This window comes from Balaenoptera musculus, chromosome 17, assembly GCF_009873245.2.
Source record: "Balaenoptera musculus isolate JJ_BM4_2016_0621 chromosome 17, mBalMus1.pri.v3, whole genome shotgun sequence".
Classification (NCBI taxonomy): domain Eukaryota; kingdom Metazoa; phylum Chordata; class Mammalia; order Artiodactyla; family Balaenopteridae; genus Balaenoptera; species Balaenoptera musculus.
In genome coordinates this window covers 77,638,814-77,927,171 of record NC_045801.1, presented here as the reverse complement: position 1 = coordinate 77,927,171, position 288,358 = coordinate 77,638,814, and the positions used below count along the sequence as shown (strand labels likewise).

Here is a 288,358-nt window from a genome sequence, read left to right as displayed (position 1 = left end):
AATCAATTAGAACAGACTACAGATGTGGTTTCACTTGTATGAGAGTTGTTGGAAGAACCTCCCATCTAATCTTTGCCAAACAGAGTTAATTTCAGTGGAGCTTCAGCCCAGCTAGATCTCTACCAGGCACATGGTAGTGCCCGGGAGAAACAGAGAACTTGGCAGAGACTCTGGTCACACCCCGACCAGCCAAGGTCAGCCAAGTTCTCAGAAAGACAGAGAACAGAGCCCAGAAGATCGCACCTGTTTTTTTCTTTTTTTTTTTCAGACACCCACTGTTTGACCTGCTGTCTTCCTGATACGCGCTGTATTTTACCTCTCTCCTTTTTAATTCCCCGCAGCGGAGTCCTTGAGTCTGTCAGCTGGGTCCCAGCATCTTTCCTGGACCACTCAGCACACAGGCGTGGAGGAAGGAGGTGAGGGCATTTGGGACTCTGAGATACCCTCGTGTGTTGGGCAGCACCCTGACCGGGGGTCCAGAAAGGACTGACACCTGCAGCCCTGCAGTGGCCAGAGGAGAGGGACAGTCACAAGTGGAAGGGAACGGGCCGGCTGGGGACAATCCAGGAGCACAGGGAGCTCAAGGAGGGTCCAGTAAATGTCCCCAGGGGGTGTTGTGGGTGATAGCGAGCAGCCATGTCTCACTCTAGGGAGAAAAAGAGATGTGAAAAGAAGTAGCAATCGACATGAGGAAGGAACGTGCAAGGAGCTGCAGCCCTTGTCTGTTACAGTGGTTTTTAAACTGGCTGCTGCAGTGGCTTTGAAACTACTACCCTGATTTTCTAAACCCCGAGGCTCTAAGGTTCCATGAGGATGGGGACTCGAGAGGCAGGAGGCTGGGCTCTCAGCCCCACTGTTCCCACCCAGACCAGAGATCCTGCCCACGCCGGGCAGCTCAGCCCTGAAGGCCTCTAGAAGCCAGGTCGCTGTGACCAGCTCCCTGCTCAGCACTGCGAATTGAGCCTCGCCCTCTCTCTGCCTCTGTCTGTCTGTCTGTCACACACACATACACACACACCCCATTTCTTGGTGAGAAACAATAATATAACAGAATAAGTTCTATTTTCCTTGATTGTATATTTTTTTAAACTATAACAATTTCTTGAGTACTTTCTATTTATTTTACTTATTTATTTTTTATTTATTTATTTTTGGCTGCGTTGGGTCTTCATTGCTGCGCGCAGGCTTTTCTCTAGTTGCAGTGAGTGGGGACTACTCTTCATTGCGGTGCGCAGGCTTCTCCTTGCAGTGGCTTCTCTTGTTGCGGAGCACGGGCTCTAGGTGTGCGGGCTTCAGTAGTTGTGGCTCGTGGGCTCTACAGCGCAGGCGCAGTAGTTGTGGTGCATGGGCTTAGTTGCTCTGCGGCATGTGGGATCTTCCTGGACCAGGGCTCGAATCCGTGTGCCCTGCATTGGCAGGCGGATTCTTAACCCCTGCACCACCAGGAATGCTCCCTTGATTGTATTTTTAAACATGCAGAACAAAAGATAAAATTCGAACACTTTCATCTCCAATAAGTGGCTTTATAAAGAGTCAAGATAGGGCCTTCCCTGGTGGCGCAGTGGTTGAGAGGCTGCCTGCCAATGCAGGGGACACGGGTTCGAGCCCTGGTCTGGGAAGATCCCACATGCTGCGGAGCAACTGGGCCCGTGAGCCTCTGCAACTGGGCCCGTGAGCCACACCTACTGAGCCTGCGCGTCTGGAGCCTGTGCTCTGCAACAAGAGAGGCCGCGATAGTGAGAGGCCCGCGCACCGCGATGAAGAGTGGCCCCCGCTCGCCGCAACTAGAGAAAGCCCTCGCACAGAAACGAAGACCCAACACAGCCAAAAATAAATAAATAAATAAATTTAAAGAGTCAAGATAAAGATGAAATGACAGAATGAATGAATCAGAAGTGAGCAAAGGAAACCTTAATTAGAAAGATGCATCCCCCAAAACCAGGAGCCATGGTGATTAGTTTCTGTGGCTGTTTTGGGCTTCAATCCACAGAGCCACAAGAAAGGACACGGGGATTGAACGCCCAGAGTGTGGCAAGACAAGTTGCAATATTCCTGGAGAAATTAAAAGGATGGTGGGGAAGAAAGGATAGAAAAATCTCAGAGTTAGACACGGAACCTTGAGGAGGCAGTGGACATTCTCGCTTTAATGAGTGACTTGAGCGCAGTGTCAGGAGAGGATGGGCTGACAAGGTGTCCATCAGGCTTATCAGAAAGCTGCGTTCGATTAATGTTTGTCATTTCAGTGAAGATGCATATTTTTCTGAATAAACAGTGGGTCACTGGCCACGTGCTAAACCCCAGTCCGTCTCGGTTACCTTCCCAAGGAGCCACCCAGCGCTGGCATCACGCCTGTCCCCAGCCCTGCAAAGGAGGGGTCACCAGCCAGCGCTCTCTCTAGAACAGCCCCCTCTGCTCTGCTCAGCTAAATGATGCTCGCCCTTCCAGTTCCAGAGAAAGGCTCCCCTTTTCCACAAGTGCCTCTGCCGTCGCGTCCAGAAGCCCCTGTAAACACCTGAACTCGGGACGTCCTCTAGGGTGTGCGCCTCACCCTGATTCCAGCCCGGCCCATCCTGGAAGCCTTGAGCAAAGGCTCAAGTCGCCAACTCCAAGGCAGAGCCTCTGTAACGGCTCAAAGACCCCTGCGCCCTCCACAGCCTACGGTCTGAGAGCGAATGGTACCAACACTCGGCTGAGGGCGTGCTCATGGGGGTGGGGGAACAGCAAAGGAGTGTGCAGCCCCAGAAGACGCTTCCCCTGGCACCTCCAGGACAGCTGACCCCCCCCCCTTTCCTGTCTCTGGAGAAGAGCCTAGAGGGAGCCTCCAGCTGCAGGAGACCTCACGCGGGCGCAGGTAAAGCGACACCGGCCCTCTCTGCTCCTCTGAGGTGCCTCCAGAGCAATCGTGAGTGCAGGTGTCCACACAGGCTGAGCAAAGGGAAAGAGACACCTCACCGCAACGCACCAGACCTTGCGAATACCTCCCGGAGGACCCAGGGGGGCAGGTACGGGCGCCGGGGGCGAGGGTGTGGGGCGGGGAGAGGGCACGACGAGGCTGCACGGGGGGCGTCTGCTTTCTCTTCGGGTCCACGTTTACTGTCTGGCAGGGGTGACTGGAGCCCACCCTGTGGAGCCGGGGGAACGGCCCCTTGAAAGAGGACCTCGTGACAGCCTCCGGGGAACAGGACGAGACGCCGGACCTCCTTGGTGGGGTCCTGAGGGCGTGTTCAGGTGGCTTCGTCACACGAGACCAGAGAGCCCCTCGCCCGGTGTGTCCCCTAAGAGGGCACAGGGACACTCCCTTCTCCTAAGAAATGCTCTGGTGAAAGCAGAGCAGCACTCAAGAAGCTCGGGGTCCTCAGTAAACGGGGGCTGACGTTCTACCAGGAGAGGGGGTCACCTCGAGTCAGTGGGGACCATGGGAGCCCTGGTGAGAGAGTCCCTGAGACAACGTGCCATCCTCAGGGGCCAAGGTGGACATAACTGCTGTCGCTGGTGTCAAGGCCAGAGCTGCAAACAGGGCCCCTTGAGCTGCGAGAATCTATGGGAACAGCAAATAGACCCTACTGGGGGTTTTTAAATCAATATATACGTATTTTTTTATTTTTATAGATTATTCTCCATTTAAAGTTATTATAAAATATCAGTTATATTCCCTGTGCCGCACATTACGTCTTTGTGTCTTATTTACTTTACGCCTGGTAGTTGGTACCTCTTAATCCCCTTCCTTTATCTCGTCCCACCCTCACCCCTCTCCCCTCTGGTAACCACTAGTTTGTTCTCTGTATCTATGAGTCTGTTTCTGTTTTGCTATATTCATTCATTCGTTTTATTTTTTAGATTCCACATATAAGTGTATAGTGTTTGTCTTTCTCTGTCTGACTTACATAGATATGGAAGCAACCTAAGTGTCCATCACCAGATGTCTGGATAAGGAAGATGTGGTATATATACGATGGAATATTACTCAGCCATAAAAAAGAATGCAGTTTTGAGTGGGTGGCAGCCTGGTGGCAGGAGGGGGGCTGTTCATCGGCCCAGTCGCATGGCCTCCACTCACTACGGCTGTTCCAGGGACCCAGCTGCCAGCACAGAGACTTTGGGCAGAGCAGGCGGCCACTGGTAATTAACCTGCAACTAGGTTATTAACCTGCACTGGTAATTAACCTGCAACTAGGTTATTAACCTGCACTGGTAATTAACCTGCAACTAGGTTATTAACCTGCACTGGTAATTAACCTGCAACTAGGTTATTAACCTGCACTGGTAATTAACCTGCAACTAGGTTATTAACCTGCACTGGTAATTAACCTGCAACTAGGTTATTAACCTGCACTGGTAATTAACCTGCAACTAGGTTATTAACCTGCACTGGTAATTAACCTGCAACTAGGTTATTAACCTGCACTGGTAATTAACCTGCAACTAGGTTATTAACCTGCACTGGTAATTAACCTGCAACTAGGTTAACGTGCTGTATGTTTCCACCCTGGAGGGAGTAGCCATGCATCCTTACAACACTGACTCCAGATCTTGGTTTCCTTTCCCTGCATGCTGTTCTGCTGTCAGCACCACTATTTGAAGGCTTACAGGTGCCCCTTTATCAATATAACACCCTGCAAAACATCACCTCAGACTAAGGGGTCCAGCTTATAGGGAAGGAGGTGTGGCAGGAACCTCATAGAGCATCGCTCCTCAGCGTCAGCTGGACCAGTCTCCCCACTTCCATGCATCTTCTACACCACCGCCAGTTTTTTTTCCTACATAAAAATCTGGTGCTTTCCCTCCCCAGCCTAAAACCCTTTGATAGTTTCCCAAAGACTTCAGGATGCAGACCAAGCGCCTCAGTATGTAGCAAAGGCCTTTTATACCCAGCACCACACTCCTTCCCAGCCTCATCTCCTGATGCAACCACCACCTTCACAAAAAGTCGCACCGAACCCGTCCTGTTTTCTGAAAGGCATCCGCCCTCTCAGGCCATGTCATTTGCTTTTTCTGCTCTTTCTTTGGAATATCCTTGCTTTAACTCTCTTTCTAAAACCCCCACCAACCGCAACTCCCTTGCGACCTGTATACACTCAATGGCTTAACAAGCTACCACACATTTAGCAGCTTAAAGAGCACACAGGTATAAACTCCCAGTTTCTGTGGACAGGAGTCCAGGCATGGACACTCAGCTGTGTCCTCTGGTTCAGGGTCTCCCAGGCTGCAGTCACGGTGTCAGCCAGGGCTGTGGTCTCATCTCCTGGCTCAACTGGGGAAGGGCCTGTTTCCAAGCTCCTGGGCTTATTGGCAGAATCCAGTCCCCGGCAGAGTGTTGGAGGCGAGCCTCACTTTCTCACTGGTTAGCTGCTAGAAGCTGCCCTCAGCTCCTGGCCACAAGAGCCTCTCCACAGGGTAACCCCCAGCACGGCAGCTTGCTTCATCAGAGCCAGCAAGGGAGAGGCTGGCAAGACTCAAGTCAAAGTCCTGTGTAACATGACCGTGGAAGTGATGGCCCATCATTCTGCATATCCTGTTGGTTGAAGGCAAGTCACAGGTCCTGCCCACACTCAAGAGGAGTGGCTACCCAGGGGCTTGAACACCAGGAGCCCACCAGCCACGGGACCTAACCCTACCATCACTGGTGTCTCTGCTCTGCTCTGTGTTTCCCCAGCACCTGGGGCTCAGACATAGGCCTGTTCGCTGTCTCCTATAGCACACGTGTAATAAAAATCCTCAGGCACGGCATTCTCCCGCCACAGCAGAGCTCATAGACTATTCGCGATAGCAACCCTGGGGGCACCACGGTGCTCCACAACCAGGAGGGGGCACGAAGCACACGGCTACAACCACCCCCTCCTGGTCCAGTCACGGCTTCCCCTGTCCAGAGAAGGAAGAGAGGGGAGGCTTACAAAGTTGGATTTCTACCAGTTTACTCTCTTTACAGCTTTCTGCTTCTCCTAAGGAAAATATCTGTAGATTTGCCAATCCCATCAAAGAGTTGTTTTATTGATAACGAAAATCAAGGTTTAGGTTTTGTCAGCACCTAACATCAGCCTAAAGTAACTTACATACCAGAACACTTTTAGCCATTGTTTCCACTGAAATTTTTAGCCAAGAGACGGGAGGTGCGTTGAATTTATGTCTGCCGCACTTCAAATCCTCATAACATCCCTGTACAATAAGCATTGTTACCTCCATTTCACAAGCAAGGAAACTGAAGCTCAGTTTAAGTGATTTGCTCTTGGTGGAATCAGAACTCATATTTGGTCTGGATTTCTCCGTCTTTCCACACCTCCTGCTCAGAGCCTGGTGGAGGGTCAAGGTCAGAGAGGAGCCTTCGGGCAGCAGAGGGGAGCCCCCAGGGGGTCCTGATTCCACCTCCAAGCAAACATGTAGAAATCCAGCTTTGGGCTCCAGAAACTTCTCCCTGGGAGCAGCAGCTGTCCTGTCTTGTGGGGTGTGGTGACCTGGGACAAAGAACTCAGAGCAGAAGTGGGGATGGGCAGGCTGGAGAACTGTCGCTGACCAAACTCTCATCCAAAACCAAATGTTTTTAATGCATTTCAAATGGTACATTTGGTTGCCTCAAAGGCAGTCTCTTCCCTCAGAAATGCCTGATTACACGCACCATCCTGGAAACTACTGATTTCTTCTACTCTGAATTCTCGCAGGGAATCTGGCAACCCCAAATCTAACACTAGGCTGGGATTCACCTGAGACCCCGTGGGAGGCGCCCACCTCGTCTCCCCCAGGGCTGGGCGGGGGTGGGTGTGAGGACAGAAGAAGGCAAGGAGGCCCCCAGCTGGAATCCATCTGACTTACCTTCAGTCCCGACGCCTTATCTGGTAGACAGTGGTTCAGCATCTTCGGAGGAAAGTCTTGTCTTATGTAAAATGCCTTCAGACACGTCACTACTTCGTCTAGGAGTCATGCCTTTCGGACACGTTTACTGAGCCTGCTGTGCCCTGGGGCTTCCCCTGAGCACTGGCTCACCTTCTTCAGGTTCCTGATGAAGGACCCTCATGAGACGGCGGGGAGTTCTAGAAAATGCTGCAAAGACCCCACACAAACTGCAGGACCCCGATTCTCCACTGAGCTCCCCGGCACCTGTGGCCTGAGGGGCTGAGGGAGACGAGCCGGTGCCGGGTTTGCTTCCGCTCCGGAGACCAGGTAAACTGAGTAACCTCTGCAAAGCTTTTCAATCCATTTCACCATTTAAAAATAAGACCGTCTGTGACTTGCTGGGGCTAACTCCCTCCGGGCAGTTAGGACTTGGAAAAAACAAGCATAATACCCACTTCCAGGCTGGAAGAAATAAACAAGCTTGCCCTTTCTTCAGAAATGCTGTGTCCTTCCAAATAATTGGAATTGCTTTTTCTCAAGAATTAGTAAAATGCGATTGTATGAATTCAAAGAAAGGGCCCAGTCGAGCAGACTCTAGACTCCTAACCCTCCGGAGATCAGGAGATGCCAGCCCTGGGTATCACCCACACAAGAGGGGGCTTAAGGATGGGGCAGAGGGGGTGCCAGAAGTTTCTAGCACGTGGTGGACACTCATTGCTGTACATCCCCAAGGGACTCGGCACCAGTGACACGCACACATCACCGATTTGCTCTTGAGGGAGAATCCTAGTGTCACAGAGAGAAGCTCAGGCCCCACCTCCAAGGAGCTGGGAGGGGACCTCCACCCTGAACCCCCAAACCCCCAACTGCAGCTCTGGAAACATTCACAGTAAAAGGCCCCCGAGACTGAACCCCTCAAGGCCTGGGAGCCCCCAGGTGTCCCAGTCAGTGAGGGACGAGGAATCTCGGGCTCTTGCTGATCCCCAGCGACACAGAGCCAGTCCCCAGCCCAGGACCCACCCACATCAGCTGGGCCACGACAGGAGCCTCAGGGCCAGCCGGGTGAGCAACAGGAGAGAGTCCCGACGTCCAAGCAAGAAGCCGCTCAGGCCGCTGACCGCCAAGACGAGACGACTGCAGTGACCCTGCTCGGGCTCAGATGGCACCAGGGAACCAGGCGTCCGCACTTCGTCCCTTACCAGCTACAGACATTGGGGAGGCTGTGTAGCCGTGTGCCTCAGCTTCCCCATCCGTGAAACGGGAATCTTAACATTCCTATCTCACTGGGTCGCTGTCCGTTAAATACTGTGATACGTGGAAGGTGGTTGGAACGGAGTCTGGGACATAGAAGGTGCTCAAGGCGGGTTAGCTGAGGCTTGAAGGTGCTCAAGGCGGGTTAGCTGAGGCTTGAAGGTGCTCAAGGCGGGTTAGCTGAGGCTTGCTGGGCCTGTCGGGGGGACAGCCAGGAAGGAGGGTGCTCCGAGCGCCACTGAGAAGAAGTGGGAACGGTTTGCCGTGAGCTGCTGCGATTTTATCTTACCCCGTTCCCGGAAGAGTCAGCCATCAGGAAAATGCCCCAGATGCTCCTGAGGGGGTTAAAAATTGGTCTGAGCCATTAGTTCCAGAGTGTTCCAGATAAAGAAACAGGACGTACATCCACGCAGGCTCAGCGCCCAAAGCAGCCTTAGATGTCAGGGAATCCGTCCATGGTCCCAAAGTTCCCTGCCCATCCAGCAGTTTCCTCGCCTGCTGTCAAGCCCAGGTATCCACTGAGCAAAAGGTTTATTTTGCTTACGCGGCACAGTGAGCACTCAACACATATTTATTAATCAAATAAATGAACCAGGTGGCATTTGGTGTTTTTGCTACGTATTTGGAGGGAATGAAATTTGGGTATCAGATAGAAAGAACTTGTAATCAATTTGGAAAATAAAATTAAAACACAACATACAGCCAGGGAATCTATGTGAGAAGACACCTGAGGCTCATACCTTTCTCCAAGGAGGCCTGTTTCCTATTCTACACCCCAGACCCTGCGGAACCGGTCCTGCCCCAGGCCGCGACGCCAGGCTATTTGACACTTGATTCTCTCCACTGTCAGTAGCAACGGTGGGGTTCAGAGACAAGAAGTGACACTTGCTGTGACAAGAAGTCCGGTGAGACGGCCGTGTGCCTGCTTGCCAATTTCTGAATTTAACGTGCACTCACCTGGCATCGTAATTGTTCCAGAACTTGATGAGAATACTAACCATCTCTAAAACTAGCCTGATCACGGCATGGTCTTCTCCCACGTTCTCTGTATTCGCCAGCAGGCTTTAAAGTAAGAGTGGATTGAAATTAAATGTACCATGCTCCTAACAGGAAGGGGGAGAGACCAGGGCAAGACAATACTGAAGATATTGACTGCTAACTATAAGCCAAAAAGAAAGACTACCTTTCCCTTCTACTTCCTTTTCTTTTTGTCGTTGAATGTAACATACATGCCGACAAGCACATAGCCGAATCACAGTTTAAAGAATAATTGTGAAGCAAACCCTCTGATCCTTTATTCACCACGTGAGGGATTCCCTCCGAGCCCTCCCCTTGTGGATTCCCTTGCTCCATCTACATTTTTCTCACCCGTCTGGACTTTGTGGAATACTATTTATTAACTTCTGAACGTTGTGTTGTTGAGTTGTAGGTCTTGTGTCTTTCTCTCTCTTTTTTTTAGAGAATATATTTGTGTGCAGTTGTGAGCAATAATGCAGAACCCTTCATCCCCCGTATCGTTTCCTCAGCAGTAACATTTTATAAGACTACAGCACAGTATCACAACCAGTATCTTGACGTTGATAGACTCCGCAGCCTTATTCAGATATCCCCAGTTTCATCTGCTTGCTGTGTGTGTATGAAGTCCCGTACAACTGTATCATCTAGGTCAGTTTGTGTTTCCACTGCCATAGTCAAGATGCCAAACGGTTCCAACTTTGCAAGCAACCCTTATGTTATCCTTTCTAGCCGTCCACAATCCCTTCCTGCGGCAACCACGAATCTGGTTTCCATTTCTAAAATTCTGCCGTTTCAAAAATGTTCCGTATGTGACCTTTGGAGATCGGACTTTTCGCTCACTGTAATTCCCTGGAGGTTCCTCCGGGTTGCTGAGTGCATCGGTACTTTGTTCCTTTTCCTCGCGGGGGAGTATTCCGCGGGGTGTCTGTACCACAGTGCCTTTATCCAATCGCCTGTTGAAGGGCACCCAGGCCGAGTTCCAGTTTGGGCCCTTACAAATAAAGCTGCTATAAACATTTATGCACAGGCTCTGGTGTAAAAATAAGTTTTCATGTCTCTGCAATAAAAGCCCAGGAGTGCAATTGCTGGGTCGGGTGGCAGTTGCATGTTTAGTTTGTTAAGAAGCTGCCAAAGTGTTTTCCAGGCTGGCTCCACCATTTCACACTCCCACCAGCAGTGTGTGAGTGATTCAGTTTCTCCTGCTATTGATTTTTTATTACCCCAGATTCCCACTTGGGCTGACTGATAGAGGTCATTACAAGACGCCTCCAAACCATGTTACACACCTTGAAAACTCGCCTAAGTGGTTAGAAGACTGCCTCTAAAGAAGTTAAACCACGTAGAGAACACGGTACATTCCTGCTCCTGCCTTGCCCACTGCAAACACCCTCTGTCCGTCTCCCCTCCACCCCTCACAAACCTTCAACCACTGCCTCCTACAGGGAGCTGCCCAAGACCCCCCCGCCCAGGTGGCTGCTTCACCTGTGCCCACACCTGTCCTCCCACAGTTTCGCCATCCCCATTGCAGTCACTGGGTTCACTGTCTTCCTTGCGAGGCCCTCAATTCTCTGAGGCAGGAACTGGGATGTCTCATCTGCCGTCCCATCCTCAGTATCTAACGCGCTGCCTGCACACAGTAGGTGCTCAGTTAAATACGTGAGGTTGAATGGGCAGCCCCAGTCTCAAAAGCCCATTCAATACAGTACTCCAGGTAGCCTTTACCAACCAATTAAAGTTGACGCAGGAGTTGAAATCTCTTCACCACCTGGCAATCAGTAAGCCTAATCAACGAGAAGGCAACAGTCACTGTGGCTGACATGAATTCATGTCTTTTAAGTATTTCCGAATAGTATACATGCTGATGAATTAATGTCTTCTGGAAGAGCAAGTGGCTTGTCTACCTCATTTCACTTGCCATGAGGAAATCAACTCTTTATTACACTTATAGACGCAGAGACAATATAAATATAGTCACATGTTCACCTGCAATGTTTAAACACCAGACACAGGCTCTAATAACCTGGTTTAACTGCTTAATAATAGTCCCGAACATTACTGATTTCTCATACAATTACTGCTTGGACTTTCAAATCCTATTTTATGTTATTAAGTTCTTTTTCACGTTAGGAGACAGTTTTATATTTCCAAAGAAAAAATTCAACATCACCATATATCACTCCATATGTACATATGGAGAAATGTGTACTTAAAAATGGTTAAAATGGTAAATTTTACATTGTTTGCCACAAGGGAAAAAAAGGAGCTGGGCAGGAGAGCAGAGCATAATTGATGAGCATCCGTTCAGTCTGCCTGGTTACCTAAACCAGGATCCATCCATGTGAAAACTCTGAGCCTCTGTGACTTCAGACATAAAATGTTAATCACAGTGCCAGACTCACAGCTCTTTGAAAGAAGAGAAAGGAGATGCAGATAATTGGATGCACAATCTGATTTTTTGCCCAGGGACTTGAACCTCTGATTAATCTGAGTGGCTAAACGCCAGGCCAGGAGTTCATCTAAGGCAAGCTCGTCCCAGGATGCTCTAACCCCTTCCAAGGAGGCCTGTGTCCTCCGACTCACCACCCGTCCCGGAAGATTTCAGGTCCCTGTGAAAGTGAGATGAGTTAGTAAATGAAAAGCACTTAGAAAAATGACTGGAAAGGGCTTCCCTGGTGGCGCAGTGGTTAAGAATCCACCTGCCAATGCAGGGGACACGGTTTGGAGCCCCGGTCCAGGAAGATCCCACATGCCGCGGAGCAGCTAAGCCCGTGCGCCACCACTACTGAGCCCACGCGCCACAACTACTGAAGCCCGCGCCTAGAGCCCGCGCTCTGCAACAAGAGAAGCCACTGCAATGAGAAGCCCGTGCACTGCAACGAACGGTAGCCCCCGCTCGCCACAACTAGAGAAAGCCCACGTGCAGCAACAGAGACCCAACGCAGCCAAAAATAAATAAAATAAGTTTATTTTAAAAAAATGACTGGAAAATAGTAAGCATGTGTATTAGTCTCAAAGAAAAACAGAAACTATAGGATGTATTTATATATAAATAAAGGTTTACATGTAGAGAGAGGTGAGTGTGTGTGTGTGGGTGTGTGTGAGTGTGAAGAGAAAGGGTCAGAGAGAGACAGAGCAAGAGAGGCTTTAAGGAAGAGCACAAGATCTAAGTCTGAAATCTGTAAGGCAGGCCAGCTGGCTGGAGATGCAGGAAAGAGTTGGTGCTGCAGCTCAGTCCGAAGGCCATTCACTGGCAGAACTCCCTCTTCCTCAGGACCTCTGTCTTGGCTCTTCAGGCCTTCAGCTGACTGAATGTCGCCTGCCCTCACGATGCAGGGTCATCCGTTTTACACAAAAGCTACTGATTTAAATGTTAATCTCATCAAAAATAAGTCCGCGTGACATCTAGACTGATGTTTGACCAAGAACTGGGAGCCACAGCCTAGCTAAGTAAACACAAAGTTAACCATCACCGCGTGGTACAGATGTAAGCAACCGCTGTGATCCCTGGCGGCATTCGCTGGGCCTACGGTTTGCCACAGGTCTTGGAAATCCTGAATCTTTTGCTGTTAACTCAGCCTTCCCCCTTTTCTCCAAGACCTTTCCACTGAGCCCCTCCCTGCTCCGTGGCAAATAAACTCCAGCAAATCTGTTCTCCAGATTCTCCCATCCACTCCTTGTCTCTACTGGACCCAGTCATCCTGAGCTTCACACCAGCTGAGAAGCTCTTGAATCACTCCTGCTTGGGCTCCAGGACCCCGTAAACCTCAGGGGCAGGCGCGACTCTGGGTCCCTCCTGGCCCCATCCCTCTCCTGGTTCCGGCTCCCTGCCCTCAAGTGAAAAGCCCCGTTTCTTTTAGGTTCCTGCCCTTCGGCGATGCCACTGCTGGTTCCACCCCAAAGGCTGAGACGCCCTACCCCACCCGTCATCTTGCTGCTCTGCACGTGTGCGTGAGGCCGGCCGCCCAACAAGCTGCTCCTCAGAACACCAGCCTCCTACTTCCCGCGCCCTTTGCCCTTCCTCCCCGTCACCCTCACGCCCGTGAAGATGCCTGAGGATTGTCACCGCTTGAAACCTAAGTTGGACCATACCTGGCTGACTGTGTGGGCTTCACCTGCACCGCTATTCCTCCCGTTATCTCCTCTCCGCCCACTTGATTGCCTCACTACAACCTCCAGGCTGCTGACCCCTTCCCTTGACTTAATCCAGTCTCTGAATGCGCTCCCAGCTCTGCTTCCTTCTTAGTCCATCTGTGTCCGTATTTCAGCCGCTCTGCTGTGCGCCCCCCACTCCTTCCATCCCTCACCACGTCTCAGCAAAAGCACAGCTGCCCCCTGCGTCCACCTGCCAGGACAGTACCTCCCTCCCGCCCCGCCTGGACCTGAAACACGGCCTGGCACGGCGGTGATGATTCCGCTGTTTTCATGGTAACTGGTTCAAACGCTGTCCTCTGGCTTGGTTATCCACTCGCAGAGGTTCCTTGTTGATGTACTGTGTTTCAGTCCTGTTGTTCTCATTCTTTTGAGTTTGATTTATCTGGTTATCAGCGTTTATTGTTTCTTGCTGTTTTCTGTGTCCAACAGAAGCAAGCTAAATTCTGTCTAAGTCAATTATCAATCCTACGTGAGAGAGGACACACGTCAGCCAAGCTCAGGGTCGACAAGTTTTCATTTTAATATGTGATTATGTTACCAAGTAGACCTAGACAGCTAGCACTTTCTCTGGTTGACTCCACATGGGAAAAATGAAGTTCACTACAGAAACTGGGAGGAAGAGCAAGCAAAATTTATTGCAGAGTTACATGAAATGCAAAGCACCGAGCCGTTGCGAGCATTACAATTATTCTTCTGCTATCGTCTCCCATTGTACTCTCCGTGGTCTCTGAAGAAATAATTAACCTTGTGAACTCTGATAAACTCACAAAAGATGGAAAAGCTCACAGCTAGAATATCAGGGCCACGTGAGTAGTTGAAGATAAGTAGCTAAAGGACTATTGTGACTAGAGCAATCAAAAGAGAAAATATATCTGCAGGAAGAGAGGATGATCTTGTATGCTTCAAGGCAATGAAAATGTTCAGCTTATCGATTTTAAAAGAGCCTTCTCTCTCTCCCTCCCTCCCTCCCTCTGGATTTTTCAGTCAGAAATCACATCTGCTTTGTGCAGAAGCCAGTACCACATAAACTGCTACATGCTGGAATTTCCTCTCCACTGCTTCTGTTGAAATGCAAAACTTACTCTCAATGTAGGAGGTGGTCTGTCCTGCATCAAGAGGTTGCCGAGAGAATGTATAACCCTCGAGTGTGCCTCCAATCGGAGACCAGACTCCTGCTTTTATATTTCCATCATCAATCACTCCCACTGGCCTGGGCTGTCTGCCCCATGACCGCACAGACCCCCTGTGTGTGGCTCCCTCAGCTACGCCTCTGTGAGCTCACACATCTGTCCTTATCTACGAGTTCTTCCCCGAGACACCAGAATGCCTCTGAAATGCCTTCCTTACCCAATACAGAGACACCCGTAGAAGCAAATTCAGTACATCACAATTTACAGGCTCACTTTTGTATGACCTCCTGAATCAGTTGGAAATTACAGAAATAAACTTTGATAATTCAGCAGGAATTTAGTAAATGATATTGAGTTGTTCAAAGTAACTCTTGGGGGCTGGAGAACCAGTGGCTGAGGTTACACAGCTAAACAGTTCAAAATTAGGCCACCAACTGTCCCTGTGGACACCTCCCCACGGCCACTGCCTACCCAGCTGCCATCTGCACAACAGGCTCGGGACCCTCTGCTGGGAACCCGCCACGTCTATCCTTGGCAGTGGGCACTGCCCATGCTGCTGTCTTCACCAGGAAGAGATCCTGTTGACCCTGCTTCTTTGGGACACCAAATTCTGAACCAAATATTGGTCCACGTGCTTGTGATGGAGAGAGCTGAAGTCATCGTGATGCTTAATTTTGTCAACCTGGCCCAGGCAACAGTGCCAAGTTGTTTGGTCAAACGTCAATCTAGTTGTTGCTTTGAAGGTATTTTTAGATGTGATTAACATTTTTTTTAAAGATTTTTTTTGATGTGGACCATTTTTAAAGTCTTTATTGAATTTGTTACAATATTGCTTCTGTTTTATGTTTTGGTTTTTTGGCCACAAGGCAGGTGGGATCTTAGCTCCCCAACCAGGGATCGAACCCACGCCCCCTGCATTGGAAGGCGAAGTCTTAACCACTGGACCGCCAGGGAAGTCCCTAGATGTGATTAACATTTACATCAGTAGACGTTGAGTGAAGCAGATTAACCTCCATAACGGTGGGTCTCATCCAATCAGTTGAAGGTCTTCAACGAAAAGATAGCGGTTCCCTAAGGAAGAGGGAATCCTGTCTCCAGGCTGCAACAGAGAAATCCTGCTGAAGTTTGTAGCCTTTGGGCTCCAGACTGTAACACCAACTCTTACCTGAATCTCTAGCCGGTCTGTGAATTTTGAGCTTGCCAACCTCTGCAATCACAGAGCCAATTCCTTAAAATAATGGCTCCCTCCACCTCCCTGTCACTTCCTCTCACTCTCCGTCCCTCTCTCCTTGTTTTTCTCTTTCTCTCTCCTCCCTGTGTACACACACGTATGTATATATGTATTCTCCCACCAAGATTCTAGAAGAATGTGCTAAGCAGCCAGAGAAAATAGCAAATTACACTTTTATTCTCATATAAATTTTATATGCAAAAAAAATAACTAAGGGTCTTCCACCTTGAAAAGTTTGCAGCTGTAACTATTAACAAAGTTTCGGGGCTTCCCTGGTGGTGCAGTGGTTAAGAATCTGCCTGCCAATGCAGGGGACACGGGTTCAAGCCCTGGTCTGGGAAGATCCCACATGCCGCGGAGCAGCTGATCCCGTGAGCCACAATTACTGAACCTGCGCGTCTGGAGCCTGTGCTCCGCAACAAGAGAGGCCGCGATAGTGAGAGGCCCGCACACCGCGATGAGGAGTGGCCCCTGCTCGCCACAGCTGGAGAAAGCCCTCGCACAGAAACGAAGACCCAACACAGCCATAAATAAATAAATAAATTAATTAATTAATTAATTAATTAATTAATTAAAAAAAAAAGTTTCTTGAGTATCCAAAAATGGAGACCTGTCATCTTTCTTGAAGCATGGATTTAAATTGCCACAAGGCTGCAGGATTCATTCAGCAGGTGGGAGCATGGATCTGGCAGATGAGGACACCTCAGTGTTGGCCCGTTGTTCTTTGCAAGTCACCAGATTTAGCAGCTCTTGTGAAGGGAGATTTGATTTCCTTATGAAATAGCCTCCAAAAAAAAGTCAACTTTTAGGTTGTTGATGAAAAAGATGAGGTCTGGTAGTGAGATGAGTCATAGTTTAGAGGCAGAAAATGGAGGATTTAGATTTAAAAAAAAAAAACCAAAACTTTTATTTAATCAAAAAAATCACTACTATCCAAGTTAACTTCAACGTTCACTATTTAAGCTTTAATCCCAAGTCATATGTAGTTCATGCAACACTTCTCGGCATATGCAAAAGATACATTCCACAGTTAGTGGATACTGACACTCTGCTATCAACGATGTCTACCATTATAGGTATTTCCTTACTACTTATATATAGCTATGCTTCACTACGTGGACGGGTAGGTAGGTAGATAGATAAACAGGTAGATAACCCTCCAAAATGTGCTACTTTAAAAACGCCAGTCATTTATGTATCAAGGCTAGAAGCTGAAATTTATCCCTGGGGAGACTTTATCTCTGTCCTGGGAGGGACCATTTTTATGAGCAGTTTTGCTCACACAGGTATAGGCTGGTCTTGAACGTTGGTGAAGTAATCCAAATGCAGATGCTTCCAACTGTGTTCATTTTATTACGATTAAATATGGAAAAAATTACCTCTGTGGTGGTGGACTGCATCTCCACAGGGATGGCTATGAGGTGAGAGATTTTGGGTTCCCACTGACAGGCCCGTGATCAGGGAGTCTGGGGTCCTGGTGGTCTGTGGGGTGATGACATGGTTAGGAGACTTGTCCCCCACCCCTGCCACCCCTGAGGAGGCGTTCGGCGGAAGGGGGAGTTGGTGGGGAAGGATTGTGAGGTGAGGAAATGACTGTGGGATTGAGAGGTATAAACCGTCTCCTGTTCCAGGTTATAACTGAGCTCTGTCACCTCCCAGCCTTCACACCAGCCTTACACTCACCTGCTCTGTTTTGTGGACTAAGGGAGTGGGACCAGTTCAGCATTTGGGGCGGGGATAAAATGGATTGAGGGATTCACAGAGACAGCGACATGGCGCGTGGCCAGAGATGGAAGGCAAACAGCTAGAAGTCACTTGCAGTAACAGGGAATAAGTAACAACCAGGAGAAAACATAACCACAACCCAGAACCTTCAGAGACACACTTTGGGACTTGAGGACGGAACTTGCTGCAGTCGCGTTAGATAAGGGCTCAATTATTTTGTTTGGATATTAAAGGGGAAGGTCACTCCCAAGGGCTGAAGAGTTCAAGGACAGAGATACCGAGATACATATAAAGCACATGTTTTTAGCAAGAGGGCTAATAAAGGTAATAATTAAAATCTGATAACCAAATTTGAGAATAAAAGCAATAAGTCTAAACATATTTGCCAATGTGTGAATGGGAAATAAGATTTTTAGAATTGGATTTTCTCTAAAGAAATAATACTACACCAAAATTGACTACAATGACAAATTCTCATAAGTTACTGGTTTATTAAAGTATAATGTATATCCCTGAGGAACTCTACAATGGGATTACGGCTAAAATCCCCACTTAGCCCTCATTTCATTTGGCATTAATGACTACAGCTATGAGATATATACTTTATAACGTGAAAAGATTATGATTAGTCATTCTGGATTGGTTTATTAACGTGTCCAGACACTATGTGCAAATAAGAAATTGATGGACTCTTTGTCTCATCTCCTCCCAACCCCAAATCACTCAAGGGCTTTGCCATGGAGAGGATGATTTAAATAATGGGCAGCTCACCCAATGTCCTTTTAAATTGGGAGGTTCTGGGTGTGAAAGTACAGAAAAGGGAGAGAAAAAGAGAAACGATTAGAAACAAAACCCTGCATTTCAGAGGGCATATCTTGCATGCCTGAGTAAATAGGCAAATGTCCCTCACAGTGTTACCATGCAATCACTTGGAACACTCCATACGGCTTCTAGAAAAGTGATAAATCTTCATGTGGGAAGGTCTTTGAAACAGGACATGACAAGGTATTGGAGGATGAATGATCCCAGATTTAATGGAAGAGACAGCTTCACTGTTTTTCTCATTTGCTGCTGGATGCCCCTTCACATCATATCCAAGTTTCCTGCTCTCCTGTTTTCCCCAGATCCATGTCTGCCCTGTTTAAGACAAACGTGGTCAAGGCCCAAGCCCTTGTTTAAAAACTGTCCTCCTGGGCTTCCCTGGTGGCGCAGTGGTTGAGAGTCCGCCTGCCAATGCAGGGGACACGGGTTCGAGCCCTGGTCCGGGAAGATCCCACATGCCGCGGAGCAGCTAAGCCCGTGCGCCACAACTACTGAGCCTGCGCTCTAGAGCCCACGAGCCGCAGCTACTGAAGCCCGCGAGCCACAACTACTGAAGCCCGCGCGCCTAGAGGCCGTGCTCCTCAACAAGAGAAGCCACCGCAATGAGAAGCCCACGCACCACAACGAAGAGTAGCCCCCGCTCCCTGCAACTAGAGAAAGCCCACGTGCAGCAACAAAGACCCAACGCAGTCAAAAATAAATAACTAAATAAATTTATTTTTTAAAAAAATCATTCACTGTTAAGTTTTTTTTTTTTTTTTTTTGGCCTCGCCATGTGGCATGAGGGATCTTAGTTCCCCAACCAGGGATCGAACCCGTGCCCCCTTGCAGTGGAAGGGCGGAGTCTTAACCACTGGACCGCCAGGGAAGTCCTCGCTGTTAATTTTTGATATATTAAATATCGATAGATATAACCCATCCAAACAAAAGCCCTTTCATCAACAGTTTTTAAGAATGTAAAGGGTCCTAGAACAGAAAGTTTGAGAACTGCCACCTTGGGGAAACTACTGCCCTGTGCACCCGAGTTCTGGAAGTAAAGTCTATGGCCACACTGGCTGAAGGGGCAAGAAACCGTAGCCAAACCCAAAGACCAATGAGAAAAGGTAAGCACATTGTGGTTCACTCACCCAGGGCGTCCTTACACAGAAGAGGCTAAAAAAGAAGGAATGCAGCAGCTATACCCATCAACGTGGATGAATCTTTGGAAAAGATTGACATTTGAAAAATACGTTGCAGGAGAATTCTTACCACGTGACTCTATTTATATAAAATGTGAAAGCGTGGAAAACTGAATATACCGATTAGGGATTCACCTGAAGTAAACCAGGAAGAAAAGCAAGGGGTGCTAAACATACTATTCAAGATCCTGGTCACCTCAAAGGCGAGGGAGGGGAGGGGCCACGGGGAGACTCAGGAGTCCTGGAAGGGCCTGGCGATGCACCTTCCTTAGCTGGAGGGGAAATGGGGGGGTGGCGAGTATCTGGGCGGTCCGGGTGGTGTGATTATTATCATTATTGCCATAGTACTTGTATCTTTAAAGTATGTGTAAGTTTTTTTTTAAGTATCTAATATTTGAGAAACAAATCTGTTTACAGCTCAAAAACAGAAGAGAGAGACAGAGAGGCAGACACCAGACCCAGGCAGGTACAGGGGCTCCCTCGGTTCCCGGAACTCCAGCCACATGACTGGAAAGGCAGAGAACACCGTGCCTCCGCTTGGCTGTGGGACAGCGGACCTTTCCGGCCTCTGGCTTCACAGCTGAGTGGGATGGGTCAGGCGGCGCTCCCTCCGTGAACAAGGTCAGCCTGGGGGTGCAAACCCATCTGGCCAGGAACAGAGTGCTGAGTGAGTGCCCTAGGGTGGCTCCTGAGAGGGGCCTCCCCTGTGCTTTACAGAAGACAAATGTTAGAACAATTAGAACCTCCAAGCAGCCTCCTTCTGCAGAGAAAGCAGTCCCACGGATGCTGCGGAAGGAGGTGGGTGGAGCCGGCCCCCCTGCAGGTGGAGAAGCCTGGGGAGCCCAGCCTGGAGCAGGGCTGGCTCAGAGCTTGGGCAGAACTGGAAGAAAACAATTGCCTCGAAGCATCTGAGCTGAGGCCACACCAGCTCCTGGGCCGACAAGCTTTTTACACGCTCTTCAAATGACCTTTACCACACATTCTACTGGGCAAATTCTAGGGACTTCCAGCCCATGCTGCCCCACCAGGAAGGCTCACAGTGAGTCCCAGGACAGGAGAGGAGGTGGCAGTGGGGACAGAGCGGGGCTCTGGACAGCCCTGGGCATCGCCAGGGTCATGGGCAGCTGCCTGGCCCAGCGGGTTGCTGCCTGGATGGCCAGAAGCTCAGGGCCTCCCAGAGGGGCCAGGACAGCTCACTCCCCTTGCCCTCCCTGTTCTCTCTTTTATCTGCCTTTGTGAACTTTGCTGGCTGCGGAGCTCCTGAGCTCCTTACCACGCTGGATGGGAAGGACAAAAAGGACACAGAAAAGTAAGTGTTGCCTAGCAGTGGAGAATCCATGCCAGCCAATGAGATTAGAATGAACGATCATGGGAGGAAGCAGGGCATCTCCCTCGTGGAGACAGATTGTCGCTGTGGGCTTGAAAGCAGGGGACCAACTTCCTTAAATCTTTCAGGAGGTTGACATGGGTCTCAGAACAGAGGCAGAGCTCTTTCACACGACCTCTGCTCTATGCTCCATGCTCAGCTCCGCCCCATCTTTCCACACTGGCACTGCAGCCATAGTGAAGTACCTGCAGTACCTCTCCTGCATCCCATTCAGACAGCATCTCCTCTCGGAGGCCCTTCCGATCCCCTGCCTTATACCCCTTCCATGCCAAAGGTTAGTAGTGCCTCGTACTAACCTTTGCCACAATGCATTTTAATCACTTATTTATTGACTATCTTAAAAACTCCTGAGCGCACAGACTACATCATTTAATTTTAGATTCCAGATCATACCATCCCTCAGATGGTAGGCACTTATATGTTCATTGAGTGAGTGAATGAATGAATAAATATTGTTTTCTTACTTTAAAGAAAAGAAAGAAAGAAAGAAAGAAAGCCGAGGACCAAATCAATGGCTGATGGGAATTCAGCGCTGCGTCATGTGGGGCTGAATGAAAAAAGAACAAAGTCTTACCTCTTAGTTCAAGTTCTCAGATTTTTCAGCCCTGGACCCTCACAGGCCATGCGCGCTGCAAGTGTCGGATTACTGAGGATGTTGTGTGTTTGGTTACACTTCAAAGAATCGGAAAACTGGCAGAGTCATCAAGCACTAATGGATGGGATTTATTTAACACGAGCTTTATCCGAGGTCATGTAAATATTATGGCGCATGTTCCTAATTACAGGCCTATGAGTTGGGTACCCTTACTCTCACCATTTTATAGAAGCAGAAACAGTGGCACAGAGATGTTAAGTCACTTGCCCAAGGTCACAAAGCTCGCGAGTGGCAGGTCCAGGACTCAGGCCCAAGCTGACTTGCTCCACAGCCCACTTTGGCAAAGGACAAAAAGTGTGATGATGCACGGTGAGGAGGAGGGTGGGGAACCAGTTCTCTGGGCAATGTCACTGGGGCTGATACAAGTAAAATGCCAGCTGCTGCAGGACCACGAGCAGGGGGGAGCAGAATGCCTCCCTGGTGCCCACGACTGCTCCAGAGTGTGCCCCCTGGCGGGTTACCAGTACGGAAACCCCTACACAGAGCACGGACGGCACAACCGGTCAGCCTCACTCAGCTGGCCAGGAAGACCGTGATCGTGAGCCTGCAGAATTTTTGGCCTTCCGGCGGCTGTGCCCTGGGAAGGGCCCCGGACTCCATCCTGGCCTTTTAACCACTCACCACCCCCTGCTGGGAGCCCGTAGCAAACCCCACGGGCAATTCCTGATCCCAGGTGTCCTGTCTCTCTTCCCTGATTCTCAGACTCTTAGCTTCAAAAGCTGAATGTTCTACACAGTTCCCTGGTCTTTTTTTAAGATCCATTTAGATTCCATTCCCTGGCTTTTGTGATCTGTCTCCCATGCCCCCCACACACCCCAACTTTACCTAATCTCTTAACTACAGTGGCACCTACCGAACTGGGTAGGACACACCCATCCACACCTCCGGCCCTCCCACCGCTGGCCTGGGGTCACCCCCTCCCCTGTTTAAGAGAGCAGGTAAATGGACCGCCAGCTACCAGTGATGCACCATCAACGCTCCCCAGTGCCAAGCATGGGTGTGATGGCGCAATTTTATTTACGCTAGAAATTATTACTAAAATATAATGTGTGCTTACTGATTGGCCTTAATTATCTGTATTATTTACCAGCACAAATAATTTGTCTTGATGAGTTTGCTTATCTGTGAAACTGAAGAACAGGGAGTCGTCATTAGTCAAGAGTCCCAAGCCAGAACCACAGAATTCAGCCCAGAACCCGCAGCCTTTCCCTCCACTTTTGTCTGTCCTCGCGTCTCTCACGTGAAAACCTGAAGGGCAGGGCCACGACTCAGCCTCACCACGCTCTTTTGTCTGTTTGCCCCAGTTTTCCTTCTGTGCTGCTCACAATTTCTCTTCCTCTATTGTGAAGAGTGACTTGACAATTCAAATGATGTTTATCTTCCCCACACCTTTGAAACGTGTAAGAGAGTGCTGCTTTCTGCTCTGCTTTCAATTTGTCCAGATGCGCACATAAAAGGCAGCAAGCAAGAGTACAGAGTGTCATTTCCATTGTCCCCTTCCCTGAAAGGAAGAGCAGAGACTTCGTCTGTGGGGTAAAGGTTCCAGAAAAAAACAAACCTGCTATTGGAAATGACATCTCACGACCTCCACCCACAAATCAGTGACAAAAACGAGGCCATGATATTCGAGTCCAGAAACCCATTTGCATTCATGGAAATTTTAAAAAGAATCCATCTACGTTTTATTCACCTAAATTAGCGTAGCCACGGTAATGGCCGAGTGGTATTGAAAAAGCAGATGTTGGCAGGTAACTAGGAACACAATCACTCAGCTTGAAAATGTAGGTCATGGGCAAGCATAGGATGGACAATTACAGACCCATGAGTGCTTCAGATAATGGTTCCCAAACCTGATTCTAAACTGAATTGTACGTGATAGTTGTGAAGGGTCATCCAACGTGGCGAGCCTCTCTCTTACAAGGAGACAATTGCTTATTGGAGTTAGCAATTGAGCACCAACTCTGTGTCAGGACCTGTAATAACCCAAATTCATGATCTCATTTCATCTTCATAACAACGCTATCAAATAGGCATTATTGACCCCATTCTATTGATGGAAAACTGCACCTCCAAAAAGTGTTCAGCCCCAGGAAGCACAATGCCAATTATCATCCTTCGTAGGAGGTCTCCTGCTCACCCACCGCAGGTCCTCCCAGCCCTCCTGCCTGAGGAAGGAAGAAAGCAATTCATTGCCGACCTCTTGACACTTAAAAACGAGGCCGATTTCATCCCCAAGTGTCCCTTCCTTTCATGGCTCAGTCTCTGCCATTCGACAGCTGAACACTGCCTGTTCTCCAAGGCCAAGGGCTGGGGGCCACTGAGGCAGCTCGGCACAGCCTGGCGCCCCTCACTGCACATCGGAGCCCCCGTCTCTACAGGGACCACCCCCGCCAGGACCTCCCTGAGGTTCGGCCAGGAGTTGGGTCCAGGAATCCCTCCCCCCTCTACCGACAGAGTAAATGCTGTTGAACGTGGCCATCTACTCTTCCATAGGCTTCTTTTAGGGACCGTCATTCCACTTCCGGTGTAAATCGTTCACGTGCAACTTGAGCACCTCTGTTTACCCAGCGCTGCGTGAGGGGCTGAGTGCAGGGCAGTGAGTCAGACACCCTCTCTGCTTTCAAGAGCTCGCAGCCTTGGGGAGAGGCCAGCAAGACTGGGGTCAGGGAGGCCTCCTGGAGGAAATGCTGCGGCTCTGAGGAGTCTAGTAGGAGAACTGAGGGAACCAGGATTGTGCCCGGAGAGAAGCCAGAGGGGCACCAGGAGGAAGCTCTGGGGGCCAGGCTGGGGCCAGGTTGGCTTTGAGACTGGACCCTAAGGTGCAGGGGGAGCGCCCCAGCCCCTCCACCTGGCCTCACCCTGCATGCGACGGAGGCGGTGGGCTCGGGCGTCAAGAGAAGCCCCGGATCCAGGAGGCAGTGTGGAGGTAAAGCTGGGAGGGACGCAGATGTGTCTACAGAGGGAGGTATGCGCTCCAATACTCTTTTCAGCCTTAATTAAAACCAGCTTTTAATAAAGCTCTAAATTAACTCAACAAGGAGGCCAGCGGACTAAGGAGGCTCTAGTGCCTTAGCAGCAGAGGAAAGCGAACCGAAACCTCAGCCTGTAAACGCCTCAACGCCTAAGGACCACCCACCACAAAGCGCCAAGCAGGTGGAGCCCCAGCCAATGAACAGCCTCCTTTCCCACCTCCTGCGTCTGCATCTCTCCCAGCTCTACCGGCCCCCCAACCTCCAGCACCTCCTGCCCCGTGCTGCCCGATTCCCCATCCACTATGCCCCAGTTTATGTTTTAACAAAGGAAGGGCCACAAGTTCCAGAAGCAATTAAGGGGGCACTTTATAGCCTCGGGGATTTCCTGGCTGAGCAGTCCGCCAAGTTTAAAGAGAAGAGAGAAAGAACTCCGGGGAACAGAGCAGTAGATCCTCCCACGGTGGGCCAAGGCAGGTGAAGATTCTTTGAAGTCAGGTTTATTTTGTATTTTTGAGTTACCATGAAATGGAGTAACTCACTGACAATAAATACTCCTGTGAGCTTATAGTCTAATCAAAACGGTTAATTGTTATAAAAACCTTTGGTCCTGAGACTAATACTGTTCTACTTGTTGTGAGAAATTTTATTTATTTATTGTATGGGTGTTACCAAAACTTAAGTTTCTAACCAAACATGTGGTAGCTAATTCAACTTGGACAAAATGGGCTTTGTTTTAATTGACCCAAATAACAGTATAAAGTGTAAAACCTTTCTTGGAGTTATGAAAAATCATTTGTAAGGTTTCTTTCTTTGTAACATAAGTTATATAAGTAAAAATAAATTGTGATCATAGCAGATCCAAATTTTAAATACAATGCAAAATCTGAGCTTGTTTTTAATAAGTATATGTATATAGCATGTATCAACTCACATAACTGAAATTATAATCTATATTTTTATTCTTATTTTTTTACCTAAAATATCATGAAAAGTTGCCTTGTATCATTAAGAATTCTTCAACAAGTTATGAGTGTCTATGTGGTATCCTAGTGCATAGATGTCTCCTGACTGATGTATTAACTTCCCCATTAATGATTTAGATTTTTTAAACCATTAGAATAGCTGCTCCATGAATAGCAATGATGAATCTCTGCAAGCATCAGTTACGATTTCCTTAAAATAGACTCCTATAAATGGAGTGACAGAATCCAAGGGTGTCAGTATTCTTTTTTTAATACTTCTTTTTTACATTATTATATGTATTACTTTTATAACTTTATATCTTACTTTCAGCCCTGTATTTTTAACAATATTTATTTATTTGTTTGTTTGGTTTTGGCTGCGTTGGGTCTTTGTTGCTGCACGCGGGCTTTCTCTAGTTGCGGCGAGCGGGGGCTGCTCTTGGTTGCAGTGTGTGGGCTTCTCATTGTGGTGGCTTCTCTTGTTGCGAAGCACGGGCTCTAGGCGCGCGGGCTTCATAAGTTGTGGCTCATGGGCTCAGTAGTTGTGGCACATGGGCTTAGTTGCTCCGCGGCATGTGGGATCTTCCCGGACCAGGGCTCGAACCCGTGTCCCCTGCATTGGCAGGCGGATGCTTAACCACTGTGCTTCCAGGGAAGTATTTTTAAAGATCTTGAAAACTTATTGCTACACTGCCTTCTAAAAAGCGTCATTGATTATCCCCCCCCACCCCGGCGGTCAGTAGCTGTTCACTTTCCTCTTGCCTTCGCTTCTTCCTCCGCCGGGCCAGCACTTTCCGTTCCTGAGAAGGCTGAGGCGTGCTCTTCATCCTGTGTCTCAGGCTTTCTTTACTCCAGCTGGACCCTGAGTGGCGCCATCGCTCGCCAGCACTGCTCCCTCCACACCAACAGCGTCCAGATCAGCCAGTCTGCCCCTTCCAGGGCCCCTGACAGCTGCGCTCAGACGTGGTAAAATCTAGCTACCTTTCCTCACACCGGCTTCGGCTTCTTCCCTGACGTCCCGCCAACCCTCCGCACCTCCCTGCAGTCAATTATGAGCCGCCCCGAGGCAGGGATGCGGGTGCTTTCTGGGGCGGCTGAAAGCGCTCACCGCGCAGTCTGCATCCAGCCCTCCAGCACCGTAGCCCCTCGTCGGCCTACAGGCCAGTCTCTCAGGGCACGACGTCGCCGCGCCCCGGGAGTCGGCCCAAGTCCCAAACCAGCCCCGCCTGCGCAAACAGCGAGGGCCTTCCCGGGAGCGCCCTCGCCCGCCCGCCCCCATCACTGGTGCCGTTCTCAGCACAGACGGTACGGGGTGGGGGGGGAGAGGTCTCTGAGGCCGACTGGTCCACGGGCCTCATCTTGTCCTAAAACGTGCCGATACGCTGGCCCCAAACCCGCCGCCGCCCAGCGCACGTTATTCTCAGTGGCAGATGTGGGGTTTGACGCAAACGGACAGGAGAAGGCCCTGAGAGGGACTGGGGTCCCCCGGGTGAGGGTCTGAGCCACGTAAGCAGGCGCACAGCTGAGGCCAGCAGAGGGGGCCTCCGAGCGTGCGGAGCCTCTAGGAGGGGTAACGGAGGAGGGGGGTGACAAGTAACAACCGTGCTCCGAGACCCGCCTCGTTCAGCCGCCGCTCGGCAAGAGCCAGCGGGGAATCCGGTCCCTACACGCGCGGGACGGGGAGCCGGGCGGCGCAGGGTGACCTGCCCGGTTCTCCTTTGGGGACGGTGCGCGGCCAGGCTTCGGGGAGTGCGCTCGGCAGACAACGTCCTCCTGCAGGGCCTGGCTGGGCTGCGGAGACCAGCGGCGTCACAGCGTCCCGGGACACACAGGGCGAGGCGGAGGAAGGAGGCCCTGCCCCGTGGGCAGGCTTCCTGCAGGCTCCTGGGGGCACCGAGCCACGGCTCGCCGTCCGTCTCCGCCCGAACTGCCTCCTCCCGCCGGCTCCCAGAGCCGGTGACCCATAGTGAATGTCCTTCACCCCAAAGCCTGTCTCAGCAACTCTGCCTCCCCCCAGACACCCTAACAGTGGGAAATCACCCCGGCCGGAGCCACGCTCCGCCTGCGGAGACCCGAAAGCAGGGAACAAAAAGAGGGCAAGAAAACCAGGAAGAGAGACTTAAGAGAAAGGGAGGAGGGAGGAAAGGAAAGACTCAGTTAGTTAGTTAGTTGGCTGGTTGGCTAGCTGGCTAGTTAGTTGGCTGGTTGGTTAGTTGGCTAGCTATTTGGTTGGTTGGTTAGTTGTCTAGTTGGTTGCTTAGTTGGCTAGTTATTTGGTTAGTTGGTTGGTTAGTTAGCTGGTGGCTAGTTGGCTGGTTGGCTAGTTATTTGGTTAGTTGGTTGGTTAGCTGGTGGCTAGTTGGCTAGTTAGTTGGCTGGTGGGTTAGTTGGCTAGTTATTTGGTTGGTTGGTTAGCTGGTGGCTAGTTGGCTAGTTAGTTGGCTGGCTGGCTAGTTGGCTAGTTATTTGGTTGGTTAGGAAGTTAGTTAGCTGGTTGGCTAGTTGGTTGGTTAGTTGGCTAGTTATTTGGTTCGTTAGTTATGTTGGTTAGTTGGTTGGTTAGTTTGTTTTCAGTTGTATTTCTCTCAGAAGAGAAAACTTACAGGCTGGCTAGGCTCATATCCAGTCCAGGTGACCTAGTTCGTGACAGTCCAGCCCCACTGTCTGACCAGAGACCAGGTTGCTCCCGACTGGAGGCTCAGAAGCACACATCAGCACACGTGACAGTGACAGGAGCTCACACATCTGCATCCTCACCCGCAGCGGCTGAGTGACCCGGGCCAATCGCCCGTTGTCTGGGGGCCCCGGTTTCTTCATGGTTGAAGTAAAGGCACCTGAAGGCTTTCCTATTACTTTCTGTTCTAAGCTCTCTGATTCTAATGTACTGTTTTTAGTACATTCTACTTCAGAGAGTCTGTTCTGGAAATTCGGGTAATGGAATTTCTGCCTGATGCAAGGCCAGCAGCTGGCATCAAGGACATGAAAACCTCAGCTTCAGAAAGTCCACAAAACACCCAGTCATGAGTGTGTGCATTTTCTTTGCATTTTTCTGGTCCGAAGATTCATGAAATTCATAACATTCTTACAGGGGTCTCTGAAACCACAAAACATTGAAAAGCTCTGATTTAGAGCCATAAATTCTTTGTCTTTACTAAATGTGATGATTTGCCTTAAATAGGTGTGGCAGGTAAACAACAGATTTAGGCATCACAGATGAAGAGAGATTAAATAATAAAGATTCCATACTTTGCGGAAGAAAAATCAGGGCGGGGGGAGAGGGGAGACACTGCTGAGTCCAGAGTGGGTCCCTGTCCCCACGTCCACAGCCCCCGAGCGGTAGGGAAAGCACCTAAGCTTCTCACAGCCCCCCTCTCACCCCAAGAGGGGAGGTGTGTGCGAAGCAGTGAAGAACAAATTAGCACCGAAGCTGGGCCTCCACCACCGGACTCAGCAAGGGCGGGGGCTGGGGCGGCCTTCTCATCAGGACCAAGGGGACACGGCGTGGCTGTTTGAGATGCTGGACAGAGACAGGACATTCCAGCAGACGCCAGACAGAGATGACCAAGGGCCGACACCAACGCCAGGGCTCTGCCCAGGCGGCTGCAGCTCCGAGGAGAAAAAGAGGAAAGAAACCCGGAACTGACCGAGAAAAGCCTAAATCAACTGACTAAGCCTGCATTCAACTTTCTGCCATCAGCAGACAGTCTGAAGCCAGAACTAAGTCAAGTTCTTTCAAAAATGCAGAATTGGCACCCTGAGTTCGTGTCCTCCAAGTGACCTTAGGTGGTGCAGTTCTTCACCTACCACCCACCCCCGTCCCATCCTCACAGCTAAACAATCAGCAACCCAAATCTGAATCAGCTTCTCATCGTGCGAGAGAAAGGTGAACCCTGAGAATGTCAAATGATTTGCCCCAGGTACGTTTAATGACACAGCAAGAAAACTGGAAAAATAATTGCCTAACGCATGCTCTCTGCAAGAGAATTCATACCCTCCCCGGTGCACGCCAAATACATCCTATCTCCTCATTCAGAGATGCGCCTTATTACACCATGCTTCTCTCAGCATCGTTAACGAGACCAAAAACCTAACAAAAGTTCAATCTACAAATTGTGGTTTGATTGTCTATCAGAGTCTGGCATTTAGCAGACATTCACTAAATGTTTTAATGAATAAGTGAATACATTTCATATATTATCTTTAGTATAATTGTCCTCTTCTCAGACCTTAATCCCATACACGGCACTGGTATCTTAATGTCAATCTACACTGCAAGCTGGTTGATTTCCAAATGTGGTGGCAGTTCCAAAATGCCAGAGAGCGGTCAGAAGGGCTCCAGTATTGAGGTCATGGTGGTGGCCCACTTACCACGGCAGCGTGCACACTGATTCTCACCACCGCCCTCTGAGGTAAGTACTATTACCGTGACACAAGTTATAGGAGAGAAAACAAGTATCCAATAAATTTCCGTAACCCAAGGTCACACAGCCTGTGGGGTGCCGCGGGGAGACTCAGGTCAGTCTATTTCTGAAAGCCCCACTCCGGGCTCCATCTTGCTACGGTCTGAATGTTTGTGCCCCCCTGCTCCAAATTCATCTGTTGAATCCCAAGCCCCAGAGGCGATGATATTGGGAGAGGGGGCCTTGGGAGGTTATTAGGTCATGAGGGTGGAGCCCCCATGAACGGGATTAGTGTTCTTATAAAAGAGACCCCCCAGAGCTCCCTCACCCTTTCCTTCAGGTGAGGACACAGCGAGAGATCAGGAGTTGGCAACCCAGAAGAGGGCTCTCACCCGGCCATGCTGCCACCCTGACCTTGACTTCCAGCCTCCAGAACTGTGAGCAATACATTTCTACTGTTTATAAGAAATGTGGCATTTTGTCATAGTGACCCAAAGGGACCTCATTTGGAGCTTCTGAAATTACATTACGGGGACTTCCCGGGTGGTGCAGTGCTTAAGAATCCGCCTGCCAATGCAGGGGACACAGGTTTGAGTCCTGGTCCGGGAAGATCCCACATGCCGCGGAGCAACTAAGCCCATGCACCACAACTACTGAGCCTGCACTCTAGAGCCCGCAAGCCACAACTACTGAGCCCATGTGCCACAACTACTGAAGCCCGCAAGCCACAACTACTGAGCCTGCGCTCTAGAGCCCGCAAGCCACAACTACTGAGCCCATGTGCCACAACTACTGAGCCCACAAGCCACAACTACTGAAGCCTGCGTGCCTAGAGCCCATGCTCCGCAACAAGAGAAGCCACCGCAATGAGAAGCCCGTGCACCACAATGAAGAGTAGCCCACGCTCGCCACAACTAGAGAAAGCCCGCGTGCAGCAACAAAGACCCAATGCAGCCAAAAATTAATTAATTAATTAATTAACAAAAGTTACGTTACGGTCAAGGCCATTCTGACACATGCTCAGTTCTGATGCTGTGGATTATCTGCCCTACAGGACCCCTTGCAGCTGCTGGCCTTCGGGCTCAGAGCCACAACTATTCCTAGTGGGGAGGAGCTATAACCTCACAAATAGATTGAGCAGTCCACACCAGGGCTCTGCGGCCTTGACACAGAGAACTAGGACTTGACTGCATCGTGTAAGAAGGGATTAGAATCTATATTTTTCTTATTATGATAATATATATAATGTAAAATTTACCATCTTAATTATTTTTAACTGCACAGTTTAATTTTTGTTTTTAAACTTGATAAGCTGCTTAAATGCCTATTACCTTGAAGAAGCTGACACCTCAGAGAACAGAGAAACTCAAACCTACTTCTAGTTTGCTGAGCTGAGAAAGAACAAAAATACTGCGCCCCAGAGATGTCAAAGCAGCAAGGTCCCCCTGCAACCTGAGGCACCAGGCTGGGCACAGGGGCAGCGATATGGTCCCCGGAGGGCTGGACGGTTTGATGCTGGTGCAAAGCTGCCTCCCCGGAGGGAAAACAAAGCAGGCTAATCTCTGCTCGCTTCTCTGTTTTCATATGGGTAGTAACCTCAACTTCAAGTCATTTTCTCTGATAATGTTTTATTCTAGGATTTGTACCATCCCTGGGGTTATTATAGAGTTAAAAATATAACGCTATAAGTAAAACTTATCAATTATAAACTATATGTTAGAGTTGAGAATCACGTTAAGAATTTCCATAACTGAGAATATGTCTCTCTCTAGTTTCATCACTTGTACTATAAAAGGAGATAAAAATAAGACTTGCCCTGAAACTCCATGAGGTTGGTATGAATATTATCTGTTGGAAACATGGGGTGAGACTACTCACAAAAACTATAACATGTAATTCATCCAGATAAAACTACAGTTTATTAAGAGAGCACCCTAAAAGACAATGCTCTTTATTTGGAAGGCTAGGAACCAGAATCCTAGCTTTAAAATTCAGGAAGGATCTGTGCCTGTCCACAGTCTGCATATAAATATTAAAATAATCCCTAAATGGTTCCCTTGGTGTAGATCTTATTGAAGAAGCAGAAGAATATACTGAGAAGCCAGAATCACACACAAGCCTTCTTTGTTTACATACTAAAGGAACTTTGGAAAAACAAGTCCTATTATTTAATAGAAAATTTATATCATTCTTTTTCCTCTGAAATTCACACTTACAGTCTTTCCCTCCACAGAAATGTACCCTATTTAAATATATTCTTATGCCTAAAAATTGTTACCAATCACTTTTCTGCAAGATAGATAAAGATAAATGGATAGTCTTTCTAATTTCTTAGCACTCTTGTTTTCCAAATATAAAAAAGCAATGTCTCCTGGATTGAGTTATTCACATCAATGTCTTACAAATTTTAATAATTACTAAACATGAACAGGCAAATTTTTATTAGATTAATGGGGCTAAAGGTTGGGTCTTTTCATGTATCCATTCATGAAGATTGTTGATTGCTAAAATAAGACAGGGGTAAGTTTTAATTGTACACCTGTTTGTCATTCACATGGCCCTCAGTGTTAAGAAGTAATTGTGCCCATAATGAGTACATGGGAAAGGAAGGAGTTTTGTTATAGCACTGTCACTGAATTGTTTGAACTGCTTCTGACTTATATGCCCCCTCAAAAAAAGCACATACTGACTTAGCTTGAAAAAATTATTTTAAATGATCTATCGGCTGACAATTCACTTAGGTCCTGTTTCAATCGTGTCGACAGCAAAGATGTGAAAATCAATTTGACTTTGATTTGTTACCAAGTCAATCCTCTTTCTCAATGTGGGGAAGGCATTTCAAAAATAGGCTTTTCCAGAATTCCCTGGCAGTCCAGTGGTTAAGACCCGGCGCTCTCACTGCTGAGGGCCTGGGTTCAGTCCCTGGTTGGGGAACTAAGATCCCACAAGCTGCGCGGTGCAGCCAAAAAAAAAAAAAAAAAAGGCTTTTCCTAGACTTCCAAATGCTGCTCATTAAACTTGATCATCTTTAACTTAGAAATACCTAGTTTATCAAGTTGATATACGACTGGAGTGAAAACAAAATGTATAAAATTGAATATTGAATATTTTAGAATTTTTCCCCTTGACTATAAACTAAAACATAGAGAGCTTCATACTAAATTTCAATATTCTTGGTTGTGTCTGTCTGCCTTAAAAAGACATGACTCATGTACAGAAAATATGAATTATTGTATAGAAATAAATGAACAATAGTTAATAATTTTAAATGGTTAAATTTAGAATCATGAATTTGACAGGATTACAACAGCATGCCAAGACTTTAACTATATCACGAATTAACTGTAAGTAAATTAAACTGGTTTTCCTACCTTCAGGGTATTGATTGGGTATGGGGGATATTTTGTCTCTATTCATGCTTAAAATTCTCTGCTTGTAACAGTATAAGATAATCTTCTCTTTAGAAACAAACAGCAAAAAGAAGAGATTGTACTGTGTGGCTAGCAGGTATGGAGCTTACAAAAGACGTATTAGTGATTGTTATTAAGTACAGCGTACTCCCGGTCTTCAACAATCTGGCAAGCGTGAATGAAAATAGTTTTTTGCCCTTTGAGTCTGAATAAAAGTTTGTGAAAATGTAAAACCATTATGTATCTCTGCTGGATATGCCTTTTTTTTTGCAAACATGTAGCATTTATCTGCCAGAAGTAAACACGAATCTTTTCACCTCTTCCTCCTTGAAACGCTACCATCTTGGGAACTGCAACATGGTCCATGAAATGGGCCAATGAGAGGGGTCTGTTTCGTTCCCGAAATGTGGAGGGTTTGTCTCGGAACGGATGATGCGTCCCAGGATGCTCTCCACAAACCTTTACTACCTGATTCCACGGACACTTCAAATAAGACCTGCAGCTTTGCCATGAGCTTGTATCTGGATGGATAAAATGCCATGGCCTCAATCCGTAATGACACTCCCAAGCCCAGCTCTCAGGGAGCTCTCCCTAAAGAGGGATGCACTGCTCCCAGTGGTCAGGACATGAAAGATGAGGGCACAAAATAAAAAGTGGCATTCTCACCCTGCCCCATTCTGCAGTGTATCTGAATTCAGAATATCCCAGGATTGACCAAAATACTGTTTCTAATGTCACATTCACTCAACAGCAATCTAGTTAAGATGCAGAAAACCCCACATGGGTTTATGGAACTTTGATGAAAAGAGCTTCTCCAAGACCAACATCTCAGATTCTTCTTGTTTTGTGAAGTGGGAAAAAGAGGAAGTGAGAAGAGGCATGACCTCAAGGTGCGGCCCGTGTGGAGGGCACTGTGACAAAAGATGCAGGCGGATGCTGAGACCGCCGTCCGCTTCCTTCCCCACGGACCGGTGGTGACCCGTCATCAGCTGCGAGGCCGGCTCGGTGTGGTCCTCTCTGTGGGTTCCACGGTGGCCCGGCCCAGACCGTCTGATCTCTTCTCTGGAACGCCCATGTCTAGTTGGTGCATTCTTTCCAGGCGCCATGTTCAATAGGTGCATCTTTGCAAGATGATCCTGAGGGTGGGTGTGGGAGACCACACAGTGGCTCTTCCACCTGAGCACGGTGGCTCCCTGTCTCCTGAGTGGGTGGGAAAGGTCTCATCCCGCCGGGATCAGTCAAAGCAGAGAACAGGTCATCCTCAGAGAGAGCAGGGCTGGTTAAGAACGACCAGTGCTGTGAAGTCTGTTAGGTGAGGACTGACAGGTACCTGCCCCATCCAGCAACAGGGATGTGGGCGGTCAGGTGATGAGAGCAGTCACACGGGAGGAGTGAGGGAGGACGCCAGGTGACTGAAGACTGAGAAAAGGCCCTGTGGAAAAGCTACACAGACCTCAAGTCTCAGCTTTTCCTCTATGATTCTTTTCCCCATTTCTCCAAACCAAAGCAATACATCATTCTTGGCAACCACATGAAACATTTTTAATTTTTCTTACAGGATTCATCACATCTGCCTTATATTAATGCTATGATTCCTCTCTCTTCCTATATTATAAACTCTTCAAAGATAGAAAGTAGCATCTCTTACACATTCTTTTATACACACATATACACACACACACACCTGGACACACACACACAGATACCTGGACACACACCTGGATACACACACACACACACACCTGGACACAATAAGTACTTAGGTCAGTCTTGCACAGAGCAGTTTTTTCTTCTTTTCTAACATCTTTATTGGAGTATAATTGCTTTACAATGGTGTGTTAGTTTCTGCTTTATAACAAAGTGAATCAGCTATACATATACATATATCCCCATATCTCCTCCCTCTTGCGTCTCCCTCCCATCCTCCCTATCCCACCCCTCTAGGTGGTCACAAAGCACTGAGCTGATCTCCCTGTGCTATGCAGCTGCTTCCCACTAGCTATCTATTGTACATTTGGTAGTGTATATAAGTCCATACCACTCTCTCACTTCAACCCAGCTTACCCTTCCCCCTCCCCGTGTCCTCAAGTCCATTCTCTATGTCTGCATCTTTATTCCTGTCCTGCCCCTAGGTTCTTCAGAACCATTTTTTTTTTTAGATACCATATATATGTGTTAGCATACGGTATTTGTTTTTCTCTTTCTGACTTACTTCACTCTGTATGACAGACTCTAGGTCCATTCACCTCACTACAAATTACTCAATTTTGTTCCTTTTTATGGCTGAGTAATATTCCATTGTATATACGTGCCACATCTTCTTTATCCATTCATCTGTCAATGGACACTTAGGTTGCTTCCATGTCCTGGCTATTGTAAATAGAGCTGCAATGAACATTGTGGTACATGACTCTTTTTGAATTATGGTTTTATCAGGGTATATGCCCAGTAGTGGGATTGCTGGGTTGTATGGTAGTTCTATTTTTAGTTTTTTAAGGGCCCTCCATACTGTCCTCCATAGTGGCTGTATCAATTTACATTCCCACCAACAGTGCAAGAGGGTTCCCTTTTCTCCACACCCTCTCCAGCATTTATTGTTTGTAGATTTTTTGATGATGGCCATTCTGACCAGTGTGAGATGATATTGCATTGTAGTTTTGATTTGCATTTCTCTAATGATTAGTGATGTTGAGCATTCTTTCATGTGTTTGTTGGCAATCTGTATATCTTCTTTGGAGAAATGTCCGTTTAGGTCTTCTGCCCATTTTTGGATTGGGTTTTTTGTTTTTTTGATATTGAGCTGCATGAGCTGCTTGTAAATTTTGGAGATTAATCCTTTGTCAGTTGCTTCATTTGCAAATATTTTCTCCCATTCTGAGGGTGGCCTTTTCGTCTTATGTTTTCCTTTGCTGTGCAAAAAGTTTTTAAGTTTCATTACGTCCCATTTGTTTATTTTTGTTTTTATTTCCATTTCTCTAGGAGGTGGGTCAAAGAGGATCTTGCTGTGATTTATGTCATAGAGTGTTCGCCTATGTTTTCCTCTAAGAGTTTTATAGTGTCTGGCCTTACATTTAGGTCTTTAATCCACTTTGAGTTTATTTTTGTGCATGGTGTTAGGGAGCGTTCTAATTTCATTCTTTTACATGTAGCTGTCCAGTTTTCCCAGCACCACTTATTGAAGAGGCTGTCTTTTCTCCATTGCATATTCTTGCCTCCTTTATCAAAAATAAGGTGACCATATGTGCGTGGGTTTATCTCTGGGCTTTCTGTCCTGTTCCATTGATCTATATTTCTGTTTTTGTGCCAGTACCATACATACTGTCTTGACTACTGTACCTTTGTAGTATAGTCTGAAGTCAGGGAGCCTGATTCCTCCAGCTCCGTTTCTCTTTCTCAAGATTGCTTTGGCTATTCGGGGTCTTTTGTATTTCCATACAAACTGTGAAATTTTTTGTTCTAGTTCTGTGAAAAATGCCATTGGTAGTTTGATAGGGATTGCACTGAATCTGTAGATTGCTTTGGGTAATATAGTCATTTTCACAATATTGATTCTTCCGATCTAGGAACATGGTATATCTCTCCATCTGTTGGTATCATCTTTAATTTCTTTCATCCGTGTCTTATAGTTTACTGCATACAGGTCTTTTGTCTCCTTAGGTGGGTTTATTCCTAGGTATTTTATTCTTTTTGTTGCAATGGTAAATGGGAGTGTTTCCTTAATTTCTCTTCCAGATTTTTCATCATTGGTGTATAGGAATGCAAGAGATTTCTGTGCATTAATTTTGAATCCTGCTACTTTACCAAATTCATTGATTAGTTCTAGTAGTTTTCTGGTAGCCTCTTTAGGATTCTCTATATATACTATCATGTCATCTGCAAACAGTGACCGTTTTACTTCTTCTTTGCCAATTTGGATTCCTTTTATTTCTTTTTCGTTTCTGATTGCTGCCTCACCTGGCTTTTAAAAGTGCTTTGCCAAAACCCTTCGGGGAGCTTGGGGCTTTTTAAGGCATAAGCCACATTGTCTCCTTGCACGGCCCTGAAGTAAACCTTTCTCTGCTTCAAATTCCTATGTTCCGGTTTGTTTGGCCTCACTGTGTGTCGGGCACACGGACTTGCATTAACACGGGGAAGGTGTGCCGATGTATCTCCACTTTAATACAGAGCAAGTCCACTTTTATCCATGATAAATAGTGGGGTTCCACTCATTTTAAATAGAGTTCTACTGCATGGTCATCTAGTTGCTTATCTAGTGAAATCTGGGGCTAGTTTTGACTTTAGAATATCTTTGATAGGTGGCTACCCCTGATTTTCCTTGTCTCAACCAAGTAGTTGTTCAAGCTGAGTGCAAATCCCATAAGCTTGGGTAAGTCACTTAACCTCCCTCAGGGCCTCCTCTTCTCTAAAAGAGGGGTAACAGTCGTAGCCTCACAAGAGGGCCGTTCTAAGCTTCAGGAGAGGTAGAGCATTTAAAGCACTTAGCACAGGCCTTCCACAAAGTAGGCACACTCACTAATTTTAGAATCACTACCTCTCAGCAACATTTTATTCTACACAACTCTAATAGAAAGTCCCTTCTTTATCCAGAGCCAAAAATCTATCACCAGACAACACAGGATGGGTCCGACTTACCCCGGTTTCTTCAGTGCCTTTTTGAATGACCTACTTTGAAGTGCTGCTCACACATCACTGGATGTTCTCTGGTTTTCCGCTGTTTCTCACAAATCGTGATGCCCAAGCCTGAGCATGATGCTCTAGCTATTCCCACGCCAGCGTCCCAGGGCTGCCCACCTCCCTCGTCACACATGCTCTACTGCTGTAAGGGAACGCAGACGGCACTAGGGTTGATGGCCACGTGGCCTGTGGACCCATAGCAGGAATGTCCTTCGTGGAAGCCCCAAGCCTGTATCACACATCTTACTGTCAAGATGCACCTGCCCAGTTACTTAAGGAATTGGGATTTTCTGGACTATGAGTTTCAAAGGTGACAATAGTTATGGGGACTTCCCTGGTGGTCCAGTGGGTAAGACTCTGCGCTCCCAATGCAGGGGGCCCGGGTTCGATCCCTGGTTGGGGAGCTACATCCCGCATGCATGCCACAACTAAGACCCGGTGCAGTCAAAATAAATAAAGAAATTTTTTTTTTTAAAAAGAAAGGGACAACAGTTACATTGGAAAACGAAGCCCACTCCTCATACTTCCCTCACCCCCGTGTCCACCTTGCCCTCTAGAAATCGTGCTGTGTTTGTTCCTCAAACAAATAGCACTGTTTCTTGAGCCCAGGCCTTTTCACAACAGTGCTCTCGCAGGTAACGACAGTCTTCACACCCTCTCCTCTCCTGCCGGCTGGTGAACCTCTACTCTGCCTTCGACATCCGGCTCCAGGATCATTTCCTTTAAGACGTCTTCCCTGAAGACCCAGGCTAGGTTAGGGGTCCTAATCTGGGACCCAATCTGTGCCCCTAATCTATCTATTCTTACCGTAGGTATCTTTGAGGACCTTGATAAATGCTATTCTTTTTCCCCACCTGAACGTGAACCCACGAGCGTAAGGCCCAGTGGAATCTTTGTGACTGATACAGCTGCCGCTGGAGGCTTCAAGCAAGTCAGTTCCACCATCCTGAGCCCCAAATCTCGGCAGACTCACCCTGCAGCCCCGTCACGGCAGGGGCGGGCACCAGCCAGGCTCCTCCCAGCAGGGGCAGACCCTCCTGCAGGCAGCTCAAGCCCTGTGGAAGTGGAGAGCAAGGACCGTGATCCACGGCCCAAGTTCCTCCTCCCAAACTCCCCATGAGCTCAATCACGCCCTCTCCTGGACAAAGTGAGGGAGGGACCCGAGAGGCCGGGTGGGTTACATGCTGGAGCCCTCTGGCTCAAGGGCACGTCACGAGACAGAGGGCCCGTGCGGGATGGGGGGAATGTGCAGGAAATGCTCCCTTTCACTTCCCTCTAGCACTTAGCAAAGCTAGCGAACATCTTCACCTAGTGCTGGCTCTCCTCTCTCACTGAACTAACTGTAAGCTGCTTGAAGACAATGCCTATTGTCTAGTGCAGGTCACACCCAGAGCAGTTGTCAATAAAGATCTACTGAGCTGGATTCACTCCCCTTGAGATCTGTGTCCCTCCCTTCAACTCACAGACACCAGCCACTCAGGGACATAAGCTCTGGAGCTTAGGTTTTACATTTCGGTCTATGATCCAGCTTGAGATCACCTTTTTATACGGTGCAAGGTATAGACGGAAGTTTACCGTTTTGCACACGGATATCCAGTTGCTCCAGTAACATGAGTTACCCTAAATATATCACCACAAATATTTAACTTATAAAACTTGAAAGTTAAGCAATACCTTTTCCCTCCTCCCAAGTAAAGCAAGGACACAAACTCGGATCACGAGCCTCACAAATCACGTTCTATTACGTGCAGTATTTTTGTTCTACTTTGTTTTTATTTTAATCTCCCAAATTAGGCCTCATTTGTTTAGTTTTATTCCAGCAACCTCTGTTTCCAGACTCTATCCTGCCCCTGGTTTTATACACTGATTTTTATGCCAGTACCACCCTGGCTCTATTGAAAGCCAAGTACTGTTAATGCCTCCAACCTTCAATTCTTTCAAAATTGTTTCAGCTCTTCTGGGTCTTTTGCATTTCCCCATAAACTTTAAAATCAGTTTGTCTATTTCTACAGCAAAGCCTGCTGGCATTGCTGTTGGGATTGTATGGAACCTATGGACCAGCTGGGGAGAACTGACACGGTAACCCTACTGCGTCTCCAAATCCATGAGCGTAATATATCTCCTCATTAAGTTTACCCTCTTTCATTCGCCTCAGCAATGTTACAGCTTTTAGTGCACAGATCTTACACATATTTTGTTAAATTTTTGAAGTATTTTTACATTACTTTCCTTTTTTTTTTTTTTAAATAACAAATATTTATTTCTTGTTTTCACCACGACTTCAAGGATTAGAAGAGGTCTCTGCTCAGAGTACTTACTAAGGGACACAGGATAGCAGATTAGCCATGGTCTCTAACATTGCCAGTTACTGTTTTTACACTATTTTTAATTTCAGTTTCCTGTTGTTGGTTGCCGGCACAGAGGAATGTGTGTTTACATAGGGACCTTATGTCCTGTGATCACCCAGGACCACCCACCTGGGCCTCAGGGATGCTGGCCTTCTGCCAGGCTGATGATTGGCACCGATGACCCCACTCTTCCCGCCCCGCTGTCACCCAGCTCACCTCCCCCCTCTCCTCTCTGCCTCAGGGATTTTTGCTGAGGGTTTTCTAGGTATTCTCCCGTGTGTATCATCTCACTGCCTATTACTTTCGTCTGAGCCTCATGCCAACATCTCAAAGGAGAGGTCTGGGTCAGCACGACTGTCCTCCCGGGCCCGCACCCAGACTGGACCGCACCCCGGCCCGGCCATGGCCATCTCCTGACTTGCTGCCTTTGGGTCAGGCCCCCATTCCGAGCCGTCAGCTGTGCGGGTGCAGAGGGTCGCAGGGCGCCACCAAGGCAGCACCCCTGCACAAAGCCCCAGGCAGGACCACTGCTCCGGGGGGATTACGGGCACGGCCGCTCTCTTCAGAGCAAAAAACCTCACTTTTTCAATCTTTTCTCCCGACAGCTTCTCCTGATGTCTGTGCCGCCCGGGGGGAGGGTCCCAGCCTCACCCACTAACACATCACATGACACGTTTGCTTCACCTGCTCCATCAGAATGTGGTCTCAGATGTTCAGCATTCAAATAGAGACATTTTAAATGCCAAGAATAAAGAATCATTACTGTAGAAGAAACGTTTTAGAAGAAAATAGAATCTTAAGGATAGGACTTGTTCTGTGTTATTCCAAAGGTAGACCTTGCCCCAAATGTTGAAATTTACTAGAAACTGATACTGTCTCAAAGCAAGAAAACACTCTAACTAGAGCTGTTTGCAATACAACAGGTAGCCTGTCACTGGTATACATTGAGGCAGGATATCTGTCTATCATGCTACATAAAATAGTCACATGTAATGATTACAATCTGTTCTCACTCCTTTACATGTACTAATTTTAGTTCTCACAACCTCAAATGTTAAACGTTGTTAGAACGGACAGACTCAAAACCCCCTCCAACTCCGAGGCCGTACACGCTGGCACACCTGCCCCAGGTGTAATTACTCCCAGGTTTGATCTTATTCTAATATGGGTCTTACATGCCAACTTTGATTACATTTTGGGAGTTCAGGTTAAACATGGTGAACTAAACACACGCATTTCTCTCTGCTTCCTATCCAACCCCACTCAAAATGCTACAATGGATTTAAAAAAGAAATAAACAAAAACAAATCAAAAGGAATAAACCCACAAAGAGAACAAGAGAGATGACAGCAAATACAGGACAGCAGATGGACAAATGGCAACTGACTTAGGTTTCTGCTTTTCTCCTTTAATAACAGCCTGCCAAGGGGTAGGCGGGGAGAAGGTGATAGAAGCAAGCCACTTAGCACTTCAGATCACCCAGGCCCTCTTCCCCAGTCTCAGGAACTGGAGCCAACGGGTGTCCTGAAGTTAAAATTCTGGATGCGTAACAGTGGGATTCCCAGATCCCTCCCGTAATGTAGTTATTACTGTTGGGTTACATCTATTTTCTTGCAATTTGTTTTCTCTGTGGCCCCTCTCTTCTTTGTTTCTCTTCCCCCGCCCTCTTTTGGGTTAATCAAGTATTTCTAGTGTTCCATTTTATCTTCGCTAATGGTTCTTTGGCTGGACCTCCTGGTTTATTGTTTTAATGGTTGCTCTAGGGAATTAATTGTGCATCCTTAGTTCATCACAGGCTACATGTTATACCCCGTCATGTATCATGTAAAAACCTCATGAGAGTATATAATTCCATTTCCTCCTCCTTGCAACCTTTGTGATATTGTTGCAAATATGTTATTTCTACCTGATACATGGTTATTCAATAGTTTTTGTACATTGGTTCTTTCAGCTAAGCTCCCTGATATTTTCTTTCTTCCTTTGAGAGGGGAAAGAGACAAAGGCACAGACAGTTACCAGAAGGTAAAGCATCTTAGAACCAGCGTCCCTTCAATCATAGAAATGTTTCTTCCACTTTTTTTCTATTTTTGGAAGAGTAATCAACTCTCTTTCTCTTCTAAGAATTGAAAGAGAATGTGTCCTCGGGGTCGGACTTGCATAAATGTTGAAGTAACATAACATTTGCAGTAAAAGTCGGTCTTCTTTCCAACTGACTTTTCCACTGGAAACTTGTTCAGAAAGTTAAAGGAGCCACATCTCTTAATCAGAACGAACACTGTGTACAGCAAAATAAGGGAGAAATTTCAAACTCAAAAGTGATTTCATCACAAGGTTCAGATTTGGAAAGTGACTGAGACCTACTAACTTTGAATGGTTCCAAATTTTAGTCTCAAATATTCTCTATTTTCAAAAGCAAAGGATGAGAATGGAGCACCTTTTAAGCAATTATCAAATAAATCAAAAGCATCAAAACCTGGCTCAGTGCTTTCCAAGATTTGACACCTAGAAGGTACAAAATTTTTTACATTTTAACTATATAAAAACTAACCTCAATTACTCCCATGTGGCTAAACAGGAAGTGTGAAGATTTTTTTCAATTGGGTATGTTCTATAAATCTGGTATTCGTGACTGTCCAGGTACAATGTGTGGGAACAAGCTTTACCTGCCAGTGAGATGTCCCTTTCACACATCTTTTAAAATATAAGGGTCAATAAAACCCAAAAAAGAAGTTTTCCACAAAAAAAAAATTTGTTTTTAAACAATAAAACAAGTTAAAAATAATTTTTAAATGGGTAGAGGACTTGAATAGATATTTTTCCAGAGAAGACATACAGATGGCCAAGAGACACAGGAAAAGATGCTCAACAACACTAATCATCAAGTAAATGCAAATCACAACCACAATGAGCTATTACTTCACACCTGCTAGAATGGCTATTATCAATAAGAGAAGAGAAAACAAGTGCTGGCGAGGATGTGGAGAAAAAGAGAACCGTTATGCACTGTTGGTGGGAGTATAAATAGGTGAAGCCACTATGGGAAACAGTATGGAGTTTCCTCAGAAAGTTAACAACAGAATTGCCATACAATCTAGCAATTTCACTTCTGGGTATTTAACCAAAGGAAATGAAAACATTAATTCAAAAAGATACCTGCACCCCAGTGTTCACAGCAGCACTATTTACAATTGCCAAGATATGGAAGCAACCAAAGTGCCCATCAATAGACGAATGGATAAAGATGTGGTGTATACATACAGTGGAATATTACTCATCCATAAAAAAAAGAAGAAAATCTTGCCATTTGTGATGACACAGATGGACCTAGAGAGTATTATGCTAAGTGAAATAAGTCTGGCAGAGAAAGACAAATACTGTATTATTTCACTTATACGTGGAATCTAAAAAACAACAAATAAATGTAACAAAATAGAAACAAGAGTCATAGGTACAGAGAACCAACAGGTGGTTGCCAGAGGGGAGGGGATGGGGGAGGAGAGAAACAGGTGAGAGAGGTACAAACTTCCAGTTGCAAAATCAGTGAGCCACAGGTATGATGTGTACAGTGTGGGGAATAGAGTCAATAATTATGTAATATCTTTATATGGTGACGGATGGTAACTAGACTTATTGTGGTGATCACTTTGAAATGTATGGAAATATCAAATCACTATGTTGTGTAACAGAAACTAACACAGTGTCGTAGGTCAATTGTACTTCAAAACAAACAAACAAGCTCATAGAAAAAGAGATCAGACGTCTGGTCGCCAGAGGTAGGGGGTGGAAGGAGGGGGGTTGGATGAAGGTGGTCAAAGGTACAAATTTCCAGTTATAAGATAAATAAGCACTAGGCTATAATACACAATATGATAAATTTAACTAACACCGCTGTATGTTATATATGAAAGTTGTTAAGAGGGTAAATCCTGAGGGTTCTCATCACAGGGAAGAAATATTTTTTCTGTTTCTTTAATCTTGTATCTATACGAGATGATAGACGTTCATTAAACCTACTATGATCATTCCATGATGCATGTTAAGTCAGGTCATTATGCTGCACACCTGAAACTTACACAGTGCTGCATGTCAATTATATCTCAATAAAACTGGAAGGAAAAGAAAAAAAGAGGTGATTCTCAGAACAGATTTGGAATTTGATACTTGGGTACCCAAATATGGTTTATAGCTTGTCAATGGATAGAATAAATGATTAGCTGGTCTTTTTTCAAAAAAAGGGTTACCTACTTGGATTTTGTTTGTCAGAGTTAGAACTCCACTCTGTTAGTGTTTGCAGTTTACTTGAAAGTGTAAGTGGCATTATATTTACAGGAGGATTTAATCACTGAATGTTAAAAACATTAAGCACAGAAAAAAATGAAAGTGATTGTTTTGTAACTGTTACAAGTTCTATAAGCTGAGTGTAAAGATTTAAAAGGAAAAAAGTGCCTAGAGATAGTTAATTTTAATATTTGGGATAATAATTAAAACATGGGCATGGGAGTATTGCTCCCCATGTACAAAAGCACTTCTCGGGGATTAGAGCACCAATGATTTCCACCAGGATGACTGTCTACTTTATAACTACAGGGCTATGCAAAATGAAACTAAAATCAGAAAGTATGACATCAGAGAATCAATGTGTTCTTATGAAATTCAGAAGATTTCACTGTTTCTGGTTACCAGAACTTCTAGAAATTGAGTGTCTTAAGAACCTAATAACTTTGCAAACCATTAATACCTTAACATGAAAACTGATCCTTTGCTAATGCAGAATCTGTAATTCCACTGGCTAGTATTCTTCCATGTTTAAGAAGTAAAAATGTCTAGGTCTAAGCACTTTTAAAAATTTAGAACTTTCAGTCAAGAAAAAATTGGTTTGATCAGACTACCTATTTTCTTGGAAAATAGGAAGTCAACTCTAAGAAAAATCACTGAGTCACATGAACCCACGGATGACCATCATTTCAACTAACTTTTCCCACAAGATCTCTACGTTGAAAGTGAGACAATCTTTCATCCTTAAACAGGAGATGGATCCTATGAGTGTCTTTCTGTAGAAGAAAAACTTATCAAATAAACTGTCTATTAGCCTTACAACCTTTACTCAACAACTCAACATTCAGAGAACTGCTAGGAATGAAAAGTGAAAATAAAATGAAAATGAATGAAAAATGAGACTCAGAGAGACCAGACGATAAGATTAAAAACAAAAGGCTCAGATCTGGGGGAGGTGAACATACAGGCCGTGGATGCCCCGCTGAAGGCCTGGCGTTCCAGAATAAGGGGTGGGGCTGGGGGTGGGATAAAATATCTACTGGCAACATTTAAACCAAAGCGTATTAAAAGAAAATAGACTTGAGGTACCAAAATCCAAGAATAAAAGTACAGGAAACCAATGAAAATAATCTAAAGCTAAAATTCCTCACTGTGTTCCATAAGCAAATCTTCTAGACCACAGCAGCACGTCAAGTTAATTTAACATTTTAAAGTTCTCTGAATGTTAGCAGAGGATTGCCGCAATGTGTATGTGTGGATGGACGGACGGATGGATGGATGGACGGATGGAAGACAGAGATACATATAATTTCAAAACATTTATTTACCATTCACTATTTTTGCAAATACAATTCTCCCAATTTGGTTGGGACAAGAGGTATTTGTGTAAAAGGCCAAGTCAGGAACAAGGAAAGACAAAAACATATTTGGAGTGAGAATCCTTTAATAATTCCATATGCATTCCCAGAGAACAATAAATACAGAAATTACAAGCAGTATATGTAACAGTAATATTTTCCTTAGATACAGAAAGCACCCACTTTAATACAAAGTAATGGGTAAACACTCGTATTGAAATGAGCACTGGGGAAAGCTACACAACAGAAAAAAATGACACGTAAAATGAGAAATTGATTGCTCTCGACCCTAATCACTGCGACTCACACTCCAGGTCTTCTGCCCCGGGGGAAGGGGCGGCTGGAGACCCCGAGGCTGAGCGCCCGTTCAGCTCCGGGCAGCTGCAGTCTGCGGTTGCTCAGACTGGAGCTGTTTACCAAGATATTCCCTGAAACACAGGAAGGAAATAGCAAGGGAGATTAGAACCGAAACAACAAAGAATCTCTTTCAAAATTGAAGAACTATATACACTGTCGTCTATGCTTACTTTAACATCTAAAAACTAGTAAAATAGCCCCAGAAAACTAATCTTGTCCAAATTTCAAAAGTACCTGTACTGTATGAATTTTAAACACTCCATGAACCACAGACAAACAAGGCATGACACACACAAACAAGTAATTCTGCATTCGATCACCGGCAAGGTCTGCTTTCCTGTTTAGAGAGTCGTGTCTGCTGTCACCACTTCTGCAATCTAACAAGTTCAAAATCAACGTACGGAGGATTCCAAGTAAGTGGCCCGATACATAAGAAACAAGTTTCCTGACGTTAGAAAGTACAAGTGTTTATCTCTAAGGATTTACCCAAGAGCACATGAAAACAATCACTGAAAATAACATCCAGAATCACGACACTTAATCAGAGCTACTAGTTACGCAGCACTTACTCTGCACTGGCAGAGTCTGAAACCTTCACCAAGATGGTCCTACTGAACCCACAGAACAATCACGAGAGCCGAGAAGCAGTATTCTCATTTTACAGATGGGCAACTGTGGCTTAGAGCAGTGGTCTCCAAACGTTTCAGGTGACGTTCTACTTCAGAAAATTATTCGAATGGTCTGTGTATACTTCGCTCTAAATTGCATACAGATACCACTGTTGATTCCAGGACAGAAAACAATCTTTTCCCTATTTTCCTATGAAGGATTTGCCTAAACTTTTGTTTTTGAACTACCTAATAAGGACCAGAAAAAAGAGATCTTTTAAGAATATTTAAAAGATCCCCTCCTGTTAAAAGGGAAAAGCTTGAGTTTTGGAATAGGGACCGGGTTTACATTCCGGAGCCTGGCAAAGCTGCCCGGAGCTCACGCCGTGAACCACCAGGTGGGTCTAGTCCCTTGGGGCTGTGGTTCATCTCCTGTGCCAGGACCCAACTAATACTCAGGGGACAACAGTGAATACCAGGACGTGGGGAAGGTACCTGATTTCCTCACACAGGAGGCGTTGCAGAAGTAGGGTCACAGCAGGAGGATTAAAACAGAGGGAAGAAGAGCTGTTCCTGCAGAGAATTTAAAAACACACCCAGAGGGCTTCCCTGGCGGTCCAGTGGTTAAGACACCGCCTTCCACTGCAGGGGGCGCGGGTTCCATCCCTGGTCGGGGAGCTAAGATCCCACATGCCTCGCGGCCAAAAAAACCAAAACATAAAACAGAAGCAGTACTGTAACAAATTCAATAAAGACTTTAAAAATGGTCCACATTAAAAAAAAAAAAATTTTAAACAAAAATCAAAAAAATAAAAATAAAAACACGCCCAGCCATAGCTTCCTCCCCAATGTCTTCTGCTCTTGTTTTCCTGGTCAAAGGTCTTTATTACAGATAGATAATAATGCTCCATCCACTACACTCTCATTTTCTCCCTGCATACAAGGTGGCCATGGGGCATTCCCCTCCTCACAACCTTACCGCTCGGGGAGTACAAAAACCAGGGCCCCCTTCCCTTGTCTGCTAAGTAGGGTTTATGCAAGCTAGGATTTAAGCGAAGGACAAGAACACACATAGATGTAAAGGGTTCAACTAAAAACCCGCACATCAAGAATCCCAGATGGAACTCTGTGAGCCCTACTTGAGGTAGGTCACAGGATACCAAGTCTACTGGGAGAAGAGCCCAGATGGGACCCGTGGACAGAAGAATCAAATTCCTCCTCAGGCTTTCCTGAAATTGTTGTTTGCTATGGCATGTGGGTTGTTAAAATTCAGAGGGAGCCAAACCGAGGAGCAACTGAAAAAGATCCTGTCCTACAGAGAGAGGACCCAGCCTGCACGAAGCTTTGGAGAAAATCTACTCCTGGGTTCATCTTGTAAAGGGTTGTGGTCTGCTGCCCTGACATCAAATGTGGTCAATTAAAACATTCCCGAGATTCACCCAAGCTGCCTCTGAGTCCTGTGTGACCCCAGGCACGGGGCAGTCCGGACACCAGGGGCCTGGGGCTGGGAACACACAAAGGCGGCTATGTCTGCACTTTGGTACCGGCCACCGGGGAAACCTGAGTACAGGGGTGCCCACCCTTATCCTCTCACCTCTGCAGCGTCCTGGGAGTGGGCATTCTCATCTCCATCGACAGGGGAGGGAAAGCTGCAATCACCTGCTCAGGAGCAAAGCGGGCAGGTGCACGGGCCGGGGCTCAGGTCCATTCCTCTCTCTACTGTGAGGCTGCCAGGCCTCCAAAAAGAGGCCAGAAAGGTGCAGAAAGCAGACACTGTGCCTATCTTTAGAGTAGGAAATAATAACAGGTGTGAATAATTTCTTCAGGTTAAGGTTACGTCACTGTCAGGCAAGAGGAAAAGCGACTATGGACTTTTCTTCAGGGGATGACAATGTGTCTCTAATAGGATTCCAGAAGAGCTACTTAAGTGAGTTAATCTGAGTACTGAGTCAGTCTCGCTAAACACGAAGATCAATACAATAAAAATTCAACTCATAATTCACTCAAAGGGTATCCGATTTGTACCAGCAATCTACAGGAGCTGGACATTAATTCTTTGCTTCTACTACCTAAGAAGCAAAATTTGAGAAGTGTAATATTTTCTTCTCTTTAATCTTCATCCATGACTTTGTAGGGGAACAGAATTTGCCACCCAGTATGTGTTTCTTCAACATGAGGATTATTTTAGGCTGATTATTTTTTTAAAAAACAAAAGCCTTGGCAAGTTCGCTTCTTACCTGCCCCTTAACTGCCTAAAGAACTCAGACAAAGGCCTTGGTCCAGGAAGGGCACTGTCACCGGAGATCTACAAAGCACACGGGTCGGCGCTGGGGGGAGCTACACAGGGCCGGGAGACCAGAGTCCTCTGTGTGTCCCACTGTCCCTGCGGGCCCAGCAAGCATCTGTCACCAAACATCCACTTTCCCACCTCCGTGTGAACTGCCTTCTCCCCGCTGAAGTACCCCCCTGCACCCCCTTCTCCTTCTCTCAGATGTCATATAGTTTAAAGTTGAGTTATTCCTCCAGCTTTTATCATGATTCTGAGTATTACACACAAAGCAAATTTTGTTTTTATGAACCGATTTTCCTATGTAAAGCCACGAACCACGTAAAAATCACAGTGCTCCAAGGTCATCTGGATTTTCTCCTATGTTTTCTTCTAGGAGTTCTGTGTTTTACATTTAGGTTCATGATCCATTTTGAGTTAGTTTTTGTGGATGTCCAGTTGTTCCAGCACCATTTGTTGAAGAGACTACTTTTGCTCCATTGTAATGCCTTTACTCCTTTGGCAAAGATCAGTTGACTATATTTATGGGGCCCTATTTCTGGGCTCTCTGTCCTGTTCCATTGATCTATTTGTTTACTCTTTCACCCATACCCACACTATCTTGATTACTTAGCTTTATAATAAGTCTTCAAGTCAGGTGGTGTCAGTTTTCCAACTTTGTTCTTCTCCTTCAATATTGTGTGGGCTATGCTGCGTCTTTTGCTTCTCCATGCAAACTTTAGCATCAGTTTGTCGATGTCCAAAAAAAATAAATAAATAACTTGCTGGGATTTTGATTGGGATTGCATTAAATTTATATCAATAGATCAAGTTGAGAACTAACATCCTGACAGTATTGAATCTTCCTATCCATGAACATGGAATCTCTCTCCATTTACTTAGTTCTTCCGTGATTTCATTCACAGAGTTTAACAGTTTTCCTCATGTAGATCTTATACATATTTTGTTGAATTTATACCTAAATATTTCATTTTGGGGAAGTGCTAATATAAATGGTATTGTGTTTTTAATTTCAAATTCCACCTGTTCATTGCTGGTATATAGGAAAGTGATTGACTTTTCTGTATTAACCTCATATCCTACAACCTTGCTGTAATTGCTTATTAGTTCCAGGACATTTGTTTGTTTGTTTGTTTTTATCAAATCTTTAGGATTTTCTATGTACATGATCATGTCATCTGCAAGCAAAGGCAGTTTTATGTCCTCCTTCCCAATCTGTATACCATTTATTTTCTTTTCTTGTCTTAATGCATTAGCTAGAACTTCCAGTACAAAGGAGTTGTGAGAGGGGATCATAGTATTCCCTTATTATCCTTTTACTTTCCATGGGATCTGTAGTGATGTTCCCTTTTTCATTTCTGACTAGTTAATTTGTGTCTTCTCTTTTTTCCTTCATTAGTCTGGCTATAGGCTTATCAGTATCATTAATTTTTTCAAAAAACCAGCTTTTGGTTTCCTTGATTTTCTCTACAAATCTCCTATTTTCAGTTTCCTTGTTTTTTTGTTCTTATTCCTTTTCTTCTGCTTACTTTGATTTAATTTGCTCTTTTCTTCTCATTTCCTAAGCTGGAAACTTAGATTACTGACTTTTGAACTTTCTTCTTTTCTAATATATGCATTCGGTGCTATAAATTTCCCTCTAAGCACTGCTTGCACTGCATCTCACAAATTTTGAAAAGCTGTATTTTCATTTTCACTTAGTTCAAAATATGTTTATATTTCTCTTGAGATTTCTTCTTTGACCTATGTGTTATTTAGAAGTGTGTTGTTTAATCCCCACATATTTGGGGATTTTCCAGTTATCTTCCTGTTATTGATTTCTACTTTAATTCCACTGTGGTCTGACAGCTGACACTGCATGATTCCTATTTTTTTAAATTTGTTAAGGTGAGTTTTATGGCCCAGAATGTGGTCTGTCTTGGTGAATGTTCCATGTGGGCTTGAGAGAAATGTGTATTCTGCTGGTATTGGATGAGGTAGTCTATAGATGTCAATTCTATTCAGTTGATTGATAGTGTTGTTGACTTAACTGCGTCCTTATTGATTTTCTGCCTGCAGGATCTGTCCATTTCTGAAAGTGGGGTGCTGAAATCTTCAACTATGATATCATCTATTTCTCCTTACAGTTCTATCAGTTTTTGCCCCACATAGTTTGATGCTCTGTTGTTAGGCATATACATGTTAAGAATTATAATGTCCTTTTGGAGAACTAACCCCTTTATCTTTGCAGAATGACCTTTCTTTTTTTTTTTTTTAAAGCTTTTTAATTTATTTTTATTTATTTATTTATTTATGGCTGTGTTGGGTCTTCATTTCTGTGCGAGGGCTTTCTCTAGTTGTGGCGAGCGGGGGCCACTCTTCATCGCGGTGCGCGGGCCTCTCACTATCGCGGCCTCTCCTGCTGTGGAGCACAGGCTCCAGACGCGCAGGCTCAGCAATTGTGGCTCACGGGCCCAGTTGTTCCGTGGCACGTGGGATCCTCCCAGACCAGGGCTCGAACCCGTGTTCCCTGCATTGGCAGGCAGACTCTCAACCACTGCGCCACCAGGGAAGCCCCAGAATGACCTTTCTTATCCCTGATAAACTTTCCTTACTTATAAGTCTGCTTTCTCTGAAAGCAATATAGCTACTTCTGCTTTCTTTTGATTAGTGTTAGCATGATATATTTTTCTCCTTTCATTTACTTCTAATCCATATGTGTCTTTATATTTAAAGTGGGTTTCTTATAGGCTACATGTAGTTGGGTCATGCTTTTTGATCTGCTCTGATGATCTATCTTTTGCTTGGTGCAGTTAGACCATTGACATTCAGAGTGATTACTGATACAGCTGGATTAATATCTACCATATTCATTTCTGTTTCCTATTTGTTGCCCTTGTTTTTTTGCTCCTATTTTTGTCTTCCACTCTTTTTCTGCCTTTTGTGGTTTTAATTCAGCATTTTATATGATTCTATTTTCTCTCCTTTCTTACTCAGCATGTCAGTTATACTTCTTTTTTTACTTTTTTTAGTGACTGCCCTAGAGTTTGCAATATATTAATTTACAATTAATCCATGTATATTTTCAAATAGCACTATACCACTTCATGGATAGTGTGAGTAGCTTGTAATAACCAAATAATCTTAATTCCTTCCTCTCGTCCCTTGAATCATTGCTGCCACTTATTTCACTTATATATAAACATACGCAAGCAATGTGTATAAAATACATATAAGCGTACATACTCAAGGATATTGTTGCTATTAGTTTTTGAACAAACTTCTATGTTATATTAGTTAGGAATAAGAAAAATAAAAGTTTTTATTTTACCTTCAGTTGTTCCTTCTTTGATGCTCTTCCTTTCTTTACATAGGTCTGAGTTTCTGACCTATATTATTTTCCTTCTCTCTAAAGAACTTTTTTTCATATTCCCTGTATGGCAGGTCTACTGGCAACAAACTCCCTCAATTTTTTGTTTATCTGAGGAAATCTTTATTCCTCCTTCACTTTTGAAGGATAACTTCAAAGGGTACAGAATTTGGTGAGTTTCTTCTCTCAACATGTTAAATATTTCACTCCACTCTCTTTTTGCTGACATGGTTTCTGAGAAGTCGGATGTAATTCTTATCTTTGTTCCTCTATAGGTAAGGTGTTTTTTCCCCCTGGCTTCTTTCAGGATTTTTTTTTTTTTCACCTTCGATTTTCTGTAATTTGAAAATTGCATGTTCAGGTGTAGTTTTTTTTTAGTTTTTATCCTGCTTGGTGTTCTCTGAGCTTTCTGGATCTGTGGTTTGGTGTCTGACTTAACTTGGGAAATCCTCAGTCATTACTGTTTCAAGTATTTCTTCTGTTCCTTTCTCTCTTTCTTTTTCTGATATTCCCACCAGATGTATTTTACCTCTTTTGTAGTTGTCCCATAGTCCTTGGATATTCTGTCCCATTTTTTTAGTCTTTGTTCTCTTTGCTTTTCAGTTTTGGAGGTTTCTATTGATATATCCTCAAGCTCAGAGAGTCTTTCCTCAGCCGTGTCCAGTCTAACTAATAAGTCCATCAAAGGCATTCTTCATTTCTTTTACAGTGTTTTTGAGCTCTAACATTTCTTTTCGGTTCTTTCTTAGGATTTCTGTCTCTCTGCTTAACTTGCCCATCTGTTCTTGCTTGCTGCCTACTTTATCCACTAGAGTCCTCAGCATATTAATCCTAGTTGTTTAAAGTTCCCAGTCTGATCTTCCAACATTACTGCCATGGCTGGTTCTGATGCTTACTATGTCTCTTCTTTTTTTTTTTTTGCTTTTTGGTATGCCTTGTACTATTTTCTTGATAGCTGGACATGGTGTGCTAGGTAAAAGAAACTGCTGTAAATGAACCTTCTGTAACCTGGTGGTGAGGTGAGGGAGAGGAAGCTTTCTGGAGTCCTTTGATTGGGTCTCAGTCTTTCTTGAACCTGGGCCTCGGGATTGTGAACTTCATGAGTGTTCCTCAGGGTTTTTTCTACCCCTTTGGGTGGGACAGGATGATTAGAGCCAGCTAGAGTTGGTTATTTCCCTTCCCCAGGTCAGTCGGACTCTGATGACACCCCAGCAGGCTGGGCTCTGGTTAACTAGTTTCCCCTGAGTGCAGGCCTTGTTAGAATGGAACAATAGTTAGAACTATATCAAAATGGTTCCTTTCCCCTCCCCCTGCCAGAAGGCCAAGGGAATTTTTCTCAGATATTTCTTGTGGAAACCTGGTCTGGCTTCTGGAGAGAAATCTCCCCATATGGTGGGGGCCCCCCATGCCTGGCTCCCCTGGAGTTTTTAATCCTCAGACTTGTGCACACTGAGCCTCCTGCAATTCACCAAGCACAGTCCAGCTCTCCTGCCAGGCACTGGTCCCCCGCTGGGCTCCACGTGTGAGTCCTGCTCAGGTAAGCCACAACTCCCTGTATTCACCTGCCTCTCCAGTCTCGCCCTACCTTCTCCCCTATGGATCCAAGAAGGATTGTTGATTTTTTCAGTCTGTTCAGCTATTTACTTGTTGTTCAGATGTAGTGGCAACTTCCAAGCTCCTTACATGCATAACCGGAAACCAGAAGTCCCTCCTTTTCATTTTAAATGCTGGTTCCAGATCAGCAAGTAGTTTCAACAGAAAGCGATCTGTACAATGCAGAGTACTCCCCTAAATGACCACACTATGTGCAAATCTGGTTAATGTGCTGTGTGGGAGAAATGTCTGTGCTGTTAGAAGGACTCTTAAGAAGATAGTATGCAATAAGCAAAGTCCATGTTTAGCACTTATTATAGACTCCTTTTTCTTTAATTATATTTAGAATGTAAGATTCTTACATGAGAATTCCTCCACTAAAAATATCATAAGAATAATGTGGAAAACTCCAGGTACCCAAAGAGAGACCACAATTTTCTAAATTAGTTTTGGAAAATGTTAAACCCAGAAATGTCATATGTTTATTTAAAATCACATGGAATGTTTTGGTAACATGATTATTAATGCTAAAAAGTTAAAACTTACATAAGGGTTTTTTTCCTTCAATTCTGTTCATAAGTAACTGTTTTAATCACTGCATTTATGGCTATGTACTACTTACAGAACAACTAAAATATCCTAAGCAGATGTAAAGATCCGAGAATAAAGTAGTATCACCCACACCCTCGGCTTGCTGCGTTCCTCTCTATTTACCTACACGTGAAAAACCTAGAGAGGGTGACACTCTTATAACTTATTATTCTGCTTGAAAATAGGTTGAAAAAGAAGCTAGAAACAAAGAGAAAATTCTACAGGAGATCCTCTACCTACAAAATTCAGTGTTTCTTTCCTGAGGTCCTGAGCTGTCCATATGCACATATTGCTGCTTCTGAATTAGAGGCTGATGACATTTAAAATCATTCGGTAGGAGAAAAATGATGACATTTTATGATGTTAAATTATAATGTATAAACTGAGGGTCTATATAAAAGTTCTCTAAAGTAAGCTGTCACTGTTTACATATTTTGCCAAATTTAAGAATATAAAAATCCAGCCCTGCTCAAAAGAACGAGGGACATACCAGGAACTGCACATGGGGACGGGAAGATCAGAGCCTGCACGTGCCACTTAGCAGAGCTGTGGCTAGGACTGACCCGCTCGAGGCCCTCTGAACTGAGGAGACCCCGGTGTGTGCCCACCACACACCCCAGCAACTCCATTCAGCCCCCCATGCCCCACCCACATCAGTCAGGGTTACATGTAACCCACCCGTCATTCCACGTAAACACAGGTGTTAAGTGGAAGGGAGAAACACTGGCTACTCTAAGTCCTGCAGTTCACGGAAATAATTCCGCAATCAGTCATAAAATCGTGAAAAAGAATTAAGTAGCGTTTTCACATGATATATAACTCTATACTCCATGTTCTATAAACCAGGGATAAATCCTTCTCTACATTATCAAGAAAAGTAATATTTAACTCCCTAGAGCAGAGTCTAAATCAAGACCCAGTTCCATGATATTGTGAGTATCCAATTTATAGTTAAAATGTAATTTTTAACCTAAAACCAAAAAAAAAAATTCTCCTCAGTAAAAAAGAAATGTTAACTTTATGATATCCAAAATTACGATTTAGTCTAGTCAACAGAAACTGGTAATAATGCAATGCCAAAAATCTAAAAATCATTTATGGTAGAAAAAAGTAAAAAAATCAAGAGTGTGCTGGAAATCTGGAAACAGCCAGGGAGGGCCTCAGAGCAAAACAACAACAGACAAAACGTGCAAAACTGTCAGGAAAAGTTGCTGCTGCCATTCAGACAGACTTTTATTCTACTTTTACACCCATGGTTGTATTTTCATTATTTTCAACTAATTTATTTCACCGTGTTGTACTAAAATATACCCTTTCTAAAATTTTGTTTTAATTAAATCAAAACAAACAAAATGTTGAGAGGAAACCAAGTCAACTGTGTTTTCAGGTTTTATTTAGTGTGAAACATCTTTCAGACACCAGTACCATGGTTTAGGTTAAAAAGCCTCTATTTCAGGAAAGTAGAAAGGCAGACTTTACCAGCATGATTTACTGAAGGCAACTTGGTTACGTGCATAAAGATACTGATTCAAAATCCTTTTACATTTGGGGATAACTCTGCTGAAGATTGACTTTCCAATGGCATTCTATTTGGTCTCACACTAATCTGATGTTGAAATAAATTGCTATTACTTGAGCAATTTTCATTCTCTGGCACAAAGTGCCAGAGAAATGCGTATGTCACAACAAAAGATACAGGTCACATGTGAATTCTCATCTTTATATGAAAATTCCTTTTTTAAAGAAAGTATAGGAAAATGCTGACACTAAGCTTCTCCATTAAAGGGGATTTATCATAACTAAAACATTAAAGCTAAAATAGCTTGGCACATAATTAGAGAGAAGGGGGGAAAAGGATATTCTCTCATCAGCTAGTCAATGACAAAGAGCAAATAAACCAGTTTCTGGCTATAAAGACAATTTACTTTTCCTTTTGTAATCGTACATCAAAAAATTTACTGAGAGCAAATCAGATTCCTAAATTCAAGGAAAAGTTTTCAAATTTTAAATGTTTCATCTTTAATGCATGATCATTTGCACAATAAAAATTCTTAACCAAAAAATTTTCTCCACCGGCAGAGGGAAAATTCCCAGTCAACATCCTATTCCACACCCAGCTTTTTCCACATTAGAAATATACATTACAGAAAAAAAAGGGGGGGGCTTCCCTGATGGTGCAGTGGTTAAGAATCCGCCTGCCAATGCAGGGGACGTGGGTTCGAGCCCTGGTCCGGGAAGATGCCACATGTCGCGGAGCAACTAAGCCCGTGTGCCACGACTACTGAGCCTGCACTCTAGAGCCTGCAAGCCACAACTACTGAGCCCGCGAGCCACAGCTACTGAGCCTGCAAGCCACAACTACTGAGCCCACGTGCCACAGCTACGGAAGCCCGCGCACCTAGAGCCCGTGCTCTGCAACAAGAGAAGCCACTGCAATGAGAAGCCCGCACACCGCAACAAAGAGTAGCCCCCGCTCGCCGCAACTAGAGAAAGCCTGCACGCAGCAACGAAGACCCAAGGCAGCCAAAAATAAATTAATTAATTAATTAAAAAAAAAAACTAACAATAAATTCTTCAAGAAAAAGAACTATTAAAATGAAGTTGTTTTTTAATTAACAAAAGAAGAATTATGCTTCAACAGCCCTACTTTCAACAAAAGGGGAAAATAAAACTGTATTTAATGGAAACTTCAGGAAAATATCTGTCAAATACAAGCTCACTGACTGCAACAGCCTCCAACTCTATTAAATGCCAACATTCTGTAAACGAACTTCATGAAAGAAACAGAAACAAACCAAGAGAGAGAAAATTCCTAAATAATTAATTTATGTTGAAAAATGTGGCTCAGGGTAAACTAAAAGAAGGAGGGAATCCAGTGGAGTATTCTCCAGTTTCCTGACAGACTTGGAAGATTTTCGTCTGCTAAATAGTAGATAAAAAACCATTTGGAGTGCCCTCTGCCTTGATCCCATTCTTCTTGCACAGACGATATGAAAAGAGTAAAAACACTTTCAGTCCATCGAGCGCCGCGAGCACCAGCTCTGAAATCGATCCCCAGTCCATCTACCGCTTGGTACCAACTGTCACCATTCTAGTCCACGGCACGAGCCATCCCTCCCCACGGCCACAACGAGAATCTACGGAAACGGTCTTCCTGCTGCCACACTCACCCCCAACCATCCACTCTCCGCAGAGGAGCCTGTGAGACCTTTCAAAATACAAATCAAACCCTGTCACTCCCCTGTTAAACCCTTAACCATGGCTTTCAACTCATCCAACAGGAGGACCCACCAGACCCTCGGCGATCAGACGGCGGCCACCTCGCCTCGCCCGCCTCCTTTCAGGCTGGCCTCAGCCGCTCCGTCAGCTTCCGCTCTGAGCCCCAGCGCGGCGGGCGGCTGTCTGCGGTGAGGACTGGGTGCCATGCGGCACGCTGAGCCGCGTCCCGGCCGCGACCCACCAGCTGCCATTAGCGCCGCCTCCCGGCCCCCAGCTGTCACATCCAAACAGGGCTCTGAAAGGAGCCAAGCTCCCTCCTGCTTCCTGGTCCTTTCCCCTCCCGTTCCCTCCACCTGAAATCCAACCCCCAACACTGGCGGCGGGTGACTGGTTCCTTTCCATCACTGTCTCAGCCTGGCTGCTGGGACTACTCAGAAAGGCCATCTCTCATCACCCACTTCCATCACATCTGTCACCTGGAGCCTAGGGTAACAGGGTACAAATTAAGTGCTCAGAGAGCAGCTGCTGGAAGAAGGCATAAATGTCAGTATTCACGAGAAAAGTGCGTAAGTGGCAGGATCCTAATATTTAATATATGATGTCATGACGGCAATCCTGGATCCTCTCCTATCCTGTATCTGCCTGCATCTTTCACATGTAAGCATTTGGATGTGCCATTAATCTGTCCTTTGGAACTGTCAGTAGCATTACCGTCAGTTAGCGCATCTTTCCCAAGGATGGGGAATAGAGAGGCATCTGAGCTCAGAAGAGCGCGGAACAGCCAACCTTCTGCTAAAACAGCCACGGCCGAGTCCAGGGTTGTCCGCTCACAGACACAGATGGCTCACCATTGTATCTAAGTAGTCACTCTAATTTATCTTGTTTTGAGTACAAAAAGGTCAATCATTTTGATTTAAAAAATAAAAGCAAGAGAAAAAATATGACTCTGGCTACTATTTCAAAAGCAAAAGGCTGTAACAGATGAAATGTGAGAGCTGAATCTTAACTGATCAATCAGCTTTTACTGTTTTCATGTGAACTGGTAAAAATCCATTCAGGTTAACCGTACGCCGAACAGTTAAACCCCGCAAAATTGTAGCGTCTCTAATCAATAGTCCAGCTGAATTCCATTCAACTCTCAAAAAACGCATTCACCTATGTCGTAATGGTCCTTTTAGTTACTTCTGGAGTTGTTTCTGATACTAGTACTTTGAATATACATTTCTTCAGAACATTAATGCAGCTGTTTTTTCTAAATTATCACATCACTGCTCTGAACGGCTAAAATGTAGTTCTAGGTATTAATCAAAATCACTGCTGTTAAAAGCCACCACTCATCGGAGCCTTTCCACAAGAACTTCTGGACGGGGACGCGAGGCCCAACAGGGCAGCAGGGGGCGGGCGGCACCTACCAGTTGTGCACCATGAGCTTCTGCACGGCCAGGAGGGCGTTGTAGCGCACCTGCTGGTCCTCGTGGTGCATGTGGTTCATCACCAGCTGCTTCCCGCCGAGCTGCTCGATGACCCTGGGGGCCAGAAGCCACGTGGTGAAGACGCTGCCGCTACTTTCAAATGCAAGCTGTTAGCAGAAAGCCCCAACTCCGAACTGCCCAGTGGTTTTACAAAGAAAAGTTACCATACAGGTAAGTAAACCAACACACGTGTCTTTTTTTAAATATCATTTTCTCCAAATCACAGATTTAAAGTTTTTATATATTTTCTCTTGAATCCCTAATGATAAATCCAATTGTTATTCTCATTTCCTAGTCTGGGCAAATATCATCAACCTGGACTGTTGCAGTAATCTACATGACAGTGTTCTAGGCAGTTGAGTATTAACTTCTTTATCACCAGTATTTGTGGCTTGCTTAAAAACCAGTATACTGAATACCACCTTATGTCTGAAGTAATATCAGATCAATATTAAGCCCAGCAGTTGCCATGCTGTGAACCAGATACGGGCTCAGATGCAGACAGCAGAGAACATGAGGTTAAAAAGCACCCCGTAGCAGCCATGTTAATTTCCTGAAAAAGACGTGATTTGTTAAGATATCTGCCCTTTCCTGTAATGATGGAACATGCCACATGACCTGCTGGGCAGTGAAACAAATGAGAAAATTCCTGTTGTCAAGAACACCAGGAAGACTGACAACCAGCACTGCTTTCTGTCACTGCCCCCTCAACCCCCTGAAAAATCCAGTTACTACAGACACAAAAGCGAAGTGAAAATGGTTATTTGCCTCACGAATGGAAGGAGGTCCTCTGCTCCTCTGGGGGGGAGCGGGGGCGTGCAAGAAGCCGGCGAGCGTCTTTAACCTCAGCCTGGGAGTGTGGGAGCTGCGGTCGGCGCCGCCTGGGGAGTGACATCGCCACCACACAGCCCGTGACAAGTGGCACCTTAGTGCAGTAGGGCTTCTGGTGCTTTAAGACAACCTTGCAGATGAGCACATGGGGTCAGGGGTGAGGGAGAGGCTTTATCTGTATGCCTTTTTATATTTTATTTTTTAGAGCATCTTTTTTTAAAAAACATACTGAATTGAGAAAAAAAATGCAGTATAATTATACCCAAACTTTATGAGTGCTTGATACGTGCCAGGTATGTAACAAGCTTCTCCAAACAGCATACAACAGCCTCAGTCTCATTTAATGCTTTCTCCCTCAACTCCTGTCCTTTCACTGTTAGCGTACCTAAGTGATTTCACATTACCAAGCCAGCCTCACCTCCTCTGCAAAGCCTTACCTGTCTCCTCCCAGAGGGAATTCCTCACTCTTCAGTACTTGGAAACACATCCTTCCATTACTATATATCTACTGTGACTTTTCTTACACGTGTTATATTTCCTTTTATACTTGGAACCTACTCAGGTCAATAACAATGTAACTACAAATAATAATTTAAAAATCACCAGTGCTAACAAAATGGCTTTTGAATTAAATCATACAAACCAAAGAAAACCCTGAACATGAAATTTCTGGTGTGATCTCTGTTGGCTACTGCACAACAGTATTATATACGTGTGCTTATGTTTTCATACTTCCCATCTTTAATTAGGTTTATCATTTATCGTGATTCCCAGTACTATGGTCATCTTGATTCCGCTCACTCCATCAGCTCCTCGGCTGAACGAGTCTACTTTACAGGAGTATATGAACTAGGACCCCTATGCTGAACATCTCAGGACACCCCAATGAAACCAAGGTTCCTCACTTACCGCTTGCCTCGCGGGTAATGCCGAACGTACTCGCCAACGTCATGGGCAGCAACAGCTAAGACTTGTGGGTCATCGGACACCTCCAGAAGCTTGGTCAAAATTCTGAAATAAATTTAATCCAAAGAGAGATTGATTTCTAATTCTTTTCTAGAGCACAACAGAGCAAAGGTATAATGCCGATACTTTCCTGAAAATAGACACTTACAAATGTAACTGTATTTTCTACAGGTTTCACTGCTACACACAATACACTACACATGATTTACTGCACGTAAGTTAGCAGCTTTCAAACCTTTATACACACATTAACAGGTCACTTTCAGATTCACAACGTCCACCACCCACAATTCCCACAATATCAGGGAAAGGGAAGAAGGGAAAACATAGGGAGTTCTTAGGGCAGTGAAACTATTCTGTGTGATACTGTGACACAGCAGGAACTGTACAACAGAAAGCCATGAACCTGAACGTAAACTATGGACTTCAGTTAAAATAATGTATAAATATTGGTTCATCAATTAACAAACGTGCCACACTTAGGCAAGACGTTAAAAATAGGGGAAACTGTGCCTGGTGGGGGAAGAGAGGGTATATGAGTACTCTCTGTACTCCCTTCAATTTTTCTGTACACCTAAAATTATTCTAAAAATTAAGGTCTATTAATTTTAACAGTTATAGTAAGGTATATTTGTAGTAATTCTATCCAAAAACTGAGAAGATGACCCAAAAATGGGAGATAACATTTGCAAAGTATATTGTCTGATCAGGGATTTACATCCAAAATATATTAAAAACACTCTTACAACTAAATACTAAAAAGACAACGCATTTAAAAGATGAACTAAGAATCTGAACAGACATTTCTCCAAAGATATGAAACGGCCAATAAGGACATGGAAAGATGCCTGACTCTTTAGCCATCAAGGAAATACAAATCAAAACCATGATGAGGTTTCACTTCACACCCACTAAAACGGCCAGAATCAACAAGTCAGACAACAGTAAGTGCTGACATGGAGATGGAGAAATCAGAATCCTCATACACTGCTGGTGGGAATATGAAATTGTGCAGCCACTTTGGAAAATAGTTGAGTAGTTCCTGAAATGGTTAAACAGAGTTACCATATGATTCAGCAATTCCATTCACAGGTGTCTACCCAAGGAAGAGAAATAGAAACGTATGTCCACATAAAAACCTGTACACAAATGTTTATTACCAGCATTTTTCATAATAACCCAAATGCCCATCACCTGATGAGTGGCTAAATAAAATGTAATATATCCTTATGATGGAATATTATATGACCATAAAAAGGAACAAAGTACTGCTAAATGCTACAACATGAATGAACCTTGAACACCTTATGGTAAATGAAAGAAGCTGGTCACAAAAGAACAAATATTATATGATTCCATTTACATGAAATTTTCCTAATAGGCAAATCCATAGAGACAGAAAGTAAAAGCTTGGGGCTGAGGGGATGGTTGGACAGAGAAGTGACAGCTAAAGGACACAGGGCTTCTTTTTGAAGTGATGGGAAATGCTCTATAATTGCCTGTGTCGATGGTTACACATCCTCGTGAATATACTGATTTATACACTTTAAATGGGTGAATTGTGTGGTATGTGACATATCTCAGTAAAAAAGAAAGAAAGACACTTGCACATATTAGCTCATCTTTATTATAACAAAGGGAACCGTGCAAAGCAGTGGGGAAAATGTTATTTTCAATAAATGTTGCTAGTTCAATTATATATCCATGTAATGAAAAAAACAAATCTTGACCTACCTTATACACCTTACCCAAAAACCAATTCCACACGGAATGGAAATCTAAATGTGAGAGGTTAAACGATAAAGCTGCTAGCAGATAAAACGGAAGTATATCTTCAAGACCTTGGGTAGGCAAAAACTTCTTAACCAGACACAAGAAAGCACGAGCCATAAATAATAAACTGAGCTACATCAAAAGTAAAGAGTTAGTGGCATTTGACGTGGTAGAAGAAGAGCTGTGATGAATACATATGACCAAGAAACCTACAGAATTCCCACAAAAACAAAAACTTGGACAGGCACTTCTCCTGGGAAAAAAGATATCCAAATGGCCAATAAGCACACGAAAAGGTATTCAACCACATGAGTAAGCAAGAAAATAGAAATTAAAACCATGGAATATCTAAAAATTTTAAGAGGGACAAAAATGTGTCCACGAGTATGTGGAAGGATGGGGGTTTATTCAGAGTGTAAACTGGAATTTAAAACTTACTTCAAGAGCTCATAATTCTTCTCATTTAACCTCACAGCATTTTCTCTCCAAAATTTCTCAGATTTGTGCACAGGACTCCATTCCAATCTTCCAGATTTAAGTTCTGAACTATATTCATCAAATGAGCTGTAAAAAGAATTCAAAGTTTATAAGAATCTGAGAGATAGATACTCCAAAACTAAAAAAAATAAAACATCTTCACTAATTATTTAACTACAAAGACTGATCATCCTTTGTACATTCAAAAATTACCTCTAAACAAGTTTAAATGGCTTAATCTTCAATAAATCATGTGAAACTTATTCAGGGTACTAAGGTCCAGTACTCCTGTCAAATTTGAATGTTCACCATGAGATATTAAAAGGAGCACTTGTTTTCAAAATTCTAACCTTAATATACACATAAATGTATGTACATCACTAAAATATCTGATGGGGACTTCCCTGGTGGCACAGTGGTTAAGAATCCGCCTGCCAATGCAGGGGACACGGGTTCAAGCCCTGGTTCGGGAAGACCCGACATGCCACAGAGCAACTAAGCTCATGCGCCACAACTACTGAGCCTGTGCTCTAGAGCCCAAGAGCCACAACTACTGAGCCTGCATGCCACAACTACTGAAACCCACACGCCTAGAGCCTGTGCTCTGCAACAAGAGAAGCCACCGCAGTGAGAAGCCCGCACACAGCAACGAAGAGTAGCCCCCACTCGCCACAACGAGCGAAAGCCCGTGCGCAGCAACGAGGACCTAATGCAGCCATAAATAAATAAATAAATAAATAAATAAATAAATAAATAAATAAATAAATAAAAAATATCTGATAATCTAGCATTGTTTCTACCATGCCTCTTAAAACACTGTATTTGCCAGACCACTAGATACATAAAGATACATTTATGTAAAAGTATATTACTTTAACACAAAATAAAATAGTATATTCTATCATACTTTAAATGACAAACCATGATACTGCGCTACAAAAATAAAAACACACACCTCAGTACAATATTTTTAAACGTGACTACCAACAATGCAGAGGTAATTCATTAACTGAATTAGCCCACTACAGATTAATTAAAAACAAAAACCTCTGTACATGTAACAAACTAAAATGCACTTTAATTCAAAAATTATTCACTATGTATCAAGCAACAATTATGCAAATCTTCATAATCTAAAACTGTTTTAATGTGGTTAGCCAGTGAACAAAGTGACAAGACATGCTTGTACTTTCTTTCAAGTAAAATTTTCAAAAAGAAGTAGCCATTTAATACTGATTGATAATTCAGTATAACAAAGATTCACTGGTTAAGTTGATCAGAGTAACCTGCTAAATAAAGTAGTAATTTAATGAAAGGCTACTTAATATAAGACGTAACCTAATATTGTTTAAGTTAATATGCTAAACCTGTAACAACATAAAGAGACAAATCTATTTCAACTGCTCCCATCACCCTGTTAGCTTTAGATAAACAGCAATATTTTTCAAATTACCAAATTCAACATGAAAAATCAGTAAATAATAACAATTGGCTAGCATGGATTAAATAATTTAGAAAGCTATCACTAATCTTATTTATTTTTTTAAAAGGATCTCAAATCATTATTACAGAAGAACTAATGATAATTTTTTAAAATAAACATAATAAAATAGAATTTGTATAAATTGCAAGCCTATTGCTGGCCTATTATATTACAAACAACTTACTCATATCTGAAATTATTAAAACACAAAAATCATCCACCTTCCTCCACAAAACTCCATACAAACCACTGATATGGGTGACAGCTCCCATCTCTATAAAAGCTTTTGGGCCTTGAGCTTATGGGCTGCACTGAATTACCTGGTAAATACATTTGTGGAACACATACTATACTAAAGGCACTTGCTGGACACCTCACAGAAAATCCTACAAGGTTAGAATTTTTATCACTATTTTACCAAAAGGAAAATTGAGACTTTAAAATGTCAAGAGGCTTGCTCAAGGCCACACGTGGACAAAGTGGCCCAACAATTCAGACTGGAGTCATCCTGGCGCCCAAACCCCATCTATTTCTAGTGAGTAGCTCTCTTTTTAAAATCTATCAATAGTTCAAAAACAAAGAATGCATGGGTTAATGGGAAAAATCATCGAGCTATTATTAAACAAAAAAGAACCAGGACCAGAAGAATACGTAGAACCCTATTTGTGTGTGTCTGTGTGTGTCTCTGTGTGTGTGTGTCTGTGTGTGTGTGTGTGCGCACGCACATGCATGCATGCTAGGGGGAGGGGAGCTAGGTTTTTTTGGGAATGAACACAAGAAACCAGAGGGGCAGGGGGAAGTAGGTGGGGAAGATGGGGGGACTGGCGTGTTGCCTCTTCTGTACTGTGTTGTATTCTGTACTGTACTGTATTCTGTATTCTGTACTGTACTGTATTCTGTACTGTATAAAAAAAGGGATTTTTTTTTCTTTACTGCATGTACATCACTTGCATAATTTTTAATATAAAAAATAAATAAAACCAATAGGGACTTCAAAAAAGCAGGAAAAAATACTCTTTCCATATCTGAGCAAACCTCCTCCACAAATTAACAATGACTGCTGCTTAAAAAAGATTTTAAACCAGGGGGAGATTCTCAAAGGGTGGCACCCACAACCCGTGGTAGAACACCAGGTCAGATTTTAGACAACAGAGAACAGTGGGGATCTACCCTAAAGAGGAGAAATAACACACAGCTCTGACCAATGGTTGCCATGATGATGAGCCAGTGTTTCCAAACCCCTCAATTTTCAATAGAAGACATGATGTTTTAGTGCAATCTTTTGAGTTTATAGTTCGTAACAAATTTAAATTTCCTTAAAATATGAGGCAAGTCAAACAAGGCCCAATATACCCAGCCTGTGAGAATTAAAAAGAATAACATACCTAAGATCCTGAACACTCTCACCAAGTTTCTCCAAGAGAAATTTTATATCTTCACTGATATCTTCGTCGTCGTACTTCTGCTGTTCCAAGTTCTCCAACTGTTTCAGAACTTTGCACTGAATCATAGCCAGAGCATACTCTTGGCGAGTTTCTCTTTCAGTTGATTTTTCTAAGAAGTTCTGGGTTAGGCAAAGACACGACGAGAAATGATATAGTTTGTTATGTGATGTTCTCTGCACCTGCTTTCACATCCTCTCTCCTCCTCCTGTTCTCAGGTTAACTATCACCTTAAGTGGATGACTGGATCACAAATCCTGACTTTTTTCCTAAGCATCTGCCCCATATCAGGAGCATCCTTCTGATTCCTTCCTTACTTACTGGCTTACTAAACATTTTAAATTATTGACCTAGACAAGCCTCAAACACTGAACACATTTACAATGAGGTCCATCACCATCCTTCCTCACAGCCCTGCTCTTGAGGTCACCACCATGAACACTCCATTTCTTGGCCACATGGAGCCCTTAGGATGCTAAGAAAGACTGTTTCCTCAAGTATCTCTCTAGTTTCCAGTCACTGACCTTTTTCTCCGTCCATTCAACCTATAAGTGCACAAAGGACGGCAATTAAAAAAACTCTCTTGCTTCAGTAATTATCAGAAAAGTTTTGTGACATTCAAGCAAATTCCTCAGTTTTCTTCTGCAATTTTTAAGAGTACTTACGAAATCAGCAAAGGAATCTAAGTAATTCTGAAGATAAACTGTTCACTGAATTAACCAATATTTCAGAGCAAACACCATGCTCATGCTGAGGTCTAGAACAAGGACAAACAAGCTCTCAAGAAAGCCACCTTCACAAAGTTGGTAAAGAAGGCCTGTCAAATCTCCCACAGTCAAAAAAATCCTGGAATAACAATTCTAAATCAACTGTACCAAAATTTTAAATTTCTTTATTTTTGCAAGGAAGTTATATTTCTAATAATTATGTTAAATAAATGCAGAGAGAGATTTAGCTTAGCATATGGAAATTAGTGAGATCGATCCCTACCAAAATTCCAATTTTCACAGAAATAGGAAAAACAATCCTAAAACTTGTATAGAAATATAAAAGACTCCAAATATCCAAAGCAATCCTGAGAAAGAAGAATAAAGCCGGAGAAATCACACTTACTGATTTCAAACTAAACTACAAGGCTACAATGATCAAAACAGTATGGTAATGGCTTAAAACAGACACACAGTCCAATGGAACAGAATAGAGAGCCCAGAAATAAGCCCGTACATATTCAGTCAACTAATATTTGACGAGGGAGCCAAGAAAACCTATTGCGGAAAGGATAGTCTCTTCAATAATGTCATCAGGGAAACTGGATAACCACATGCAAAAAAAATGAAATTGGACCCGTATCTTTATACCAGTCACAAAAACTAACTCAAAAGGGATTAAAGACTTAAACATAAGACCGGAAACTGTCAGACTCATAGAAGAAAACACAGGGGAAAATCTCCTTGACATTAGCCTTGGGAATGATTTTTTGGATATGACACCAAAAGCACAGCAAAAGTAAAAATCAACAACTGGGACTATATCAAACTAAAAAGCTTCCGCACAGCCAAAGAAACAAAAAAAGCAAAATGAAAAGGCATCCTACAGTATGGGAGAAAACATTTGCAAACCATATATCTGATAGGAGGGCAATATCGAAAATGTATAAAGAACTCATTTAACTCACTAGCAACAACAACAACAAAAAAGCACAAGCCAATTAAAAAATGGGCAGAGGATCTGTATAGACACTCTCCCAAAGAAGACATAAAAATGGCCAACAGATCATGAAACAGTGCTCAACATCACTGATCATCAGGGAAATTCAAGTCAAAACCACAATTAAATATCACTTCGCACTTGTTAGGACAGCTATTATCAAAAAACAAAAGACAGCCAGTGTTGTCCAGATTGTGGAGAAAAGAGAACACTTGTGCATTACTGGTGAGAATGTAATATTAACTTCAAGTATAATGGAAAAGGTTAAGGATAAATATTGTGACACCAAAACAACCTATAAGAAATAAAATACTACAAAGCAGAACAGTTAAAAAGCCAACAGAAATATTAAACTGAAATTCTAAAAAGAACTCAGTTAACATAAGAGAAGGCAGGAATGGAAGACAGAACAAAAAACAGATGAAACAAACAGAAGAAAATAATAAAATGGCAGATCTAAATCCAACCATACCAATAATTACTCTAAATGTCAGTGAACTAAACACTCCAATTAAGAGGCAGAGATTATTAGAACAGATAAAAATTCAAGACCCAAGTATATGTTGTCTCAAAGAGACAAATTTTAAATATAAGACACAGATAGGTTGAAACTAAAGGATGGAAAACCATAAATGGAAGAAAGCTGGTGTGTCTATATTAATTTCAAATAAAGTAGGTATCAAGACCAAGAGCATTGGGACTTCCCTGGTGGCACAGTGGTTAAGAATCTGCCTGCCAATGCAGGGGACATGGGTTCGAGCCTTGGCCCGGGAAGATCCCACATGCCGCGGAGCAACTAAGCCCGTGAGCCATGACTACTGAGCCTGCGCTCTAGAGCCTGCGAGCCACAACTACTGAGCCCGTGTGCCACAACTACTGAAGTCCACGCACCTAGAGACCATGCTCCACAACAAGAGAAGCCACCGCAATGAGAAGCCCGCGCACCACGATGAGGAGTAGCCCCCGCTCACCACAACTAGAGAAAGCCCACGCGCAGCAACGAAGACCCAACGCAGCCAAAAATAAATAAATATAAATAAATTAAAAAAAAAAGTTTAAAAAAAACCCAGAGCTTCAAAATACATGAAACAATAACTGGCAGAACTGAAAGGAGAAACAGACAAATCCACACTAACAGCTGGAAATTTTAACAACTCTCTCTCTTAGCAATTGATCATTGATAGAACCACTGAACAACAGAATCAGTACAGAGATGATCCAAACGATACTATGAACCACCCTGATTTAACTGACATTTATAGAACATGATACATCTGCAAAACATGCATTCTTTTCAAGTACACATGCTACATTCACCGTGACAGACCATAAGATGAGCATAAGACAAATCTCAGATTTCAAAGAATTGGAACCATATAGAACATGTTCTCTGACCATAATGGAATTCAAATAAAGACCTTAAACTGTAGGGCGCCTTGAATTCTGATAACGTCTCCCTTTATGAAACTCCTCCTTTCACCCCTCGCTTTTGTGAGATTTTACTTATTAGTCTACGTAGTTTTCTCTGTTACCTTTTCCAGTTACTTTTCTTACTATTATCTCTCCTAAATTTAGAAACATATCAAAACTCTTCTGTTCATATGGTCCTACATATTTGTTGCCTGGAGAGTTACACTTCATATTTAAGATATTATCATAACTAACAGTTTCAACTATAACCTCAACCCAATCAGTGTAACTGGTAAAGAACAGCCCGATGGCACTCTTCTGAAACCATCTCTCCTCTCAATTCTCTAAGACAGCAGCACTTCGAAACTTAGTCATGTTTGACGCTCCCCTTTCCTTCAAGCCTATGTCAAACCAATCAATAAACCTTACCTGTTTTTCCCTCAAAACATGTTTTAATTTCATCTCTCCATCACATTCCAAAGAATAAAAGGGTTGTGAAAAATACTTTGGAAAATGAATTTACCGGAAACAAACCTAGATCATCCGGCAGCAGTGTACTCTTTAAAGACGCTAAACTCAATGGCACCTTCACCTCAACAAAATCAAAAGCGTAAATATCATTTTGGCCTGTGTCCAAGTAACGGTGCAGAGCGACCTTGACTTCACTAAGAACAAGGTGGAACCAAGTGACAATTCAGATCCTTCCTTCACCAAAACTGCTAACCTTGTAACATACATGTTAAAGCAGTGCTCCTCAAACCATCTGTGGTGAAGACCAGTTCTGTTTGATTTTCAATTTCCAATCAGTCAGGAACAAATACTTTTAGTAAAAAATACAATAAAAATGAATTTCTAGAAAAATGAACTTTAAAAGACATGCAAAATACAAGCTCAAATCTTGTATTATTAAATTTGACAGACATGTCAAATTACTGTAAGTTTCTAAATGCTTGCTCTCACTTTCTGTACTTATCCCTCGCAAGCGGCTAACCAACAGCTGACAGAACTGCACTGACATGCAGACCACACCCGAAGCAGCGCTGCATTACGGGACTCACCCCAAGACTAAAAATGTCTCAGTCTTACCAAACCTCTTCCAAACCTGGTATCTAATAAACAAGAGAGATAAATTCCTGAAATAAGGAATGAGGGATAGACCTAGGAATAAAATTTCTTGATAGCAACACTTCTATGTCAAAGCAGTGGGCGAAACAGTCCCCACACACCCAAACCAGAGCAGGTCTCTCTGAAGGGGTTATGACTGTGAACTGTCTGCGCAGGAAGATGTAAGTCTGTGTTTGCCTGTGTCTGTGTGTGCATATGCATGTGGGTGTGAGTTAAACATCATGGTTAGTACAGCTAATGTAAATCCAAATTCAATTTGGTGGTATTTCTTTCTAAGCCTTTATGCTGAAAATGATGCAGTTGTAAAATACAATTTATCTTATTATTTGACATATTACGGAGGCTCTTGACTAAACAGAGCCAAAAAGAGAAAAACTCTACACAACAAATATGGTCTTGAATGTCTTTCTCAGTCACAGCCTCAAAAAACATTCTAATTTATTTTAGAAACGAAAGATTGACATAACAAGTTAACCAATAGAATAACATTCATGGAGACCTGGAGTTTAGCACCTGCTATGAATAAGTGAGACAGACATTTTCAAAAATAAATTCACCCAGCCAAATAGAAAAAAAAAAAAAATTAACAGCTGCTAGACTTCTTCAGCTCACAGCAGCTCAGCAAGCTTCCAAAAGCACAAAAATTCCCTTCCTGAGTTTCAGGATGTGGGGAAAAGTGCATAATTAGACAATCCTCAAACAACCTCATTGGTGAAATCTTTATTAAAGGTTACAGGAATTTGAGAATAACGAAGAAAAAAAAAGAACACGTCATTTTTTACACCTATTCAATGGTCTAAATCAAATGGCTTTACTATGTCCTTACTAATGGCTCGATTTTAACTCAGTTGTGTACATCAAAGTTCTGGATGTCTAAAGATGTTCTTCTGATATTCAGTCTTCAGTATAACCATGCAATGATTATACTGTCCCAATTTATCAAGGAGAGTCCAAGAAACTAATATACCTGTCAATAGGTTGGGTGTATTTTAAATAATCTGAAATCCAAATTAGACAATAGAAGCTGAGAAATTAGCATAAGTTCAACACATTGTGGGTAAAAAATTGAAACTGCAAATGAAGTATAAATAAGATTTTTAAATCTTGCTAAACATTAGTAAAATATTCATGCTGTCTTTTCTAAATCAAACAGAACAGCACTTGATCTTTGCCTAGGTTCCACATTAACTTAGAATGCAATTTCTAGAGGTGGGTGTTAAAGAGGCAAATTGCTAGTATTTTATGCTTTTATGGAGCGAAAAGGCAGGAAAATAAATACAGATTGTATATTTACTATTGCCAGGCACTTCGTCTGTTATTTCGTTGAATTCTTACCCAATCTTGAAGTGAGTTAAGTATCACTAACCACCTTTCACAAGTGGAGAAATCAGCTCTGAGAGTTCAAGCCACTCTCCCAGCAACCTAGTGCTGGGATTCACCCCTAGGCGTGTCTACTCCAGAGCCTACACTCTTGCTAACACACCACGTGGAGAGGAAACTTAGAAAAGGGCTGTGCTATTGTACCCCTCAAATTTCCATAAAAAGCAGATAATCAATCTGGAGAGCTCCCAAATCAGGTCAAAAGAAAACTAAGAATCTCAGTCTGGCTTTATACTTCTTGTGACTTTTTGAACTTTGTATACCGTCAACATTCATCATGGTGACTTCATGAAGTCTCTCCATCAAAGACAGATTCAAACAAAATACAAAGCCCCTGAGAAAAAGTATCCTGTCATATTCATCCTTCCATAATTGGTGTTCAGTAAACATCTGATGCATTGAGAGGTGGACAGATAATCCATGAAATGGGGGGTGGGGGGAGGAACAGGAAAAAGAAAGGATAGGATAGGATAGGATAGAATAGGATAGGGAAGGGGGAGGGAGGGAGAGGGGGAGGGAACAGCTCAAAGGTAGGATCCAGCTAATATCAACAAACACCTCTCACCTACCATATACCCATATTAGAGGTACCTGCTTCCAATGACCCTTTTGTCTAACATAATAATGACTTAACACGAAAATCAATGGGAGGAGGAACTAGAGAAGGGACAAAATGCTAAGCAAGGTCTGTGGGAAGCTCAGCTAGAACAGCTGCCACATACATTATGTGCAAAGCAGTTTATGCTGGGGGGTGTAGGGGGAGGGACAAGACAGGGGTCAGGGTTAACAGATACGAGCTACTGTGTGTGAAACAGATGAGCAGCAAGGACATACTCTACGGCACAGGGAACGACAGCCATTGTTGTGTAATAACTTTCAATGGAGTATACTCTATAAAAATACTGAATCAACGTTATACACCTGAAACTAATGTAATATTATAAATCAACTGCGATAATAAATAAATAAATGAATAAATAAATAAATGATTTGATAAGACAAATGGCTTGTATCAAAAAAAAAAACAAAAACGGACTTCCCTGGTGGCACAGTGGTTAAGAATCCACCTGCCAATGCAGGGGACTGGGTTCAAGCCCTGGTCCAGGAAGATCCCACATGCCGCGGAGCAACTAAGCCCGTGAGCCACAACTACTGAGCCCGTGCTCCACAACAAGAGAAGCCACTGCAATGAGAAGCCTGCGCACCGCAAGGAAGAGTAGCTCCCGCTCGCCGCAACTAGAGAAAGCCCACACACAGCAACAAAGACCCAACGCAGCCAAAATACATAAATAAATAAATAAATAAATTTATTTTTAAAAAAACAAAAACAAAATAAAGCAGCTTATGCTGAGCTTTAGATTAAATCTCAATCCATTACTATAAATTATTAGTATCTGATTTCTTCCTAAAACTCACAGCACTCACTATATTATCTAAATGACACTTACATAAAACCATGTAAGTTTATCAAAACTGAGGGGGAAAGATACAAGTGTAGAGATATAGTCTATGAAACAAGAGAACAGCTGAAATAAGACCCTGAGTTCTACAGCAGTTCTTCCCACACCTATATTTCACCTTAAACAAACAAGTCACCTTATTAACAAACTATCAAAAGAAATAATTTTGTGCTAAATGTTTACAATCTTCAACATTTGGAAAGATAGATATTTTAACGTAAAAAATATGTAACTAACATACAGAAAAGGGTAGGTAGATATGAGCTGGAAAAATAAAATTCACTTCCATGTTTATCACTCAGGCAACTGTTGATCTTTCTATTTCCCAGAAGTGAAAGTCATACAAAGGGAAAAAATAATAATAATCCAAAACATCTTTCTAGGATAATCTAATTGCAAAGATATTGAATCAAGGATGACTATCTTTCCTAACAGTTCACCAATTAAGAAAATCTATTTTTTTAAAAGAGTTTTCACGCCAACTTCATGAATAGCTTCCAATTTAGAAAAAAGTCCACGCACTAAGAGAAAGTAGGGACTCTCTGTATTCTTGCCCGATATATAATTACTGGAAACATAAATTTGCACATTTTTGAAAGGTGATTTGACATTATCTATCAGAACTGGTAAAAAGTATATTCTTTGACTCAGCAATTCCATCTCTGGAACTTACACAACCGAAATACTCATCAAAGTGGGAAAACATATGTAAAAGAAACTGGAAACACCTCACATTTCCATCAATAGGACACTGATTAAATAAACCACTTTACATCAACACAGTAGAATATAGCCACTGAAAAGAATACTGAAGATCTACTACAGGAAAATGAAAACACATTTATTATATATTGTTAAGAATAAAGTTATAGAACAGTATTTATAACATGACACCACTCTTATTTTTAAATACAAAATTAGACACCTATTTATATATTTATCTCTATTTGCTTAGAAAAATCTGAAAGATGTTAGTGACTATATTTGGCAAATGTGGTGTCTACGCTATTTACGGTTTTGCAATACATCTGCACAACCTTTTATTTTATATTTGTCGTTTGTTTAAAGAAAGCATAAGAACAAACAATGGTTAAAAACACAAATTCTAAAGCCAGTAGCTTGGATGTGTAGGTCTACCATCTCCCAGCCACTCTCACGTGTCATCCATTTAGATGGCTTCCCCCCACCTGTCCACTCCCCCGGCCATGAGTACAAACTGTGATATTTTACTCCAAGCTCACCAAGATGCCACAGTTCCATAACTACATGGAGAACAAGCAACTTTTTCCCACCTGCTAAAAGCCCTGAAATATACTCCACAGTAAAAAAAAATGCCTTATACACACACACACACACACACACAAAACACGTACCCGGAATGCTGCAAGAATGATTCTTGTCACTTTCTCTTTGACCGATTCTTGCAGGATGTCGGACAGAACAGGAATGATGTTGTAGCGTCGCAGGTGTTCACACATCTGAGGACTGAACGCCAGGAGCCATATAGAAAAAATCATCTGATACTGGAGCTGAAAGCCACACTTGTTACTCAGAACTCCCATGATGCTGAAAAGGAACACACGTTGAGAAAACATTTAACATGACAGCACAACAGGAGAGAAGAAATAACTGATTGTTCTTTTTGCGCTAATGGATCAGTCTCTGTGAATCACGTCCTCTCTTTTTTCCCCCGAAGGAACGAGCAAGCCAGGCCCCTGCTCACAGAGGGCCAGTCCTGCACGGCGTCACGTAAGCCTCTCTCCGGAGTCTCAAGGACACCACCGCCCTCGCTGCAGGGAGCACGGCCCACAGAGGGAACAGTAGGAGGACCCTGACGGACATTCAAGAAGTAAAAGCCTCAGGACATGGTGACACGGCGGATGTACATCTCAGTGAAGCCAGACGGTATAATCAAGATTTTCGGTCTGGACTGAAAATGATCCAAGAGGATCATTTATAGCTTTAAAAATATTTAGGAAACTCGACAGAGAAAAGAGGAAATGAGTTTGGAAAAAGCCTGTTATGCGTCTGAATTTGACACACAGCCAATCATCAAATTTGGGGTCAGAACCTCAGAAGCTTCTAGTTCAGCCTCCCGTCTTACTGATAAGGAAACTGGGAAAGCGGTGTGGAAATGACAGGTTACACCAAGGAAAGCGCTAAGGAAATTTCCCCGGGGCACACCTGCATTCACACAAGGGACAGAAAGCATCAAATCAGACGGCTAAACAGCGACCAGAGGGGCTAAAGAGAAGCCCAAATCCACAGAACGCACAACACAGAGCGCGCGCTAGTGTAAACTTAGTCAGTAAGCACATATCAGCATTGGTTCATCAACTGAAACAAAGGTATCACACTAACAGCAGCTGCTAGTAACAGGGAAGACTTTGGGAGGGCAGGCACATACGGGCACTCTCTGTGCTTCCAATTTTTCTGTAAACCTAAAACTGCTCTAAAAAAGAAAAGTCCATTAACAAAATTAAATACACTTTAAATCTAATTTTACGATTTACAACTACTAACTTGGTGGAAGGCTTATATTTGTGCCATTTCCCCATTTTTGTGATTTGTATACACTTATAAATTCGCTGAATTGCCCTTAATTTTCTCATGCATGATTTCTCCCTTGAATCTGTTCTACTTTTGGTTGGTACGTAAGGCCTGCTTTTATTTAATATTGATGTCAGCATTCAACAGCGGTCAGAGCACAGCATTTTACGCTATCAGCACCCTGGTACCTGGCTTCCTTTGCGCTCTGACTGTTCCACTTGTTAAGCTCAGCCTGCTACACTCTGGGATGCTGAGGCTGACAATTCACGTTCCGCGTTCCCCATCTCCGCTTTCCCCGCTGGCTCGGCGACAGGAGGTGCTCGCGGCTCACTCAGGGATGGAGGAAGAAGGGGCCTCTCCTGTCGACCTCCTGTTCCTGCCAGCATCGCTTCGGCACGCTTCTTCACCCGCGGCAGCGGCTGAATTCATCCTGCACGGGCTCTGGCAGAACGAGCGTCCCTGCACCCTCGAGACACCAGCACCCGCCGTCTGGGTCCCCGACCTCGAGCGTGGGGACCCAGCCCCAGCTGAGCTGTACTGTCCCTTCCAGGCCTGAGCTTCACTTCATGCAGCCCCTCCTGCAGCCCGTGGACCCTGGCAACTCCAACCTCTTACCTTTGCTCCCCGCTTTAGGGGTAGTAGGATCTCTGACACTTGAGAGTCCCTTTATCTGTTTTCAGAAACCCAGTTCACAAATGTATACCTAGGGAGAATTTAATTTCTTCACATTAAATTCTCTCTGTGAAAAGGAAAAATTTTTAACGATGAGAGGGGCGAAGGAGAGTTCAAGGCCAATACACTGGTGCTCAGACCCAGACGGAAGGTCTCAAGGGGAGGCGTGCTCAGCGATGCGGACACCGCAGAGAAGCTGAACAGAGTTAAAGTGTGCCCACAACAGACGGGATTCTACTGCAGAGACAAGGTGGTCTTCTACACCCAAATATCAACCACAGAAACGCCCTAACGAAGCAAAATAAGGCCCCTGTTCACTGGAATAAGGCAGGGATTCCCTTAGGGGCAAGAACCCTAACTCTGAACCCAGTGAGGCAGGAAGAGCAAGCTAAGGGGGACAAAGGACACAAAGGCCCAACAGAAACCCAAACACGGTCATTTAACAAGTATCTGTTGAGGGTCTATGTGGCAGGTACAGCGCAAGGCACGGGGACAAAATGGGCAAAAACAAGACACCGTCCACACTCCTTGAGAGCCCAGTGCAGGGGGAGGGAGGATTCCCAGAGGCCGTGGCCCTCGAGCTGGGCCTGAAGAACCAGCGGGTGCTAATTACCTTGTAGGTCTCTGCTCTGCCTCGCAAACTGCTGAGTTTAGTGTTACTTTTAAAGTCACTGGAAAAGTTACTAAAAGATGCTGTGGCATCCTATGTGCTACCTTTGTTAGGTGTTTCATACTTTCCAGCTAGGCTGTATATCTCTTAAAGGAACGGACCACATATGTTTCCTTTACTCCCCATAATATATGGTATAACATCACGCAGAGAGCGCAAAAAACACAAACTGTCAAATCCAAGATTAGAAAGGTTAAGGTCCATGACGCCAAAATAACTATTTTGTGCTCTGCTTTTTAATTAAGATTTTTCTTTTCAAATCATGCCAACGCAGGGACTAGGGAGACAAACAGCTGACCACTGGCTGATGTGCACACTTCCTGCTGTTCGTCAGACCCATGGGCCCCTCGCATCTCACCACGCAATATTTTTTTTTTAATCTTACTTTTCATTTATATACTACTTTATACTTTCAAAATACTTCAAATGTCAGGATATAAATGTTCATAAATGGCCGTTGGATTGGGGGAAGCAATTACCCCAGCAAAAGCCCCCTTTTAGCTCCAGTATTTAAAAAATCAGTGCTAATCTTCAGACTTTCTAGTGAAGTCAAAGCATACTACTCTTGGTCTTACACGGGCCCAGAAACATTCAGAAACAGTGTGTGTCATTCGTGTAACCAAGAAGGAAAGAAAGGAAACTATGCAGAGATAAAAATGTCCTGGGGTCTTAAACCATCAGTCCTCTTCCACTCTCCTCAAACAGGCTATGCTTACAATTTTTTCTCCTCTCAGGATCCCTGCTTGTGATTTGAGGAGCATCAAAAAGGAAAAAAAGAAAACTTTCGACCCTAAACAAAAGAAATGGCAGAGTAAAAAGTACGTGATTTCTTTCTAAAAAAGTGAAAAAATTCAATGACTTTTCTAAATTGCCCTACTATCAGCAAGTTAACATATTCTACCTTTATTAATGCCTGTTCTCAACCTAAAAGTCTCTGTATTAATTTGATTACTACTAACCTTGTTAGTGGGCATTAGCATATCAAAGTGTGTAGGTTGAACATGGAATATTCTAGATTGTACTTATGCCTGCTCTTGTTGCTAAACTGAATAGTTAATACTGCTTACCATCCTCCAAATTATTAGTGCCAACAATATTTTGAACAGCAGCATTTCGTTAGCCTCGGTCCACTGGACCAAATTCTAGTATTTGAGTTTATTTTTTGAGCAATTATAACTATTTGTATAAACTGCTGTTTCATGACTTTTATTCTCTCTTACAGGTCTTCCAAAGAACAAAAAAGAAAATCTACTTTTTGTTTAACAGAATAAAATTCAGTTTATCTTGCAATTACAATACAGGTCCATTGGACCTATTTATAAACCTAAGATACACTATGTGATCTTGGTGAGTTTGTTAACTATAATTTGAAGAATCACACTATTTCATCATCCTAGATCTTATTTCATCATTATTCATCCATTATTCTCAACTATGCTAATAAATATTGAAGACTAAAATTATAAGAAAATTGGAGAATGACGGAATCACCTAGGAAGATGATATAATAGTGAAAGAAATAATTATCCTTTCTTATTGTATTGCCCAAAATACTGCATCACTTTTAAGAAAGTAAAAAGACTGGAAACACCACCTGTGTAGTCCACCTTTAAGTTTCTGTGCGGAAAAGAGTTAACGTCATGGTCCGGAGACAGCTATCCTCAGAAAGGGCTGCCTGCAAAGCTGGCCCTTGGCTGACTTGCGGGAATTTGACTGGTAATCCGGTCCCTACACGGAACCCAAAGTTCTCCTAAATGACAGGGAAAACTAAACTGTGTGCACAAACAAGATGCTTGTGCTGAGCGCCTGCTCTCCTGCTGGAGTCTGGAATGTTCCATACGAGGCAGAGGGAGCCGACCTGACACACCTCCAGGGAAACCAGGGGCTCTGAGTCGCTAGAGAGAGTCTCCTGCACAGAAACCTCACACAAGACTTTTTTTTTAAAAAAACCTTCTTTTAGATGATTAAATGTATTCATTTCTTTGAAATTCTCAAGGAGAGATGCTTTTAAATGTTACTCCACAGTCAAAATAAAGGGCGCTCACCAGTTCACCCCGTCTGCTTCCACCCAGGCAAAGCGGTACTCGTTGACTCGGAGCATCAGCTGCAGACACCCGGCCACACACTGCACATACTGAGAGCTCTGTGCGGGGAGAAGCACAGCGTTTAAACCCGGAAAGCACTTCAAGTCACAAGGTCATGCAGATAGCAAACTCTGGAGTGGTTTTTACTAGAGTTTCTTATCATCTGAAAAGTCCAAAAGTCTCAAATATTTTTTCAAAAGTCAATCCTTGTTGCTCTTCTCTCTTCCTCCTAGAAATGAAGCTGACTTCTTTTGCCAAATTAAGCCTACATGGTTCAAGCCCACTGAACACATCCAGTCAGGGAAATCAAGGAACAAAGTAATTATGCCTCTGATATGGTTTGATAAACAGCTTATTACCTTGCAATGTTTCACTTAGCCCCGAACAGAGGCACGATACAGAGACTACTGCCCTTCATAATTATACAAGTATCAAAGAACAACGATAAAATGAAAGAGATAAAAGTGTATGCTTTGAGACAGGCCCATATTTGAATGATCTCGAGCAAGTTTCCGAACCTTGTCAATGCTCGATTTCTTCATCCTTAATGAGGATGATACCCCAAGCACCCTGAAAGGGTGCTCTTAGGATTAAGTAAAGTAATTCATTTCGCACAGAGCTGGACATGTCACAGAAACTCAATAAATAAGAACTTAAAAAAAAAAGAAAACTATACAGCATATAAAAAGTCTACTTAAACACTTGAAAAAGACTGATTTATTTTTAAACTATCAGTTCAACAGGCACTATGTTAGAGAAATTGAGGTGAAATCTGAAGCTTGAAATAAATAGAATAAATATCCCCAAGAAGTTGCACGCTCCTCCACGTTAGGAAAGCTGGGAGTAACACCTGGCCTGGGCGCCTCCCTAAATATTTACCATGAGCCTTACATCTATAAGAAATGGAGGGACAAGGGGAAATTTCAGACTCCAGCCTTAAAGAACATGCTAACAAAAAGAAAAAAGAAAGAAAGGAGAGGATCGTGGATGCCATATAAAGTCACAAAACCTAACAGACATGATGCCACTTCAGCTCTATGTTTTAATTTAAACTAAGTTTGTTAAAACCTAACACTTCAAAGAATTCCAGGCACTCAAACACAAAAACACAATGATATACTTAGTGGAATAATCAAGAGTTATCATGAAAAGGTTATCTTAGATTTTACCTAGAAAGTAGTGAACATAGTTGCCCAAAAGCACACTGTATCCAGTAACTTAATTTGCCTGAAAACCCAAAACATTCGCAGAAATTAATGACAAAAAAAAAAAAAAAAGTGAATTTTCAGCTCAAAAACAATCGTCCATAATAGGAAAAAAAAATATGTATTTTTCCAATTAGGTCAGCAGCTAAGTAACTCTTTGTGAAAAGGAGAATTCCATGTGCCTTGTTTAGAGAGAGAGCCTAAGCAAGGTTTCTACAATAATGAATAAAAGGCAGCCTAGGGCACTCTCTCCTCTTCCATTTATCATCGATTTCCTCTCAACACGAGAATTTCTTGGTTCACTGTAAGTCTTTTTCTTGTCTGTGTCCATTTACCCTACTATGTTGAAATACATGACACATTTAAAAAATGGATTCTTCGTTGCTAGTTACAGCTTCAGGACTCACGTATAAACGAGCATATAAAAGATGCTGTTTCAGCACTATTTACAATAGCCAGGACATGGAAGCAACCTAAGTGTCCATCAACAGATGAATGGATAAAGAAGATGTGGCACAGATATACAATGGAATATTACTCAGCCATAAAAAGAAATGAAATTGAGTTATTTGTAGTGAAGTGGATGGACCTAGAGACTGTCATATAGAGTGAAGTAAGTCAGAAAGAGAAAAACAAATACTGAATGCTAACACATATATATGGAATCTTAAAAAAAAAAAAAAAAGGTTCTCAAGAACCTAGGGGCAGGACAGGAATAAAGACGCAGATGTAGAGAATGGACTTGAGGACATGGGGAGGGGGAAGGGTAAGCTGGGATGAAGTGAGAGAGTGGCATGGATATATATACACTACCAAATGTAAAATCGATAGCTAGTGGGAAGCAGCCGCATAGCACAGGGAGATCAGCTTGGTGCTTTGTGACCACCTAGAGGGGTGGGATAGGGAGGGTGGGAGGGAGGGAGACGCAAGAGGGAGGGGATATGAGGATATATGTATACGTATAACTGATTCACTTTGTTATAAAGCAGAAACTAACACACCATTGCAAAGCAATTATACTCCAATAAAGATCTATTAAAAAATAAAAAAAAGATGCTGCTTCTAACGGTACTGACGAACATAGCTGCAGGGCAGGAATAAAGAGGTAGACATAGAAAATGGACTTGAGGACTTGGGGTGGGAGGGGGAAGCTGGGGCGAAGTGAGGGTAGCATCGCCATATACACACTACCGAATGTAAAATAGCTAGCTGGTGGGAAGCAGCCGCATAGCACAGGGAGGTCAGCTCGGTGCTTTGCGATGACCTAGAGGGGTGGGAAAGGGAGGGTGGGAGGGAGGCTCAAGAGGGAGGGGATATGGGGATATATGTATGCATATGGCGGATTCGCTTTGTTGTGCAACAGAAACTAACACGGTATTGTGAAGCAACTATACTCCAGTAAAGATCTATTAAAAATTTTTTTAAAAAGATGCTGCTTCTAAAACTGCACTCTCTCCTGTGATGCACCATGAGGCAGTCCAATACCAGTCCAGAAATTATTTTCAAAGTATACAGTGAAGGCAACACTGATGAATGACTGAGTTACTGTCTTCAATTAAACAAAGTAAATTGTATCACTTCCTTACCTTTCTCTCACATTGTCCTGTTAGTCTCAGGTACAAAGTTATTCAATGAGTTTTTTAGAAGAAAACAGTCGGCCTTCAATCAACCCAACGAGCCACCCACCGAGTCTTCCCCCACACAGAGGTCATTCAAACACTGCTGGAGAGCGCCGCACAGCCACGCACAGCCACCGGGCAGTTCCGCGCTGCTCTCGCTGCCGTCCCCAGGGCCACGCTCACACCTTCACCTCTACCCTCCTGTCCTGCTCTCTTCCCTCACCTCAGCACTAAGGGAAGAAACGGAGACCATGAGCTAGCGAGTCACTGAGCTGCCAACCTCGCGCCCCCCAACTGCACGTCGCTGGCCCTTCGCACTCCCTCCCACCGAGCAGAGGCAGACCGTTCTTCCCGTCCAGGACCCACGGCCCCAGCAAGGCCCGCGTCCCATTCCTCCCACACAGCGTTCCATCACTCAGACCCCTCCCTGCGGCTCCAACCTCTGTTTGATAGGTTTCCTCTCCTCAGCTCCTAAATATACTCAATCTTTCCCGTCTTAAAATTATCCCTAAACCTTGTACCAATCTCAGCATCTTTCTTCCTCCCAACGCAGGAAGTTTTCTTGAGAGAATCATCACCAGGTTCTTACCTCTCTGATACCTTATCACTCCACTAACATGGCAAACGCTAGGATCAGCAGTGACCTTAAAGTGCCAGGTCCAACAGTTACTCTCCCCCAGAGAACCAGACCTCTACCTCCAGCTGCTTCCGGGAAAGCTCTCACTCCTCCTCTCTCCAGCTGAACTGACTCACGGCTCCAATGTTAACTCCACCACCATGAAAGAAAGGCAGTAATGTAGCATAACAGTTACGAACAAAGGCTCTGGAACCAGCCTGCCAGGCTCAGCCACTTCCAAGCCATGTGCCCTTGAATGAGCTTCCCACCTATAAAATGGGGATAACAGGGCACATCCTGTGGGGCGCAGGGATAACCTCATTAACTAATATATGACAGGCTGGGCTGAGAACCAGCTACAGTATGTACTCTCAAACACACAAACCTCCCTGGTAGAGAAAAACTAACTTTACTTCTCAACATATTAAGAGAACATCATTAGATAAATTTTCCAATATTGCTGAAAATGCAAATTCTCCTATATTATGGTGGAATAATGACATAAGGAAAACAGCAACTGACAGAATTCACCTTGCTGGTGAAGAGGGTCTCCCAGATCCATATTCTGCAGAATTACAAAGTAATTCAAGAAGTGAGGAATTACAAAGCAAGTAGGCAACGAAAGATAAACATAAAAACTGCAGCGACAATGTACCAGAGTAAAACTCATGCCATAACAATGTTTACAGACCAATTTTCAATATCCACCTCCATAATGCTGGGATTTAAGTACAAACTAAATGAGAAAAAGTAAAGATAATATTCCTCTAAATTTTGGAATCAAGGGCGTAAAAAAAAAAAAGACGTCTGCAGTGCAGAGAAGAGCACCTGTCTCAGACGCAGTGGAAACACACGTGTGTCCAGTGGTATCAGCGAAGCACAAAGCTGAGTTTGTAGAACACACCATCGACCAAAATAAACCCCAGAAGCCAGTTCTACATGAAATCCTCCAGGACTGGTGATTAACCAATCCCAAAAGTATTCAACGTGTCATGACTATTAAATGAATCTTTTCTCATAGAACTAAAAAGTGAGTGTGCACATCTTATGTGTGATTTTTGCTTCTATCATGACGTCCACTTTAGACACTAACGCAGGACAACATCAATGCCAAGAGGAAACGGGAACAACGGGAACTCTCCTACTTTGTTGACAACGTGTAAACTGGTTTAGAAAAGTGATTGGACTGCTGGACCTAAGCTCACATGTAACCTGTAGCCCGGCAACTCCATTCTAGAAGTGCTCCAGGAGTAAGTGGTTACATCTACCAAAGGCCATGTACAGGATGTTCATAGCAAGATATTCACAACAGCCAAGAACCAGAACTAACTCAAATATCCATCAATAAGAGTATGGATAATATTCATTTAATAGATTACTACACAGCAATAAAGAGATGAATTACTGCCAGGTACAACGTGAGTGACTCTCACTGACACAATACTGCACAAGAATTCGGACACACAAGAGTTCACACTGTGTATGATTCCACTTTTATGGAGTTCAAGGTCAGGCAAAACTAATGCATAATAACGAAAACCTTTGTGGGAGCCGAGGCAAAGGAAAGTATTCAGTAGGACACACGATGTATAAATGCATTCAGCTGAACATTTAAAAATCTATTTTACTCTATGTAAGCTGTAGGAGAACAAGATTTGCCATCTTAAATGGGTCCCTTTGGCATGAGGATTATTTTAGGGTGATTATTTTTTTGAAAGCAGAGGATTCAAGAAGTCTGTCTTTTTACCTGCCCCTTAACTGCCTAAAGAACTCAGACAAAGGCCCTGGTCCAGGAAGGGCACTGTCACCGGAGATCTACAAAGCACACGGGTCGGCGCTGGGGGGAGCTGCACAGGGCTGGGAGACCAGAGTCCTCTGTGTGTCCCACTGTCCCTGGGGGCCCAGCAAACATCTGTCACCAAACATCTGCTTTCCTTCCCATCTCCATGTGAACTGCCTTCTCCCCGCTGAAGTCCCCCCCGCCCCGGCACCCCCTTCTTCTCTCTCAGGCGCCACATCTGCGGCCTCATATTACGGGGCCCCTGTACATACGTAATTAAATCTGATTTTCTCCTGTTAATCTGTCTCACGTCAATTTAATTCTTTGGCCAGACAGAAGAACCCAGAAGGAGCAGAGTGTAATTTTTTCCTCCCCAACAAAGTTATGACATAAAAATAAGGGACCAAAGAAAGGAAGGGAGGCAAAGAGGGAGAGAGGTTATGTCAGTCAGAAGTTCTGCCAATTTATCTTTGGCAAATCACTTTAAACTCTTCAAAATTGTTGTCTCATCAATAAAGGAAAGCAATACCAGCCCAATTTTAAAAAAATAGCCCTAAATTAAAAAACAAAACAAAAACCTCTGCTACTCAAATCTGAACCCACATCAGTTGAACACAAAACAACTCTAAGGTACATTATCATCATTATTGTTCTTGTTGTTATTATTACTTCATATTCAGGAACTAAAACACATATAGTGCAAGAATTCTCTTGAAGTTGGCTTATTAAAAGAGACCCTCTACCCTCTAGTCAATACTCATAAAATACCTATATTAAATTAATACCTAAATTAACTTAACATAATTTCATTTTAGACTTAAGTCTTACCAAGAAAGTAATTTCACTGTTAATTTACAAATTTATAAATCTCCTTCAAGTATTGCTTTCAATCTAATTTTCTTAGGCGTATAATTTAATTACATGACTACTGGGATTCTTTATTGTAGGAAAAAATTATTGCAGACTTAAGAAAATATGATTTACTTTATAAATCACTGCTTTGTATGCAACTTCCGAGAACACATCCAATGTACAATATTAGGTTACCTTATTATTGTTATTGATGTTATAGTTTGAAAATGATATGTAAAAGAAAGTCTGGTACTGAAATACTTTACCATTTAATTTTCCTTTGCATTGCCAGAATATACGCAATCCTTCCTAATCAGAAAAGCAAAACTGACAGGTTCTTATCTGTTCTCCTTTTCTTAACATTTATTCTTTGCATATATTTTAATGATCCACAATGTTTAAAACGTACTAATTTTGTGGTAAGAGGATACAATGAAGATCATCCAAAAACTGCTTCAGGTAAATAGCAATGCTCTGGAAACCTGCACCAAGACACGTAATTGATTGTGAACTTCTCTGGGTCCTCACAGACTTTACAAATCACAGGCTAGAGGGGACCAGAGTTAAATAAGAGGGCTGCACTATGCGAATTCCTGACGCAGCCCCTCATTATCTGGCTACTCGGGTAGCACTTTTGATGCACTTATGGACAAACAGTGAAGAACCAAATCGTTAAAGTCCTCCAACTCTTCTGAAAGACTGAAAAGTCTTAAATTAAAAACAGAACCTTAAATTTAAAAGAGTCAAAGCAGTAAAACTACCTTCACATTAACAAGGATATTAGAACTGTCAGAGAAAACAATTTAAGGAGTGTGGCCAAAAGCCAAAAAAGCTAAGGTTGTTTTTTTTTCCCCCTTTCATTCTAAAATGTTGTTATTACATGCTAAAACATGGATGAATCCTGAAAACATAAGCTAAGTGAGAGAAGCCAGTCACGGATGACCACATATTACGTGACTTGTGTACAGATAGTGGCCAGAAGAGGTGAATGCAGAGACGGAAAGTAAGTGAGTGGATGCCAGAGTTTAGGCGAGGGGGTTAGGAATGGGGGTGACTGTTTCGGTGGACACGGTTTCTTTCTGGGGTGTTGAAAGCGCTACAAAATCAGATGGTGGCAGTTGTTGCCCAACTCTGTAAATATACTAAAACCAATGGCAAATGGAAAGATTTTATGGTATGAGAAACAGATTTCAATAAAGCTGTAAACAAGCAAACCAAAAAGCCTACAAAAAACTGCAAGTTTACTTGCTCACTCACACATGCCAGGTTTCCAGGTGCTCAAGAGCCACGTGGGGCTACCAGAGTGGACACCGCAGATATAAAGAACACTGCCGTCACCCCAGAGAGTTCTACTGGACAGAACTGCTCCAGAACATTAAAAGGCAAGATAAGACGAGCGATATGGAGAACCTGGCAATCTAATCACGTTACTTACTACCAACGAGACCATGTCCATCCAGCAATAACCAGGGCCGGAGCAGGTCTACAACAGAGAACAGGACGCGGGAGCGGAGAGTTACCACGGTCCCCTGCACACAGGTATGAAAGAAGCTGGACAGAGGGAACAGAATGCCCAGATTCTCCTGACTCCTCCAAAGGCTGGGAGAGATCACGGTGTTCCTCTTTTTGTCAGGGCAGCAGCCCAGCAATCAACATCTAAGCTGGGCGACGTCCTCGGAAACGCAGAAGATTGATAATTCCCGTGCAAGAGCCAACAAAGAACTGAACAGACAGTTGAAGGTAAGTTAGGGCAAGTACATGTCATGTGATATAGTTTATATTTTTATATTTAGGTAAAAAACAACACAAATCATTTTAGAACATTTCATTATATAACGTCATTTAAATTAAATGTCTGTAATGATCCACTCGTAACGTATGATGATGATTCTGTGCCATTTTAAAAGTCAAGACTGTTGCATCCTGCGAATTTCTCATTTTGCTGTGTAAAGCTTTGTTCTGTTTGTTTTATACTGACATCAAGTGGCAACGGCACAGAATGCAGTTTACCAAACTGCTTTTCTATGCTGCCTGAAAACCTAAAGGGATTTTAAGATATAACATGGATATTCTTTACAAGTCTGAGTAGGTGAGGCAACTTGGAGAATGCCTGAAGCTCCAAGTCCAGTCCAGGTGCCTCAGAATCCTCTAGGCAAGGAATTCGTCTCCTTGGGGGTTCTGCCACCATGAGCGATGACCTTGGGCAAGCGGAGTGCCTTTCCAGCCTCACTGTGCATCCCTAAAACGTGGCTTATGGTGAGACCGATGTCAAAGATGGGGTGTGAACATTCAAGGAGATGTAAATGCAAAACGACTAAAACACTGCCAGGCACACAGGAAGAGCTCCACACATACCAGCTACCAATTCTGATCCCCCTACTGAAATACAAGTATCAAAGGAAGTGCTAACACCTCTCTGTCAACTTCGTTAAGTCTGCCTTCCAAGCTGACAGCCTTCTGAAAAAGCAGGAACCTCCAGCAAGAGACAGGGGGTATGTTCAGGTGTGAAGGGCACTAAACGGAAGAGAGGGGGACACCAAAAGCCAGCTTTTCTTCACTCAGAATCACCCCTGATGCTAATTCCGTTTGGGATATACGTGTCTGAGTCGACCAGATAAACCACTTTGACTAACCACTGCCAATTCAATAGATCAGCGTTGTTTTTCCCACACACCGGACAGAAAAGAGCAAAAGAAGAATGTCACGTCACCAGAGCTCGCACCTCACTGCGTGAGCTTTACTAACTTCCAAACACTTTAATAACCACTTAAGTTTATTCCAAAAACACCTTTCAAAAATTTTACAAATAAGTCTAATTAGACAATTTTTCAAATCAAACAATTTTTCAAAATTTCAAACTGGTAGAAAGAAACTCAAGTCATGTAAAATAAGGATTCCCAATTTAAACATCTGCTTATGGCTGAATATCCAGACTTCGAACCTACCGCCTCCTTCCCCCACCCTGGCCCCAAGACTGCCCACTTAGTTCTGTACCCTGTTCTGATTTCAGAAGACGCGCGGCCATTTTCCGGCCTGGCGCACTATTTGCCAAGTCCCTCGACCCGTGCCCCAAGAGCAGCCCCACTCCTGGCTCTGAGAGGGCCTGTGTCGCCCTCTCGTCTACGAGCACACGCAGGGCGCGGCCTGCGGGTTGTGGACACGGACCCCGCGTGGCCCCCACACAGCTTCGCTGAGGTCTAGCACGGGCAGGTGGGAGACACCATCCTCGGAAGGTGCTTTCCGGTTTCCCAGAGATACTTCCAGCAAAGGAAGCTGAATACGCCTCACCTACCTTTCTAACTCTCCCCCCACCCCGCTCTCGGCTGGCGCTATCCAGGCCAACCCATACTTGTCCAAATCTGTTGGCAATTCTTGAACTAGTCTGAAGACAGCAAAGTTAAACCACTCCCAACCGGGGGGAGATAACCCTAACCAGGAGAGGAACTGGGGGGGCATGATTAGCTTTAACCTTTTGGCTCTACATAAATGTGGGGCAGGATCGGCCCGAGAAAGGGGGAGGGAGAGTCTGGCCACCACGTAGGCCCCCATTAAACCCTGAGCGACTCAGGCAAGTAGTGGGTTTTCGTGCCAGCGGGGAACGGAACTGTTTTCAGCTGCCTGGCGCAGGGTTCGTGTACCTGTCAGACGTTCGCGTTCATGAGACAGCTAAAGTCTTAAGAGAGGAGCTCTGCTTACTCACTCGACTTGTGCACCTGAGTCCAGACCTGCTCTGATTCTCAGGCCTGAGAAAAAGCCGCCTGAAGAGAAGAGCAACAGGAAGAGGAAGTCCCACGCCCACCAACAGCAGAAAGCAACCGCACAGCCCAGAGAGGCTTACTTTACACACAGCTTTCACAACACCATTAACCCAACTGGAGGTGACACCAAATCCACGGATTTACATCCGGGGGACTAGTGAACACCTTCAAGACGTTAAATGTCTGTGACTCAAAATAACTTCAATTCAGGGTGTTAGGAGGCCAGTGAACGAGGAAGGAAGGTACTTACATCGCTTGAGGAGACCGTCCCTGCTTCAACAGCGACGCCGCTGCCACGCAGTTTCTATTACGAAATAAATAACTTATTACTTAGTTTTGCTTTTAACTTTATCCTACTTCATCAGCTTACGAAAGAGAGCTAAGCAAATTTTATCACTGTTTTCCTAACCCTACTGAACGGAGTATCATCCGCTAATAAAAAACGTGGGGATGATACGAAATATTCTAAACGCTGTTACACTCTTCCGGATCATATCTTCATCAATAAATTATTTTAAAAGGAACAATAATAAACTGAATACTAAGTTCCAATTACATTTCATAAGTGAAGCTAGTGCACATTTCCAAGTCTCAGGATTTACCTCCTGGGTCATTTTTCCAGTGAGACAACTGTCTTAAGCTGAACTATCTACACTATATTCTGTGGCAAAGCTTTCAAAACAGGTGCCTGATGATGGGAAGGTACTACACGGAACTTAAAAAATTAGGTTATCCACAGCAGTGCTAACACATTGTCATGACAATCAGAACCTCACCTGTTACACAGAAATGACCAAAGAAAATTTAAGGTAGAAAGTCAGAAGCTGAATATGCAAGAGAAAAGTGATCATGAATTTCTGAAAGGAAATTTTTATTTTGTTTTATTCAATAACTTATCTACTAAGTGTCAGGCATAAGCCCCTATAACCCAGGTATAACAGTTAAACTATTGGGAAAAAGGCTCCTAAATGTCTCTATGAAATCAAAGAACAAAATATCCAAATTGGCACCTAATTCAGACTTTTGAAAGTCTATTTCTATTAGAATCATGAAAATGTGGTCCTTTTTATGAGGGAGAAAACGCTCATGATAGAGAAAAAGAGACCTTGCAGAAACAGTGCTATCACGTGGCATTTAAGCAAAGTAGAAAATAAAAGCCCGAACAAGCCTCTGCTTCATGCCTGTCACTGCACCCTGATCACAGGCTGTGGACAAGCGTCTGCCCACAGCAAGGGTGGTAGCCAGCCAGATCCCAGCGGAAGCAGTGACCAGACCCTGAGGCACGGCTGGACGGGCCTGAAGCCTCTCCCTGGGGCAGGACGCGCAAAGCAGCAACGCCAGACAGTAACTGAACGAGGCCAAAGACTCGGCGATAAAAAGAGCAAGCGCGCTGGAAAGATACAGAAAGGTCTTTAAGAGCGTGTGTCTCACACCAAGTCTAATGAAAAGTGTTCCAGACACTGAAATCTCTGCTTCCACTAGTGACCGGAGAAATATCCCCCCGATTGCTGGACATGGTTACAACCACAGCTAATCATTCTAAAACTGACCAATCATCTGTGAGGCACAACATAAATGTTACTCCTACGAGGAAAAGTCTAAGATGAAACAACCCAAAATGTTAGCGGCACACTGCGGCGTGCATTCTTTGCTACCAGATGTCATTTTATGAGTCCAGCTAGCATAGAGCCTTATTACCACCAGACCATGCCTAACACTAAAGCAGAATGAAGTTTCCTCAAAGGGAAAACTAATCTCATAAGAGGAAAAAAGAAAGGGGGGGGGGGGCGGGTTACCTCTTTAACTAAGCGCTCTGATCCCAAATGATACACATGTAGAAATAAATACATCTCATCTTCACATACGTATTTTTCATGTTCTAAGTATCTTCTTTTTGAAATACCTCACAAACTCAGTAAAATCTGCAAAACTTGTGGCTCTTGTAAAAATACTTTTAAAAACTAAGCCCAAAAGAGTGTTAAAATGTATGCTGTTGACAGAGAAAATAATTGCTTTTGTTCAAGACACTTCAAAATCTCTCTATCCAAACAGAAAAGGTTATTAGGCTCCCCCCACAAAAAGGCAGGCAATGATAAGACAAAAAATAAATCGAAGCAAAATGTCATGGTGTCTCTCTCATACTTCAAATTAAAATCTACTAAAATCATAAAGTCACCAGCAATCTAAATTACAACTTTCCAAACCTTCATTTCAAATAGGCCCTTGCTTGTCATCTAGCCCTGAGGCCACCATGCCTCCCAGCACGGCTTCTCCTGGCCCATCCTCCATGTCCCGCCCACACCAAAGCTCACTCCCTCCTGCCTTTCCTTCCGGATACAGGTACGCCTCCCCACCCAGCTCAGCTCACTCCTTCTCCGCGGCTCACTCCCTCCAAGCCCCCTCACCACCTCTCACTTGGTCATCGGACGCCTAAAGGAAAAGAAACCCTCCACTGAGCCGTCAGGAGTGTCCCGCCATCCGCCCTGCGCTGGGGAACCCAGAAGACAAAAGGGAAAACTCGTCATCTGCCAGCCGCCACCCCGGAAGCTGTCCTCCTCCACGAAGAAGCGGGCTCGAGGGCCCTGACGGCAGCGAGGCCACAGCATCGAGGGCCCTGACGGCAGCGAGGCCACAGCAAGCAGGCTTCGTGTTCCCCTTTGGCCTTGAACTCAACCCCACGAGGACACGGTGAGATCCTGAGAGGGAGTCACTGAGGGAGACGTCCTCTCGGGCTGCAGAGAGCGGCCCCAGGCCACCCACTGGTGCCTGGGGCGGACCCCTGGCCAGGACTACCGGCGGGCTGGCTAATGAGCCGTCCCGTGCTGTCTGCAGTCTGAAACCCTCCTGGTGGCAGCCAGGGCCAGTTTGTTTATCGGTGTGACTGGTCAGACAGTTTGGCCTGGGTATGTGACCACAGGGCATAAAGGACCCACTGCACACTTTCAAAGAACTTTCCCCAAACCAAGACTCCTGGCACCGATCTGGGTGGTCCAGGGTCCCAGGGCAGAGATGCTCGCCCATCGCACCGTCTCTCCTCCTCTCTCATGAGCCTCCCACGGGCGCGCCCTCCTCTCTCGTGAGCCTCACACGAGCGCACCCTCCTCTCTCGTGAGCCTCACACGAGCGCACCCTCCTCTCTCGTGAGCCTCACATGAGTGCACCCTTGGAGCTGTGTGCGGCCTTCCAATCCTCCAACCCGTGTGATCTCGGCAGCTGCCGTCCTGGAAGGGAAATCCTCCCTACCTGCTGAAATGAGGGAAAATCCCGAGTGGCAGAAGAGACAGGAAGGTCTGAGCTAAGCCAGTCACAGGCAGAAAAGGTGAAGCCCCTACCCGACCTGCAAGCAGCACGGCTGACTCATCAAGCTCAGAATGCCTCCTTTTTAACATAGAGTTTCTGTAATTTCACATAATTACCATAAATAGCTTTAGAGAACATGGACGTTATATTCCTTTCAAAGATACGAAGAGGAATATCTTTTACCTGTGAACTCAGCTGAGTCTTTATCCAATTGAAATAGTAATTTAAGTCACTGCCTTCCATCAATTCTTTTCCCCAAGCTGCTAACTTGGCAATAATTCTTGCTGCCTGAAAAATAAGAAATACATTTGAATATTATACTGATTCTAAAAATCACACCATAGACCCTAAGAAACAGGACTCATAACCATTTTGCTGCAGGATTTCTTTTAGCACTCAACTCTTCCAAAGATAATAGATTATATTTCATTTTTAAAAATATTTCTAATATGGTCAAATGTAGTTCTAAATATTTCCATTAAAGTGAACCAAAATCAGTTGTGTTTTAAGAATTTCACGACATTCCCTGCATTATTCTGAGTTTCAAAAGTAAGATTAGGATTCATTATAAGACCAGCAAAAATCAAAAGAACACAAAAATCCTTCTTAGCGACTTTCACCAAATCACTTGCCAGAGTTCTGAGCAATCGCTCCAACAAACTGCCAGCCACTACCTCGGTCATTCAAGCCCTTGTGAGTTCTCACAGTTACAAATCTGTATCTTGGTATAAAATATATCCTGGGTATTGAATAGTCATCTCTCTCAATAGAAACAAACACCTTTTTCTCCTCACTCAAAAACTTCTCAATTTTCTCCAAGCTATATAAAATGAATCACGAAGGGAGGGTGGGAGGGAGACGCGAGAGGGAGGAGATATGGGGATATATGTATATGTATAGCTGATTCACTCTGTTATACAGCAGAAACTAACACATCATTGTAAAGCAATTATACTCCAATAAAGATGTTAAAAAAAAATGAATCATGAATTTTTTTAATTAAATAGGCAGTATAAGTGTATTTTATCAAATCATCATGTTGTATACTTTACACCTCAATAAATCCGGAAATATATATAGATATAGATATACCTGGGGGGTGGAGGGAAAGGCAGTATAAAATACTACTTCTCCACCCACAAACCCAATTTAATAAATATTCTTTCAGTACTTTCTATAAGCAAGTTAGTGTTTCAAAGCTCTAATCATTCAGCAGGAGTTAATCCTAGTAGAGACCGTGAAGGCTGATTAGCTAAGCCAAAAATACACTGAGGTCTGTTCCCAGACGTGCACCCAGCGAGCGAGGTGACAGAGGGCAGCGTGTGTCGTGGCATATTCGTGAGCCCGCACCACGGGGGGGGCCGAGCCCAGCACCCCGACTCCCTCGCTTCGCAGTGACATGCGGTCGTCTTCACGTGCCTCGCTAAGTGAGTTCACAGACACGCTATCTAACTTAAACTGACCTGTCACAAAACAGGTAAGTGACACGAAAGGATCCCTGTAAGGAAACGGGAAACTGAAAAGATGACCAGCAGTGTAAGCACAGGCAAAAGGGCAAAGACAGAGGGACGCGAGGCCTGGAGCTTCCCCCCCCAGCACAAGCTCTTGACCAGCACGCGGTGAACCAGCGGCCATCTGACACTCAAAGTCTGCAAGATCAGCCAAAAGTAACTGAAGTCATAGAGAAACTGAAACACAGACTTGGCTACACCATGAATAATGATGACTCTTACCCGAAATGTGTATTTGGTCTTTAACATATTTGTCAATTTTATCATAAGACCATCAAAATCAGGAAAATGTTTAAATCATGTTTCCAGACAGTGAAAATAAGCCTCTACACAATTTGAAAGAAGAAAATATATTACTGTTTTTTTTTTAAAGTACTCTTTAAAATAGTTTATTTCATGAGTCCTCCTTTTTAATTTCTTTTTACGAATGTTCCATACAATATACGAACATACATGAATATAGATATATATGGAGAGAAAGAGAAAGCGTGTGCTCAAAACTGTTTCACTGACAGTGGCTCTTGCTGTGAAAATGTAAAGACATCAACGAAATGCAGCCTCAGGAGCGCCCCCTGCAGCCCACAATGCGCTAGGAACAGAAAAGGCCTGTACAAGGATTGATTCTCTGATCGTCCTCTCAGACCTTCTGCTCAGTGTTAACACTTCCAAAGATAGCCTTTCAGGCTAAGTTTAAAACAGGAGTGTATCTAAGATATTAAAAAGCAATTAATTAACTACTTAATTAAAATAAAAATTAAACACAACAGCTGCTTCAAAGCAAAATTTAATTTCTATAGTAAAATGCAGTTAATTCTGTCACAGACCACCTAAAGCTGTTTGCACATGTGAATTTACCACAGGCTTTATTTTTAAATTTTTATTTATTTGTTTGTTGTTTGTTTGTTTGTTTATGGCTGTGTTGGGTCTTCGTCGCTATGCGCGGGCTTTCTCTAGTTGCAGCGAGCAGGGGCTACTCTTCGTTGCGGTGCGCGGGCTTCTCATTGTGGTGGCTTCTCTTGTTGTAGAGCACGGGCTCTAGGCATGCGGGCTTCAGTAGTTGTGGCACGCGGGCTTCAGTAGTTGTGGCACACGGGCTTCAGTAGTTGTGGCACGCGGGCTCAGTAGTTGTGGCACATGGGCTTAGCTGCTCTGTGGCATGTGGGATCTTCCCAGACCAGGGCTCGAACCTGTGTCCCCTGCACTGGCAGGTGATTCTTGACCACTGTGCCACCAGGGAAGCCCTACCAAAGGCTTTTATCTCAATGAGTTCATCAAATGCTCTACACACTTGAACTGTGTCAAAGCAACCCTGACTCCTCTGACCTCCCAACACCCCACATTACTAACCTCCAGTAAGGAAGCGCTGCTTTGAAAAGTCAACGTCAGAGCAGTCACTCCTCTGGGTACTGGACGTTACCAAGTCACAACCGGCCCGGGTGCATTTCTTCCCTGAATCAGAAATGTGACCAATTCAAAACTTACCATATGAACAGTGAAGAGATCCTGGCGATTCAACATCGGCAGAAAGTAGGACCAGGCAGTGTTCTTGCTACGTTTAGCATAGTCAAAGAAAATGCTAACGCGCTGGTGATTTTCCTAAAAGAAAAAAAAAAAAAAAAAAAAAACCAGAAAGAAAGAAAGAAACATCACTGATCAGAATGCATTTTCCTAAAGAACGTTAACAATTGTGCACTGCTTCTCAGCCTTTCATTTTATGTCCCCTCAATCCGTGTTTTCTCTTTTTTTGTTTAAATTTATTTATTTTATTTATTTATTTTTGGCCACACTGGGTCTTTGTTGCCGCGCGCGGGCTTTCTCTAGTTGCGGCGAGCGGGGGCCACTCCTCGCTGCGGTGCGCGGGCTTCTCACTGCAGTGGCTTGTCTTGTTGTGGAGCACCAGCTCCAGGCGCGTGGGCTACAGTAGTTGTGGTATGCGGGCTCAGTAGTTGCGGCTCGCGGGCTCTAGAGCACAGGCTCAGTAGTTGTGGCGCACGGGCTTAGTTGCTCCGTGGCATGTGGGATCTTCCCGGACCAGGACTTGAACCCGTGTCCCCTGCATTGGCAGGCGGATTCTTAACCACTGCGCCACCAAGGAAGCCCCGGTGTTTTCTCTTTCCAGTCAGTATGAGATTTGTCTCCCTGTTATTATTACAATGGGGCAGGGGGTGACAATGGGGGCCGGGGTAGATAGTTTTAAGTAAAATCACCTTGAATTATTATGATTAGTTTAAATCAGGTGAGCCACGATAACAGACCCCCTGCAGGTGTAGCACCCGAGTTACATCCCTCCTCAGCCTGCCCTCTCAGTGCTGTCTGGACACCTCCACCCTCCTTCCACACGAACAAAATCGGGAAGGGCAGAGAGATCCCAATTCAGCCCTAGACAGGAGGATCAGCAGGAAGCACTTCAAGCTACTTACAAACAGGCCAGGGAAACAGGGAACTGGAGACACCTCAGATGTTCTAGGTGACCCTTAGCACACGGTGATAGAAAAATCGGGGCAGATGAAGACAGCAAAAAACAGCACAGCATACCAGCAGGTACATCAGAGGAACAATTAATTCTTAGCTGAAATCATGCAAACTCTGTCACTGAAATTTCCTCTGCATATTGCTGGCTGAAATCCACTATCTGGTTCACTGAAACATGGTGGTTAAGTAGCAATATTTGGTAAACAGCACAAATAACCACATAAACAATAATTTTAACTCTCGGATCAACATTCAAATCTTTTTAAATACAATGGTTTTAACTTTGGTCTGTGCTAGCAATTACCTATTTGAGGAGTAGACTACTATCTCTTTAAGTTAACAAATCATTATAGTCTAGACTAACAATTGAAATAGTTCCGATAACGACTTCATCAAAGAACTTGAAGTTCAGGTAGGTCATCATTAACTCCACTGGTGGACTATTTTCAAAGTTAAAATTTTACCAATAAAATCAATTGTCAGAATACGTTTAATCAGTAGCTAAGGATAATGGCAGCTACCTAAGTCTAAATCTCTCCACAGATCCTTCATAAACACAGGTCAACAAGAACAAATAAAACTATACACTTGAAGATGTCCTACTGCGGACACCGCCTTGACTGGCAAAAATGTAAAAACCTGACAGTGCCTTCTGTTGGCAAGGCTGTAGGGAAACAGGCATTCTCACACGCTGGTGGGAATGCAAAATGGAATATTTGGCAATATCTTAACAAAACTGCATACGTGGTTCTCTTTTATCCAGAAATCCCATTTCTAAGAATTTACCATGAAGTACACTCCCAACAATAGGAAAATACATTTGCATAAGGTTATTACCTTCATTATTTCTAATTACAAAATATGGTAACCGCTTTTTGCCCGACATCTTAGCGAGGCCTCAGTGGTAGCAGCTGCCCTCCGAGCTTGAGATGCCCCCAAAGACGGCAAGAAGAAAGATGCCAGGAAGTCGGCCACTAAGGACAAAGACCCGGAGAACGATCTAAGGGCAAAGCCAAAAAGAAGAAGTGGTCCAAAGGCAGAATTCGGGACAGGCTCAGGAACCTGGTCTTCGTAACAAAGCCACAGGCGGCCAACTCGGTAGGAAGCTCGAAACCCCAGCTGTCGCCTCTGAGAGACGGAAGATTCATGCTTCCCTGGCCAGGCCAGCCTGGCAGCAGCTCCACGGGAAAAGACCTAGTGACGGCTTTTGAAACAGCTCAAGTAACTTACACCAGAAACACCAGAGGTGGAGATGCCCCAGCTGCTGGGAAGATGCATGAGCGGTCCCACCAACTGCACGTTTTGAAAAATAAAACTTTATTAAACCCAATATATATGTACCTGAACCAACCTCAATGGCTATTACATCAGAGGCCAATTAAGTAAAATATGGTATATCTACTAATGTCCTCTGTAGCTGTCAAAAAAAATATGGGAGATTGAACTGAAATGGAATGATTTCTGGCATACTGTTAAGTGAAACAAACAAAATACAACAGACTATGTCTAGTATGTATTTCTGTATAAGAAAGAGAGGGAAATAAGAAAATACATGTGTACCTGTACATGTGTACCTGTTTGCAATAAGAAAAACAGGAAGGACAAACAGAAGTCTACAATATTATGACCTACAAGAGGTAGGTGGGAGTGTGGGCAAGGGGGACTGGGGACATACCTTTCTGTATAGTTTTGACTTCTGGAAGCATGTAAACGTTTTACATAATAAAAAATAGTAAAATAAAACCAACAGGGATGAGGAAAAAAACTGAAGTAGATTACAAACAAAAATAAACGAAGCTGACTATTTCTGGAAAAATAATATAACCACACTAAAACAAACTTGAACACAATACTCTGCACAACCTCGTTTAAAGACAAAGTACTGCAGACAAATACTGAACTCCAGGCAAAGGGCTTTTTTCGGGCATGCGGGTCAGCAATTCTGAGCCGACTTCCTCTGTATCATGGGTGGAACAAGTGAGTAACAGAGGACGAGATGACTGTGCCCCCTCGCCAGCACAGAAGACAATCCAGCATGGAACGGGGGGCTGGCATGAACTCGGGGGCGGGGCGGTAGAGGGCACAAACTGGAGATGGTCTGTGTGAACTCACGGTTTTTAATTTACGGGTTTGTAAATGTGTATAAAAATCGAGGGAATCTGTGCATGTGTGAGTGTGGGTGGGTGGGTGTTACGTATCAACAAAACCAGGCTCTGCAGGCCAGCTCACGGCCTCCTCATTCCAGTCCAGTCATAGGAACGCGGATTACCAAGGCAGACCACAGCACTCCCCCATTTATCCTGACCTTACTTTCCTAAAGGAAAAAGTGCCGAGAAAGACAGAGATCATTCTCCGACAGGCTTGCGTCAGCCCAGGCTGGACAGCCAGCCTGAGCTGATAAAATCACAACATCCCTGTAAGGGACACGATGGCCCCTAGACGGGCAGCACCCTTCCTCCTAACCTCCGGGTGCTCAGGAACAGTTCGCCCAGTGGTTGCACACAGTAGGCCAGCGATAAACGCTCTTCCTCGTAAACTGACAGACGGACGCCCTCCAAGCAGCCAGGCTGACTCTTTTCTTCAAGAGACAGGCAGACTCTTGAGTCTTCAAGACTCTTTTCCCTGAGACGTGCAGACAGGCCTTGGATTTTGCAGCCAGTTGGCCTGTTTCAGAAAGACTGCTCTCAATACCAACAATCTAAACCTAGATTATACTCCAGTATAAAATACAATACTGTGAATAAGGGAGGCCCTCTGTTTAGGGACAACAAAGCAGTAAATAGAAACTTCACGTCACTGGAAAAGTCTCAGATGAGAACCAAAATGCTCTCCAAAAACACCACGCTTTTGAGGGCAAGCACCTTGCCTACAGTCAGCACTAAACCCCCAGGGCCTGGCCCTGGCCCGGGACACAGGGGCACTGAAATCTGCTGAACGACTGAAAGAAAAGAGCCGCATCATCTGTGAGTAGGCAGAGCACCCGGAAAGCCTCGAGGGATGCACCGAGCACCGCTGCCGTCCAACGCAGAACTCTGAGGAAATACGGAAACAAGACATACTGATTCCCCGACATCCTAAAGACAACAAAATCGCCAGTGTGGGGGCAGTCCCATCTTTACCACCATCAGCAAATTACAACTCACACAATGAAGAAAAATATACTCTCACACTCTGGAAGGGAACAAGTGCTCTAGGTGAAACCTTACAGAAGTGCTGTTACTGGGAGAACACAAAAAGGTGAGGACCAAACGTGTCAGGTGAAGAGCACACCCACCTGCAGCGTGTCGTCGACCACAGTGAGAATGTACTGAACTGTCTGCTCTTTGGAGATGTGAGTCATCAGATTTATAAATGTCTTAGCACACTAGAAAAGATGAAATGAACGTTAACCACTGCTTTCAAATGTGCAAACACGACATTTTAATGGAATTTCATTAAAATATTATTTCTCTTGCCTAAATTAGGATGCAGTTATAGAAAATGCCTGCCTTTTACAAATACTGTGATGAAGTATGGGAGGACCATATTAGGGTTTGCATCAGTTTTTTAATAATTTCTAGTGACGTCAAAATGTTTACTATTTTTAAATAGATCTCGCCACTATCAACTCTTAACACCGTAAAGACTAAGTTACGTAGACAAATCTAATATTATCATTGGTTTTGGGGCTTTTTTTGTTTGTTTTTTTGGTTTTGGGGGTTTTTTTGCTTTTACTAGGAAACAGAATACCAGAGCAGCACAAGTACAGGAATTCGGTACAATCACTGGAATCAGAAGGCTCTGAGCAGTCTCCATCCTATGATTTAACACCTATGTCACTGTCTCTCTAGAATTCAACAAAACTGGCACCCACGACATGTTTCCTCCCAAATTTCCCAGGATTGTTGTGAGAATCAGGCTGAATTTGTATACGGGCTCCTTCAGCCAATCAGGGCACCGCATCAGAAAATCTGATGGACAGCGGAGTTAGATGTTATTCTAGTGAGAATACAAAGTAGAAAAAAAATTGTCTAAAAAAACAGAAAAGTTAAGCAACTGTGAAAATACTGTATACTTTGAAACAGTAATTTCCATGCTAGGAATCTAATCTAATTCGAAAAAATTTTTCAGAAATGCAGAAAAGGATGGAGGAATAAACATACTCAATAGGACATTTTTTCCAAAATTAACAAAGAAAACTAGAGATCCCTCAAATGTCTTCCAATAAAAAAGAATCTTTAGTTAAATTATGACGCCTACTTACAGTGGACTATCACATGGTCATTGAGAAGATTTCTAGAATGTCTAATGACACGGGGCAGGTTCATGGTCTAATATCTGAACTGATCACCTGACTGCCTTCAGTCTGAAGCATCTCCTGCTTCTCCTCAGGACTTCTTTTCATTTCAAATCTTTGAATGAATTCGCAGTCTTCGGAAGAAATCATCTGCCCCCTGGAAAGAAAGAACAGGGTTTTCGTTCAGCAAGAGTTGAAGAGCCACTGGGAGCAAGCGATACAGGACGCCCTGCCTCTCTCCTCTCGCTGCGAGGGTTGACACCAGACCCTGGCGTCCCACGGCCCTGCCGTCTGAGTCCAGCCGCACTATCTACTGCTCACGGGCCTCCCAGGCCCCAACCAGAGCTAACTTACCTGCAAAATGGGAACAAGAACCACATGCCTTGAAGGGGCGGAACTGAGGATGAAATAATTCACATGAGGTGGTTAGCACAGGGCCTGGTCCACAGGAAACACTCACCAAAATGCCACCTCTGGGCCTCATCCAAGTCTCAGCCTATCCCCGTCCCAAGCCAATTTACTTGGCCATCTAAGTTATCAAGACCAAACCCCCTGTATACAACTTTCTGCAGTCATTTCCTCCAGCATATTCTTTCCCTTCAGACCCAGAAAAATGTGAGCAAATCCTCTCTGAAAACATCCCCCTCCTCCCAGCAGTCAGCCCGCACTCCGTCTTCTTCCCCCACCCGAAGTGCTAACTCTCGATCCGAACTCCAGGCTGACCTCTCCCAGCCCCACTCACAGATCACACGTATGACACAGGCACTCCACACCCTACAGGGGCAGAACTGAGGTCGTGAATGTATACCCCACACACACTCTATCCCCCAGCCAGGCTGATGGGACGATGGAAGCAAAAACAGACACTGTGCCCTGTTTCCATTAAGACTCAGCACTTCACGTACCACAGCTGGTCAGGAGAAAACGCACTCTGCACCCCAGGCTAGACCAAGATAACGACGCCACCCTGTCTGGTTCCAGCCCCCAAATAAATGAAGTCTTTTTTCATAAACCTGAACTCCCTAGCTCAAACAATTTCACCCCCAAATTTGGCTATGCTGACATGTAAAAGCATGCCACACCTTTTTAAATAGGATAATCATATGAAAAAGATGCAGTTTTTCTACCGTTGAGAAAGTGTACTATGAAGGTTATACTTGGTAATCTTGAAATTTTGCAGCTTTCTTTTGTGTTTTTATTTGGCAAGCCATTCCTTCTGAAGTCTAACTTCCTTGCATTTGTCCCAAGGAACCTGTTTTTGCTTTCTGTGTTTAACTTATTTCACCTGTAATCTTCCTTTGACAGTCCCACAATCTAACAGGTCATGGACTCCGGCCCCTCCTGCGATGAGCCAAGTCTGGGCGGGCCCCGTCCTCACAATTCCTCCCCCTGGCATCAGTCTCCTCCCCACTTCCCTGCCTCTGGGGTGGCTCAGCCTGATGGCCACGGTCCAACGGGTTTCCTGCTTCCAATCCAACCCTCCTCCACATCCCTCTGGCCTACACTGCCAGGCAGCTTTGTCAAACACACCCCCCCCCCGACTGTTTTACTCCTTTCATTTGGTCAGACTGTGAATTTGAAAGGCGGCTCTACCTAGTACCTAGGCAGAGGCTTTCAACAAAAACCTTTTCAATCAGTTGACTCACTAAAACCTATGAGCACGTCCATGGTACTTAACCTACGTGAGCAGCTGTCTACTCATCTTTAAAATGAGGATAGAAAACTTATTTCACAGAATTGCTACGAAATTACCATGAAACAATATGTGACTTACCAAGTACGTTACTTCTTTTCCCAAAAGCTTGGCTCCACCGCACCCCTCCAAGTCCTCTGCTCATTCATGATCTAATCAGCCAGTATTAGCTGCCAGCCAGCTATGTGCCAGACACCTTAAAGAACAGGCCACACAGCAATGAACTAGACATCCCTCCCTCCGTGAGCTCACATTCCAGCGCAGAAACCAGAAAATACACAAGCACAAAAGCAAATTCTTTTAAAAAAAATACACACACACATATCATCATAATGCCAGGATTCTAAAAGTTTATTAAAAAAAAAATCCTAAAGCTAGGTAGGGAGGAAAGGACATATTTTAGCTGGATTAGAGAAGGCCTTCCTGAGGTCACCTGCACAGACACCTGAATGAAGGGAGTTAACGAACCAAGTGATCCAGGAGGAACTTCCACAGACAGAAGTGCAAGTAAAAGGACGCTGGGGCAGCAGTGAGCTGGCAGTGTGAGAGAGCAGGAACGCAGAGCAGCTGCAGGGCTGGGGGCAGCGGGGCATGATCTGACCTACACTGTTGCTTAATTGAACTAGAGTTGATTTACAATGTCATGTTAGTTTCAGGTGTACAGCAAAGTGACTCAGGTATATATACATAAAATCTATATCTATATATATAGAGAGAGAGTAAAATCTCTATCTATCTATCTATCTATATATATATATACATAGAGAGAGAGAGAGAGAGATTCTCTTTCAGCTTCTTTTCCCTTACAGGTTTTTACAAAATATGGAGCATAGTTCCCTGTGCTACACAGCAGGTCCGTGCGGGTCTGATCCACATTGTCTGAAATGACTCTCACTGCCCTGTGAAAACCGTACCTCCGGGGCACAGTGACCGTAGAGACCCCCGGCCAGGACCCGCGAGCACGCGTGAGACGCGGGCAGCCTGCGCCAGGCGGCACGGGGCACCTGGAGAGAGCGGTCAGACTGGGGCAGGGCCTGGGTGTGCAGACCTGTGCCTGGGCGGGGTGCGGACTGTCAGGGACAAGAGTGGGGGGGACGGCCCCTGCACAGCTGCCACGTGTGGGCGCCACACTCCGGCCCGCAGCAGCCTGGGCGGGGCCCCACCAGCCGACCTGAAGCTCCCCGAGCCCTGCGCATCCTTCTGAGTCTCCACCGCCCGCCCGGAGGCTCCTTCCCTCTGCCCGTGACTCCCGCAGGCATCTTCATGTGCTCCCTGAGGACGTCCCCAGTGCTGCTGGGTGATGATTCGCTCCCTCCTTTTGTTATCTGGGAAAACTTGACACATGTCTCCATTTTAATGCTTACCACAATTCGTTATTTAATTTTTTAGTTAAAGGTTTGCTTCCTCATTAAACTTTAAACTCGAGAGGAAGGACAGTATTTTTAACTCTTGCATCCTCAGGACAGTTTTACTGGATTCCAGTTTGACCGGAATAGCCACGCCCATTCGTTTATGGACTGCCTACCTGAATGATTAAGAAGTTTAATCACGTGTAAATACACTTTAAGGCACAGGACTTCCATAGTAACATGTTAATGTGTGAGAGATACTGGCCTTTGACACTGGGCGACTCTCCCACGGGTTTTACTCTATCAGAAAACAATGTGGCATCAGATTCACTGATAACTCACGGGTCCCGTCCAGCCCCCAACAAGTGTGAGCGCTCTGGGGGTGGGGGGAGCACATCTCACACCCACTGGTGTCCCCACAGCCAGCTCAACAGAGGCACACGGCTGACATGTGGGGAGCATCTGTGTACAGATGTACAGAGTAGATGGCTTCTATAAAGGAAACCACGAGCTGGACAGCAGAATAAAGGGCAGAAGTAGGAAAAAAGGGAGACTATGACGTACGTAGTGGGGAGGCCTTGGAACAGGAGGAACAGAAGAGAAAGCAATTAAAAATCTCCCTGTAACTACGAACGTTCCAAACGCCAACACGAGGGAACGCCTGCCCGTCAGCCAGTACTTTATGATCAAGTTCAATATTATTCTATTTAGGTTATAAACAGTCGGGCTTTATAAACATGAAACTCCTTGCCTTCCAGTCTAAACACACTCTGGACTAAGATTAGGAAACAGAGCTCAAAATCCTCATTTCACAGGGGACTTAAACAATTACACAGACACAGATGACCAGAGAAAACAGCAGAAAGCCCCTCTTGCTCCTGCCGTTGAATCTGTGGCCTCACCATAATCCACGCCCTTAGACAGGGAAACCAGAAGTCATCCTAGATGCTTTTTCACCCTCATACATCAAACTGATCACCAAGATTTTCTCCAATCTCCCCAATTCTAGCCATTCCCACAACCGGAATACTGCTCTAACCTGTCCCTAGCTCCAGGCTTCTTATCCACAAATCTACCCTCCTCACTGAGGGAAGAACAATCCAACCAAAAGGCAAATGTGATTATCTAACTCCTGCATAGAACTATCAGTTATTTCTAATTCCTCCAACAGTGAATTTAAAACTGTGTTCCTTGGGCCCAGAAATAGACCCCTAGACATAGGGTCAACTGATCTCCAAATGATCAGTTTATATACCTGACCTCCTTACTAGATTACAAGTTTATCTTTTAGTAGCCCCAAAGACGGGAAAAAAATGCCTCAAACTTGGCAGGTGGTTATTAAACGTGTGAGGAGTAACTAAATTAACAGAAATAAATGGGATCATTTTGGTACACTGCATATACCTCTTAGAACAAAGCAAACTGCTAAATATAAAACTAGAGCTTTCCCAATTTGTTTTTCAAAATATGCATGCAAATCTTAACTGAATTTCCTTAATAACTCACCGTTATGAATATACCAAAATAAACAGATATGAAGTAAAGTCAACATGATAAAGTATGGTCAAGGATAAATGAACACTCACTTTAAGATAAGTACAGAACACCCACATGCTAAATCTTAACACACACAAGGAGGGGGAAAGAACTAAAATTTATTGAATGTATTCAACACACCAATGCTTGTATTCAACTGTGCTAATGCTTTAAATACACGATTTCAGCAACGCTCCCATGGGATATGTATCCCCATTTCACATTTACTTTAGTGAACCTCAGAGGAGTTCAGGGATTTGCCGAAGACCAGCAAACTAGTAGACGCAAGAACCAGAATTCAAACCCAAGTCTTGAAACTCAAACGCCTGCTCTCTTTGCTGGTTGTCTGAGCCCTTCTGCAACACCACCCGTCCCCACACTGATCACCAAGGCATACGGGGCAGGGGTCGGGGGGTGGGAGTCGGGAAGGCTCTGCCCATCATCCTCTTCCTCCCTCCAGGGCCTGAACACTCCTCCTGTGCTTCCCATTCATCCAAACAGTACCACTTTCCAGGCAGAGAAGGTCAAAAGTGCTGGGCCAGTGTTGCCTCCCAACTAGAGCCCCAAACTGTTTCCATCACACGAAGCTGTCTCCCTGTGACAGCTAATTATTCTAAGGAGGAAGTGTTTTCTTCCACATTTATTAGTATTTTTCCAGTATTCCTCTCACAGAAGCATGACCATGAAAAAGTCTGCAGCAAAGGCACATGATTACCCATGATTCACAGCAAATCAGCACTCACTGAAGGTAGGACTGCCAGTTCACTTTGTTCGCACGAACTTCTGCAGCCTTGGCAGCAATGATGTTGGTTGGAACAGCAGCATCCACGGCGCCCCGGATATCCATGTTGGTCATCTAAATTTATGATCTTGAATGTTTTTCTGCAGACCTTCAATTCTGATGCAAGGTAAAACCAGAATACAAGGTGTGACTGTTTTTTTAACAACTACTACTATTATTATTAGCAATAGCATCATTATCACCTTAATCTCTACAAACATTCAACTCAAATACTAAATATCCTAAATATTAAATAGTTATGCCATTACATTTCAAATCTTGTCCCGTTATGCACTGTTCCATAGAAGTGTTCTCTGTAGGTTTTTACTTTTCCAGGAAAGGTTTTCTAATTATTCGCACCAATATGGAAGTAAGATTTTTAAAGTAACCATTTAAGATATTGAATTCAGAAACCATGCTTAGAATAGGCATACAAAATAGGAAAGTATTTTATTTTATTTTTTTTAATTTTTATTTATTTATTTATTTATTTATTTATTTATTTATTTATTTATTTATTTATTTATTTTGGCTGTGTTCGGTCTTTGTTTCTGTGTGAGGGCTTTCTCTAGTTGAGGCGAGTGGGGGCCACTCTTCATCGCGGTGCGCGGGCCTCTCACTGTCGCGGCTTCTCATTGCGGAGCACAGGCTCCAGACGCGCAGGCTCAGTAGTTGTGGCTCACGGGTCTAGTTGCTCCGTGACATGTGGGATCTTCCCAGACCAGGGCTCAAACCCGTGTCCCCTGCATTGGCAGGCAGATTCTCAACCACTGTGCCACCAGGCAAGTCCCAGGAAAGTATTTTAAATGTATAGTTGAGATCAACTTTCCTCTTCTGACAGAGAAAAAATAAGAACCTGCATAGTACAGATAGGACCAATTATTTTATTCACATTTACTAAGCATCATTTTAAAGTGGCATATGAAAAACCTACATGTCCTTTCTAACATTATTTACTCAAATTAAAACACCCAAAGTGGGAATGCAGTATCTTAGAAGACACATCTTTCTTTTTTCAATCAAAATTCATAGCAGCTTCAAAATCAGTATTGGGAGAATTTTTTGAAACAGATAAAGATTACAGTTTAGGCTCAGCCAACACGAGAGACAGGTCTGATAATATGATCCAACATTAATGAGCTTTTAAGTAATTCTCACTCCTAAACTTAAAGATAAAAGCTTAAGCCTGATTTTATCACGACACACACTATAAGTTCCGGTTTACAAAATATAAGCTCAGAGTTATGACCACAAAGAAGCTTAAACCACACCCCAAATTCTATTCCAGGATCCCAATGACCTTAGTCAGTTTGGAAGTAACCTCTACATCTGAGGATGTGCTGCATGAACAAACACGGGCAATGCGGACTGGCTGGGCCCAGGTGGAAACAGCCTCCGTCCGGGCCAGGCTGGAACCTGGAATCAAGCGGGCTCAGCCCCAGCGGCCCCTCCTGCGGCGGCTGAAGGTGCCTCAGGGCGGTCACCTAGGTCCCTGAACAACTCGAACCCCCAGCCGGCCAGGCCCGCGGCCCAATCCTGGGGAAAGCACACCTTTCACCCGCCCACCCTTTCTCCCCTGCCCTTCCCTGCGGGGAAGGCTCCCCAGTTTCGAAAACCCCGCTGAGGCCCGGAAGGCAAGAAATCGGGGAACCGGGGCCGGAGGAGGGCAGGCGGCGCCTGGGCGGCAGAACCCAGCGCGCTCCAGGGAAGCGGAGAAACCGCAAGCTCGCCTCGCCGGGGTCGGGGTAGGAGTCGGGGACCGGGGCCGGGGCCGCAGACGGCACGACCCGAGCGCGGCCTCACCCAGCGAACCCGCGGTACCCTCCAACGCACCCCAAGGCGGCGAGAAGATGCGGCGGTCCGGAGTCGGGACCGCCGCCGTGCTGGGGCGCCGAGTCGGGTCTCCTGCCGAGTCCGGAGGCCTGAGCGGCGGCGGGGACGCGGCGCCAGAACGCGAGCGCGACTCGGCACCGAGCGGACGCGAAGGGCCTTACAGGCAGGAGGAAGCCGCAGCGGCCGCGGGGGAATGACAGGAGCGCCGGTCACGTGGGCAGAGGCACGTGACCGCCCGGAAGGCGGGGGCCGGGAGGGCCCAAAACAGCCAGAGGAGCGCCCTGCGCGCGAGAGGCTTTCTCTGAGCGCGGGGCTGGGGGCGGGCCGGACACGTGGGGACCCCGCACCCCGACACCCGGCTCCCCCGGGGATGGAGTCCCAGGGAGAGGGCCGGGCCAAAACTCATCTAGCCGTCATTCTGAAAAGTTTAATTTAGTGCTTTGAAATCGGTTGACGTTCACTTGGGTTTCACAAGTCAGTGAAGCAGGCGTTCTTATTCCGAGTCTCAGCATGAAACTGATGCTGAGACGTGGGTCACAAAAGTTATCTTGCCCTAGGCCTGCAGATTTAGCGAACGGTGGATGTTCCATGCCACAGCTGCAATTATACTAAAAAAACAAAACAACAACAAAACTATTCCTGTTTAATTAAAATTCAAATTTAATAGCACCTTGTATTTTTCTGAAAACCCCGTTTTGAGCCGAAGTTTTCCCCAGTCCAGGCCTCACCTTCCCTCTTTGTCTTAATAATGAGTAACGCTACACTGCAACTAGTGAGCGGGTATAATATAATAGCATATTGTTTTTGATAACTGCTGAAAGGGATTTATAGGTATAACCAATACATTTCTCCTACAAATGTTAAATTTAGGTCAAGTTTTGAAAACAAAACTAATATTATACACTGATTACAAAGAAACACAGTAGGAATAGTATATAATATTGTATTATTTTTCTATTGCTGCTGTAACAAATTGCCACAGATTTACTGGCTTAAAGCAACACAGATGTATTATCTTACAGTTCTCTAGGGCAGAAGTCTGAGGTGGGTGTCACTGGGCTGCGGATGTTTGGCTGGGCTGAGTCCTCCGCGCCGCCCCCCAGGCTCTAGAGGAGAATCCATTTCCTTGCCTTCTTCAGCTGCTTCTAGGAGATGCATGGATTACACGTCCATCAGCTTCCACGCACTCTGAGATGTTTATGCTCTCAGATGCAAGTCTCTCCATCCTGCCTGTTACACTGACCCTGTAGGAAATGTCCTTATACTTGGGAATAATGCAAAATAAATACATATTTGTCAGTAAGTACTTTACTCACCTTGAACAAACTATAAAATTCTTTTCTCATAGAAACTCTCCTTCCTGCAATCTCCAGACACTTGCTTTACACAGAATTCCAGGGAATGCCAGTCAATGCTGCAGTTCCACTAGATGTAAACACACACACACACACACACACACACACCCTCAAATATGAAAAAATGTTTACTAGGATCTCAGGAGCACTGTGTGTGCAACGTTTCATTAGGAGACTTACTTAGATAAAAATCATTAACAAATTAAACTTAAGAAGATGAAAGAACGTTCATAGAAATAATTTTTAAGTAGAAAGAAGTTTCTGAGAGGGAGAATGTTTACAAGTGTGGGGAAAGTGCTAAGAGAGATTAACAAATGTTCAAAGGAAATGTTTCCTCCAATGTTTGACACCAGAATAGAAGATGCAGAAATGAGAGTAGGGAAGTGAGGAAAAGGCTGGTGGACCTAAATGGCATCCTTAAAGAGAAACACAAACGATTTGGTTTGCAGGGTGGTGCAGAGCCATGGTTTCTGGCCCCAGGGTACGGAGATGTGGAGGCTAGTCCCAACTGTACTATCACATGTAGCCCTTGGACACATCACCTGATATCCCATGCATGTTTCCCCATTCACAAAATGAAGATGATGGGAAGGAGGACAAGACACTCTTGATGGTCCCTTCCAGCTCCGGAAATCGCACAGGTCAATTTGAGTCTACTGGTACCACCTATTCCATTTTCGTTCTGAGAATCCAGAACCAAACACCAGGTCCTTAGACCCTCAGATTTTCAGTATATTCCCAGGGCTGGGCAACCATCACTGCAATCAGTATAATAACATTTTCATCTCCCCTAAGAGAAACCTCTTACTCATTAGCAATCATTCTCCATCTCTCCCCAGACCCTCCGACCCTAGGCAACCACTAATCTATCAATACGTTCTGTATCTATAGATTTGCCTGTTCTGGACATTTTTTATACATGGAGTTATACAATATGTGGTCTTTTGTGACTGGCTTTTCCCACTTAACATAATGTTCAAGGTTCATTCATGTGGCAGTATGTATCAGTACTTCATTCCTTTTTATGGCTGAATAATATTCCGTTGTGTGGATATACCTCACTTTGTCTATCTGCTCACCAGTTGATGGGCATGTGGGTTGATTCCAATTACTGGACATTTGCGTGTCTTTGGTGAACATATGTTTCACTTCTCTTGCTTCGGTGGATATCTACAAGGGAATTGCTGCCGCCAAACTGTCTTCCAAAGTGGTTGCGTCATTCTACACTCCCACCAGCAGTGTATGAGGGTCCCAGTTGCTCCGCATCCTCACTAACACTTGTGATGGTCTGTCTTTTTTATTAAAGCCAACCTGTTGGGTGTGACGTGGTATCCCATTAGTGATTTTGACTTGCATTTCCCCAATGGCTAAAGATGTTGAGCATCTTTTCATATGCTTTTTGGCCATTTGCATGTCTTCTTTTGAGAAATGTCTATTTAGACGATTCACCCATTTCTAGTTTTTTTTTTAAGAGCTCTTTTTATATTCTGGATACAAGTCCCTTATTATGTATGTATGATTTGCCATATTTTCCCCTATTTTGTGGGTGTCTTTTCACTTTCTTCATGATGTCCTTTGAAGAGCAAAAGTTTTTATTTTGATGAAGTCAAATTTACCTATTTTTTTCTTTTGTCACTTGTGCTTTTGGTATTGAACCTAAGAAGGCTTTGCCTAATCCAAGGTCACAAATATTTTCTCCTATGTTTTCGTTTAAGGGTGTTATAGTCTTAACTCTTACATTTTGGTCTATGATTCATTTTGAGTTCAGTTTTTTTAAAAAATAAATTTATTTATTTATTTATTTATTTTTGGTTGTGTTGGGTCTTCGTTGCTGCTCACGGGCTTTCTCTAGTTGCGGCAAGCGGGGGCTACTCTTCATTGCGGTGTGCGGGCTTCTCATTGTGGTGGCTTCTCTTGTTGCAGAGCATGGGCTCTAGGTGCGCAGGCTTCAGTAGTTGTGGCACATGGGCTCAGTAGCTGTGGCTTGCAGGCTGTAGAGCACAGGCTCGGTAGTTGTGTTGCACGGGCTTAGTTGCTCCGCAGCGTGTGGGATCTTCCCGGACCAGGGCTCGAACCCATGTGCCCTGCATTGGCAGGCAGATTCTTAACCACTGCACCACCAGGGAAGTCCAAGTTCAGTTTTTAATGTGGTGTGAGGTCCAACTTAATTTTTATGCCTGAGGCCATCCCGTTGTTCCAGCACCATTTGCAGAAAAGACAGTTCTTTCCCACTTGAATTGTCTTGGCACCCTTTGTCAAAAATCAACTGACCATAAATGTGTGGGTTCATTTCTGGACTCTCAATTCTATTATGTTGATCTATGTGTCTATCCTTATGCCAGCACCCCAGTCTTAGTTACTGTAGCTTTGTAGTAATTTTTCAAATTGAGAAGTATGAATTCTCTAACTCTGTTCTTATTTTTTGAGACTGTTTTAGATATTCTGGGTCCCTTACAATCTCATACAAATTTTAGAATCAACTTGGTCAGTTTCTGCAAGAAAGGGAGCTGGGATGTTGCTGGGGATTGTGTTAGTTTTGTGTGTCAGTTTTGGGGGCCTGGGATCATTTTATAAAGGAAACTTCTCCAGTTCGTTGTCCCCCGTAATACATACCTGGGATCCTTACCTCTGTGCACCCCCAGGGCCAGCAGAGGCTACTTGGGCATTAGATACCGTTTGAGAAAAAGGTATTACGGTCTATCTATTTGCACTCTGTTTAATAATCTTATATTTATACAGCACTTTACAAATAGGAAGTATGATGTAGAAGCCAAGTCTTGGCTTAATCATTAAGAGGACTAGTTACCACCTAAGAAAATCACTTCAATTAATTCTACATGACCTAAGTAAAAAGTGTAATAATCCTTGGGCTTAAGTTTGGGTATGAGTTTAGCACACATTTCCAGCCACAAAGCTGACTGCTACTAAAGTGACCTTTTAGGAGACCTAGATAGATCAGGTGGCTCCTCTGCCTCTTGAGTGTATAGCCCAAAATTGGCACGTATCACACACTGCGAACACAGAATTTTGCCACGCAATCTATTTCCTTTATCATGATATACTAAGCAATATATCACTTGAATCATGTCTTCCAGTTTTGATTTAGCATTAAATTTGAATTAGGAATACATTGCTGCCTGAGAGGGCAGTCAGAACATACCTGGATGTTCAAAATCAGAGGCTAATGGTCTGTGGATAAACTGCTGACCCACAACACAGATAATCCTTTTGCTTCAGTTGATGTAACTTTGCAGGGAGGCCCCCAGCAGACTGAGCGACAGACCAGCACCAGCCAAAGGAAGAGAAATAGAGTGGACCCTGGGCTGGTGGTGTTAAAATCAAGCTACAGGACTCGTTTGGAGGCTTTATTGTAAAAACATGCCTAGGCTTTCCCCAGACAACCAAGAAGACGTCCAGAAACATTTCTCCAGACCATCTATGTGGATACGATTTCTGCTCCCGCCTAGGGCTGAGGAATATAATGAGAACATTCATCAAACCGTGGAGAATGAAGGAGGCACCATGGCCAGGCACAATGTCAAGGTAAGACCGTCTCCACAGTCCGTGACCTTTGTTGACAAGGAAAGGGTTTATCCAGAAAGAATACAAAACCATAAGCAAGCTTTAGTGCCAGGGCTCACTTTATCTTATTGATGATTTATCAAAAATGCTTCCAAACCAAACCCAAGAGAAAAACTAGAACCTTGATAATAATTACCTGATCCTTCCAGGTTTCTCCAATCTAAACAACTTCCCTTTACCAAGGCAAACAATTACATGTTGTTTGTTTGTATGTTTCAGGAGGTAATGTTTTAAAAAGCAAAAAACCTAGACATAGATTTTTGTGGTTATTGATACTAACCCTTAGATATTTTTCTGATATAAAAATTATATCCCATATAGTAATGAAAAGCTTTCTACAAAAATTGCTCGAGAAAACAAACTGATAAACTAATACAGGCACATAAGAACATTAAGGAGCTAAGGGTTTTTTTCCTAAAGTCATAGTTTCCTAGGTGAATTTCCTAAGCGTGAATTTCTGCCACTAGATAACATGATTTCCCTAAAGAGTAACCATTTTCCTGCTCAGTATTGTGTGTATCTTTGCAGAAAGTACAGTTTAAGTCTGTAAATCCTCTTAACTATAAATAGAGCCACCTCTTCAAAGGTTATTCATGTGGAGGGAGATGGGCATGTGTTAATACCTCTGACAAATAATGATCAGAACTCAGAATTAAATGCTGCAAATCCTACGACAGCAAACCTGTCCAAATCCTGTAGCACTAGAAAATCTATCTGTCCCTATGCTCATATCCTCACAATAATCATTATTTATTTGTAGACTCTAATTATCTGGATCTGCCCTTTCCCCAATGTTATTTTAACCAATTGGCACAAGGAGAAGAAAATTGTGGGTTTTTTTAGTCATTAGGAACCTTTTTCTGTAGGAATGTACTGACCTTTACTTTTGAGCTTTCAGACAAATAATACATGAATTTCCACACCTCCTCCTATCACCTAGACTAGGTCTTTAGGAAACTAGAATGAAATGGGATACAATGGCCAGAAGTCCTTAATTAATGGGCATCTAAATGTAGGCAACACACACAAAAGAGATTTCTAAAAGGTAGAATTTGGAGACAACTATGAGGAAACAGGCAGCAATAACAGTATATGTCGTGTGTGCATATATATAACATACATGTATGTATATATATAATATGTGCATACACACATATAATCTCAAAGTTCAAACTGCCTTGGAGAGTATGCTTTAAGCAGAGTCACAGGCAAAGGATTGGAAAGTATCTATGAACGTGCAGTACACATTCCGACAGCATCCTGGAATCGACAGCCCTGGGGCGCTGGGCCCTCCGAGCTGCCATCCTGACCTCATTAACCCAGGTAATCAGGTCCCAGCCTGTGCAGCAGCAGGTGCAAGCAGTCAGGAGCGATCCAGTTGGGGTGCTACTGGCCTCTCCACTCAGTGTTGCCTTTTTCTATTGCGTCTGAATATAGATGCACATTTAGGCGGCCATGTCCCTCATCTAGCAAGGATCAGGATGGTAGAACTCAATGCATTTAATTCTACAAATATCACTGAGTCCTTACTATCTGCAAAACCTTGAGCTAAGTTTTGAGAAAGAGAAAGATATTGTCCTTCCTCTCTACAGACTCACAGTATTATCAAAATAGCATCCTATCAGCATTAGTCCTGTCAATACTAGAGGCTAGCTATGTGATTACACCCTTTCAATCAGTAAGGCAGTAAGACACTGAGATGGAATATGATTGATATGGAGTAAAACAACTGAAAAAGGTCTAATGAAAGAGTGGGAAAGGTGACATTTAAGGTAGACATGAAATAATGTCTAGAAATGGAGAGAAGTAAGCAAAACATGGGCTGAAATGTGTCTAGATGCCCAGAGGCCATGGTCTTAAATGCACAACTATATGTATAACTGTAAAACTTTTAGGAAAAAATGATAGGAAATCTTTATAACCTAAGGCAGGCAGAGTTCTTATATAGCAAAAGCATAGTTCATGGAAGAAAAATTGATAAATTGGATCCCATCAAAAATAAAAACTTTTGCTCCGCCAAAGACCCTATTTAAGAAGATGTAGAGACAAGTTACAGACTTTGAGAAAATATTTGCAGACCACATATCTGACAAAGACCTTGTAACTAGAAATATAAAGAACTCTCAAAACTCAAGAATAAAAAACCCAAACATTCCAAGTAGGATATGGGCAAAAGACGTGAACAGGCATTTCATCAAACAGCATACACAGATGGCAAATAAACACATGAAAAGATAGTCAACATCATTACCACTAGGGAAATGCAAGCTAAAAACACAATGAAATATCACTACTCACCTATCAGAATGGCTAAAATGAAACACAGTGACAAAACCGATTTCTGGCAAGGATGCAGAGATGCTAGATCACTCAAAGCTTGCTGGTAGGACGGCAAAATGGTACAGGCAGTCTGGAAAACAATTTGGCAGTTTCTTACAAAACTAAACATGCAACTATCGTATGATCCAGCAATTTCACTATTGGGCATTTATCCCAGAGAAGTGAAAACCTGTGTTCACACAGACTCCATATGCTAATGTTCACAGCAGCTTTATTCATAATAGCCAAAAACTAGAAACAACCCAAAAGTCCTTCAAGGGATGAAAGATTAAATAAACTGTGGTACATCCGTGCCCTGGAACACGATGAACCAACTAAGAGGAATCAACTACTGATACACAAAAGGAATGAACTACTGACATTGCCCCTGGGATCAATCTCAAGGGAATGAGGCTGAGTGAAAAAAGCCAATCCCAAAAGGTCACATTCTGTATGATGCCATTTATATAACATTGTTAAAATAAAATTATAGAAATGGAGCATAGATTAGTGATTACCAAAGACTAGGATGGCGAGAGGGTGGTGGATGCAGCTACAAAGGGGTGGTTTGAGGGAGCTTTGCAGGGATGAAACACTTCTTTATCTTGATTTCCATGGTTACACAAACCTACACGTGTGATAAAACTGCATAGAACTACACTCACACACACACTTGTGAAATCTGAGTAAGCTCTTAGAATTGTACCAATGTCAGTCTCCTGGTTTTGATGTTGCACAACTTATGAAGTTCCCATTGGGCGAAACTTGATGAAGAGTGCGTGGGACCATTGTGTACATCCTTTTTTGGAACTTCCGGTGAATCTATAATTATTTCAAAATTAAAAATAAAAAAAAAAGTAAAAGCCCTCCAAAGGCAGGTTAGACTGAAAATAACAATACATTTATGTGTGCATAAATGTGTTGCCTACATTTATTGTGGTTCTTCCTGTTGTTCTTTTTATTTGGATTCTTAACCAATTTCATTAGGTCAGTAGCACTGATGTCGTTAGACCTGTTTTAGAGATGAGAAAACAGGTTTGGAAAAACTTTTGGTTACATGTGTGAAGTCAGCTGAGTGGTGATTTGAACCTAGGTTTTTCTGACACTGATTTCATTACTAATTCGATCGATTCTGGCAGTGCTTTAGAAGCAGGCTATAATCTCGTGGGCTTGAAGCCAGTAGCCTCAATAGTGATTTCTCTGTGCATTCTGCCCAAAGCAGCCCAACACGGCCACTCATTTACTACAAAATAAATTAATATGTTCCCCAAACATGCACACACACGCACACACACTCACGAACTTGGCTTCGTCAGAATTATTTTTTCTCCACAAGGATTTTTGCTTCCTTCCATTCAGGGCACAAAGTACAAGAGGGAGGGGGGGTGCCCCCTGGACCAGTCACTCTTTCTAATAATAAACGGGAGAGAGAGAGAGGGGACACTTTCCAGCCACACTGGCAATAAGTCAAGTCATCTACCCATCCATCTATCAATACAGATACATACGTATATGTGTGCATTCTTTCCCAGTAATAAAAGTGGTCAGAGCTTAGACAAGAAAGTGTTCTACACAAAATTATTGTTCATATCATTTCAATGTCGATGCCCCTCTAAGAGTACAGACTCCTAAGTGCTCTCCTGTTCCAGATGTGTGACCCCTTGAGCATCTGATCAAAGTGCTTGTTTTGAGACATTACACACTAAAAGGAGAGAAATCAATTCCAAGGCCCCAAAGGGTACCTATGAAGACAACGGAGCTTTGTGTGGCAAAAAGGATAGAAGAAAGAAGAGAGGAAAAAATATCTTAGTGAGAAAGGAATTATGCTTCTAGTATCCAGCACCTTCACATGAACGTATTCAGACGACAAAATTGTTCTGTCCTGCCTCCAGTTGTGAAAGGGTAAGTTCGCTGAGAAGGACAAAGATGGTTCTTATCTTTCCGAAGACCCTCTGAAAAGAACTCTGTACTAATTTGCTTAACACCTGAGAGGCTCACAAACCTGCTTAGGGAAAGGCTCGTCTGCAAGTCTGTCGTGGTTACATCTTCCGTCCTGGGCGCGCACGGGCTAGCCGGGAATCCCTGGGTTCCTACTGCAGGTGTTTCCAGGTGAGCAAAGGCAGGAGAGCTCACCAGGCTCCAGACTCAGGGGCTTCTGGGAAAATGTGATTCTTCCCGCCAGTGGGAATAGCGTGTAAAACGCAGTGTCAGCGTCTTCATTCTCCACAAGATTTTTCTACTCTGAAAATAACTGTACAAAAAAGATCCACATCAGTCCTGTTCTTCAAAGTTTTAGATGAAAACTTTTAAATACAAGTTTTGATCATGTTTACCAACTTTTTTTAACATTTAAATAATTGTCTTTCAGGGTTTTACATTAAAGATTGGGTTTTCGCCGCTGGATTATATTTTTAGAGGCAAACATCTCCACCAGCGCCACCAAATAATTTGGTTTAGCAAAGGTAGACTAGTTTTATAGGCTTCTTTGCTCGTCTGAAGTTTTTCTGAATGAGAATGGGTTAGAGGATATATAGCATTAGGTAGTTTTCTAACTTAGCTTGAGTTTGAAACTTAGCTTTTATTCTTTCTTTTTTTTTTAAATAAATATATTTATTTATTTTTGGCTGTGTTGGGTCTTCGTTGCTGCGTGTGGGCTTTCTCCAGTTGCAGCAAGCAGGGGTTACTCTTCGTTGCGGTGCGCGGGCTTCTCATTGCGGTGGCTTCTCCTGTTGTGGAGCACAGGTTCAGTAGTTGTGGCTCATGGGCTCAGTAGTTGTGGCTCGCAGGCTCTAGAGCACAGGCTTCAGTAGTTGTGGCGCACGGGCTTAGTTGCTCCGCGGCATGTGGGATCTTCCTGGACCAGGGCTCGAACCTGTGTCCCCTGCATTGGCAGGCGGATTCTTAACCACTGCACCACCAGGGAAGCCCTTAGCTTTTGTTCTTGAGACTGTAAACCTAGAGTTTCTGGACACACAAACGAATGGCAGTATTTCTAAAAGTGATGGCTCTGAAGTGCTTCGTGTATGTTACCAGTCACACCAGGCTCAGGGCACATGGTAAGAAGCCTCTTATTCTTTGGTGTCTCCGGATTCTCACACACAGCTTGATTTCCAGGGTGTGTGACAAGAGCCACACAGGGCTTCTCTGCAGCCCAACCAGCATCGCTGCCTGGAGATTCAGCCTACGGAGCCAGGTGCTTTCTGCTGCCACTGGTAGCTTTGTTGTCGGTTGACATTGAACCACCACAGCATACTCACGTAGGACACAGAAGACACGTCTTAATAACTCGTGCCCGTGTTATATTCATTATAATATTCAAGCAGATGTTGCATTTCTGAAATGAGTGAGACATCACCAAAAACTGTAGAAAAGGAAGTTTTGCATGGAGATAAGACATTCTGTTATCAATTTTGAAAAGGAGGGAGATTTTTAATAGCAGATTGGACACCACAAAAATTAAAATTATCAAAGTAGGAAATATCAAAATAAAGAAATGTTTGAAAAAGTCTATCAGAACAGAGAAGAAAGATAAATTAAAATTATGAGGGAGCAGAGGAAATAAGGGATACGGAGGACAGATCTTGGAAATTCACCTTAGGGATAGATTAAAGGAACAAATTAAAAGGGGATCTGAGCAGTGAAACAGCAATAATCAATTTTTTAAAAAAACACAATTTTATACTCCTGATATAAAGATTTCATATAATAATTTGAGAATACATATTGTATTCCATCAGACAATGAAAACTAAATCTAGTAATATCTTCATAGAATGTTCAAATTTCAAAAATTAAGACACTATTTCTATAAATATCCAAAAGGGGGAAAATGAGATTACCTACAAGGAAACAAAAAAGAAACTTTGCCTTATAATTCTCTGAAGCACTCAATAACTGAAAACAATAGACTTATAACTAGAGAGCTTTCAAAAAAAAAAGAGAAAAAACTGTGTCTCAACACTTATTCATAGCCAGGTGTCATTCATGCCTTAACACAAGAGAAAGATATTTTAAGATATGCCAGGATGTGGATGACACATGACACAACTGCACTTCCTGTTAATCACATGAAAATTCTTGTCAGAGCAACAAAAGATAGGGCAAAATGAGAACCCAAGAATGACAGAGTCACGGTTCAGAGGGATTGGTGGTAACTACTGAAACAGTTAATCAGATGGAACTAATAGAGGTAAAAAGTGACTGTAAAGTGTGACTGTTCTTTAGAAGTCTGGTTATATCATAAAAAGAAAGGGGAAAAGAATGAGGGAAGAGGCTTACCTCTCCAGATTAACTGGCAGAGCAAGGGAGGGAGGAGACATCGGGCCTCACTCCTCATGTCTGGTGGAAGAAAGTTGGAAGAATTCTGCCTGGACAGCATCTCTAAAGCGGAGGGAGGGGCGCCTTTGAGGGGGTGGAGCCAGGTGCCGGCAAAGGGAAAGGCAGTGATGTCCCCTTGACTGTCTAAAGAATGTCCAGCTCAAATGGGACTGCAGTTATGCTTTTTAAAAAGTCCCAAGAGGCACGCGGAAGTGTCTGCAGAACAAATGACTGTGACTTTCAACTTGCTTTAAGATAATCCAGGAGGAGAGGAAGGTAGGGCAGGTAGGAGGCGAAGCAAAACTGGCAATATGCTGATAACTGTTGAAACAGTGAGGGATATGAGGGTTTGTTAGTATATTTGCTCAGTTTATTATTTTTTTAATTTTGAAAACTAACATAATAAAAACATTTTTGTTAAAAATCACGAAGACTAGAGCTTAGAATTTACCCTTTAAAATTAAATAACAAATTAAATAAATACATAATTACAGCTTTCCATATTCTATTTATATACCACAGTGGGAGCAGCTAGTATACGCTTTAGACTTTCACTGGATAGCAAGATTGAACTTAACCTTTCCGAAAAAATTTTAAATGGCAAAAGATCCTGTCTGGAAGTCTAAAATGTATACTGTAAAAAATCCTTGTTGGCCTCAGCGTGCTGTTTAGACTTTTAGTCATAAATTTTATCGCTCTCAGATTTTAAATTTATGGTTAGGAAGAAATATATCTAAGTCTCATTTCCACTGTGCAAAAGATCTCGTAACATCATGTTGTTGGCTTTCCTGCCAAAATCAAGCCAGCCTTCACCAAACCATAAAACCACTGCAAACATGCTAGAAAATTTAAAGTTTTGCCTTCTTGCAGGGTAAAGATGTAGATGAAATTTACTGGGAATCTTAGATAGTAATCTTGTGTTATAGGTTCCGTACGAACCGTTTATTTCCATTCCGTGCATAAAGCAATTCAGATTAGGCTTGTATCATTTGAGAGCTTATTTTAGAAACCTCTGCAAAATGGTTTTACAGTTACTGCATTTTAAATGACTGAAAAAAAGTAGTTTTAGGGCTTCCCTGGTGGCGCAGTGGTTGAGAATCTGCCTGCCAATGCAGGGGACACGGGTTCGAGCCCTGGTCTGGGAAGATCCCACATGCCACAGAGCAACTAGGCCCGTGAGCCACAACTACTGAGCCTGCACGTCTGGAGCCTGTGCTCCACAACAAGAGAGGCCGCGATGGTGAGAGGCCCGCACACCGCGATGAAGAGTGGTCCCCACTTGCCGCAACTAGAGAAAGCCCTCGCACAGAAACGAAGACTCAACACAGTCATAAATAAATAAATAAATAAAAGAACGTGAATTTCTAAAAAAAAAAAAAAAAAAAGCTTTCTAAAAAAAAAAAAAAAAGTAGTTTTAAAATGAAGCAACTATGCTGAAAGATAATAGTTTAAACCATGCAGTGACAATTGGCATATATTCAAATAGTCAAGAGTAAAACCCAAATGGCAGACTACGTAAGCAATTTAATCTGACGTCAATGATGTAACCAAATACGTTTTTCCATAAGAATCTATTTCGCTGATGTGATTTTGAATTCTCAACACGAAAAATTATAAGGATTCATTTTCCAGTGAGAGACCATTCTAAGGACTGTTATTCAAAAACAGACTGAGAATGAATTAAATATCATAAGCGTAGTCTCGACACAGTTTTGTAGCTGCCCGTTCAAGCTGCACCTGACTAGAAGAGAAGAGTAAACAGCAGGGGGGCAGGAGCCAAGCAGCTCCGGAACCTGACCCCGGGGGTCTGTGGAAGGTGGTGGAAAAGGCTCAGACCAAGTCGCTGCCTCTCCACGTCCTCACTGCCAGTGCCCAGGAGAGAGAGTCCAACCCAGGGGGGTCTGGTGCCTACGCCTGGGTCAACAGCCCTGGCCATCCCGTCGGCTGTGAGACAGCCTTAAATAGCTGTCCAGCATGAGTTTTGAGGGGCTGCAACTTTGAAGCAGCGTGTGGACCCCCCAAGGCAACCACGTACTCAAAGGAGAGAGCCCTGATTTTGATGTTTGAGTTCCGGCATCTTGACATCTATCGCTCAAGAGCTTTATGATCACATCTCAGAGATAAATCCATCCTTCTCCTCTGTTTATCCCTATTTAGCAGATATCCGTGGATAGGCCCTCCACAACTGAAGTATAGTCCCCACACATCCCCTCCCCGAGGGGACACGGGTGGACGCTGAAGTTTTCGTGTGACCCTCTCTGCTCTCTTGAGTCAGACCGGATGGATCCAGTGTGGGTCACCTGATCACTCAGACACATGGGGACATGACTATTTTTACCTATAAGTTATCAGGAAAGGTTGCTTGAGGTTATGTAAAAAATCGCTGAGCAAAATATGGCCAAATGGAATGAATAAAACATGGCTAGAAAGAAATGATCAAAAGCATTTGATATTACCAATTTCGCTCCACATTTCCCAGTTCTGTAATAAATCTGCTCTCTCTGCTTCTGCAAGTTAGATTTAGTCCTGTTTATTTGAGACTCTGATCTGCGACCATTTGCCCAGAAGGTCACATGTTCTGAAGGATGTATTTTTTGAAGTTTTCAGTGGAAGAGAGAGTGTCGTTCCGCCAGCACCATCCTAGGAGGACATGTACTTAATTATATGGACACTTTTGCTGCAGAACAAGTTTGCTGGATTGACAAATAAGCGTATGATCAGCAAACAAGAGCCAGGTCCTATCACTGCCTTTTTTCTGTTTTTGTCTTTTCCTAAAAATAGCTGCAAAGTGACTGTTTTTAACAACTCACTAGTGTCAGCAAAGTCTGCAGGGCTCCCCTTTCCCAGAGTTTCTGTCTCAGAGAAGAAAGCCAGGCATGTCCGTCATTTGTTGGCCCCTGGGGGAGCCCAGGCTTTGGGGGCCCGTCATTGCCCCATGTATATTCTGACAACATTGAGAGAGGCAAGGTATGAGGGAAGGAAGCAAAGAAGGTCTCCCCGGCACCACAGCCATCAGCCTGGGTCCAACCGGGAGATGAGAAGTTCTCCTCCCTCTCCCCCCGCCCACACCTTCCCCAGTATCCTCAGGCGTGCCCTGGGCATCTCAGCCTCTCATTCTGGCCTGGTTTCTCCCATTAGGAAACAAAGGAAGCTCAAGTTCATTTGGCACTTAGATGTAAATGAACTAATGTATCGTTCCTGCTCACAAAATCTGCAGGGAATGCTAATATTAGATCCCCAAGCATGAACTCTTCCAAGAGTGTAATCGGGGGTGAATAAACTCTGAGCAGGACAGAGACCCGGTGTTTGGCGGCCTCTGGCCCCTCCCCAGAAGCCACGCTGTGGCCTGGTCCCGCCCCCAGCCCCCTGCATCCTCCCTGTGTCCTCCCCTCACCCCAGAGCCTCCTCTGTCCGATGCAGTCTCGGCCAAAGGCCAGATAACTCTGCTTGGCTCGTCCATCAGAAATGGGCTGTTTTTTACAGACATGAAATCACAAGGGGGAGAAAAAAAAAAAGAATGCCTTTGGATTGTAGGAAATCGGGGAAGTGGAAAGGCTGACTACATTTTCAAATTCCTCCTCGCTGAGTCAAGATTCAGCGCCCGGCGGCCTTCTTGTCACAGGGCCCTCCATCCCAGGCGCAGATGCAATCACCACGCTGAGGATCCCAACGGCAAGACAGTGCTCCCTTGTTTTTTAAAAGACCGGAGGGAGTGAGGGCCGGTAAATGGTGACATCTGGTGGAAAGGCAAGCACTGCAGGATTTCAAACTAGTAAAACCTGAGGCTGGGTTGTAACTAATCGAAGTCTGATGACTCGAAGACGTCCTTTATCCCAGCTACAGGAGTTCGGTTACGCACATCCTTCCGGCCCGCCCAGGTCCAAACCACCACCAGGCAGTGCGATGACATAAAGCAATGTCTTTGGAATGGCAAGCATGGGCTTTGAATTCAGGTCCAACTTGGGTTTAATTCTCTGAGTCTTGGTTTTATCATCTGTGAAATCACAACAGTTATACCTGTCACATATAATTTCATTTGGCTGTTGTTTTTTTTTTATCAGATACTTTGAATATTAAAAAACGTGCATCCAAGGACCCAGGCTTCCCTGGGGAACCCCCAGGACCCACGTGCTTGATCTGTAGCCCGTTTCTCCCAGCACAGTTATTAACCTAGTGATTCCCCTCTACAGGTGGGGCCTCACACCTGCTGGGCACGTGGTAAGAGCCCAGTCAATACTGATTGGCCGATTGATTAGTAGATAGAAATGCATTATTGCCCTGCTTCCTTCCCACCACGTGGGTGAAACCCTAATCAGAGATATAAAGTTTTCTCTTGACCTCTTTAACCTGAGGTCACTGTTAAAATCTTTCTTCAGCCAAATGTTTCATGTCCCGAAGGAAATTAATGACAGTTATGAATCCTGAACGGCCCCAAAATGTGTCATTTCAAGTCGGTGCCAGCCTCCAGCTTCCTCAAGGAAAACACTCCTTTTAAAATGCCAGGCAGGGCTTCCCTGGTGGCGCAGTGGTTAAGAATCCACCTGCCAATGCAGGGGACACGGGTTTGAGCCCTGGTCAGGGAAGATCCCACATGCCGCGGAGCGACTAAGCCTGTGCGCCACAACTACTGAGCCTGCGCTCTAGAGCCCTTGAGCCACAACTACTGAGCCTGCGCTCTAGAGCCCGCGAGCCACAACTGCGAGCCCACAAGCCACAACTACTGAAGCCCGTGGGCCTAGAGCTCGTGCTCTGCAATGAGAAGCCACCGCAGTGAGACGCCCGCGCACCGCAAGGAAGAGTAGCCCCCGCTCGCCGCAACTAGAGAAAGCCCACGCGCAGCAATGAAGACCCAACGCAGCCAAAAATTTAAAAAAGTAATAATAATAAAATAATAATAATAAAATGCCGGGCAAAGCCATTCAATTCAGCCAAGTCCAGCTCAAAGAAATCAGGGCCCCCTGACAAGTTCTCAGGCAGCCCGGTGAGGCTCGCACAGAGCCCGGTTCATAAGGAGCCACTGGGGGAGAACAGAGCCCACACGGCCCTCCCGGCCCGTCACAGGCTGTCCGCTTTGGACAGAACAATGGCTCCCCTTGTTCTTGCCATCCTGTTTGTTGATTTTTGTGCTCCTCCAATGTAACACTGGTGGATCCGGCCCAACGGTAGGGACAAATGGAGTGCAGGTGTCCCCTTCGGCGTCAGGCCTTCTCGGAACACCCATTTTAATAAACTCATACCCTCGAGGCATGTGTACGGAATTGGGGCAGATTCTGTCCCACCGTTTGTTGTCTTTTGCAATTTAACAAGACATGAGACACATCATCTAGAAGTTAAAAACCATGACGTTTAAAAAATCTTTTTATTACAGAAAATGTCAAATATACACAAAAGCAGAGAAAAACAGCATGATAAAACCCTAGGTACCCCTGACACAGCCTCCACAATCACCAAATCCAGGTCATGTCATTTCTAAGTTCGTTCATGTAACAAGTACTGATTGAATACACATTATGTCCCAGGACTGCTTTAGGCTTTTCAGGCACGGGTCTGAATAAGGCACAGTCCTGACTCACACTGGGCTGGGAGCCACACAGGGCAACGGACTGTCACTGTCACCACCGAGGGCAGGAAGTGCTGTGGTCGGAGAAAGGAGACGGGCAGCTGACGGAGCCCTGGTGAGACCCCCGGGGAAACGGCATCTAAGCTGAGCCTTGAAGGCTAAGTGGGAGATCGCCCAGGAAGAGAAGAGGAGGCCCCGACTGGGAAAGGGGCGTGACGCCGGCAGAGGGAACAGTTTATACGGAGAGCAGGAACGCAAGTGAACAAGGGGATTTTAGGAACCGAAGGATGCTTAATGTGATTGCAGCCTGGAGTACAAAGGAACAGTGAGAAAGTCGGGTTAGTGAACGGAGTATCAGCAAATCACGAAAGGTCTTTTATGCCACATTAAGTCCTGTAGAGACATGAGGGACCACCGAATGGTTAGAGGGAGGGAAGTAACACGATCACGTTTGGCTCTTAGAAAGGTCACCTGTTCTGCAGGGGGCGGGGAACGGATTAGACTAGACAAGAGGCGCGGTGTAGACGCCAAGGCGGGACCTGTGAAGGAGAGTCGGCTGTAATTTAATAAGCCCAGCGGGGACGCTGAAGTGCACGCTTGGGGCGCTCTAGAGCTTTCTCTGTGGATTCTGCTGTGTCTCCACTTCAAGGCAGGGCCAAGGTGTGGGCGTGGGGTTGGTGTACGTGTGCTTAGGATTCAAACGACAGCGGTGTTAGAAACTTTTATATACATGTACACAACTGAAGAAACAGAAGACTGATGATTGTGAACGTCTCTCTCCCCTACACTTGTCAACCTTACGCTTGCCTCCACCGGCTCTTAGGATTTTAACAAAAGGGTTTTTCATTTCTCAAAGTTACTGACATCAAGCCTTGAAAAGCCTTGGGATGAAATATCACAATCTGAATCCTTGTTGACCTGTTCCTTTATCTTCTTAAGAGAAACCGTATATGCAGTGAAAAAGAAATCCGTGATTTAAAATTATGTTAGACTATGACGGTCAATCATTTTGGAAAGCTTTGCTGTGCTAAGATTGTAAGCTTTCTTGCAAAAAATAGATAATTAAATAGAGACTTTGGACATTACACTGAGTTTCAACTGTACTGCATTTCAGTTTAGAATAACAATATTATGGACTCCATAGATTTAATTTACCAAAGGTGTCTGACGTTATGAGGCAGATTCTCCTAAAGCCTTCACTTTGGTGTGTATCCCTTACTATCTACTATGTCAGGGGCTTCTCTATTAGTGCCTAAAATACTGTTCCTTAAGTTTAGGTAAATCAGACTGTTAATTTAGTAAGGAAATGGAGAATTAACAGGCATGTGGTTAACTGACCTAGTACCTGTAGAGTTGAACTTAGTAATTCAATCTCCTCTGCAGGTTTAGAAACATAACTAGTCCTGGAATTCTCATTACTCGCTGAGTGTGAGAAGAAAGGTAAATGGGAATTTTGGTCTAAGAGAATCATTGTGGTCAAAGGTACTTAATTACAACTGGAAACTACCAGAGGCATGTGGGGAATACGAGCGAACAGTATCTCTGTCGTTGATTACTGTCATGGGCGTCAGTAAATAATGACCCTATGTCCTGGGTGTGGAGTCACAAAGCATCACAGCCAGGAGTTACAGGCTGGTGGCCCAGCTCTGCTTTTTACTTGTCCTAGCAAACATCATCTAACTTCACTGGTCTGCAGTTTCCTCATTAAACAGCTGGGGGAGGGGGGCGGGGAGATGGGGGCAGGGGGCAGTGATTAGTCTAGTAACATATAGGAGAACATTTTGTAACTTCATATATCAGGGTAAAAAATGTCACTTATTTTTATGATAAAAATAAGTATGTAAAATATAGTGGGGATTTTGTTAGGGGACTGCCTACTATTTCCTAGGAATAGCTTGTTTGGTAAATATATATATATATATAATTTTTTGAATTGTAATCATCCATGATTTTAAAAGACTATACTAGTTTATACAGAGGTAATTTTTATAGAGCTGGAGATCCCAGAAAAACATCACTAAAGCTTCAAATATGAGTTTTGAATTTTTCTCTTTAATTTTCTGATATTTTACGTAATAAGAATTCCCTTCCTGATCTCTGGAGATACAGAATATTTCAGAAGACAGAGCACAGGCTTTAGTTTAGTTTACTTTTATTTTCCTTTCTTTTCTTTTTCAGCCTCTTAAAGGAACTAACAAATACGAAACATGGGGGAGGAAGATTTTGAAGTCTTAGGACTTGGTACACTGATCTTTTTTATTCTTACCATTTAAAAATGTTTTTGTTAGTTTACATTTTTAATTAAAATATTCGGAATGAGAATCGTGCAACCCCACAGCTGTGAACGGATGTGATTGCTGTGGTCACCCCACACAGGCAGGATGGACCCCCCCTGCCCGGCACCTGCCCAAGCTGTGGTTCCAATGCCCAGACCAGTGAGGTCACACGCACACCAGAGAGCATAGAAAGGGTTATTACTCACACGATGCAGCCTCTGAGGAGGGCAGCATGGAAGCAGGTCCAGAAACAGCTTGAGAGAGCAGAGAAAGGGGATCTGCTTGGGGTTTCCATGGCCGGGCCGGGCCAAGGGTTCTCCTTGGCAAGGGTCTCCTTGGCTTACCTGGTTGGACCTTCCCGCGGAAGCCAAGGGAGAGGGCACCTGGTGTCCCGTATCAGCCGCCCAGATGTGGGGTAGAAGGGGGAGAGTGGTGGCACCTGGAAGCTGTCAGCAGTCAGGCATTAGAAACGAAGTCAAACTCTTTATTACCCACTCTCTGTTACAATAACACAGAGCCCAGAAGCGCATACAATACAGTAAGTCTCCATCTGGCCAGACAGCAACCTCCATTCCCCCATAAAGGCAAACGCTCTCCACTCTTACCAGCTTCTACGTATCCTGGAGAGATGGTCTTATGTATATAAAAACATGTACACACACACACACACACACACACACACACAGATCATTCCTTTTACTAAAGACCAAAGGATGGAAAGCAGATAGCCCAGGGTTTGCTTGAATTCCTTCACACTTGTTCTGTTGTTTTCTAGACAAGAGTCTTTGGCGAGGCCATTTCACCTTTCTGAGTCTCAGTGCAGCCTTCTGTTACACGGAGATGAGACATACCTGCTTGCCGGCCTGTGACAAGGAATGAACGACGTGTCATACGACCAATGCCTGGAACAGGGTACACAACGTCCCTTTTACCTTGCTTTCCTTCTACTTCGCCGGCTGCGCCTTTTCGGCCTCTTTTGCAAATCCCTCTCCCTTTATTGACTCTGACGTATTGGAAATTCCCTAGGTTTTCATCCTAGGCCTTTTTCTCACTCAACTCGTTCTCCCTGGCTAATCTTGGCTGTGTCGACAGCTTTGAGACAGCTTACGGGTGATGATTCAGCTCTCTCTCCTGCAGTCCACACATGAATGTACAAATGTTTACTCACCATCTAGCTTGAAATGTCTAGGCATGTCAAAATTGGCAATCTGTCTTTACCGTTCCCCAAACTTTTTCATGATGGTGAAAGGGTACCATGATCTGCCTGGTTTTGAACTAGAAATTTAGAGGCATAACCCTTGACCTTAATCTTATCCTCATTTCACACCCCTAATCAGTCTTCAAGTTTTGTCCACACTATTCAGAATTATCTCTTGATCCGTTTATTTAGTTATCTCCATCCCTTTTAATACTTTCCTAGATAAAGTTACTATCATCTCCCAAAAAATTTATCGAAGCAGCCTCTTCTCTGGTCTCCTCTTTCGAGTCATGCCTGCCTCTAAGTGACACCAGAAGTCAGAGATCTTCCTAAAACACAAAACTGACTGTGTTAACTCCCTGATTCAACTTTGTGCTCCCCATTTCCATCTGGACGTGTCAAACTCCTTAAGCGGACTCAACCTTGTTCTATCTTTTCATCTCTTTCTAGGGATCTTACCCAATCCCAATAGCTTTCAATATCATTTTATGCTAATGATTCCTAAATTTACATCTCCAAGACTCCCACCTCTACCCTGAGCTTCAGGCTCTTTCACAACAGCCTTTTGAACGGCTCCATTTGAGTGACTCATAGGCATCCAAAACACGTGTTTACCTGGATTCTTGATTTCCCTCCCCGCCTTCCTCATTTCAGCAAGTCACCCAACTGCTCAAGGCAGAAAACCTAGGAATTTTCCTTGAGTCCCTTTTTCTCAGCCTGTACATTGAATCCACCTGACGTCCCATTAATTCTCTCTAAAATGTATCTCATATCTGTCCACTTCTATTTTATTCCCATTACCTGCCCAAGTCATCCTCCTCTCTCACCTGGACCAGTGCAAAGCTTCCTGTTTCACTGTTCCCATGCTTGCCCTCTTCCAATTCACTCTTATGCAAAGCAGCCAAAGGAGTCTTTAAAATATATAAATCACATGATGTCACTCTCTTGCTTAAAACCTTTTACTGATTATCACTGCTTTTAAAATAAAATCAGGGACTTCCCTGGCAGTCTAGTGGTTAAGACTCTGCACTCCCAATGCAGGGGGCATGGGTTTGATCCCAGGTTCAATCCCTGGTTGGGGAGCTAAGATTCCGCATGTCACATGGCGTGGCCAAAAAAAAATAAAGAAAAAATAAAATAAAATCCAAAATCCTTACTATGACTTGCTTGCCCTATTCAGTCTACCTAGACTCTTACACCCCCTCATTCAGTACATACAAGAGAAGGTCATTTTCTTCCCCACTCACCTTGAATCCAGAGCATCTAAGACATTGCCTGGAACTTAAGAATATACTAAGCAGGTAATTAATGTTTGTTGAAAGAATGAATAAATGAGTGGTTAACAAGACCCTTCTTGGTCTAATCCCTGCATCTGCTATTCCTTTTCTACTTTGCCAAATCACAACCTAGGCTTCACTAAATGCTAGGAAGAGGATGAGAGTTGGCAATGTCTATTTGGCAGCAGAAATCAAAATGAGAGAACCGCAAGAGTAGGTGACAACTCTACAGCAGAACCACGATTGATTAACTTAGCTGCCTGCACCGTCACCCCTGGTGGGCTTTCTCAGGCTCCTCTCCTCTCACATCTTGAAGAGTTTTGAGTGTTTTTTCAATTGTGCTAAAATATAAATAACGTAAAATTTACCATTTTAACCACTTTAAAGTGTATAATGCAGTAGCATTAAATACATTCACAAGGTTGTGGAACCATTATTACGATCTATTTCCAGACCTTTTTCATCAACCCAAACACTCTGGACCCACTAAACGATAACTCCCCATTATCCTCTCCCCACCGCCCCAAGTAACCTCTCTTCTACTTTCTATCTGTATGTCTGACTATTTTTGGTACCTCATATCAATGGACTCAGTCAGTATTTGTCCTTTTGTGTCCAGCTTCTTTCACTTAGCATAGGGTTTTCAAGGTTCATCCATGTTGTAGCCTGTGTCAGAATTCTATTTCTGGAGATTGGTTCAAGATGGCGGAGTAGAAGGACGTGTGCTCATTCCCTCTTGCAAGAGCACCAGAATCACAACTAACTGCTGGACCATCATCGACAGGAAGACACTGGAACTCACCAAAAAAGATACCCCACATCCAAGACAAAGGAGAAGCCGCAAGGAGACGGCAGGAGGGGCGCAATCACAATAAAATCAAATCCCATAACTGCTGGCTGGGTGACTCCCAACCAGAGAACACTTACACCACAGACGTCCACCCACTGGAGTGAAGGTTCTGAGCCCCATGTCAGGCTTCCCAACCTGGGGGTCCGGCAACAGGAGGAGGAATTCCCAGGAAATCAGACTTTGAAGGCTAGCGGGATTTGATTGCAGGACTTCGACAGGACTGGGGGAAACAGAGACTCCACTCTTGGAGGGCACACACAAAGTAGTGTGCACATCAGGACCCAGGGGAAGGAGCAGTGACCCCAGGGGAGACTGACCCAGACCTGCCTGCTAGTGTTGGAGGGTCTCCTGCAGAGGCGGGGGGTGGCTGTGGCTCACCGTGAGGACAAGGACACTGGCAGCAGAAGTTCTGGGAAGTACTCCTTGGCATGAGCCCTCCCTGACTCACCTTTAGCCCCACCAAAGAGCCTGTAAGCGCCAGTGTTGGGTTCCCTCAGGCCAAACAACTAACAGGGACAGAACCCAGCCCCACCCATCAGCAGACAAGCGGATTAAAGTTTTACTCAGCTCTGCCCACCAGGGCAACACCCAGCTCTACCCACCACCAGTCCCTCCCATCAGGAAGCTTGCATAAGCCTCTTAGACAGCCTCATCCACCAGAAGGCAGAGAGCAGAAGCAAGAAGAACTACAATTCTGCAGCCTGTGGAACGAAAACCACATTCACAGAAAGACAAAATGAAAAGGCAGAGGACTATGCACCAAACCACAGAACAAAATAAAACCTCAGAAAAACAACTAAATGAAGTGAAGATAGGCACCCTTCCAGAAAAAGAATTCAGAATAATGATAGTGAAGATGATATAGGACCTCGGATAAAGAATGGAGGCAAAGATCGAGAAGATGAAAGAAATGTTTAACAAAGACCTAGAAAAATTGAAGAACACCTAGAAGAATTAAAGAACAAACAAACAGAGATGAACAATGCAATAACTGAAATGAAAAATACATTAGAAGGAATCAAGAGCAGAATAACTGAGGCAGAAGAACGGATAAGTGACCTGGAAGACAGAATGGTGGAATTCACTGCCACAGAACAGAATAAATAAAGAATGAGAAGAAATGAAGACAGCCTAAGAGACCTCTGGGACTACATTAAACACACCAACATTTGCATTATAAGGGTCCCAGAAGGAGGAGAGAGAGAAAGGACCCAAGAAAATATTTGAAGAGATTATAGTTGAAAACTTCCCTAACTTGGGAAAGGAAATAGCCACCCAAGTACAGGAAGCGCAGAGTCCCAGGCAGGATAAACCCAAGGAGAAACAGGCCAAGACACATAGTAATCAAATTGACAAAAATTAAAAACAAAGAAAAATTATTAAAAGCAACATGGGAAAAACGCCAAATAACACACAAGGGAACTCCCATAAGGTTAACAGCTGATTTCTCAGCAGAAACTCTACAAGCCAGAAGGGAGTGGCACAATACATTTATAGTAATGAAAGGGAAGAACCTACAACCAAGATTACTCTACACAGCAAGGATCTCATTCAGATTCGACAGAGAAATCAAAAGCTTTACAGACAAGCAAAAGCTAAGAGAATTCACACCACCAAACCAGCTCTACAACAAATGCTAAAGGAACTTCTCTAAGTGGGAAACACAAGAGAAGAAAAGGACCTACAAAAACAAACCCAAAACAATTAAGAAAATGGTCACAGGAACATACATATCGATAATTACCTTAAACGTGAATGCATTAAATGCTCCAACCAAAAGACACAGGCTTGCTGAATGGATACAAAAACAAGACCCATATATACGCTGTCTACAAGAGACCCACTTCAGACCTAGGGACACATACAGACTGAAAGTGAGGGGATGGAAAAAGATATTCCATGCAAATGGAAATCAAAAGAAAGCTGGAGTAGCTCTACTCATATCAGATAAAATAGACTTTAAAATAAAGAATGTTACAAGAGACAAGGAAGGACACTACATAATGGTCAAGGGATCAATCCCAGAAGAAGATATAACAATTATAAGTATACATGCACCCAACATAGGAGCACCTCAGTACATGAGGAAAATGCTAACAGCTATAAAAGAGGAAATTGACAGTAACAAAATAATAGTGGGGAACTTTAACACCTCATTTACACCAATGGACAGATCATCCAGACAGAAAATTAATAAGGAAACACAAGCTTTAAATGACACAATAGACCAAATAGATTTAATTGATATTTACAGGACATTCCATCCGAAGAGCAGATTACATTTTCTTCTCAAGTGTACACAGAACATTCTCCAGGATAGATCACTTCTTTGGTCACAAATCAAGCCTCAGTAAATTTAAGATAATTGAAATCATATCACGCATCTTTTCTGACCACAACACTATGAGATTAGAAATCAATTACAGGGAAAAAAAGGTAAAAAACACAAACACATGGAGGCTAAACAATACGTTACTAAATAACCAAGAGATAACTGAAGAAATCAAAGAGGAAATCAAAAAATACCTAGAGACAAATGACAACGAAAACACGATGATCCAAAACCTATGGGATGCAGCAAAAGCAGTTCTAAGAGGGAAGTGCATAGCAATACAATCCTACCTAAAGAAACAAGAAAAGGGGCTTCCCTGGTGGCGCAGTGGTTAAGAATCCGCCTGACAATACAGGGGATATGGGTTCGAGCCCTGGTCCGGGAGGATCCCACATGCTGCAGAGCAACTAAGCCCGTGCGCCACAGCTACTGAGGCTGTGCTCTAGAGCCCATGAGCCACAACTACTGAAGCCTGCGCACCTAGAGCCTGTGCTCCGCAACAAGAGAGGCCATCGCGGTGAGAAGCCCTCACACCCTAACAAAGAGCAGCCCCTGCTCGCCACATCTAGAGAAAGCCCACACAGCAAGAAAGACCCAACACAGCCAAAAATAAATAAATTAATTAATTAAATAAATCTATATAAAAAAAAAAGAAACAAGAAAAATCTCAAACAAACAACCTAACCTTACACCTAAAGGAACTAGAGAAAGAAGAACAAACAAAACCCAAAGTTAGTAGAAGGAAAGAAATCATAAAGATCAGAGCAGAAATAAAAGAAATAGAAACAAAGAAAACAATAGCAAAGATCAATAAAACTAAAAGGTGGTTCTTTGAGAAGATAAACAAAATTGATAAACCTTTAGCCAGACTCATCAAGAAAAAGAGGGAGAGGACTCAAATCAATAAAATTAGAAATGAAAAAGGAGAAGTTATAACGGACACCACAGAAATACAAAGCATCATGAGAGACTACTACAAGCAACTCTATGCCAATAAAATGGGACAACCTGGAAGAAATGGACAAATTCTTAGAAAGGTATAACCTTCCAAGACTGAACCAGGAAGAAATAGAAAATATGAACAGACCAATCACAAGTAATGAAGTTGAAACTGTGATTAAAAATCTTCCAACAAACAAAAGTCCAGAACCAGATGGCTTCACAGGTGAATTCTATTAAACATTTAGAGAAGAGTTAACACCCATCCTTCTCAAACTCTTCCAAAAAATTGCAGAGAAAGGAACACTCCCAAACTCATTCTATGAGGCCACCATCACCCTGATACCAAAAACAGAGATACTACAAAAAAAGAAAATTACAGACCAATATCACTGATGAATATAGATGCAAAAATCCTCAACAAAATACTAGGAAACAGAATGCAACAACACATTAAAAGGATCATACACCACAATCAAGTGGGATTTATCCCAGGGATGCAAGGATTCTTCAATATACACAAATCAATCAATGTGATACACCATATTAACAAATTGAAGAATAAAAACCATATGATCATCTCAATAGATGCAGAAAAAGCTTTTGACAAAATTCAACACCCATTTATGATAAAAACTCTCCAGAAAGTGGGCATAGAGGGAACCTACCTCAACATAATAAAGGCCATATATGACAAACCCACAGCAAACATCATTCTCAATGGTGAAAAACTGAAACCATTTCCTCTAAGATCAGGAACGAGACAAGGATTTCCACTCTCACCACTATTATTCAACATAGTTTTGGAAGTCCTAGCCATGGCAATCAGGGAAGAAAAAGAAATAAAAGGAATACAAATTGGAAAAGAAGAAGTAAAACTGTCACTGTTTGCAGATGACATGATACTATACATAGAGAATCCTCAAGATGCCACCTGTGTCCAAACTTTCCCTTTTTATAAGGACACCAGTCATACTGGATTAGGGACTCATCCTACTTCAGCAAGACCTCATCCTAACTAATTACATCTGCAGCGACCCTACTTCCAAATAAGGTGATATTCTGAGGTCTTGGGGGTTCCAGGACTTCAACATACAAATTTGAGGGAGACCCAATTCAGTCTATAACACAGAGTGACAGCTGTGTTAAGAGAATATGAGAAGCAGGACTTCCCTGGTGGCATAGTGGTTAAGAATCCACCTGCCAGTGCAAGGGACACGGGTTCGAGCCCTGGTCCGGGAAGATCCCACATGCCGCGGAGCAACTAAGCCCGTGTGCCACAACTACTGAGCCTGCACTCTAGAGCCCGCGAGCCACAACTACTGAGCCCGCGTGCCACAACTACTGAAGCCCGCGCGCCTAGAGCCCATGCTCCGCAACAAGAGAAGCCACTGCAATGAGAAGCCCGTGCACCGCAACCAAGAGTAGCCCCCGCTTGCCGCAACTAGAGAAAGCCCGCGCGCAGCAACAAAGACCCAACGCAGCCATAAATAAATAAATAAATTTATTTTTTTAAAAAGTAGATTAAAAAAAAAAGACAATATGAGAAGCAGTTGGATTTGACTGAAGAGTATGAAGGAAAGAAAGGAGTCAGGGATACTCCAATGTTTTTGACCTGAATTAAAATAATCAAGTTGCCATTTACTGAGACGGTGAAGATTGCAGGAGGAGAAAGTTTGGAGGGGAAAATCAGAGTTCAGTTTGGGATGTAATTCAAATAAATATATGGATATATTCAAATAAAGACCCACCTCCTGTCCTGAGCTCCTCACTTGGTTTGGAATACCAGCAGAGTGGCAGAAGGCCCCGTTATCTCAGCAAAAATAGAAGAGATAGAGCTTGGGAGTGTTTCCCTTCCCCACACACACATGTCACCTAAGTGGCCCTCATTTCTGGTTCACTCCACTTCTGTTCATGGCCCACCTTCCTCATTACCTTTGCTTCATCATTCCACATCTCCTTATGACACCTCCCCATAAACCTTAGAAAGTTATTAAGAGAATGAAGTCAGAAGTAATTAAGAGCTGCAGAGGTACTCTTTTCACCAGCTGTACTTTCACTAGCAACATTAAAATTCTAAGTGAACCTTAATAGAAACGTTTGATTAATTGTTCAGTTGGCCTCAAATTAATATTAACCTGTGACTCTAGTATCCATGGTCTGTTTCTCTTATTTATTGTTGCTTTTCCAATCTGCATGATTTACAGTCAGCACAAGCAAAGATTTGCCTCTATAGTTTTCAGTCACTCTGAATTAGATTCTTAGATCCAAGTGGAAAAATGACTTGTCCAAACAATAGAAAATTAAAATGTATAGTACGGCTAAACCACAGCAAAATAGAATTTTTTAAAATAAAGTTCAGGAAAAAATAGGTCATCTCATAAAATTAAATCTAATTTCAATTTCCATTCTGACTGTGATTTTAATTCTAAAGTTCTCAGAATGTTTTGGTAATAAAGTGGGTTAATTCTGCCATGGAGGTTTCCTTTATGAAAGGGTACTATTTAGGGGTGAATGAAAAATTTTCGATTTGCCTTTTAAAGGGGTGAGACTTTGTTGGTATTGATTAGGGGTGTGGTGATTTTCTCCTCTGCATGGTTCAATAACCAACATGATCAACTAGGCGAGTGGACACTCGATCAGAATAAGGTACTCCCTAAGTCTTCCGGATCCCTAAGGAGCAGTGCTTTCAGGAATACGGATGCCAAGATGATTCCCTTTGGCGGCTAAGTTTTTGAAACTTTCAGACCGTCAACTAGAATCTGGCCTGAAAGGAAGGCAGGGCTTTCTAGAGTGATCAGTACCGCCGGCGGCTGAAGTCCTCTGCTCAGACCGAATTTTGGGGCTACATTGACACTCCGTGCTCTGACCTTGCTAGAACGACCGAAGGAAGTGGACGCGTTTCAGCACCCGACACCTGTCATGCTTCACAGCCCCGCCAGTCAGAGAAGCCTCCGTCCCTCGCAGAGACAGGAGACAGAACTGGGCAGCCGGCTACTCATCCGGAGGGAAAAGACCACGCCAGGGAAGAGGAAAAGGTGGACTTCTCCGGAGACGCACAGGAGCCGGGCTTGGCGTTTCTGGGGCTGAGTCTGGGACTTCCCTTCTGCCGGAACATTTCCCCGGCTTCCCTCCCAAGCGTCTCTGTCTCGGAGCGCAGCAGCGCAGCGGGATGCCTAATGAAGCGTGCCCAGCAAGGGGCATCGAGCGGCTCGGGAAGCAGGGCTGGGGCGGGAGGGGGAGAGTCAGGTTACAGGTTCACACGTTCTCGGAAAACCATTCGGAAACCTGAGCTGGAGACGCAAATGCCGGGACCCACGCAGGGCCGGGGGCGTGCCCTTCGGGCCCCGGCAGCCGGGCGTGCGCTCTCCGCCTCGTGCAGCGCGTGCCTGAAGCCGGTCGGGAAGGCCGCGGGCGGAGCGGTCAAACTCCGGGCCGCCGGGGACCGCGGCGCTTCTCTCTGGGCCTCCTTAGCATACGGTCCTTCCGGCCGGGGGCCGCGTCCGCTGGGGTGCCTGCGGCCACGGACGCCGCGCTGGAGCGGACGCGGCCGACGGCCCACGCTCCCCGCAGGTGCGCACGGGGTCAGCAGCGGCCCGCCCGCGTCCAGGGGCGCCGCCGCGGCCGAGCCCCCCTTCCCACCCACCCCCGGCCAGGGGCGCGGCGCGGGCGGCCCTCCCCGGGAGACAGCCGCTGGGCGCCGAGTGCCGCTCCGAGCGTTTTCCGAATCGCTCATTTCCCCCTCGAGCGAGCTGCTGGCGCTTATCCAGGAGCCTCCCGGGCTCCCAGCTCCAACCCCTGAAATAAACGCGGCGCCTGTCCAGAGAGCGGGGGAGGGGAGAGGCCCGTCTGCACGCGGAGAAAGAACATACCGGGCGAACGACCCCGTTCTCCAGGAAAAGGTAATGAGGGGAAGCGAAAGAGTGTGAACTTACTCGGAAATGCAAAGCGAGCTCCACTCTCGCCCGGAGCATACAAACGAGGGAACGACGAATCAGCCGACGCGGCCGGCGGCGGCCCAGGAAGGGCCTCATGCATGAGAATGGGTTGCTAGGTTGCCTCGTTCCCTCCGACACCCGCTTCCCACAAGACATCCACCGGCGGAAGAAAGCAGGCCGGGCCCGGCCACGGCCGAGCGGGGTGGGGGCCGCGCCAAGCCCCCGAGGCCGCTCCCGCCGTCAGGACCCTGGAGAGCGGCAGCCGCGCCCCGGGGACCCGCGCCTCGCCGCCCGGTCCCTCGCCTTCGCGGCTTCCCGCCTCCACCTTCATTTTTCTTGGCAACCACTTCTCTCGCTCTTCACCAACAGCTTAAATTGCCTTTTTGTTTTGCTTGAGGGGGCTGTTTGGATTGGCTGAGTTAGGTTCCGGTTTGTAACTTCACTAAGTATTAGTGGACCAAGAAGCCCTGAGAGCTCCAAAACGAGAGCCTGAACGAGGCGGTTGAGCTTAAAAAGCCACTGAGGGACTTCCCTGGTGGCGCAGGGGTGAAGAATCTGCCTGCCAGTGCAGGGGACACGGATTCGAGCCCTGGTCCGGGAAGATCCCACATGCCGCGGAGCAACTAAGGCCCGTGCGTCACAACTACCGAGCCTGCGCTCTAGAGCCCGCAAGCCACAACTACTGAGCCTGCGCTCTAGAGCCCGCAAGCCACAACTACGGAGCCTGCGCGCCACAACTACTGAGCCTACGTGCCACAGCTACTGAAGCCCCCGCACCTAGAGCCTGTGCTCCGCAACAAGAGAAGCCACCGCAATGAGAAACCCACGCTCCGCAACAAAGAGTAGCCTCCGCTCGCCACAACTAGGGAAAGCCCGAGCGCAGCAACGAAGACCCAACACAGCCATAAATAAATTAATTAATTAATAAATTAATAAGCCACTGAGTTCAATCTTTTACTTCGTAAATGAATCAGACCAACTCAAAGAATAAAGAATCTCCCAAGGTTTGCCATGGAGTTCATTTCAAGGATGAGTCTAGACCCCTGGGCCTCTGACTTCTAAATTAATGTTTCCCTATGCTTTCCAAGAAAATAATACTTTTATCTTAACCTCGGCTGCTTAGCTCTCCCAAGCAACAAGTGGAGGGTGGAAAGGCTTGTGTTCGTGGAAATAAGATGGACACAGCGAGTGTGGAAAGGGGGCCTGCAGACTGTGCTCTTAAGTCCTGGTCTCCCCTGACCCCCGCACCCAGCACAACCAAAGTCACATCGCCAGTCCCTTTTCCGCCAGCCTGAGGACCCCTCAGTCTTCTGCCTGTATCCAAGCCTCCCCTGGACACCTATCACAAGTACCTAGTAACCTCATACCAACTTCTGGTAGAGCTCTGGGCACTACCAGGTCAGGATAGGGTCTGAGGTTCTGCATTCCCAACAAGCTCCTGGGTATTATCCAAGCTGTTGGCCCAGGGACCACACTCTGAGTAGCAAGGAGTTTGAAAGGGGTGGGGGGAGAATGGGAGGGAGGGGAAGCAGGGAAGAGAGGGGAGAAAGGAGAGAAGGGGATCTCCCCTTCTAAGCAGAGGCCTTTTCTTTTGCTCTCACCGACCTTCTCTTGCACCCCGAAAGTAATGCCTCGAAATGCCGCAGTAACTGGCACTCTGCACCTTCTCTTCAGTCTGTAGCGAGACCCGACAGTGACGGTGTGTGATTTTGTTTCTCTCCTCCCCCTCCTCTCGCCCTGCCCGCCGCCGGCCCTGCACAGCTCCCAAGCTCGCCCGCTGCCCCGAAGCTGCTCGGCCTCCTCTCCGGCACGCTCTCCGGCCTCGCGCGCTTCTTCGCTCACCTTCTCCAGCGACCCCTTCCTGGGGCTCCCCGGCGGCGCCCGGACTTCTCTCTCCTGCTCCCCGCCCTGCCAGCCGCTGGGCTCGCGCCGGGCCAGGAGGAGCGGCCGGGCCGCCTCTCGCTCCTGCTCAGGGCAGCTCTGGCACTGCCCGGCCGACCCCCAGGGGGACGCCTGCCCCGGGAAGAGGACGCCGGCGCCGGGCAGAGCTCGCCCATGCCCGTGAGTACTGTGGTCTCCGCCGCCCAATCCGCGGCCTCAGCGGGACGCCAGTTTCCCGGGTTCCTCCCTAACCCCGACTGACCCACTCCACGTGGGGCGAGCAGGGGATCCCGCCAGCAAGGGGAGAAGGGGAGGGGGACGGGTGGGAAGGTCGAGACCCGGCCGAGAACGCTCACGGAAAAGGCGCCGGCGGCCCGCCGGACACCCCTCCCCCCAGGAGACCCTCGAAGCTACTCTTCTCGGGCCACTTCCTCCCAGAGCCTACGGAACGGGGCCGAGGGAGCCCCCGTCCTCCCCGAAGCCGCTTCTCGAACTCACGCATCGCTCTCCTGCCCCTCCTCCAAGCCTCCCCCAGACGAGCCTCCGCCCCCTCCTCGCGCTCCCACTCCCCAGCCCCCGGCTACCGCGCGCTCGGGAGGCCAGGGAGGAAATGACGTGATGTTATTTTAGTGTCAGGTCGGCTTCCAGCTTCAGTTTAGCCCGCCGAGCTCGGGCGCACGGCCCGGAGGTCAGACCAAGTCTCCCGAGGGCACACCGGGGGCTCCAGGGCTCCGTGCCCGCAGAGCTGGGCGGCGGCGGGGTTCCCGCCACCCTCCGGGTCTCCCCCTTCCCCGGACTCCGGAATCGGGAGTTAGCCAACCCCCCCGCCACCCAGCCAGGTGGGACCTTCGGCTCCGGCAGGCGGGGAGGGGGCAAGGAACCCCTTTCCAGTTTGGTACCTCCGGAGGCGGAGGCTGCAGCCGGGTGGGGCGGGGGTAGAGCTGGAGAAGTACCCCGGGGAAAGGGAGATGGTGGGGACCGGCCTCCAGAGGCGGAGAGTCCACGGCCGGACCCTCCGGGTACGAGCACCCCGGCGCGCCGCGCACCCCGCGCGCACACACGGGTGCCTCCCCCCGCCCGCTCCATTCACAAGATCCCAGCGCGCTCTCCCGCACGCCGGGGGTCCGCTCGGCCCCCGCGCGCCAAGCATAGGGAGAGCCGAGGGGGCTCTGCGGCGCCCACACTCTCGGTACTTCCTAACCCGGGGCTGAAGAAGGGAACCACGGTCCCGGCATGGATGGGGACCCCCGCCCCAAGCCCCCCGCCCCAAGCCCCGCCGCAGAGGAGCGCGCCGCCGCGGGAGGGAAGCGAGCCCTGGGTGGCCCGGCCGGGGAGGGGGGAGGGAGGGGCGGGGAGAGGCAGAGGCGAGGGAGGCGGGGGGCAGAAGAAGGCGACAGGAAAGACGGAGAGCGATCGCGGGCGTAGCGAGGGCAGCACCTAGAATTATCATAAAAATAAGGCACTCGCGGGACGCATGCGCACAGCGGACGGAGGCGCGCGGGCCGCAGCTCCCCCTCGGGCTCGCGGGGCTGACCGTGGAAGCGTGAGTAGCCACTTCCTCAACGCCCCGTTCTCCCTCCCGGACTCGCCCTGTGGCCTCGGGCCGGGAGGTGGCCGGGGCCGGGCGGGGCGCGCACGCTGGGCTGGACCACGGTGGCGGGAGCGGGTCAGCGTGCAGGGCGTGCGGGGCTTGGGGTGTGACCGTGTCTCAAGGGGCTCCGCCGGGGCGTCCGCACGGTTCGACCTCTGTGGCCGGGCGCCAGCGAGTGGGTGGGCTACTGACACCCGAAGCAGACCTGGGAAACCCCGGGCGCCGGAGGCGGGCGGTCTGAGCGCAGGTGGGAAGGAAGCGGAGACGCTCCCGGAATCGCCGCGGAGACGCGCCACTACGGCGGGGACCCGAGGAGTCGGGCGGGAAGCGGGCGCCCGCCGCGGACCCCGGGGGCCTGACTCGGTGTCGCCACTGAAGCTCGGAAAACCGAATGGACAGAACCGTCCCCACGCTCTGCCCGAGCCGAGGGGGGCGCGGGGGGGGAGGCGGGCGCCGCGGGTATTTTTCTTGCGGGAACCCGGCGATTGAGTCTTCCGCGCTCTCGGGGCTGCGCTCGGAAGTTGGAACGAGTGTGGCGCCCGGGCTGCGGGGACCTCCGGGACGGCGGCGCGCGGCAGGGACTGGGCTTCGGCGGGCGCGGCGACTCCCCCTCCCCCAGGGGTGGGCGGAGTGGGCGGGGGAGGGGTCGCGGAGGCGGCGGGCTTCCGGCCGGCTTGGCTGGTGCGCCCGGGGCCTTCCCGCGGCGGGGGGAGTGGGCGGGAAGGGATGGGCGGCGGGGGAGGGGTCTGGGGAGGGGCAGCGCGCGGGGACTTGAGCGGCTTTGCGAGCCTCCGGGAGTCGCCAGCGCCCGAGGAGAGAGAGCCCGGGCGGGCGGCCGCGGCGCGGAGCGAGCCCGGCGGCGGCGAAGGACGCGGGCGCGGGGCGGGGGACGCGGCCCCGCCAGCAGCTCAGCCCCCCGCGCCCCCTAGGCGGGCCGGGTGGAGGAGTGAGCGCCGAGGCCGAGTTTCTGGCCGGGAGGGGGCGGGCGCTCCGCGGGAACTCGCTCCCACATCCCTTCCTCGGGAGAATCCGGCCGAGGCCGAGCGCTCTTTGTCCGCCCCCGCCCAGCCGATCGGCCGGAGGGCGCGGGTTGCGGCCACCGCAGCCGGTGCCCGCAGCGCGGGCGGAGCGCCCCTCGTCCACGGGCGGCCAGCAGCAGTCACTCGCCCGCGGGAGCTCGCGGTGGCCCCGGAGGCGGGGAGCTTCTGCACCGTCTCGTTACCGTCCTGGGTCAGTCCCCCCTCCTCTGGAGCGCAGGTCGCAGGGCCCCTGCGTGGCTTGGCTTCTTTCACTTCTGGTGGTTCCAGATTGTGGAACTGACCAAACAGGGGTCCGAGTTCACGAAATAGTGTGAATTCCTCCCCAGACTTGGCAAAGGAGTTGTGTCATGGAAAGACTCTATCTGTAAACTCTTAGTTTTTTGCTCACAACCTGATTTTCTACTGGGTTTCGTCCGGTTTATCTCCTGTTCCTTAAGTGGCGTCTTTTGTATCAGTATCAGTATCGCACATGAGGGGCAATATTGCGTAATGGGTAAGAGCCCTGGACTCAGTAACTGTCTAGATTAAAATCTCAGCCTAGCGGTGTGACCTCGGGCAAGTTGCTTAACCTCTCGGTGCCGTAGTTTTATCATCTGTAAAATGGGGATAAGAAAAATACCTGCCTCACAGGTTGGCTGCCAGCATTCAGTAAATTAATACAGCAGAGCTCTGACACATACCAAACAAAAGTTACTATTACTATTGTTACTGTATTGGTGCTAAATTGGCTAAGTAGACTTCAAAATTAAAAGATCAGGAACAAAATGCACATTTTGTTTGTTATAAAGAGTATACGTGATGAAAGAGAAGATGTCCGTCAAAATTAGAAAAATAGAAAATGTTTTCTATATCAGTATCTAAATTTAAAAACAATACATTTCTACATCATCTGGGCCCTTTTATTTCAAATAATTATGAAGTATATACAATGATTCAAATAGCATTTTAAGAAAATTATCTCTAACCTTAAAAATATTTCACTTTGTAAAACATACGCATTAAAACTACGTATTAGGTCATGGTATATACAGAAAATCCGATGTCTGCATTAAAATATTGCCCTGAGTCAGTTTTACTTAAGAGAGTGTGGAAACTTAGGAGCTAGACATGCTAACTTCTCTAAGATCATTGTAAACATTTTAGCCAAAATGCCCTTGATATCAAAAATATAGAATGATAAAAGTCAGATTACTTATGTACCTCCTTCACTTTACAGGTGAGGAAACATTCAGAGAGGTTAAAGGTCAGATATCTGCAGCTAAATAGAGGCCTAAATGGGATTAGAATTAGGTCTTCTGACTCTGCCCAGGCCTCTTACACACCACACAGGTGATTTCCTGTTTACTGCAGATTTATGAACCTTTAACAAATAGGAAACCAGAAGGTATGATATAAGGAAAAAATATACAAGCATGTGATATCAACGACATAAGAAAGGCCGGGCTGTAATGTGGCTACTGCTGGCCGACCACTTTATCATGGTCCCTCACATCAGAAGATATGACCACATGACTTGTTTGAGGTATGGGAAGGTCCCAGATCAAGCAAGAGGTAGAGCCAGCGTTAGAATTTAAGGTCCCACATTTGGCTGCATGTTCTGTTAATCCCTTGCAGCGGTTTTACATTAGAAATCAGTTTTGAGCTTTTCTTAAATGTTTAAAAATTGAAGGTTCCTGTAAGAGAGCTTTTTAGGAAAGTCAAGATTACATACCAGGAGATTTTATTATTCCAGATTTTGTAGACAAGCAAGCATGAAAAAGGAAAAAAAGCTTTCTTATTTTAATGCAATTGCCAGGTGACTGGTTTCGTTCCAGACACTTGAACAGCACTTCCGAAAGTTCTGCTGTTTTTTCATTTCTGCATGTGGCCGTCTAATGACATTCACCTTTCATGAAAAGATGCAGCTGGTGGCTTAAAGGTCCAGACCTCACATAAGTGGTTTAGAAATTACATGGCAGAGCCTTTCACGTGCGTGTCTGGCCTTGCAAAGTTATTTACAGGAATGCTGTGTCTGCCAGGGAAGGCACTTATAGGAACTGTGCCTGCGTCCTTGAAGAAGGAAGCCATGGTCCTCTCCAGTCGTGAGCGCTATGTCTTACCCTTGATTTTGCCTCTCTGGACACATGTTCTTAGACAGAAATCCAGGGCATTAAGCGGGGAGTGACTTTCTAGCAGGCTCCCAAGCCAGTCCAGCAGAACTGAGTTTTGAAATCACACATATCAAGTCAGGTCCCATTACGATTCTAACATGAATCACTGTTCAACTGGCAACATTGCCGATTGGTGTTCTGTACAGCAAACAGGTAACTCACAGTGTGAGCGTCTATTCAAATACCTGTAGTGTCAGCAGCAACTAACAGGGTTCACGCCGAGTCAGAGCCTAGCATTTAGTACAGTACAAGTGAGTCACTGACTACCCAGCACTTCTGAGATGGTCCCTGAATGTTACCTTGAGCAGCCAGTTCGAGAGTTTAGACAGCGCTGCACCGGGTGAGTCAGTTCCCAGTACCATTGAATGGGCTTCTGCAGCAGCTCTTCACAGCCAAGCCTGATATGACTGAGTGCCCAAGGTGATATTCCGTGATTATGAATTCACAGACTCCTGCTGATTAGATTCCAGCTATTTGCATGAGGAGTCATCTGTGAAGAATCAGTAATATGCTCTGCTGCCCAGCAGTGATATTTCACTCGAGTTATTTCAGTGATTATTACAGCCAGTTGACCTTGATGGTTTGGGAATGCTCGATTTCTAGTTATTAATTAATTTTACTTTACATTGTAAAATCCTTCTCAAGTACGTATCGGTGTTTGGATTTTAGATGACAGCATCTCACGCAAAGTCACCCAGCAGTTGGACTTCCTGAGGTCCTGGGTTGACCACGTGCACCTCAGCCCAGCGGTGAAGTGGAGGGAAACATCTTTTTCTCTGCTTTGTCTCTGTTTGTGCCCCTATCACCTCTGATGTTAACTGGACGGTATTTGCTCCAGAGCTAGAACACGAGTTTGTGGTGCCCGTCGTTCTAAGGCTGCAACACTCCCAGCACTTCCAGCCCTTCTGGGGCTGTTTGGCTAGATCCACACAGGCTTGTATAGCTGTTCCGTTTATGCAAGACACTGGAAAGAATTGTGCAACCCATGCCCTACCCAACCCTTCTAAGTGACTTTTGTGTCTCAGGGTGTGGTGATAATAAGATTTAAGGGACCAGTAGATTCCTTAATTTATGTAAAAGTCTTGTTGATAATTAATGGCAAGAAGTTATTATCCTTGGAATCAAGGTTATGAGACTATTGTTTTTGAAAGTACATGTATGTTTTTCTCTATTTGTATTGTAGTGGATGCAAGAGAAACCCAGATGTATGGACTTTACCATATACCCTTATTGTGTTTCTACAAATATCCATTTCTGTGATAACCCAGATTCTAATTTGTGCATCTCCTGCTATATAGAAAGGTGTAGATACTTTTTTCCATTTAATAGGGACTGCACACAAAGAGTCTAGTGCTTCCAGGCTTAATGCAATTCCTGGCAAGTTCAGGTGGTTAGGACTCTTTAATAAATTAGACTATTTATAAAATGGAAACGAAGTTTCATGTACATTTTCTAAATTTCAGTGAGGAACTATAGCTATTTTTGTGAGAGTCCTGATTTTTTTAACTTCGTTTGTTATAAGTTATAGTAAAGTGTACACGTTCTCAGTTACCCTCGTGTTACCATTATCTGCATCAGGATTTCTCAGCCTCAGCACTGTGGACATTTTGGGTTGACTGCCTCCCAGTGGGAGGCTGAACTGTGCGTTGCAGGATGTTTAACAGCACCCCTGTCCTCTACCTCTGGATGCCAGTAGCATACCATCCCTGGAAATGACAACCAAAAATGTCTCTAGGCATTGCCAAATGTGCCCTGGGGGCTCACCACTGCTCTAGATCAAGATACCTGATATTCTCAACCTGTATCCATAACATCCCCTCTTGCTTCCTCCCAGCCAGTACTCACAGGTATCCACTGTTGTAAGTTCCCAAACCACATATTAGTTGTGCCTGGTGTTGAACCTCTTCTAGAATTAGACAGTACATATTCTTTGCAGCTGGTTCTTTAGCTTAGCATTATGTTTTTGAGATTCATTCACTGTTGCATATATTGTTATTTTTCAATGCAGTGTTCCTTTGTGTGAATACACCCCAGTTCACGTATCCATTCCACTCTTTTTTTTTTTTTTAATTTATTTTTTTTTGGCTATGTTGGGTCTTCATTGCTGTGCGCGGGCTTTCTCTAGTTGCAGAGAGCGGGGGCTGCTCTTCGTTGCAGTGTGCGGGCTTCTCTCATTGCAAAGCACGGGCTCTAGGCACGCGGGCTTCAGTATTTGTGGCACACGGGCTTGGTAGTTGTGGCTCACGGGCTCTAGAGCGCAGGCTCAGTGGTTGTGGCTCGCAGGCTTAGTTGCTCCGCGGCATGTGGAATCTTCCCAGACCAGGTCTCGAACCCGTGTCCCCTGCCTTGGCAGGCGGATCCTTAACCACTATGCCACCAGGGAAGTCCCTCCATTCCACTCCTAAAGGACGTCTGAGTTGTTTCCACCGTGAATAATGCTAATGTGAACATTCTTATTCATGTCTTTTGATAAACATTAAGCCCTGATTTCCATTGGATGCTCAGGAATGAAATTGCTGGGTAACAGATCCAGTATATGTGTAGCTTTATTAGATACTGGCGGTTTTTACACGCCAAACCAACTTACACCCCTACCAGCAACATATATTGCTTCACATCCTCACCAGCATTTAGTATTGTCCACTGATTTAATTGTAGTCATTCTGGTGTCCATAGAGGTTTAGCATTGTGGTTTTAATTTGTATTTCCCTGATTACTAATGATGCTGAACATCTTTTTTCAGCCATTTGTATATCTTCTCTTGTAAACTGCCTCTACAAGTTTTTGACCTATTTTTCTGTTGTATGGTCTGTGTTTTTCTTATTGATTTGTAAGAGTTTTTAATATATGCTGGATATAAGTTATTGTCAAAAATGTGTGTGTCTCTGTTTGTCTATCTGTGTGTGTGTTGCAAATCCCAATCTGTGTCTTGCCTTTACACTCTCATTCCATTACCTTTCGACTTCTGTAGTTTCTGCTGAAAAGTCATGCTTCTATGAAGGTGACATATCTTCTTTCTCTGGCTCATTTAAAATTTTTCTCTTTGTTTTTGGCTTGCCACTGTTTGAACACAATGTGCCTAGGTGTGGTTTTATATTTGTCCTGCTTTGGATTCATTGGGCTCCTTGTATCTGTGAACTGATCTCTTTCATCAGCTTTGGAAATTTTTCACTCAATATCTCTTCAGATATTGCTTCTTAGCAGTTTTCTCCCTTTCTCTCCTGCTTCTGAGACTCAAATCATACGTATGTCTTTTATTCGATCCTAGGTTTTGTCCATTCTTTGTCTCTCCTTCAACTTGAATACTTTCTTTTAACGTGTGTTTTAGTTCACGTGACCTGTCTTCTGCTGTGCCCAGTCTTCTGTTAAACCATCTAGTGATCATTAATTTCAAAAACTGTTTTATTCTAAATGTAGTATGTCCGTTTGATGCTTGTTAATACATTTCAATTTTCTGATGAAATTCTCCATGTTTTCATCAGTTTTTCCATCTAATTCTTGCCTACTAAATCCAGTGTTGAGGTTTTTATGAGCCTGTACCTGTTGTTTGTTTTTTAATCATTGATCACATTTTTCTGTCTCTTCACATATCTAGTAATTTTTGTTGTATGTAGACATCATATATAAAGAAAACGTGTAGGTTTGGATTACATCTTCCACCAGCAAGGAATCTCCCTTGGAGGGATTTGCTCTGTGAGAATGAGTAGCTAATGACTTCAGTCCTAACAGTTATTGAGATGGGTTGGGACGGGTTGCAATTTTAGTAAGACTTACGTAACCTCGGTTACTTCCCATTCCTCAGGTGTTTTCTCCTGGGCTTCGGATTTAGAGCCTAACGGGTTTCTATCTCCTCAGTCTTGAAAGACTAGGAGACTCGGTCTCACCTTCAGAGGCTTCTTTCTGCCTCTGCCTTCCCCAGGTGGCTTCCACGGTCTGGTAAAGGTCACGAGGAAGGCAGCCGTGTGTCTGAGGGAGACCTTGTTATTGAAGGGAGATGTGCTCTCCCATCTGAGACTCTAGCCTCAGCCCATGCCCAGAGTCCACATACGCCCTCAGGGAAGGAGACACACGGTGACAGACTGCTCCCTGGGGAGGAGCTCTCCCTCAGACACTTTAGGTAATTCAGCCTTTTTGCCTCCACAGCTCTTTGATGTCTTTAGAAATGGGATTTCAGTTATCCATCTAACATTTTTAGTTGTTGCTCAGGAGCTGACCTATTACCATTTTTCTTGAATTAAGTTTCTTTTTCTTCTATCTTGGAATCACATTTTTTATCTTTCTATAGTATCATTTGTTTCCAATGCAATTTAGAAAACGAACATTCAAAATTTTGCTGTGTATGAATATAAAATGCAATACATGTTTTGTGAGTTTAAAAATGTTAGAAGGAAAAGAAGTACATTATACTCCCTGCAACTCTTCCTGCTTCAGATTGCAGTTGTGTGATGTAAAAAGCATGAGCACTGGAATGAAAGAGAACTGGGTTTGAATTTTGACTTTGCTTGCTAGTTCTGTGAGCCTCGGATTCCAAATATGTACAACGGGGATAATTACACTTACTTTATAACAAGAAATGTACAGTAGAGCGTTCACGAGAGTATTCAGTTAAGTGGTAGCTGTTATCATTATTCCTCTAATATTTATCCATCATTATTTTAGGCCCCTGAACATGGATAATCTGATTTTAAACACACATTTTGATATATTTATATCTGGTACGGATTCTAAAACTTTTACCATTCAAACAAGGTGCTGAAAAAAGTTCTTTGATATGAAAGGCCTATACCTATGACTTAATATCTATGAAAATATTACTAAATAAGTTTATGCATTCATATTTTGCCAAAATCTTTGTTTTTTTAGACCAAATAAATCCAAATAAATAAATAAATAAATTTTAATGGCAGGAAGAATTACATCCAAAGTAGTCTGCTCTCAGCAAAATTCACATCTAGCTACTTGGTATTATATCCACTAGGGTTTATTATAAGATGTTGGCAACAAGAAAACCATATTAGGAAATATGAAGAAAAGGCTAACAATATTTTCTGGAAAGGACAGCTGGTTGATCTTTGCAGAGGAGAGTCTGTGGGGTCTGTGAGTAATTTTAATGTTATCTCCATGTTATTTAAATATAATTAATTTTTACAGTATATTTCCTGTTACCCCTCTGCTCTTTTATTTTGACTTCAGCATTTGTTTCTTTTTAAAAAAAAGACCTCACTAATATATGGAAACAATTAAGTTCTACTCTAAATTTAGAATGGAAATAGTAGTCCCGGGGGCAGTTGGATGGTTCTAGAGTAGCAGGCCTCTCCTGATCGCCCGCCCCCTCCCCAGCCAGTGGGACAGCGTTCTGGCCTGCATCCCTGAGGCCCAAGATGCATCTGTGTTTAGTTCTGTAGCGTGATAAGAGCCAGCTTTGCGGGTCTAGCATCTGACTGCACTCTTTACAATCTGTACGCAGGTTTAAATCAAGGCACAAGAATTATGGGGTCTCGGGACCTCCCTGGCGGTCCAGTGGTTAGGACTCTGCATTTCCACTGCAGGGGGCACGGGTTTGATCCCTGGTCAGGGAATTAAGATCCTGCATGCCGTGCAGTGAGGCCAAAATAAAATAATAATAATTATGGGGTCTAGTTTACAACAACCTAGAATTTATCAAATTCTCATTAGAGCTAAGTTTCCGCTAAAGCAAGTAAGTTATTTCTAGACCTTTAAATGACTGGGAAGTTCTGTACTGTTCTTTTGGCAAAATGAAGTACTTATTAACAAAAACGACTGAACAGCGTACCAGACCAGGTGGAATAAATTTGGGTTAAAGGAGGGTGAATACAATGGCACAAAGAGGTATGAAAAAAGTATGCAAAATCTAGTAACGTGCATAACTCACCTGTTCGTGGTAAGCACATCTCATAAACTAACCCGCAAAAGACCTATTATTTTTTCCCTTATCTTCTAATGATCTGTTCAAAATCATGAAGGAAATAAAACTATAAATTCTAACTTAGGTAGAGCACATATTTGTTAAAATCTATCAAAAGTAGTCTGAGAATCAGGAGACTACATAGAGATAATTTTTTAATGGAAATTGGTCCTTTATGAGGCTTTTTGTGCATCCCTTAGGATGGGGGTTTTATTCCTAAATCCCCGCGTCTGACTGCCTCATGTGGTCTCACCAAAGGAGAACCGAATGGCTGTGGTTCCCTACAAAGAGCCCAAAATGCATCACCATTAAACATTTCAATCCATTTCAATTTGAGAGCTGCTTGTTCACCACAGTAGCCGTCGAACCCTTCATGCCGAGGGCGTGGGGCCCTAAAATTCAGGAGATATTTTGGTGCAAAGTGTAGAAAACCAAAACCTTGAGGAGCAGAGATCCTGTCACACACCCCCTGGGAACAGCAGACAAAAACGTCCCATGGGCCCGGGCGCCGGGAGCTGTCTTGGGAGCACGAAGGCAGCATGGAACTAGGGTGACCGTGTGCTGGCCTGTCCCTTAGCCCGTTCTGATCGGCAGCAGACCACCGACGGGCGTCCCAGAACAACCCCAGTCTGTGTGACCGTAGCCTGCGCACAGCCGTGGCGCGAAGGGTGCTGTTGTGCCAGCTGTGGCGCGAAGGGTGCTGTTGTGCGTGTGTTGAGAGGGACCCGTGCCTGGAGCCAGACGGCGCGGGTTTGGGTCCGCGTGGGGACAGCTCCACAGAGTAAATGGAGTCAGAAGGTGTGGTTACCGCTACCTTTGCCCATTTAGGCCGAGGGGAAGTTGTGCATTCGTTGGAGATTGTTAGGGGAAAAAGCAGACTCTGATAAAAGAGTTGAGATTTTATTCTGGTGTCATGCATTACCATTGACGGCCACAGGAGGGGACTAACAAAGTCTGGATTCTATTTTAAAACTATTTTAGGGGCTTCCCTGGTGGCGCAGTGGTTGAGAATCTGCCTGCCAATGCAGGAGACACGGGTTCAGGCCCTGGTCTGGGAAGATCCCACATGCCACGGAGCAACTAAGCCCGTGAGCCACTATTACTGAGCCTGCGCGTCTGGAGCCTGTGCTCCGCAACAAGAGAGGCTGCGATAGTGAGAGGCCTGCGCACTGCGATGAAGAGTGGACCCCGCTTGCCACAACTAGAGAAAGCCCTCGCACAGAAACGAAGACCCAACACAGCCAAAAAATAAATAAATTTAAAAAAGAAAAAAAAAAAAAAAAAAAAAACTATTTTAGGCCTTGAGGGCCATGTGGTCTCTATTGCAACTACTCACCTCTGCCACTGTAGCCAAAAATCTGGGGGGGATAGAGCAGAGGGAGATGCATTTTGGAGGGTGTGCAGTGGGTTTGGAGAGGAGGGCGCAAGCTTACCAATGAGTGAGGTGAAAAGAAGAGTCTAGGCGACTCCTGGGATGTGAGTGGCTGGGGCACCGTGGATGGGCTCGAAGCCCACAGGGGAGGAAACAGCGGGGGCAGGGGGTGGGACTTGAGCCCGTTTAGACGCCGGAGTCTGAGACGTCCACGAGAGCTCCAGTTGTGATGCCAGGGGACAGCTGGATTGGAGTGTTTTGAAAGCAGGGGCTGGCGGGGGGCTAGAGGCGGAAACGTGAGTCTGTGCTGTGGCGCTAAACTTCGGGGGCTCGTGGCGGGAAATTCTGGAGCCTATCCAGTGGCTATTTCTGCCATAGAACCTGCACCTCCTTTTCTCACGCTGTAAACAGTCTGCTGAGCATTTCTGTGTATTTATTACAGCTAACTAAGGCCCATGTCCAAAGCCAGAACACGGCCTGTCCTTCTGTGGGCTGTGCACTAAGAAAGGTTTTTATATTTTTAAACATTGTTTATTTACTTATTTTATATATATATAGAGAGAGAGAGAGATTGCTTTTGAGGAATTGGCTCACAAAACTTAGCAAGTCCAAAATCTTGATGGTGTGGGCCTGCAGGCTGGGGACACAGGGAAAAGTGGCAGCCCTGGCAGGTTCCCTTCTTGCTGGGCGGGGAGGAGGGTATCAGTAACTCAGGAACGGCCGAATGGAAGGAGGGCAAGGCCTGGGGGAGGGGCGAAGAGCTGCCCCCCTCCCTGGGTGCCCCACCCTCCCAGCTCCTCCAGGTGTTCAGCAACGCGGAAGCTCAGTAGTTCTTAGCTTTCTTAACCGTTGGGGGAAGGAAATAGAAGAAGAACATTTCGTGACACAGAAATTTTATGCAATTCGAATTTCGGTGTCCATGAATAAGGTTTTATTGACACCCAGCCCCACGCGTTCATGTGGGTGATGTCTGTGACAGTTTTGGGGCTGATGGGGCAGTTGACAGCTGTAATGAGCCCACGGAGGCTACCGTATTTACTCTCCAGTCCTTTACAGAATATGTGGGCCTGCCTCTGATCTGTAACCTAGATGTCAGTGTGGAGTATTACCAGGTTCTTGTAGGAAACCGCCTGTGTGAAAGTAAGTTCAACCAATAACAATGACATTTCTTAGAAAAATAATGTACTCTCAAGGAAAAAAAAAGTAAAAATTCAGAAGGACAGGCCAAAGATCCAATTAAAGATAATCTCCTATAGGAAATAAAATCGAAGGATCTAACAAGTTTCCTTTTGGTATCCACCATTTCAACATTTAGCATTTTCATGCTAACAGGAAAATTTAATGACAGTTAACAAGCCCCAAAAGTACCAATGAAGAAGGGCCAGAGAGAAGTGATACACACAAAGGTTTTGGGGATGAGAGCTCAGATGCTGAAGGCTTTTAGGGATTCAAATTACTCACAGCCTAAAAGCTTTAAATAGGATGGGAGCTGGATATCTCATATCATTTATAATAGGATCATCGTCATAGATGAAAATTCTAACTAATAATGTACGTGAGGCAAAGTCTGAATAGCCCAACGCTACCATTCAGTAAGGGATCATGGAGAATTTTCTGTGGGGAAAAGTAGAATCTGTGAAAAAAGAGACAAAGAGGGAAAACTTGCCCAGACAGACCTGAAAAGAGTAGAAAAGGCTAGTTAGTTACTTCTGAACATGCCTTTTTGTACCTTTTTATTATCCTTAATTTGCATATACACTAATACATTTCATAACCCATCTGCTGTAACTGGTGGAAAAGAAGTTCTTCAACCAACAGATATTCATCCAGGCCTGCCGTGTGTGAGATTTGTGCTCCGCAAACACAGTGTGGGTCGGGAGCGCCCCAGCAGACTGGGCCAGAGTGCAGCGAGCTTCCGGAGCACCGGCTGAGTTCCTGCTCTCACCTGTGAGAAGGAAAGGCCGCCTCATCCGTAAGAGTTTCCACAGCTCCAGCTCATAATTTAGGGGCAAGGATAGGAAGCTTCATTATAAATGTTATTGATTAAAGACAGTTAAAACAAAAACGAATGTTACTTTTAAGAAACATGATAGGGGCTTCCCTGGTGGCGCAGTGGTTGAGATTCTGCCTGCTAATGCAGGGGACACGGGTTCGAGCCCTGGTTTGGGAAGATCCCACATGCCGCGGAGCAACTAGGCCCGTGAGCCACAACTACTGAGCCTGCGCGTCTGGAGCCTGTGCTCCACAACAAGAGAGGCCGCGATAGTGAGAGGCCTGCGCACCGCGATGAAGAGTGGCCCCCACTTGCCGCAACTAGAGAAAGCCCTCGCACAGAAACGAAGACCCAACACAGCCAAAAATAAAGAAAGAAAGAAAGAAAGAAAGAAAGAAACATGATAACCTTATAGTAAGCACACTTTAAAATATGATATCCATATAATTATAGCAATACCTTTGTCACACCCAACAAAATGAACAATATTTTAACATCATTTAATGCCTGACTATATTAGTATTCTAGGACTGCCATAACAAAATACCACAGGCCGGGGTGGCTTAAACAGCAGACATTTATTTTCTCATGGTTCTGGAGGCTGGAAGTTCAAGCTCAAGGTGTGGGCAGGTTTGCTTCTTCCTGAGGCCCCTCTCCTTGGCTTGCGGATGGCCGCCTTCTCACTGTGTTCACATGAAATTTCAATTCACATTCTTAGGGTTTCATTGTAGCATGCGTAATACACGATACCCTGCAGGCTCTAGTTTTATTTAGATTTTCAAGGCAGAGATAGAGATAAAATATGTACGAGACTGAACACAGGGCTTACGTGGCATTAATTGCGCTTACCCATTGTCTTCTCCATTAAATAAAACCTGAAATGTAAGTAGTTACCTTTTACGCATTTCTGTTTCTCGGGATGCACTTTGGGAACCCACTTCTCCCCTGCTGATTGTAGGAAAGACTATAAATATTGTAATTCTCTGGGCCAAAGAGCACTCAAGTGCTTTTAACCAGGGAAAGAGCTTGCATTCCTGACCTCGGTGCTAACCCGGTCGATGGAGGAGAGCCCTGGGATGCTACGTAACATGCCCGGCATGTTCATCTGCATTCCGCACTGGGACGTGCAGGGAAAGGATTTCCGTGGCACTTTTCCCCCCCCAAATACACACTTTAAGATTTCTGATAAATACCGTGGTTCTGGGCTATGACGTAGCATTTCCCTCCGGAGCCGGGCACTGGTCCCGTTATGGACCACGCCCCAGCGCTGTGGGATGCTCTTATCCCTGTCTCCCCAGCATTGTCTCTGTGCTCAGGCACACCAGCCCAGCACGGCCGCTGGTCCCCGCTGTCTTCTCTCTCCCTTCTTCCTTGGGTATTTTTCTTTCCTCTTCTGATGTGTCTCAGCTGTCAGTCATGGAATGCCACTGTCACACCCAACAAAATGAACAATGCCCGATTAGCTACTGTACCCGACTCAAATGAACTTCATGAAACAGAAAGTGGGAATGACTTGGCCAACAGAAGCTCAGCTCAGGCAAGTGATTTATGTAAGGTCACACCCATTAGACATGCAGAGCTCAAGGGCTTTTAGTATATTCACAGTGTGTAACTATCACCATAATCCACTTTAGAACATTTTCCCATTTTCATCATTCTAAGAAGAAACCTACCCCCGTTAATTGTCACTCACCAAGTCTCTTTCTCCTGCAGCCCCTGGCAACCACTGATCTACTTTTTGTTTCTACAGATTTGCCTGTTCTGGACATTTCATATAAATAGAATCATATAATATGTGGACTTTTTTATCTGGCTTTTTTCATTTGGTAATGTTTGCATAGTTCACCCAGGGAATGACAGCATCGTAGAATAACAAGAAGAGCTTAGTGAGCATCTTTCTCCTTCAGTTTGCAGGTGAGAAAGCCGAGGCCCAGGGAGGTGGCCGATTGCTGAGGTCACAAAGCCTGACGGTGGGCAAGCCAGGGCTGGACCCACACCTCTTCCTGCTCCGTCCCCAGCGGGCCTTCCTCGGGCTTCCCCAGTGAAAGCACAAAACTGCTCTTTTGCTCTGATTGACAAGCCAACAAATGTACATCCCTCTTCTCTAGTCCTCCCATCCTTAGCTTTTCTCCGCTATTTTGGTCATTGCTTGCCTTCCCTCAGAGGCAGTTTAGGTTGCTTGTAGGCTGGTGAATGGTCAAGGTGCCAGATGTCTGCGAGTGAACAGCTAGGGGCCTGGCTAGTTGACCCCACCAAATATAGACCCAAAGGCATAGGATCAATTTGTTTATGATCTTAGAACACAATTTAAGGACTTACCATAGTCTTTTACATTAAGTGTCATCAGTAAGTACTAAGAGGAATAATTATGGCATTGGATTAGCACTTCATGGTCTCAGAGACCTTTCATGTACGTTCTCTCATTCACTACTTCTATCAAATCTCAGTGTGGCTCATATCATACAAATGAGGAGGCGGGGGGCTTAGAAAGGTGAGGGAATTTGGTCCAGGCCTCACAAGTGCAAAGGTCAGGCTGGAAGGACCTCTGACTTGAAAGCCCACGATGGCTTTTCCTACGTTCCCACTACATGGACTTTTTAAAATTCTTGATCGATTGCTCATGTTTTCCAGCGATCCTTCTGTAAGTCCCAGCTGTGGGCTGGAAGCCCGAGACATGCAGGAGCCCCCAGTTAACCCCCCTTGGGCGTCTCTGGTCCTGGTCAGCGCAGCGCTGCTCGTCCCGTGATCTGACCTCATCAGGTGCCCCTCCACCCCGCCCGCTGTGCTCCCCGGGACCCAGTCAGTCATCAGCAAGACGCCCCTAGTTCTCCACATTGTCCCCCAATGTCCCTCCCCTCTTGTCTCTCCCTGAAGTGTGGCAACTCTTGCGAGGACAGCGCTTCTCCCACGGCCCTGGTAATCGGGGACATTTTTCTGCTGAAATTGCACCATTTACATCCACTCCTAGAAGTCACATGGGTGTCTCTTTGCTCCCGTTGCCATTTCCAAGACACTTCCTCACTGTCTTCCCCCAAAACCCTCCCTCTTAGGTCTGACCCGGGATACAACATGAGGAACCTTGAAGACATTATGCTAAGTGACGTAGGCCAGTCACAAAAAGACACATATTTTACGATTCTTCGTATCTGAGGAACCTAGAAGAGTCACATTCACAGAGACAGGGAGTAGAACAGTAGGTGCCAGGGGCTGGGGGAGGGGGGACGTCAGTGTTTAATGGGGACAGAGTTTCAATTTGGGAAGAAGAAGGGCTCTGGAGGTGGATGGAGGTGAGGGTTGTTGGAAAAGAGTGAATGTGCTTAGCACCACTGAGCTGCACACCTAAAAATGGTTAAAGTGGTGTGTTTTCTGTCACGTGCGTTTACCACAATACAGAAAACACTTCTTCCGAATGCATGTCCTAGACCGAAGCCCCAGTACCGCTCCCTCCAGTATCTGCTCGCCCTCGGGTCCCTGCCCCTCACGTAGAAGACTCTAGCATGTGGCCATCATTTCCTCTCCAGCGCCGTTCCTGTCATCATTCTCCTATTTCTTCAGCATCCTTGGCAATGACCTGTGCTGTACTCTGGTCTCCCTGCGCCTTGATTTCTCGACCCCAGAAGTCCACTGCCCTCCCCCACGTCAGCCCCCACCTCAGCCATCCCTGGAGTTGGCGATGACCGCCCGCACCTCCTGGGAAACCTCATCTTCAGACCCCATCCCCGCGCCAGGACCGCACCGCTCTTCCCGCCCGGTCCCCCGCTCTGATCCTTTCCTCCACAAGCTCCCTGGTCTCTGAGGCCTCCAGCCCATTCCCCCCTCCCTGGCCCTCACCTGTGCTCACCTGTCCTCACCTGTGCTCACCTGTGCTCACCTGTGCTCACCTGTCCCCAGCAGCCTCCATCCTTCCTCCTCCTCCGCACTTCCCACATGGTCCAGGGACATGCCCATCTCATTCGTGGCTGCACTTCCTTCTTAGAAGCCTCACGCCCCACACGCCACGCCACAGTCCTCTCCTCAGGTGCCCCCTCCTCAGAGACCCCCCCCCCCGCTCTTCAGAGACCCCCCCGAGGCCCTGACTGTGACTGTCGTCGCCACGTCATGCTCTAGGATCTAGGGTCTCAACCATTTCCCATCTTGGCAACACTTCTCGGACCCGGAGTTCTCCAGCCTATCTGTTTTCATGGCTTGTGTCTGTTTCTCTCACTGGAACCCTTGGCAGAAGCAGTCTGGTTCACCCCCGCGGTCCAGCGCCTGCAGCACTGATGCACACAGGGGGTCCTCAGTACACGTGTGTGATCAGGTCAACAGGAGAACACTTTGAAAACAAACGCAAGTCGTATTTTTAACCTCTTTACGCTAGATTTATAAATGGGTCGCTCTTTACCTGAACCTCCTGAGAAGCCGTCAAACAAAGACTTGGCATGTTTTCCACCTTTGGGAAACCATGAAACGGAGAAGCCAGGAAGGATGTTTAGAAGGGATCCCCTCTACCACTTCTCCCAATGTCTTGCTGACAGTATCCCAGGATGCTGGACAATGCGAAAGTCCTTTGCAGTAAGCGTGATTGTGCCTATTGGACACCAGATTTAGGCAAAGACCTGTGTAGGGTTTCTGCATCACACAGACACCACCTCAGTCATTAGTTTTCTTTGAAAGCTTCCTCATAATGCTTTCCAGTTCTGTGACACAAGGGTCAACAACGCTGGGAGGACAAGGAAAACACCTTGCAGTGGAGGAAAATCACGAAGGAACACCTAAATAGGAGAGAGGCGCAAGCAGGCATCTGGAGTCCGTCGTGCTTGCTTCGAGCTGGGAGGGCTTCCCAGGCCCGTGTTCACTGCCCCGTGGTCCTTGCAAGGCTCATGCGGTCAGTGCCCTGGCCGGGGACAGGTATCCCGGTGATGATAAAAGCGGGGTTCCCCCCCCCCTTCTTCCATTACCCTGTCTCCTGCTAGCCTTTCCCGATTGCGTTTTTAGCTTTCTTTAAAATGATGCCCTACAAATAGAAAAGCGCACATAAGGTTTGGTACATTTTCACAAACCAAACACGCCTGTGTAACGAACGCCCGCACTGTACAACAGCACGTTACCAGCTCCCCGAACTCCCTCCTCAAGGCAAGCACTCTTCTGACTTCCCAAAAGCAGAGAACAGCTTTGCCAGGGTCTGTATTCTCTGTAAATATATGGAGAACATACACATTATCATTTTAACCTTGGCTACGTCTGCACTCCAGCAAGCCACCTTCCACAACGGTTAGGTCCCTGAGCCATAGCACACAAGAAACTGCGAGAAGCAGACCACGTTCCCGACTGGCTTGTGCCTGTGATTTTGGCAAGGTCTGTAACCCAATGACCCGGGCTGACAACCTGGCCCTCTCTGTGCTTCTTCAGAGCCCAAGCCAGAGCAGCGTCAGGCAGCCTGTCCCTCTGTCCCTCAGCCTTCCCTTCTCAGCTGTCCAAAATGAAAATGTATTTCCCAAGCCAAAGCACATTCATCCAAAGGTCAGCTTCCTCCCTAACAAGTCTCACCACCTACAATGATGCTTCAGAAGGCAGAGTAAAAAAGAAAAACCTCAGAGGGAGAAAGGACATCCTTGCACAATTTAACCCATTTTCTAGTGACCCAGGGCAAGCAAAGAGGCAGAGTGATTGATATGGAACCTTCCTTCCTAATCCAAGGAAGGCCCCGCGATGTGGACCCAGGCTGCGGCACGTGGAGAGAGAACAGGGGGCAGACGGGAAGGACATCCAGGGGACAGACTTCCTCTGGTTCTGCCGTGAGTTGGAAGTTGAGGGTAACTTCAACTAAACAGATAGTAACGCTGCTCACCAAGGTAGAAGGAGGGAGAGGATGGGTGGGTTTGCCCGAGGAATGATAAGTTCCATCTTAGACATTAATTTTTCCACGTTGCATATATTTTGTCCTGTTTTTTCTGTAATTTGCAATGATGGCTCAGAAATTCTTCTTGGAGAGCCTATTCCTTGCTTTACTTTATTTCCTTGAAATACTAAAAAGCTAGCAGAAATTCTCACCCAAACCTGAGAATTCACATTCTTTAGCGACTTGAAGATTGCCTGAAACAGCCCCACAGCAAAGATTTAGTAAGTGTGCAGTTCTTTCAGAGGTGCCCTGGGCTAAGCGGTCATCGGGAGAGCAGCCACCTGCAGTCTCCTTGAGAAACTCCCGTGGCCTCTTGGGGTACGGAAAGCCCATGGTCAAGATTTCCATCGCTACTTGGCAAATACTCTGTAATTGTTGATTGGTATTAAGAAAGAACAAGTAGGGCTTCCCTGGCGGCGCAGTGGTTGAGAGTCTGTCTGCCAATGCAGGGCACACGGGTTCGAGCCCTGGTCCGGGAAGATCCCACATGCCGCGGAGCAACTGGGCCCGTGAGCCACAACTACTGAGCCTGCGCATCTGGAGCCTGTGCTCCGCAACGAGAGAGGCCGCGATAGTGAGAGGCCCGCGCACCGCGATGAAGAGTGGCCCCCCGCTCGCCGCAACTAGAGAAAGCCCTCGCACAGAAACCAAGACCCAACACAGCCATAAAAATAATAATAGAATAAAATAAAAAGAACAAGTAAAAGCATGCATAATTTATTAATTTTCTTCCAATCATACTTTCTTATTATTTCTAATAATTCCCAAAGGCAGTTGTAAAAGTTGAGTCATACAATATGTTCATTTAGTAACAACAGAAGAAAAAGACATTACTGTCATAGTCTTAAAACCTTTGGTGGTTCAAGTTACAAACTTGGCGACAGCGAGATCAACAAAATAGTAAAGATTTCCACTCAAAGTCACTGAAAAACAGATGGTCACATACGTCAGTAGTTTTTTAAAAGGTAAGGAGACGTGTAAGCATCCATCTGGGAGTAATCATAATTCTAAAAAGTCTATTGTTATTATTAAGCTTTCGGTTGACTTCCCTTACTAGAACAGTGAACCAGCTTTTTCTTAAAATAGTCCCGAAATTATTCAGACAATAAAACCAAAAGAGAAAATTTTGAGAACTCATAATTTTGCACAGAAGAAGAGTTAAGCTCTCTCCCTCTAAAACCCATTAGCTACTAAAAATTGTTAGCTTTCTGTGTCATATGAAGTGGAAGACACAGCTTTGATTTGATTTTTGGTCTATTTGTGCTGAAGTTAATGCAGGTAATTCCAGCTCGTCCTTAATATTTCATGAGCCAGAGTGAGTTGGATTTTTTCTGGTGATGAGTGTGCCACAGGATAACCTGCCAGCATTCTCAAACTTAAAACCCGCTGACTTCAAGATCCCACGAAACAGTAGAAACATTGCTGTTGACTGGATTAATTTCATTTCCCAGCTGCTAATAACAGGTGGGAGTCTTGGGCCGGTAGAGGGCCTGTTTGTGACTTAATTGGCTTCAGGTGATCGGTGTTTATGCCTGGAGCATGTGATTCAGAGAAAGATATATTCACCTGTGGCTGTTTTCAGAGCAGGTGACTAAACCTAGAGAGGGTTCAGCAGTGAAATCTTCCCTGCTGCTTTCAGTTGGTCTGTTTTTCAAACTCCATTGTGTAGATTCTTTTTTAATTTTATTGAAGTACAGTTGATTTACTATGCTGTGTTAATTTCTGCTGTACAGCAAAGTGATTCAGTTATACATATATATATTCTTTTTCATATTCTTTTCCATTATGGTTTATCAGAGGATATTGAATAGAGTTCCCTGTGCTCTACAGTAGGACCTTGTTGTTTATCCATTGTGTAGATTCTTTTTTTTTCCTTTTTTTTTTTGGCCACGCCGTGCAGCATGTGGGATCTTAGTTCCCTGACCAGGGATCGAACCCGCACCCCCTGCATCGGAAGCGTGGAGTCTTACCCACTGGACCGCCAGGGAAGTCCCCATTGTGTAGATTCTTTTTTTTTTTTTTTTTTTTTTTCATGTAATGTCTGAAACATTTATATTAACATATTTCCATACATATTTCCATACAAATACAAATATAAGATTTTTAGAAATTTCATGTAATGTCTGAAACATTTATATTAACATATTTCCATACAAATAACCCAATGAAAGTTTAGTATTAGTTATTTTGTTTGTTTTTTTATACTGCAGGTTCTTATTAGGCATCAGTTTTATACACATCAGTGTATACATGTCAATCCCAATTGCCCAATTCAGCACACCACCATCCCCACCTCACCGCAGTTTTCCCCCCTTGGTGTCCATATGACCATTCTCTACATTTGTGTCTCAACTTCTGCCCTGCAAACTGGCTCATCTGTACCATTTTTCTAGGTTCCGCATACATGCATTAATATACGATATTTGTTTTTCTCTTTCTGACTTACTTCACTCTGTATGACAGTCTCTAGATCCATCCATGTCTCAACAAATGACTCAATTTCGTTCCTTTTTATGGCTGAGTAATATTCCATTGTATATATGTACCACATCTTCTTTATCCATTCGTCTGTTGATGGGCATTTAGGTTGCTTCCATGACCTGGCTATTGTAAATAGTGCTGCAATGAACATTCGGGTGCATGTGTCTTTTTGAGTTACGGTTTTCTCTGGGTATATGCCCAGTGGTGGGATTGCTGGGTCATATGGTAATTCTATTTTTAGTTTTTTAAGGAACCTCCATATTGTTCTCCATAGTGGCTGTATCAATTTACATTCCCACCAACAGTGCAAGAGGGTTCCCTTTTCTCCACACCCTCTCCAGCATTTGTTGTTTGTAGATTTTCTGATGATGCCCATTCTAACAGGAGTGAGGTGATACCTCATTGTAGTTTTGATTTGCATTTCTCTAATAATTAGTGATGTTGAGCATCTTTTCATGTGCTTCGTGGCCGTCTGTATGTCTTCTTTGGAGAAATGTCTATTTAGGTCTTCTGCCCATTTTTGGATTGGGGTGTTTGTTTCTTTGATATTGAGCTGAATGAGCTGTTTATATATTTTGGAGATTAATCCTTTGTCCGTTGATTCATTTGCAAATATTTTCTCCCATTCTGAGGGTTGTCTTTTCGTCTTGTTTATGGTTTCCTTTGCTGTGCAAAAGCTTTGAAGTTTCATTAGGTCCCATTTGTTTATTTTTGTTTTTATTTCCATTACTCTAGGAGGTGGATCAAAAAAGATCTTGCTGTGATTTATGTCAAAGAGTGTTCTTCCTATGTTTTCCTCTAAGAGTTTTATAGTGTCCAGTCTTATATTTAGGTCTCTAATCCATTTTGAGTTTATTTTTGTGTATGGTGTTAGGGAGTATTCTAATTTCATTCTTTTACATGTAGCTGTCCAGTTTTCCCAGCACCACTTATTGAAGAGACTGTCTTTTCTCCATTGTATATCTTTGCCTCCTTTGTCATAGATTAGTTGACCATAGGTGCGTGGGTTAATCTCTGGGCTTTCTATCTTGTTCCATTGATCTATGTTTCTGTTTTTGTGCCAGTACCATACTGTCTTGATTACTGTAGCTTTGTAGTATAGTCTGAAGTCAGGGAGTCTGATTCCTCCAGCTCCATTTTTTTCCCTCAAGACTGCTTTGGCTATTCGGGGTCTTTTGTGTCTCCATACAAATTTTAAGATGATTTGTTCTAGCTCCGTAAAAAATGCCATTGGTAATTTGATAGGGACTGCATTGAATCTGTAGATTGCTTTGGGTAGTATACTCATTTTCACAATGTTGATTCTTCCAATCCAAGAACATGGTATATCTCTCCATCTGTTGGTATCATCTTTAATTTCTTTCATCAGTGTCTCATAGTTTTCTGCATACAGGTCTTTCGTCTCCCTAGGTAGGTTTATTCCTAGGTATTTTATTCTTTTTGTTGCAATGGTAAATGGGAGTGTTTCCATAATTTCTCTTTCAGATTTTTCATCATTAGTGTATAGGAATGCAAGAGATTTCTGTGCATTAATTTTGTATCCTGCAACTTTACCATATTCATTAATTAGCTCTAGCAGTTTTCTGGTGGCAGTTTTAGGATTCTCTATGTATAGTATCATGTCACCCGCAAACAGTGACAGTTTTACTTCTTCTTTTCCAATTTGTATTCCTTTTATTTCTTTTTCTTCTCTGATTGCCGTGGCTAGGACTTCCAGAACTATGTTGAATAATAGTGGTGAGAGTGGACATCCTTGTCTCGTTCCTGATCTTAGAGGAAATGCTTTCAGTTTTTCACCATTGAGAATGATGTTTGCTGTGGGTTTGTCATATATGGCCTTTATTATGTTGAGGTAGGTTCCCTCTATGCCCACTTTCTGGAGAGTTTTTATCAGAAATGGGTGTTGAATTTTGTCAAAAGCTTTTTCTGCATCTATTGAGATGATCATATGGTTTTTATTCTTCAATTTGTTAATATGGTGTATCACATTGATTGATTTGCGTATATTGAAGAATCCTTGCATCCCTGGGATAAATCCCACTTGATCGTGGTGTATGATCCTTTTAATGTGTTGCTGGATTCTGTTTGCTAGTATTTTGTTGAGGATTTTTGCATCTATATTCATCAGTGATATTGGTCTGTAATTTTCTTTTTTTGTAGTGTCTTTGTCTGGTTTTGGTATCAGGGTGATGGTGGCCTCATAGAATGAGTTTGGGAGTGTTCCTTCCTCTGCAATTTTTTGGAAGAGTTTGAGAAGGATGGGTGTTAGCTCTTCTCTAAATGTTTGCTAGAATTCACCTGTGAAGCCATCTGGTCCTGGACTTTTGTTTGTTGGAAGATTTTTAATCACAGTTTCAATTTCATTACTTGTGATTGGTCTGTTCATATTTTCTGTTTCTTCCTGATTCAGTCTGGGAAGGTTATACCTTTCTAAGAATTTGTCCATTTCTTCCAGGTTGTCCATTTTATTGGCATAAAGTTGCTTGTAGTAGTCTCTTAGGATGCTTTGTATTTCTGCGGTGTCTGTTGTAACTTCTCCTTTTTCATTTCTGATTTTATTGATTTGAGTCCTCTCCCTCTTTTTCTTGATGAGTCTGGCTAATGGCTTATCAATTTTGTTTATCTTCTCAAAGAACCAACTTTTAGTTTTATTGATCTTTGCTATTGTTTTCTTTGTTTCTATTTCATTTATTTCTGCTCTGATCTTTATGATTTCTTTCCTTCTGCTAACTTTGGGTTTTGTTTGTTCTTCTTTCTCTAGTTTCTTTAGGTGTAAGGTTAGATTGTTTACTTGAGATTTTTCTTGTTTCTTTAGGTAGGCTTGTATAGCTATAAACTTCCCTCTTAGAACCGCTTTTGCTGCATCCCATAGGTTTTGGGTCGTCGTGTTTTCATTGTCGTTTGTCTCTAGGTATTTTTTGATTTCCTCTTTGATTTCTTCAGTGATCTCTTGGTTATTTAGTAACGTATTGTTTAGCCTCCATGTGTTTGTCCTTTTTACGTTTTTTTCCCTGTAATTCATTTCTAACCTCATAGCGTTGTGGTCAGAAAAGATGCTTGATATGATTTCAATTTTCTTAAATTTACTGAGGCTTGATTTGTGACCCAAGATGTGATCTATCCTGGAGAATGTTCCGTGCGCACTTGAGAAGAACGTGTAATCTGCTGTTTTTGGATGGAATGTCCTATATATATCAATTAAATCTATCTGGTCTATTGTGTCATTTAAAGCTTCTGTTTCCTTATTTATTTTCATTTTGGATGATCTGTCCATTGGTGTAAGTGAGGTGTTAAAGTCCCCCACTATTATTGTGTTACTGTCGATTTCCTCTTTTAGAGCTGTTAGCAGTTGCCTTATGTATTGAGGTGCTCCTATGTTGGGTGCATATATATTTATAATTGTTATATCTTCTTCTTGGATTGATCCCTGGATCATTATGTAGTGTCCTTCCTTGTCTCTTGTAACATTCTTTATTTTAAAGTCTATTTTATCTGATATGAGTATAGCTACTCCAGCTTTCTTTTGATTTCCATTTGCATGGAATATCTTTTTCCATCCCCTCACTTTCAGTCTGTATGTGTCCCTAGGTCTAAAGTGGGTCTCTTGTAGACAGCATATATATGGGTCTTGTTTTGTATCCATTCAGCCAGTCTATGTCTTTTGGTTGGGGCATTTAATCCATTCACGTTTAAGGTAATTATCGATATGTATGTTCCTATGACCATTTTCTTAATTGTTTTGGGTTTGTTTTTGTAGGTCCTTTTCTTCTCTTGTGTTTCCCACTTAGAGAAGTTCCTTTAGCATTTGTTGTAGAGCTGGTTTGGTGGTGCTGAATTCTCTTAGCTTTTGCTTGTCTGCAAAGCTTTTGATTTCTCCATCAAATCTAAATGAGATCCTTGCCGGGTAGAGTAATCTTGGTTGTAGGTTCTTCCCTTTCATCACTTTAAGTATATCATGCCACTCCCTTCTGGCTTGCAGAGTTTCTGCTGAGAAATCAGCTGTTAACCTTATGGGAGTTCCCTTGTATGTTATTTGTCGTTTTTCTCTTGCTGCTTTCAATAATTTTTCTTTGTCTTTAATTTTTGCCACTTTGATTACTATGTGTCTCGGCGTGTTTCTCCTTGGGTTTATTCTGTATGGGACTCTCTGCGCTTCCTGGACTTGGGTGGCTATTTCCTTTCCCATGTTAGGGAAGTTTTCGACTATAATCTCTTCAAATATTTTCTCTGGTCCTTTCTCTCTCTCTTCTCCTTCTGGGACCCCTATAATGCGAATGTTGTTGCGTTTAATGTTGTCCCAGAGGTCTCTTAGGCTGTCTTCATTTCTTTTCATTCTTTTTTCTTTAGTCTGTTCTGCAGCAGTGAATTCCACCATTCTGTCTTCCAGGTCACTTATCCGTTCTTCTGCCTCAGTTATTCTGCTATTGATTCCTTCTAGTGTAGTTTTCATTTCAGTTATTGTATTGGTCATCTCTGTTTGTTTGTTCTTTAATTCTTCTAGGTCTTTGTTAATCATTTCTTGCATCTTCTCAATCTTTGCCTCCATTCTTATTCCGAGGTCCTGGATCATCTTCACTATCATTATTCTGAATTCTTTTTCTGGAAGGTTGCCTATCTCCACTTCATTTAGTTGTTTTTCTGGGGTTTTTTCTTGTTCCTTCATCTGGTACATAGCCCTCTGCCTTTTCATCTTCTCTATCTTTCTGTAACTCTGTGTAGATTCTTGAATGAAAGAGAAGCAGCAACCAAAAAAGACTTCCTGTCGGATTAATCAGCCTCAACGCCCCGCATCCTCAGGAGTAGCTCCCATCTGGGTTCTGGAAGCCTCATGCCCAGCACACCAGATTGGCCCTCCTCCCTCACGAACAAGTGCCTTTCAACAGTCCCTTCCCCAGCCTGTGCCCTGGACTTCTTCCAGTCCTACCAGGGGTGAGGGGCTCGGGCTGAGAGGGACCTGGATCGTAGCTTCCTCCACCCCCGCCCCCGGGGTGAGCACCAGACCCCAAGGAGAACCTGCAGGAGGCCCGCCCAACCCTCCACCATGTCACCACCACCACCCAGCACACCCTGGATGTGCTCGCCCTGCAGGCAGGGTCAGTGCAGAGCCTGTAACTAACGTGAATCTGTGAAAAATCATCTTTTGCATCCAGGGGGAAAAGTATGTTAGAAAAAGCTTTCCCAGGCTGGGAAAAGTTAGAAGGTAGAAAGACCAAAAGGAGGCTAAAATGAGGAGCAAATGGGGCTAAATGCTCAGAAACATTACTGCAGAGAACAAGGAAATGAGAGTGTCTCTGGAGGACGCTGTGCAGAGAATATTCCTGGAAGAGCGTTCTTTTGATGCACGTTGGTACCAGTCAAGGGAAGCTCAGAAAACAGCAAAAGGAAAATGAACAGACGTGGCTCTGGAGGAAAGGAGCTTTGTTGCTAATACAGAGCAGCAACAAAGACCCGGTCGTTTGAACAGGCTCCAAAAAAATATCAGGAGGGATCTTTACAGGGCGAGACTGAAGAAATAAGGTAAAATTACCGCCCTAGCATAGTGCTGTGAGAGGAGGTCGGATACTTATGGTCCAGGAGGGAGATTCTCCTTCATTTATCAGATAGTAAGCTTTTCTAAAGAGAAACTTCTTATCAACTCTTGGATTACCCTGAAGTAATGTTTGTGTAGGAAAAGGCAGAATAAAAACTTGATTCTCTGTCCTTATTTACCAGTTTTCAAAATCATTTGGTTCCCTAACATTTTCTAAAAGTAACAGTGAGTGTTTTAGTATCACTGTGAAATCACGGATTTACACACATATGATGTTTCAGTTCATTGCAGTTAATATTCTTATTGATACTTAAACTTTCTCATACTTGGCAGCGGCAGCCTTGTTTATATTTGCTCATGGCTCTGAAGTTTAGCATTTTTATATAATCAAATCTGCCAATCTTTTGTGGTCTCTGGGGGGAACAGTAGTTACATTATGATACATCTAGGCATCTAAACTATGAGATACTAGCCAACTATTGAATGAATGAGATAGAGCTACATGTACTGTCCAGGAAGATTTCTGAGACATTTTTAAAGTAAAAAATATAAGGCACAGAGTCACACATAGTGTCCAAGGCCATTTAGATAAACATACTAAAACTATGTTTTAAACTAAAGTTAATTACACATTCTTAATTTCATAGAAGTGGTTCTGGAAAGAATCACATCAAACCTTAAAGCTGGTTATTTCTGGGGGTGGGAGAAGGATTGGAAAGTTCAGAGGAGCTGTGATTTCTCTATGTACCTCTGTTCTGGATAGAAGCCTAGTTGAATGTTCACCAGTATGCATGTTTTGTTGGGGATTTTTTTTTTTAATTTATTTTTATTTATTTATTTATTTGGCTGCGTTGGGTCTTCGTTTCTGTGCGAGGGCTTTCTCTAGTTGCGGCAAGCGGGGGCCACTCTTCATCGCGGTGCGCGGGCCTCTCACTATCGCGGCCTCTCTTGTTGTGGAGCACAGGCTCCAGACGCGCAGGCTCAGTAGTTGTGGCTCACGGGCTCAGCTGCTCCGCGGCATGTGGAATCCTCCCAGACCAGGGCCCAAACCCGTGTCCCCCGCATTGGCAGGCAGACTCTCAACCACTGCGCCACCAGGGAAGCCCTTTGTTGGAGATTTTTGTTTGTTTTTTAAAAATTAGTTTTATTATTTTCAAGCTCAGGTTTAAATTAATATTTTGCCTTTGATGAAATCTTATATCTGCAATTTCATTTGCAAATGGTTTTTGCATTTTGGGCCAAAAGAAATGAAAAAACTGATTGGAATGTCTAAAGACCTAAGTGCATGTTAATGTTTATAAAAATATCATGTTAAGTGAAGTAAGTTAGACAAATATCATATGATATCACTCATATGTGGAATCTAAAAAAAAGTGATACAAATGAACTTATTTACAAAATAGAAATAGACTCACAGACATAGAAAACAAACTTATGGTTACCAAAGGGGATGGGGTGAGATAAATTAGGAGTTTGGGATTAACATATACACACTACTATATATAAAATAGATAACCAACAAGGACCTACCATATAGCACAGGGAGCTATACTCAATATCTTTTAATACCTATAATGGAAAAGAATCTGAAATATATATAAATCTGAATGACTTTGCTGTACACTTGAAACTAACACAACATTGTAAATTAACTATACTTCAGTTTTTAAAAATGGTTTAAAATTTTTTAAAAATAAAAGATAAAAAAATAAAAATATGTGCAGTCTCAAGGGAAACAGCATAATGTATTGGAGAGAAAGAATGACTCTGTGTGTGTGTTTGTGAATTCTAATCCCACATATGCTATCAACTAGCCATGTGTCTGTGGACAAGTCACTTTAGCTCCTTTGGCCTAAAAATTAAATAGATTAGATCATGTTCAGGTAAAAGTAAGCATCATAACTGGAATTATTATCACATTAGTGTATTTTAAAATGCATGTGTCTGCACTGAGCTATCAAATTTCTGAAAGAGTCCGTTGGACTGACAGGCTGGTACGAAGAAAGAGCATTGGCTGAGGGCTCGGTGACCTGGGCTACAGGTCGTCATCTGTGTCACCTCAGGGGGTGAGTTTAGCCTCTTTAAGCCTTGGTTTCTTTACTGAAAAGAGGAATTAATAACTGTCTTTCCTGGCTAACGAAATTGTGGGAAGGAAGAAATTAGGTGATACATATAAAAGTCTCCTGTAATCTGTAAAACCCCATAAAAATATGAGCATTATTCTCTTAATTAGCCTTGAATACTGCTCAACCAATCAGACCTTTCAGGTGGGATGTTAATGGAACGACTTTTTCTACATATGGTACAGTAAAACTCTTTAGCACAGCAGAAGTACAGTCATTATTTTATATGAGGTATGATGTTAAACAAAGCATCTGTTTTTGTTTGAAGTGTTCATTCATTCAGCCAACCTCTTCTTACCATCCGCTCTTCTAACCACAGAGGTTCCAGCCCTTCTGTGCTCGCTTCAGTGTGATGACTGAACCCACCCATAGACGGGATAAGAGAATCCCTTAAGATGGTATTAGACCCTACTTTTCTACCTCTGTTTTCATTTCTCGAATAAATGAACAAATAATCTGGGTATACCCAAACACGATAGAAACAAATCATTACTCGAGAAGCAAAGCATTTGGGTTGTGCCTTTGTCTTTTCTGAGACACTTAAGTTGGAGAAACCTAATTCACTCCGGTGTGGGCAGTAGACCACGTGTCCTAATGTGAAAAGAACCTCAGTGCTTTGTCAGGTGAAAAAGAGAGGCACGGGGTGGTGTGTATACTATGCTCGCATTTTCTTAAAAGTGTATAAATGTGTGTAGCTATCTGGAAGGACATACAAAAAACAGATAATGATTTCCTCTAGGAGTTTTCATAGCAAATCCTTTGGTATTGTCTGGTTTTTCCTACCATGGGCGTGTGTTATTTTCATTTTTAAAATGACTTTTAATATAACATCATTAATAAAGTATCACCTTGTTTCATCAGCTCAGCTCTAGATTAAAGTAGCCAGTCATCTGGACGCGAATGGGGATGATTCATTCTGGAAAGAAGCATTAAAATGGCTTCACAGGAGCCCCTGACTATGTTAGACATTGTCGTGGGTTAAATTGTATCCCCCCCAAAATATGTTGAAGTCTAATATGGCTGAGTGTTTGTGTCCCCCCCAACAAAATTCATAGGTTGAAATCCTAACCCCTAAAGATGGTGGTATTAGTGGTGGAGCCCTTGGGAGCCCTCACGAATGGGATGAAAGCTCTCGTGAAAGAGGCTCCAGAGAGATCCCTAGTCCCCTTCACCTTGTGAGGACACAGCAGGAAGGTGCCAGTCCTGTCTGGAACCAGAAAGCCCTCATCTGGTCCTGGCTCTGTCCATCCTGCCTGTATGACCTTGGGCACTTAGCAGCCACATTCTGCCTCAGTTTCCCTGCGTGTAAAATGGGGATAATAACAGTGTATTGTGACTCAGCCAAAGAAGGGTTGTCGTGAGCACTGAGTAACCAGTAAAGCACTGAGAACAGAGCCAGGCAAGAGGGAAGGATTCCATGTATATCGGCCATTATTTGTTCTCAGTCATAGCCAATAATATAAAATGACTCTTTATCCAATTTGATGCCTTTTGCTTCCATTTCTATTTAGATATTAATTTTATTAATTTGCATTTCCCTCACATGTCTTTGCCTGTCTATTTGTTCATAATTTTTGGTAGTATTTTGTATGCTTCCCGAAAATAGCATTATGTTGGATTTTCGCCCAGTTTGAGTCTCTGTCACTCAATTGGGAATTAAAATCCAATTACATTGGGTCAGTTGTCTTGATGATTACAGATATGTTTAATCTTCTAGAATGTTTGTTGATTGTCTACTTACAATACCCCCTAATTATTTCCTTTTTTTTTTTTTTTTTTTTACTGTATGAACTGTGCTTTCTTTGCTCCTGGGTTCTTTGGTACTATGGAAAAGATATGTTTTCTCCCTCCCTCTCTCTCTCTCTCTCTCTCTCTCTCTTTTTTTAAAGGGTACTACTGATTACCCTTAAGTTTTTCAGTCATTCTTTTATATGTATTTCTTTTTTTTTTTTTTTTTTTTTTTTTAATTAAAAGGAGTAAGAAGATATATTTTGAATCCCCATATTTAAGGAACATAACAGCATTCTTTTTTTTTTTTAATTTAGCATTCTTTACTAAGCCTTGCCAATTTAATTAACCTATCTAAAAAGAATCCGGTATTTTTATGTAGATTGCTTTAAGTTACTATTTTTAAATTATCTTTTAAGCATCTTTTAAAATATTTCTTTCAGGGAGTTCCCTGGTGGGCTAGTGGTTAGGATTCTGGGCTTTCACTGCTGTGGCCCAGGTTCAATCCCTGGTGGGGTAACTGAGATCCTGCAAGCCGCATAGCCAAAAAACATGTATATATATATTTCTTTCAAAACTAATTTTACTGGTTATGATAGAGATTTATGTTTTCATACAGAATACTCTTTTTATGATGAAAAGCTTAAACACCTGTTATAAAAAACAGAAATCAGACAATACAAAAGTTTTACAATAAAAGCTCAATTGTCCTCTTACTCCAGACCTTGTCCCAATCTCCAAATATAAACCATCAACAGTTTTTTTATGTATCCTCAAAGGAACTGTCTGTGCATTTCCACACAGTTGTACTTACATAGGATTCATCTATACACACTGAATCTAACTTTGAAACTAAACTTGAAATGATTGTTTATCTGTCTGTGTCTCACTGCTGGCTCAGCTGACTACTCGCTTTCTATGACCCATTTTGTCTGGTCTTCAGCTTTTTTATTTTTTTTGGCCGTGTGGCGCGGCTTATGGGATCTCAGTTCCCCACCCAGGGATTGAACCTGGGCCATGGCAATGAAAGCCCGGAATCCTAACCACTGGAGCACCAGGGAACTCTCTGGTCTTCAGCTTTTCACTGATGTTTCTCTGCTGGGTCACTTATAATCCATCTTAAAGATAGGAAAAGGACATAGAATTTACATTGTAAACTTTGCACATGGGAGAGCTTTTTCTATCATCATCGTATAATTAGGACAAGTTCGCTACATATCAAATTCTTTGCGATACACTGTTTACCCCCCAGAACTAAATGGAGAGCCTTTGGCAGTGTGGCAGCTTAGATCATCCGGGGGCCTTCCCAAGACAGAAGAACAGATTTTGCATAAGTCTAAAAGTTTTTGCAACACTGGGCTCACAGAAAGAAAGGAAAAGGACAAAACACCTGAAAAGCAAAACCAAATAAAAAGTAAAGCCCTGAGCAGTGACTGCTAAGCACAGGACAGAAGCGTTTTCTCTCAGAGCCAGTGCACAGGCGGTAGGGCAAGGAGCTGAAAGCCAGGATTCCAGGATTCAGCCCTGGTCCACGAAAGCAGCAGAAGTGGCCCCCAGTCAGTAGGAAGCACACACACATCCTCCCTGGAGGAAAGGGAATGCCACCAAATGTGACTCTCAGTTTCCCAAAGATTAAGACCAACCAGAAATTACAAAACTAGGGCTTCCCTGGTGGCGCAGTGGTTGAGAATCTGCCTGCCAATGCAGGGGACGCGGGTTCGAGCCCTGGTCTGGGAAGATCCCACATGCCGCGGAGCGACTGGGCCCGTGCACCACAACTACTGAGCCTGTGCGCCACAACTACTGAGCCTGCGCGTCTGGAGCCTGTGCCCCGCAACAAGAGAGGCCACGACAGTGAGAGGCCCGCGCACTGCGATGAAGAGTGGCCCCCGCTCGCCGCAACTAGAGAAAGCCCTCGCACAGAAACGAAGACCCAACGCAGCCAAAAATAAATAAAGTAAAAAAAAAATAAAATAAATAAACAAAAATTACAAAACTAGAAGGACACAGCCTACCACTTGTAATCAAGTGAAGATGAAGTCATACTGGATTAGGATGTCTGTATAAAGAGAGAGAGCTTGGGACACACAGAGGAATTTCTCCTCTCAAATTTCCTTATGTTCTGGCTTAACTCTTTCAGAGCCCATCATGTCCTACTGATGATAAGATTGTGTTTCTAAAGGTCGCTGAGGATGGTTTTGAATGTATGTCCTTTAAGGTTCTTGGTTCTCCTTCGTCAGGATCTTGTCTATGATTCTACACCTTATGGAACATGGACTCAGGTCTCAGGCCCTTCTAAGAGATAAGATTTTTTGCACACAATACTTGATGTTTCATCATATTCCCAATGCGTAATTCAATAATGGCTATTTTTAGAATTTGGAAACCATAATGAAAATAAATAGCTATTCATGGAATCCAACCACCAAGTTCAAACTTACCAGAAAATAAGAAATAACTTTTCTGAGCTATTCATGGTCTGGTTAAAATTTTTTCTAACTGGTTACTGCTTTCAACTCCAAATTACCAGAAGATTGCGATCAAGATTAAGAATTTACCTTGGGGAACTTCCCAGGTGGCGCAGTGGTTAAGAATCCACCTGCCAATGCAGGGGACGCGGGTTCGATCCCTCATCCAGGAAGATCCCACATGCCACGGAGCAGCTAAGCCCGTGCGCCACACTCCTGAGCCTGCGCTCTAGAGCCCGCGAGCCACAACTACTGAAGCCTGCGCGCCTAGAGCCTGTGCTCCGCAACAAGAGAAGCCACCACAGTGAGAAGCCCGCGCACCACAACGAGGACCCAGTGCAGCCAAAAAAAAAAAAAAGAATTTACCTTATTTACCTTGGCTTTTGCTTGAACTTTGAAAGAATTCTCTTGAATGCTGTGTTCCTAGGACTGGAAAAGCAATGTTTGAGTAGGATCGTCTCTTAGCTAAGATCTGAATATTTAATAAACTGCCAACCTGTTTTTCCCATTTCCTCAGGCTGCCATAAATTACAGAAAATGTTTCTGAGGTCACTGACATTGGTTTTACATTCATCTAACTTCTGAGCCTTGGGATCCTCAAGCAAAGGCAGCCAGTTACTGGGGCCTCATGTATGTGGCATGCTTGGGTCATCCCAGCAGACACTGAAATGATGGCCAGCAGTCTGTGCCAGACACACACCAGGGGAAGAATAGAATAGCAATATCAAAGGAGCACTGATTCCATGTTACTTAGAAAAAGCAAATGGAAATGAAATGTGTGTGGAGTTCTCCCACACATATGATGGAGGTGAAGAAAAAGATGCAAGCTAGTTTGGCTAATCAGACCACATGTCAATGTCTGAAAGGATGAGCTGAACTAACATAATTGACAATGGCATATTTTTTAAATCTTGTAAATAGGTAGCATTCATTTAATATATGTTGTTAGTCTTCATATTAACTAGCTATGACATTTTAAAAATTAATTCTCGGACATATGTATATGTATAACTGATTCACTTTGTTATAAAGCAGAAACACACCATTATAAAGCAATTATACTCCAATAAAGATGTTAAAAAGAAAAATTAATTCTCTACAAATATTTAGTGACACTAAATATGCAACTCTCCCATAAGCAAATTTTTTTCTTTTCTTGAAAGGAACCTTAAGAGGTTTTATTGTAAAAGTAAATAAAAGCTTTGAAAAATCCATTTAAGTTATTTTAACCGTATATGTGGAACCGTGGGCCAGAATCAGGAAGATCCAAGTTAAGAGTGATGACACCTTTCCACTTTTGTGGCAGCCCTGATAGAAAATGTGTCCCTTGGGACTTCTCTGGCAGTCCAGTGGTTAGGACTCAACGACGGGGTCCCGGTTCAATCCCTGAGGTTCCTAGAGTAGTCTGATTCGCAGAAACAGAAAGTAGAATGGGGGTTGCCAAGGGCTCCTTCTGAGATGCCGCATCCACTTTCCGGGCCGTCCGCTCTCCCCAGACAGCAGGAAACGCCCAAAGGTACACTCCTCACCTCTTCTCTGCTGGGCTTCCATCACTTTCCATAGATTCTGGGAAATCCAGGCTTCCCTTCCCTTTCCATGGCTCCAAGAACCTATTTGCACTTTGAACAAGCCTGCTGTAATTTAAAGCATCTCGATCTGACAATTAAGATGACTAATAATGAAAAGTTCCAGTAAATTTGAAAACTAGATGAAAGGGATGGATTTTTTTCAGGAAATGAAAAATACCATATTGACTCAAAGCCGGGAAGAAACTATGAAAAGAACAGAAATCAAAGAGTAAATTGAAAACATCGTCAGCAAGCCACGCCTGAGAGGTTCTAGTAATTTTACCGGCAGATTCTACATATCTTCAGGGAAAAAATAATTCACTTAGAAAAAAAGAAAGATAAATAGATTTTTAAACTCCCTAAAAAATATTACCAAATCAATTTCAGCAGTATAATAAAAGAATAATCATCTTTTAGACCCAACAAGAGTTTACTTAGTAAGGTAAGTGTGATTCAACATTAAGAAATGCATTTGGGGGGCTTCCCTGGTGGCACAGTGGTTAACAATCCGCCTGCCAGTGCAGGGGACACGGGTTCGAGCCCTGGTCCGGGAAGATCCCACGTGCCACGGAGCAACTAAGCCCGTGCACCACAACTACTGAGCCTGCGCTCTAGAGCCCACAGGCCACAACTACTGAGCCTGCGGGCCACAACTACTGAAGCCTGCACACCTAGAGCCCATGCTCTGCAACAAGAGAAGCCACCGCAATGAGAAGCCCACGCACCGCAACAAAGATCAGCCCCCGCTCGCCACAACTAGAGAAAGCCCGCGCGCAGCAACGAAGACCCAACGCAGCCTAATTAATTAATTAATTAATTAATTAAATTGAAAAGAAATGCATTTGGGACTCCCCTGGTGGTCCAGTGGTCAGGTCTCTGTGCTTCCACTGCAGGGGGCTCAGGTTCGATGCCTGGTCAGGGAACTAAGATCCCACACGCCACCCAGCGTGGCCAAAAAAAAGAAAAAGAAATGCATTAATGTGATTCACTTCATTAACTATTCAAAGGAGGAAATTCATATGATCATCTCAAAAGATCTTTTTTTTAATGCAATAGAATTCGACATTTTGGAAACTTCATTAAGGAAAATTTTCAAACATACATAAATGTAGTGAGGCTAGTATAACAAACACCATGGTCAATGACACAACTTCAACCATTATCAACATTTTGCTTATCTTTATATTCATGTTTTATTAACATTTTTAGCTTCCTCTCAGGCTCTCATATTTCACCACTGCTCAGCAGAGCCTGGGTATCGTGACCACTCCCGCCACTAAACATTCCAACAGCTAGTGACTGAGTGAAAACCATGCCTATTAATTTAGAATTTTGAGGAACTGAGAGATGATAGCTTGTTCGTAAATTTTATAAGAATGGCATATATTTCTATGTACTTGTGTATTTAAAGCTTTAAATGATTTAAGATGTCAAAATTACTGAACCATGTATAAGAATTCCAAGAAACTGTAATGATATTCAGAGGAAAAATTAAATAGATTCTGAGACCAAGTTGAGACTCTACAAAGATGAACTGAGACATAGAACACTGGGAAAAGAAATGAGGGATTATAAATTAGGAAAATGGTTAACATCCCAGGACTAATCCAATACAAATGCCAAAAGAACATAATCATCAAGCATTAATCAATGTGGAAGAACACACTGAAGAAACACGTTACAACTGTAAACAGTGCAGTACCTTTTAACACAGTCTCAGCAACATACACCTCTCATTTTGTCTGATAAAAGACTTCCACGTTCAAAAGAAGACAATGAGATATATATATAAAATCTTTCCAGCAACTATCAAAAAGGTATAAGTCCATCAGTACGTGAGTGGATAAGGAAATTGTGGTACATCTGTACAATGGAATACTGCTCAGAAATACAAAGGAATGAACAATACAACAATCAGAAAATAACTATGCTGAATGAAGAAAGCCAGATAAAAAAGAGTAGATGTCGTATGATTCCATTTTTATAAAATTCTAATAAATGCCAATTAATATATAGTAAGAGGAAGCAGATCAGTGACTGTCTGGGGCCGGCAGGTGCAGGAGGGAGGGGTCCCAAGTGATGTGAGGAAACTTTTGAGCTTGATGATGTGGTCTTGACTGTGGTCGTGGTGTCACAAGTATATACATGTCAAAACATCAATAAACATGTGCCATTTATTGCATGTCTGTTAGACCTCAATAAAGCTGTTTTCAAAAGTGTATAAGAGCAGACTTTGATGAGATTTGCCTCTGATTTCTGAAGGCTATATTTAGTCATGAGCAACCTTGTGATGTTCTCTAAGAGTTTACTCACTAAATCATCAAGATTCTTCCAGGTACGTTGGCACTCTGTATCCCCAGGTACTGCATCTGTGGATTCAACCAACCTCAGATCAAAAATACTGGGGAAAACTCCAGAAAGTTCCAAAAATCAAAACTTGAATTTTGCCTTGCACTGGCAACTATTCACATGGCCTTTACATTGTATTAGGTATTACAAGTAATCTAGAGATAATTTAAAGCGTCCAGGAGGATGTGCACAGGTTATGTGCAAATACCACATCATTTTATGTAAGGGACTTGAGCATCTGTGAACTTTGGTATCCTGGGGGTCCTGGAACCAGTCCCCCACGGGTGCTGAGGGACAACTGTATTTACAAAGAAATAGGTGTGTACGAACAAATAAAATACGTTAACTATTAAGATAGGCTGGCACAACTTATTTTATACTATGTAAGCAATATAAGAAAACTTGCTTAACTTGGTAAAGTTATCTTCTCCCAGAAGCCTCTGACACACATCACACATACAGGGAAAATACTGTCAGTCTCATTAAAGTCATGAAGAAAACAAAAGTGCCTGACAGTATTTCTACTTTTCAATATTTACTGAACTTCCTGGCCAGTGAAGTAAGACCAAGGAGAGGAAAGAGGTATATACCTTGGAAAGGGACAGAAAGTAAAGTGTGATTATTTATAGACGGTATCTAACTAGGAAACAAGAGATTCTAACAAGAGAATTAACAGAAAGACTTGTAAAACTAAGAGAAGTCAATAGAGAGGTCAGATAGAGTGTCATTATCCTTCCTAGACTCTGAAGTAACTATTTAGAAACATGGGGCAGGGGGAGGTATTTACAACAGCAGCAAAAATTGACCTCTAAAATATTCAGGAGAAAAACTATCAAAAATATGCAGAACCTGTTTGAGGACAACTCTTGAACTGTACATAAGACAGGGTTTAAATGAAGAGCTATTTCATGACCGACTGGGGAGACCCAGTCTCCCAAAGACGTTGAAGCCCACTGACATGACCACGTCACAATCCTTCCTTCTTTTGAGAGGCAGTGGGGATTTTGTTTTTAATGAGGCAAGGTGCATCAGTATCTCTGAGAAAATAAGTTACCCGGAGCATCTTTGGCTGAAAGCATCTTTGTTTGGAGACTGAGCTGGCGTGTCCTTGCCTCTCCGTGTCCTGATTGAAGTGAAACCATTGTCAGTCTCTGGCTCCACTGAAATGCCGCGGATGCGGTGAGAACGTGAAACCAGAGGAGCCCAGCTTCTCCCCCAGGGGCGTTCAAAGGGGTCCACTCAGGAGGCTGGACCACCCAGGCGGGGCGCTGTGGACGGGTGTTGTAAGCATGGTTCTGGCTATGGAGGAAGGGACAGTAAATCCCTCTGACGGGTCTCTCGTTCTGTCTTGGGACTTACATCCCAGGATGATTAAAAGACAAGGGCCAATCCTGAGTAGTAGTTGCCATCCAAGCTCCTACTGCTTGCCGCAGGACAGGCCAATAAATCAAGAGACGCGCTGTTGAGGCAGGGAACAGCCAGCAGACCAAGAAGATGACGGACTAGGGTCTCAAGGAACCATCTTCCGCAAATTAGAGTTCAGGCTTCTTTTATACTCAAAGGGGAGGCAGTAAAGTCGAGCACTTCCTGGTTCTGGGTGGCCTCCGGACGGGCTGTGTGAATTTCTTCCTTCCTGCAGCCATTCATAGGTGGGCCTGGTCAGGACGTTTCTTGTGAGCTAAGCAAAGGTACTTTAGCTTAACGCTCATTACCTGGGAGGCGGGGTTCTCAGAGATGGGCTGTTATGTATCATTTAAGCTTCTAGGCAACACCCCTTTAGTGATGAACTTGTAATAGAACCATGGTTCTTCCATGTTCCACAGTCATCCCTGATAGATGCTGAACAGATGTCATTTCTCGCAAATGTTTCTCGTAAATCCAGTGTGGTCCTTATCAAATTCCCGCATGGTATTGATGAGCTGATTCCAAAATTCCACTGGAACACAAACAGGCAAGAACAGCCAAAAAGGTTTTTTGGTTTTAATTCATAACCTTTTTTTTTTTTTTTTTTCCCCTGGCTGTGCCATGGCAGCTTGTGGAATCTCAGTTCCCCGGCCAGGAATTGAACCCGGGCTACAGCAGTGAAAGCCCAGAATCCTTACCACTAGGCCACCAGGGAACTCCCTGGTTTTAATTCATGAAGAGAATTTAACTTACCCAATATGAAAACATATAATAAAAGTATGATAATTAAAACATTTTAAGTCCAACAGCATATAAGGATAAGTAATAGTAGGGATAGATAAATCTAATGTTGGAATAGAATATCAAATTCAGAATTTGATTCCAAAGATCTATTTAAGGTTCTTTATCACAGATTGGATTTTTTTTTCTTTTACCCCACCAACAATTCAAACCATTGTATCAAAAATAAAAACGGACACAGCAATTTCTCGTTTCTTATGCTGCGTTTATATTTTTCTCCTTCAACCATTCCTGTAGTTCTCAGGCAAGGCGAGGGATGAAGTGGTTTCCGACCGCGCAGTGTCCAGGGAGGAAGGCCAGGGCACCGCCCCTACAGGTGGCAGGATGGGGGTGGGTCACTGTCCTGAGCCGGGCTCGCGTCCTGGGCATCCCTGAGTAGGACTGCGCACAGGCGCAGCTCCAAGGGCTTTGCAGCTGCGATCCAGCTGCCCCTGTAACTGCCCCCCCTCCTCACGATGGTCCAGCGGGGGGCGGGGGGGACTCGAGCTACGAAACGCACCTGTGGTAGGTCCTCACCGCGATGTCTGAGGGATGTGATGCCAGCGTCTGTCTCCTTGACCCAACTGTGAGCGCCTTAGCACGGGGACCCCCCCCCCCAATTCGTCCTTTCACTCCTAGAATTTAACACCATGCTTCTAGACAGGGAATAAATGTTTGGTCAATGAATGGATGCTAAGCACCAAGTTTTGCCAGAATTCGCAGAAATGATCTGGAGAGAGTCACACTGCATCTTCTCAATGATGCAAACGACAGCGGAATCGGAATCTCCAGCTTATGTGGTGCTAACTCTGCCCCCGCCCCCCTTTTACTTTCCCTGTTGCAGCCGATGGGATCAGAACGCATGGAGATGCGAAAGCGGCAGGTGTGCACAGCCCAAGGGCCCGCAGCCTCCGCCCCAGGCCAGCACGGAGTGGGGAACCGGGGGTCCAACGCTTGCTGCTTCTGCTGGTGCTGCTGTTGTAGCTGTTCTTGGTAAGGTTTGCGGCTTTTCATGAACGCGCTCCTGGTAGGAAAACGGTACCCTGCATGGTGCCAGTTTATGATGAATGCAGTAAGTGCTTTTAAGCAGCTGCTATATGCCTGCCTCTGATGTGGGTTCTGTAAAGGACGACAACAAAAACAAACAAACCCAAGAGGAGGCTGCATCCTAGCTCCGGGGAGACATATGCAAATCCCCGAAATCAGGCTAACTAATGTATATCAAATATCTAAAGAACAATCGAAGGCAGCTGACGATTGAATATTAATATCTGGGCAGAAAGGAGTGAACTCAAGGCCCTCCAGTTGGTAACAAAGGCTTCATGGAGGACTTGGAATTTAATCTGGGTCTTTAAGTTTAGGGTTATGAAGGAGAATGAGCCTGCATTTTATACTCTTCTGCTTCTGTTTTATTAATATTGTTTTTTAATAAAGAAAAATGTCAAAACCTAAGCTTGACAGAGAGAGGAAAATCTAAAAATATAGGCTCACTTACTAGTAGTGGAAGATACACAATCATTGCTTTAAAGAAAGAGATACAACTTGAGCATTTGAGTCACTGTTGAAGATCTGGAGAAACGGGGCTGAGTTACACCCAGAAATCACAGGAACATTAGGTTGCATTTCTGAAATCTTGGATATGAAACGTGCTTCGTGACAGCCAAATGTGTGCATAGCTTTAGGCAATTCAATTATTGTAAATTTATTTGGGCTTGACTGCAAGTTAGACCAAGACCTCACTATCCCGTGGAGAAGAAAGAAAACTGGGATTGATCAGTGACGTAGACCCATTAGAACTGGGGGTGGGCGGGGTGGAGGCTGAAGGTGAAAAGTCCGGGACGGTTTGGGGGGCTCCTGCTTGCCTCGGGCTGGTGTTAATTTCCAGAAAGTTCCAGGCCGGTGCCTCTGAGGATGGATGTTACCCTGATGCTGGGAGGTCTGTCCATTCGGGACAGAACCCCAGACTCAAGTGGGAATATGGGGGAGAGTGGCTGACCAGAGCCGAGCAGCCCGGAGTTTAAAGTGAGCCTTCAGCCCTGACAAGAGGACTAGAGGACCCGGCAGGAGACGGGAGGAAAGGGCGCGTTGGCACCCCCGAGGTGTCCAGGAGCCCCGCTAGTCGGGGAGGGGACCTACCAGGGGTGAAGAGACGGCACTGAGGCCCCTTTTCCGCCCTTTCACTGCTCATCAGGCTCAGCGAGATGACGCCTGAGAGGTGTGCAAAGGTGTCCCTGTGCAGGAGGGATGCCGCCTGGTGTTTACCCCACCCCTTCCGGCTCTGGTGCCTTGGGGTGGCACAGGAGGTGGGGACCATGGTCTGAGCAGTGTCTGGGACTGAGGGTGTATGGGCAGCAGGTGGTGACGGGTCCCAGAGCAGCCTCTTCCTACTAACGTCAACCAGGGTGAATGAAATATAAATCCGACCGGGACCTCCTCATCACGGCCAGCACCTGGGCAGCACGTGGTATGTGTGTCTACGACAGACAAGAGAGCAATGGCTTCAAAGTACGGGAGCGAAGGAACAGAAAACTTAGTCAAACTATAACTCAGGGGTGTAGGTAAAATAAGTCATTTTCAGACACACAAAGGCCAAGAGAGGTAACTGCCTTCAGACCCTCCCTAAAGAACTAAGGATTTATTCAAGGGTAAAAAGGGTAAAAAGTGAACCCAGAGGGCAGTCATGGGAAACAAGTAACACTGATGAATACAAAAGAAGCAAACACAGCTGTAAAACTTGGTATTTAATTTTGTGTTAGAAAGTGTAAATCCAGAGCCGTAAACAAATAACCTCATGTTAACAATCAACAAATCAAATACCTCAGTCTTTCTTAGGAAAAAACTATAAGAACATTTTCTTTCAAAATTAATGGTATTTATGTTTAGTCAGAAATGGAACATCGATTTTTCCACATCAAGGGAAGGCAATAAAAGAAATACTGGGGCTTCCCTGGTGGCACAGTGGTTAAGAATCCGCCTGCCAGTGCAGGGGACACGGGTTCGAGCCCTGGTCCGGGAAGATCCCACAGGCCGCGGAGCAACTAAGCCCGTGTGCCACAACTACTGAGCCTGCGCTCTAGAGCCCGCGAGCCACAACTACTGAGCCCACGTGCCACAGCTACTGAAGCCTGCGCACCTAGAGCCCGTGCTCCGCAACAAAGAGTAGCCCCCGCTCACCACAACTAGAGAAAGCCCGCACACAGCAACAAAGACCCAATGCAGCTAAAAAAAATTTTTAATTTTTAAAAGTTAAAAAAAAAAATACTGAAAACTTTATCAGCATATGGCAAAGGTGGCTTTAGCAAAAGAAAGAATGAGCTATTCTATAAATACCCAGATTCTTGGCATTAGGATGACCAGCTCATCCCAGTTGCCTGGTTGGTTTTAGCATTGAAAGTCCTATGTCCCAGAAAACTCATGAGCCCCAGACAAACTGGGAAGGTTGGTCACCCTACCTGGTATCCAAATCCACAGAAATAGATTTATATTCCTGTATTGCATCATGTAAAAAATTAATCTCCCAAGATCAACTCCAGATGGCTTAAAAGCCTAAACATGAATATCCAAGAGGAAAACACAAGATAATATCTTTATGATCTTGGTGTTGGGAAGAATTAACTTTTAAAACGAAAGAGGAAAATCTGTAAAAGGAAGAGATTCATAAATTTGGCTACATTAAAATATTAAAATGTGCTAGCAGGAAAAATAAAACACATTTCATCCAAAGACTTGTACATGAACATTCATTGCATCATGATTCATCCTGTGAGAGGGGTCATAGCAGCATTAATCTGATTGAGAAAAACTGCAAATATCTGGATAGATGCTTTGTGGTGTAGTTATATAATGTGATACCATCCGGCTTTTAAATGCATGTGCTTTTAAAGGAGAAAAAGGAGAAAAAGCGACTTGTAAAGCAATGCATATTTACAAAGTTTGGAAATATGTGCGTATCTATATATTTTTATTTATTTATTTATACATTTTTAGAGAGGGTAGGGTAACTGAATGGTAATGATAAAAACAAAAAAATAAGTGTGGTGGTTATCTCAGGAGAAGAAAGGGGGAAATAGGTTGGGGAAAAAGTGCGTGGAAAACTTCAACTGTTCCAATATTTGATTTCCTTGATTTTTTCACAACATGCTTTTGAGATTTATCCATGTTGAGAGTACACAGTGAGTCCATTTTTAAGAAAGGTAAATGGCAATTAGTTTTCTAAGCCCTTGTATTATCTTTCTCAGAATCCTGCTTTCTGGCCTTCAGGCGTTTCATTTTATAAAAGAAGTCATGCAGAGTCTTGATCTCTTGAAAATAAACTTTTTGTTTTCCTTTCTAGAAGACTGAAGAAATTTTTCCTCTTTATAACAACTCTAAACTTTACCAAAAGAGACCTAAGCAGGGGTCTTCTTTTATTGAATAGTTCTTCAAAGTGGTGAGCAACTATTTTGGCTTCTATCAACATTTTCTTATTCTACTTTAACAATAAAAATAAATTCAGGTTCAAAAAGTTGACACAAAATATATTACTGTTTTTCAAGAACAACACATTGTCGCCTAAGAAATATTCCTACTTTTAAAAAAATGAGACATGGAAAAAATGCCAAAGCTTAAGTACATATTGCATTATTTATTCATAATACAACTTACAGTTCTTTTAAGAATCTTGTATCAAATTCATCCTTCCTTTTCCTTTTTGCTTTTTCATACCCACTGTGTAGTACTGTTTTCTCTTACGAAAGAAGTCTATGACGTCGGGCAGTATTAATACTCCTGCAGAGAGAGTACCACCCAGATGCCTCTCAAATTCGTTTTTGTTTTTGTTTTAAGAAACCATCGTTTACTGAAACTGTTAGCCCTGGCGTCATGAAAGCAACAAGAAAAAGGAGTTCCTGCATGTCTAATGACAGCACTTAAAGAAAAATAGAGCTACACACAAACACACAATTACTGAAAATTCATAAACAGATGTGCCTGAAAACAGAATAAAAGACTTCTATAAAATGGTGTAAAGAATGTTAAGGAAAGGTGTAATAAAAGAATAGAAAAGACAGTACAGAGGCAATAGTAAGATAAAGCAAACTCAACTAATCAATGGTAAAAATCCATTTTGATATTAATGGGAAACTAAAAGCATTCCTGCTAAAATCAAGAACAAGGCAAGGGGGACTTCCTTGGTGGCGCAGTGGTTAAGAATCCACCTGCCAAGTCAGGGGACACGGGTTCGAGCCTTGGTCCAGGAAGATCCCACATGCTGTGGAGCAACTAAGCCCGTGCACCACAACTACTGAGCCTGTGCTCTAGAGCCCACGTGCCACAACTACTGAAGCCCGCGCACCTAGAGCCCATGCTCTGCAACAAGAGAAGCCACCGCAGTGAGAAGCCTGCGCACTGCAACGAAGAGTAGCCCCCGCTCGCTGCAACTAGGGAAAGCCTGCACACAGCAACGAAGACCCAACGCAGCCAAAAATACTATGTATTTTTAATTAATTTTTTAAAAAAATAACAAGGCAAGGCTGTCCAGGATCTTCTCTACTATTCAACACTGTGCTTTAGGGATCAGACAAGAAAAAACAACTGGAGGCCTAAGAATTGGGAAAGAAGAGGAAAAGCTCCCTGTTTGCTGATGATATGAGAATTCCCTTGAGAATGCCAGGGGAATTGTTGCTAAGCTGACACAAACACAAAAGAGAAATCAAATTAACAAAAAATAATAGCTTTCAGAAGGTAAAGAACTCTTACAATTCAAAAATAAAAAGACAAACCAATTTAAAAATGGGTGAAGGATCTGAATAGATATGTCTCCAAAGAAGATGTACAACTAGCTGATAAATACTTGTAAAGATGCTCAAATGTCATGAGTCATTAGCAAAATGCAAACCAAAAGCACAATGTGATACCACTTCATAAACACCTAAATGGCTAGAATAAGAAAGACAGACAACAGTAAGTGTTGTCAAGGGTGTGGAGGAATTGGATCCCTCCAACATTGCTGGTGGGCGTGTGAAATGGTACAGCTGCTTTGGAGAACAGTTTGGGCCTTCCTCAAAATGTTAAAAATAGAGTTACGACATGACAGCATTTCCACTCCTGGGTATCTACGCAGGAGAAATAAAAACAGACAGCCACACAAAGACTTGTACGTGACTGTTCATAGTGGAATTATTTACAAATAGCCCTGACGTGCAAACAACGTAACTGTCCATCAGCCGATGAATGGATAACAAATTGTGATATATCCAGGCAATGGAATATTATTCATACACAAAAAGGAATAACATAGTGAAACATGCTACAACATGAATGAACCTTAAACCAGTATGCCAAGTGAAAGAAGCCAGCCACCAAGGACCACATATGGTGTGATCCAGAATAGACATGTCGGGACTTCCCTGGTGGTCCAGTGGTTAAGACTTCGCCTTCCAAGGCAGGGGGTGCAGGTTCAATCCCTGGTCGGGGAGCTAAGATCCCACATGCCTCGTGGCCAAAAAAACAAAACATAAAACAGAATAGACATGTCTTAGAGAACAAACTAGTGGTTACCACTGGGGAGAGGGAAGGAGGAGTGGCCATAGAGGGGTGGCGGAGAAAAGGGTTATTATGGGATTATATGAAATCATGTGTGTGAAACTTTTGAAAATTGTAAAGCACTGTAGAATTTAAAGAATCTTTCATTCAGTGAAAAAGAAGAGACGTATCTCTAGAGACAGGAAGCAGATTAGTGTATGTTGAGGGCTGGTGTAGGTCAGAGGTAGTGTGTCATGAGCAGTGGCTGCCAACAGGTCTGGGCTTCTTTTCGGGGTGATGAAAATGTTGCGAAATTAGATAGTAGTGAGGGTCATACACCCTTGTGATTATGCTAAAAACCACTGAGTTGTACACTTTAAAGAGGCAACTTTATGATGTAAAAATGATGGTTCAGTAAAGCTATTAAGAAATTACCTTCAAACGTACAAACAATAAAGTTAGAAGATGAGATGGAAGTGAAAATTCCATTTACTATAACAACAGAAATACCTGGAATAAATTTACAAATGAAGGTACAAAATGTGTATAAGGAAACAAACTCTCTTGAAAGATACAATAGAGATTTTGATTGCACACTTTCCTGGCTTTCTTTCATACTTTCATACGTGTGCCTGTAAATACATAAAATCTCCATTTTCACTGGGAAACAAAGTCTGGAGAATGTATACCTTTTTTTCAAGGTTCAGGAAACAAAATGAAAACCGAAAACATTCCTGAAAATCTGACTTTTTTACTACTTTCTAATGGACATGTTTTATGAAAAGAATTATTATTCTAAATGTAAACTCTCTCAATGAGTGTAGACCATAGTATTATACATAGAATTAATTTTGCTAATACTTTATTTTCATACTTTTGGTTTTCTTAAGAATACAAAGAAGTGTCACTTTTATCAAGAAAAGAAATTAATTCTACTTGGTAACCTGGAGTTCTCTGAAATATTTGTAAAAAATCTTTCCTTGATACAGAATGATCTCAACTAACACGTGTTTGTCTTATTTCTTGCAGTCTCACTGTTAGAAACCAAGAAGAACAGAGACTCAGGAGTACTTCCTATGAACTCAGAACAGAGGACCTTCCCACCTGTGAAGAAAGGTAAAATCTCACAGTGTTTAGCTCACTAAATCGACAGAAATGCCAACCTTATTATTTTTTCCTTACAGTTTTATTGAGATACAATTGACATCCAGCACCGTGTAAGCCTAAGGAGAACAGCATAATGATCTGACTTGTATACGTCATGAAATGATGATCAAAATAAGTTTAATGAACCTCCATCCTCTCATAGATTCTCAACCAGATTTTTTTTTTTTGCATTTTTGTTTCAATAGAACACAGTTTCTCAACTACAATTTAATAATATCAAATCATAATGTTGCATCACATTTTCACTCTGCAGAATTCTTTTTTTTTTTTTTTAAGTTATTTATTTATTTATTTATTTTGTGGCCACGCCGTGAGGCATGCGAGATCTTAGTTCCCCAACCAGGGATTGAACCCGGGCCCCCTGCACTGGGAGCTCGGAGTCTTAACCACTGGACTGCCAGGGAAGTCCCTGCAGAATTCCTTGTAATTCATTGTGTGACAGGGAGAAAAATCAGTTCCATTGTTAATCTAATGCCTGTTAATCACAAATAGAAATTGATGCTTCTTGGCAAAACATATGACATCATTTTATTTTTATGTGATTTACTTTTTGAAATAAAAGAACATAATGAAATACACAAGTTAGGGTTTCAGGAAAATTTTAAAGGTCCATTTTTTTTCTTAGCTATAAATTTATACTTTAGTAAATGTATTATTTTTTAAGTATTTTGAGAAAAAAGTTGGAAAAACACACAAATTACTTTCCATAATGCCAAATTTTAAAATTGTCTTTTTTCCTTCCTGTATTATCTATGGATTTACTTCCACTTACCTATTCTTATTCCTTTTCTTTGTGTTATGCCAATATAACTGCAGGCAACAGACAAATATCCTAAAAGCATTGTTCAAATAGGTCTTGTCTTAAATTATTTATTTTTGAGGGGGGAAAAAAACAAGTAACCTAAAAGTTTACTTAAAATATTTTTCTTCATTCTTTATTTTATTTATTTTTACCCAGATATTTCAAAGTCTAGGATGCATATTAAAATCTTCCACAATTCATGAGTCTGTTAAAAACAGCTTGTATCTTTTTTTTTTTTAATTAATTTATTTATTTATGGCTGCGTTGGGTCTTCGTTACTGTGTGCGGGCTTTCTCTAGTTGCAGCGAGCGGGGGCTACGCTTCATTGCGGTGCACAGGCTTCTCATTGCTGTGGCTTCTCATGTTGAGGAGCATGGGATCTAGGCGCGTGGGCTTCAGTAGTTGTGGCACACGGGCTTCAGTAGTTGTGGCACATGGGCTTCAGTAGTTGTGGCACGTGGCCTCTAGAGCACAGGCTCAGTAGTTGTGGCGCATGGGCTTAGTTGCTCCGTGGCATGTGGGATCTTCCCGGACCAGGGCTCGAACCCATGTCCCCTACATTGGCAGGCGGATTCTTAACCACTGCACCACCAAGGAAGTCCCATTTTTATCTTATGTATTTCAGTATACTGTATTCTGCACCAAGGCTTGAGGCTTTGAGTCCTGTCTGGAACCAGAAAGCCCTCATCTGGTCCTGGCTCTGTCCATCCTGCCTGTATGACCTTGGGCACTTAGCAGCCACATTCTGCCTCAGTTTCCCTGCGTGTAAAATGGGGATAATAACAGTGTATTGTGACTCAGCCAAAGAAGGGTTGTCGTGAGCACTGAGTAACCAGTAAAGCACTGAGAACAGAGCCAGGCAAGAGGGAAGGATTCCATGTATATCGGCCATTATTTGTTCTCAGTCATAGCCAATAATATAAAATGACTCTTTATCCAATTTGATGCCTTTTGCTTCCATTTCTATTTAGATATTAATTTTATTAATTTGCATTTCCCTCACATGTCTTTGCCTGTCTATTTGTTCATAATTTTTGGTAGTATTTTGTATGCTTCCCGAAAATAGCATTATGTTGGATTTTCGCCCAGTTTGAGTCTCTGTCACTCAATTGGGAATTAAAATCCAATTACATTGGGTCAGTTGTCTTGATGATTACAGATATGTTTAATCTTCTAGAATGTTTGTTGATTGTCTACTTACAATACCCCCTAATTATTTCCTTTTTTTTTTTTTTTTTTTTACTGTATGAACTGTGCTTTCTTTGCTCCTGGGTTCTTTGGTACTATGGAAAAGATATGTTTTCTCCCTCCCTCTCTCTCTCTCTCTCTCTCTCTCTCTTTTTTTAAAGGGTACTACTGATTACCCTTAAGTTTTTCAGTCATTCTTTTATATGTATTTCTTTTTTTTTTTTTTTTGTATTTCTTAAATTAAAAGGAGTAAGAAGATATATTTTGAATCCCCATATTTAAGGAACATAACAGCATTCTTTTTTTTTTTTAATTTAGCATTCTTTACTAAGCCTTGCCAATTTAATTAACCTATCTAAAAAGAATCCGGTATTTTTATGTAGATTGCTTTAAGTTACTATTTTTAAATTATCTTTTAAGCATCTTTTAAAATATTTCTTTCAGGGAGTTCCCTGGTGGGCTAGTGGTTAGGATTCTGGGCTTTCACTGCTGTGGCCCAGGTTCAATCCCTGGTGGGGTAACTGAGATCCTGCAAGCCGCATAGCCAAAAAACATGTATATATATATTTCTTTCAAAACTAATTTTACTGGTTATGATAGAGATTTATGTTTTCATACAGAATACTCTTTTTATGATGAAAAGCTTAAACACCTGTTATAAAAAACAGAAATCAGACAATACAAAAGTTTTACAATAAAAGCTCAATTGTCCTCTTACTCCAGACCTTGTCCCAATCTCCAAATATAAACCATCAACAGTTTTTTTATGTATCCTCAAAGGAACTGTCTGTGCATTTCCACACAGTTGTACTTACATAGGATTCATCTATACACACTGAATCTAACTTTGAAACTAAACTTGAAATGATTGTTTATCTGTCTGTGTCTCACTGCTGGCTCAGCTGACTACTCGCTTTCTATGACCCATTTTGTCTGGTCTTCAGCTTTTTTATTTTTTTTGGCCGTGTGGCGCGGCTTATGGGATCTCAGTTCCCCACCCAGGGATTGAACCTGGGCCATGGCAATGAAAGCCCGGAATCCTAACCACTGGAGCACCAGGGAACTCTCTGGTCTTCAGCTTTTCACTGATGTTTCTCTGCTGGGTCACTTATAATCCATCTTAAAGATAGGAAAAGGACATAGAATTTACATTGTAAACTTTGCACATGGGAGAGCTTTTTCTATCATCATCGTATAATTAGGACAAGTTCGCTACATATCAAATTCTTTGCGATACACTGTTTACCCCCCAGAACTAAATGGAGAGCCTTTGGCAGTGTGGCAGCTTAGATCATCCGGGGGCCTTCCCAAGACAGAAGAACAGATTTTGCATAAGTCTAAAAGTTTTTGCAACACTGGGCTCACAGAAAGAAAGGAAAAGGACAAAACACCTGAAAAGCAAAACCAAATAAAAAGTAAAGCCCTGAGCAGTGACTGCTAAGCACAGGACAGAAGCGTTTTCTCTCAGAGCCAGTGCACAGGCGGTAGGGCAAGGAGCTGAAAGCCAGGATTCCAGGATTCAGCCCTGGTCCACGAAAGCAGCAGAAGTGGCCCCCAGTCAGTAGGAAGCACACACACATCCTCCCTGGAGGAAAGGGAATGCCACCAAATGTGACTCTCAGTTTCCCAAAGATTAAGACCAACCAGAAATTACAAAACTAGGGCTTCCCTGGTGGCGCAGTGGTTGAGAATCTGCCTGCCAATGCAGGGGACGCGGGTTCGAGCCCTGGTCTGGGAAGATCCCACATGCCGCGGAGCGACTGGGCCCGTGCACCACAACTACTGAGCCTGTGCGCCACAACTACTGAGCCTGCGCGTCTGGAGCCTGTGCCCCGCAACAAGAGAGGCCACGACAGTGAGAGGCCCGCGCACTGCGATGAAGAGTGGCCCCCGCTCGCCGCAACTAGAGAAAGCCCTCGCACAGAAACGAAGACCCAACGCAGCCAAAAATAAATAAAGTAAAAAAAAAATAAAATAAATAAACAAAAATTACAAAACTAGAAGGACACAGCCTACCACAAATGAGAGTCAGTAGAAACAACACTTGGATTTAGAGGCCAAAAGACTTCAGATGTTAGAATTATCTGCAATCAAATATAAAATAATGGTCTCTGAAATGTTTAAACCAATTAAAGATGGAATCACAAAAATGAGTAGGCTGAATTCAACTATCAGAATTGTCCAGGAAGGGAAATTCCCTGGCGGTCCAGTGGTTAGGACTCTGCGCTTCCATTGCAGGGGGCATGGGTTCAACCCCTGGTCAAGGAACTAAGATCACACAAGCCTCGAGGCACGGCCAATAAATAAATAATAAATAAATAAATAATAAAATAAAAATAAAAGCAGAGTCTTTAAAAAAGAAAAACGAAAGAATATATTCTTCAGGGATACATCCATACATAAAAACTATGAAACAAACAGGGTAAGGGAAAAGAAATTAATAAGGATCATTGTTGAACAGATTGTGCTTTCCGACCTCAATATAATGAAAATGTAAGTAAAAATAAACTAAAACAGGGTAAGCCCCCAAATCAAGAACAGCAGTTCCGTCGGGGATGGAGGGGGGTGTCCAGAGGGCAGTGTGCGCACCTAGCACCCAGGTGAGTGCAGTGCTGCCGATGGCCTAGGTCTCCAGGTGAAAGGCGAATCCGTAAGAGCTCATTTCGTCATCGCTGTTCATCACTTGCAGTTACTGGACATAACGTATCTTCTTTTCTTTTCCTCTTTAACATTCTCTTTTGAATCTTTTCGAACCCTGGCCAGACACTGCCGCATGACTGTTCTGGAAGCCAGGTGGTCAGGCCTGACTTGGGTCTATCACAGCCGCCTGGGGAGTTTGTGGTCAGATGGTTGTAAGAATTTTTTGTTTTACTTTTATAATTTAAAACCTTTGCCAGGATGTGCCTAGGTGTACAGGCTTGTTCTTAGCAGTTATTCCAGCAGTTTGGTTTGCAGGCCCTTTGCCAGCAGGGGTGCCGTCCAGCTAGACAGTTGGAAAGTGCCACACGTGTTTCTGCCGAAGGCGCAAGGAAATGAGAGCAGCTCTTTCTCTGCCTAAAAGGGCCTAAGGGCACATTTTCATTCTCAGAGCGAAAAGGACACATTGCTCGGGATGAAATTCACATCAGCCACCAATAGCTCTGCTCCCTTCGCCCCTTTCTCCCGCCCCCGCCCAGCCCGGCCCCCGCCCTGGAGGAGGCCAGCGCCTGGGCGCAGTCCTTCGACAAGCTCATGCTCACGCCCGCGGGACGCAACGCTTTCCGGGAGTTTCTCCGAACGGAGTTCAGCGAGGAGAACATGCTCTTCTGGATGGCGTGTGAGGAACTGAAGAAAGAAGCTAATAAAGCCGTGATTGAAGAGAAAGCAAGAATAATATATGAAGACTACGTTTCTATTCTTTCTCCGAAAGAGGTACGTACCCACCAGAAACGTCCCCCAGGAGGCCGTGGGTGAAAGGAACCCCTTCAGTGTCTGGCCACCCGGCCTGGTTAGGGCTGCTCCACCATTCATAGTGTGCAAACGCCTTGGGGGGTGGTCCCACCCATGGGCGCCAAGTGCCCCCCGAAATCAGTCAAAGATTGTGTGCATTTTCCTGGGAAAAGTATCTATAACTTTCATCCGATTCTCTAGAAGGAGGCGTCTATGCATTTTGCTGTAAACACTGTTTTAAAATGACACCCTATAAGCATTCCTTTAAATAAAATTATCCTTTTAATCTGAGCAAAACCTTGTTTACAGGTGCCCTGATTTCAGATGGAAAGAGCATCACTAATATGATGCTGGTGTGGCAGAGGTTCGCCCCACAGTGTCCCTCTGTTACGTCAAGAGAGATGACCAGATGAGTGAAATCATCAAGTTTCCATCTCTCAGGTTGCATTCTTCCAAATCTAAAATCTAGGAGGTCAGGTTGGCCTCAAACCCAAGTGCCTCGTAGCTCCGATGGTAGAATCCCACATGTGCCGCTCACGATGTAAAGCTCATAAAACAGGGCCTCTCCTGTCAGGGAGCTCACAGACAAGGGGGCAGCAGACATGGGGCCCCGGGTGCGATGTCTCGGGGTCGTGACGGGCTGGGGGACGAGCCATCCCTGGGGGGCGGGGGGGGATGAGGAAGAGGTACCTGGAGAGGCCATGGATGGGCCAAGGATAATGAGGAGGAAATTACCAGAAACGCAGCGGGATGAAGGCATCCCAGGGGACAGGACTAGATGGGCCAAGGATCAGAGCATGGGGTCACCGGAACAGTGAACGCGTCGGAAGGTTAGTGGCTGAAGTGTGGAGCGCTTACCAAACAACTGGGGCGGTGGCCAACAGCGGGAGGAACGTTTAGGAAAAGAGGATGGTCCAAGAGCGTGGAGAGGTTTGCGGACCAGGCTGAGGCTTTCTGAGGTTTATCCCGGGAAGAGCTTGGATTTTAGCCTAGTAATATCATCAAACTTGGATTTTTGAAGACCACATGATAGATTAGGAAAAGAAGACCAGAAGCAGAGGCCAGTTAGAGGACGAATTCCAACCCAGACATGACGATGGTCCAACCAGGCCAGCTGAAGAGAAGCCAGAGAGGATGGCTTTGATCTGAGTCTGGAATGACTGCACGTCTGGTTTAGGCAGACAGGGTGGGGACCATGCTTGGGAGAAAGACAGTGGGACTCAATTTCGCTCCCTTAAGTTTGCAGTAAGTTGGAGATATTCCATTGACAGATGTACGGATACGAAGTTCAGAAAGTTCTTTCCATTTGGGGTTAACAAAAAGCAAGAGAATTTTTGTCCTTTAATGTATGGCTTCCACATATTTTTATTTTGTCATGACTTTCCTTTTTATTTTTTAAGGCAAGGTTTTTTCATCACTGTCTTTCAAAGCGTTATACAACCAAAAAACTTAGCAAATTTGTAAAGCAAAGATGATATAAAAAGACGACCCTTTCCTCCCAAATATAAGCATCTATTACTTGAAATGTAAAAGCTTGAAAAGTTTAAGAGCGTAGACCTTGGGGTCAGATGCACTGGGGTTTGAGCCCCAGTTCTCTCATTTAATAGCTGCATGACCTCGGGTGTGTTTCCAAGCCTCTCTGCACCTCGGTTCCCTCCTGTGTAGGAAGGGGAGGTCCCCACTTGCCCGAACATTTGGGAAGAGTGACAGGGGGCCAATGTGAAGTCCTGCCCATGCCCGGCAGAGCGGGCTCACCCCGGGTGACCACCCTCAGCAACCCTGTGTCCATTTCCTGTCCTGAGCAGACCCTGTCCCCACCAGCACCTGAGGGACGGTCTTCAGATGGAGGCTGTAGAGAATGAAACAGTTCCATTTGCACCTTAACTGTTGGTGAACTAGAATGTATTGTTTTAATTTATTTATTTTTGGCTGTGTTGGGTCTTTGTTGTTGCACGCGGGCTTTCTCTAGCTGCCGCGAGCAGAGGTTACTCTTCATTGTGGTGCGCGGGCTTCCCATTGCAGTGGCTTCTCTTGTTGTGGAGCACGGGCTCTAGGTGCACAGGCTTCAGTAGTTGTGGCTCGCGGGCTCAGTAGTTGTGGCTCATGGGCTCAGTAGTTGTGGCTCTTGGGCTCTAGAGCGCAGGCTCAGTAGTTGTGGTGCGCGGGCTTCAGTAGTTGTGGCTCGTGGGCTCTAGAGCGCAGGCTCAGTAGTTGTGGCGCACGGGTTTAGTTGCTCCGCGGCATGTGGGATCTTCCCGGACCAGGGCTTGAACCCGTGTCCCCCGCGTTGGCAGGCGGATTCTTAACCACTGCGCCACCAGGGAAGTCCCCTAGAATATTTTTTGATGTTTTCTGCAGTAACGCTTAGTCTAATTTTCTTTCTTTTTTTTTTAAAGACTTTTTTTTGATGTGGACCATTTTTAAAGTCCTTATTGAATTTGTTACAATACTGCTTCTGTTTTATGTTTTGGTTTTTTGGCCGCGAGGCATGTGGGATCTTAGTTCCCCGACCAGGGATCGAACCCGCACCCCCTGCTTTGGGGGGCGGTGTCTTAGCCGCTGGACCTCCAGGGAAGTCCCACGCTTAGGCTAATTTTCTAACAAGAGCAAGCAGGAGGCTCTCTCCTCTCAGCCCACAATGAGTGCCGAGTCCCCCCTCTGGCAGGAGCTGAGCTCCTAAGACCTGGGCCCTCCCACTCCGGAAGCTTCTAGGAGGGCATGGCCTGGTGGTGAGGGCAGCCGTGGGGGTCAGCTCAGGGTGGCTGGGAGGCTTCCCAGGACCGGGGAGCGACGTGGAAGCCAAGACCTGACAGAGGTACACGTTGCCAGGCCATTCTAGACAGTTCCCCTAGACAGCCTCCTAGAACAAAGGCAGGCTAGTTCTCGCTCCTTCCTCCTTTAAATTCCAGGCGAACGCCAAGTTCCTTGAATTCTTGAGCGGAGCAGTGAGGCGGAGCTGGGGAGCCAGTGGGAGCAGGTCATAAAGGGCCTCCTACGTTTAAACTTGGAACTTGCCAGCTTTGCGCTTGATCCTGAGCCCACCGACACCAGCACGAGGTCTGGAGCCGAGTGGTGGGTCCGGGGGTGGTGCGGAGAGGCCCTGGACGGCCGGCCCGAGGCCAGTCACCAGGCTGGTGAACAAACCCCGTCGAGGGGGTGGCTGACCTCCACGGGGGTCGCGGCAGAGGGGAGGCGGGCGGTGGCCGGATTCGAGCCGCGTGAAAGAGGCGGCGTCAGCAGGGCTCTGTGCCGATTACAGAGCCAGAGGGGGGATGAGGGTGAGCAGGACCCTGACTTGGGGGATGAGGGGTCCCAGCCCTTCCCGAGCATCCCGGAGATGCTGCGCCCCCGCCCCGAGGTTAGGTTTGAGTAACGTGGGCAGGCACAGGGGCTTCCCAGGAGGAGGTGGAGAGATGCCTCTGCAAAGACACATCACTGAAGCCCGTGCCCAGTGACTTGGACAAGTACACTTTCGGTTTTGTATTAAACAGCAGCACATGGGCGCGTATCTCTCCTGCCCCCCCCGCCCCGGTGCAGAGACGGTGCAGCCGAGGCTCCGCACGCGGCAGGGAAGCCGTGGAGTCCTTCTTGGTGGTGGTGTCCGTTCTCGGCTGTCTGGCTCCCGCGCGCCGCTCTGGTCCGGGATGCGCTTCGTCCAGGACGAGCTGACGTCGGAGTGCGAGGAGCCAGCAGCTCCCGGGACGTCGTGGACTCCGCACACTTTGAATTCATTCTCATTAAGCCCTGACCAGCTACCACCTTCGTCACCCCTGCTTTATGGAGCAGGTTTTTCGGGGATTCACCACGCGGCATGTGGGATCTTAGTTCCCCGACCAAGGCTCGAACCCACGGCCCCTGCACTGGGAGCTCGGAGTCTTGACCACTGGACCGCCGGGGAGGTCCTTATGGAGCAGTTCTTCAGAGCACAGTTCACTCTGCCTGAGGTCCCACAGCTAAACAGCGACAGAGCCGGGAGTTACGCCCAAGCCCGTGCTATCGACCCTTCCACCGTGCTTCGGGTCACTTCTGCCTGACCCCAGCCTGGAGCTCCAGGTTTTAGCCCTAGTGTTCTTAGGCAGTTAGCCAGGGGTAAGTCAATGTGCGCTACCTTTCTTCCTTGCGGCCATAGTCCCCTCATTTTATTTTAGTTTATTTTATTATTTTTTTTCAAGACAAAATTTTGCATTTAATTTGGTAAGATAGTCTAGTTATACAACAAAACGAAATTACAGATAAAATTGAAGCACCTCTCCCACATTCCCCTTCTTCTCCCAGGATAGTAGTTACTATCCTGAATTTGGAGTTTGTCATGCTTACTATAAATATTTATGAACATAATATTGAATATTATATAATATTACTTTGCATGTTTTAAAACTTTATATAGAATGTGTGTGTGTAAAAGTTGTAGAAGAAAGTTCCCACTTTTTTTTTTAATTAATTAATTTTATTTTTGGCTGTGTTGGGTCTTCGTTGCTGCACGTGGGCTTTCTCTAGTTGCGGCGAGCGGGGGCTGCTCTTCATTGCGGTGCGCTGGCTTCTCATTTTGGTGGCTTCTCTTCTTGTGGAGCACGGGCTCTAGGCGTGCAGGCTTCAGTAGTTGTGGCACGTGGGCTCAGTAGCTGTGGCTCACGGGCTCTAGAGCGCAGGCTCAGCAGTTGTGGTGCACGGGCTTCGTTGCTCTGTGGCATGTGGGATCTTCCCAGACCAGGGTTTGAACCTGTGTCCCCTGCATTGGCAGGCAGATTCTTAACCACTGTGCCACCAGGGAAGCCCTTCCCACATTTTTGAAATTTATATATATATAAAAGTCCCCTCATTTTCAAGAAGTAGAGCAGCGTTGTGGTTTTCTAAAGCAGTGCGATTCCCACCGGCATCTCCGAGAGAACTCAGGAGAAATAAACTGTCAGCCGCCCCCAGATCCACTGGGTCAGGAGCTCTGGGGGGCCCCCCCGCACTTTTTAACGAGCCTTCCAGGGGCTTCCGATGCCTCTGAAGTTTGGGACCACTGTTCACTGTGTTCAGTTCCTCTCTCAACAGCTTAGGTTTGGGGATGACCTTGTTGGGTCTGGGATTTTTAAAACACCAAACAAGGTATGGGAGTTGGGGTGTATGTCCGAAGAGGCCCTTGTCTGACGCAGCCCCATGTGTCCCCGCCGGCAGGTCAGCCTGGACTCCCGCGTGAGGGAGACCATCAACAGAAGCATGGCCGAGCCATCCCCGCACATCTTCGACGACGCCCAGCTGCAGATCTACACCTTGATGCACAGGGACTCGTACCCCCGGTTCATGAACTCTGCTCTCTACAAAGACCTGCTTCGCTCCTTATCTGAGAAAGCAGTGGAAGCCTAGGATGTTCAAAATATTTATTATTAATAAAACAAAGAACTCGTGGACTCCGTGTAGGACAGGGGATTTAGAGGCAGTAGTGTCTTCTGCTGGGTCATGCTCGGGTTATTTTTATATTCTGCAGAAGGCTGTATATTCACCAAGTACATTGCGGCCACCTTTTGTGATACTTTTGGGAAAAATGGGGTACGGCTGTGTAGAAAGGTAGTATATTTACACTTACAATGACAGTAGCACGTTCTCAGTGACAAAGGATACACAAGAAGACACCACACTGCCTGCAGCGTGTACATCCATGGGAACAGGACCCAAATTCCCGTTTTATAAAGATGTGACCGCTACCTGTAAAACTGGTATTCTACTTTATCTTAGGATACATGTACGTAGATGCGTATCATGTGCGTGTGTATCTTACATGGTTAATGTAAAGCCCTGGGCTCTGAAGTGGATCAGCCTCAAATGTTTGATAAGAGACGTACTGCTTAGAAAATGCTTTTGTTGAAAAGTTACCTTTATTACCAGAATCTGCCAACCTGAAGAATGAATTTTCATGTAGGTGGTGTTCATCACAAAACGTTCAAATAAGCATATCTCCATTTTTACTATTGAAAGAAATATGGGCATTTTCACTCTAAAAAAATAAAGCACAAGAGTTTTATCTCAATCTTTTTTTCACATGTCACTATTTGGGAAATATAAGATTAAGTAAGTGGGGACACACGCAAGATTCTCTTCTAGCTCCCAGACTAGGATTTTCTTTTTAGATCCCACTATTTTTATCACAGGTGAATAGGATAACTTCATGGCTCACAGGTAAAAATATGGGTTTGTAGGCCTAAACCGTCCTGAAGAAACCCGTCACTAGGATGAATGGGAAAGAAAGGCATCCAGAATCCGGAATAGTCTGAGTAGTGGGTTGGAACGTGATTTACACGAGGCCCTAATGGGACGGCCCTCCTCTTGGCCACCTCCCTCCCTGGCCCTTCAGCCTGATGACTCCTTCCTTATACTCTTCAACCCTAAGCCCTCATCCTCATTCTCAGCAAAACACCTCACCTCCCCCTTTACTGTGAAAATCATGCCGCTAACCCTGTACCTTCTCACGTGACCTATAAATCCGCGTGGGTCGAGGTCAATGCCCACCTTCCCAGCCCAGTCCCAGAGAAGGTGCTCTTTCCCCCTTTTCAAGGCGTCAACGCCTCGTGTGCTTCTATTTTTTTTTAAATTTTATTGAAGTAGTTGATTTACAATGATGTTGGGTTAATTTCTGCTGTACAGCAAAGTGATTCAGTTATACGTATATAGATTCTTTTTCCTGTTCTTTTCCGTTACGGTTTATCCCAGGATACTGAATAGAGTTCCCTGTGCCGTGCACGACCTTGCTGTTTATCCATCCTCTGTATCAGAGTCTGCATCTTAATTCTGACTCCATGTTCTAGGGCCCCATTGTCTTCCTTAGACAAAGAGGACGTCACTGGGATCAAGGCATCAACGCTGCCCTCCAGCTGTTTACATCCGAGTAAGGATGACAGGCGTGTGGGGCAGTGGCGATAGCAGTGGGGAGTACCCATCCAGAGAAGAGCTGAGCTCTGGAAGCCCTGGAGGCTACGGGAAGCTTTGGGGGCGGAGGTGACACCAGAGCTACAGCCTACAGAACAAGAAGAGTGTGTGTGGGGGGCGGAGGTGTAGGGAAGGCATTGGTACTTGGAGCAAACCCCAAACGGTCCAGTTCCGGCCTGTCAAGCAGGAGGTAAGTGGAGATGTAAAAGATGTGGAGGAGGAGCTGGAGCCGGGGGCCCAGGCTTTAGGCTGGAGTATTGACGGGGGATTTGTCAACACAGGGACTGGCTGGAGGGTTACAGCCTGAGCAGGGCTGAGGGCACATCCCTGCCAGGTGGACAGAGGAGCCAGCGCTCCCGAGGGACAGTTAGAGGAGCTCCTCGTCCCCATACCGGTGCAGGGAGAGCCGGGGGGTGCCTCTGGGGACGCAGCAGCCCCCGGAGTGGGTGCTGCCTAGACTCGGCTCTTAGATTCCATCCCCCTTGACTTCTTCCCACACTGGAAGCTTCTTTGGACTCCCCTTCAATGCAACTCCAAGGTTTAAAGAAATTTTATGTAAAATCTGACAGGCTGATCTTGTTCGGATGGATGGCTCGCCATTTGGAAAAAATGTATAGAAACAAATGTAAATTCCACATGGTTTAAAGGTCTAAAAGAACATTATAAGAACACTGGAAGAAAATGTAGGCAATATTTTTGTAACTTCAGATGGAAAGCATCTAAGCAAAACGTAAAATCTAGAAATCATAAAAGAAACACTGAGATTGGATTATGTAAAAATTTAAATTCTGTACAACATAAAAACACAAAAGAATGAAAACACAAATATTATGCTATAAAACACACTCAAGATTACTATGCAGAATGTATTAGGAGTGTCTACAAATTAGACAACTCTATAGACAGAAAAGGAAAAACACAATATAAACCATTAATGGAAAAAATCAACTGGCTAGAGAACAAGAAAATAGGAACACAACATACACAAAATGATAATCATGTGAACTCAGAACAACGAGATGACAGTGGTTACCGTTTCCCCCTAGGTTTGCGAAAGTCACAAAGATAGCTCATATCCAGCATTAGCAAGGTGTCAGGCAATGGGCGTTCCTACGCTGTTGGCAGGTGGGTGAACTGGTCTGACTTTCTGGAAAGCAATCTGGCAATATCATTCTGCATGCACACGCCCAGTAGCTGAATCCACCCGACAAAACATCAAAATCTACCCACAGGGGAATAGGTTTTCAAGGGAATGGTATATACCCGCAGACTGCTTGCCCTACGGCGGAGGTGGCTGGCATACACCTCCATGCACTGGCAGGGAGTGTTCTAAGCTAAAACAGCGAACTGCAGGGTATGTATAATGTGTGTCCATTTATAACGTTAATAATGGCCATTCCCAAGAAGAGTCCTCTCACCGATGGAACTGGATACTGGTCCAAAGTCTTATTGCTGTAAATTATTGTTTAGTCCTTACAACCCTCTACGGTAGGATGCTCATCTTTACAAATGAGCAGAGAGAGGGGTGAAGTACTTGGTCAGTCTCACAGCTGGTACATGGCAGCTGCGTTTGAACCTGAGCAGACCAGAAGCCCACGCTCTTAACCACTACGCAGGGCCCATTTCCAAGGAAAAGAGGACTAGATAGCCCGGTATGAGCACGTACACACACACCGACGTAACAGAGAAACCTACAGAGCCAGGGAGATCATTTTCTCTAGTTCACGACTTCGACATAGAAGACGAAGGTAATCCAGCCAGTTTCCCGGGGTGGTATTTGAGTAGCCGTCCAGCAGGCCTCTCTGTTTTTAGAACTCACAAAGGCTCAGGAGGCCAGTTTTCTCATTGAACATGACAAAATAAACATTAAAAAAAAATCATTCTTCATATATAAAGATGATACTGTCTTACACAAGTCAGTCAGGTTTGTTTTTTTTTTTTTCCTGTTAGTTACCAAATTTGGAGCTAAACCATTAAGCTTCTTTCCTGACATGTGTAATCAAAAAATTTCAATTTTGAATCATCTAAAGTACAGCAGTCATCAAACAGGGTTTTTCCTGAGTAATGCCAGCTTAATCTCATAGGGGATGAAATTGTGGCCTTGACATTATAATCCATCCACTTGAATTAACTGTCCCAGTGGAACGTTCTGGAAAGGCGAATAATCAAAATATTAACTATAAGAAAACTAGCAGTTAAAACTTGATTAGCCTCAGAATGGGAAGTCCGAATAAAAAAATAATTACTTAAAAAACACAAAAAGTTTTTTAAATTAACAGTATGGTGACTATAGATAACAACACTTATCGCTTTGTTGTGCAACAGAAACTAACACAGTATTGTGAAGCAATTATACTCCAATAAAGATCTATTTAAAAAAATACTGTACTGTATATTTGAAAGCTGCTAAGGGAGCAGGTCTTAAAAGTTCTCATCACAAGAAAAAACATTGTAAACTAGACTTCCCTGGTGGCACAGTGGTTAAGATTCCACGCTCCCAATGCAGGGGCCCTGGGTTCCATCCCTGCTCAGGGAACTAGATCCCACACGCATGCCGCAACTAAGGAGCCCACGAGCTGAAACTAAGGAGCCCGCCTGCTGCAACTGACCCAGCACAACCAAATTAATTAAAAAATCATAAACTAGATGTGGTGATGGATATATTGTGACAATCACCTTGCAATATACACATAGGTCAAATCATTATGTTGTACACCTAAAACTAATAGTGTTATATGTCAATTACAGCTGACCCTTGAACTACATGGGGGGTTAGGGGAGCCAACCCTCCACCAGGTTAAAAATCTGCACAGAATTTTAGTTGGCCCTCATATCCTAGGTTCTGCATCTGTGGATTTAACCAACCGTGGGTCCTATGGCACCACAGTACGTATCAAAAAATCCACAAATAAGTGGACCCAGGCAGTTCACACCCGGGTTGTTCAAGGGTCAACTGTATACCTCAATTTTTAAAGTTTTTAACAGAGAGAGGATTAATGAGCATTTGATCTTATGGATATGTTTTTAAATATGAATTTAAAAAAGAGGATGAAGACTGCAATTATTAAGGGGGCAGGGATGGACCCATCAGTGAAACAATCCCGAGATGAATCAGCCTGATACTGAACTGTGACTTTAATGCTCCTTCTGGATCAAAAATGCTTCTGCAGTTAACTGGAAATCTTAGTAGTGTTCCCATAGGTTTTGATGTTGTTATCAGTACTTTCATTTAGAATCATACATTTACTTAAATATTCATCCAAAACAATTTTGGATGAAACCATCTTTTTTCCGTTGCTTGTTACAGAAATCTACAACTAATTTAAACACAAAGGAAACTGACTGGCTTTCATTAGCAGGAAGTCCAGGGTAGTTCCAACACCCACGTGGCTGGACCCAGACCTTCTCCCCATCTCAGCCTCCCCCAGACTCATCACACAGAGGGGTCTCTGCACACTCTGGGTCAAATGGCACAGGGAGCCCCAGGGGCAGCTCCTGCTGGCTTAGCTCGTCCAGGAAAAACAGTGCTTCTCCCATCTTTCATAAAGTAACCCCAGGAAAGGAGCATGGGGTGGGGTGGGACACTGAATGACAGACCCACCAGGGTCACATGGAGGCCAGGTGTCCCCTAAATGAATCAGAAAAGATGTTTGGGAACTAGTGCCAAAAAATCAAAAGATACAGTTATGCCCTCCCTTGCCAGTATTCTCACAATTTTGCCTTTTTATTATCAGCTATACTTTCCAATGGCATTATTACAAAAATAACTTGGATACACACTGTAAACCACATATAAGAGTGAAAAAGCCTTTTTATGTCAAAGCAGCTCAGCCTTCCAATTATGAAAACACTTGGGCTAATTTAACCGGGCTGTAGGGCACATCACACATGAAATGCTGTTCCTCTCTGCAGTTAGGGCCACTAAGGAAAAAATAGTCATAATGAGCTGTCTTTGTATAGCGCTGGTGAGAGGAAGCAGAACAAGTCATTGGAGGCAGTCACCTGTGCTCTCATTTCCATCCCCCACTTGGATGAACAAGTACCAGAGTGCACAGGTCCGATCCGAACACTTTTTTAATTAATAATAAAACTGTCGCATCACTTTGCAGAACTTCAGTACCGAAAGAAAACTCCCGAGACTCGAGCTTGTTACTGCTTCCTCTGGAGCTGGAGTCTAGAGCATCGCCAACACTATTTACCTACCCTCCTCCCACAGGTCCTCAATCGTGGAACAGTCTTCAGGTCCCAGCTCCCACACGGTCAAGAAATGTAACACAAACCGAGAAAAACTACTTCACACGCACCTCCTATGTGACATCCATTCTTCGAGGGGCTAAATACAGCAGTGAACAAGTTTCCCATAAAAACGTATGGACTCCACCTTCCCTGAGTTACAGCTATTGGCCACAGCACAGCCGCATGGGGAGACTTCCGAGCACACTTGTCTACTGCTCTGGACTGACTGCACTTACAAGCTTCCTTCAGCCTAATTCTTCCATTACTACCTAGGAACTCATCAGGCAGTAACTCTGTCCTACTCGCTATGAGGTAGCATCTTCAATGTTGGTATTGACACTCTGCTTATTTTTGAAGCTTACAGAAGTATGTGGATTTTATGTCAGTGCCTATTCACATTACATTTCCCAGTGGGATATTCAATTCTTCTCAAACAGCTAATTTGCTCCAGCTAAATGGGATGGAGGTGGGGCCCGCCGGGGGCAGGAAAGACGAACTGTTGATGAAAACTCATTAAATCTCATGACTTTAACTCTAGTTTTTATTTTCATAATTCAACTCAAATCCCCGAATATCACTCTGACCTGTAGACAATCACTGTCAACGTCTAGTCTCGTTAAATACTTTAAACATTCTTCCATCTGTGAGGACAGATTTGACGTCTGCGTGTATGTAAGCATTTCAGAACTCCTGCCATGGCTTCTCAACGTTCATACCAATGCTCATCACCCTCAGGTGAGCAGGAAAGCCAAGGTGGCGATATTCTGCTTTCCTGGGACAGTGCTTCATTAACTGGCACTACACCTTTCTAACTTACTTCCTGTATATGTTCATTTACACAGTGACTTTGTCCTGGAAATAGACGTTAGCAAATATTACCCTTGAGAACATTCACTTCCAGTTACTTTATAACTGGCTGGCATTTTCCAATATAAGATTCACTATTTGGTCTCTCATATTACGTTAAGTGCACACAAGGGATGCACTCACGTGCTCTGCTCAGAACCAGCCTGCATCCCTCACCAGGGGTCCAGGAAAGAAGACAAACGTGCTCTGTACTACTGCTCAGTACTAGTCCCTTAATACTTAACAACCAGGCAGCCATCACTTAATTAAAACTGGACTTTAAAATCACCTTAATAGTTGGGAAAGTAGAACTTTTTAAACAAAAAGTAAAGCAAGCATCAATATCTAAATAGAAATGACAAAATGTGATACATGTTTAATAACAAGAAACTTTATTAACAAATTTAAAAATGGATCACTTAATTTAAAAGTGGGACTATTTTAATTTTATTCTTATTAAATTCATTCTTTCAAAAATGCACGTTATTTTTCAAATGATAAAAGGTTACTCTGTGACCTGACAAAGTAGAGGTGGGATGGTACCAGTGGGCCAATTCCTCTATGTGGGGTCTGAACATGGACTTTTAGATGTTGTTTTCTCTATTACATCAAACTGACCTGCAGTAAGCAGTGGAGAAGAGGGAGCGAAGGGGAGTGCAAAGCAGGTACTCAGATCTTCCTATAGAGGTTTGAGGGCACAGACGGAGCACAATGAAACGTGGACGTTGTTAACAGTGGCCTTAAGATGTGCTAGACCAAGTGCGAAAATCATTTTTTCTTATTCCTAACAAAACAGATGGCACACACTTAACTGTAAGGTCCTTCCTGCAAATCAGCTGCGTTACAGCCCAAGTATTAGTCTGTTCCACAACCTCATTCTTGTGTGACAGAAAGAGAGTCAGGACAGAAATGTGCTCCATTAGTGTCCATACGGAAAGGCCACAGCGTTAATGATTTATATAAACCTTAAAGTCCTTGGTCAGCACAGATTTCCAAATCAAAGTTAAGTCATGAACTGTTTGTAAGAACAACACTATCCTAAAATGCTAACATTTTCTTCCCAGTATGTCTTCCTACGAAAGGAAAAAACAGTCAAAAGTTTTCATTCTTTGCCTGAGCTGGGATTTAGGAAAAGCCTACTAAACTACAACAGTGTTCTGCAAAAGTAAAATACACTACAAAGTCAAACAGGTAAATAAACAACAAACCAAACTGATTTCAACAAAGTCAAGTCATGTTTCCAAAAGTAAAATCTATTACAAACAAGTAATAAACATGTACAAGAAATTACAAGAAATGAGGATCACAGTTAGTTACAAATGCAAAATAATAACTAATTATCCCAGACTTGTGAACATAATAATTAAAATCAATTTCATATGCTAGTTGAAATATTATGTACAATTTAGATAAGCTGGTCAAGTATTATCTGAATACACACCATGTTTGATAAACTTATAATTATATTACCTCTTCTCCTCTTTTAATATTTGCAGGTACATGCCAATATAGGAAAAAAATGTAATTTCCATTTGTGTATTAACTGAGAAGAATACCATTTTTACTGTGTATGTTTCAGATTGTAAAAAAGTTAAGGTACATTTTCCTTTAAGAAGGAAAAAAAAAGGTAAAAATAAACTGCCAAAAGTTTAATATCAACTTACTTATAAAAATGGAAAAAAAAAGTTTTGAAACAGATACCATACAATTATTATGTGGTCTCCTTACTGCTCTGAAACTACAGAAGGCCTTTAAGGAAGGGATCCTATGTCAAAAACAGAGACTAACCCAAGGGATATATGTTACTTTAAAAATCTGATTTGCAAACTAGTTGGTTGGCCTAGTCTTAAAGCTAATTACAAAATCCATTTTCTTAATGGTCCAGACGTTTTGCCAATTCTTCCAACTCAACAGAACTGTCAAAAAAGAAGAAATATTTTGTGAGACCTTTAAATACAGACAATGGGGTGTACCCCTTCCCACATTTAACACAGCATACACCTTAAATTGCTAAAGAAAGAGGCATTTTTAAAAAAGATGCTGTGTTTTCCAGACATGAATAGTCACCTATATTAAGTGTTTGGCTCTTCCAACTTAGAATTACTAGGAATACATATATAAAGAAACAGTATAAAATATTTTCTTAAGTACCTCTCTCCTTAATTTCAGGTTAAAAAAATTAATTCCAAATTTAAACTTCTAGAGTAAGCCACTGTAGGCATCAGCTTTCTACATTAAATTGAATTTTCTTAAATCCAACAGGAACTACGTCAGCACTTAAGCAGCAAATTGCCTGCATTCAATACAAACTACAATATACCCAGTCCTCCTCCTCCTCATCCTCATCATCACCTTCATCATCACGATGCATCATGTAAACAAGTCCAAGAGCGCTCTGGAAAAGCCAGATTTGCCCAACAGGACTGAAAAAAAATGAACATCCCTCTCTTAGACCAATTAAAAAACCTGCCAACTCAGGAAGGGAGACACTGTTTCAAGCCATGAAGACACTCTCAGTACCATTAATCTCCCGGCCCAGAACGAATCTTTGTAATAAAATGTGTACTGTCCTCAAGCCCGGAAAGAGTGCCGAGAGCCAAAGTCTCACACTATACTCGAGAAGGATATTCTCCCATTGTCTGCCTTTTAATTCACTTCTGATTTTCAGAAAATGCTTTAACCTATATGAATAATTCAAAATAAGCACTAGACTAAAAAGTCTAATGTAAGTATAACTTAAAAAAGAAAAGAATCTTATACAAATTTCACAAAAGCTAATAAAAGTAGCCAGCATTTTTGGAGCACCAACAATGACCAGACACTTTAAATATATTATTTCTACCACTCACCACACCCTGTAACGTGGGTCATGAGAACATCACAGTTCGGTAACGCTAAGTGGCAAAGCAGTTCAAAGCCTGTTTGGCTCCAGGGAGTATCTTCCTACCGTGTGAGCCCCCCCAATCACACACTCCTAGTATCCCCAACTCTGTCTCAGGTATGATGTGTAATTCTTCTCCCAATTTTAAATTATATCTCTGTGGCTCACAAAAATCACTCAAGAATGAATCATTCAAATAATACAACTTGCCTGTGTGGGGCTAATTCAAGAGAACACAGACCGTACAAAGGAAGGCTTAGTGGAAAGCCTACGAAACCACAGCGGTGCTCATCTGGATTTCCTAAAATAAACACTAAAACCATCGGGCTGGATTTCAGCAAGGTAGAGTAGTTTTTCCAGAACCAAAATCTATGAAGACAAGCCATACACTTGTACAGGTTTTCCGGAAGAACAAGAGTGGAAGCAACTGAATGGATATAGTATATACAGGACTGTGACACTGTAATGCACATTTAAGATTCAATCCTGTCATTTCTGCAACAAGACGACATGAAGGTTGGCAAATTAAGTCAACCTCTTTATTTCTAGTAGGGCAGCAAACAGTACGTTCCACGACAGACTGCAGCCACGGCCTTCCCCAGCACTGGGCAGTGTGAGCACGTGCACGCACCGGGACATCCAGGCGGCCCCCGAAGCAGACCCGGAGAGACCAGCCCATGGAGAACCACCCCACGTAAACAGGTGAGACGGGGACCCCAGGAGGCGCGTACCTTCCACCGGTTTCCACACTCGTTGCAGACAACAAACGTTGTCATCGGTTCATCAGCACTCCGTGTTTGGACCTGTGGCAAAGTCAGGTGAAAAATACTACTTTTCACAATACTACAACAAGTCCAACCTAATTAAGAACGGTACCACAGTAAAATGTATAAGAGCCCGAAACAAGCTCAGATAAGCAAAATAATGTCAAACAAACACACATTTCCAAACTTCATTTTTCTAAGTCCTTCCTTGTCTTTTCATCTTTTATCTGTTCATCTAAAGTCACACATTATACTACTGATAAATGGCGAATAAATATGAAAATTTTTCATCATAACTAAGAAGCACAGAAATGTTAATTAAAAGACATATCAATTTTCTCTTACAAATTAGCAAGGATGTAAAAATTACAAATATTTCATTATGACAAATATAAACTGCCACAACCTTTCTAAGTTAGGCAGCAACAAGAGCCTTAAATACCCATCTTCTGTGACCTAGGAGCTTGATATCTGATCTATCATAAGATGGTAATTAGAAACACAAAGATCTGTGTGCAGCTCAACATCACTAATCATTGGGGAAATGCAAATTAGCACCACAAGAAAATATCACCTCACACCTGTTAGAATGGCTATTATCAAAAAGACAAGAAAAAGCAAGTGTTGTCAAGGGTGTGGAGAAAAGGGAACCCTTGTGCACTGTTGGTGAGAATGTAAGTTGGTGTGGCTGCTGTGGAAAATGGTGTGGAGGTTCCTCAAAAAATTAAAAACAGAGCTACCAGACTATCTAGCAATTCTGCATCTTGGTACACATCTGAAGGAAATGAAATCAGTATATCAAAGAGATTATCTGCACACATGTTCTCTGCAGAATTATTCACAATAGCCAAGACATGGAAACAACCTAAATGTCCTTCAACAGATAAATGGATGAAGAAAAAATGGCATATATACACGATGGAGTATTATTCAGCCATAAAAAAGAAGGAAATCCTGCCATTTGAGACAACATGGATGAACCTGGAAGGCATTATGCTAAATGAAACATGCCAAACAGAGAGAGACAAATACTGTATGATATCACTTATATGTGGCGTCTTAAAAAAAAAAAAAAAAGCTGAGTTCACAGAAACAGAATAGATGGGAGGACATGGGAAGATGTAGATCAAAGGGTATAAACTTTCAGTTATAAGAAGAATAAGTTCTGAGGATCTAACATACAGCATGGGGACTACTGTTAGCATAGATCTTAAGCATTCTCACCAAAAAAAAAAAGAATGAAAATGTGAGGTGATAGATGTGTTAATTATCTTGATCTTGGTAAGCATTCCATGATGTATATGTATATCAAAGCATCATATTGTACACTTTAAATATATACAATTATATTGGTCAATTATTTTTCAATAAAGTTGGGAGGGGAGATCTGTGTACAAGGATGTTTGAAGAGTATAATTTTATAATAACACAAACACTGGAAACAACCTAAACATCCAACAGGGAAATAATGAGATAAGTTAGAGTCTATCCCTGATGGAATATTATACACAGCTATTAAGATGTTTATAAAGGTTTAAAAAAACAAACAAAGGAAAATGCTTACACAAAGTGAGGAAAAGTATATAAAATGGTTTACAGTATTTAGCTGCAACTAGGTTTTTTAAAAATCCACAAAATACTACAAGCACCAAAATACAGATCATTGTCCTCTCTGGATGGCAGATTAATGAGTGACTTTAAATTTCTTGTTCATACTTTTCTGTATTTTCAAAATTTTCTATAAGTAGGTATACTTACAGAATAACAAATAAACTAAACATTATTTTTATAAAGTGCTTAATTTTCTGTCAATCAAAAAATTCAACCCCCTAAGTCTCTCTAGTGACCTGAAACAATTAGTTGTTCTTTAAAGGGAACATTTTGAATTTAGCGGATTACAGACATAGCACAAACAGCCTAGTTAGCAAATGAAATTAATGACAGCGAGAAAAAATTTTGTCACATATGCACATACAATCAAAACAACTATAACGCGGCTCTTTTCAGCGGTTCAAGAACAAAAAGGAAAGTCAGTCACATCATATATGAAGATAAAAGCCATCAATATGTTGCAAAAAAGGAATAAATATCTGGAAACCAGTTAACCTAAAAGTACCCAGGCTCCGAGTGAGGAAGAGCAAAGAACTTTCCCTAAATTACATGATCGTGCCAAATAAAAAGAATTGTAGCCTGTTTATATACTAACCAATAATCAACTGCTTATTAGCTCTTAGAGAAAAAACATGGCCATTTTATTAAACTCTATAATATTTAATCAATTTCAGTTTGTACAGCTTTCACAGTAACAATTTCTATGGAAGTATAACTATTTCAACTTATTTTCAATTAACTGGAATCTGCTAGTATTAAGAATGCATTGTTGGGGCTTCCCTGGTGGCGCAGTGGCTGAGAATCTGCCTGCCAATGCAGGGGACACGGGTTCGAGCCCTGGTCTGGGAGGATCCCACATGCCACGGAGCAACTAGGCCCGTGAGCCACAACTACTGAGCCTGCGCGTCTGGAGCCTGTGCTCCGCAACGGGAGAGGCCGCGATAGTGAGAGGCACGCGCACCGCGATGAGGAGTGGCCCCCGCTTGCCGCAACTGGAGAGAGCCCTCGCGCAGAAACGAAGACCCAACACAACCATAAATAAATAAATAAAAGAACGTGAATTTCTAAAAAAAAAAAGAATGCATTGTTATACTTAAGAGATATCTCCTCTCAAACAATATCAAAACACTGGTAATTATCTTTACTACTTGTTTTGAAATAGGAGCTGCAAGCATCCTTAGCACGAAAATAAGACTGTAGAAACCGGCACAAACCTGTGTGTAGGTGCAGCTCTTCTTCTTGCACTTGCCACAGGTGAACAAGTCCGTCTGGGTCCCGCCTGTCTTGGCCATCTGGTGCTCTCTGATGGCCTCTCTGGTCAAGTTTTTCCGCATCTCTTTGAGCTCGTCACTGGCCATCTCCTGCTCGGAAGGTGGCGATACCGCTCAGTTACCGGCATCGTCTATACATATACGGAATGCCTTTTACGCTCCCTTAGTTTAATACTAACAGGATCAAAATCAACTTTTAAAGTTTTAAAAGTGAAAAATTAATATTTTTCCTCAAAGAACTCATAAGAGTTCGCTTACTCTTAAAATTTTTTCAAACACTTATAAGTCTGCATGTGAAAACTGGATTTAATTACTGTTCAAAGGCTTATAAACAATGTAAGCCTGTAGCAATGAGCACCTCTAGGATCCAGACTATGGTCTCTACTACTGCACCCCCCCGCCCACTACCGAAAAAGGAACCAGAGGCCTCTGGAGGAATGTCTGGTTCCAGTTTTGAGTCAAGAAAAGCACAAGATAAGTCAGAGTCATCTTGTGCCAGAAAGTGCGGAAACTACCTGACTACTGTGAGTGAGTCACACGGACAGAGGAGCTACATGCAGGAGCTCCCACTGGCCAGAGGGGATGATTTCTTCAGCCAACAATATGAATTACTGAAAAGACCAATCCCCACTGGATAAATAAGAAGTCACAAGTCTGTGATGACACTTAAAAAAGGAGAGCACAAACGCTTGTAAAAACGGCAACAAAAGCCCCCACTGAGTTAGTAGGGCGCCAACTCCTCCTTCTGATAACTGTTAACCAAAAGGAAAGAACTACACATTTACCCTGCCTTTCCTGTTCTTACCAACAGTGTAACCAAGAGCCTTCGACTCAGGGAAAGTGCTTATCAAAGAAATCTAGCTAATAAATGTGAAAGGAATGACACAATCTTAGAAATCTCTATTTTGCAACTCCTAATGAAATCACCAATTCAGTGGATGAACACATAGATGAAAGGCTGATGCAGAACTTTACAACAGAGGGATCAGACTGTCAGTACACCAACCCCTGATCAATTTCCGCACCCTTAGAGCAACAAGGTATGTGTCTCCTGATGTGATGCAATATGAAATAAGAAGGACCACCGATGAAGAATTTATGCAGGAAAAGTTAAACTTGCATGTAACCAAGCCTATAGAACTAGCTTCCAGTTCATAGAAAATAAAGGGGACAGAAAAGTTAAATAACATCATGAGGAAGAAACAGGCAATTCATACTGTGAGATATAGAAGAGATAAACTGGATTCTTCAACAGGTCAATGTTATGAAAAAAAGGGGCAGGAGCAGGAGAAGAAACTGCTTTAGATTTAAATATGTACACACAAAATCTTAAGAGACCGAACTTAAGGTAACATCTAGACTTTGGATCCTGATACAGAATAAATGTACAATCAGGAACATAATACAAACATGAAATAGGTATTAGATATACCAAGGAATTATCATTAGATTTGTTAAATGTCATAATGACAATGTAGTTACATAAGAAAAATACCATATTTTTAAAGATATCTCCCAAGGATAGAAAGGTAAAAGGATATAATGTCTGGAATTTGCTTGAAAATAATTCAAGGGAGGGCTTCCCTGGTGGCGCAGTGGTTGAGAATCCACCTGCCAATGCAGGGGACACAGGTTCGAGCCCTGGTCCAGGAAGATCCCACATGCCACGGAGCAACTAAGCCCATGCGCCACAACTACTGAGCCTGTGCTCTAGAGCCCATGAGCCACAACCACTGAGCCCACGTGCTGCAACTACTGAAGCCTGCGTGCCTAGAGCCTGTGCTCTGCAGCAAGAGAAGCCACAGCAATGAAAAGCCCGCGCACCGCAATGAAGAGTAGCCCCTGCTCTCCACAACTAGAGAAAGCCCGCGCGCAGAAACGAAGACCCAACATAGCCAAAAATAAATAAAATTATTAAAATAAATAAATAAATAAATAAATCCTGGATGTCATTTCTAAAAAAGTAATAGTAATAATAATAATTCAGGGGAAAAGAAAGAAAACAAAAAAAGGGATAGATGAAGAAGGTGACTAATTATTTAAAATACTTGAAGCTTGGGTGATGGATATATAGGATTTCACTATAGTTTGTTCTCTACTTTGTGAAAGTTTTAAATTATTTTAATGAGGTTTTAAAAAATGAATTTTAAAAATATAACAATTTTTATTAGCTATACAGAAAGAAATTCACTGTCTTGGATGCTTAGTCAGATAGTGAGACTGCAGACACACTGCAGCTATTATCTATGAACAGCTACAAATATAAATAGCAGACAATGAATTCCATTTTCTCCATCATTTTCTAAATAAATATAAGGAATAGTCAATAAGATATCACCAACTTTTTAGTATTTAACCATGAAAAGAGCTTAGAGGTTACAAAGTCTGTTTGCAATTAGAGATTCGACTCTTTGATTCTACATGAATCTACAATAAGTAAAAAACCCTTTTGTTTTTAGACAATAATTTATTAAGGCAATCACCCAAAGATCACGGCACAGTTCTGAAAGGGACAAAGTACTGATGCCAACAGATTCAGTCACCTTAAGTATTTGTCTGGTATACTGTATATATAAGTATATTAGAATAGCTAATAACAATTTATTAATATGTAGTATTTATATAGTACTTTATGATTTACATAGACTTTACACTTGATATCATGGAATACCGTCATAGAAATGTACAAATATACTCACCTCTGCCGTCATTCTAGCAAATAAGTCAGGAGGAATATTCCCACACAGCACATTTTTCCTTAAATTTGGATTCTTAGCATCCTTAAGATTTGATATCCTACTTCGTACTCTATTTTTGTATTTCATGTCCGTATTCCTTATTTCTTGATAGATAGGTACTAGGCCGTTAAGGAAAAAAAGGTTAAGTTATAAAGATAAGATAACTTTTTCCTATTCTGCCACAATAAGAATTCCTGAAAGTTCTAAGCAGTGTTTCCAATTTAGATTAAGTTAACAAGGCACTGTTTCTGCCTGATTTCTTGATCTGTAACTGGCAAAAAATAGTGATCATACTTTTATGCTATGAATGAGCAATACTTTCTCAATGTTTAATGCCAAGCAAGACACAAAGTAAAAGGGTTTCAAAATGTAACTCAGATATGCAATCTGAGTGAGAAAACTTGAGAATAAGAGCTTGAACTTACACATGCTTTCCCTTGCCCAAATCTGCATTCTACCAAGGATCCTCAAAGTCTCAAAAAGACTACACAGGGACTTCCCTGGTGGCACAGTGGTTAAGAATCCGCCTGCCAAGTCAGGGGACACGGGTTCGATCCCTGGCCCAGGAAGATCCCACATGCCGTGGAGCAACTAAGCCCGCGAGCCACAACTACTGAGCCCACGTGCCACAACTGCTGAAGCCCGTGTGCCTAGAGCCCGTGCTCCGCAGCAAGAGAAGCCATTGCAATGAGAAGCCCGTGCACCGCAATGAAGAGTAGCCCCTGCTTGCTGCAACTAGAGAAAGCCCGCACGCAGCAACAAAGACCCAACGCAGTCAAAAATAAATAAATTTAAAAAAATAAGGGCTTCCCTGGCGGCGCAGTGGTTAAGAATCCGCCTGCCAAGTCAGGGGACACGGGTTCGATCCCTGGCCCGGGAAGATCCCACATGTCGCGGAGCAACTAAGCCCGTGCGCCACAACTACTGAGCCTGTGCTCTGGAGCCCGCGAGCCACAACTACTGAAGCCCACGCACCTAGAGCCCGTGCTCCGCAACAAGAGAAGCCACCGCAATGAAAAGCCTGTGCACTGCAACAAAGACCCAACACAGCCAAAAATAAAAACAAACAAATAAATAAATTTATTAAAAAAATAAAATAAAATCAAAAAAAAAAAAAAAAAAAAAAAGTCTACACAGCTCCCTGGAGGGCCTTCTGAGAGAAAACCTTTCACAGTAGCCCTGAGGGATCATTTCCTCCTTGGCTCAGCAAGAAGCTAGTTTAGCAGGTGGTTTTCTCAAGAGAACAGGCGACAGCAGGGGCCCAGCTCCAGAGCAGCTCCCTTTCTAACAAGGCCATTTCCTCAACCAGGACAGTCCCGCAGTCACACTGTCACCTAGATGTTCCCTGTTCTCCGGACCCACGTGCAAGACCCCTCCCTTTCCCAGAGCCCTTCCCAAGGCCCCCAGCATGAACACACTCCTGTCCAGGATAATGAGCTCAGGAGATTGTACACGCTTTGCTGAGAACCCCCAAAGATGAAACCCTACTTCCCATTTACTAGCATGTGTGTTTTCCATGCCCTTCTGCACTTCAATTGAGATGCTACGTTCTCAATCTGCAAGGCAGAAAAATAAAAATACTATCAGTACTATGTGTTTTACTTTTGAATGACAGGAAAACAAGAAGAATAAAATGACATGGACGGCCCTCCCCTTTCCCAACAAAACAGTCAAGATAGAAACTGAAGAATAAAACTTTGAATTCTTTACAGAAAGAAAAAATAATCTAGCGGATTTCTTAAAACAATTATGAATATACACGCAAAGGATATCTTCCTCGATTTGAGATCCTAATTCTTCCTCATCAGCTCCAATAGCGATGTAGTCATCTAAACACAGGCACAGAGAATTGTCATGAAAAAGTGATTATAACACATTAAAAGAAAATCTCAATACAGGGTCAATTAAACTGTATTCCTATTTCTTCAACCCCACTTGCCCTGCACAAAGAATCCTTTCAGTTTAGCTTCACTGGAATCTTGTCTCTCTACTACCCACTATGTTCCTCCTCTGGCTTCACCTAATGTCCAAAGGGCTCCTGCATGGATGGCTCCTTATCCCTCAGAGGCGGGGAAGTAATGCATCTAGCAGGCAATTCCTCACTTCACAACTCCATAAATTCTGGCTGCTCCAGCAGAGAGGAGAGAAAGTTATAAAGAACTGTCTTGTCTCCTGTGACTCAGGCTTCAATGCCAAGAAACCATTCATTTCATCTGCCAGTCACATATACGGACATAATCAGAAGACTCCTATGCAAATATTCAAAGGGATAGAAGGAAATAAAAAGAAACTAGGAAGAAAAAGAAAAAATATATAAAGAGACAGTAAAGGAATCAGAGTAGAAAGGGCAGAGTAAGGAGAAAACTAGGTCATACTAACTGTGGTTCAGTACAGTAGAAAAGAGAAAGGATGAATTTGTATAGGAGGATAAATATTTCTATACATGAAACTTTTAAAAGCAAAATTTTACATAAGAATGAGTACCTCCAAATTAAATTAAAGCTCCCATATATAACTCAAGATCTCTTTTCCACTTAAAAAAAAAGTAGGAAATGAAATTATGAATATAAAACTTACTATATGTCATACTAACATTTAACAATGGGACCCAAATACAGTATTGTTAACTCCCAATCTTGAGGATAGAGTACTTAGTTTGCAGATTAAACGTGAGGAGAAAAAAGACTGCGAAGAAAAGCTTAAATTACTACAGATCAGGGGAAACATCCACATATTAGAAGGAACCCATTTCTCAGAAATACACAGTAATAAGCAGAGGCCCAGCGTGCGCCCTCCGCTCTGCCACCAGTAACCCCCTCACAGCAAGCCCTCCCTGAGCTGGGCAGTGGCGAGCAGCTGTCATCAGGATCCCACCGGGAGGACAGACACAAGGAGGCGGACAGGGCAGCAGTGGCAGTGGTCAAAGGACTGACCGCCGAAACTCACGAGGCGTACGCAAAACTCACCTCCCGTTCGGAGAGCCGCGGCGAGCATCTCCCTACACTTTAACCGCACAGAATCAGAAGTGCTTGGTGCCCGAGGAAAAGATGAAACATAAGTGTCTCGGGCATTTGTCTCATCCTTTCTGCTGCTTACGTTGCCACTGGAGCTACTGAAGTACACGTACACGCACACACACACCAAAAAGAAGTCAGGAAAACTCTCTTAAAGTGAACATCGTTACTATCACTCTCTAAAAACAAAAATTTGGGGCATAAATAAATGAAACAGTATTTCAGTGACTCTTACATGAAAAAAAAATTGCCTGCATATAGATTAAAAAGAAGTTAAAATTTTAATAAAGATGACACAAATCTCATGTCCTTTTACTTTTTTAACCTTGATCATCCTTTTAAACATTAAACAATATTTTTCATACAGAAAATACACATTACAGCTCAATACAACAACTGCAAAGCAAGGATCCTGGTTATGAGAGGGGTAAGGGGATGGCACCAGAGAATATGACCGCTCTCCACCAAACACATAGGGGAAAATGCTTGAAAAACCCTGTTGCAATTAGACAACCAGTGCGGTTTACACGTACAACACCCCTTTCGGGATAAAAACCACGTGTAGTGAGAAGTAGTTGTGAAAATACAACGTCTCTTAATTTCTCCCCAGAAACATCAATTCAATCAGGACAGTTGGGCAATTTTTCCAGTCAACCTAATCATTTCCACTACTTCTGATTAACTTCTTACATTAGATTCTTAGCAAAATACCTTTCTGACTGGTTTCAGTTAACTTTATCCCAGTGCAGATTTCTGCCACAAACCTTTCCAGACGAAGCCAGCCCTTCACCCCACGGATGTAAGCGGCCGTGCTCGCAGACAGCCCACGCGGGCAGGGCGGCCGCGGTGCAGGCAGGCCTCCTGAGTCCTGCTGCCCGTCTCCCAGAGCGCCGTCTACACACAGGTCTGTGCCTCCCGCCGCCAGCCCGAGCTTCTCACGAGCAAAGGTGAGCATTCACTCAGTTCACTCCTCTCTGTGCCCCGGGGCACAGTACCCAGCCTCCAGCGCACACCGATGAACACGCCCTGTTTAAAAACGCCACTCTCGGCTCCTTCAAGGACGAGCTCACTCTGTGCCCGTGGCCCCTGGGAGCTGCCAGGAGGACGAAGGGCCTTCTCTTCCCTCACGTCACTACCTCTGGCACCACTTCTGACGTTCTAAGCAGCTAACCGCACCACTTTCTCCTTAAATCCTTACACCAAGGCGTAAAACCCTTCTCACCTGCAACTCACTTAGATCTAACCTTCTATCTTCCTTTAGATGATACCTCAGACTCACTTCTTCAATATTTTACACTTTTTCTTCACTGTTTGAATGAGTGAGTGTGTGTGTGTGTATGGAAATACCAATCACTTACCTTGGCAGACTTCGCACAAAATAACCCTATGCTCTTGTAGAAAGGCTCTATCCCTAAACTTCAATCAGTTAAAACTGATGAAAATATACTAAGAACTCACTCCTCCTTCACTATTTAAAATATTTGTCTGTACCTTTATATATTATATTCAAGGCATTAAATCATTCATTACTTTGAATGTAACACAGCTGAAAGCATGTGTTAAAAAATCCATAAATTATGGCCTGTACTTTTCAAAAACATCAAGGTCATGAAAGACAATGACAGACTGAAGAATTACTCTAGATTAAAGGAGCCAGATATGATAACTAAATGCAATGTGACCCAAGATGATATTTTGGAAAATTCTTTTTCCTTTGCAACAAAAGATATTATTGGGACACATGCTAAAATATGAATAAGGCCTGCAGATTAGGAAAAAGTATCAGATTTATGTTAATGTTCAGATATTGATATCTGTATTGTGGCTATCTGTGAGAAAATGTCCTTGTTCTTAGAAAAGACACATTGATGTATTTAGCATGTAGGGGTGTAAAGGGCATAATGTCTGTAAATTATTCTTGTCTGGTTCAAAATAAAACTCGTGTGTGTATTCATTTATACACACATATGCGTATACATATATAAATATCACTGGGGCAATTTGGGAGTTCTCTGCACTATTCGTACCACTTTCTACAAGCCCAAAATCATCTCAAAATAGTTGGAAAGAACTGAATGAACTTTATTAACAACTGGTGTCCAACCCTATCTTTAGCTTACCTTTTTTAGCATCAAGTTAGTTAGCACTTACACATAACACACAGCGTAGGGGTATTAATCACTCTGCTGACTAACAAAACATGAGGAACGCGTTACCAGCCTGGGGAAAATACTGAGAAGCAAATGAAGTTAAAGCCGGCGGCCTAAAGTGTGCGTGCGCCAGAGTCACCTGGAGGGCCTGCTACAACACTGGCTGGCACCACCTAGTCAGTCCCCCCACTCCCAGCTCTCCCAGTGCCACCCCAGGGCCCATCCAACTACACTTGCCAAGTGCAATGTAAATCATTTCTCTTTTACGTAGTATCTTCTAACTCTCTTTTAAATTTCCAAGAAATCTTATAAGAAACCTTAGATATTTGGCTATATACATTTATACTGATTCCGTGTGACTGGAAAAAAGAAAGAGGAGTACAGACATGGATCATAAGACCATGGAGGAAGTGACAGTGTAATAAAACTATGATTTTCAACATAAATGAGTTTCCATAAAGTGAAATACCTTTCTTCTCTTGCTTCAGGGCTATTCTGTGATGTAACTGCAGTATCTTTTTTCTTTTCTTCAGAGTCTTTATCTGTTGATGGTCCATCTGAAAATTTATGAAATTCCTGAGTTGTCAGCACTTGTTTAAACAAAACAAGACAAAACAAAACATGGGACTGCTACATGTTATCAAGCTATTTATGCAACCAAAACAACCCCCGCTAAAACCCTAAGTTTTTAACAAGTAAATGAAGTTTATGCAAACTATTCTATTAGCACATGCACATGGGTGCTCAGCCGGCATTCCCAAATAAACTCCTTCATTTGGGGGGAACCATAAATTCATACGCCAGTGGTAACATAAAAGGGAGAAAAGTATTCAGAACAAGGGAAGGAAAGAATATGAAAAACATTAGCACTGTCGTTTAAAAAACTGAAAGTGCAAAGCATATACAGCAATATCGTTTTGATAATTTTTCATGAAGTCAAAGTTTGAGGTGGTACTCAAAATACAAATAAATATTTCAGGGATAGTAAACAAATAACATTTTCAAAGAATATACCTCAGGGTTATTAGTTAGGCCTACCCAGCACCTCCTCTACCTTAAATAATCTGTAAACTAATACAGATTATTAATACTAATAAAGCAAAAGCTTTAAGACTTCAGGAAGTGAGCAATTAGACATGGGGAAATAAAGTACGTAAAATAGGTGGGGTCAAGGCAATAGTTCAGCACTGAAAAGAAACATTCATGTTTAAATCAACCAAAACAGCCTTGAAGCTACTAGGTTCAGAAAATGTTTGGATCTACTGTGTAACCCACTTTGATCTACATTTTGACCCCTACATGAGCTACATAAATAAGAGCTACATAAATAATTCCATTCTCCACATCCCTCTTCTGTACAGGATACAGAAGAACAAACATTCAACTGTGTGGCAGGACCACCGAGGCAACTCTAAGCCTGTCCTCATGCTCAAGCTCCCATCCCAAACCATGCCATCCAAATCTCTGGCGGTGAGGCATGAGTGTCACCAGATGACCTAATACATCAACCTGGATGACGCTGACTGACCGAGAATGGTCCCAATCACAATTCTAGAACTTCACTTGTAAATGTTAGGGTGACCAAACCTGAAACACAATTCAAGTCCCTATGACACACGTCAGTTCTCACACACCAATTTTATTGCCCCCTTTATTCTATAATTCCCCTGGAAGGCCTAAAGACGCTACAGTATTGTGAGGCAGAAAACAAAGATCAATAATGACATTACAGAATATAGCAAGGACTAAGACGTATTCCCAAAGTAACAGGTAGAAAGCTTCGGAGAGGTGATATAACCAGGCGATACTGTCTAACAGGGGTCCAGTGATGGGGGAGCAGTAAAGCAGCTCTAGCGCAGTGTGTACTGGGGCAGTCCTCTGAGAAGGCAGGGCAGTAGAGGTATGACCAGTCATGAACAGAGTGCCGTGGGTAATACGGCAGAACCCCGGGGAAGTGCTCCAGCTCTGGGCTCAGACTGTCGGCAGATCACATCCCACCCTGGCGACTCACCACCAATCCAACTGCGCACAAGGTGCCTCATCTCTCAGTGCCTCCACTGCCTCATCACCAAATGCGGGTTACAATAGCACTGAGCGCACCGGATCGTCAGGAGAACTAAATGCACTAATACAGGTCAATGCTTGGCACATCTTAAGTATTCAAAACTGTGCCACCTAGAAGCAGTAATAGATCTTCCAGAAATCTAGCTAACAATCTAAAGAAAAAGCTTTAAACAGAGAGATATTCATCACCCAGTAGATTATTCTGAAGCCAATAAAAATGAGCTACGATGATGGAAAAATACAAAAAAATTTCACTAAAAAGACAATATAAATAAGTATACATAGCATAAGTAAAATTATAGTTGAAGCAAAATTCATGCACCAGGAGGAAAAAGAGAAATACAAGATATTAACTGACAGTTGTATTTAGAGAGAGATTTAATAAGGATGATTTTTCCCTCCTCCAACTCTCCAAATTTTATTTAATGAACATGTAAATCTTTTAGGATAAATAACATTTTTAAAGAAGAACTTGTACTGATATTAGATACCTCCAGTAAGTATACAAGAGTAAAACTTCTTTAAGATTAAATGAACATAACTGCAATGTCCACTCTTTTCTCCCACAAAACGTAAACCATTCTTTCCAGAAATAAAAATGTACATATATGGTCCTTAATCAACTTTCTGTTGCTAATTTTACTTACTTTAGAATGTGGAATTAATTTAAAATTTAAATGAAATACAGAGTTTCAGTCTGTCTTTAAAGATCAGCCTTCTTTAAAAAGCTTTTTATTCGGAAAGAACTTGACAGTTGCACAGATGTTATAAGAACATTACAAACAGCTTTACTCAGACCGCCCCCCCCACCGACTGTTAACATTTTGGCACGCTTCCTTCCTCGCTCATTCATCCTCCACCCCCTGCCACGTACATACACACGCATGTGCAAACACATACACACTCACACGCACCACTGTGTGCACAAAGACATCTCTTTTGAACCATCTGAAAATGAGTAGCAGATACTATGCTCCCTTATCCCTAAATACTTCACTATGAATTCCCTAAGAATAAAGAAATTCATGTATATAATCACCGTAAGTAGATCCAGCAATGATACAAGATTGTTTACCTACCCACCGACCTTATAAAATTCTGCCAATTATCCCAATAATGATCTTTATAGCAATGTTTCTTTCTGGTTAGGAATCCAATACAGGATCATATATTACATTAGTTTTCTTAAGATTAGACTTTCTAAATTTTATAGGCTTTACAATTTTTGGTTCCTAATTTCCAAGCTCTTGTAAGTAATAAGTCTTTTATTATTACTATTGCTGTCTATGAAATTTTAAAAGCTTCACTTTTTCTATTTTCTCTTCCATATAAGGCTGATAACTGCTAGGGAAATGGCTCATTCCAGGGCTGAGTTAGATAAGTCCAACATATTTTGTGATGCCAGAGTGTAAGAAAGAGATAAAAAAAAAAAAAACACACACAACTGAAGGGAGCTTGTCAAAGGGACACAGAAGACAGTCTGAAGGGGTGCCCACGGGTCAAAGCTGGGACAGTGTAAATACCAAAATAAATATGAGCAGTAATGGATTATAATCCATTATATAGAATAAGAATCCACGTGCCCACACTAATAATAGAAAAAGAACTGGGAGGTAAAAGGAGGGTTCTTTCTTATAGAATGATGATATATAAATACTGAAGAAGTAGAAAAGCTAGAAAATCATAACTTTGCAACTGTCACTGTAAAGGGCGGTTTTGGCCACAATCAGTGGGTACTAAACGGGGCAGGGGGGCGGGGGGGGGGAAGGTCCCATGGGGAGCAAGACGGTTTCAGGGTCTTAAAGTGACCGCCACAGAACTCCTACCAGACACAAGAGGAAAAATCATAACGATGCAGTGCACACCTTGGCTGGGTCTCAACCTTAACACCACCTTGCCTCTGCACGCGATACCTGGGAAAGACACAACACACGTATGCAGTACCTCAACTGTGGATGCGCAACCAGATCTAGTCATGAGAAAATGCCAGATAAACCCCAAATAAGGAACATGTTATTAAAAACAAAGCGGGGAATTCGCTGGTGGTCCAGTGGTTAGGACTCCGCGTTTTCACTGCCATGGGCCTGGGTTCAATCACTGGTCAGGGAACTAAGATCCCACAAGCTGCGCTGTGCAGACCAAAAAAACAAAACAAACAAAGAAACAAAAACCCACACACAACCACAAAGGGGGGAGAGGGGAGGGGCGTGCGTTCTTCAAAAGTCAATGTACTAAAAGAACTATTCCACATTGGCAGACTAGATTACATGGCCCTGGACTAGGTCCTGTTCGGGAGGAGAGAAAAGCAGGAAGAGTGGTTACTGGGACAACTGACAAAACTGCAACATGCACTGCAGAGTAAGGTACTGTACCAATGTTAAATTTCCTGAATTTCCTGTATTATGATTACATAAGAAAATAAACTTGTTCCAAGAACACACACACTTAAGTATTAAAGAGTAAATAAAGCATGACAGCGGCAACCTATTCACAAATGGTTCAGAAAAAATAATGTGTGTGAGAGTATATACATACAGAGGAGAGAGAATATGACAAAACAAATACGGCAAATGTTAAAAATTAATGATCTAGAAAAAGGACACATTGAGTTATTTTTATTATTCTTGCAAATTTTCTGTAAGTTAGAAAACTATTTCAAAAACCTTTTCCAAAAGTGTCACATCTTCCCCTTGGAGGAAAATTTTCTTCTTAAAGAGGCAATTCAGTTGTAAGTGTTGAAAAACAAGAAAGCTAAATCTGACTAGTTTAAAAAGTAGAACCCTCAAGGAAGTCAGACTAAAGCCCCCTCCCGTATTATAAGGCACTGATTTCAAAACATCTATATTCATTAAGAGAAAAAAAATTCAACAACCCAATGTCTGAAGAAACCAGAACATCATAAATATATGTAATGGAAGCTCTATTATACCTAATAACTTTTTCCAGGACTTGATGAGGGACTTTGCTAAAGATGTAACTTCTTCATCTGTGCTCTGCTTGCGAATAGCATTCACTGACATTCCGATTCTTGTGGACTGCAAGGCAATGACAAAAAAATATGTATAAGCGCTTTTATTTCAGGCAATTCATTGTTTCCTTTTCTTCTTTCCCAGATGCCTGTTTCCATTTTAGAACAGAAAAAAAAAATCAATTATCTGAATTCTTTTAGTGGTAGATGGTAGACTTAAGACACAGACATCTTCAAATCAAACATTAGACGCATCAAGGTTCTCATCACTGAGACCTGCAAGCATGTAACTTGCTACTAAAGTAAGGCTGGTTAACTAGCAAAACGAAATCAGTCTTTCCCACAAGAGAAGAACAGAAGATAAAGTGTCTGTGTTTGTACACAAGGCAGGCTGATGCAACCACGGCTAACACACGCACTTTGCTTCTCTACATTCTCCTACAGATTACTCTGTACACCACCTGTTGCAACTTATAAGGACACCCAAACAAATACCACCACCCACATAGGTTTAAACACCAGCACATAATCACAGATATTAAGAATGGACGTCACAGAACACACACAGATAATTTGACTTGTGGCGACACTACGTGCCCGGCGTTATGCTGGGAGCATCCACATTCATTACCCTTCCTAACAGCCCTTTAAAGTCGAGATCATTATCCCTATTTTTAAAGATGAACAGACTGGAAGTATCAATAAATAACTGCCCAGCATCACACCACTACTAACTGGAAAAACTGGATTTTAATCCAGGTCTGTCACCTCCAAAGTCCATGCTCTTTCCAACACATCAACAGTTTTCAAATTGTGCTTAAAGAACACAAAGGCTATGACAGGCCAATTATGGATGATAAATAAAAAATGGTAAATTATTTAGTAAGTTCAGGTTGTCAGTAGACAATCTTTCAAAATATGGATATGGAAGAAAAAAATAACAAAAGGAATTGTTAGTGAGAAAAAAAAAAAAGAGAAGGGAACCCCTGCTATAAACTTTAAGGCTGAGAAATAAATGGGTCCTTAAGATTTCCTTTTAAATTATTCAATGTACTCAACAAAGAGAATCGGGACAGCTGCTGAAGAATCTAGAATGTGTGTCTGGCTGGAGTGCCCTGTGTTCTCTCTTGGAGAGCCGAGCAAGGCGGATGAAGGTTCCACAGCAGAGAGACACAGGGGACTCATGGCTCTAAAACCCCAAGATGATTTGAGATTAGTGTTTTGGGAATTTTTTTCCCACAGAAAGTGGCTTCTTTCCTGTAGAAAATAATATGTTCTCAGAAAGTTTTTCAGTGAAGAAAAGACTTTTAGAACTTTAGAATGTTTTAGAACTTCTCTAAAACACTACTTTGTTAGCTGGTGTGGCAGGCACTTCAATGTAGAAAACCTTCCAGAGGCAGGGGCCTGGGCGGACAGCACAGCTCAGTTGCGTGGTCTCCGAGCTTCCCCACAGGATGCCGCTAACGTGCTGACTGCTACCGCCCCGATGCCTGTGGCGTCCCTCCTTCCCCAGCACCCGACCCCCGCCTAGAAGAAAACCCAATTTTGGAATGAGTGGAGGAAATAACTTGAGTCACTAATACAGTTCTGGAGCTTGGGATCAACATGGATTGGCAAAGAAAATGGGACTTTAGGAGGTGGTCAGAGGCGAGCAAAAGTATAAGGAGATTATGAACAAACCGTGTGCTGTAGGGTGACTGCTTTTTAATTATCACAGAATGTTCTGATCACTAAAGAGACCAAACCTAAGCTCTGCTTAAAACCTAAGAAAACCCATAAGGAGAACACAGGGGTCTGTAATAAACATGCTCACTTAAGGGAGAGATTGTCCGGTCAAGAATAATAAGAAACGAGGCTGTGGAGGTAGAGTGAAACGCTAAGATTATTTGAGTAAGTTTGTTTCTTCCTTTTAGGAGGTATTTTGGGAAGAGCAGAAGAAAGTAGAAAGAGGAAAGGACTATGAAGCTATCTGACAGCACTGCTCTAGGATATAAACTCAGCTACATAGCAGAATCTACATCTGTTTCACAGGCATCTCAAAACCCAATGGATCCAAAATTATCCTTTATCTCTTTACCCTTCCACCTTTATTTCCTTCTCATCCCAGCCCCACCACATTAGGTTTTCTTGAATTTTGCTTTACTGTAAAATGGCACCATCTACCCAGTCACCACGGCAAACACCTCAATCATCCTAAACTCCACCTTCTCCTTCACCCCCCCCCACCTGGTCGGCTACCAATTCTTGTAGGTTGTCCCTCAATAACAAGTACCCCTCCTCTCCACTCCTACTGCTACGCCCTCAGCTCAGGCCCTCATCGCTGCTCCCTGAGAACCCGCGTCAGTCACCAAGCTTCCCGACTCTTCCCCCCTGCAAGCCCGGTCGCGCGCTCCCCCGCCCCACGCCGCCAGGCAGGTGCTCTCAGGGTCGCAGCCGCAGCCCTGCACGCCAGCCAGCCTGTCTTCAGCCCTGCATCAGACTTCCTCCACCTGAACAGGTCGTACTGCTTCCACATCCTGCCTCCTCTGCTGGAATACCCTTCCCGGTCCTATCTGCCTAGGGAGAACCTATTCATGTTTTGAGACTCAGTTTACACTCTATCACCATATGAAGGCTTTCCTGAGCCTCCCAGGTTAAGTAATCAGATTAAGAAGTAAACTTCTTTGTGCTTCTTTCTTGCCCTACCTATAACAAATACAATAAATCCCCCACATACAAACCTTCAAGTTGCGAACTTGCAAAGATGCGAACGGGTGTTCGCATGTCCAATCACATAAGTTAGTTCTATTTGAGGAGGCACTGTTAGTTTTTGAGGCACAGGACCCAAACGTAGAATGGTACACGAAGGTTGCAGAGGCCGTTCAGAATGCAATCCAGTGCTACCATGTCATCTATGACGAGAAAAAAAGAGCTACTACCCAAACATCACTGGACCGTTTTTTCAAGAGGGTAGATAGAATTGAATCCAGCAAGGACCCAGAACCTGTGCCATCAGCGTCAGGTGTGAGTGACACTGCAGCTTGCCCTCCGTCTCCTATTGCTGACCATCCTTCAGCTCTACCTTCTCCCACCTCCTCTCCCTCCTCCAGTCAGTAACTCTTCCTGCCTGTTCACTCAGTGCCAGCCCCTGGATGCCAGCTGTTGTACTGGACTACTGTACTATTCAAGGTACTATACTGTAAGATTAAAAATGTTTTATTTTTTGTGTTTGTTTTTTTATGTATTATTAGTGTGAAAAGTATTATAAACCTATTACAGTACAGTACAATATAGCCAATTGTATTGGTTGGGTACCTAGGCTAACTTTGTGGGACTTACGAACAAATTAGACTTATGAATGAGCTCTCAGAACGGAACTCGTTCGTATGTAGGGGACTTACTGTAAATCCTATACAGACTTCTATCCGGGCAACTATACCTTTCTGTTTGTTTACGTGGCAGTTTTCCTCTACTAGACTTTAAGCTCAATGAGGGGGAAAGACCATATTTTATTCATCTTTATAACCCCAACACAATTTCTAATCCTAATAAAAACTCAAATGTTTGTTATATAAATACATAAACTTTCCAAGGATTGAAGCATATAAAAAAATCAAAGTGTATTACAAATGATAACCCTACCCAAACTCCACACCCTCTATAAAACTACACATCTCTTAAACAAACACTGAGGTTACTGTTGTTTTCGATGTGATTATCCCCACACAGAACTGCTAGGATAAGGCCACACTAGGTGGTGAGGTACTGACACAAACTCAAGGTCATTCTCAGAACTGATTTGCCAGACCTGCAGATCCTTGGACAGGATATCTGAACTGAGAAGACAGGACTTAATGAGTTGCTTCCTTTCTCCTCTTGGTTCTATTCTTAGAGGAGGCATTCTTAACCTTTTTTCCCCACCATGGATCCCTTTGGTAAACTGAAGCTTATGGACTCCTCCTCAGAATGCTTTCAAAATGGATTAAATACATAGGATTACAAAGAAAAGCAGTTATATAAAGTTACAAAATGTTTTCTTAAATGTGATACAGTAATACACGTGCTCCTTTATTAAAACATTAAATAAGATCTAGCATAACATATAAGAGCTACCATAATAATGGGCAAAAACACACGTCAACATATCTATAACACGTATATCTACAACATGAGGTTAAAATATCTGTGATTTCTTTCAGTTAGTCATAAATACTAATTCAACTGTGGTTGACTGCCTTCATAATTGAAAGAAATGCTCGATTTCAGTTAGATGTTAGTGAAAATACATGTGATTTTTTTTTCCTCAACCACGTACACACCCCTGTCACCCTTCCCTAAATTCTGACTTAATGGAATGGAAATATCAAAGGCGGCACTCACGGATAATAAGAAATGTGTAGTAGAAAATAGCCAGATTCACCTCACAATTAAGTTTCCTTTTTAACATTCTGACTTGTGTTAAAGTTGTATTTTTATGTTTTAGTCCTGCTGCAACATTAAGACTTGAGTAATGACTCTACACAATGACGACCAGACACCCGACTGTGCACAGGGCAGGCCGGCGCTGAGAGGGAGAAGAGCAAGCGACCCTTGCACCCTCACCCTCAGGCCAGCTTCACGCAGCACAGCTGGCGACCGCAGATCCAGAAAGGGAAATCTTGGGAGGTCAAGTCAGGGCCAAGAGTCCAATTTCCTTTCATAGTGAGTTTCACTCCCACTGTCAACCTCAGAGGGTATGTTTTATTCTTCCTGAGAAAGGCAACATTTTTCTACAATGGTAACTTAGTAGATTACTGATTTATGTTACCATCTTAAAAAAATGAAAGTTAATAATGTTTCACCATAACAGGAAAATACAAAAATACCTATTCAAAAATTATGATACATATTAGCACATACCTGTAATAATTCCAAGGTCATGGGAATATTCTTAAGCTCCTTCAGTAAATCCAACGCTCCAGCCTGTAAAATAAAATAATTTCAAATTGAATTTCCCAGATAGTAAAGCAAGGAGTAACTAGAGATCTAAATTTATATTTTCCTATCTACAATTCACTAGGGCTCACTTATTCATGTGAGGAGAATGGTATATAGATATATAGATGAGAGAGAGAGAGAAAGAGTTTTCCAAACAGGGGTTGCGACTCACTAGAGGATCATAAAATGCATTTACTGGGTTATAACCAGCACCTAAGTGTTGTTTTGTGAAAGTTTACTTTCAGCAGTATTTGTCTATATGTGCCCCAATTACAAACATAAAATGTTTCTTACTGTGGTGGCACAACACACCCCGAAACTCATGGAGGGCAGCTGCCTGGGGACGTGGGAGTGGCGGCGGAGGGGAGGGTCCCCAAGATGCCACAGCACCTCCAGCATTCGAGAGGGGCATCACTTCCCTGGAACCCTCACGAGGCCGCTGTACCTCGCTGCTCAGGCACAAGAACACTGCTGTCTACCTGATTCTTGCAAAGCAGTAAAAAGCAAATTCTGAAAGGAAATCCACAGTTAAGATCTGCGTGAAGCTCGCAGGCCTGTCCACTGCCAGGTGCCACCTAGAATCAAAGGCTCCCACGTGGCTGAGGAAGACGGAACAAACCTGGAAGCTTTATGGAGAGCGCTAAGGTTAAAAGGGGAGAAGCAACAGCGCCACCTGCAGCTTGTGGCCAACGTTCCAATCTGATATTCATTCCATTGGCCATATTTCAGCTCCTCTAATACATCCACTTAATCAGTCATATTTCGTTTAGTCTAATAGTGACTTAATGTACTATATTTGGACAAATCATTATTCTACATACCACTAACAAAAAAACTATTAAACTATGGAAAACTTTTTTATCACCTTTTTACTTTTGCAATTCTCTTAGACTTGGAATTTTTATCATGTATCACCATTTACATACAGAAAAAGAAAAATATAATCAAAACTGGCTAAGGCGGTTCTAAAACTATGTTGCACTCAGAGTCTAATGCTTATAAATTGTTTACTGACTCAGATTCAATAATATCTGTCTTTAGCCCACAAAGAGTTGTTATCGAAACACTAGTAACACAACACTTCACAAAAGAATCCATAAAAGAGCTCAGAGCCACTAGCTCTCTGTGGGCACTGAGGTGCGCGGGGCTCACTGCCTTCGCCCCCACTTCTCTGCTACCATTTGGTCCCTCGAGGGTCGAAGAGCACGCCACTACTCTCTCAGATTTGCTTCCAAGCCACCGACACCCGTTCCGCAAATGTCAATGCTGGGTTTGATGCTCCGCCTGTGAAAGTACATCCCAACGGCCATCTGGCCAGCAACATGTGTAACTCATTCTGCTTTCTGAAATGTTACAATATGAAAACGAGCACCCTACGAAGCAGTGAAACACAGCACACCCAGGGAACACAGAAAGCCCTGCAACACATCCCTCATACGCACCCCAAAGGAAGAAACAAGCATGGAACCTCATGGTATCAGTACATTTCTTAAATTTAAAATCAAGCAGAGGTTTCCAGTCAGATAATTTTTCCATTTAAAGCTGACAGACAGACTTGGCTGTAGAGAATAAAACAGTATTAACTTTTCTTCTGGCAACAAACAGAGACATCATTTTAATTTAACCCAGTACCTCATAAATAAAAACTTAAGTTCAAAAGAAATTATGAAACAGACTATTATGAAGGAAGGATGTTAATGATCCATTGCTCAGATTCCTTCTGATCATAAAATTCCATAATTTTTCTTTAGAGGCAACTAAAAATAGTAAAACATTAGAGTTGTTAAAAAATAAAACACTGATTTTAAATTTACTATTAATCAAGAATTTGTATAGGCACGACATTTTTGTGAGCGAGTTATCTTCAATCCCGTATCTGCAAATCCCCAAACCAAAATCCCTTGAAAACCAAAAGACTTCGCATTTCTCACAGATCTTCAGTAAACTCGCTTGGCAGCAACATCCCATCTCAACAGATGCATAAAGCTATTTATGTTCTACTTACCCCACTTAATGCGAAAATGCTGCATTTCACTACAGAAATGCTAATATCTGATTACTGGGAACTGCCCAGATCTCACTGAGGATATCATGAAATATATGATGTTTGTACTACATCATCTTTATAAACCTGAAAAATTTGGAATTCTCAAATATATCAGACTCTAAAGGTTTTGATTGTGAGACTGTGGGCCTGTATCCTTATCTACCATAGATGTTTTTCTTCTACCCATGTCTCCATGGTCTTTCTGAACGATTTCTGACCTAGGATCAATTAAAAAGGAAGATAGGACTTCCCTGGTGGCGCAGTGGTTAAGAATCCACCTGCCAATGCAGGGGACACGGGTTCGAGCCCTGGTCCTGGAAGATCCCACATGCTGCGGAGCAACTAGGCCCGTGAGCCGCAACTACTGAGCCTGCGCTCTAGAGCCCGCGAGCCACAACTACTGAGCCCGCGGGCTGCAACTGCTGAAGCCCACGCACCTAGAGACCATGCTCCACAACAAGAGAAGCCACCGCAATGAGATGCCCAAGCACTGCAACAAAGAGTAGCCCCCGCTCGCCGGAACTAGAGAAAGCCCACGCGCAGAAACGAAGACCCAATGCAGGCAAAAATAAACAAATAAATAAATTTATAAAAAAAGAAATAAACAACTTTCATGATCTGGGTGAGTGAAAGGGCAAAAAAGAGATGATCGTATATTAATTCAGTGACAAAAGCTTTTGAGTGTCATTGTGTGCCAAGCGCTGCGTTAAACACTTTACACGCAGTATCTCATTTCATCTTTACAATAAACCCTACGGAAGCAGGGAATCTTATCGTCCCCGTTTTACAGAGGAGGAAATTAAAGCCCAGGTTAAGTTAAGAAACTTGCACAAGGTCACATGATTACTAACTAGAAAAGGTGAGATTTACCCCATTCTGTCAAAGGACACTTATTGCCTCTCAACAAATACCCAACTAGTACCATGTGCCAAGCTCTGCTCTGTGCTGAGGACACAGCAATGAGCACAACAGAAACCCTTTCTGACCTCAGCGAATTCAAAAATAGGCAGAAACCTTTCAGCATCTACTTCAAACCCTCAATTATACAAGAAAAAAACCTTAAACTCAGAGAAGGTAAGTGACTTGCCCGAGGCCACACTGATGGGTAATGTAAAGGGACAAGAATCCAGTTTCCTGACCCTTACACCACTGCTCTTTCCATGCCATAACCCCTCCCCCAACCCCCGTGGCAGTTCTGCTCTGTGAACTCTGATGAACAGCATTACCAAACAGTCCCCAATCATCACCTGCCTCTAAAGGTCAAGTCTACTAGATTGCAGCATCTCCTATAGACAATGATGCAAGAGAAAGAAAGATTCTACCTTAACTTCCAGAGTCAAATTTAGTTCATAGTACTGGCTAAAAAATAAATAGCTACCACACTACCATATGACATAGGTGGTACTCCTACCTGTCATCAGAAAGAAGTACTTTTATAAAATGTATACTGAAAACCCAGTATATACAAGACTGTACAGGATACAAAAATCCTTCTCTTCAAAGGGACGTAAGAGAGAAGGAGCAACATGGAATATACAGTTGAGAACACGGGCTACAAGTATATGACTGATCTAGATTCAAATCCATGTTCTGTCATTTCCAAATTATAAGATATGGGGAATGTTACTTGGCCTTCTCAAGCTTCAGCGTCTTTATATGTACATGAGCATAACACGCCAACCTTGAGTAGTTAAAATGGTCAAATGAGGTAATGTAACACATATGAAGTATCAATCTAGAGTGCCTAACAGAGGAGATGGTTGATAAGAGGTATAAAAGATATAAAAATTATCTGTTTCTACCATAACAATATTCTCAAAGAGCCATAAAGCCAGCATTTTAAGAGAGCATTATTTAAGCCCAATCAACTCAAAAACAATTCTTACTAAGAATTATGATGAGATTTTAAGGTCTAAAAAATTAAGATGCTACTTATTTTTTTAAAAAGGAAACAAATTATAAATATGTGAGTTACAGCTCAGCAACATCACTATAAACTAGGAAATATAAATTTACTATGTCGCCTCAAATTTGTAGTTATTCTACACCAAAAGCACAAGCAACAATAGAAAAAATATATAAATTCAACTTCATAAAAATTAAAAGCTTGTGGGAATTCCCTGGCGGTCCAGTGGTTAAGACTCAGTGCTTTCACTGCAGTGGCCTGGGTTTAATCCCTGGTGAGGGAATGAAGATCCTGCAAGCCACGCAGCATGGTCAAAAAATGAATAAATAAAAATTAAAAAATAAAAGATTTTATTTTTATTTTATTAAAGTAGATTAGTGGTTGGGGTAGATATGGTGGTTACTTAATGGACAGTTTCTATCTGGAGCGATGAAAATGTTCTAAAATTAGATAGTGGTGATAGCTGCACAAATCTGCAAATATATTAAAAACCACTGAATTGTGTACTTTAAAAGGGTGAACTGTAATGTACAGCTAAATAAAGCTGTTATAAAAAATTGTGCAGTCATTCTAAATTTCAATTTATGCTAATTAATCTAACCCTGATATGGAATCCAAAGTTTTCTTTCTAACCCAGGTACAATAAAGACTTAGAAATGTACATATTTCAGGTATTTCTGCTCCTAGGAAATTCTAACACCTAGTTTCAGTTTCTCTCTCTGCAATTTAATTCTACTCAGCTCTGAGCCTTCAGTGCAGAAAAAATACACAAACCTCAACACCCCACAAAATGTGTCCGTGAGCTTGAAAATTCTACGCTCTCACCTGACTCCTCTTTCTACAGTCTAGTGCTATAAATCCTTTACAAAGATAACCCAGAAGTTTTTTTAGCCTTTACCATATCCTAGGCACTGCCAACAATTTCATATTCATCTAATCTTTACTAAACTATCTCCAATTTACTACCAAGAAAAACATTTTAGAGATGTTAAGAAGCTTGCCTAAGATCACACAGCTAAAGTTCAGAAGAGCCAGGATTTGAACCAAGATTAGGAGTCAAAGACTTGCTTATTGATAAAGCCAGAATGACAAGAAAAAAGCTATGTAAAAAACAGCTAATACCCTGGGGCTTCCCTGGTGGCGCAGTGGTTAAGAATCCTCCTGCTGATGCAGGGGACACAGGTTCGATCCTGGTCCGGGAGGATCCCACATGCTGCGGAGCAACTAAGCCCATGTACCACAACTACTGAGCCTGCGTTCTAGAGCCCGCGAGCCACAACTACTGAGCCCACACGCCACAAATACTGAAGCCCACGCGCCTAGAGCTGGTGCTCCGCAACAAGAGAAGCCACCACAATGAGAAACCCGCACACCGCAACAAAGAGCAGCCTCCGCTCGCTGCAACTAGAGAAAGCCCACGCACAGCAGTGAAGACCCAATGCAGCCAAAAATGAATACATAAATAAATTTTTAAAAATACATTATTTAAAAAAAAAAAAGTTAATATCTGAAAATTTGGCACTAATTCACGTGGTTCATCATGGCCTCAAAGTGTGTACTGTTTAAGATCAAGTACACACGTGAGGCAACACCTGGGTAGTACCAGGTCAAGATATTGTTGGGATATTTAGGGAAGCCCGTCTGCCCCATGACAGCAAGTGCCCTGGTCGTACAACTGTACCCAGGCAAGGTTCAGATACAGATGCAAGGGTCTCCTAGAGATGCTGTAGTTGAACAGAGTAGTACTGGCTTTGAAGCAAAATAGATTTAGATTCACATCTTCATTTGGTCTCTTTGTAGCTATTAGGCTTAAAACAATTCACTTAACTTTCTAAATACTTCATTTCCTCATTTTTAGAATAGAGATAATACTTATCTCAATAAACTGAGGAATAAATGAGATAAAGTAGGTAACTTAGTAGAATGCCTAGCTCAGAGTAATAGCTCAATAAATGGTAGCTGTTTTATTATTACTTAAAAGTGACACCTACGGTTTTATTAAAACAATATCTAATAACAGCACTTAAACTTCAATTCAGAGGATAACTATTACTTTTCAAGCAAAGTTTACTTTTTCACAGTATCAAAATAATATAAAAAATAACTCACAGAGAAAATCTGGAAACCAGACACACAAAAAAGAGAAACAAATCTACCATAATCCTAAAACCCCCAGAATGACTTCTGTTAAATTACTGAACACTTAAAAAACTATTTATGGGCTGCTGATGTGCTCTGGAGGGCAGGGAGGGAGAGTCATTCAGACCATTTCCCTTTCTCTATTTCATTTGCCTATTTGAATTTCTGTAAGACAGACAGGAAAAGAGAGAAGGAAAAAAAAGTAAAAGAGCCAGTCAATTTTACCTTTTTTTGGGGGGGGGCAAGTTTTTATATTGGTAAAGTTCTGTACTACTAGAAATATAAGATTTGAAAAGAAAAATGAGACTTGAGGATTATCTGTGGAGTTTATCCTCATTCTCCTGCTGATGCATTATGTGTTTATAATTTGAGAACTGCAGATAAATACAAACTGGTCTTCTCCATACTTGCTCACTAAGGAATTCCTCATTTCTAGGAAACGTCTATTTCAAGGAAAGGAAACAAACAAAAACACCTAGTGCACTAGATGATTAAAAGGTACACATTTTATAGCCTGAGTTCGAGAAAAAAATTACCCAAGAAACGGCCTTTTTCCCTAGGAGCCAGCTGCTACTAGGGGAGTCTAGGGTTCTCTAGGCAAAGAAAAAAAACTTGCCAGTTTAAACAGAATAACAGAAACGTTCAGCCAATCAAATATACAGAACTCATCACTTGCAGTGAGGAATGAAAGGCCTGTATCAACAGAAAAAATAAATGGCACAGGCAACGTCTGGAACAGAAAACAAACAGGAAATACCTTAAAAAGCCAAAATTGCAAAGACAGATGAACGGGGTATGAAATTACACGCCGGGCAATGCACCTGTTAAAGGAAAAGAGGCGCACACCAAGTCTGAAGTCTTAAGAATTCGGTGTTTAACACTACTTCTGCATGCTGCCCAGCAGAAAACTCGGGTCCTGGCTTAATCCACAACGCACACTTCATTTAAGGAGGTGAACTGCTTGGTCTGACTCAGTTTCTTATTCTGTAAAATGAATGCAACACAGCTGTCGTGAGTCCCCAAAGAATTCTGCACAAACGCTTTGTAACTCCAAAGTGCTGTGCAAATCAGAGCAGCCCTTCTCTCCTTCACATTCGTTGGACTTAGAATTTCAGAAGTTTAGCTGAAAATATAGACGACTCGGAAGCAAGGGACTGAGAGTGGCCCACACAGGTGGACAGAAATGCAGAAACTGGAGCACCTCATACAAACCGCAAGAGAACACGTTCACGTGCACACGTTATCAGTAACAGAAAACGCCACCGGTAGCAACCGTAAACCACTGAGAGGACCAGCAACGACGTGTGTCCAAATCCAGCCGGCAGCACAGCCTCGTCGGCGGCAGTGCCTTAAACACAGCTCCCCGCACTCCGCGGCCTAACAAGATCCACTTTCTCCAAAAAGTTTAGCAACTTGCCAAGTACACTGGCGTAGTCCACCTTTTTTAATTGCTAAGCAAACATGCAGGGGAGTTGAGACAATCAAGGGAATGTTCAGCCTTCCTCAAAAACAAGATCCAGGAAATTCACGTTTTGCTTGAACACTTTCATGTCTAAAACTGATCACAAACCTCTGTTTGATGTTGTTTTCCCGCTGCTGGCCAATGAACCCGGGAAAGAGAACGAAATCTTTCAAACAGGGAGGGCTCTCTGCACTCCTCAGCTAAACCAGCGAGGCTTTACCACCGTCACGTTTAAAATAATGAGGAGGACGCCTCGATGGAGTTTACCGGGCTGCGCTAATCACGAGGGGCCTCGGGCGCCCAGGGCGGGTCCCAGCGCCGGTGGCCGCGGGACCGGACGCCCTCCCCGGGACCCCCCCAGGACCCCCTCCCCGGGACGCGGCCGCGGGACAGGACGCCCCCCAGAACCCCTGCCCGGGACGCAGCTGCGGGACAGGACGCCCCGCAGAACCCCTGCCCGGGACGCAGCTGCGGGACAGGACGCCCCCCAGAACCCCTGCCCGGGACGCGGCCGCGGGACACGAAGCTCCCCCCTCCCCAAGAACCCCTCCCCAGAGCGCGGGCCTCGCCGCCGTCACGGGGCACCCGCCGCGCTCACCGCGGGCCGGGAGCCCCCTCAGGCCGACTGGCCCCCGCCCGCCGCCCGGCCTCCCTCCGGCCCGCCGCGCTCACCGTGTTCTTCTTCTGCACCATCTTGTCCATCTTCTTGGCAATGCGGACCACCTCGTCCTCCATGGCCCCGGCAGGCCTGCCCCGCGCCGGGCCGCGGGGGACGGGAAACGAGCGGAGCTGGCGGGGCGGCGAGTAAGCCCAGGCTTCGGCGAGGGCCCTCAGCAGGCGTGACCGACGCGCTTCCTCACTCACGACGACTGCGACGGCGGGGGCGGCGGCGGCGGCAGCGCTCCTCCCCCGCAGGCAGCGCCAATCGAGCTCCGCGCGCGCCGAGCAGGGGCCTCCAATCGACAGCCGACCAGCCGGGCAACAAGCCCGCCGGGCCGCAGGCCTTCTCCGGCTGTCGTGAAAGTGGGCGGGCGGCGCGGCCGAGCTTTGCGCGCGCTCCCTCCGGCCCCGCCCCGCCCGCCCAGCGGACCCCGTCCCCTGTTCCCCGTTCCCCGTCTCCCGGTCCCCCTTCCCCGGGCTGTGGCGCCCGCAGAGAGCCCCGGGGCGCCGAGCCCGGCGGCTTTGGACGCTGGAACGTGGGCGGCTTTTGCAGTCAGTCGGAACCCCAGCATTTTCCCCGCCGTCGACGGCTGCCTGGAAATCAGATTCCCCATCCCCCTAAATAGGCCTTTATCGTAGGAATGTGACCATTGTAAGCGCTTCCTCTTTAAAGTCGTTTGTAAGCGCCGTAAAGCCGGAGACCCAATCTTGTTTGTTTCCTGACTCAGAATGTTGGACGCAGTACCTTGAATACAGTTGAGTAATAGTTGACAGTAACATTCTCATCAAAGAAGTTAATGAAGGCATCTCGCCTGCTCTGAAGGTCAGTGAGGAAGTTGACGTCCTAAAGGGTTATGACTAACAACATAAAGCCAAGGTGGAGAATTGAAATGATCAATACTGGAGAGTATAGGCTCCTTCAATAGGTCTTTGCCCAATTAACGCCCTTGACTACCATCTCGTGCAGTTTGCAGACCTATCCCCACACCCAATTTAACCATCATTAGTCAAAATTCACCACCTAATAATGTTTTTTCTATACTATGATGTCAGGTTTTGTTCTACCTCAGTTATTTGGGGGAAAGAGTAACTTGAACCATGTCCCTTTTTATTTATTTATTTATTTTCATCTTAAAATTGTCTTTTTATTATTGATTCCCAACTTAAATGGCAGTGAAAATATGCGATTGCAAAGTTACTGGTTCTAAGGTATTTACTGAGATTTGTTTTATCAATTTTTATAAATATTTTATATGTCCTGAAAAAGAATGTGTATTCTATAACGGCAGATGTGAAGTCTTATGTGGGCCCATTAGCCCAAAATTAATTTTACTGTTCAAATACTTATACCTCAGTTTGTTGTCCACTTGATGCATCAGTTAATGAGTATGTACAAATCGCCATTTATGTTTGTAGTTTTGTACATTTACTCTAATAATTGTCATTTTTGTTTTTTTCCAAAGAATCAGCTTACTATACTTTCACTGTGGTAAAATACACATAACACTGTCAAATGACAAAACTGAAACAATTTAGTGAAGAGTCTGATGTGCTTTATCCAAAGGAAAACAATCCATGGATTGGGGAGTACCTTGCCTCACAAGCAGTGGCACACTTTTCCAGGGGTGTTGGGGGCAAGAGTTAGTTTTACAGAGCTTACAAGAGGCAACCTGGAAACACTTAATTTTGTTAAAATGGCAATGATAAATCTTCATGACCTTGTATTTCGCAATGGTTTTTTAGGTATGACACCAAAAGTACAAGGAACAAAAGGAAACAGATAAACTGGACTTTGATAAAATTAAACAGGTTTGCACATCAAAGATTGCTATCAAGAGGAGAAAAGACAGCCCACCAAATGGGAAACAATATTTGCAAATCATATCTGATAAGAACCTAGTGTCCTGGACATATAAAGCAGTCTTAAAACTCAACAACAAAAAGACAACCTGGTTAAAAGTTGGGCTAAGGCCTAGACATTTCTCCAGATGTATAAATGGCCAACAAGCACATTAAAATATGCTCAACACAATCAGTTATTAGGGAAATGCAAATTAAAGCTGCATGAGATACCATTTCACATACACTAGGACGGTTAGAATGAAAGTATGGATAAAAACAAGTGTTGACAATGATGTGGAGATAGTGGAACCGTAGTACAAATCTGGTGGTAATGGTATCAAAATTTGGGTCGGGGGAGAGATTTGCCGTCGTTCCTTCAAATATTATTGCTGCCTCTCTCTTCTCTCCTAGGACTCCATGATGTGTATGTCATATACTTGATGGGTTCCCACAGATTTCTTAGGCTCTGTTCATCTTACATATGTAAGATGTAACCAGTGGAGAAAACTGGGTGAAGTGTACACAGGACCTCTCTGTACTATCTTCATAATTCCCTGTCAGTCTATGAATGCTTCAAAAGGAAAGTTGTGGGTTTCTTATATACAGTGGGAGGGATGACAGAAGTTGAAATATTCTATGGTTCTCCTATTTTCGGAAAATAGATGAGAAATAGTCATTCCATTTAGATTAAATTTTCACAATGTAAGGCTAAGTAAAAAAGAATACAACGATATGTAGCTTTCAAACTTGTAGGGGTGGAGATGAAATAAAGCTCAATTTTTCTGCATCCTCACCAGCATTTGGCATTGACATTATTTTTTATTTTAGCTGTTCTAATAAGTATATAGTGATATTTCATTTTGGTTTTAATTTTTCACTTCCCTAATGGTTTAGCGATGTTGAATGTATTTTCATCTGCTCGATTACCATCCATGTCGCCTCTTCAGTGAGTATCTCTTCATGTTGTTTTTTTTTTTTAATTTTATTTATTTATTTATTTTTGGCTGCATTGGGTCTTCGTTGCTACACACGGGCTTTCTCTAGTTGCGGTGAGCGGGGGCTACTCTTTGTTGCGGTGCGTGGGCTTCTCGTTGAGGTGGCTTCTCTTGCTGTGGAGCACGGGCTCTAGGCACGCGGGCTTCAGTAGTTGTGGCACGCGGGCTCAGTAGTTGTGGCCTGTGGGCTCTAGAGCGCAGGCTCAGTAGTTGTGGCGCACAGGCTTAGTTGCTCCGTGGCATGTGGGATCTTCCCAGACCAGGGCTCGAACCCGTGTCCGCTGCATTGGCAGGCGGATTCTTAACCACTGTGCCACCAAGGAAGTCCTCTCTTCATGTTTTTTTGCCTATTTTCTAATTGGATTTTTTTTTAACTGTTGAGTTTTGAGAGTTCTTTATATATTATAGGTACTGGATTATGTGGGTATGTGGTTTGTAGATATTTTCTCCCAGTCTTAATTTGTCTTTTCATCCTCTTAACAGGGTCTTTGAAAGAGCCAAAGTTTTAGATTTTGAGGAAGTCCAATTAATTTTTTTCTTTGAGGTATTATACTTTTGCTGTCTTATTTAGAAACACTTCAAGCCCTAGATCCTGAAGATTTTCTACTGGGTTTTCTTCTGTAAGTTTTATAGTTTTATATTTGATGTTTAAGTCTATGATCCATTTTAAGTTAACTTCTGTATAAGGTATGAGGTCTAGTTCAAGGTTCATTTCTTTGGCTTTGGATGTCCAATTGCTTCAGCACCATTTGTTGAAAGACTATCATTCCTTCGTTTAATTGCTTTTGTACCTTTGTCCAAAACCATTTGGCTGTGCTTGTGTGGGGCTATTTCTGCTTTATCTTGTTCATCTATGTGTCTCTCTCTGCCAATACCACATAGTTTCGATTTCTGTCACTGTATAGTAAGTCTTGAAATCCAATGGATTTCTCCCACTTTCTTCTTTTTCAATACTGTTTAATCTATTCTGGTTTCTTCGCCTTTCCATATAAATTTTAGGATAATCTCGTGTATAGTTACAAGAATCTTGCTGGGATTCTGAGAGGTATTGCATTAAGTTTTCTATCCATTTGGGGAGAAGTAACATCTTTACTATACTGGGTCCTCCAATCCATGAACACGATGTTTGTCTCCATTTATTTACATCTTCTTTGATGTCTTTCATCAGCATTTTGTAGTTTTCAGCCTCCATATCCTATACATGATTTGTTAGGTTTACACTTAGGTATTTTTTCTTCTGGGCAATAATAAGTAGTATTGTATTTTAAATTTTGGTTTTACATGTTCCTTGCTAGTATATAAAATACAACTGATTTTGGCAGGTACTTCATTTTTGTCGTGTTTCAGCTCCCAAGTTAGTATTAGTTTCATGCAGTCGGTGCTTGTTTAGTTACCCAAATGTTTACCACTCTTTCCCCATTCTTTGCATCTCTCCTTTCCTCTGGCTCATTTTTTTTCTGAAAGAACACCTTTTAACAGTTCTGTCAGTATTCTTTTTCTCATAAACTTTCTATGTCAAAGTGGTTTTCTTTTGCCCTCACTGTGAAATGAGTTTGACCTCTGTAGAAGTTCCCAATTGTCCTTTTCTCTCCCACTTTGATGTTATTCCATTATCTTCTGACCTCTGGTGGTGTTTTTCTTAAGTATGCTGTGTGACAGTGAAAGCAGGCTCTCTCTGGTTGCTATTAAGATCTTTTTCTATGGTATGCAGTTTTGCTTTGCACCATGAAATGTCTCTTTAGGGACTTAGTTTATTTATCCTGTTAGTAACTCATTTTTCTTCCTGAACCTGAGATTTCTTACCTTTCCTGAAGTCTGGAAAAATGTCAGTCATTTTATCTTCATGTATTGCTTCTCTCCCATTCTCTTCTCTCCTGCAACTTCCATTAAACTTTATATTGGACCTCTTAATTTTACTTTTCTAGTCTCTTACCCTCCCCTTTTGCTTGCTGGGATTTCTTCTGAGTAAATTCCTCAGAGCTTTCTTTCATACACAATTTCACACACATACACGTCTGTTGTGTCTAATATGCAGTTGGTTTTTTTTTAATATTTATTTGACTGCGCCGGGTCTTAGTTGCAGCATGCGGGATCTTTAGTTGCAGCATGTGGGATCTAGTTCCCTGACCAGGGATCGAACCCAGGCCCCCGTGGTGGGAGTGTGGAGTCTTAACCCCTGGACCACCAGGGAAGTCCCTAATATGCAGTTTAATTCATCCATTTGAATATTTTTTGTAGGTCAGATATTACAACTCAAAAATCTGAAGAACAAGGAGTATGGGGTTTCAGTTTGGGAAGCTGATAAAGTTCTGGAGGTGGATGGTGGTGACGGTTGCACAACAATGTGGATGTAATTAATGCTACTGAACTGTATAACTTTAAAGTGGTTAAAACTGTAAATTTTGTTACATTTTACAACAGTAAAAAATCTGAAGAATAAAAAAAGCACATCCAAGGCCGGCCTTCTCCCCTCCTTTCCTTACCTGCCTCATCCGTTCCCCGATCCATAACCACTTTTATGAGATTCTTCTTTGCATCCTCCTCGCATTTGAGGTTTTCTTTTAATGCAAATTCTAGCCAAGTCAAATATATGGTCTTATTTCCTCCCCTTTGTTTTTTACATTATTTCTTCATCAATAATGTATTCTGAATCCTTCCCAGATTAATACAGAGCATCCTCATTCTTTTTTTATAGCAGTGTAACAATCCATTGTGTAGGTGGAGGGCAGTTTATTTAGCTGGTCCACTTTTATCCCACGTTGGGTTGTTTCAAATATTTTACCATCATAAATAATGCTTCTCCATTAAGATTTTTCACTTGAGTGGTTATTTTTCACTTCTAGACGTTTTCTTTTTCAAAGCTGCATTTTCTTTTTTTATATAAATTTATTTATTTTTGGCTGCGTTGGGTCTTCGTTGCTGCGCGCAGGCTTTCTCTAGTTGCAGCGAGCGGGGGCTGCTCTTCGTTGTGGTGCGTGGGCTTCTCATCGCGGTGGCTTCTCTTGTTGCGGAGCACGGGCTCTAGGCGCGCGGGGTTCAGTAGTTGGCACGTGGGCTCTAGAGCGCAGGCTCAGTAGTTGTGGCTTAGTTGCTCCGTGGCATGTGGGATCTTCCCTGACCAGGGCTCGAACCCGTGTCCCCAAAGCTGCATTTTCTGATACTGTGTCCTTCTTCGCACTTGCCTGTTCTTTTCTCTGGTTGGTTAACTCTCTCATACCATCTATCCCCTTAAAGTTCCTGAGAGCCCAATGATCCCTTTACCTTTTGTGTCACCTCCTGTTCCTGTGTAGGTAGTTTTCTCATAGGCTTCATCCTTTGGGGGTGTTGAGCTCACTTTTGGCAGGGCTAAATTAACCAGCCTGGGTTCAGAATGTCACTCTCCATAAAGAATCTGTTTGGGGACTTCCCTGGTGGCACAGTGGTTAAGAATCCGCCTGCCAGTGCAGGGGACACGGGTTCGAGCCCTGGTCCGGGAAGATCCCACGTGCTGTGGAGCAACTAAGCCCGTGAGCCACAACTACTGAGCCCATGCGCCACAACTACGGAGCCCACATGCCTAGAGCCCGTGCTCTGCAACAAGATAAGTCACCGAAATGAGAAGCCCGCCTAAATAAATAAACAAATAAAAAGAATCTGTTTGCCTCTTCCAGGTGCCCGAGGGGCAGAGCCAGTCTGAGGAAATTCTTTTTTTTTTTTTTTGCCTCGCCTTGCAGCATGCTGGATCTTAATTCCCCGACCAGGGATCAAACCCAAGCCCAGCAGTGAAAGTGCCGAGGCCTAACCACTGCACTGCCAGGGAAGTCCCCAAGGAAATTGTTGATATTAACTTAGAAGCTTATGTGTTTCCAGGCCACATTAATAGTATAAATTCAAAATCCAAATATCTATGAGGGCAAGCTTCTGGTTAAACAAATTCAAGTGAAGAGCTCCCTTCTCTCTCACTCAGAGCCCAAGCCAGAACAGACAAGCTTCCCCATCGCTTCCTGGCAGTCAGACTTTTTTCCAGTTCACCTTGTGACAAACAGCGCAGCCCTTAAAAGGGTGCTAGCTTCATAACGGGTGAGTTATTTCTGAGACCCCGAGTCAAGTGTGCTGTGTGGGTTTTAGGTCCCTTTTCAGTTCTCTCTGGGTACCGCAGGATGCAATTTCTTTAGGGCAAGCTGATTTTTACCCTAGTTTATTTAGCATTTCTAGGTGTTTTGAATGATATGAAATATAAGTTTGTGTTGTATTTATTTATTTATTCATTTATTTATGTTTAGAAGCATTTAAATTACCTCACAGGGGCACAGGGCAAGGCAGGGGACCACAAAGTAATTAAGGCACATCATTTTGAACCCTGGCTCTTACACATAATAGCTCTGTAACCACAGGCAAACAGTTCATCTCTCCAGGGATCAGTTTCCTCTTCTGTAAAATGAAGATAAGGTTGATGTGAAGATTATATGAGGAAAGGATATAAAATGCTTAGTACAGTGCCTACCTGGAATATATTAAGTACTTCACGAATAAACAAATTTTCACTTTTTAGTAAATTTTATGAATAAAATGGTATGTTGTTAGGAGGGTGTCACGTATCTACTTCTAAAAAGTAGCAATAAGAAGGACTGCAGTAGTAGGCAAACCTCCCAGTGACTCACATACATAGACACTGTCATTACCTGTCGACAGACGTAAACAATACCACGCTCTGACCACATCTGACTGTGAACCAAGAGTTTCAAAAGGATGATGAAATCAAAGATTATCACGTGAAATACAATGCTGCTGTGAAGAAGGATAAATCTAAAAAAGAGCTGAAGTTGAAGACAGCATTACAGTACAGAACTCTCTTACCACGAGGGCTACCCCAAAATGGAACAAGCAGCCTCGCAAAAATGTGAGCTGTCACTTTATTCAAAAGCAGAAGCTGAAGGACTGCTTAAGAGGCAGAACAGACGGGATTCCTTACTGGGGAAAGTCAGAAATCAGCAGTGAGATAAACGGAGAAGAAACTACTTGATAACTGATTTGTGACACTAATTTAAAAAATCCCATGACTACTACGTGGAAGGAGAAGACAGAGGGAAACACCAAACTTCTTAAATAGGTTAGGAACACTGAAAATCAAACTGAAGATTGATTCAGCTTGTTCATAACACTGAGGAATAGGAAGCCTGGGCCCCGCCTGGAGAAGAGCCAGGCGGGGGCCACACCACCATCAAACTTCCCTCTCAATGTGTGTTCCTGGGATTACACTGTCGCTTTCCTCCTTTTCCTTACAGACAGCCATTCCAAGGAAACCCAAATGTTAAAAGTAATATTCCAAAGAGCCAGTCACAGAAAAGTCAGAATTACATTTTATTTCACATTGATAGAAACCGTGAAAAAGATTTACATTTTCCCACGTTACAGCACATTTCAATGGAATATTTCTTGCCATAAATTAGATCTTGCTGATTTGTGTAAGTGAAACAACAGTTTATATTCTTCAAGATAAAAGCAAAATGACTTAGTAAATGATTGTTTAAAAACTGTAAATCCAGACATAAACGTATGGCTTCATTATTAACATCCTACACTGTCCATACGAAATCATTTCCATCATCAAGTAGCACCCATTTATAAAGATGCGTTCCTAACGGTGTTCTAGTCAGTTGGAATACAGCAGAAAAATTAACAACAGTTCAGAAATATCAGGCGTACATTTTTGCTACATATTAAAACTGGGTGGTAACTACACCACATGTATTGAGTTCTGACTAACTTTTATTACCCATAAACTTGTTTTCAAATAATGTTAACCAATAATCTGAAAAATCTATTTAAAATCAAATAATTGCTACTTTTATGTTTGCACAGAAACTAACTTAAAAAGATCCTCTCCGACTACAGTGAAAATTTCAAATAAGTCCACTGGCAGATAAAAGTAAAGCAAATTTTTCAAATGGATTGTTCATTTCCTACAGCAGTCGGTTTCAAACATGTGCAAAATAAGTAAACTAAAACTCTATGCTATGAGGAGAATCATCTTAGAACAAATCATCTTAGAAATTACAGTTTGTAAGATCAGTCTTAAATATTTCAGAACATAGTAGAATATGACCTAATTATTCTTTCAGTTAATTACAGAAATATACAACCACAGAATTATTCTCGTTACCTGGACTAAAGATTCGAGTAACTCTGCAGGACTAAACTGCAGACAAAGGTCCAGTTTAAGAAGTAGTGTAGAAACTTTGAAGGGATGTCTGGCTTCTTTCTACAAGTATAAATACATTTTCAGTGCCGTCATGTCTGTGATTAAGAATGTCAAATTACAGCACGTATTGACAGCAGATGTCTATGGCAAGTAGGCAATATTTGGTCTGTTATGAAGGATAAAAAAGAAGAAAGAACACATTTCTTTTCTAGGGAGGAAAAAAGAGTATTAAATAGAAATTATATTCAGGAAAGAAAAACCTGGTCCCCAAAATAAAAGGGCCATTAATTGAAGACAGCAATATTTCTCTTTATTGACACTTAGAAGCATTATCCCTATTATTAGGAATAATGTAATAACACCTCATTCTTATTATGTATTATAATCATTAAGTACATATGAACACATATATAAAAATACAGATACTGCATGGTGACTAAGTAATTTGGGAATAAGTCCAGAGTCTAAGTCACAGCATGCATAGACTTTTTATGTCTTAACTGCTCATTTATACCTGAACAAGTTTTCATTAAACATACTAATAATTTTCAAGTGATGTAATAAAAAATCTGGTTGCAGTATTTTATTATTTCGCTGAATTACATATGAGAGAAAGAAGCTAGCTGCTTCACCTATTTTAATACTAATATATTCTGGATCATGTTATACAAATACATACATAGAAACTTAAAAGATCATAAATTTCCCACGAGGAGATTTATTTAGTCTGTGTCATTGGTGTGTATTTGCAAAACACTTTAACACTGCAAACATCAGAGGTTTCAAGATCGGGTACGACGATGATGCTGGTGTGCACTTCTCCACAAGGCCTCTTAGTGACGTCAATCAATGGGAGGTAGGAGTTTATCAATGAACTGCTTGATATCCATCATTTCCTGTTTGGAATAAAGAGATTATTAATATGCAGTTACACAAATCAGAAATTAAATCCCCACTAAATACAACTAAAACCACATTTTTACTACAATTACATAAAAAGTGGTGAAAGAGAAATGAGGCGCCGATAGAGATTAGAAAACATTTCCTACGATGATTATTATTGTAATTCAATGATCACTCTCACGTATTATGAAGTCCTATGAAAATGGTCTGCATTTGCACTGCTTGAACAAAATAAAACACTGCGGGTGGCGGGGGGAGAGGAAGGGGGTCTAAAAGTGACAGTAACCACGCAGAGAAGACTTGGCACATACACACCTGCCATCAACCACATGTCCGTGCCCAGCTTCTAACACTCCCTCATTAGAATGAAATGCTAAATCAACAGCACCAAATGCTCTGTGCCTTTCAAAAGGATTCACACACAACCAGCCAGCTGAGGCTGAGGGGAGCAGGTCCCCAAGGCAGGCCTGGAGAGACGCAGAGGTGAATCCATCACAGAGGAAACTGCTCGACACCTCCCGCGTCTGGCCCAGCTTTCTCACTTCCCTCAAACACATTTCCTGCTGCCACCCCTAGTATTTCACAGCTGAGCCTCCTAGACCCACACATGAGCATGCAGAGGACCTTCACCCGCATCACCTCCTCACTCGGCAAAGAAGGCACGGCACGGCAGTGGCCTGTCTCACCCGCTGTGTGGTCCCCAGGGGCTCCTGCGACACCACCTCCTCCAGCCCCACCTCCTGTCCCTTCCTGCCCCGAACCATCCGTCCAGTGTTCTCCAGTGTGGCGAACAGAGTCTCATCCACACACACACAGCCGCCTGCGTTTGCTCCTGAAGCCTCAATGTGCTGACTCAGAGGCACCGAGTCCGGAGTCCTGGCATCTGTGTGTTTGTTAAGCTCCGGGGGCGCCGGGTGTGCTTTGAAAACCACTGCTCTGGACCCTCAGCCCCTCCCTCCTGGTACCCGGCGTGTCGCCCTTTCAGGATTCAACGCATCATCAGGGGCTCAACTATGTTCTCAGTAACACCTAGAATCCCAGGTTCCCCGTCTTTCTGGATAAGTCATATTACTGCCTGCCTTCTCTGTCCCGAAGCAAATGATTTCGCCAGCTGACAGTTGCAAAAAATGTTAACTTGGACTGTCTCAGTGCTTAGCAATTGATTTTTATTCTAGTCCTTTTCAAGCCTCCAAACCTATCCTGACAACCCTCATTCTTACGATCACCCGTCTCAGCTTTTCAGAGTACTTTTAAAAAACTTCTAATATAACACATTTCGCATTCTGCTTTCTATATAGTTACTTGGATATATATCCTTCTCCCTATTAAAAATTCTCATTTTAAGTAATCTACTTCAGATTTTAACAGAGAAATGTTTTTTATTTGTCCTTGAATTATTTACAGTGTTTACATGTAATAAGAAATGAGTGAATGTCTGTTGAATTAAGTTGCATAAACTTTGATCTAAGTCCTACTAACCTATGGTTCAATGTGAATTCATTAATTAACTTCTTTAAATCCCCAAGCAGTCAAATGTTATTTATCTTAAAAATACCACATGCAAACAGTTGCAGACGTGTCTCTATAATCACTGCTTCCAAACACTTACCTGTTGACATGAACTGTGCATCATGCCTCCATAGGTTTTGAAGGTTACATTGGTTGGATTTACCAATGTCTTTAGCCTTTCAGCAGTAAGAGAACCAAACATGAGGGGAACCAAAGGATCCAAATCTCCATGGCACTGAAGAATAGAAATGTCTCTATTCACGCCACTGATGGGACCCTGCAAAAAACCAGAACGGGACCAGGATTATTTATTCAGGTGTGTGGAGCATTACGCTAGGCACATACAACACGTGCTTACTCACATTATAGGTTACATTTGGCCACAGAAATAAAATTCCTCCCATCCTTATACCCCCCCCATCTCTTTATTTAAACTTTTATAGGACATATGATTACCCTGCCGTGTACTGTATGTCTTCCTAATGAATCAGTTCCTGAAACACATTGTATCCTAATCGTATGTTCGGGCGGCTGGACACGAGAAGTATGTTTCAGCTGAGTCATGTTCTTTGCAGCTCTTATTTATTTTTTTTTAAGAATGTGTATTTAATTAATTAATTAATTTTAATTTTTGTCCGCGTTGGGTCTTCGCTGCTGCACGCGGGCTTTCTCTAGTTGCAGTGAGCGCACAGGCTTAGCTGCTCCGCGGCATGATGGCTCTTCCCGGACCAGGGCTCGAACCCGTGTCCCCTGCATTGGCAGGCGGATTCTTAACCACTGCGCCACCAGGGAAGTCCCTCTTATTTGATTTGAATAAGAAAGTTAATAAACAGCACTTACTACGTGCAAGACACCAAAGGGTTACTATATAGTGATAAGAAAAAAACCCCCTAGGTTTAAGGATGAATTTGAAAATAAAATAACGTCCATCTCCCCCATGTGTACTATATCTTGCTTTATACTGTTGAGTATTTAGAAATTATATTCTACACTAAAATTCTGCTACCAAGCAATGAACATACTGAGCATTCAAAAACATCATTTCTATGTGTAAAAAATAGCCCGAATTTTGATATATATCTTAAAATGTACCAAAGACTTCAAATATAGAATTTATGACAATAAGGACTTCCTTCCTCCTTCCCTCTCCCTCCCTTTCTTCCTTTCTTTTTTTAAGGACTCATTTCTTATTCTGTTCCATGCAACCCACGGTAAAGACAGTGTAGTATACAGATAAAGCCTAGCAATAGTACATCACAAAAGTCTAAGGCAATTCTTTTTAAAAAAGGATGACTGATGTAGACTACGGGCTTTGAGTGACACTGACGTGTCACCGTAGGTTCACTGGTTATACCAAATGTGTCCTGTGCTGTGGGATGCTGATGGGGGGCTGTGCGTGTACGGGGACGCGGGTATATGGACACCTTCTGTACTTGCCGCTCAATTTGTTGTGAACCTGAAACTGCTTTAAAAAATTAAGTTTATTAATAATCATAACGTGACGGCGTCCTCAACATCATCTGCCATCCCTCAGCTCAGTGCTGCCGCGCTGCAGGCGTGGGCCAGGCACCTGTGGAAAGGAAGTCCGCAGGGGCAGCCAGCAGCTGAGAGCGGTGACGCCGGCCAGCTTCTGCTGTGTGGTCAGTGCCGTGTACAGAGATAAAGCTCCTCCCTGGAAAGACAACAGGGAAAGTCAGTGGGACACAACTTCTGCCGGCAGCAAGGGGAGTGATTCTTGTTATCAACACCGTTCACTAAAAAATCAAAGTGGGTGGCTGACGCCCAATACAATAGGCAAACGGGTAGAAATACATGCACACCCCGCCGTGTCCGCAAGGACCTGACTCTCCACACTGAAGACTGTCGTGAGACCACAGCAACTGCCCAACCAGCCAACGGCAGAGCCCGCTGCTGCCCTGACAATGCTGTAGGGACGCTCCGAACTTATAGTTACTATTTTCTTTGTTTTGGCTGCACCGTGCATCATGTGGGATCTTAGTTCCCCAACCAGGGATCCAACCCACACCCCCTGCAGTGGGAGCGCGGAGTCTTAAGCAGTGGACCACAAGGGAAATCCCCTAGAGTAACTATCTCCTCCTCGGCAAAGTTGTAGGTAGAAAATCGAATCTGGTCTTAAACTGGTATTACTTTCCAAAACAAGAACTCACGAGAAGGACCCCGCGGCGGACACCTCTGGAGCACAGGCCGCCGGCTCACAACACCCGTATCCTGGGGCCTGCGTGCCCGCTGACCCGTGCCCACGGCTCACGGGGGCCACCAGAGGACCTGAGATTCTTTCTCATCCGAGAGATTTTAAAACTGAAATTCAGAGACCGTCAGTCTCTCTCTGTGTGGCTGGAACTGTAACATGTAAACTCAAGAACGGGAAAAGCCACAGGCAGCAGACGGCCGGCTGCAGAGAGACAGGCGAGTGAAGCCGACGGGCAGAGAAACAGGTGAGAGACAGCCCCGATGGCTTCCCGAGTCCTGGTGCCTCCTGGGGCCTTGCTTCATTCCCATCCGTGGCCTCCGTGATGTGACCCCAGACTCGTAACTTACTCTTTTTTGCCTAAGGTGTTAGGAGTTGGTTTCTGCAAACTACAATCAACGAATCTCATAGACAGACTCCTGTCTGAATGAAGCATTCATTTTTGTACCCATATTTATGTCACAGTGTGTAGTACAACGTACATTACCTGCGAGTTTCGACACATACCAAATCAATAACACGTCTTTTTACTATATTATATCAACGACCTGTGTTTCTACTGAATTCTAACTTCTAAATGACTCCATAATTCTGACACTGCCCTAATTCAGGCAGTCTGGACGCTAAATTGTTGACCCAGAGGATTTACAGACTGGCAGCTAGGGCAGTTCGGGGTGAGTGACATGGCAAACAGGTGATGAGCTGAAATTAAGATGTAAACTCAGTATGATGTAACTGTAGAAAAAGTATAGAAGGCAAGAGAAAAAGTACAGAAAGAGAAGAAAGATGCCGAAAAGAAACATCATATACTTTTATCTAAAACTTATCTTACACGACAAGAAGAGGGAAGAGGACAGAGTGGTGTTACCGAGACTGACTTCGCTCCCCTCCCAAGGACGACCACCATGTACTCAGGAACGGGAACCACTCAGGGGTCCCTGAACACGGGGTGAGGCTGAAGCACCCCCGACCCGGGGACCAGGACAGATGCAGTGGAGGTCAGGGAGCGGCCGGCGCAGCCCCTGCACTGGGGTCGCTTCGTGGGAGTCCCTACCCCGATCTCACCCCACCGCGATTACAGGGAAGTCCGCAGGGCTCGACCGCTGGGAATCTGTGACAAACAGAGGGAAGGAATTCTCTGTTCTTCGACCTTATTATTCCACTGCTCGTCTTCTCCTGGGAAGGGGACTTAACACCTGCGTTTAGGCAGAGTTTTGTTCAGAGAGGTACAGAGTGTTAACTCAGACCTAACTGCATGTGTACTAGTTATTTTAGAAAAATACATTCCAGGTTCCAATCAGTTTCCTTAATAAATTGACTTTCAAGGCATAATCTGTAGGGTGAAGGCTATCACTGAAGAGAGAAAACTAAAAAAGGAAAAGAGCATGACATACTCTCTAATTAATCAATCATTATTTCTGGTCCATTCAAACTTAATCAGCATTAACAGTAAGTAATATATCAGATTCTGTAACATCTTCTAAAAACAGGACTCCTCCATAGAAAAATGACTGAAACTACAGACTTCTAGATAAACATACTGATGACGCTGACATATCACCCAAACTTTTATCTTACCTGAGAAAATCCTCCCAAAATAATTCTGTTAGAAGGAATGCCATTCTTCACCTCTTGGTCTATCAAAGCTTTTACTAAAAATAACATAAAAGTTAAATCACCAATACTTTCAAAGTTAAGCCCATTGATATAATTTAAATAGGAAAAAAATTAATAACAGAAAAGCACAAAGTATATTAAAGGTCGAAACAAGTGAAAAACTTGGAGCACTCTATTAAAATACAAAACTAGAATGGATTTTCAAAAACTCAGATTTTGCAGCTGTTACTTAAACTGTTCAACGATTTGTTGCATAATCTGTAAACAAGTTTTTTCTCTCATCAGCAGATGGACATGGATAGTCCTTTATCCACGGTCCATTCTGCTCATACACATTTTACAGTTCTCGCTCTTCAATGAACCATAGGCATTTGTACCTAAAAGCTGTTATTTTTAAATCGTAGGTAGTTAAGTAGTTTACATGGTTTGTGCCTGACGTTGTTTAAACAGTTCACTATATTATTAAAAAAAAAAAAAAGAAAAGATACAGTGTACTTTTCCCTATAGCCAGTAAACAATGCGGGAGAAAAATCAAATGAATTCTTTTGTTTCTGCAAAATACTCTGACACGCATCATTAACTGTATTACTTGATTAACTCCTAGAATTTCCTTTTTCTTTATAATACTATGTTTTGGGGATAACTGCACCTTTTACAAATTTATCTCCTCTCATTTTTGACATATGTGTAAGTTCCATCTTCTTAAGATGAAACTTTCCAACTTTATATTTCCTTTTTACCAAAAACCTAAAACCTGCTTTAATTAGAACACTGCAAAAACCCCAAAGCCCAAATTAAATGTTTTTTTCGTTCTGTATAAATTTAGTTCTTAGTTAGAATCGCCTGAAAAGCAGGGGGTACCCTGGTGAGCGCGGGGAAAACGGGCTAGAGGAGAGGAGAGGGGTAAAGAGGCGAAAGCCTTGCTGAGAAGCCTGAGGCTTTACGGGGGGGAACCGCAGGGCCCGGGCGGGAAAGGAGATACAGTGGGCAGCAGGCAGCCCTGCGCCGGGGAGGGGCAGGGAGCTGGGGCCACTTTCCCTCCGTTTCACACGGCTTCACTCCTCTGGTTACACCAAGCGCCGAGATAAAGTTAAACCACGCACGGTGACCGCAGTCAGCTGTGGAGTGACGGGTCCTGATTCCAGGCCCTGGACGCACCCCGAGCCCTTTCTTCTTTGTTCATGGGCACATCTTCCCGGCCCCAAATGGAGACACCCCTCATTCCTAACTCTGGGTCTCAACCCGATTCTCTCCAATCACACATCACGTCAGACACAAAGAATGCCACGGGCCAACCCTACCCCGGACGGGACTTTCACCCCGCAACCCACTGGGCCTGGCCGTCCGCGCCACAAGGCCCACCCTCCCTATGTTCCCAGGGTCTGACAACTCACCCCCAGACCCGACACGAGCTCTACCACCTATTATATTTTGACAAAATCCTAGCTCTAGGAGTCTAGCTTTGATCTACTTTTTGATGATCCTAAAAGTCAGTGTCCTTGGTTTGACATTCCTTAATATCCAATATGTTCTGAATGCATCTTCCCTGTTTTAAAGTTAAGAGTTCTTCTAAAAAATAAAAAGATTTTTAAAAAGGAACCTACCTACCGTTTTTGGTTTTTAAACGATTTTTGAAAATTTCCAACAAACGTAAAAATAGGAAGACCGTGCAGGGTTCCCTGGGTACCTATCACCTCGCGTCTGTAACGAACGCCTCACAGCCAGGCCTGTCGCATCGAGGCCACCGCGTCACCACCCAGGTCATGAGGGAGGCCGGCCTGGCCACGGCGCTGTCTGCTTGTCAGTGTGTCAGTACCTACGTGTCAGACACACGTGCTCCTGTGCATGGGCTAAAACCAGACTTCTCCCGATAAGTCAGCGTTCTTTATGCTTTCACCCCACAAGTAAGCGGGGTTACCATGTTCGTAAGCGAGGACGTGACTGGAGACCCTGTAAAGCAGAGCTAACACTGTTACAGGAGTGCCCAGTGAGATGACTTACAGGAATCGCCTGGCAGGTCCAGCAGTGTTCGAGCAGGGGCCCCTCACTAAAACTAGCCATTGCCATAATTTTCATTGTATGTCATGACATCACGTGTAGCCTTGTCTTTGTCCTTATTTCAAATCTCTTTAATGACAATAACTGACCACAGCCATCGAACACGCTGCGACTTTCTCCACTTGCCTACGCCGATCAAAGCAGAACGACGCAGCCGACGGCACTCAAGTCTGATAAATGCCGCTCCTCCCCACCCACCTCACCTTCACGGACCATAATTAACGAGTCAAACAAGACGGTGAGCCACCAGGAAGGAAGGACAGCGCCACCTGACTTCAGACAGCTATGTAGGATTTCATCAACAACACTACCACGACTGAATCTACTACAAAACTTTTCTTACTTACCGCTTTCTGCTGCCTGTTTAATTCCAGTTTCGTCTTCCTGTGAATCTGGTGAAAGCCCAATAATGTCAAACCTGGAAAATAAGGCAAAATTCTAGAAGAATCGTTCAATTCCAAGAATATCTACTCTTGGTAAGAAGATGGTAATTTTAGAGAAAAAAGGCTAACCAAAGATATTCTCTAGAACATTAAACTCAAATTAAACTGTCTCTGGGGACTTCCCTGGTGGTCGAGTGGGTAAGAGTCCGCGCTCCCAATGCAGGGGGCCTGGGTTCGATCCCTGGCCGGGGAACTAGATCCCACGTGCTGCAACTAAGAAGTCTGCATGCCGCAACTAAAAGATTCCACATGCCACAACTAAGACCCGGCTAAGACAGCCAAAATAAATAAATAAATATTTTAAAAAAAACCAAAAAAAAACCTGTCTCTGGAAGCCAAACGGTCAACTTAAATGCGTGAATGTGACATCCTGTAAGTTCCCTTCACACCAACTAGATACAGATTCTATTAAAAAGTCACAGTACCACATAATTTTAAGGTAGAAACACCTGAAGAATGACCTAGTCCGACCTGACACCCACACAGGAGTCTCAAACCACATCCCTAAGGTCTTTGGAATAAACCCCAGCCCCTCGCCTCCCTCCTAGTGCATCGTAAGTCAGCCGTCTGGAAGGAGCTACTTCACCACGGCACCTGCGCACGCGCGGCCCACACCTACTGCACACAGGCCGCCTCCATCCACATTCTGCAAAACCTGTCACCACGCACTGCAGCGACCTCAGACCAGAGGCTGGGCGGCCCTCCTTTGGCCCCGACTACCTCGCTACCCGCTGGGTGCTTCCGCTATGGTCTCGAGCAACGTGAGGTAGAAATTTTGCTTCTGGATAGGAATTTTGCCAGAGAGGGAAGGTGGAAGAATCAAAGGTCAAGGTAGGCAGGAACCTGTAAAAGTTGCCAAGGAATGTCCAGTAGATAAAAACGAAGGTGCAGGGTGGGTTAGAGGTGAGTGGGAACAAGCAGAGGACAAGGTGGCGGCAGGCTGGAGGCCCCACGAGGCCTCAACAGGCAGCGCAGAGACGGGGGAGCAAACTCACAGGAGGAACAACTACGCTTGACAATCAGGTCTGAAGTAAGTGCCTTCAGAGATGGAACAGTTCCAGACGACAAAGCCCAGGGGATGCTGTGGGTGCCTGAAGCTGAGAGAGGAAAACGTCAGCGGGAAGAGGAGAGTCCAGGAAGTGACAAGCCGGTCAAGGCTGTGAATGGGTCATTGACATTGGATCCCCTAGTCACCTGAAAGGTAAGACGGTGGCAGGAGCTAGAGGGGAAAGGAGAATAGGAATCAGCTGTCAAAGTCATCAGTTTTGAACAGACCTGATGGCAGAGTCTCAGAGCAGCAGGAAGAAAGCATGGTCTGGAAGTGGCTCAGAGAACAAAGAACCGACTGTAAAGCACACAGGGAATGCCTGACATCATGAATGTCTTGAGAGGGCTCAACAGGAAGTGCTTTCCTTAAAAACTGGCCAGCTCTCCAGGAAGGCAAGAAGGTGGGAGGTGGAGAGGCCGCGGCTTCACCAGAGTGGATGCCACGCGGGCGCGTCCACACGTTTGGTTACTGAAATCAACAAAGGCTTATCAAGCAGTAAGAGATGTTCTCTACAGTATTTCTCTCCACCCATTCTCTCCTGTTTCTCTACCTGTTGGTGCAGCTCCTTAAGTTTACCCCAAATCTAACATATAAAACCTGAAATAGTCGAATAAAGGTTACATATGTAACTTTGCAACTTAAAAATAATTAATTAAAAATTGCTAGATGCAAAAGCACTTCTGATAAAAAAAAAAAAAGTATAAGTAAAAAGTTCTTATTGAATAAGTGAAGTCTTACTTACCAAGAAGGCATGGCCATGTTCATATTTAATGTTACAGGCATAACCGGTCTACATGGGGAAGAAAAAGAAAAGGAAGAATAAGCATAATATACCGAAGTACAAAACCTGATAAATTCCATCAACTGAAGATGATTCCTCGAGGCTCTCACAAAACTGAACGCTACAATTTGAACAGACGAGCTGCCTCACCACACGCACACCTGCACAGTCCTGTTCTCCACGCCCTCCAGATGGTTCTCAAGACAGAGCCGCAGCTGGAGTGGACTAAGCTCGGCGAATAAACCACATCTCCCTTCTTCAACATCTTTACTTGATACTTTCAAACCAGACACGAGAAGGAAAACAGTAACCAAGACAGATGGAAATTTCTGAGACTCTGACTAAGGGGCTAAGGATACAAGCAACTTACTGCACAGAAACGGTGGCATCAATTCCCATAGGCTCAAAGTACATTTTTGCTTATTTTCTAGTTCTTAGCTATGTACCTGCTTGTTTAAGAGACCTCTAAATAAATAAGGGAAATATAAGTCTTGCCTAAGTGTCCATTTTACCCAACTCAATTCTGTGATGAAAAACTTGCTGGACAACCTGAATGCAGCTAGGTACAAAAGGAAAGAAAAACAAATACACTCTTAACTACATCTCACCACCATCCTCCTGACTCATGAAACAAGTCTACCTTAGAGGTCACAAAGTCTTAGTAAAATTTCCATGAGAACATAAACTTTCCTAGGTTGGGAAATAGCCTTAAACTAAATTCAATCTTGGAGCCAATAACAGTGTACAGAAATTGCAACACCATCAAGAATTCTGTCTTGCACACGTAGAGAACAGACTTGAGGACATGGGGGGGGGGGGGGGGGAAAATTGGGACAAAGTGAGAGAGTAGCATGGACATATATACACTACCAAATGTTAAATAGATAGCTAGTGGGAAGCAGCCGCATAGCACAGGGAGATCAGCTCGGTGCTTTGTGTCCACCTAGAGGGGTGGGATAGGGAGGGTGGGAGGGAGACGCAAGAGGGAGGGGATATGGGGATATATGTATACATATAGCTGATTCACTTTGTTATAAAGCAGAAACTAAACTAACACACCATTGTAAAGCAATATAATCCAATAAAGACAAAAAAAAAAAAAAATTCTGTCTCTGGCATGAGTCAGATTAATAAGGACACAGCAACCCTTTTAGGATAAAAAGAGGAGGGAATGTTTTCTTACGTAATCTCATATTTTTCCTCTTTCACATTTATCGACTCTGCTGCTACGACCACTTCCGAGGATGAATTACTAACCTATCAGCATGTATCTCACCCCACCTGTTTCTCTATGGTTACTGCTTCTCAGCACACTTTGACCTAAGACTTGTTCATCTTAGTGATTTTCTGAGTTTGCTCAAAACGTACTAGTTTCTTTCTGACACCCACAAATGTTTTCAGAATTCAAAACCAAACTTAACAGTCTCCAAAGTCTGTGTTCTTTCCATGCTGCATCACATTGTCTCTAACTGATCAAATTTAGGCGTGTTTTCAAGGTAGTAGAGATTTCTCCCCAACCTGACAGGTAAATCCCCTTCAGAGACAGCTCGTGGATGTCCTGAGAACTTAACAGGCACTTGTATGTCTACAAAAATTTTTTCTGGCTGTGAGTTCAACTGATCTCCAAGAGAGCATTATTTTAAATTTCGCAACAAAAAAGATAAGAAAAATATTCAATGTAACCAGGACACATTTTAGTTTTACAGAACTTACTATGCTAATCTTTATTTTGAAGCCGAACATTCAAAAGATAAAAATTAATTATATTCAAATGCTTTGCTGGAAAAGTAAAGCTATCACGATTGTTCCTCTCCAGACTCTGAATCCCAAGCCCGAAAACTGAAAATACTTACGCGTGCGGGCAGATGTATTTGATGTGGGAGCTTCTGATACCTGCAAAGGCTTCTGCCCACCCATGCCTGGTGGAGAAACCACATGGATAACGCCATTAGATACTGCTTTAATTCCAGTAAGTTACTAACAGAAGAGTAAACCTGTGAGGGTAAATTTCAACCCCTTAAAAGACCAACCTAGAAACAACCCAAAGCTGATGATTTCAGCTTTACCTGCGGATAAAAACGATCTCTCATGATTCCTGAAGAGCAGTGTTTTCTCTTTCATATACTTCACTGGGCTTTATAATTTATAAAATACATTTTTTTAATCTCTTTATGACCTCCCAACAATGTGCCTAACAAAGTAGGCAAGACAGATGATATAATTCATTTTATATGAAGAAAAAATCCTCAGAGGAGTAAAGTAAAGCAGCTGTCTGATATTTCTCCATGCTTACTGCACCATTAAAAATAACAACCTTATGGGACTTCCCTGGTGGCGCAGTGGTTGAGAATCTGCCTGCCAATGCAGGGGACACGGGTTCGAGCCCTGGTCCGGGAAGATCCCACATGCCGCAGAGCAACTAAGCCCATGCGTCACAACTACTGAGCCTGTGCTCTAGAGCCCATGAGCCACAACTACTGAGCCCACGTGCCGCAACTACTGAAGCCCGGCACGCCTACAGCCCGTGCTCCACAACAAGAGAAGCCACCGCAATGAGAAGCCCATGCACCGCAACGAAGAGTAGCCCCCGCTCGCCCCAACTAGAGAAAGCCCGCGCACAGCAATGAAGACCCAACACAGCCAAAAAAAAAAGAAAAAGAAGTTGAAAAAATAACTTTAATTAACGTTCTCTCCTTATGCGTATATGTACATATATATGTTAAAAACAGAATATGAGACGTCATCAAAATCCTTCTGGCCAGAAATAAATAGTTAATCTTTCTACGTATTTCCTTCCAATCTTTTTCATGCATATCACTTGAGAAATAGATACAGATTTTACAAGAGTGGGATCATACTATACATACATACAGCTCCCTGCGTCTTTACACTTGACATTACACCTGATACTTTCCACATATTACCTCTATTAGAGGGTAAAATAAAGGTAACTTAAGACGTTTTTGGATTAAATAGTTTTGAAATAAATGTTAAATGCTTTTCTATTAACTACTTCTCTATTTTAATCCACCTTCCCCCAAAGTGTTAAGGAAATACAGAAAAGTTAATAACATTATGAACATTAACACTTATGTAACACTGACACTGAGCCAGGCACTATTCTAGAAGTTATATATGGGTGCATGCATGTGGGTTCGTGTGTGTGTGTGTGTGTATGTGAGACTTTAGTGTGAAAAGTACAAAACATGTTGAAAGAAATGAAAAAATATCTATATAATGGACATCCCGCATTCTGGAAGACTTAATATTCTTAAGATGGAAGTGCTCTCCAAATGGATCCACAGTCAATGCAATCTCTAAAGAATCACAGCTGGCTTTGCAGAAACTGACAAGCTAACTCTAAAAGCAACAGTAATAAAGATTGTGACACTGAAAAGACATACAAATCAATGAAATAGATTTGAGAATACAGAAATAAACCCTCACATTTATGGTCAGTTTATTTCTGAACAGGGTGCCAAAACAAATCAATGGGGAAGGAACAGTCTTTTCAACAAAAGTAACTGGAATAAGTGGAAACCCACATGCAACAGGGTGAAGTTAGACTCCTACCTCATACCATGTACAAAACTTAACTCAAAATATAGCAAGGACCTAAACGTAGGAGATCAAACTATAAAACTCCTAGAAGAAAACATGCGAAAATCTTTGTGACCTTGGACTTGGCAATGGTGTTTTAGACGTGAAGCCAAAAGCACAAGCAACAAAGGAAATTACTTTAGTAAATAATAAACGAGTAGGAATCTTGGGTTCTAGCCCCAACTCTGTCTCTATCTAGAAGTGTGGCCTCAAACAGTTCATTCAGTCCAGTGGTTCTCAAAAATGTGGTACCGTCTGGGAACTTGTTAAAAAGTCTGAGATTACACTAGTTCCTCGATTCCAGCCCAACACCACGGGGTTCTTCCTAGTCGTCCCCCTGCCCGTATTCGTAATTCCGCGGAAAGCTGGCTTGGGCTCTGGCAGTTCTGGGCCAGCGGTGCAGGTTGGGACCTGCCTCCCCCCAGGTGCCCCACCCATAGTCATGCTTCATGCACGGAAACACTCCCTCCCCTCACAGCTGACTGTGACACCGGAAAGCACAGCTCTGACGAAGGGGAGCAGGGAAGGAGAAAGCCGGGCCCTCTTCATGGAAACCCCTCCTTCCCCTCCATATATTCCAGGCGTCGCTGGTCTGTATTGCCCATCTGTGTGAGATTTTTCTAGGCCGAGATTGTAAAAGTTTATAAAACAAAGTTTCAAAGGCAGAAGTGGTTAAGTGGGTCAGATCTTACTGAGAGGTCAAACAAGGAGAGGATTGAAAATAATACTGTAGACTGCCAACGAATAAATACTGAATGAAGGAATTTTTTAAAACATCATTATTTGGCAACCATCACAATAATAGATCCAGACAGCAATCGTTAATGGGTGCTAAATCCACAGGTGAAAAATTGGTGAGAAACAGATATTTTCATAAAATCAAAGTATCTCCCCACAGAACACTTTTTAAGTGCAATCATATTTATTACTTTTACTGTGGAGAAACCTGGCAGACACTACCTTAACCAGATAATGAAACATAGTATCATCAGCAAAGGCACAAAAATCAACACAGTGTGGTCCCAGGACCACCAGAGCAACCTCTGCAGTGTCCCTGCCAAAAGGGAGACGTCAATAAACCCGAACTGAGGGACATCCTACCTAGGAACTGGCCCATAGGGGAAAAGTGTCAAGGTCACCGAAGACAAGAAAATGGACTGCTCAGGACTGAAGGAGCCTCAGGAGACGTGACAGCTCAGTCTAACTTGAGATCCTGGACCCGTTAAGGACACCACTGGGTCAACCCAGGGAAACGCAAGTGGGGCTGATGGATGTGATGGTAGCTTCAAATCAATGTTAACGGCCTGACTGATGGTTACACCATGGCTAAGTGGCCATGTCCTTGTACTTACAAAATACACACTGAAGTGGCTCTATGGAGTCATGAGGCAACATGTCTGCAACTTACTCTCAAGTGTGTAAGAAATGTTAACAACTGCGTAATCTGAGTGACAGGTAGAAGGACCTCTAAATACTATTTCTGCAACTTTCATGTAAACTTGAAGTTATTTTAAAAGAAGTAGTTAAAAATTTTACATAACAACAACGAGGGAATGTAACCCACAAAGTAAATCTACGAGTCCAAACTACACAAGTGGGGAGGGGCAAGCTAATAGACATCAAAGGAGTGGCAGAATTAGAAAGTCACATCACAGTACAACCTACTCCAGCAAGAATCATCCACAGATGATAAAAATACCAGGTGAAAGTCTGATGTACGATTCGCATCTCCCCACGACTCACTCTACCTACACAGGGAGAACAGGTGCCGTAGAGAGACCCAGAGGAACAAAGAGACCACCTTTATCGCGTGCTCCAGGTCGGCATCAGTAATGGGACGGACGGCCCCACCTGCCTCCTGCCGTGATGCAATTAACAGGCCGTACCATGTACATGGTGTTCGCACCAAAAATGCACAAGCTGAACGTCATCGTGAGGAAATGTCAAACAAACCTAAATGGAGGGACCAGCCTGATCCCTGCAGAAACGTCCATGTCGCGAACGCCAAAGAAGAGCCGAGGGAATGTTCCAGATTAAAAGAGGCTGAAGAGCTGCAGCAGCTCAGGGCAGCGCGGCTGGGATGGAAGCGCCGGCGGACAGGACTACTGCAAACGACGCGACTGGGGCAGCTGCCAAGGTCTGTTAGGCGACAGACTAGACCGGATAACAATGTTAAATGGCACTGAATCTCCTGAATTTGGTAATTTTCTGTGGTTACATAAGAGACTCTGCTTGTTCTTAGGAGATACATGTTGAAGTCTGGAAATAAAGAATCACGGCATCGGCAATTTACTCTCCCAAGTTTTGGCAAACACAGTAACATATTTGATAGAGATCAGTGAGTCTGAGTAGAAGGTTTTGAGGGATCTGTTTTATTCTTGCAACTCGTCTATAAATTTGAAAGCATTTCAAAATAAAACAGTTTTAAAATGCTATCAAAAATAAATACGTATCTCTGGGTTGTTCAACTGTTTTTCACCCTCTTCTCAAGCATATTTGCATTTGAATTTTTTTTACAAGACAAATGTAACATTTTCATAATCATAAGACAAGCTGTTTTTATTTTGGAAGGAAAACTGATCTTATGCAATATAGTTTGAACTAACATTTTATTATACATGTTATCCATAGAAACAATTTTGTGGTCCGATGTGTTTCCTGCAGAACTTTTCAGAGCTTTAAACATGCTAGTGTATGTATACCCAGTAAATCTTCTAGAGGAGAATATGCCATATCATATTTCCTAGACACTAAGATATAATCTAAGTGGCACCACTGAAAAAACGCCTTTTATAAAAAATAAAAAAAAAAATCACCACCACAATAACCACACGTGTCGTAAGATGAATACCCATCTCAGTAACATAAAAATGTGGGGGAAATGACATATTAGAATTGAGAAAATATAGAATTATACAGGGTCCCCCAATCTTATTTGGCCATCAGAGACTTTTCATGAGAACACAGACTGCAAGACCCAAGTTACCAGACAGCACACCTTGGCTGGTCCTGCAAAAAAGAACCTTAACCAAGAAAGGCAAAGCTGCCCATTTTCATAGCTGAGTTGCTTAATCCCCATCACCCTCTACGTTAACCTGACAAAAGAACTTTAGTTCTCCAAAAAGTATCTCAAACATTGAATTGCCACTTGTCACATCGGCTGGTTCTGAATTTCGTCATGTGCTCATGGAAGCAATCTAGCGTCAGCTTTCTTTGGTGCCATCCCCCGAAGTAAATACTGTCAGAACTGGAGACCTCTAATTCTTTATATAAACTTAATTCTTAGTCAAGATGTCATGGCTGCTCTTGGTGTTTCTAATCTCACATTGTTCATTTTTTTCATCACTTTCACTCTTAACTTTGGTCTAAAGAATCTGGCTAAACTGGGGACCACAGAGAATCTTTCTACAACTGAAGCTTTTAACCCCTGGACTGATTCTTCAGACCTTGAAGCTCTTTATTGGGAAAGTTACAGGTGAGCAAGATCCTCCCTGGGTCTCAGCATCAAGAAAGGTTTGGTGATAAAACAGAGCTCTTCTAAAACCTCTGTTTAGTAAAATAAATAAATAAATAGTAAAGTAAGTCTGTCCTTTTCATAGGACTACCTGATGGCCAGAAACAGTCCTATAACCTTTCCCATAACTCCATGCAAGGCATGTGTCATGTACCTCTACTTGGGAGGCATAAAAGGATATTAGGAATCACTTTTAAGAATTAATCTGGCCCAGTGCCTCCTTGCAAAGATTTAATAGTTTCTTGGCTATCTTATCAAAATTTATTTATCTTCACTTTTCCTCCAATTCTTCAATTTTGTAACAATGTTATAACAACAATTTGATCGAAGTTTCAAACAGATAACCACTGATTTAAATTTTAAAAAGCTCTCAATATAGAACGAGACTGAGTGAAAGATAAGCCACGTGGCTACAGTTAGCACAACAGAATGTGTTTGATAAGCCTCCAAACAAATCTTTGAGCTGCATCCCCTGCCCTTCAACTGATTTTTTTCTTTTCAGGGAACATCGGAGCTCTCATTCAGAATGTTCACATTGCTATTATCTCACTTATCAAAATCAACTAGTTCTCCTCAACCTGCCCTGAAATTTTACCTCCTCTGGAAAGCTCTCACTTGCATCTCTACAAACATGCCTCCCATCGCTGGTATCCACTACCCACGGCAACTCAAGGAGGAGTTTGCAGTTTTAATATGTTCCAGACGCAGGAGGTGAAGAATGACAGAATAAGAGGATGAGGGGAAAATTCTGGGGGTTTTCAAAAAAAGAAAGGATTCTATCTCATGACTGGACTGTACGAAATATGACTATCAATCTATTTTTATACAATCCTAGAATTCTTTGCTCGTGTAGAGGTGCATGACCCGTTTCATTAGGGTACTAACAACGGTACCTACCCTGTGTCTCCCAATCCATGAAGGAAAATCACCTAGAACGGAAGAGGAACAATGAGTAAGCAATGCCTAAATAAACCCAGCGGAATGTTACACACTCCAGAGCCCCAGTTAAGGTGGAGGCCGGAATCACAGAACACTACCTTCAGCAAGTTAATCAATCTCTACAGACTTCGCGTAAGGGGCAAAAGCACTTAACGTCTCTCCGTGCAGCTCCTAAGATAATTAACGTGGGGTTTTAGCACTGAAAGAGGTCCCAGATAGAAAGGCTTCTGGGCAAATGATCACATTCCAAGAAAAATCGTTTTGTCTCTTTCAGGTCAAACCATGAAAGTTCTCACGCGTGCAGTAGAATTTCTCCATCCCAAAAGGGAGCTTCCGGCGGCTAAAAGTAAGTTTGAGATCCTCACGCACAAGTTTCCTAAGGAACAGCACCTCTGATCGAAAAGGACACTAAATCTTCAAACTTCTTTAACTGAGGACAGGCGTGCAAGGTGACACAATCAAGGCATCTCCCTCATGCACAGACAAGGCAGCAACGTGCTCCAGAGACACCTGGAGTTGGGGCGCCGTCAGCTCAAGCGGGTGCCTCCGGGGTCCCGGGGCGGATCCGCGCGCAGGGCCCGGGGGATGCGGGGCCGGGGGCGCTGGGCCTCGGGGCCGCCCGCCCTCCCGCCGCGACCCCGCGCCCCCCGCACACAGCCCGGCCGGGCGGCGCCCACCACCCCGCCCGAACCCCCCCGGACCGCACGCCCCGTCCCAGCCCCGGCCCGCCGCCCACCGGCCCGCGACGCGACCCCTCGCGAGGCCCCCAGCGCCGCACTCACCACGGCGGTGGCCTTCCGGACGGCGGGCACGATGGCGGGCAGCGGGGCCGACATGTTATTGCCGCACATACACCGGCTCCACCGACCGCGCGTCGGAAGCGGAAGGCGGAGCGGGCGCCGGGCCGCGGCCCAAGGCGGTGCGAGCGCCGAGTTCTGCCCGCCCACGGGCGCGCGCTCAGGCGCGTGCGCGCCCACGCCGCGCCGCACCGTCCCCCGCCCCGCCCCGCCCCGCCGGTCGCCCCGCGCGTCACAGTGCCCGGCCGCCCGACGCCGCGTTGGCCGCTGCAGAGGGCGGCCCGAGCTGACCTCCGGCCCGCGGGCCGCGCGTGCTCCGTGCGGGCGGCCGGCCTGGGGGGCGGGGCCGCGCGGTCACTCCCGACCCCACTCACTTGCAAAGGTCGGGAAGGACTGGACCTGGGGGGCAGCTTCTGCGGTATTTCTATTGGGGTCTGCACAGGTGTGTAGTTTGGGGGCCCGCGCCTCGCCTACTTTAAACTGCAACTGGAGAGGGAAGCACCCAGTTGTCACCGAGTTTCCACAATTTGCTGATTGGTGGCTCTGGAGGTCCTACTGATTTAGGCCCCAGAACACATGACCCCATTCTACAGCGGTGGCCCGATGCCCATCACATACCTGGTAGGATATGGGAGGGGCGGAGATAGACACACCTAAAGGCAAAATGCCCTGACCTTCAGACGGTTACAGTTGACCACTGGAGAAAACCCACACCGTGAGAGCTGTGGTTCCGTTTTATTTGGGGACTCACTGAGGGCTATGCCCTGGGACACTTCCTCTCAGCGCTGAGGACGTGCTCTGAAAAGGTGGGGCGTGGGGCGAGGTCAGTGGGTAGATGATTTTGGTCCAAGTGTGCATGCAGTCAAGCACGCGTCTCCCTAGAAGGTTGCTGCTAGTCAGAAGAGATTTAATGGTTTTAGTGCTTTTCTGAATGTGGGAAGATGCAAGAGTTTGGGTTCATAAAAATTTTCACCTGGAGGTATCTAATTATCTGAAGTCCCGTTCTGTCAGTTTTCCCCAGAGCACAGGGTACCTCATCCTGATCTCAGCTCTGAACTCCTTTCTGGAGGTGTTGAAGGTCAGCGACTGCAGTGGCTACTGACTTCATCCTTGTAGAACCAGGTGGCAAACGACAGTTTTTAGTTGTCACAATCTAGTGGAGAAACTTAGAGGATATATACAATCTGTTAAAAGGAAGATAACAGGCCCAAAATGGAGTCACTTGTGTTAAGCCCACATCAGCCCCAAACTGAAACTTACTACCTAAACTTATTCGTTTCAATCTCTGGCAGGATGTAATCTTAAAGTCAGTCTGGAATTTCCTAGTCGGCCTTAGTGAGTTAATCAGCCTGTCTAGACCCCTTCCATCCCCCAAAGAAAAATGAAGTAATCTGCTCTTTCCTCGTTGCCCCCCTCTTTCTGCCTTTAAAAGTCTTCTGTTTGTGCGGCTCCCCGGAGCTCCTCTCTACTTGCTGGATGGGGTGCTGCCCCATTCATGAATCGTTGCATAAAGCCAATTAGATTTTTAAATTTACTCTGTTGAGTTTTGTTTTTTAACAATCCTTAGGGAGTCCAGTGTAAGGGAAGGGGAAGCTAGTGAACAAAGATCTTAAAAACAAAAACAAAACAACAAAATCTCCATTTTAATTATATGATAGCCAGAATGCTTGAAGTTTGGGGGTCTTATTCATAGTCTCTTTTATTTTTTCCCCAATCATTCTTATCCTGGGTCTGAGTGCTGAGAATTTTGTGGGCTCTCAAAAATGTTAAGTTGGTGCTGATTTCTCCAAAATAAAAAGGCTATTGGGATTTTCATTGAGATTCTCATGAAGCTACAGACCAATTTGAGGAAATCTGACAACTGAGTCTTCTGATCCAAGAACTAGTATGTATTTTTAGGTAATCTTGGATTTCTGTCAGTAATGTTTTATTTATTTATTTTTAAAGTGTTTCTTTGTTTTTATAAATTTTTATTTATTTATTTATGGCCGCGTTGGGTCTTCGTTGCTGTGTGTGGGCTTTCTCTAGTTGTGGCAAGCGGGGGCTACTCTTTGTTGTAGTTCGTGGGCTTCTCATTGCGGTGGCTTCTCTTGTGGCAGAGCACAGGCTCTAGGCAGGTGGGCTTGAGTAGTTGTGGCTCGCGGGCTCTAGAGCACAGGATCAGTAGTTGTGGTGCACGGGCTTAGTTGCTCCACGGCATGTGGCATCTTCCCAGACCAGGGCCCGAACCTGTATCCCCTGCATTGGCAGGTGTTCTTAACCTCTGTGCCACCAGGGAAGCCCTCTGTTAGTAATGTTTTATACTTTTCATTGTATAGGCCGGAATACCTTTTGTCAAATTTATGCCTAGAAAATCCATATTTTATGCAATTGTAAATGGTATTTCAAATTTCAATTTAATTATTTATTGCTAGATACAGGAATTTAATTTTTGCATACTGGCCTTGTATCTGAAATCTTGCTATACTCACTTAAGTTTTAGTAGCTTTTTTTTTTTTTTTGGTAGATTCCTTAGTTTTAGGCAATTATATACTTGAAAATAATTTCCATGTATGTGTGTATTTCCCAAATTTCTTTCACAAGTTCCATTGTGGTCAGAAAACATACTTTGTATGACTTCAAATTTTTAGTTCTATTGAGACAAGTTTTATGTCGCAGCATATGGTCTATTTTGGAGACTGTTCCATGTGCATTTGAGAAGAATATGTATTCTGCTGTTGTTGGGTAGAGTGTTTGATAGATGTCTATTATGTCCAGCTAGTTTTTAATGTTGTTCAAATGTTCTATAACCTCATCAGTCTTCTGCCTATTTATTCTGTCAATTATTGAATGAGGGGAATTCAAGTCCCCAACTCTTATTGTTGAATTGTCTATTGTCTTCTTTAGATTCTGTCAGTTTTTGCTTCCTGTTAACAATTTTCGTCTTAAAATCTATTTTTTCGGATATTAGCATAGCTGCTCCAGCTCTCTTATTGTTGCTGTTTATCTTTTTCCATCCTTTTACTTTGACAGCTTTATTGAGATATAATTTACAAATCATATAATTCATCCATTAAAGTGTACAATTCAATGATTTTTGGTACATTACATTATTAATTTTGTAATTGTAGTGAAATGTATTTAACATAAAATTTGCCATTTTTGCCATTTTAAAGTGTACAATTCAGTAGCATTAATTGCATTTAAAATGTCGTGCAGTCTTCACCACTATTTCCAAAACTTTTGCATCACTCCAAACAGAAACTCTGTAACTATTAAGCAACACTCTCCATTCCACCCTCTCCCTAACCTTCTGTAATGTCTAATCTACTTTCTGTCTCTATGAATTTGCTTATTCCAGATATTTTATGTAAGTGGATTCATACAATATTTGTCCTTTTGTATCTCACTTATTTCAATTAGCATAATGTTTTCAAGGTTCATCCATGTTGTGGCATGTATCATATCTTCATTCCCTTTTATGATTGAATAAAATACCTTTGCAGGTGTACACTACTTTTTGTTTATCCATTCATCTGTTGATGGACACTTGGGTTGTTTCCACCTTTTGGTTTTTGTGAACAATGCTTCAATGAACATTGGCATACAAATATCTGTTTGACTTCCTGCTTTCAATTCCTTTGGACATATACCATCAGCTTTCAGCATTTGACCATGATGAATCTGGGTGTAGACCTCCTTTCAGTCATGCTAAGAGTTTATTGAGCTTCTTGGATATGTAATGTTTCTCATAGTGTTTGGGAAGTTTTCAACCACTATATAGTCAATATTTTTCTGCTCCTCTCCCTCCTTTCCTTCAGTTACTTCCATTACACAAATGCTGGTATGCCTAATGGTGTCCCACAATTCTGTAAGGCCCTGCTCAGTTTTCTTCATTCTTTTTCTCTGTTCCTCAGATTGTGTAACCTCTATCAATCTATATTTAAGTTCTCTGACTGTTCCATCTTTCAGTTCAAGCTTACTGTTGTGCCCCTGTAATGAACGATTGTCCAGTCACACCCTTGATGTTCCCTCCAGAATACTCTCTCATTTTTTGCAACATAGAAAGGCTGAGAAATTTCCAAATCTTCTCTTTTTGTTCCTTTTTCTAACATGCCCCTCAACACTCTCCCAGCCTCTACCCATTAACCAGTTCTAAAGTCACTTCCACAATTTTAGATGTTTGTTAGAGCAGTGCCCTAATTCCTGGTAGCAAAATCTCTATTAGTTTGCTAGGGCTACCATAACAAAGGACCACAGACTGGGTGGATTAACAGACAAATTAATTTGTTCACAGTTCTGGAGGTGAGATGTCTAAGATCAAGGTGTCAGCAAGGCTGGTTTCTTCTGAGGCCTCTCTCCTTGACTTGTAGATTACTGTCTTCTCCCTGTGTCTTCACAGTCTTCCCTCTATACAAATTGGCTCTGATTTGGGATGCGGGTATAAATCTGAGAATTTATAAACCATTTAAGATCACCTTGGGAGAACATCTGCATAGAAAAAATAAATTTCAACAATTTAGAGGTCAGATAGTGTAGGAGGAGACAGTAAAAGTGAGAGAGGTCAGCCAGGATGGAAGAAAGAAACCAGAAATGTGGGCTATCCAGAAATCGAACAAGGAAAATATTTCAAGTAGGGGTGGCCAACTGCTTTGAGTGCTGCTAAGAACTCACTTTAGAAGATAATTTCTACTTTTTAGCTTTATTGAGGTGTAATTAATATACACAAAATGTACATATTTAATGTGTACATTTTGATGAGTTTGGACATATGCTTACACTTTTGATACCATCACCACAATCATGGTAATAAACATTCCATCACCTCTTAAAGATTTCTTGTGTCCCCTTGCTTTTTTTCTTGTGATAAGAATGTTTAACATAAAATTTACCATCTTGGGACTTCCCGGGTGGTCCAGTGGTTAAGAATCCGCCTTCCAAGGCAGGGGATGCAGGTTTGATCCCTGGTCGGGGAACTAGGATCCCACATGCCTCGGGGCAACTAAGCCCGCGAGCCACAACTACTGAGCCCACGAGCCACAACTAGAGAGGCCGCGTGCCACAACAAAAGATCCCGCATGCCGCAGCTAAGACCTGATGCAGCCAATAAATAAATAAATAAATATTTTTTAAAAAAAGATTTACCTTCTTAAGTTTTTAAGCACACACCACATTGCTAACTATAGGCACAACGTTGTAATGTTATAGATCTCTAGATCTTATAGATCCCTAGATCATATAGATCCCTAGATAGTATTCATTCTGCATACCTGGAACTTTATACCCATTCACCAACAACTCTCCATTTACCCCACTCCTAATCCCTAGCAATCACCAATTTATTTTCTACTTATATGAGTTTGACTATTTTAGATACATGATGTAGGTGGAATCATGCAGTACTTGTCCTTTTCTGACTGACTTATTTCACTCAGCATAACATCTTCCAGGTCTATCCATGTTGTCACAAATGGTACAATTTCCTTACATTTTAAGTTGGAATAATATTTAATTGTAGGTCTATCCCGTAGTTCCTTTATCCATTTGTCTGTCGATGCACATGGGTTGTTTCCATGTCTTGGCTACTGTGAATAATGCTGCAGTAAACATGGAAGTGCAAATATCTCTTCGAGATACTGATTTCAGTTCTTTTGGATATATACCCAGGAGTGGGATTGCCGGATAACGTAGCTCTATTTTTACTTAAAAATTTTTTTTTAATTAAAAAAAATTTTTTTGGCTGTACTGTGCGGCACACAGGATCTTAGTTCCCCCACCGGGGATTGAACTCACTGGACTGCCAGGGAAGTCCCCTATTTTTACTTTTTTGAGGAACCTCCATACTGTTTTCCAAAGAGGCTGCACCATTTTACGTTTTTATATTCTGATTAGCAGTACAAGGGGAGATTGATAATGTAGGAAAGAAAGGGGATATGAAAACTACAAAATTCTTAAGCAGGTGGGAGGAGTCCAGATCACAGGTGGAAAGACTGACCATTAGGAGAAAAGCCGCTTCCTTCTCTTTAATAGGATATAGAGGATGAATGCTGTTCTAGGAAGGACTGTACATTTACTGGTGGGATGTGGAAGAAATTCTCCATCTCATGACTTCTTTTTCTAAAGTATAAAGGAAAATCATTGACAGAGAGAGAGAGAGAGAGTAGATACAAAATAGTCATCATGGAGAGTGAAAAAGTAAGTTTTCTAGAACACTGAGGTAGGATGACCAATTTGAGGTTTATGGTCATGAATTTAAAGAAAGCCTATCAACCTGAAAGCCAGTTCTCTGGGGCCAGGAAAGAGGGAAATACTGAAAACTGGTCTAGAAAGAGCAAATACAGTAATTGTTGTAGCTTCTTATTTACACTAAATGATGATTGAAAGTGTACAGGTATATTGATAATCCATGACAATGGATTAAATTGTCAGTAAATTGTTAGTAAATAGACAGCTAACAGAAGTTGGAAATGAGAAGGGGCAAAGGAGTGACAGGTGAGGCTTGTCAGTATCTTCATCTTAGAGGGAGGAGCTCATATATACTTCTGAAACTTGAACATCCAAGAAATTGTTCTTATATTATTTAAAGTTCTTATATTATTTAAATCACAGTTTACCATGAGAGAAAAGAAAATACTAGAAGGAAGTAGTTTAATATAAATCTTCAGCTATCATAAGACAAGTGAATATACAATGTCAAAAGTTGATCAAAACAATTAGTGTAGGGAAATTTTAATTTGTAAATATGGAGGCAATCACCAGAAGAAATAAAAACAGAAAGTTAAAAGTGATTGCCTATGAAGAACTCCTGCTTCTCATTGTAGGCCCTTTTGTACAACTGCATTTTTTTCATAACAAATGTATGCATTATGTACTATGATAAAATCAAAACAAAAATTATCTAGGTGTGAATGAAGACCTTTGAGTCAGGACCAACCTTTGATAAAACTAGGTAATTTTTTTGAAGGTGACATTTATTTTCAACCCTTTTCATGCTCTCTTCTCTGTCTCAATATTTGTCGTCTCCCAATATCAAAGCCATTCACTTCTTTCCCGCCCTTGACTTCCTTCCTTCCTTCACTAAGAAAAATCACATCCCCAGTTTTTTTACTCAACTTTGATCTTCACAAAATTAGCCTATTCTTCGTCCCATTCTAAAAATGACTTGTCAGTAATAACTGAATCACTGAAATTCCTTTCCTCCTCCTGTTCCCATCCCTGCCAAAATATTATTTAATGTGTGACCTCATTTAGGGAGATGAGATGGGAGACTTTTATGTGCATGCTTTTGTCTTGTTGTTTTTTAATCCCAGGAACAGTTGAGTTGATCTTTTTTTAATTTATTATTGTTTTATTTATTTATTTATTTTTGGCTGACTTCCGTCTTCGTTGCTGCGTGCAGGCTTTCTCCAGTTGCAGAGAGCATGGGCTACTCTTTCTTGCGGTGTGTGGGCTTCTCACTGCAGTGGCTTCTCTTGTTGTGGAGCACGGGCTTCAGCAGTTGTGGCTCGCAGGGCCCTAGAGCGCAGGCTCAACAGTTGTGGCGCACGGGCTTAGTTGCTCCGCGGCATGTGGGATCTTCCTGGACCAGGGTTCGAACCCATGTCCCCTGCACTGGCAGGCGGATGCTTAACCACTGCACCACCAGGAAAGTCCTGATGTGACTCTTCATTTCATAGTGTATTATCATTATGGTTCATACACAGTACCTTGTGTGATGAATTTATCCCCTTTTATTTTCATCCCTGACTCCCATTCTGACATCCTTGAAAATTTTTATTTTAATTAATTAGCTAAAAGGAATCAATCTATATTGACAGACTGTCAAAGTACTGGGATAGGTGGGGGAAGATTATTTGGGAGTGTATGAGGAGGGCCTTCCTAATGGACTTCAAATTATAGCATCTTTATAGGGTTCACTTCATTCTTTTATATAATGACTCAGTAGTCACTATTAACCAGGGCTGGAGTCAGGATGACTCTTAAATAGTTGCTGAGATGTTTTCTTATTACAAGCTCTCCTTAATGTGGTTTAAACAGGGGCTAGGACAACATCCCAAGCATGTGGGTGCTTAATAAATATTATCCTGCAATGATAATGATGATGTAAAACTTCTGTAGACTTAAAGATAGATGACTTATTCACCACACACCCTTAATTTACATTTTTACAACATAGATGAGACTCATCAAATTATTTTGACTGTTTTATATGCTTGGTCAACATGTTGCATATGGGCTAAACAAATATGTAGCCTACAATTATTATTTCCACTATTATTAACTGATGTCCACCAATAACATTACATAACGTATACAACAAAAAGCATCTACTTCGCAGAAGTGCAGCACACTGTTTTATATTTCCTGTATCTCATTTATTCAATAAAAATTTTTTTCGATGATAAAAAATATTATTGGAACTAACACTCATCCAGAAGCTCATTACTTAGTGCAAACAATGATTTTCTAGATAGGGGGAAAACTGTGTATCTTTCTGTAGATTAGGACACATTTTGCAACATATTTTGCAATTTTCTTCCCAGAAGTATGAAATTTCTAACAGAAAGGTGATGAAATATATTGAATTTAAAACCCTTAAAGGCAGGAACTAGCTTCTATTTTTTTCACTATATTTCTTTCTACACTTCTAAATAGTATGGACTTTTATCTTCATATTGTTTTATAGGACTCACATATTTGTATTTCTCTTGTAGTGCTATTAGTTCTACAAGAGGCCTAATTTTTTTTTAACTTTTCAAAAATATTCATTCTTGGGGAATTCCCTGGTGGTCCAGTGGTTAGGACTCCACGCTTTCATTGCCAAGGGCCTGGGTTTGATCCCTAGTCGGGGAACTAAGATTCCACGTGTGTGGTGCAGCCAAAAATAATAATAATAATAATTCTTGGAAAATCTCCCCTACTAGATTTCAAACAATCTGGGACCAAGATCCTGTTTGACATCATCCATGTATATTTTTCAGTAACAAGTTCAGTGTCTTGCTCATAAATATTGCTCAAATAAAGGAATGAATGCAACTTTTTCTTTCTGTGTTTTTTTTTTTTTTGCCACGTCACGGGGCTTGTGGGATCTTAGTTCCCTGACCAGGGATAGAACTCGGCCCCAGGAGTGAAAGCACAGAGTCCTAACCACTGGACCGCCAGGGAGTCACCTCTGTAGTTTTTCACACTTGATTTAAAATAACTTCAAAAATGTTTCGTTAAACATAGAAGTAGTTGCCCTCCAAAAATTTATTTCCACCTTCACTATTTGTGATCACCAGTAGGGACCAGCAGGAACAACCCCCCAGCAAGACAGTGAAACATAAAAAGAACAATAAAAGAAAGAAAAAGAAAAGAGCATGGTCTATATTACTCACTTAAGACAAAAATGGGGAAGCCGATACTTTTGAGTGAAAATATTGTTATGTATTTTGTGCTGCAGATATTCAACTTTATATTATAAAAAATACTACTTATGTAATAGGAGGCAAAGTGTGAATCCTGGCCCTGCTGCTTGCTCTGAGACGTCGTTCAAGCTACCGCCCTTGCCAAGTCCGAAAGGTAGTAACATCTACCCCACGAGGGGTTGTTTAGTTGATGAATGGAATGAGGGTGACTCAGCACGCGACTGACACATAGCCAAGCGCTCAGCGTGGCTCCTTCATTATTAACAGCAAGTGAAGTTAGCATGTCTGTGACTTGGTCAAAGCAACACAGACGCACTCGTACAGGATGCAGAGTTTGAGTCCTATTCACGGGTCGGTACCAGCCAGCCATTGTAATAGCTCGACCCTGGGTATTATTTTCGAATCTCAGGGTTGCCAGCTAAAAGTCGGAACTTGCCACCTGCCTCTACAACGATGAAGTCAGTAGCCACTGCAGCCGCTGACCTCCAACACCCCCTGAAAAGACTTGAGGGCTGAGATCAGGAATAAGGCGCGCTTTGCTCTGGGAAAACTGGCAGAACAGGCTTTCAGATAGTCAGGCATTTTCAGAAGAGTTTATGAGCCCAAATTCTGGCATCTCTTTGCATCTAGAAGAGCACTAGAATCATTAACGGTGACATCTGCTCCTTGTGACCAGCAGCAAGCCTCTGCCAACATGTGTGCTTGATGTACCTCCCTTCACGTAAATCACATATATACTGACCTTCTCCGGAGCAGTTCCTCGGAGCTGAGGGGCTATCTCCCAGGCTATAGCCCTCATCTTGCCCCAAATAACAATTAACCCACAACTCTCCGTTGTGCAATTCTTTTCAGAGGACAGGGCGTATAATTGGCTCAGCTCCCGGCCAGTACTTCAGCGCCCAGGGTATCTTATTCTGGGCCCCACTTGGAGCTCGGAGAAGACCCTGCGCCTCTAAGGACCAGACTGGGACACACATCAGGCCAGTGAATCCAAGCCCTCTAACGCACACCGTTTTCAACGCGTGCTTTGTGCGGCGGAAGAGAATGCAGCACATTCCGAGCCAAGGTCAAGGCACGACCTCTCAAAATAGGATCCCATCCCCAACGAACTAAACATAAAGCCGGTGCACAGCGAAGACACACCCTCGCACACCTGCCGCCGCCGCAACTGCACTCGGCTCCCGGCATGCCCCGCGGCTGGCGGTGCGGCGCGGCGCGGCGCGGCGGGCCTGCAGCACGACAGAGGCGGGGCCGCGGCCGTAAAGCAGCGCCGGAAATCACGTGGCTCTGGCGGCCCGGCGCCCTTGCGGCTTGGCGGGCGCGCGGGTCATGGCTGGCCCGGTGCGGGGCGGGGGGCCACAGGCCTTGGACCTGCTGCGGGCCCTGCCCCGTGTGAGCCTGGCTAACCTGAGGCCGAACCCGGGCTCCAGGAAACCGGTAAGGCTTGGGGCGGCGCGGGGGCCCTCGAGGTCGCGGGTCCAGAGGCGCGGGGGGAACCAGGGACCCCTGAGCCCCTCTGCTTAGGTGACGCGGGAAAACCTGCCCACGTGGTCCCAGTTCTCGGTAAGGTTCAGGTTTAGAGGCTTAATTGCGTTAATTAGGGCGGGGGAGCGAGGTCGCAGGAAGTACAAATGATTGTCTCTTTTAAAATTGGGTTTAACATGGAGTGCTTTTCCATACCTTATCTTCATGGGAAAGATTTATTACGTTTGATGTCTCTTCTGCAAATCATTGAATATAGCTAGAAAAGCTGTCATGGACATACTGTCACTTTAAAAATCAATTCGTTGCTTTCCTGAAGTGACAGGATGTAAAGTAAGAAAAATATTTTCCTTATAAATTGGCATTTAAATAAAACGCTATATATGGGTAACAATGGCATATTGACAATTAATTCCAAAGTAAATGCGCTTGCATATCATGCAAACTTTGCTTGTTGTGGATGTTTTAATTCTACAATTTTTTTCAGTTCCAACCTGTCACAGTCTCCTTTTTTTCATTTCATTCTTGGAACTTTCCCTTTGAAACACAACTTGGAGTTTGGTGGCAAGAACTAGCTACATCTTCAGAGGCAGAGTTGCTCATGTGGAGTGTTTGGACTTCAGAGCAGCTAGGATGGTGCCTGGCACGTAGTGGGCTTGGCTAGTCCTGCTTGGTTGGCTGAATGAAGGGCATAACCAAAAAATACAGTGCAAAGGTGAAATGCAGTTTTAAAAAGTGCATCTGTAGATCATAAAACATTCTTCTTTCCTTGCAGGAAAGACGACCAAGAGGTCAGAGAAGAGGTAGGAAATGTGGCAGAGGCCACAAGGGAGAACGACAGAGAGGAACCCGGCCCCGGCTGGGCTTTGAGGGAGGCCAGACTCCATTTTACCTGCGCATCCCAAAATACGGGTTTAATGAAGGACATAGGTAAGTTTACTTTGCTTCTTAGTGTAAAAGTACCTAATTCTCACTGAGAGTTACCTAAAAATAGGTTGGTAGAAATTTAAATCCACTTTGAGGCAAACTTTCACTGCTGTTTCTCTGAACCATTTTTGGTAATGAAGTTTAGCCTGAATTGGGGAAAAAGCCAGACGTTGCACTAAGACTTGCAAAATGGAGATAATGGTGCCTGCTCGTGAGTTTTAGGGTGATTACATATATAAAATCTGACTCATTGTCGTCACCCAGTAAATGGTAATCACCGTTACTTTGAGTTCCATTAATGTATAATTTACATAGTGGGTTAAATTTTCCACATATTTACTTATTTGTGTAAATGAGTGAAGTAGATGCCTAGGCAAATAATTGTTGGTGAAACAGAGGAAGTACTTACTGGTTTTGTTTCATTGCCCCCAAATCAAGGAATATTACATGTTTATGCCATACTCAGGGGTTTTATTTTGTTAAACCATATAAATTGATGGAGGAAAACCCAGGACAAAGCTCTGAGTTGATCTGGAGCTCTTGCTGGAAGGTAAGTCTGCCTGAGTTTTCCAACTACGGTTACTTTCTTGTGTAGCTTCAGACGCCAGTATCAGCCTTTGAGTCTCAACAGGCTGCAGTATCTTATTGATCTGGGTCGAGTTGATCCTACACAACCTATTGATTTAACCCAACTTGTCAATGGGAGAGGCGTGACCATCCAGCCATCTAAAAGGGATTATGGCGTCCAGCTGGTAGAGGAGGTAAGTCTGAATTCGATTTTTGTGGAGTTACATAGATGGCCATTTCTGATTTCCATATAATCGACACTCTGCCTTCTTTATTTTTATCCCTTTTGAGTTGTCATAACCATTATGTAGCGGCGATCGTGTTATACTCGTTGTGGTTTTAGAAAGCTGCATGCTCTTTGTGGCGGGAGGCAGGGGCGGCTCTGTTTCCTGGTCCTGGGATGTTCTTCTCCTGGGTACCCATTCATATTTCTCCCTCACTCTCTTTGGTTCTCTGTTCAAATGTCATCCTAGCAGGAAGATGTTTTTGACACTTTCTATAAAGGAACATTCATACTCTCATACCCGACCGTCTGCCTTATTCTGCCCGAAGGACCTTTCTTTGAGTGTATGAACACCTGACACTTATTACCAAGTAATGCATTTATTTTTCATTGTTTTCCTCATTGTGATGTCAGTTCTTTGAGAGCAGGTACTTTGATTCATTGCTGTATTTTCAACATTGGAAATATTGGCTTGTGATAGTCACTCAGTATTTATGGAAGACCGAAATGAACCAAATCCAGTTCTAATTGTAGGGAAGCGGTTTTCTATTTGTAGAAGTTGGCCAGGAGTTTCATAAGCAAATAAACTTGTAGATTGTTAATCAACTACCTGTTTCTTGTATGTCAGTAATACGATGTTGCTGTGTAAGTAACTTAGTGTCCACTAGAGGGAAGCATAGTTTATGGGAAAACCTTTTAGATTCCTTTGAAAAAGTACACTTGTGGATAAAAGTTTTCCAAATAAAATGATTCGAAGAGAGAATACCAAATACACCATTAAGCCTCAGTATTCTACTTGTATAGAATTGTGTATAAGGGAACACAATTGTAGATTAACATATGGAAAAACCCTTGACCTCACCAGGCATTAATGCACATCCCAGCAGCTTTCAGGCATGTGTGTATTAAACTAGCAAAAATCATTCTGAAATCTACACCAGGACATTGGTTGAATAAGTACAGTTATACATTATTTACAGCTCTGTAAACTGCTTGCCCTTTTCTGGATTTCAGATTTGTAGTAAATAGTGGATAGTAAGACTCTTTTTGCTCTTTCAGCACAACATTACCAATTTGGGAACAGAAGTTCTAAGGAAAAACAAAATAAAAGAAACCTAATATAATGAAATGCTAAATATTCTTCTTATAACACTGAAAATACTGGAAGTAACCCCAATGCCCAAGGATAGGGAAATGGTTAAGCAATCTGTGGAACAGTAATTAGAAATCTCAAATAATATGGCAAGACTTTGTTTCATTGAGTCAAAAGTGCCATTGACTGTAAAAATGCCTACCAGTATCATAGATGGGAAAAATGTGAGAAAATGTGTCTTAGAATTGATGGAATATTTTGAAATTGGGAGCCAGCTTGTTTCGGCCGCACCAAAATAGCAAAAAAAAATTTATTACTGCAAAAAGAATGGTAGTGCCACCATCTTTTTATTTTGTTAGAATCTGTTTTGAAATTAGAGTAAAATATAGCACATCCTAATGAAAGTGCCCAGACAGGACTTTAAAAAGTTGAGTACTATTTTTATTTTTGTTGTTGTCTCTGCCCCTTTCCCTAGAGGGGCCTGGCCCCTCCCAAGCCCAGATACTTTGTTCTTTTGCTGGCTCAAGCCCACTTGCCCCCCTCTTTAACCAGCTCTTGGCCTCTTGCTTACTTATGGGTCGGGAAGGTAAGTTTTTATCGGTGTCACGCGGTATAATATGGTTAGGAACGAAGGCGCTGGGACTAGACTCCCTGGCTTTGTGATCTTGGGCAAGTTGCTTAACCTCTCTGTGGTTCAGTGTTGCCGTCTATGACATTGGTGTGGCAGTGATTCTGTGGGTTTAGAGTTGTTCTGAGGATTAAACAGTCTGCTGTTAGTGAAGTAATGGGAATGTGTATTTATGTTGGTACCCGCCAAACGCATAAAATCGAATGCTAGTCATCCCTGCTCGTAGGGAATGAAAATTGGTAAAACAAGTTGGCCTAAAAAAACGTGGAAGAATTTGGTGTTTGATAGGACCTCAAAGCAGGGGTATTTAAAGTAGGAATAGCTGTCACGTTGCAGACCCTTTAGAGGAGAAAACACAGTATAGAAGGGAAGCTCATGTAATTAACTCACTTGTAGCCAAGCCGTCTCCTCACAGACCTTGTTTTGACGGGTGACAGGGTGCTGACACCTTTAAGGCAAAAGTTAATATTGAAGTACAGCTGGCTTCAGAGCTGGCCATCGCTGCGATCGAGAAGAACGGGGGTGTCATCACGACGGCCTTCTACGACCCTCGAAGCCTGGGTAAGCTTGTTGCCTCGGGGTCTCGTGCTGACTGCCACATGAGGGTTTGACTTGCTCTGCAGCCCCCTTGGCTTCCTGTTTGAGGGGTTTCTGCTAGTGGTGTGGCTGGTGGCGCCGCCTTCTTGTACACCTCAGCCAGTGTGTCGTAAAAAGGTTTTGTTTTGTAAAACATGGGACTTAAATATGCTATTTCCCACGTTTAGAAATTCACTCGCTGTTGGTGACCCAGGAGTAACTTTGACTTTCAAGATGCAGACTTGAAAGTCAAGTGTTTCCATTTGCTTACTTAAGACAAACCTGTTTAATAAAAAAAAAAAGTTTTGGGAATTAAGTTTTCCTCTTGGAAATATTTAAAAATTAATAATTAAAAGAATACCATTATTAAGAGAAAATCATTATGTATATAGCCAGTATTTGCATCTCTCTTTCTATTTAAACATTTTTTTTAGAAATTCTGTGCAAACCTATTCCATTCTTTCTCCGTGGACAACCCATTCCCAAGCGAATGCTCCCCCCTGAGGCACTGGTAACCTATTACACTGATGCAAGGAATCGCGGTTACTTGGCGGATCCTGCTGAATTTCCTGAAGCGAGACTGGCGCTCGCCAAGAAGTACGGTTATATTTTACCTGATATCACTAAAGACGAACTCTTCAAAATGCTCAGTGCTCGAAAAGATCCAAGGCAGATTTTCTTTGGTCTTGCCCCCGGGTGGGTAGTGAATATGGCAGATAAGAAAATCCTCAAACCTACGGATGAGAATCTCCTCAAGTACTACAGCTCCTGAGTTCCTTCCAAGAGAGCAGATGGTAAAAGAGCACCAGAAAGGGACTGAAACACGTGTGTTTCCCGTTGCATTTGCTTAATTTGTAATTCTGCAGATGTTGGTGTTTTCTGTGTCATCATCTCTCTCTTTGTTATCTAAATTAAAATAAAAATACAGTAAGCAAGGACTGCATAGAGGATCTGGTGGAACTGTGTGCTTCTGTCTCCGTTCTGAGCTCCCTGGTTCGCTGCCCAAGGAAGAGTGTAACTCTCAATTTCCAGTTGAGTTTTCCATCATCTTTCCATCCACGTCTTGTCTTATTGTTGCAAATCAGAGTGAACGCGCAAGTGGGATGGGATTGCTTTGTCGGCTGCTTGGTCAAGGTCAGAGGGCTGCTTGGTCAAGGTCAGAGGGCTGCTAATGAGCTGGTGAGCCTCTTACTCGGTAGCCGCCACGAAGCGCTGCTACCCAGTGTCAAGACAGTAAGCCTTCAGCTTGGGATGATTAAGATGTGGGATGTGAGTTGAAGGTTTAAGACTGGTGAGTAGCTTCTAAGTAGTTCAATATTTGCTAGCAAAATTGAGACAAAAATTCCAAGGGAATTCATTTTCTCAACTCAGAGTAGACAGAAATGATCAAGCCAGTAACATTTTTTTCCTTGAAGAAGGTAAATGTTCTAATTCTAATTGATACGATTTTACTTATTTCATAGACTTTGGAAACCTTTGTTTTTCAGTCATTTTAAATGCTTTTGAAAAAATGGTCAATGATTATATAAGCCATAAAAACAATTGGTCATGTGAAAGTTAAACTCAGTTAATTTAAAAGGTTCAGTCAGTAAGCTCATTTAGCTTTGCAAAGATCTGTTGTATCTAACCACGTGAAAGCTTAATTTATCCTGATGCAGTTAAATCTTGAATAATTCATGATAATTCTTCAACAGTAGAAATAAAATGATTCCTGCTTGTTTATTTTACGAAAATAAAAAAATTAAAAAAACTAAACAGTGCATTGTTTTGTTACCTTATCTACCTCAATATTGCTGAGCTAAGATTCAGTTTATAAAGTAATTTAAGTACCAAGAGTGTATTTCAGTTTTTATCCAAGATTATTTAGTTTGGCTTGTTATTAAACCATTTCTTAGTACCCAGAACTTATAAGAATCACTACTAGCCCCATCTTCTCGGATAGTCACCTATGAATTTCAGAGGATGGGCAACAATTTAAAAACATGTTTTTATTTTTCAGAGATACAAGTGACAGGTGTTTCTGAGGGAGAGTGATGATAAAACACCAGAAACCATCTACTTTTTTCTGTGCCTCTTTTTCTAAACATTTTGGCCATAAAGCCATCTTACACTTCCTATGCTAGGTACCTAAAAAGTTTTATTTGAATATTATATACAGAAGAAGACAGATGGTAGCAAAGAAAAATTCCAAGGTACAGAGAAAACGTGTTTTTGTTGACGATTACAGTGACTAAGAGTCAGGAATAGAATACATTTTCATTTTTTAAAATCATGGGGAAAAGTCCTCAAAAACTTTCTATCATTATAAAAGTAGTCCATGCTTGTTTTGAGGTTATGTAATACCGAAGTCTAAAAAGTAAAAGTCCATATTCTCTTACTGTTGCCCGTCCCTGACCTACTACCACTGTTTAGTTTATTTGGAGTCTCTTTTCTTTTTTTGAATCAAAAAGGCATAGACTGCAGGGGGCTTCCCTGGTGGCGCAGTGGTTAAGAATCCGCCTGCCAATGCAGGGGACACGGGTTCGAGCCCTGGTCCCGGAAGATCCCACATGCCACGGAGCAACTAAGCCCGTGCGCCGCAACTACTGAGCCTGCGCTCTAGAGCCCATAAGCCACAACTCCTGAGCCCACGTGCCACAAGTACTGAAGCCCGCATGCCTAGAGCCCGTGCTCTGCAACAAGAGAAGCCACCACAGTGAGAAGCCCACATATGGCAACGAAGAGTAGCCCCTGCTCGCCGCAACTAGAGAAAACCTGCACGCAGCAACGAAGACCCAATGCAGCCAAAAATAAATAAATAAAATAAATAAATTTTTTTAAAAAAGGCATAGACTGCAAATAAAGGCAATGACCTTACTTCTTATTGTTACATCTAATACTGTTTCAAAGGCACTTTCCGTTCAGGTAAACTGCACCCTATTCTTAAGCCATTGCTATAGGATCCATTAGGCAAGTTCCTTCACCTTTGCCAACTGTAAAGTGCAGTGACCCATAATCTTTGTATATTACAAGCTCAAATACCATGATGACTGAGGTGTTGCCTTGGGCTGAGGAAAACTTCTTTGACCTCAACCTATTTGCACAGAAATGAACTTCCTTACATTTAAACACATCCTGTCCTGTGTCCGGCCTGAAGCAGAAGACAAGCCCGAGAGACCACTCGTTTTCTGTGCAGAGTGCCGGCCTCGCTCTGGGTGGGTTACTGCCCCCCGGACATGCTGCTAGAGGTTCCGTTTTGTGGTTCACTTTGCAGTTGTGTCGGAGGGGCCAGGGCCGCCTCGACAGTTCTTCACGGGAAATGAGGGGGCAGTTAGTCGCGTGAAGGTGGATGATGGGGCCTCCTTGCCTTCCAGTCGCAGGATGTACTCGTGAGGCCCTTAGGAGGGTCCCCGCGCCACGTAAATGACTCAACTACCCTGAGCAGCAGTGAGGGTGGAAAAGGAGATGGCAGACGCCAGCCTCGCTGAAGTTGGCCGACTTGGGGGCCTGCAGGTGAAAGGAAGTCCGGATAGAATGATAAAGGGAAGAGTGAAAACAGGAAACAGCTGCCTGGTGACGTGTCACCCTCAGGGCACAGGGGCTTAGTCACAAACAGCTGTATCCTGGGCCTAATCGTATGATCGTGCAGATCATTCTTGGCCAAAACAGGCACGTTCCACAAAATCCGTCCATTCTGCTTTATGAAGCCAGTCCTAAAATCGCTGCGTAGCAGGGAGACTCAAGCTGAATTATGTAACAGTGCTGGGTGCTGCTGGTCATTTCCAAGGATGACGAGTTCACATCACTGGGAGATCTAAGTAGAAAAGCCAGACGCCCTCCGTCTGGATTGCAGTCCTTTCCTGGTGTGTGGCTTCAGCCTGTTTTCAGTGTACGTGGCCTGTGTGGGTCCAAGACCAGAGAAGCTTGAGTTGATATGCATTAGGAAAGATCTTTTCATGCCTGGAAGTAGTAACTGGATTTCCTTGGTTTATTTTCCTTTTTGAATGTTACTTTATTCTTTGGAACGAGGAGCGGCTCTGCAAGGGCGGAGAAAACGCCAGACAGCAGCAGAGGGACCCAGCTCCGCGTGCATCAGAGAACAAAGCGTGCTCCCTGACTTTGGTTAGTGCAGATTCTGGTGCCCGCGTCTGGGAGGCTTTGCTGCAGACAGTGTGCCAGGCGTGGCACGATCTTGCACATGTAAACTTCAGTGCTGCTCCAGGCTCCAGTGGCAGCCGGATGACCTGGGGCACATCCTTTAACTGCAACACCCTCTCCTTCTGTGGTTGGGGGCTCACTGGGTTACCAGGGAGAGGCTCCAGGCACAGAGGCCAATTTGCAGACTTGCCAGGAGAGTTTCCCTGGGCTCAGAGGCCGGTACTAGCTGTGTGACCGTTATTTAACCTCTCCGAGCCTCGGTTTCACCATCTGAAAAAGGGGATAATGACAGATCCTAACGCATCCGGTGATGATGGGGATTGAAAGACGTCAGTATTCGTGAAGCACTTACCACTGCGCCTGACACAGAAGTGCCTCTGAGTGTTCGTGAATTAAGTTTCTTATGTGGTCCACCTTGTTTGTGGTAGCTGTTCCATAAATGTTATTTCCTTTTCGCCTTAAGATTTTCATACAGTCTGTGGTCAGTATCTTGTCAATGAAAAGAAAGGCGTGCTAAACTTTATTATTTTAATCAGGACCTGCTGAGAAAGGATATTTTGGGATGATCATATGGTTTTTATCCTTCAGTTTGTTAATGTGGTGTATCACATTGATTGATTTGCATATATTGAAGAATCCTTGCATCCCTGGGATGAATCCCACTTGATCGTGGTGTATGATCCTTTTAATGTGTTGTTGGATTCTGTTTGCTAGTATTTTGTTGAGGATTTCTGCATCTCTAGTCATCAGTGATATTGGTCTGTAATTTTCTTTTTTTGTAGTATCTTTGTCTGGTTTTGGTATCAGGGTGATGGTGGCCTCGTAGAGTGAGTTTGGGAGTGTTTCTTCCGCTGCAATTTTTTGGAAGAGTTTGAGAAGGATGGTTGTTAGCTCTTCTCTAAATGTTTGATAGAATTCACCTGTGAAGCCATCTGTCCTGGACTTTTGTTTGTTGGAAGATTTTTAATCACAGTTTCAATTTCATTACTTCTGATTGGTCTTTTCATATTTTCTATTTCTTCCTGGTTCAATCTTGGAAGGTTATACCTTTCTAAGAAAGGTATAGTCTAAGAATTTGTCCATTTCTTCCAGGTTGTCCATTTTATTGGCATAGAGTTTCTTGTAGTAATCTCTCATGATGCTTTGTATTTCTGTGGTGTCTGTTGTAACTTCTCCTTTTTCATTTCTAATTTTATTGATTTGAGTCCTGTCCCTCTTTTTCTTGATGAGTCTGGCTAAAGGTTTATCAATTTTGTTTATCTTCTCAAAGATCCAGCTTTTAGTTTTATTGATCTTTGCTATTGTTTTCTTTGTTTCTATTTCATTTATTTCTGCTCTGATCTTTATGATTTCTTTCCTTCTGCTAACTTTGGGTTTTGTTTGTTCTTCTTTCTCTAGTTCTCTTTGGTGTAAGGTTAGATTGTTTGTTTGAGATGTTTGTTGTTTCTTGAGGTAGGATTGTATTGCTATGCACTTCCCTCTTAGAACTGCTTTTGCTGCATCCCATAGGTTTTGGATCATCGTGTTTTCGTTGTCATTTGTCTCTAGGTATTTTTTTATTTCCTCTTTGATTTCTTCAGTGATCTCTTGGTTATTTAGTAACGTATTGTTTAGCCTCCCTGTGTTTGTGTTTTTTACGTTTTTTTCCCTGTAATTCATTTCTAATCTCATAGTGCTGTGGTCAGAAAAGATGCTTGATATGATTTCAATTATCTTAAATTTACTGAGGCTTGATTTGTGACCCAAGATGTGATCTGTCCTGGAGAATGTTCCGTGTGCACTTGAGAAGAAAGTGTAATCTGTTTTCAGATGGAATGTCCTATAAATATCAGTTAAATCTATCTGGTCTGTTGTGTCATTTAAAGCTTGTGTTTCCTTATTAATTTTCTGTCTGGATGATCTGTCCATTGGTGTAAGTGAGGTGTTAAAGTCCCCCACTATTATTGTGTTACTTTCAGTTTCCTTTTTTATAGCTGTTAGCATTTGCCTTATGTATTGAGGTGCTCCTATGTTGGGTGCATATTTATTTATTTATTTAAAAAAATTATCTATTTATTTATTTTTGGCTGTGTTGGGCCTTTGTTGCTGCACACGGACTTTCTCTAGTTGTGGCGAGCGGGGGCTACTCTTCCTTGCAGAGCACGGGCTTCTCATTGCGGTGGCTTCTCTTGTTGCGGAGCACTGGCTCTAGGTGCATGGGCTTCAGTAGTTGCAGCACGCGGGCTCAATAGTTGTGGTGCACGGGCTTAGTTGCTCCATGGCATGTGGGATCTTCCCAGACCAGGGCTCGAACCCATGTCCCCTGCATTGGCAGATGGATTCTTAACCACTGTGCCACCAGGGAAACCCAGGTCCTCTGCTTTGACAAATAGAGTGAGGGACCTGCAGAAGACTTTTTCCAACTCTAAAGAATTGGAAAGAGAATTCTCCTTTCTTCTGCAAGTGAGGAAGGACAGGCTTTCAACCAGACACAGACACACACACACACACACACACACACACACACACACACGCACGCACGCTTGCGCCTGCACCCCTTAGCCATCAGAAATGAGGCAAGACTGCCACCTACTGACCACATGTGAGCACTTCGTGGGAATTTCCAGGTGTGATCTTGGTCCGACTTAATTAGGATTGTTAATTATTCATGATTTATACATTCAACAAACCTGAAGTGCTCACACAGCAGGCCCAACACCAGGCACTGGGGCTACTAAAGTCAGAAAGGCAGAGTGATCACCTTACACGCACCAGTAGAAGGGAATGGAGAAGCAAGTGAAGGAGAAATTGAATCCCAGAGCAGTAGGTGCTGCGGGTAACCTGCTCCCAGTACTCTAGTTCACCCTTCATTTTAAAGGAATCGGAACCTGCCTCTGGGCACAGCAAACCCAAGTTCTTCCTTGGTTGCCATCGGTGACAAGGAGGAGGAGGAAGTCAAAGCCAAAGTAGCAACAATGGTTTTACACTGATTTTCACTTAGCTCCCCCAGAAACGTGTAAAGTGGCTTGCCAAGTTTCCAAAAACGACATTTATAGCACATTTATAGCACCGCCTAGCGTGTTAAGGACACAGAAGAGACAAACTCTTACTTTCTGAGACTTTATATTAACGTACACATTTGAAAACCA

At 43.6% G+C, this 288,358-nt stretch overlaps 5 protein-coding genes and 1 pseudogene across 14 annotated transcripts; 3 read left to right on the top strand and 3 right to left on the bottom strand.

The window, feature by feature from the left end:
* Positions 1-45,724: 45,724 nt before the first annotated feature.
* On the bottom strand, positions 45,725-117,357 carry ATP6V1H (ATPase H+ transporting V1 subunit H). 6 transcript variants are annotated; one of them, XM_036830858.1, is made up of 16 exons: positions 117,118-117,357; positions 115,095-115,206; positions 108,880-109,123; positions 105,989-106,143; positions 100,722-100,824; positions 99,666-99,755; positions 95,402-95,515; positions 92,592-92,696; positions 89,359-89,412; positions 79,240-79,337; positions 74,676-74,868; positions 66,164-66,342; positions 63,257-63,382; positions 60,989-61,090; positions 59,189-59,338; positions 45,752-46,200 (listed from the first exon to the last, which is right to left on the bottom strand). In XM_036830858.1, the coding sequence occupies exons 4-16, from the start codon at positions 106,099-106,101 to the stop codon at positions 46,140-46,142; spliced, it is 1,488 nt and encodes a 495-aa protein (XP_036686753.1). In that variant the 5' UTR covers positions 106,102-106,143; positions 108,880-109,123; positions 115,095-115,206; positions 117,118-117,357; the 3' UTR covers positions 45,752-46,139. The 6 variants fall into 6 exon arrangements, with proteins under 6 accessions (XP_036686756.1, XP_036686753.1, XP_036686757.1 ...); XM_036830862.1 differs by having other exon boundaries at positions 105,961-106,143; positions 117,118-117,356; XM_036830857.1 differs by lacking the exons at positions 108,880-109,123; positions 115,095-115,206; positions 117,118-117,357 and adding an exon at positions 107,860-108,061.
* LOC118883766 lies at positions 96,986-99,362 on the top strand (annotated as a pseudogene).
* Positions 112,480-199,111, top strand: RGS20 (regulator of G protein signaling 20). Of its 4 annotated transcripts, none has more exons than XM_036830868.1 (6): positions 112,480-112,765; positions 139,553-139,862; positions 180,911-181,059; positions 187,597-187,683; positions 192,901-193,135; positions 198,317-199,111. In XM_036830868.1, the coding sequence occupies exons 1-6, from the start codon at positions 112,593-112,595 to the stop codon at positions 198,503-198,505; spliced, it is 1,143 nt and encodes a 380-aa protein (XP_036686763.1). In that variant the 5' UTR covers positions 112,480-112,592; the 3' UTR covers positions 198,506-199,111. The 4 variants fall into 4 exon arrangements, with proteins under 4 accessions (XP_036686763.1, XP_036686760.1, XP_036686762.1 ...); XM_036830867.1 differs by lacking the exons at positions 112,480-112,765; positions 139,553-139,862 and adding exons at positions 141,111-141,225; positions 159,438-159,531; XM_036830865.1 differs by lacking the exons at positions 112,480-112,765; positions 139,553-139,862 and adding an exon at positions 141,097-141,225.
* Positions 199,112-205,515: 6,404 nt separating this feature from the next.
* TCEA1 (transcription elongation factor A1) lies at positions 205,516-238,062 on the bottom strand. The gene is made up of 10 exons (XM_036830864.1): positions 237,788-238,062; positions 229,484-229,546; positions 224,567-224,672; positions 220,043-220,130; positions 217,376-217,521; positions 216,182-216,238; positions 214,371-214,525; positions 211,615-211,761; positions 208,757-208,828; positions 205,516-207,060 (listed from the first exon to the last, which is right to left on the bottom strand). The coding sequence occupies exons 1-10, from the start codon at positions 237,848-237,850 to the stop codon at positions 207,052-207,054; spliced, it is 906 nt and encodes a 301-aa protein (XP_036686759.1). The 5' UTR covers positions 237,851-238,062; the 3' UTR covers positions 205,516-207,051.
* Positions 238,063-245,928: 7,866 nt separating this feature from the next.
* Positions 245,929-266,442, bottom strand: LYPLA1 (lysophospholipase 1). Of its 2 annotated transcripts, XM_036830036.1 has the most exons (9): positions 266,197-266,442; positions 265,373-265,404; positions 259,215-259,280; positions 257,323-257,370; positions 255,437-255,507; positions 252,993-253,066; positions 250,776-250,877; positions 249,306-249,482; positions 245,929-247,689 (listed from the first exon to the last, which is right to left on the bottom strand). In XM_036830036.1, exons 1-9 carry the CDS (start codon positions 266,263-266,265, stop codon positions 247,636-247,638), a joined length of 693 nt encoding a protein of 230 aa, XP_036685931.1. In that variant the 5' UTR covers positions 266,266-266,442; the 3' UTR covers positions 245,929-247,635. The 2 variants fall into 2 exon arrangements, with proteins under 2 accessions (XP_036685931.1, XP_036685932.1); XM_036830037.1 differs by lacking the exons at positions 265,373-265,404; positions 266,197-266,442 and adding an exon at positions 262,915-263,111 and having other exon boundaries at positions 245,931-247,689.
* A 10,424-nt stretch (positions 266,443-276,866) lies between these two features.
* MRPL15 (mitochondrial ribosomal protein L15) lies at positions 276,867-282,043 on the top strand. The gene is made up of 5 exons (XM_036830035.1): positions 276,867-277,034; positions 277,855-278,009; positions 278,602-278,767; positions 280,955-281,078; positions 281,528-282,043. Exons 1-5 carry the CDS (start codon positions 276,927-276,929, stop codon positions 281,863-281,865), a joined length of 891 nt encoding a protein of 296 aa, XP_036685930.1. The 5' UTR covers positions 276,867-276,926; the 3' UTR covers positions 281,866-282,043.
* Positions 282,044-288,358: the final 6,315 nt, after the last annotated feature.

Bases quoted from the DNA above. Each gene is read 5' to 3' on its own strand.
- MRPL15 (XM_036830035.1), top strand. From the start codon at position 276,927: ATGGCTGGCCCGGTGCGGGGCGGGGGGCCACAGGCCTTGGACCTGCTG. The intron at 278,010-278,601 runs GTAAGTTTACTT...TTTCTTGTGTAG, and splicing joins GGGTTTAATGAAGGACATAG to CTTCAGACGCCAGTATCAGC. The intron at 281,079-281,527 runs GTAAGCTTGTTG...CATTTTTTTTAG, and splicing joins CTACGACCCTCGAAGCCTGG to AAATTCTGTGCAAACCTATT.
- ATP6V1H (XM_036830858.1), bottom strand. From the start codon at position 106,101: ATGACCAACATGGATATCCGGGGCGCCGTGGATGCTGCTGTTCCAACC. The intron at 79,338-89,358 runs GTAAGTACCTTC...CTCCCCGCACAG, and splicing joins GGACGGTCTCCTCAAGCGAT to AGCTCTCAGTATGTGCAGTG. The intron at 74,869-79,239 runs GTGAGCGCCCTT...GTTCCTTTTCAG, and splicing joins GAAGCAGACGGGGTGAACTG to CATCATGGGAGTTCTGAGTA.
- TCEA1 (XM_036830864.1), bottom strand. From the start codon at position 237,850: ATGGAGGACGAGGTGGTCCGCATTGCCAAGAAGATGGACAAGATGGTG. The intron at 229,547-237,787 runs GTGAGCGCGGCG...TTTATTTTACAG, and splicing joins TGGTGCAGAAGAAGAACACG to GCTGGAGCGTTGGATTTACT. The intron at 224,673-229,483 runs GTATGTGCTAAT...ATTGCCTTGCAG, and splicing joins TGACCTTGGAATTATTACAG to TCCACAAGAATCGGAATGTC.
- RGS20 (XM_036830868.1), top strand. From the start codon at position 112,593: ATGCCTAGGCTTTCCCCAGACAACCAAGAAGACGTCCAGAAACATTTC. The intron at 112,766-139,552 runs GTCTCCACAGTC...GCCCGCCGCCGG, and splicing joins CACAATGTCAAGGTAAGACC to CCCTGCACAGCTCCCAAGCT. The intron at 139,863-180,910 runs GTGAGTACTGTG...TCCCTGTTGCAG, and splicing joins GGCAGAGCTCGCCCATGCCC to CCGATGGGATCAGAACGCAT.
- LYPLA1 (XM_036830036.1), bottom strand. From the start codon at position 266,265: ATGTGCGGCAATAACATGTCGGCCCCGCTGCCCGCCATCGTGCCCGCC. The intron at 257,371-259,214 runs GTAAGTATTTTC...TTCCCCATGTAG, and splicing joins AAATACATCTGCCCGCACGC to ACCGGTTATGCCTGTAACAT. The intron at 255,508-257,322 runs GTAAGTAAGACT...CTTATTTTCCAG, and splicing joins AACATGGCCATGCCTTCTTG to GTTTGACATTATTGGGCTTT.